Genomic DNA, 288358 nt, shown 5'->3' on the forward strand with positions numbered 1-288358 from the left:
CATCCATGGTGTTAGGGAATCTGCATAAGTGTTGATCATTCAATTTACATTGCAAAAAGTGTTAATTTTTGTCAAATTGCAGAAATGTTAAAATGGCATACATGTCGAAGACAGAGGGTGTCAACAGCTCTTAACCTTTATCAACTTGACGGAAGGTTTTACAACCTTAATGACCAAACCATTTTTTTTACTATTCAGCACAGTGCTATTTTATTTGGCAATTGTGAAATCATGCAACACTGTACGTAAATGAAATTTCAACCTTTTTTTTCCACACAAATAGTGCTTTCTTTTGGTGGTATTTGATCACCACTGGGTTTTTTTTTATTTTTTTGGAAAAAAACTGTATTTTCTGTTATAAAACATTAAATAAAATTTTTTTAAAAATTTAATTTCTTCATAAATGCAGGCTAAAATCTATTCTGATATATGTCTTTGGTATATAAAAAAAAGAACCCAATAAGTGTATATTTATTGGTTTTGTGTGAAAGTTATAGCATTTACAATCTATAGTGTATACTGTACAATATATATGAAATTTGATCAATTCTGATCTACTGAGGCCCTATCTTATTTCTTGAGACCCTTAAAATGGCAGGACAGTACATATCCCCCCCGAATGACCTCTTTTGGAAAGTAGACAGTCTGAGGTATTTAGTAAGAGACATGGAGAGTTTTTTGAAGTTGTAGTTTTTTTGCCAAAATTTATTTGAAAATGAAAAAACTAAACATAATGTGTTTTATTGTTTTTTTTTTCACATGTCAGCAGTGCAGTGCAGCAGCATCAAATGACCAATGTGGCGGCGATCAGGGACACTGACTGGTGACAGTATGTTAAACAAAAAAATTTAAATAATTTTTTGTTAAAATGTTTTTTAATTTTTTTTACTATATTTCTTACATGCTTTCATCAAAGTAGTTCAGTGTCACCATAATAACACTGTACTACTCTGGGAGGGGATCAGGGATTTTTTTTTACAGGTTGATCACTGTTAAAATGATGTTCACTGTAACAGCAATGTTTTAAAATGTCATGAATGGGTTAAATTCAAAACAGCTGTAATTACTAGTGATCTGTGATTGGCTACAGCTAATCACATGGTACAGGGTGCTGTGATTAGCGTAGGTACCGTGTGATAGCTGTTGGCCAATCACAGCATCACTCTATAGGAAGCACAGCTGTTATGAATGACATTCATTCATAACAGCTTTGTTGACATTGTGATGCGATCACATTATCCCCAGGCCGTTCAAAGCATCCGGGCATCGGGAGCCACAATCTGCTGAGCACCCCAGACTGGATCATGTACATGTACGCAGGGGCGGACTGACAACTCATGGGGCCCCCGGGCAATAGGGGATCATGGGGCCCCTGTGTCCTTGCCCAAACTCAAAAAAACCTATGAAAAAGATACCAGGGGCATCTCATGGGGCCCCCTACTGACCCCGGGCCCTCGGGCAGTGCCCAAGTTTCCAAATGGTCAGTCCGCCCCTGCATGTACGTGATCCAGCCTACCCGTGCCATCTACCCAAAGTAAATTTACTGTGTGGTGGCCGGCAACTGGTTAAGGCTGGTTGCTCTAGTTTGCCACAAATGGACTGTTTCACAACTCTTGTAACCCAGTTGCCCTTTCTGCCCAAAATGTACATTTCACTGTCCTCAAAAGAATGTCCCTTTTTGTTAAGATGTAGGAGTCCTGACCTGCAGAATTTGCCCTCCTATGTTGGGCAATTAGTTTGCTGAGAGGTTGTTTAGTCTTCCCAATGTACAGGTTTTTGCATGTAAGAGGTAGTCCGGGTAATACCTCCTGGAGACTGGAGATGTCAAGCCAGTTTTCCAGTCCCAAAGGCATGTAGCTTTGTGGGGATCAGGATTTATCACCTCGCTAGTTCAACCACAATAGATCTGCTTCCCTAAAGGGCTCTAAGTGTGAGCAAAAGTACACATTCAATTAATATGAGGCCTGAGTACATGTAGTTGCAGGTTCAATGCAGCGGTGAATTGTGTCTTCACGGAGGCCAATGACACATGGATGCTCCGTGACAAGGGAGGTGCATCAACTACCAACCCAACCAACCCTTCTGCCTCACACCACCACCCCTACCCCAGAACCTGCTGCTTCCTCCTATCTCCAGATATTGGCTGTGAATGATTAAGTCTCTGCACCATAGAGATTTTCTTACTCTAAACCTGCTACATGCAGCCCTACAGCAAACACATCCACTTCATAGGCATAGGGTTTACTGGAATGAAACAAGGATAGTCCATGTATTTGGCAAGATAATTGTTTTCCATACACGTGGCATGAATCAGTCAGGAGTCTGTAAATCCTCATTGGTATTTTATATTTATGGCAATCAGTCCCAGATGAGGTAGCACATATAACAACAGTCCCAATTCAGGGTGTAGGGAGGGGGTACTTCAGTACTCCCACATCATCAATAAAGTCCTCAATGGAAGGCCTTTGTCTTCCCATGTTCAAATCTGAGGCCTTCAGCCCTGAGGCTGGATTACCCCAGAGGAGGAACCCACCACAGCTAGAACAAGCAACTACATGCAACTCGGGCTCAATCTCCAGCTCCTACCCCCTTTTAAAGCCCATCTTAACTCTTAAATACTCTGGGGAGCTACTCCATGCCTACAAGGTGGGTATGCAGGGCAATAACCCTTTTCTACATGCATTTCTCACTACACTGCACTGTATACACCAAGTTACTTATCTCAAGTCTCGTTTATTTGGACTTGTTCTGGAATTCTTACTGTATGTGTTCAACATTATAGAACAAGTCCAGCTTAATCTGTCTAACTTCTATGAATAAACCATGAATACCATGGATTACTGAGAACCTTAACAGACAAAGCAATGTAACATTCAAACTGGACAACAAGTAGGTAGGGCCAGTTGATTTGTACTCGAGATAAAGTAAAGGCACCCAGAGACCAGGGAAGGTAGCACATTATTATTTGCTAACAATTAACATGGAAGACAGTGGCAAGGAACGCACTTCCAGCTCCAAACAACATGGCAAAAGAGCCTCAATAATACAGGCAACTTGGGTGTAACAGCTCTTAACAACATTGGCAGTACTTTAACACAGTCAGTGTACTTGAGAGAGCACTTTGGTAGGCTACATTATCGGAGTCTGATGAAGGGGGTGGCTGATAGACAGTAGGTACAGGCGCCTTTAGCAACCAAATAGGATGGTCCTCATTCCAACTCATTGGGGGTCCCAGATGGCAGAGTCACGTGTAGTGTCCCTACACTATCTCTTCTCTACTGGAACCTCTCCCTAGCTCTAAGTGCACTGTCCACAGGTAGTGGGGATCCTGCCCTTTGCAAATGCTCGCCAACTGCAGTGGGGCAGTGCTGTTTATTAGCATTGTCTTCACTAAAGATGGCTGCAGAGATAATTCAGTGCAGCAGTGTCCAATTGGACTCCTGCTCCCTGATGACATCTATGGAGGCCTCCTCTCAACCTCTGTTCCCTCTGCATAGCGGCTACTGGAACAATGCCACCTACAGAGGGGAGGCTGAACAGCACCTGTCTACTGTACAAGCTAGATTGCTGGGTGGGTACATTCTGTTATTTCACTCAGCCTTGATAAAGGAGGATTGTGTGTTCCTAACAAAAATCTTAGAGAAGTGGTACCATGTAGACATAATACCTTATACTGAGAACTATACCCAACATACAGAATGAGTACTGTGCAGTGTCCATACATACAGCAAATAGAATCTGATAGTAAAGCTTTCATCCAGCATACAGGAGACATGAATTAATACTGTGTGGTGTCCACACATACAGAATAAGAACAGATACTAAGAATTACACCCAGCATCCACAAGACGTGAGGCAGTACTGTGCCACGGTTACATAAAAAGAACAAAAGCCGAGAATTAAATCCAGTATATGTAACAAAATAAATAATACTGTGCAATTTTATCTGCCTTTTAGATATAGTAACCAAAGCAGCAAAATACACATTTACTGCATTTTATACATAAAAGACTGCATTGCAAAATACGGGATGCCTGACAACTATACTGGGAGATATAATTACAAATTATACATAGAAACACAGATTTTATATCATTATCATACACAGTGATAAGATTATTTACAGGAACATTTTTTTTTACATGTTTGGCATATATAAAACATTATTGAAAAGATGATGTAATTCCTTTAAAGTGAACCTGGCATCAGATATTTGTTCATGTTAAGTGCATGCATGCTATGAAGTGTGCAATCTTTACACATGGGGGTGTATTTATTAAAGAATGCATAGCAATTCACGCAGTGAAAGTACATTTGCATTTGTTCTATGCAAATATGGGTAAGAACAAATGTTATTAATCGGTTAATTCTGGTTATGGTTTAAGGTTTTCCTTTGATTTTAATTGGAAAATACCTATGTTGGCCACTAGATGGCACAAAGAATCATAGGAATTTCCTATAATACTTAGCACCACCTAGTGGACAAATGCAGTGCTTTCTGCTTTAAATCAATAAAAACATTTACCAGCACAGGAAATAGCCTTATAACATTTGTTTTTTGTCCCCATTCAAACGGAATGAATGTATGTGCACTTTCACTGGGTGAAAAAATTTTTTTTTTTAAATACATCCATCATGCTGGCCATACATGGAATGAAATTCATCCGGTTCAACAAGGGGAGATATCCACAAGCTTCCTTTTGTTTCTCCAGGATGGGAAATGAGGGGACGTTTCTCCTACAGGACACAAAAAAAAACAATTTTCAGCTAGATTTACACTTTAAGAAAGCAAATTGTGGTCAGTAGAAGGAGCAATCTCCCATGGTAAGAAAGAGTCACCAGCCATATACAATTTTCCTTTGCCTAAACACTGTTCTGCACCAATGAAAGCCAAATATTGCACTGAAACACCCAGATTTATGTGTTTATTGACTAAACTGACGGAACCGCAGACAGTGAAAAAAATCCAGGTACGTGCTGAAATGACAATTGATTTGGCACAGAAGAAGAAATGACGGATCCAAATGTTTTTCTTCAGCTACCCTTTTGGTCTGTGCTCTTGAAATTTTGCATCACACCTCCACCCTGAACTCGGGTTATTAGTGTAACTCTAGGAAGGTGTGTTGCTGATCCTCCACGTTCTAACAAAGACTATTCTATTTGCCTGCACTGTGTTTGGATTCCAAAATTCCTTCAAAGCAGGTGAGAGGTATAAGAATGTAGTGCATGTGAATGGAGGTAGCTCAATGAGGTGGAACTGGAAATGTCACTCAGGAATGGAGCTTTCAGACGTTTCACCCATTTTTATATTTTGGCAGCTGTTGAATAACTATTTTGCTGAATGAAACACTAGGGCTTTATTGAATGTCATGATGCAAGCAGTAACTCAGAGCGGCAACTCCCAGCAGCCAATCATGGATCAGCTTTTAAATTGTATGCCCTCATGAGCTGGGTCCCCACTAACCCCCTTTGTATTGCACTGCGATGTAACTGTACTGTCTCCCTTTATACTATAAAGCTGTTGGTGCTTAACACATCCCATATAATTAGCCTATCTCCACAAATATTCTGAAATATGATTGGCTGATTTAGGCTATGTAGCACCTTCTAGTGGCACTAGAGAGTTAGGTAAATGTAATGGCTCACTCAGTAGTTGGAGTGCCTGTAGTCTCGGTAGTTGGAGCATGTCTGAGTGGGGGTCAGACCAGGTTAGGCCTCTATTGCCTCCACCTTGTTCTGAAGGTTCATGGCATCTTCCAGAAGCTAGTGGACAGAGGGGTGGAGACCTGGATCTTCATATTCATGGGAATCTGACCAACCCAAGGCTGGAGGTTCTTGTAGTGTGGCAGACTACCCCTGGATATAAGAAGGCATCTCAGCAGGGGTTTGGAGTTCAGTGGAAGATGGATTACTGAAGGTGCTGCTGTGTAGCCTTGGAGGGGACCCCGGCAAGGAGGGTTCTGCCTCCAGGCTGGAGGATGCAGAAAAGTAAAGAAAGCTAACAGAGGGAGTTTCACTGTCTTACAGTCCACCGGGAAAGGACAGCCTGCAAGCGGGGACAGAAACTGGCTCAGTGGGAGGCCTGTACGCAGTTTACCCAGAGCTACAGGATACAAGGACAGTGTGAGTACCTCTATACCCCTGGGCCAAAAGGAGAGAGGACTGCTGGGTGCAATACTTAAGCAGTTGTCCATGGGACAGTGCTGCATGCCTGTCTTGGAATCTCTTGCTCCAGGGTACTCTTCAAAGGACAGCCAGGTGGATGGGAGTTTTTTAGCTAGAATCTAAAGAAAGTTCACTTAAAGGGGACTAGATGCTCCTCACAGAGACTGTGCTATTGATCCATTAATTGACTGTGCCACTCCGTCTGGAGTAGAAAGTTTAGGATCTACATTTTTCTACAGAATTAGGAAGTTTGCCCTCAGAGGTATTACTGCAAGTCAAGCTGACCTTCCCATATACCCCTAAACCCTGTCCAAGGTGTTTATACCTCTAAATAAAACAACAAAAAAAAACTCTTGGACTGGTTACTGACTCTGAGTGGAAGTCTCAAAATGCTTGTTGCCTGGCTGTGCAGGATAGAAGGGGGACCCAATACTCAGCGGCTCCTTTGGGGGTGAGTACTACACCTAAAACACACTAGTGCTACTTCCTTGTTACATATTGGCATTCTGTTTCAAATCTATTGACCTACCTCCTTAGACCCAGTCTGTCTGAACAGTATGGTGACCTTCAGATTTGATACCATCCACAGGCAGCTTAACTCTTCCAGAAGACATACTGTATAAGTTGAATCCAGTGCAATTTTACTTCAGCTAATTTCAGCAAAGAGGATGTTTTTCCTGTCTGTTGAAGTATAAGACAATGACTTTTCTAGGCCATGTCTTTGTGAATAACTAACGCTGACAGAGGGAACATAGAAGGCATGGGGAGGATCTTTGCTAAAATTGAACTAACTAGCTCCAAAGAAGAGAGGAGCCCTCTCCCTCCATTTCCTTCCACCCTGCCTCCTTGCCACATCTCCTACAATTAAGTCACCCATGTGCTTACAGACATTCAGACTTGGTATACCCTCATTTTATGGTCTTATAGTCTACAAGCCTGTAGTGACCTCCTTATCTATTTGTTGCATGATCTCGTTGTTTGTACTTTGTTTGTTGTTCTTGAAACCTTCAATAAAAACAGGAGGTGAGGACAAAGTAAGATACCAAAATCACATTGGTAAACAAGTTGTTGTGACCAGAAACCACTACTGGATGTCAGCATGCTGCAGACAACTGATGACCTAATGCAGTTCAATACAAGACATAAAAACTACATGAAATCATTTCATTGTTTACTTAAAACAGTATTAACCACTAGCCTACAGGGCACTTATACCCCCTTCCTGCCCAGTCCAATTTCCAGCTTTCAGCGCTGTCACACTTTGAATGACAATTGTGCGGTCATGCAACATTGTACCCATATGAAATTTTTATCATTTTTTTTAGACAGATAGAGCTTTCTTTTGGTGGTATTTAATCACCTCTGGGATTTTTATTTTTTCTTAAACAAACCAAAAACCACTGAAAATTTTGAAAAAAAAAATTTTTTTCTTAGTTTTTGTTATACTTGTAAATAAGTGATTTTTCTCCTTCACTGATGTGCGCTAATGAGGCTGCAGTGATGGGCACTGATAGGCTACACTGATGGACACTGATAGGTGGTACTGATGGGCACTGATGAGGAGGCACTGGTAGGTTGCACTGATGGGCATTGACAGGCATCACTGATGGGCACTGAAAGGCATCACTGATACATGACACTGATACATAACACTGATACATGACACTGATAGGCGGCACTGTTAGGCAGCACTGATTGGCACTGTTAGGCGGCACTGACTGGCACTGATAGGCGGCACTGATAGGTGGCACTGATTGGCATCACTGATAGGTGGCATTGATTGGCATTGATAGGTGGCACTGACTAACACTGATGGGTGACATTGAAAGGCAGCTCAGATGGGCACTGATATGTGGCATTGATGTACACTGGTATGCACTGATATGTGGCATTGATGTGGCACTGATGGGCACTGGCACATGGCACTGATGAGCACTGACAAGTGGCACTTCTGGAGCCACACTGATCATCAGGGCACACTGATCATCAGTGCCCTGATGATCAGTGTACATGTCCCCTCCGCGGAAAGCTGATTACTGGCTCTCCTCTCCTCTCGAGCTGCCAGCGTGACAGCTCGAGAGGAGAGAAATGCCGATAACGGCATTTCCGTGTTTACATGTGATCAGCTGTGATTGGACACAGCTGATCACATGGCCGAGCTGACATCTTCGGCTCTTTCCGTGATCCGCTGTGTCCGAGGAACACAGCGGACCAGCGATAGCCGAGCTGCACGCTCCCTGAGCCGCGCATGCGCAGTGAGAATGGTAGGACGTCATATGACATCCTATCAGAACGAGAGAACCACCTTGCGCCCGTCATTGTACTATAGGGCGGGCGGAAGGTGGGTAAACCCCAAAAGAAGAGTTTAATACATTGTAGCTTAGCAACGCTTAGATGTGGTGGCTGTACTAGTTTTTTGTTTTTACGCTTGTTTTCCTTTATTTTTACCCTATGATCTTGCTAGTACCACACTTCTTGCCTTAGGGTGTCTCTACTCTGGGTGGAAGAGCAACAGAGACTCCTTTGGACAGCAGCATTATTAGTCAGGGGATAGGGTAGTATTAGATGTACTAACAGATTTAGAAAGAATTAACTAACAAATGAAAGCCAAACTCCAGCTAACACTTTTTAAGCAGCTAGGGCTCTATTATACTTTGTTCAGAATGTGGCATTGGACACGCTTTTTAAAGTATTCTGAATGCCAATTAAAGCCACTGTCACTAAATACTGTAAAATGGTAAGCATATAGTCCTGTTTACAAATGTTTGCCTTGCTTTGCTTCGCTTCACAAATTTTACCCCGTGTCGCTTTTATGGTGTTTCAAAGCATCTTCAAAGGTCCAAAGAAATCTATGACAAAGCTCACTTACAGCACTTGCAGCTTTTGCGGGGTTTTTATTCAGAGGTAGATTTGCTTTGTTTTGGAGGTATGAGATATCCCAGGATGCACTGGAAAACCAATAAGCGAACCATAAAGATGTCATCTGTAGTCATTTCTAGTTCATGTGCATATATTCTGGAAGTGTCTGGTGCACATCTGGTGTGCGGTGTGGAGCAGTAGGAAGGTAAGCAGGTTCCGGACTGGAGAGGAGCAACTAGCAGATGTACACATGGTGTGCTACATGGGAACACTATAGCGGACGGTGAGCGGGGACTGGAGAGAGAGGACTGAGTGATGAAGGATCAGCAGAGCTGGCAGACCAGAGCAGGAGAAACTAGCAATGTCAGGTGAGCAGAGCTGGGGGCTACTACTGAGCAGGAGTTCAGCAGAGCTGGGGGTTATTATTGAGCAGGAGTTCAGCAGAGCTGAGGGTTACTACTGAGCAGGAGTTCAGCAGAGCTGGGGGTTACTACTGAGCAGGAGTTCAGCAGAGCTGAGGGTTACTACTGAGCAGGAGTCCAGCAGAACTGGGGGTTACTACTGAGCAGGAGTTCAGTAGAGCTGGGGGTTACTATTGAGTAGGGTATAAGCAGAGCTGGGGGTTACTATTGAGCAGGAGTTCAGCATAGCTGGGGGTTACTACTGAACAGGAGTTCAGCTGAGCTGGGGGTTACTACTAAGTGGGGTATAAGCAGAGCTGGGGGTTACTACTGAGCAGGGGTATAAGCAGATCTGGGGGTTACTACCGAGCAGGAGTTCAGCAGAGCTGGGGGTTACTACTGTGTGGGGTATAAGCAGAGCTGGGGGTTACTACTGAGCAGGGGATCAGAAAAGCTGGGGGATATTAATGAGTGGGGTATCAGCAGTGCTGGGGGTTACCACTGAGCGGGAGATCAGCAGAGCTGAGGTTTACTACTGAGCAGGGGATCTGCTGAGTTGTGGGTACTACTGAATCGGAGGTTCTACTTGGCCCCTTTAAAACAAATAGAAAATCAACACACAGAAAGCATTTGCATTAAAAAAAAGCAGCACCGAAACATCAAGGAAGCATCAAAAACAAATCAACAAAGCCAGTTGAATTAATTGGTGGCTGCTGAAGTGGAAGGAAATGTAAATGAACCCTTACAGAAAACAATTTTAATTTCCTTTTGGGATAATGGTTTCACATAATAATAAAATCTGAACATTGTAAGCATCCCTGTCAGTGGAAAATGGTTTGTCTCAACCCTCTAACAGCGACATTGTCTAACAGCTTGGTCTGTTAAAGGAGCTGAAAAATAACAGACTTACTGGCTGGATCACCAGGTAAAAATAAAGGAAAAAATTTTTAAAAAAATTAAAACAAATGTGGCCATCATATCAAATAATTGGTAAGCTGCAATATATTATATTTTGGGGATGTTTAGTAACGCTTTAATGCCAGAAAAAATTAAACGAAAAAAAAAATTGATTAATTACACTTCAAAATTGAACTCTATTGCAAAAAACAAACAAACAACTATTGCAGCTATGTATTCTTTAAAAAATGAAAAGTAAGCCTATAGCAAACCCAGAACTGAAGTAATTTAACCCCTTGATGCCGAGCGCACGCAAATATGTGGCGAATCACTGCGGTCACATTACCCTAAAACCCCGCCCGTCTCCCAGCTTTTGAAACTCTTAAAGGGCAGAAAGCGCTGGCGCAAAGTGGTTAAAACCCAACTCTGGGCAAAATGCTTTTTTTTTCAACTGGGGCCCAAGAAATGTTGAGAACATAACAACAGCAATACACACATTGCATCTGGCACTATTCCCTGCAGTTTATTTCTTTCTACCACTAGATGTCCTAATTCTTCATCATTCAACTCCAAAGACAGGAAATCTTGTGAGTTCAGGGAGTCATAGACCTGCCCCCTAAAAGTACATCACCATGTCACCCTGTACTCACATGCAATGATACAGAGAGCAGGGCTGACATCATAACACCTTTTGTGCATAAATTATATAATACCCCTACACCACTATGTATGGGAGCAGTGCTGCCTATGAATACACATATATAAAAATGAGATATAAAACTATAAATACAAAAAAAATATAAAATACATCACATACAGTATGTGTACAGCATATAAAGTGAACAATTCAGTCCAAATTGCAATAAAGTGCTCAGTGTCACTGCAAACAATAGTCCACACCATACTGCCTGGAGTTGGGCTTTAACCTATCCGCCAATTATTCCTTGTGTATTTTTAACAATGCAATACATGCATATTTCTTGAACATTCTACCATTAAGTGGAATGTGATATTTCTTTATAAGGATCTTTATCATAATAACGAGGCTGTAAAAAATCTTGGAGCTTTGCTATCAGAGTGATAACATTTACATGGTAACATAGTCATTACAGCTCTCCCTAGTCTAATAGTTTTCTTATATCATTGTTTCTCATAAAGACTCAACAAAAACTCCAGCAGCTGCCAATGCATCCTCACAGAGGGGAGCAATTTTCTTGGACCTTCCAGTGGAAGTTAAATCAATTTCCTGGGTCAATGACTACTTTGAATTATTTTAACAATTATAGCTGGAGATTGCAGCAAAATTGGAGATGGCAATAAAAATGTATATATAAATCATTCCTACTTTGAGTAATTTGTTTTAGTTTCATATATACTGTGTGTGTATGTATGTGTATGTGTGTGTGTGTATATATATATATATATATATATATATATATATACACACTGTCTTACCTGTCAGTGCTATATAAATGCCTGTAATTAATAAATGATAAATATGTATTTTTTTAATTCTGCTCAGGTAATGATGTAATTAAAATATCCTTGCATAGCCAGGTCAGCACAATTTTCACCTAATACAAATGTTGCCAGGCGCTGACTATATCATTATGCCATTCAGGGATATTTACAGATGAGACTATGGTTAATCCTTTTTCCCTCTAGTGTCCAGTACTGGGACTGCTACATCACTTCCTGTTAGCAGAGTGGATTCAGTTTTTCTGACAGCTGAGGACCTTGGGACCTGTAGTCCTATAGCCAGTACATATCGTATTTCTGAGTTCTAACATTTATAGGTAAAGTTGATCCAGGGAATATCCGATTGCCTCTTGGGGGATCAGGAAGGATTTTGTTTTGCCTGCAGGAGCAAATTGGATCATGCTTTGCTGGGTTTTTTTGCATTCCTCTGGATCACCTGTGGGTATAGGATTATAACTTTTTTTTTTTTTTAATGGTTGAACTGGATGGACTTTTGTATTTTTTCAGCCAGACTAACTATGTAACTATGAGTGATGATTGAGCTACCAAAGAGCTGGGGAATGAGAAGGATGCTGGGAGAGCAGATATATTCTCTCTCTCAGAATGGAACACAGGGGGACTGCTGTTCTCCAGAGACAGATTGCTGGCCTACTGCTGCGGGATTGAAAATCAGTTCAGCACAGCAGTGATGTTGTTCACCACTCCGGGATCAGACCAGCATCTTTGCATTGGGACTGTCATTGTCCAGTCTTCACACAGACATCTCTGCTTACCATGCTGACAGGTCATCAGGCTTTAACTCTGCTCTTCCCCACAAACAGCCAAGTGCCTGGGCAAGAACTCTCATTCCTAGACCAGGCTATCAATAAAGTGCTAGCAGAAAACAGCGTCTACCACCATATCAGGAACTTTAAACATTGTGGGACTCAAGTTGCAATCTCTAGTTAAAGGGACCTTTTCTCTTCTAAGGCCATTGTTATTCAATTTCGGGTATTTATAACTTTTTATGCCAGAGTATACATTTACATAATTCTCTGGCTGCCCTGTTGCAGTGCCAGTGGCCTGGAGGGAGCTGATAAGTCAACAAGCCTTTTCTTCTCCCTGTTGCTGCTGGTGTTGCATTTATATACTTCAAACGTACTTCTTCTCATGACTGTATAACCTGTTAAATGTTGTTAATTGACTATTTCTATTTTACCAATGATCTGCTTTTAACTGGGGTTGTAAATCATAAACCCATTATTCCTGTAGCCTACTCTTTTTAACAAGTCTAATATAGAGACGTTACTAAAGAATTGTGTCTCTTTCATTATTTTTCTATCTTGTTGAAATACTGTATGTCTGAACCCAGAGTGTCATAGGTGTCAGGAGGCTTACAAGTTCAGGGCAACCACTGGAGACAAGCATTATCAAGTGGCCCCTGTGGGGGTAGTGCTACACAAACACAGCTTAGAGCTGAACTCCAGGCAGATATAAAAGACACAAATAAATGCAGCTCTAGTTTTATCAATACATCATTAATTGTATGTTTATTTAAATTATTTAGGCAGTGTAAATATCTGAATATGTCATGGTATCAGCCTGTACTGCAGAGCACAGGCTGGGAATCATAGAAGCAGAACAAAGGACAATCAGGTATACTACAGTGCTTTTGTGCTAACAAGAAGCATGCTGATAGGAGAAGAGAGAAGAGCGACAGAGAGATGAGCTCATCTATCTGCTGCATCTCCTTCAATGTCCAATAACAGGCCAGAGGAGGGACAAGACCTGTAAGTGTTACTGACATGCAACAAAGAAAAATCAGGCATCCTGCCTTGTCAGACAGGGCAGTTCCGTGTATGTTTCAGGACTAGATGGTCGGTAAAACAGCTCCCATGTAAGTATTTTTTTTTCTTTTTGTAAATTCTTTATTTTACCATGTATGTATTTTATCTGTGTATTTAGCTCTTTGCCTGGAGTTCATCTTTAATACTTATGTACTGTATATTACTGTATAATATTTTATGTACTGTTTACTACTTTGTATTTACAAAACACATTTAGTGGTTTTATATAAGTGGGTTAAATTCTTATAATTTTTTAGTTATCTGGAAGACAACTTTATTTAATAGCTTTAAAGTTGTGTTATTATTATTATGTTACACATTATATGTTTTTAAACTTAAGAAGATATACAGCATATTTTCTGTTTTGCTTGTATACATCTTACAAATAAATATTGAATACGGGGTGCACTCAGGACACAGGATTTACAAAAGCACTATAGGTTTTCTAAAGAAACAGCAGTGCACAAACTGTTACCTTGCAGGGGTGTCAAACCACCTTCCAGCTGTTGCAAAACTACAAGTCCCATCATGCCTCTACCTTTCTGAGTCATGCTTGTAACTGTCAATCTTGCAATGCCTCATGGGACTTGTAGTTTGGCAACAGCTGGTGGGCCGCCAGTTTGACACCTGTGCCTTCGAGTAATTTTCTGTAAAGTGACACTACAGTAGACTATACACATCCGTTAGTTAATGGCCCTATAGTCTAGTTTTCATGAAATTGTTTCTTACTGCCTCATTGTAACATCCTTCGTGAAATCATGAACCTCTTCTTTTCCCCCCTCACTTCCATTTGATTGAAATGAGCAGTGCACATTAGTTGCAGTCATGTACACTACACTTTGAATGCTGCACATCCCATACTCTATAGTCCATAGTTTATCTCAGGAGCGAGCAAGGGATGGTGGCCCGGTTCCTACTTACCATAGGACCATGGAGAATGAACGTAGTCATCTTTTAACAGGAATATGGATCACAGCAGCAGCAAAAAATAAATAAATATATAATTTGGAGATTTGGAGGAGGCTGAGAGAAACAGAAGGTAGTTTTTGAGTTATGACTATATGAATAGATTTTTTGTTAAATCAGAGTTTGGTGTCAATTGAAACCTTGGAAAAAGCTATTTGAACAGAGAAGTGCTTTTATGAGGAGCTACTGCTCTGATTCATGACGTGTGTGTGTGTGTGTGTGTGTATTTCATCTTGAGCTACTGTAATCAACAAGTTTTATTCAGCAAAGAAAAAAGGTAGCCTGGAAAACACATGAGCCTAAAGCTTCACATGCTGGCTGGAATTGACAGAAGGTGGCCTGGTCTGATGAATCATGTTTTGTTTTACATCATGTGACTTGCGGGGTATGAGTGCACAGCTTACCTGGGGAAGAGATGGCACCAGGATGCAGCATGGGAAAAAGGTAAGTTGGCAGAGGCAGTGCAATGCTTTGAGCAATGTTCTGCTGGGAAACTTTGGGTCCCACCATTCATGTGTTACTTTGATACAAACTGCCTACCTAAACATTGTTGCTGACCAAGTACACCTCTTGATGGAAATGGCATCCCCTGATGGCAGTGGCCTCTTTTAGCAGGATAATGCACCCTGCCATTCTGTAAAAATGGTTTAAGGAACACAAGTTTGAGGTGTTGATTTGACCTCCATATTCTCCAGATCAAAGCTGGGAAAACAAGTTCATTCCATGGAGGCCCAACCTCGCAACTTAGAGGATCTAGATGGCTTGGTGCCAGATCCCACAGCATCCATTCAGAGCTCTAGTGACACCCATGCCATGATGGGTCAGGGCTGTTTTGGCAGCAAAAGGGAGTCCTACTCAGTATTAGTTGGGTGGCCATAAAGGTATGGCTAATCGATGTATATATTCATGAAACATTCTCTTTAAATCCCACCCTAAGCCACTAAGAGCCAACCAGGTGCAGCCAATCCCACCTGGATGCTCCCAATTTGGATATTTCATCAAATCATGTTCTGAATAAACCTCACCTCTTGTTGGATCAGACAATGGGGACTATCACATGAAAATGAACAAAGTATAAAATATGTTCTCTGTGACCTCCTGATACGATTTGTTTTACAGCAGCTGTGATATTGCATTTTATATAAAAACTGTAACATTGGAATTCTTCACAGCAAAATCTTATATAACAAACACCGGGCAGACAGCTCCAGGGATGTGACTGCTTTAATACCTCTTTAGACACCGAATAATGGAAAACGATGATCCGTCTGTAACGTAAACATATCCTATTCCTGATCTGTTTCTAAAAATGTAACCCTGAAAGTTTAATACAGTAATCCATCTAAAACCAGTTTTGGCAGCAGGCTGGTATATCAAGTGTCTTTTAAAGATTTTCTGATACCATTAACAGGGCTTGTAATCCAGAAGATATGGATGTTCAAGGAGGCTGACTGTTCACAAGATAAAAGGTTCTGCGCTGCTAGATTCCCAGAGATTGTCCGAAGATTTGATAGGATTTGAAAGGTGCTCGTTTTAAAATGTCACAAAGTGACTCATTATTCCTGATTTTGGAAGTAGTGCTGCCAACCAAGCTTCATGCCAACATAGTTGCAACTAATTTTATCCTGTTCTGTGGCCACTTTCTATCTAGCCGGGATAAGTGTATTTACATCTTGTAGAGTGTTAGTGTGCCGTTATGAGTCAGATTTCCTGTCAACTGAATGTCAGGATTAGCTCTGTGCACCCACCTCAGTTTATTATGGTTAAAGGAGCAGGTCACAGCATGAACCCTGTCCTGCAAGATCGTATGTACATCATTGTGGTATAGTGGAAGGAGAGGTTGCTATTTTGATGCTCACCCTGTACAGAAAATAAGGTGTATGACTGGGAATTGGGAAGGGAGTTGGAGGGGATTAAAGTGGTATGGTTTATTTTTATTTTTTGTTATATGGCGTATATATAACGCCAATGTAGAAAACATGAATAAACCTCCCAGTAATGCAAGCTCACATTAAACTCAGAATGAGCAAGTGAGCACATGTGTTTTCTGTTCTCCTCTTGATACAGGTTAGTCACACTTAGTTCAGGCTGGGTTCACATATGTTCATGGCCGGTTTGTAGCACAATTTCAAGCCCCGTCTGATGCCACTTTGTTTAGAGGTTCAGGTGTGATTCAGATGCGAATTGCTAAAGTGTATAACATTGAAAATCAAACCTAAAAATCATACTGGACTCTTTTTGAAATTGCACTGTGAATATGCTCCATAATATAGCCTTTTGGTTCAAGTCATGCGAATTGGATATGGTTCCAAATGCATCCAATTCACATATGTAGACCAGGGCTTTTACTATCTTTGTTCAGTTTTGTGTTTGTTCACTTTCTCTGTTTAGTATCCTATATGTTAGTAATAGTAATTCTCTAACATAAATTGATGCGCTTCTCCATGTGACCTGCGCTGCCACTATAAAGAAAGTAATTCTCTGTACAGTGTGATTCATTTCTGTCTGCAAGTGTACAATCCAAACACACACGTTCCTGCGTTAAAAATGGCTGTGTGTATAAGTGGGTGCTGCAGCGATCGTTGGCTGGAACCGAACAGAATCAGCGAGGGAAAATGTCACCAGCACACCGTGGTTTACCAATATGGGTCCAAACGTTTTAATGAACGATTACAGCAAGTCTGTAACTATGTGATCGTTCATTAAAATGTTTGGACCCATATTGGTGATCCTCGGTGTGCTGGTGACATTTTCCCCTGCTGATTCATTTCTGGCTGTCACATTAAACGTGGAACGAGCAAGTGAGCAAGATGTGTTTTCTATTCTTCTCTTGATACAGATAATGCAGGCTGCATATTTGTCATACCTCACACTCAGATCACAGATAATCCTTTAACAACAACAGTTGCTTTACAAAATGAAAGCAGACAGTACAGCTACAATACAATTCAATAGATCAGGAATCAGAGGGCCCTGCTCATTAGAGCTTACAATCAACAGGGAGGGTCAAGTGATATAAAAGGTGGGGGGGGGGGGGGGGGGTGAGCTGATGGAGAAAGTAAAAAGACAATTTATTAATTAGAAGCAGAAAAGGCTTCTCTAAAGAGAATGGGTTTTTAGGATTTTCTAAAGGTGGATAGAGTAGGAGATAGTTGGACAGATTTGGGCAAAGAGATCCAGAGGGTAGCAGAAATCTTGGATGCATTGCTGGTGAGTCCCCACAGTACACCAGCTGCTGTTGAGTTTCCTCCCCTCATCTCCACCTGTACAGCTGTAGAAGGCACTATATACTTTCAGGAAAAAGAGGAGTCTATGGCATCAGATCGAGTATGTCACCTCTCCAGCACCCTCCTGCCTCTCTCTGCATAAGCAACAGTGTTCCCAACCATCAGTATCTTTACTGGCAGCCAGTAAAAAGTGTGCAATTTTCTCCTGCCAGTGAATGCCAGTGACAGGAAAAGGTCACCAGTTAAAAATATGGCTGTGACGCTTGGCTCAGAACTGTCCTTGTACAGTTCCGGTCCAGAGCCGGCTAAGGCCATCCGAGTGCCTGCTATAATGTGTTGGGGTGGCCCAGTCCGGGGGGGGGGGTCTGGTGCAGGTGGTGCCTGGGAGTGCTTTGTGTGCTGTCATGGTCCAAGGGAGCTGAGCAGAACATCCAGAGCCTCATGTGCGGGTCTGCAGGACGGGAGCAAGGCAAGCCAGAAGCGGGACTGTCAATGCTGTTTGGACTGGAGTGGATAGAAGGGACCACCTGGCATTGAGAAAGGCTGTCACTGTGACTCAGGAGGGGACTTGTCATGTCAGTGAGGTGTTATCATCATCTGTGGTGCTGCACACTGCTGTCAGTGTCACTGCAAGAGTCAGTTTCATATGTTTGTGCCTGCCCATTCTAATTTCTTGTCCTCCTTAGTCCTGTGCCTGAGCTACTTACTTACTATATCAAAAATAAAATAAGAAATATGTTTTTGCCTTAATATCTACCCTCAATCACAGTGCCGATTGCCTATTGTACTTGTTTGTAGCCTAAATACTGACATTTGAACTTAAAACCTTTTTTTTCTAACTTTTAAATGTCAGTAAAAACTTGGCTGTGTCAGTAAAATTTGGGTGTCGAGTCAATGACCTTTAATCTGGTAGGTTGGCAACACTGATAGGCAAGCACCAACACTCTCCTGTGACAGTTCATGTCCCAGGCTGCATTTAGAGGAGGGTGGCAGGAGAGGACTCTCTTTTCACAATCTAGTTCAGTATAGTAATGGAACAAAGTGCCGTTGGTGTCTACAGCCACATGGAACCTCCCCCACCCCCCATTCTCCTACATTAAAAGACTGTGCACAGAGCAGCTTCTTCTCATGGATGCCCACCCACTCCCTTGTGCTGACCCTGCACCCTGGTGTAGTGTTGGCTTATGGCTCCAGGCCCAGGTGTGCACTGCAAGTCACTATCACAAGCAACAGTAAAGTGGCAAATAATCCCTATCCTTACCTCCCAAGAAAAATCCTAACTTGGCATGACATTGCTGGTGAGAACCCATGGTCAATTATCTATTGGTGAGTTCCCTCACCATGAAAAGGTCTACATAACCCAAGAGGGGAGGGACCAGGTAGACTTTGTGATACTGGCATGTGACGTAATCAGTAACCCTGGATACCTGCTGAGAACAGACACACTCCCTCCTCCTTCTCCAAGACAACCACAGAAATGTTGCTAAAACAGATTAGCCAGCAGATGCCCAGGCCAGAGACACCATTATTAAAGCTGGAAAGAAATCAGGAAAACATTCTTTTGCCAGGGACAAAATCATGGACACATTTTCCTCTAGGGACAACCCCCTAAAACTGGGAACTGTCTCCAGAAACCAGGGACATTGGTTATCCTAACATAGTTTACAATTTAGTTCATTGCCCCATCCCCACCCATGCATGTCCTTCGACTTAAGGAAGGAGGTTGTGAAGAGACTTTTAACATTCATTTAATGTGAAGCACCCTCGTAGTTTAGGTAGGGGGAGCGAGATCCTAATGGTTGGACAGGAGCTGAATAGCAACTCAGGTATAATAGCCAGCGGTGTCAAATTGTGGTCAGGACTGAGAGCCCCTCTGGAATTTCCCCCTGCTCTAGGGCTTTTGGAGGAAAGCCTTAGAGGCAGTGGGTGTATCTGAGGAGTGGCTGGCTGCACTCTTGGGGGGTCCTAGCCAATCCCCAACAAGAGTTTGGCAAGGGGCTGGACACCCTTAAAGGTGTTGGACTACCTGTATGGCAGGGAAGGAGCAACTCAGCTGATAGGCCTGCTAGCAGCGGCCAACCTACAAGTGGTACAGAAGAGTATCTGAGCAAGTACACTTGCACCCCCTGGGCGGATAGGGGAGGGAGCACTCTGGCAGGAAACAAAATTAGCCCCCTACTAGTGACTGTTCACCTACTTAAAGGGACAGGATCCAGATCCCCTGGTTGGGAAAACTCCAGATTGCTGGGTGAAGAGGAGAATTTCATATAGGGTCTGGGTTGGTACATCTAGGAGACCTGGCTAGCTCTCCACCAGCGACTGCGCTGCAGAGAAAGTTTGTGAATAGTTCCAGGAGGTTTGTCTTCAGTCGTTGGTTCCCTTGGGCATCCTATACGCCCCTTACCCTATCCCAGTTCAAAATCCTCTCAATAAAACAACAAAACAAACGCTCAAGGACTGATGTTTGCCTCTGAATGCAAGCCTGTGGAGGATGTGTGATGGCTGGTTGGGAAGGACTATAGGGGGACCCAATTCATCAGCAGCTCCAAAGGGGGTAGTGCTACACAAGGGCTGAATTAAAAAATATACTGTGTGCACATAAGCTGGTATTATTTTTTTAAATGTACTGCTGTTTTTTATTATTACTGAAGTTCTGCTATAACTAATTCATACAATTACTGTTACAAATACAAGGAAATTCCTACAGTAGGCCGAACACATGTCTCAGGCGACCTTTGACCCAGCAGCAGTCCATCAAACACTAATGTGGTTCCAACATCAAAAAAACAAGTTCATTTTCCCATTAATATCCTACAACAAGAACATTTCATATACACATCCTGACATTTAATCTGTAAACACAACCAAACTGTCTGCCTAAGAGGTATTGTTTACAATGAGGCCTCCTCGCTACTTCCATAGGAGCACTTTATCTCAAATGTTAAACGGAAAGGCGTTTTAAGCCTGTCGGACGCTAATCTAAGAGATGAATTTTGACCTCCTATTATTCTCTTGCTGACATGAAAATCCTTTTATAGACATGCGGCTTTCACGCTGATTCCATCAAATGCAGCGCCTATCTAAAAAGATAAAGAGAAAGGGTTTCTTTGTAACTAGACATGAATGCGTGTATTCACTGTCCCAGGTTAATGTTGTACCTTCAGGCCTTAGAACTGGCAGGGTTTGGAAAGATCTATGTTAAACAAGTGAAAATGACGGGGGTTTTTAGATTGCACATCTGCTGTATTGAATTCAACAAGCCATGTAAGTTGTGTAATGTGTTCATTTTTTGACTCTACTTAACCCTGTATCTGTTCAGACTAGGGAAGGCATCTGCTGCCTGTATTTATATACAGTGTATATAAAATATTTTAGCTTTTTATAGCATTTTCATGGGTACAACAATAAATACCCCAGCAGTGCCCCCCCCCTTCCCCCCAGACACTGCAAAGGCTATATGCTCAGTAACTATTTGCCCTCCTGAGGATTTACCCCCCTTCCTGACCCGGACATTTTTTGCATTACGGGTCTGTGTTACTTTAACTGACAATTTCATGGTCATGCAACGCTGCACCCAAATGAAATTTATGTCCTTTTTTTTTCCCCACGAATTGAGATTTCTTTTGGTGGTATTTGATTGCCTGTGCGGTTTTTATTTTTTGCACTATAAAAAAAAAAGTTCCGACAATTTTGAGAAAAAAATAATTTTTTTTACTTTTTGCTATTAAACATGTCCAGTAAAAAAAGTTAAAAAATCAAATTTAATCAGAGATTTACACCAAAATGTATTCTGCTACATGTCTTTGCTAAAAAAAAATCCCAATATGTGCAAATTAATTGGTTTACATGAAAGTTATAGTGTTTACAGATATAAATAAATATATACTGGAAATTGTTTTTAATTTTTACTAGTAATGGCGGCGATCAGCAACTGCGGGACTGCGGCAGACATTCTGACACTGGGGGGAACTGATTTGGTGTCACTGACATCCCCAATGACACCAATACAGTGATCAGTGCTATAAAAAAGTTCTGACACTGTACTAATGACACTGGGCAAGAAGGGGTTAACATGAGGGATGATCAAAGGGCTAACTGTGTGCTGGGAGTGTTTTACTAGGGGGCTGTGTCAGTGTGCTTCACTGTAATCACACTGCTCTGGATGGCAGTGCTGTGCACAGCCATCCAGAACAGTGTGCCCGAGCTGACAGGGAGGAGGACTGTTAATAAACAAAACAGTCCTCCTCCCCGTCAGCGATCTTCGGCTGGGGCCTGGTAATTGACAGGCATGGCTGCAAATGGCGGCACGTGTAGGGCCCACGCACGCCCCCTACTTGGAAATGCAAAATCACATATATATACGTGATTTTGCGCAGCCGTGCTGCCCTGTAGCAGTATTTCTTCAATTTCTGTAGATGGGAAGCGGTTAAGTTCAGAGGATTGCAGTTGAGGCTGCATTACTCACTCTTTTTCATACTTTAGCAGGGTCCCTTTAGCGGTGCTACTAGTCCCTTGCAGCCTCCTCTTCAAGCTGCTCTTAGCCATGGTCACATACTTGCCCCACCACATACGATAAACAGCTGATAGCCCTGCATTGTATGGTATGACACCAAGGGACTGCCCACAGACCAGAGCTTCAGGGAAAAGAGTGCAGTGCTGGCGCCTAGTAAAGCAGGAAGTCAGATAGTAACTCAGGCTCTACCTGTTCCTCCCTGATTTAATGGGCATTTAATGAGATTTTTTTTTTTGTTTTTTTTGTTTTTTTTTGTGTGGGGAGATGGATTTTAATATACAAAGTGATCATCCTGTACCACCTTAGTAAATGACCCCATTAGCTCAAACAAAGGGGGTCAGATTTACTAAAGAACAGGAGCCGGGATAAATCACTACAGTATGCCTACATCACTCATCCAATGCTAAATGCAGCCTTCAAGGTGTGCATTGAACATCCAAATATTGCTGTCTTTGGGGTGGATTTACTAATACTGGAGATTGAAATGCCTGGTGCAGCTGTGCACAGAAACCAATCAGCTTCCAGGTTTTATTGTCAAAGATTAACTGAACAAGCTGAAGTTAGAAGCTGATTGGCTACCATACAGAACTGCACCAGATTTTGCACGCTCCAGTTTTAGTAAATCAACCCCTTAGTTTATCCTGGTTCATTAAAATGCACTTGTAGAATGTCCATGTCAACATTTCACTTAAAGTCACCCTGCAGGAGAGCAGGCAATATACAGTATCTTCCTTCCAAGTGATCTGTGAGTTGAAACTCCACACCTTCAATGCTTCCCAGATGCTGCAGTTATTCACTCCTCCAGGTTAGTGGAATGTCTGTTACCCCCACTTCACACAGTGGTTCTTCCCACCAACTTATGTGCCCTTTGGTGATGTATGGACCAGTGGGAGAAACCACAACGTGTGGTGGGGGAGTACATGTTCTATACACCCCAAAGCGTGAAGTACATGCAGCAGCTGGGAAGCTCCAAAGCAGTGTAGAAATGCCCGCAGCGAAAAGAAGAAAAGAATTAGCGCAGGGCAGGCATGACTAGGCCCAGAGTGGGAAGGAGGACGTGTAAGGGTTAATGATAGCTTAGGGGGTTGGTAAAGGATAGCTGGGGGAGCTGGTTGGTAGAGTGAGAGTGTAGGTGGGGTCTTCTGCACCTTAGGGTGGGGTGTACTGGTGAGGGGTGTCAGTTGGAGCTGGACGTGGGAGAGAGAGCTTTCCTCCCGCCCTCCCTGTTTGGTGAGTGTGTGTTCCCCCTGGGGGGGGGGGGTATTTCTGTTCCTGGGCGGTGGTTGGTCTTTGGAGGCGGTTCTTATCTTGGAGGTACAAAAATGGTGTGGGACCCATCGTTGGTATGGTGTGCCCGGGAACATTCCAGTTAACCAAGGTTTAACTGGAAGGTGGTGGTGCTGCACTGCGGACGGTATGGTTGTCTCCGAGCTGGTTGGTTGCGGCTGGAGGCCTAGTGTAATATGGTTGTCCGCAGGTGCATTTCGGATCGTTTTGGGGGTGCCTTCAAAGACCAACGACAACTATTTATGTTTATGTTATAAGGAATGGTTGATGTGTTTAAATTTGATTTGTTAATAAAAGGCCGTGTTGGCCATTTTACTCCAAAAAATTGGTGTTATGTTTTCTGTAATTATTGTAAATAAAGGGGATTGGTATGGAAGGTGGTGTAGTGGGGTCTGGATGAACCTATCTCTGGTGCACTAGTCATGTTTTATCACACAAGCAGCAGAAAAGGTAAGCATATTGCCTCTTTTTTTATAGGTCTAGTATTTCATACATGTGGCCCTGTGGTCACCAGATATAAAAAGATTCAAATGTATGCAACTCTGTATTTATTAACACATTATTTCCTTACAGCAGTGCCTGAATTTGACTTGGCTGTACAGCAGAGCTCAGATTGGGGGAAATATGTTGTTTAGTCTGGAAGGGTGTTTTTTATCAGTAAAACTATTTAAAAGGCCTGAACGCCGCTGTATAGTTTTTTAATGGACCCATGCACAAAAAAAAAAGATTAGTCTTCGTAAATTGTCATGTAAATGTTTCAGATATCATTTACATGCGTGCAGTGTACAGTGAATATGTAATTAATTGGAAAAGCCTGCATCCTAGCAACCAAAGGACACTAGGTGGTTTCATTAAGATACGGTCAGCTTCCTAACAACAGAAGGCCAATCGGCTGCAGCCACTGATCAGTGTATTCTAACAATGGAAAGTGTTAGGATATAAGGTCTCAGTGGGCAGGATTCCTCCAACCTCGATTGTGTGGATAGATGGATGAATTAATTTCTTTATTTTTGTTCAGCTGTCTGGATGAATGAAAAAAAAACGATCCATCTATGGCCAGCTTATAGTGAAACTCGACTCTCTCTCAATCAACATTGACTATTTTTAGTCCCTAGTATTAGTAAATAGATATGAAAGTATATCACATTTACTTGTTTTAAACTTTTATTTACATTTATTCAGTTACTTCCTGGTTTCCAGGCCGAGGCAAATGATGTCATAAATCCCAGGAGTCTTCAGGGGGGAGGAGGGTTTTTGACAGCTAAGCACACCCTACTGCCTGCATGCCTGAGGTAAGGGCAGATTTATTCCATGAAGTAAATAGTACAATAACCATCTGCCCATACTCCTGATGGCCACAGCCAGAAATGCGGGGGGAGGGGGGGGGGGTTTCAAAGTGATTTCTCAGCAAAATATGTATGGAGACATAAATGGATGGGGTCCTTTACTTTGAATATTAAAAATGAATTAAACCTTTGCTCCTGGTCAGCTACGTGTCAATAATTTGATGGAATAAAAAATCCAGCCCCCTTTCTATAGAAAGGAGGGTTTGTGGCAGCCATAATTTCAGTGTTTGGATTGTTAGAGCTGACAATTATGTGTAGAGGAAGATACTTTTTTTTTGTTTGGGTGATGTTTTTTGTGTTCAAGTATTGTTTGTTATTAACCCTACAAATGGCCAAATGGCCAGATTTCATGTGGCCAGGGGCTTGGCTAGGAGTAGAGAGTGAGAGAAACATTAGCTGCAGCTGCTCTCTGTGGCTGCCTTGCACTGCTGAACTGATTAACTGCTATATCAGCAAGAAAAGGGAGCTTCTGAGCAAGAAGGGTTCAATAGATTGCGTCTGGCAGCACTGCACTGTGGGAACTGTAGTCTGGAGGAGAAAGACAATATTGAATTCAAGAGCTTTTGAATTGCATTTCCCAGAGAGAGATTGCCAGAAGGAAGGAAAAATGCTGCATTGTTTCAGGCTGTACAGGACACAGTTCATTTTGCCAAGAGGGAGCCCAGAGAAGGCACATTGCTTTCAGTGTTCCCCACCCCTGCTGCATATTGGCCACCTGAATTGGTGCTAAGATTAGGGGTGTCAATAGACAGAGTCACCTGGGTGCAAAGCAGAGAGTGGACTAATAGCTGCGTGTGACTGGATGGTGAACTGTAATAGTTCTGGGACTGGTGAGCTGCTGCTGTGGGGATTTACTAAATGCCCTTTTGCCTCCAGGCTTAACTAGGAATATTCTCATGTGCACCAATGGTACAATTGGGCCCCAACGCTAGCTGACTGCAGAGTTAGGACTGAAGACTGCCCCTTTACAGCTGCTACATAGAGACCATTACCTATTGCTTAAGCTAAGTGGCACCTCGCAGGGGACATTGCACAATATCCTAGCCATCCTCCTTGACTGCACTCTAGAATAGTTATAGTGTTATTATACACGTTGCTTATATGCACTGTTTATTGCTGACTTTGTTGGGTCATAAGTTAATTTCGGTCTAGTGGTACAGACTCTATTCTAAGTTACTTTGATAAAGTGATTATACTGTCTACCACACTGTGTTTGAACTTCCTTCTGCATACTCATTTATGCTAAAACCACTCTAACCCTTCCACCGCATTCCCTCAGGTATGAGATATGCATACCCACATTGGACCTATATAAGTATGCAGTTAAGATCACACCTGGAGTTTAGCTTTAATACATGACAAAGGATTCCTAGAGCATTTTGGATTCTGTAGAGAGACAGCACAATACAGCAGCTTGCTTTGCAGTTCCTTTGTCTAATGGAAACCTCTCACTCAGCCATCTGATAAGGAGGGAGTCAATCCTGCAGTGAATCTTTACTGCAGCACCAATAATAGCTGCTTGTGGTGCTACTTCCTCTTTTAGGCCAGCCATAGATGGTTTGAATGCTGAACCAGTCCATGTTGACTTGGCTGGGATTTACACCATCTATGGCCAGGCTGATTGTACCCAAATTGATTGCTGTACGACTTGGGTACAGCCAGTATGTTAGATTTTTCATGCAATTATTGCTAGCGACTATTATAGCCGCTAGCAGTAATCACTGTGTTCTCTCAGTGGGGATGGTTCCCCACCGGGAAAACACAATAGCTCTGCAGGAGGGATTCCCCCATCAACACTGTGTTGATGTGGGAATCCAGTGACTTTCCTTCCTACAACCCTTGGTTATGGGAAAGAAAGTCACACCATGTATGGCATGCCTTAGTTTGAGAACTCTTGTATAGGGACTGTAAAACACTGATACCAGGTCAAATGTAGGTACTTAAACTGCTTATGTTTAAAAAAATACAGGTAACAATGTATTAATGACTGGAGAGCTGCATTAATTTTTCTCTCTCATATCTGCTCAGAGTGCAGCTTTAAGAGTGTTTATAAATTTGTGGAGTAAAAAACAGTCTTATTTTGTTTGGCACCGGGAGTGATACTGGAATCTTCTCAGTTCAGCTGACATATATTTGAGCATTGAAGTTCTTGGCAGAGCAAGTTCAGCATCTATAGTACTTTCCCAGGCCGTCAGCATCGCACTCCTGAGCTACTGATTAAATGGTGAGCCGGCCATGAATGTTCTGAGAACCGCTGTGATCCTCCTAGGGACCTGCATATTCATCGAGAACATTACACGGAAAATAATCTGGGAGTATTAACTAAACATCTTCTGAAAAATATTTCTCTTTTCACCGAGTCTCAGCTAATTGGCTCTGACTGTGCAGCTGCCAAGCTGCGGGAATATGAAAACTCCAAGTCATGGCAAAGCTGCTGCTAATATTTGACTTTTCAGATCATGAAGTGATCACACATGGGGCTCATTTATAAAAATCTCCAGCAAAGAAATGGCTGCATTGTTCATAGCAACTAGTCAGGTGTTTTTTATATTTTCAGTGGGTTGATCTAAACCCAGTCACTAAAATCTCATATAATCCTTAACATGTTAATGTAATTTTAAAAGCTGTTTTCAACCTCTGTCGATTGTAGTAGCCTCCCTGGTGGTATTCCTGAGTGTAGCTTGGGGTAAAGTTTCAGTACCACAAGCGGTAACCCCGAGCTACGCTCGGGTTTACCATGCGGCGCTGCTCCGTGATCCCTAGATCACTTACCTTGTCCTGCGCTCCCGCGATGTCCCTCCTGCAGTGTCCCCAGCAATGTAATCCAGCGGATGCCGGCATCTGTCATCTGGGTTGCGTCCCCTGCGAGCGTTGGGACGTACGGGGGACGGAACGGCGGGAAATTTGAAAATGACAAAAAGTGACATTCACTAAAATCACTAAAATCACATAGTAAAAAATTACTGTATCAAACCATTTCACATACATTTTGTCCCGAGTGCTTTGTGCTGTGCCCTGCCTACATTTTGACTGTTCTTTCTGCCTGGAAACTGAGAAACATCCATGGCGTCCAAAAAGTGTCCCTTTAAGTCAAAAAGCGGTTTTAGACCAGCTAGAATACAGCAATAGTAAATCAGAACTACTTGCAGAATTGAGTGATAATGATTCGTGGGGAAATTCGTCATCAGACACTGAAAACGATTTTGCGACTTTGCTCAGTGATGTGCGAACTTGGCACTATATTTCAAATTTCAGTGTTTTTGGTTTTATTATATTACTGAAAAAATTTTATTATTATTATATTATTATTTTTTATGATTATTTATTAAATTATAATTTATGATTTTGTGTTTCAAGTTATATACTACCTGGAATGTTTACTAGACTCTTGTTCGGACAGATTTCAGTGAGTTATTCCTAAAAATTATAAGCCTACAATAAAAAAAACCGACATATTTCCATGCAAAAAAATGTACCGCTTTCAGCACAGAAAAATATGGACATAATCATACCACTAGGGAGGTTAAAGCTGATTTCCCAGGTGGTGGAAATAAAAAAAGAACTCATCCCACCTAACCCCATTTAACTGATCTAAAATTTTTATCACCAAAAATCTATCTAAGAGCTGGTTCACACCAGAACGCAGTGCGAGAAAAAGGCACATTCCATGAGCACCTCCTGCACTGCATTCAAAATACACTACCTTTGCGATCTGCAGTGGATACCAGTACATTGTTAACAGCAACTCGAATGCAGATCTGGAGTGCAATGTGGGAGGACCATTCTGCTAGTGCCCACGTTGCTTCCTGGTGACATAGGCACATTCTGTTGCCTAATGTAGATGCACCTCAGCAGGGTTCTCACGGGGTTTTGGAAAAAATGAGGAAGGGTTGTAACAGCGCAAACACTGCAAAGTCCTGGGAAATGGTAGTATGGGTGATGGCTGTATTAGTGGCTACTGTATGAAGAGCGTAGGATTCCGTGTGGCACTGAGGGCAAGGCTTCCAAATAAGCTGTAGCAACTTCTGTAGATGAGAAAAAGGAGAGAAGCGCCTCTAAGTGCAATAAGTCTTTTAATTCAAGTCTAAATGTAGAAACACTCACATGTGTGAAGTAATCATAAGCATAAAAACCGTGGTTAACAATAGTTAACGGTGGGGTGGTAACCCGGGTGAAGAGCCGTCATCTCTCTGCGATGTGGGGAGGTCAGCTCTCGGCTGGAACAGCGTGGTGGCTGGAGGGGGAACAGTGGTGAGGCCAGCCTTCATGCACGTCCTCCCTCAAAGCCGGATGGAACGCACGCTGGAACGTAGCGGCGGCGTGGCCGTGATGACGTCAGATCCCAGGGTGCACTGCGACGCGTTTCGGAGCATGCACTGGCCGTGGAAGGCGGAAGTGCACTCCTTTTTCAAGCAGTGCACTCCTGCTTGAAAAAGGAGTGCACTTCCGCCTTCCACGGCCAGTGCATGCTCCGAAACGCGTCGCAGTGCACCCTGGGATCTGACGTCATCACGGCCACGCCGCCGCTACGTTCCAGCGTGCGTTCCATCCGGCTTTGAGGGAGGACGTGCATGAAGGCTGGCCTCACCACTGTTCCCCCTCCAGCCACCACGCTGTTCCAGCCGAGAGCTGACCTCCCCACATCGCAGAGAGATGACGGCTCTTCACCCGGGTTACCACCCCACCGTTAACTATTGTTAACCACGGTTTTTATGCTTATGATTACTTCACACATGTGAGTGTTTCTACATTTAGACTTGAATTAAAAGACTTATTGCACTTAGAGGCGCTTCTCTCCTTTTTCTCTTCTCACGGGGTTTTGAATACTTATGGTGGTGCTGGTGCAAGGATGTCAACAAGGAATGGCAACTTGACCAACTAGCAGGTCAGGACCCCAAAAATAGATTACTGCTCTGTGATTTAGAGATTCTTGTTATGGGGTAACCCAGTTGTACTACTTTATCTTCACCCTGCCACATTTTCCCTGGTGGAGTGTACAAGCCAGCACATACTGCATAGTCATGGCCCACTGTTGTCACTATCAGAAAGCCGCTCCAGAGCAATGATGTGCAGCTGATGCAGAAGCAAGTGCATGTAAACAGAAAGGGTTTTTTTTTACTAAAGCTGGAGAGTGCAAAATCAGGCTCACTTGTGCATATAAATCTGTTCAATAAGGCTTTGGCAATAAAACCTGGGACCTGACAGGAAAAAAATTAATGTAACCAGTTGAGTCCAAATCTTATTTTTCTAGACTGCAGAATGGGAGGATCATTCTAATAGTACCCACGTCTCGTTATGATGATATGGACACCTCCTTTTGCCTGATGCAGATGTATACCAGGTTTTTGAAGAATTCCAGTGGCAATGGTGCAATGAAGTCAACAAGGAGAGGCAACAAGGCCAGCTGGCAGCCTACTGATAGATTAGCAGTCAGTGGTTTAGGAATTCCTGTCATGTGGTGACCCTTTCGTGGTGTTATGTCTTTACTCTTTCACATTGTCCCTGACTACAAGCTGACACAGGTTGCACAGGCATTGTCCATTGTTGTCACTATCAGGAAGCCAGTCTAGAGCAATGATGTGATGCTGATGGAGGAGAAAGTGCATGCAGACAAGAAGGGGTTAATTTACTAAAGCTGGAGAGTGAAAAATCAGGCTCACGTCTGCATAGAAACCAATAAGCTTCCAGGTTTTATTGTCAAAGCTTAATTGAACAAGCTGAGATTAGAAGCTGATTGATTTCTATGCACAAGTGAGCCTGATTTTGTACTCTCTAGCCTTAATAAATAAACCCCAGTGTGTCTACAAAAGGCTGGAAGAGATCAGCAGCACTGAGTTGCAAGAAAGCATGTAAAAAGATGACAATAGTATTTTATGAACAAAAAAAAAACAGTTTCTGCTTAGGAAACAAAATGCTCTCAGATAGGACTGCAGTCTATTTTAATATCCTTTTTATTAATATAGTAGAAGTAGTATTACAAGCAGTCATTCAGAAAAGATAAGGTACAACTTGTAAGTATACAGTTACAGATTGCAGCTGAAATGTTCAATAAAAATATAAACCTTTCATCACCAGAAAGACCATTTGCTGTCAAGGAACAAATTGTAAGAGACAAGCTTTCTCAGAAGTCTTTTGTCTAAGTCAATCTTTCTAAAAAGAAAAGAATCATCTTACAATAAGTTACTTTAAAGCTAAACTCCAGGCAAACACATTTTATATATGTATAACATCACTTTGATGGCCACAACCCCGAAAACAGCGGTCACTGAGGATGGATTTGCATGAGTGATGCGGGCTGGAACCCATTTCCAACGTAATAGTACCTTATATGCCGCCTCCAAGGTAGTTGTGTTAAATGAGCATTTAGCTACAGAGGACCAGGCCTTGCTCAAGTTCGCTAGGTCCATTTCAACTGCCAGATCCCATTCCCATTGAGTAACATAGGAAAGGGATGTTTGAGAAAGGCGACCATTCAGAGAAGCATAGAGGGCTGAGATAAGACATGGACAACCAGAGTAATGCTGGCATGTGTGCTCAAAGGCAGTTTTCTGGAATGGATATGTGGACTTCTATGTAATGAGGTAAGCCAATGCTGTAAGTGGAGATAATGGAAGAATGGATGTCATGTCTCTCCCAAAGAGAAGCCCATGTAGGAAAGGACCTGAAGGTTAGAAAGTGTTGAATGTGGGAGAGTCCATTGGCCACCCATCAAGAAAACACCTGTGGTTGGTCTAAGCCCGGTGGAAAAAAATGGTTATAGGGAGATAGGGCAGAAAGGGTGACATGAGACAGCCAGAGTACCACACGGAGTCCCATACAGAGGAAAGGCCCTGGTAACAGTGGTCACCAGTAGAAGCAGAGAGTAAATCTCACTAATGGGGACACAGACAGTCCAACAACCTGACTGGAGTTCTAACTATTCCCTACTCTATCGAAAACAAAAAAATACATTTGGCTTTAGGCCCCTTTCACATGGGGTGGACCCGTCAGCTGATCCATTTGCTCAGAGGGTGATCTATTTGCTGATCCCCACTGAGCAAGCAGATGACACATCTCTGCCCGCTCTGCTATTGCTGTCCTCTATGAGCAGTTGGATGGAAATGGACCGCTGTCCATTTCCATCGGACTGCCATCCCACCCGATCCGATGGATTTGATGGATCGGATCAGATTGGATTGGTTATCGGTGAGTGTAAACGGACACATGTTCATTTATACCCACTACTCCATGGAAGAGAATAGAGGTTCTCATTGGGTCTGCCTGAAAAATGGTAGGCAGCTGCGATCGGAAAGTCCGTGTGAAAGGGGACTAAGATACACTTTAAAAACTTTCAAACGGAGGAATGAGTGACGGGGAAGCCTCTTTTTCTGCAGGTCCTGTCCTTTCACATTTTTAAAACATGCAATGTAGCTGACTTGAACCTATATATATATATATATATATATATATATATTTAGTTGTGTTCAAAATAATAGCAGTCAGACATCACTAACCTGATCAATCACTGTTTTTGGTAGAAATGATATTTCTACATGGCAAATAATTTACTAGCAGGTGTAGTAGAGTAATAGAAATCCAACAGACCCAACAGTCATGACATGCATGCTGCTGATTCTGTGTAATTGAATCACTAATTGAAAGGGGCATGTTCAAAATAATAGTAGTGTGGAGTTCTATTAGTGAGGTCATTCATTCTTTGAAAAACAGGTGGCAATTATTGCCCTTATTTAAGGAAGGAAGGCAGCAAATGTTGTACATGCTGGTTACAGTGCATTTCTCTCTGAACTTCTGAGGAAAATGGGTCGTTCCAGACATTGTTCAGAAGAACAGTGTACCTTGATTCAAAAGTTGATTGGAGAGGGGAAAACATATAAAGAAGTGCAGAAAATGATAGGCTGCTCAGCTAAAATGATCGCAAATGCTTTAAAATGGCAACCAAAACCTGAAAGACGTGGAAGAAAGCGAAAAACTACCATTCGAATGGATAGAAGAATAGCTAAAATGGCAAGGACTTAGCCAACAATCAGCTCCAGGAAGATCAAAGAAGGTCTAAAGTTACCTGTGAGTACTGTTACAATTAGAAGATGCCTATGTGAAGCCAAGCTATCTGCAATAAGCCCCCGCAAAGTCCCACTGTTGAAAAAGAGACATGTGCTGAAGAGGTTACAATTTGCCAAAGAGCACAATGACTGGCCTAAAGAGAAATGGCGCAACATTTTGTGGACTGATGAACGTAAGATTGTTCTTTTTGGGTCTAGTGGCCGGAGACAGTTGGTCAGACGACCCCCAAACACTGAATTCAAGCCACAGTACACTGTGAAGACAGTGAAGCATGGTTGCGCAAGCATCATGATATGGGGATGTTTCTCATACTACGGTGTTGGGCCTATTTATCGCATACCAGGGATCATGGATCAGTTTGAATACATCAGAATACTTGAAGAGGTCATGCTGCCTTATGCTGAAGAGGAAATGCCCTTGAAATGGATGTTCCAACAAGACAACGACCCCAAACACACCAGTAAACGTTCAACATCTTGGTTCCAGACCAACAAGATTGATGTTATGGAATGGCCAGCCCAATCCCCGGATCTTAATCCAATAGAAAACTTGTGGGGTGACATCAAAAATGCAGTTTCTGAGGCAAAACCAAGAAATAGAGAAGAACTGTGGAATGTAGTCCAATCATCCTGGGCTGGAATACCTGTTCACAGGTGCCAGAAGTTGGTTGACTCCATGCAACAGAGATGTACAGCAGTTCTCAGAAACAGTGCTTATACAACTAAATATTCATTAAGTGATTCAAAGGAAAGCAAAATCTTCAAACATTTTTCAGTTTATATAGTGAATGTTTGAGTTTGTAAAGAAGAATACAAACACTGCTATCTTTTTGAACAGTCTAATATTCACTTTTCTTAAATTTTTTTTAGAGGAACAACACAAATTTGATATATTTTTCTTCATGTTTTGATTTGGAATAGAAAGTGTAGTGATCCCAATGCATTTGTGTGTATGGAAATAAAAGCTATTACCGTATATACTCGAGTATAAGCCGAGTTTTTCAGCACATTTTTTGTGCTGAAAAACGGCCCCCCTCGGCTTATACTCGAGTCAACGTCTGCAGATGGCTCCCCCCCCCTTCCAACAGAAGGGAAACTACGGTAAGTACAGGGGTGGGCAGGGGGCTGCTGTCTCTTACCTGGCTCCGGTCCCACGACGATCCGGTCCAGGAAGCGCGGCTGCTCCTTCATTTGGTTCGTCCACTGGATGTTCGCGTGGCTGCTCGGCTCCGCCTTCTCACCGGTGATTGGCCGCCAGAACTGTAGCTCAAGAAAGGCACACAGGCGGCCAATCACCGGCGAGGAGGCGGAGCTGAGCGGCCCCGCGAAAATCGAGTGAAGGAGATGCAGGTAAGTGTGCCGTGCTTAGGTGCTGCTGCAACCACATATGCTGGCTGCAGCAGCACCATACTGGAACAGGGGTCAGCAAGTGTCAGTGGGAGGAACAGTGCCCCATCATTGGTGTCACTGATACCAATGATGGGGCATTATTCCTCCCACTGACACCAACGATGGGGCACTTTTCCTCCCCCCCACTGACACCAACGATTGGGCACTATTCCTCCCCCCCCCCACTGACACCAATGATGGGGCACTATTCCACCCCCCACTGACACCAATCATGGAGCACTATTCCACCCCCCACTGACACCAATCATGGGATACTATTCCTCCCCCCCACTGACACCAACGATGGGGCACTTTTCCTCCCCCCCACTGACACCAACGATGGGGCACTATTCCTCCACCCCCCCACTGACACCAATGATGGGATACTATTCCTCCCACTGACACCAATGTTGGGACACTATTCCTCCCACTGACACCAATGATGGGACACTATTCCTCCCACTGACACCAAAGATGGGGCACTATTACACTGACACCAATAATGGGGTGCTATTCCCCCCACTGATACTAATGATGGGGCACTATTCCTGCCACTGATACCAATGATGGGGCACTATTCCTCCCACTGACACCAATGATGGGGCACTATTCCTCCCACTGACACCAATGATGGGGCACTATTCCTCCCACTGACACCAATGATGGGGCACTATTCCTCCCACTGATACCAATGATGGGGCACTATTCCTCCCACTGATACCAATGATGGGGCACTATTCCTCCCACTGACACCAATGATGGGGCACTATTCCTCCCACTGACACCAATGATGGGGCACTATTCCTCCCACTGATACCAATGATGGGGCACTATTCCTCCCACTGATACCAATGATGGGGCACTATTCCTCCCACTGACACCAATGATGGGGCACTATTCCTCCCACTGACACCAATGATGAGGCACGATTCTTCGCACTGGTGTTCCCACCCTCGGCTTATACTCGAGTCAATAGTTTTTCCCAGTTTTTTGTGGTAAAATTAGGTACCTCGGCTTATATTCGGGTCGGCTTATACTCGAGTATATACGGTAGAAGGATTTTGAGCTTTATTCACTTTTTTCAACACACTGCTATTATTTTGAACACAACTGTGTGTGTGTGTATATATATATATATATAGATATATATATATATATATATATATATATATCTCATTAATTATAACATAATTTGCAATCTGAGTTTGTTTTATCCGTACGTTTCCTTGAACCGTGCACTTAAGTATGCCTATGTGAATGAGGCCTAAATCACTGTTAAATACTTATATGACCAGTCTCACCTCTGTGACTCTTTCCCCCATCACTCTCATTCCACAGCTCCCTTTTTGACTCCTACTATTACCAACTTACTTTTCTTATCATGTGTTTCTGTGTCTTTTTTTTTTTTGTCTTGCAGATTTATTTTTAACAGGTTGCTAAACCATTTTGCATCAGTACTGTTTGGTTACCCATTGTAAACAATAAAATCCATGTTTCCCTCCTTCCAGCCTAGCAGAAGTGAAGGAGGGAAACATGGTCAACAAACTTTGTGTTTTTCTTTCATGTAATCCTCGTAACTACATGGTCCAGTATGCTGAGCCCAGGATATCCTGATAATGTATGCATTGGACATGATGCTGGATGTCATTGGACCCAAAGAGAACCAGCATTGGGTTGCAGGGAGGGGAGTCTGCAGGGGGCAGTTCACAGGCATGTCAACTCACCCTAAAATCCAGGGCGTCACCCTGTTTACTACCCCTCTGTATTGAGAGCAAAACTCCCTGGATTCCTCTGACCCTGCCTCTTCTTTACATAGTTGCCAGGTGTCCCATATTATCCAAGACAGTTCTGATATGTTCACATGTGGAAAATTATTTTGCTGTTTTGGGTACTGGTTCTAAAATGTTGACCAAAATTAAATATGGACATTGCACAGTTCCACGTCTTTTGTGATCTTTTGTTGCTCTTATTTAGTATTTTTTGCTGCATCATGTACCACCTTCTTATCACTGTTCTCCCAGGTTAACATCTCTCAGTTCTGGAGATAAGCCTGCCATACTCTGCTCAAATTTCGAAATTTGAGCCAAGGGTGGCCCTGTCAGCACCACCTTGCTACACAGACTTCAAAAGTGGAAAGTCAAAGGAGGCAGGTGAAAAAATTGTTAACACGCATCTTCACACTGGAGTGCATCCAGAGTCCAAAATCAGTCCTTGAGCTTTGAGCCTTGAGCTGGTTTTGTTGTTTTATTTAGGGGATTTTGAACTGGGATAGGGTTAGGGGTATACAGGATGCCCAAGGGTACTGATAAACTGAGGACAACTTCCTGGAACTATTTACAAGCCTTCTCTGCAGCACAGTCTTTGTTGGAGAGCTAGCCAGCATCTCCTTAGTGTACCGCCCCACACCCTAGACGAACTTCTCTTCTTCACGGAGCAATCTGGAGGTATCTGTAAACAGGGGATTCAGTTACTGTCACTTTAAGAGTTGAACAGTCACTGGTAGGTGACTAATCTGGTTTCCAGTGCTCCTTCCCCTATCCACCCAGGAGGTGTAGGTGTACTCACTCAGATCCTCCCCTGTAACGCTTGTGGATTGGTGGTGCTATCTGGCCTATCAGCTGGGCTACTCCTTCCCTGCCATACAGGTAGTCCATACAGGGGGCTGGTGAGCTCTGAGCTTTCCTCCATTCCAGCTCCAGACCAGAAGGTAGACCCCATCCCCCTGGGCCTCCTCACAACCTCTTTCCTTTAGCCGCACATCTTCCACCTGAACTCTCCCTCCAACTCTCCTGCAACTCAGCAGGCTCCAACACTCTTAAGGGTGTCCAGCCCCTTGCCAACCTCCTGTTGGGGATTGGCTAGGACCCCTCAAGAGTGCAGCCAGCTGCTCCTATGTTCCACCCACTGCCTCTAAGTCTTTCCTTCAAAAGCCCTAGAGCAGGGGGAAATTCCAGAGGAGCTGGCCTGCAGAGCCTCTCAGTCCTGACCACAATTTGACCCTTCTCTGGCTAATACACTTGGGCTGCTGCTCGGCTCCTGTTAAACCATTGGAGTCTAGCTTCCCCTAGCTAAACTAGGAGGGTGCTACAAATATAAAGAACAACTTCCTGCACTCAAAGACATGCTCTGGAAATGGTGGACAATAATCTTCAGCTAATTCAGTAATGGCAGAAGCTTTGCAGCCCCCTAAGGGCTGGAGAAGCCCAGAGGAAACACCGGAAAATATAGGGACGTGCCATCCTTGTGCATTACCTTAACGATAGCTGTTTATTCGAATGATAAACACCATTACAACATCATTAAAAACTAAAGCGTATCAATATCCACAGTCCCAACCACAAGAAGACCCTCAGAAATGGCTAACATGTTTTTAGGGGGGTTCCCCTCTTACTCACAGTGGGTATACCAGGATGATGCCTTCAGCTGTATCATCCTAGAGTCAAAAGTTTCAGCCAGAAATTCCTTTCAATGTAGAAGGGATTTGAGTGGCTATAGAGATGCTTAATCACTGCTACAGGTGGTGGAAAGGAAGTCAACCACTCCCATTGCCGCCTTTTCCAGGCTCTCCTGTCCCACTGGGGAGCCCAGGACCACTCTAACTGGTGGCATCTAATGATGGACACTATTTCTCCCACACTGACACCAATGATGGGGCACTATTCCTCCCACTGACACCAATGATGAGGCACTATTCCTCCCATTGACACCAATGATGGGGCACACTTCCTCCCTCTGACAGCAATGATGGGTCACTATTCCTCCCACTGACAACATTGATAGGTCACTATTCCTCCCACTGATACTAGTGATTGGGCACTATTCCTCCCACTGACACCATTGATAGGTCACTATTCCTCCCACTGATACTAATGATGGGGCACTATTCCTCCCACTGACACCAGTGATGGGACACTATTCCTCCCACTGACACCAATGATGTGACACTATTCCTCCCACTGACACCAATGATGTGACACTATTCCTCCCACTGACACTAATGATGGGACACTATTCCTCCCACTGATACCAATGAAGGGGAACTATTGCTCCCACTGACACAATGATGGGGCACTATTACTTCCACTGACAGCAATGATGGGGCACTATTCCTCCCACACTGACACTAATGATTGGACACTATTCCTCCCACTGACAGCAATGATGGGGGACTATTCCTTGCAAATTGACACCAATGATGGGGCACTATTCCTCCCACTGACACCAATGATGGGGCACACTTCCTCCCTCTGACAGCAATGATGGGTCACTATTCCTCCCACTGACACCATTGATAGGGCACTATTCCTCCCACTGATACTAATGATGGGGCACTATTACTCCCATTGACACCAATGATCGGGCACTATTCCTCCCACACTGACACCAATGATGGGGCTCTATTCCTCCCACTGACACCAATGATGGGACACTATTAATCCCATTGACACCAATGATGGAGCACTATTCCTCCCACTCTGACACCAATGATGGGGCACTATTCCTTCCACTGACAGCAATGATGGGGTACTATTCCTCCCACTGACACCAATGATGGGGCACTATTCCTCCCACTGACACCAATGATGGGACACTATTCCTCCCACTGACAGCAATGATGTGGCACTATTCCTCCCACACTGACACTAATGATGGGACACTATTCCTCCCACACTGACACCAATGATTGGCCACTATTCTTCCCACACTGGCACCAGTGGTGGGGCACTATTCCTCCCACTGATACCAATTATGGGGCTCTATTGCTCCCACTGACACCAATGATGGGACACTATTCCTCCCACTGACACCAATGATGGGGCACTATCCCTCCAAATGACACCAATAATGGAATAAAATAAGAGGTGGAGCTCTAATAGAATGAGGTGAAGCCTAAAGATGAAGGGGTGGAGTTTACAGATCTTAAACAGGAAGGGATAGAACAAATTAAGCTGTGGGGGGTGCCCGATTTTAGTCTTCCTTAGGGCAGCACAAAACCAAAATACACCACTTATTAGAACTCAGGACCATGGTTCTTTATCGGTACCATTTTGGCTTCACTAATGTTGCGCTGGTTCATTTCTAGAATGTCCTACAGTGATTTTTGCTGGAATCTTGATTGCATCCAATTTTGATGTTTTAAAGGAATATACATTATATTGCCAAAAATATTGGGATTCTTGACTTTACACGCACATGTACTTTATTAGCATCCCAGTCTTAGTCCGTGGGGTTCAATATTGAGTTGGCCCACCCTTTGCAGCTATAACAGCTTCAACTTTTTGGGAAGGCTGTCCACAAGGTTTAGGAGTGTGTCTATGGGAATGTTTGACCACTTTTCCAAAAGCACATTTGTGAGGTCAGACACTAATTCCGGACGAGAAGGCCTGGCTCGCAATCTCCACTCTAATTTATCCCAAAGATGTTCTGTCGGGTTAAGGTCAGGTGCAGGGCAGTCAAGTTCCTCCACCCCAAACTCGCTCATCCATGTCTTTATGGGCCTTGCTTTGTGCACTGGTGCACATGTTGGAACAGGAAGGGGCCATCCCCAAACTGTTCCCACAAAGTTAGGAGCATTACATTGTCCAAAATGTCTTGGTATGCTGACGCTTTAAGAGTTCCCTTCACTGGAACTAAGGGGCCAAGCCCAGGCCCTGAAAAACAACCCCACACCATAATCCCCCATCCACCAAAACTTTACACTTGGCACAATGCAGTCAGGCAAGTACCGTTCTCCTGGCAACCGCCAAACCCAGACACGTCCGTCGGATTGCCAGACAGAGAATCGTGATTCATCACTCCAGAGAACACGTCTCCACTGCTCTAGAGCCCAGTGATGGCGTGCTTTACACCACTGCATCCAATGCTTTGCAGCTGCTTGGCCATGGAAACTCATTTCATGAAGCTCTCTACGCACTGTTTTTGTGCTAATATGAAGGCCACATGAAGTTTGGAGGTCTTTAGCTATTGACTCTGCAGACAGTTGGCGACTTCTGCGCACTGTGCGCTTCAGCATGCGCTGACCCCGCTCTGTCATCTTATGTGGCCTACCACTTTGTGGCTGAGTTGCTATTGTTTCCAGTTGCTTGCACTTTGTTATAATACCACTAACAGTTGACTGTGGAATATTTAGTAGCAAGGAAATTTCATGGATGGGCTTATTGCACAGGTGGCAACCTATCACAGTACCACGCTTGAATTCACTGAGCTCCTGAGGGCGACCCATTCTTTCACAAATGTATGTAGAAGCAGCCTGCATGCTTGATTTTATATACCTGTGGCCTTGGAGGTGATTGGAACACCTAAATACAATGATTTGGAGGGTTGGCCCAATACTTTTGGCAATTTAGTGTATATAGTATAGGGGCATTAGACCTCACTGCTGTGTACCAGGGGCGTATTTTCCACAAGGCAAACAAGGCATTTGCCTAGGACGGCATTTTTCGGGGGGCAGTGTTGCCCCCTCGAATAAGGAACACATGCTTCATGGGATCCATGAGAGCCTGAGGGCTGCTTTAATGTGTATGCAGAGCCCGACTCTCGTTCCCGGGGATGACCGGAACTGCAAAGGTGAGTTTCTTTCTCTCTGTTTCCAGGGATGGGAAGGAGGTGGCGGCGGGTGTATGGGGGAGGCAGTGGTAGTTGGTGGAAGGCACTCGCAAGGGGGGGGGAGGTGGTGTTGGTTTTTGGTCAGTGTCAGGCTCTCTCCTTTGGGGGGTTGTTGGTCGGTGTTATGCTCTCTCCATAGTGTGGGGGCATGTTGGTCGGTGTCAGGCTCTCTCTGCAGGAAAGGTTGAGGTGGCCGATTTTTGTGTCGCCTAGGGCAGCACAACACCTAGATACAGCACTGCTGTGTACTACTTTATAGTCTACGCCATTTGGTGCTGATGCAAGCGGACACTTTTATGCTTTGTTTTTGTGCCTTCATCAGGTTTATAATACTTTGAAGGTTTGAAGGTTTATAATACTTTGCACTTTTCTAAATCAAATTCATTAAAGTGTATTTAAAAAAAAAATTGCACTTGAAAAACCTCTGCACAAATACCGTGTGGCAAAAATTGCAACACCAACCATTTTATTCTCTAGGGTCGCTCTTTTAAAAATACTGTATAATATTTGGGGGTTCTAAGAATGTGGTCTGGTTGTGCGAAATGGTGTCCCACAGGTGTGCAAAGGTCACCTTCTTTATGTTCCTTGATGGTATGTCTGTGCAGATTCATCCTTGTTTGCAACTTCTGTCCTGTTTCGCCAACATAAGACCCTTTGTTACATTTTCTGCACTGGACTGTCCGTGATACTTTATTTATTAGCACTAACATACAATTTTGAGGACAAGCTTTCGGGGAGTGTCCCCTTCTTCAAGGTCCAAGCAGTACTGTTATATTGTATTTACGCAAGGATTTTTAATCCGGAGGCCTTGTGGTATGAGATTCCTCTTTTTGCATCTTGAGAGAAAAAAAATATCACTGTTGATCTGTGTTTCCTTTGTGATTAGGTTGGTTAACTGCTTCTTAAAGAGTATCACGGACAGTCCAGTGCAGAAAATGTAACAAAGGATCTTATGTTGGTGGGTTGTTGGTCGGTGTTATGCTCTCTCCATAGTGTGGGGGCATGTTGGTCGGTTTTTAATCCGGAGGCCTTGTGGTATGAGATTCCTCTTTTTGCATCTTGAGAGAAAAAAAATATCACTGTTGATCTGTGTTTCCTTTGTGATTAGGTTGGTTAACTGCTTCTTAAAGAGTATCACGGACAGTCCAGTGCAGAAAATGTAACAAAGGATCTTATGTTGGTGAAACAGGACAGAAGTTGCAAACAAGGATGAATCTGCACAGACATACCATCAAGGAACATAAAGAAGGTGACCTTTGCACACCTGTGGGACACCATTTCGCACAACCGGACCACATTCTGTCGCAAGTGCACTAATACGGCTACAATCACCTCAAGCAAAATGAGGGTTCTAAGTATTTTGTAGCAAAAAAAATGCTGATTTGTACATGAATATGAGAGATGTCAGAATTGACCTGGTTGGCAAGTGGTTAAAGACACCTAAGAAAATTTAGCAGGTTTTTGCTCTCCTTTCCAGAAACGGTCAATGAAATATATATTGAACACCGTGTTTATCTGTAATGACATGTAAACATCCTCTGTTTTAAAATAGCAGTGCAGTTCTTCGCCCTATTCCCTGCAGTGATCTTACAATGAGCGATCACATATAAGTTCCCACAAATTAAGTTACCTCAGTTGGCTGCAGTTCAGTTAATAACCCGCAGCTCCTTTCACCATGTGGTCATGTGTTTTTTTGTTTTTTTTTCTACAGCAACTTTGTCTACTTACCACAATTTTAAATATGTTAACACAATGCAGCATGTGTTTCTAAAGATGCCTCTTTCAAGAATATCTCATTGCTGCCAGTACAATTATTATGATAAAATGATCTCTCTGGAACCCTTCCTTCTTCACTTGGAGGCGGCTTATATCTGAATTTTCTGTTGATTAAAAATCCAAAGCAATTTAAATTTCCATTGCTAAGTTTTCCTTGCTTTACAATAGCCAGTGACCATGAAATGTCATTATTTATGTCAAAGCTTTTGAAGTCGATTTTCTGTAGCAGAAGCAACTGATGAAAAGGGGCCTTCCGGAACACTGCAAAGCTTCTCAGCGCAACATTTGGAATGTTTACTGACTAGCAATGTGTTATTAATATCTCAATAAATCCCTTTCACTTATATTTTCTCATGGCTGCAAATAAAATGTTATTGTACTAGAACAATGTAGTGTGGTTTGTTATCCAGCAATGGGAAAATTATGTATCTTTGGTATTACAAAAATCTTTACTCCCTTTATATTTAAATCTGAAATCCAGCTAAAAGCACAGATGAAGAACATAGCAGCAAGATCTTTTACCTGTCAAATGATTTGTATATACAGTTGTGTTCAAAATAATAGCAGTGTGTTGAAATAAGTGAATAAAGCTCAAAATCCTTCTAATAGCTTTTATTTCCATACACACAAATGCATTGGGAACACAACACATTATATTCCAAATCAAAACATGAAGAAAAATATATCAAATTTGTGTTGTTCCTCTAAAAAAATTGAAGAAAGGTGAATATTAGACTGTTCAAAAAAATAGCAGTGTTTGTATTCTTCTTTGCAAACTCAAACATTCACTATATAAACTGAAAAATGTTTGAAGATTTTGCTTTCCTTCGAATCACTTAATTAATATTTAGTTGTATAAGCACTGTTTCTGAGAACTGCTGTACATCTGTGTTGCATGGAGTCAACCAACTTCTGGCACCTGTGAACAGGTATTCCAGCCCAGGATGATTGGACTACATTCCACAGTTCTTCTCTATTTCTTGGTTTTGCCTCAGAAACTGCATTTTTGATGTAGTTTCTATTGGATAAGTTTTCTATTGGATTAAGATCTGGGGATTGGGCTGGCCACTCCATAACGTCAATCTTGTTGGTCTGGAACCAAGATGTTGAACGTTTACTGGTGTGTTTGGGGTCTTGTCTTGTTGGAACACCCGTTTCAAGGGCATTTCCTCTTCAGCATAAGGCAGCATGACCTCTTCAAGTATTCTGATGTATTCAAACTGATCCATGATCCCTGGTATGCGATAAATAGGCCCAACACTGTAGTATGAGAAACATCCCCATATCATGATGCTTGTGCAACCATGCTTCACTGTCTTCACAGTGTACTGTGGCTTGAATTCAGTGTTTGGGGGTCGTCTGACAAACTGTCTCCGGCCACTAGACCAAAAAAAGAACAATCTTACTTTCATCAGTCCACAAAATGTTGCTCCATTTCTCTTTAGGCCAGTCAATGTGCTCTTTGGCAAATTGTAACCTCTTCAGCACATGTCTTTTTTTCAACAGTGGGACTTTGCGGGGGCTTCTTGCAGATAGCTTGGCTTCACATAGGCGTCTTCTAATTGTAACAATACTCACAGGTAACTTTAGACCTTCTTTGATCTTCCTGGAGCTGATTGTTGGCTGAGTCCTTGCCATTTTGGCTATTCTTCTATCCATTCGAATGATAGTTTTTCGGTTTCTTCCACGTCTTTCAGGTTTTGGTTGCCATTTTAAAGCATTTGCGATCATTTTAGCTGAGCAGCCTATCATTTTCTGCACTTCTTTATATGTTTTTCCCTCTCCAATCAACTTTTGAATCAAGGTGCGCTGTTCTTCTGAACAATGTCTGGAACAACCCATTTTCCTCAGAATTTCAGAGAGAAATGCACTGTAACCAGCATGTACAACATTTGTTGCCTTCCTTCCTTAAATAAGGGCAATAATTGCCACCTGTTTTTCAAAGAATGAATGACCTCACTAATAGAACTCCACACTGCTATTATTTTGAACATGCCCCTTTCAATTAGTGATTCAATTACACAGAATCAGCAGCATGCATGTCATGACTGTTGGGTCTGTTGGATTTCTATTACTCTACTACACCTGCTAGTAAATTATTTGCCATGTAGAAATATCATTTCTACCAAAAACAGTGATTGATCAGGTTAGTGATGTCTGACTGCTATTATTTTGAACACAACTGTATATCCATCCCATCCTTGTATTTGCACAGCTCAACATACAGAACAGCTCTAACTGGCAGGGAAGGGGACCTGATTTTTTGTTATTGCAGGCAAAAAACAGGTCTTGCCTTCTACCAGCCTGTGATTGGACAGTAAAGCAAAAGCAGCACACCAATGAGCTCATGCTTCCTCTGTTCTCTCCTCCTATCTGCATGTTCCTTGTTAGCACATGGGCTCTGCAGCACACCTGATTGGACTGTTCTCTAGTCGGAGCTATGCTGTACAGAGACCGCAAGAGGTACCAAGTATTAAGGTACTTACACTGTTATTTAAAAAAAATACATCTATTGATGCATTGATGAACACAGAGTTGCATTTATTTTTGTATGTCATATCTGCCTAGAGTTCAGCTTTAAAGGCATACTCAAATCAAACATTAAAAGTATATTTACATTGATTTACTAGACAAAACATACTGGCTAATTTAACTTCATGGCTATATAGCCATTGTATAGACTTGGTATTCCTTGGGGGTAAGGCTAACACATTGAAACGCATAAGTCATGTATTATTTTGTACCACATCTGCAGTAATACATTCATTTATTGTGGAAGATCAAGCTGCCGGCTTCCTTTTACATACATGTTTGCCAGTGTGCTAGAAGGACACAATTAGCCAGTGCACCAACCACTCACCATCCTGGAAATTTTCAACAGTTGTTTTCTACTATAGTTATCCCTAGAGGTTGCTTTCCTTGTTTTCTCCATGGGCCCCTTCTTTACTCCATCACTGCAGGCTCCTAGACTTGTGTTATTAAAGTCAAATTTTTTTTTAAATTTAAATAACAAACATCTTATACTTACCTGCTCTGTTCAATGGTTTTGCACAGAACAGCCGTAAAACTCCTCTTCTGGGGTCCCTCACCAGCACACCTGGCCCTCCTCTTCTCAGTGCATCAGGCCCAACTTTGGGCTTGCTACTGAGCCACGTTGCCTGTGTCTGTAGATACAGGTACAGGATTTGATGGACAGCCAGTGGCTTCCTCTGCTGCCCATGTACCTGTGAGAAGAGAGGGGAAAGAACACCAGGGCAGCCGGCACAGTGCTGGATTACTGACAGATTCAGGTAAGTGTTTGGGGGGGGGGGATTAGTAGGGTATTTTTTAACTTAATGCAATGAATGCATTAAGGTAAAAATAACCCCAAGCCTTTAGAACCACTTTAAATTTGCTTGCAAGCACTTTCGGGGAGGCCTGCGTGATTGTCTGCCTTTGATTTCATGGGCTGACAACGGAACCTTGGCAGGCACACTGTGCACTGGCATGCATTCTGTAGCTCCAAAGTAGGAACACAGATGGGAGAGTGACTCACTGCTACAGCATTAGGAGCCTGGGGTTATCATTGTCACGCTATAACAGGAACCTATATAGACAGTGGTAACTGGTGAGATCAACTGGCAGTTATTGGGACTTTTCTACCAACACACTTTAATTTCTATCCATGTAACTTCACGTTTTTTCCTTTACATACATTTTTATCTCTTCACCCTGAGTTCACTAACAATGTCCTGTTAGGCGTAGTGTACGCTGACTAGGTTACTACTGGCTTTTGTAACAGAATCAGAAATTGGCCAAATGATCTGACAAAGAGAAGATTTAAAATAAAATTCATTAAATAGGTGCAGAGTAAAGTTAATAATGCAAATACGGTCAGAAAGGTAAAGAGTATGGATTCGGTATTGAACCATGGTATACAGATGATGTACTGTAGTTATGTTATTCTGACTCAATTACATGACCATAAACTCTTTCATTGGGTCAGACAGTTTAACTCAATGAATAAACTCACATGTTGAGGAAGTCAGATGAGGAAAACCATTGGAATGTTCCATTTAATGGAGGATAATCATAGGCAGAAAAACGTTAATGTTTTAAGCCTCATGGAAAGATGCATACAGGTTGACAGGATACAGTGGAATGACTACAGAAAGAGGCAGGGAGGAGGGGTATACACAAGTACGGTAAGAGAAAGAGCTCAGCTTAGACAGGAGAAGACAGCTTTAAGACACAGAGCAATGATAAACAAGTGATGGCCACAGAGAAATAATAATAAATCAAATAGTGTAACACAACATATGTAAACAGGAGGTTCTAAAAATAATGACTCTGTTACTCAGTAGGGACACTAGGCCATAGTACAGTACCGTATCTGTGAAACTCAATAGGAACAGAATATAGAGAGGAATTGCTACTTCAGTTAACTGTAAAGTACAAAAACATCTACTTGTGCTTGAACAGTGGACAGCATCTCATAGTGAAGTGGGCTGCACCTGGCAGTCCAGGTGAGAAGCTGAAGTGATCCCAGGACCTGTTCCGCAGGCAAGTGGCTGGGGAAGCATATGGGCTTGAAACACATATGAACAGTAGGCACAGGATCACCCATGTGAGGCAATGTACTCTGGAAACAATTGACACAGTACTCTCTGCAGTGGCTGGGTTTTCCTTGAAAGCTGAGTGTTGTGCTGCAGCCTGGCTGCTTGCATGCTGGGTTTAACAGTAAAGAACTGTACAGCTATCAGCAGATAGCATGCCCAGCATCTTCTGCTCTTCTGGTCTGTCTAGGATGATGAGGGTTGGAAACAGGGAAACTTATATTTCCTTGGTGTGTTCAGAAGTCCACAGGATTTAGGGAAAAGTTAAAGGTGAGTAAAGAGGTTCTCTACTACACTCCACCCCACTAGAACTTTCTGTCTCTGACAAGTTTGCATAGCATACAAACTTATCCTGCAGAAGGCAATCAGGGGGTCTCCTGAATTTAGGTCTCTGGGAGCATCCCAGTGGTTGAGTCTTGGTTAATTCTTCTGGAACGGTATTGCATACTGAGGAATGCTGATGAATAGCGATTTCAAGGACTCCTCAACAGAATCATGGACCAAAGCGGAGTGACCAGTGGGCTGTGTAAGATTGTCAGAATCCATGGCTTCTCCCGGGGGTCTTGAAAAAATTAGTGGGAGAGCGTGAGGCAGCCACCATTGAATCTCTCATAGCTGAGATATTTGTGGCTCATGAATTTGGACAGGTTCTCTCTGTGGTTTCTGATGGTTTTGAGGAACATACAGTGTAGGTGCCTCAGTTGTTCTTTCTTTATGGATATCATAGACTGGAGTACCTGGAATAGGTTGTTGTAGGACAACTCCAGGGACTTATTTCCACAGTGTTAGTAATTTTCCTTGCTAGTTTGTATCTCTGCGTGGGACTACCACTCTGTCCCCAGGTTGGAGGTTAAAGTCTGGCCCTTCTGACACTCCACCAATGACTGGTATTTAACAGACTGTTTGACTGTAGACAGGTGTTATTTTCCTTCCCGAATCCATAATGCTGAATGTTGAGGCGTGCTCCAGTCTTTCTGTTGGGATAGTGTCCCAAATGTCTGTGGGCCTCCTGAGAGTACAGAGAAACATAACAGGTGAGTGACCTGTCAAAGAATGCACCATATGGCTGTATTTCCAAATCACTTTGGCCAAATAATGGGTCATTTTCCTTTGTTTCTCACAATTTATGTTTTAAGGAAGATAGAAGTGCCTACACCATCTGAGTGCAGTCTTGGTGGTCTGCTTGTGGGTTGGTGTAGCCATTGTATAATTGGTAAAGTAAGCCACCATAACTACTAATCTTCTGCCATGTCAAATGTAAGAAAGTTGGTAGGTCAGTACTTCCAGTGGGGAAGATGTGTGCCAAGTCAGAGGTGGAAGCTGGGCCTCAGCTCTTTTCCACACTAAACATACCACACAGTGTAAACAGACTTGTTCAACCAACTAGAAAAGATGCCCACACTTTCTTGAACAAAGTGAATGTTTTGAGGACACTCTAGTGTTCTGCTTTCACATGTATTCTCACTACCACAGAGAGGGCCGACCCTTGACAGTATGACCTGCTAGGTCACTGACAAGTCATGGGGAAGCTTTATTCTCCTATATATTGTACCATTCATCAGGATAAGATAGGACCACTCCCTCAACAATTTTTTGGTGTCTGGTAATAATCGCAATCCTTCTCTGGCATCTGTAAGGGAAGCAACCAGCAGATCCTCCCTCTCTGTCTCTGCCCAGTTATACTCTTCCAGTAAATGGATGAGGTTTACCCGAGACCTACTTTTATGCCTTCCTCCATTCAGGTCATGAATTGCTACCTGTTCTGTTTCTTCATCCACATCTTTGGTTTTGGAATGGGGAGTTGTTCCTATTTTGCCACCCCACTGCCTGACCCCTAGTAGTAGGACATTCTAGTTTAATAGCTTTCGCTGTGTATGTTAAAAAAGTTGATAAAAACAGACTTTCTGACAGGATCTTGAAGTAATAAAACAATGTTTCAGGAGGCCTTAAAAAAACAAAAATTGATGTGTTAATGCTACAGTATTGACAGACTGCATCATACTGCAAATTCAACCACATGTACCCAAGCGCCATCACATACACCTATCAGTTATATTGAAAGGCTATATACTGCTGCATACACTCATGTGTTCCCACAAGTGAGAATGCCTCAATATGTATAAATAGTGCCGTGCAGTATTAATCAGATAGCGCTATATACTTTCATAATGTGCTCATAAAACCTAGTAAACCTCTTGTAAACAGTGTTTGGAAACAAAAAATATTTGCATGTACCTATTCAAATATCCACGTGTGTCACTTTAAATGACACACGTGGGCAGCACAGTGGCTAAATGGTTAGCACTTCCGCCTGGCAGTACTAGGGTCGTTGGTTCGAATCCCAGCCACGGCACCACCTGCCTGGAGTTTGCATGTTCTCCCTGTGCCTGCGTGGGTTTCCTCCGGGTACTCCGGTTTCCTCCCACACCCCAAAGACATGCTGGTAGGTTAATTGGCTCCTGTCTAAATTGGCCTTAATATGAGTATGTATGAATGTAAGTTAGGGACCTTAGACTGTACACCCCTTGAGGGTTAGGGACTGATGTGAATGTACAATATATATGTAAAGCGCTGCGTAAATTGATGGCGCTATATAAGTACCTGTAATAAATAAATAAATGTGAAATGCACAAAAACAGTACTAGTTGCAATCTCAAACGTGTTTAAATATATGAAAAACGGAAAATATACTGGAAACAAAATATCCACGTGAACCCCTGATGAAGTCATGTGATTGACAACACGTGTAGGGCAGAGCCAGGGACGTCACTCCTCTACCAGGAAGTGTGTGAGCCATTTTCTTGGAGGTTTTCATACCTTGTATGCCAGTTTCTTCAGTGCACTGATGTGGAGTGCACTTTTTAAGTTAAGTACACTAAGTTTTTAATAAAAAAAAAAACAATCGGAAAGCAGAGAGCACTATATTCTCTTCTCTTTTCTGAGTTTATCATTGCCATGGTCTGGAGAATTGTGGAGGATGGCACTGGATTGTAAAGGACCTGGAAGCTGGAGTGGAGATTGGCGCTGTGGCTTATATGAACCTCACTGAAAGGGGCAAGTGCATATGAGCTACTATATGTTAGGTCTATGATCAAGATGAGAGCATTACTTTTTGAGGTGACGGGACATGCACTTTGACTGAGATGTATCATTTAAAGCATCGATGATAAATGGAAAATATTGGATACTTATACACGTTGTAGTACATGTGGACAAATTTAATATAGGTTCACAGCATATTTGTCTGATTGTTCCTGCAAGAAAAAGTGGCACAAGATAAGGATCTAGGATAAGGATCTAGCCCGGAAACAGTTCCATTCACGTTCAACATAGTACACATGGACAATAGTTTGCAAGTTTCATATTAGTATACATGGACATTTACCTAATATTGTGGATCATATGTTTAGAATTTATTTTATATATATTTGAGGTATCACCTATACACTGTGAAGATACGGATCATTGGTACACTTTTAGAGGGGTATTGGTTACCCAAAGTGGTACACATAGATAAATATCATTGGGACATGTGGATATGTTTTAAAGATTTTTTGTGTCATTCCCCATTTTGTATATTTGAGGACAACTTATATTGCTACTGTTATTGTAGTTGTATACTTTCACACTTAAAGTGGTACACGTGGATATTTGAATAGTTACATATGGATATTTTGTTTCTAGTTTGTCTTTTATATTTGAACATGTTTGAGATTGCAACTGTCGTAGTGGCTGTGCATTTCACATTTAAAGTAGTACACGTGGATATTTGAACAGGTACACATGGATATTTTGTTTCCAGTATATTTTCCATTTTCTTATATTTGAACATGTTTAATTGCAACTGGTACTGTGGTTATGCATTTCAAATTTAAAGTGACACATGTGGATATTTGAATAGGAACATGTGGATATTTGTTTCCAAACACTATTTACAAGAAGTTTAGTAGGTTTTTTAGCACATGATGAAAGTATTTATCTGATTAATACTGCGTGGCACTATTCATACATATTGAGGTATCATACTGCATATGTAATTTTTGATTTTGGCAATAGTTCCACTATAATTTTACACTATGGAATTTTGTCTTTTCTCCTCATAATGTCAATTCAAGAACAGTGTGGAGCTGTGATTTATTTGAGATGACTGTTGAGATGAGGTCCTTGATTGCCTCTATCCAAAAGCGTACGACCTACTTGATCTGAAAGGTTGTAGTCCAATTGTTAGTTATGGCTCACTGGGGAGATTGTTATGAACACTAATAAAGCTTACTTTACAAGTTCACAGTAAGTTTTTTTTTTAGAATGGAGACTATGATGCACCACTGACAACTAATTCCTTTTGCAATTTTTTTATATACATTCATAAAACTAACCTTCTTTTATTTATGCATTAAGTATTAAGCATTTTGCTACTTTATATTTAGAGGGTTGTTGTGCTTCTTAGAAAGGTATTTAAAGTGGACCTTTCAGCTTAAAGCATAATGCCCCATTTAATTGTACAGCTCTCCACAGAAGCTGACATTTTTGTGTGTCTAATTAACGTATTTTTCGCTCCATAAGACGCACCTAAGTTTTAAGAGGCGGAAAACAAGAAAAAAAATATTCTGAACCAATGGACTGCAGACATAGTACAGGAGAAGACCAGAGACTGCAGACATAGTACAGGGGATGACCAGAGACTGCGGACATAGTACAGGGGATGACCAGAGACTGCGGACATAGTACAGGGGATGACCAGAGACTGCGGACACAGTAGAGGAGATGACCAGAGACTGCGGACACAGTACAGGAGATGACCAGAGACTGCGGACACAGTACAGGAGATGACCAGAGACTGCGGACATAGTACAGGAGATCACCAGAGACTGCGGACATAGTACAGGAGATCACCAGAGACTGCAGACACAGTACAGGAGATGACCAGAGACTGCGGACAGTGCAGGGGATGACCAGAGACTGCAGACATAGTACAGGGGATGACCAGAGACTGCAGACATAGTACAGGGGATGACCAGAGACTGCGGACATAGTACAGGGGATGACCAGAGACTGCAGACATAGTACAGGGGATGACCAGAGACTGCGGACATAGTGCAGGAGATGACCAGAGACTGCGGACATAGTACAGGAGATGAGCAGAGACTGCGGACACAGCACAGGAGATGACCAGAGACTGCGGACAGTACATGAGATGACCAGAGACTGCAGACATAGTACAGGGGATGACCAGAGACTGCAGACACAGTACAGGAGATGACCAGAGACTGCAGACAGTACAGATGACCAGAGACTGCGGACACAGTACAGGGGATGACCAGAGACTGCGGACACAGTACAGGGGATGACCAGAGACTGCGGACATAGTACAGGGGATGACCAGAGACTGCGGACATAGTACAGGAGATCACCAGAGACTGCAGACACAGTACAGGAGATGACCAGAGACTGCAGACAGTACAGATGACCAGAGACTGCGGACACAGTACAGGGGATGACCAGAGACTGCGGACACAGTACAGGGGATGACCAGAGACTGCGGACATAGTACAGGGGATGACCAGAGACTGCGGACAGTGCAGGGGATGACCAGAGACTGCAGACATAGTACAGGGGATGACCAGAGACTGCGGACATAGTACAGGGGATGACCGAGACTGCGGACATAGTACAGGGGATGACCAGAGACTGCGGACATAGTACAGGGGATGACCAGAGACTGCGGACATAGTACAGGGGATGACCAGAGACTGCGGACATAGTACAGGAGATGACCAGAGACTGCGGACACAGCACAGGAGATGACCAGAGACTGCGGACAGTACATGAGATGACCAGAGACTGCAGACATAGTACAGGGGATGACCAGAGACTGCGGACACAGTACATTAGATGACCAGAGACTGCGGACACAGTACAGGAGATGACCAGAGACTGCGGACACAGTACAGGAGATGACCAGAGACTGCGGACACAGTACAGGAGATGACCAGAGACTGCGACACAGTACAGGAGATGACCAGAGACTGCAGACACAGTACAGGAGATGACCAGAGACTGCAGACAGTACAGATGACCAGAGACTGCGGACACAGTACAGGGGATGACCAGAGACTGCGGACACAGTACAGGGGATGACCAGAGACTGCGGACATAGTACAGGAGATGACCAGAGACTGCGGACATAGTACAGGGGATGACCAGAGACTGAGGACATAGTACAGGGGATGACCAGAGACTGCGGACATAGTACAGGGGATGACCAGAGACTGCGGACATAGTACAGGGGATGAGCAGAGACTGCGGACACAGTAGAGGAGATGACCAGAGACTGCGGACACAGTACAGGAGATGACCAGAGACTGCGGACATAGTACAGGAGATCACCAGAGACTGCGGACATAGTACAGGAGATCACCAGAGACTGCGGACACAGTACAGGAGATGACCAGAGACTGCGGACAGTGCAGGGGATGACCAGAGACTGCAGACATAGTACAGGGGATGACCAGAGACTGCAGACATAGTACAGGGGATGACCAGAGACTGCGGACATAGTACAGGGGATGACCAGAGACTGCAGACATAGTACAGGGGATGACCAGAGACTGCGGACATAGTGCAGGAGATGACCAGAGACTGCGGACATAGTACAGGAGATGACCAGAGACTGCGGACACAGCACAGGAGATGACCAGAGACTGTGGACAGTACATGAGATGACCAGAGACTGCAGACATAGTACAGGGGATGACCAGAGACTGCGGACACAGTACATTAGATGACCAGAGACTGCGGACACAGTACAGGAGATGACCAGAGACTGCGGACACAGTACAGGAGATGACCAGAGACTGCGGACACAGTACAGGAGATGACCAGAGACTGCAGACACAGTACAGGAGATGACCAGAGACTGCAGACAGTACAGATGACCAGAGACTGCGGACACAGTACAGGGGATGACCAGAGACTGCGGACACAGTACAGGGGATGACCAGAGACTGCGGACATAGTACAGGGGATGACCAGAGACTGCGGACAGTGCAGGGGATGACCAGAGACTGCAGACATAGTACAGGGGATGACCAGGGACTGCAGACATAGTACAGGGGATGACCAGAGACTGCGGACATAGTACAGGGGATGACCAGAGACTGCGGACATAGTACAGGGGATGACCAGAGACTGCGGACATAGTACAGGGGATGACCAGAGACTGCGGACATAGTACAGGAGATGACCAGAGACTGCGGACACAGCACAGGAGATGACCAGAGACTGCGGACAGTACATGAGATGACCAGAGACTGCAGACATAGTACAGGGGATGACCAGAGACTGCGGACACAGTACATTAGATGACCAGAGACTGCGGACACAGTACAGGAGATGACCAGAGACTGCGGACACAGTACAGGAGATGACCAGAGACTGCGACACAGTACAGGAGATGACCAGAGACTGCAGACAGTACAGATGACCAGAGACTGCGGACACAGTACAGGGGATGACTAGAGACTGCGGACACAGTACAGGGGATGACCAGAGACTGCGGACATAGTGCAGGAGATGACCAGAGACTGCGGACATAGTACAGGGGATGACCAGAGACTGAGGACATAGTACAGGGGATGACCAGAGACTGCGGACATAGTACAGGGGATGACCAGAGACTGCGGACATAGTACAGGGGATGACCAGAGACTGCGGACACAGTAGAGGAGATGACCAGAGACTGCGGACACAGTACAGGAGATGACCAGAGACTGCGGACATAGTACAGGAGATCACCAGAGACTGCGGACATAGTACAGGAGATCACCAGAGACTGCGGACACAGTACAGGAGATGACCAGAGACTGCGGACAGTGCAGGGGATGACCAGAGACTGCAGACATAGTACAGGGGATGACCAGAGACTGCAGACATAGTACAGGGGATGACCAGAGACTGCGGACATAGTACAGGGGATGACCAGAGACTGCGGACATAGTACAGGGGATGACCAGAGACTGCAGACATAGTACAGGGGATGACCAGAGACTGCGGACATAGTGCAGGAGATGACCAGAGACTGCGGACATAGTACAGGAGATGACCAGAGACTGCGGACACAGCACAGGAGATGACCAGAGACTGCGGACAGTACATGAGATGACCAGAGACTGCAGACATAGTACAGGGGATGACCAGAGACTGCGGACACAGTACATTAGATGACCAGAGACTGCGGACACAGTACAGGAGATGACCAGAGACTGCGGACACAGTACAGGAGATGACCAGAGACTGCGACACAGTACAGGAGATGACCAGAGACTGCAGACACAGTACAGGAGATGACCAGAGACTGCAGACAGTACAGATGACCAGAGACTGCGGACACAGTACAGGGGATGACCAGAGACTGCGGACACAGTACAGGGGATGACCAGAGACTGCGGACACAGTACAGGGGATGACCAGAGACTGCGGACATAGTACAGGGGATGACCAGAGACTGCGGACAGTGCAGGGGATGACCAGAGACTGCGGACATAGTACAGGGGATGACCAGAGACTGCAGACATAGTACAGGGGATGAGCAGAGACTGCGGACATAGTACAGGGGATGACCAGAGACTGCGGACACAGTACAGGGGATGACCAGAGACTGCGGACACAGTACAGGAGATGACCAGAGACTGCGGACACAGTACAGGAGATGACCAGAGACTGCGGACACAGTACAGGAGATGACCAGAGACTGCGGACACAGTACAGGAGATGACCAGAGACTGCGGACACAGTACAGGAGATGACCAGAGACTGCGGACACAGTACAGGAGATGACCAGAGATTGCGGACACAGTACAGGAGATGACCAGAGACTGCAGACAGTACAGATGACCAGAGACTGCAGACAGTACAGATGACCAGAGACTGCGGACACAGTACAGGGGATGACCAGAGACTGCGGACATAGTACAGGAGATGACCAGAGACTGCGGACATAGTACAGGGGATGACCAGAGACTGAGGACATAGTACAGGGGATGACCAGAGACTGCGGACATAGTACAGGGGATGACCAGAGACTGAGGACATAGTACAGGGGATGACCAGAGACTGCGGACATAGTACAGGGGATGACCAGAGACTGCAGACAGTATATGGGACGACCAGAGACTGCAGACAGTACAGGGGATGACTAAGACTGCTGATCTTTGGGGAGGAAGGAGGAGCGGGTATCTGAATTTGACAGATACCCGCTCCCACTTCCGCGGAGTTCTCCTGTTACTGTGGGCATCCGGCTGACAGCCAGGTACCCAGTGGGCATGCGCTAGAAGCACTGCGCTTTGTGATTGGTCCGCGGCTTCCGGGACCTATCATGTGTCCCAGAAGATGCCGTACCATTCAAAGCACAGCGCTTCTCGCCATGCGCACTGGGCACCCGGCTGTCGCAGCCGAGAGCCGACACTAACGAAGCCGCCGCGGGAAGACTGTGCTGCGCTGAACCGAGGAACAGGTAAGGTCCTGCAGCAAAGAAGAGCTGAGCGGCCGGCCCGGTATTCTGACACGGCGGCTGAAATACCGGACCGGCCGCTCCCTATTCGCTCCATAAGACGCACTGACATTTCCCCCCCTTTTTTGGGGGAAAAAAGTGTGTCTTATGGAGCGAAAAATACGGTACCTTTATTTATTTTCATTAGTTCGTACCCACCCTCTTCCTCAATTCTCGCCTAGGCTAAGGATGCCAGTTCAACTCTCTTTCTGAATAGGGATGAGCTGTGTTTGGATATTCGTTTAAGGCATTTAGCATGGATGAACATGACAGCTTCCTGCTGGGAATGGCTGCCAAGAAGGCCTCAGGTATTAAATCACTGATTCCTTATAAAGGAGCAGTATCTGGGGGCTTCCATATTGATAAAAGAGGCCTCCAGATTGTGATAGGCACCCACTCGCACCCCCCCCCCCCACAACCACCACGCTAGGGTGTGCGGAAGAGGCCCTTTGTGATAGGAACCCACTCGCACCCCCCCCCCCCCACAACCACCACGCTAGGGTGTGCGGAAGAGGCCCTTTGTGATAGGCACCCACTCGCACCAACCCCCCCACAACCACCACGCTAGGGTGTGCGGAAGAGGCCCTTTGTGATAGGCACCCACTCGCACGCCCCCCCCCCCCACAACCACCACGCTAGGGTGTGCGGAAGAGGCCCTTTGTGATAGGCACCCACTCGCACCCCCCCCCCCCCACAACCACCACGCTAGGGTGTGCGGAAGAGGCCCTTTGTGATAGGCACCCACTCGCACCCCCCCCCCCCCCACAACCACCACGCTAGGGTGTGCGGAAGAGGCCCTTTGTGATAGGCACCCACTCGCACCCCCCCCCCCCCCACAACCACCACGCTAGGGTGTGCGGAAGAGGCCCTTTGTGATAGGCACCCACTCGCACCCCCCCCCCCCCCACAACCACCACGCTAGGGTGTGCGGAAGAGGCCCTTTGTGATAGGCACCCACTCGCACCCCCCCCCCCCCCCACAACCACCACGCTAGGGTGTGCGGAAGAGGCCCTTTGTGATAGGCACCCACTCGCACCCCCCCCCCCACAACCACCACGCTAGGGTGTGCGGAAGAGGCCCTTTGTGATAGGCACCCACTCGCACCAACCCCCCCACAACCACCACGCTAGGGTGTGCGGAAGAGGCCCTTTGTGATAGGCACCCATTCGCACCCCCCCCCCCACAACCACCACGCTAGGGTGTGCGGAAGAGGCCCCTTGTGATAGGAACCCACTCGCACCCCCCCCACAACCACCACGCTAGGGTGTGCGGAAGAGGCCCTTTGTGATAGGCACCCACTTGCACCCCCCCCCCCCCCCACAACCACCACGCTAGGGTGTGCGGAAGAGGCCCTTTGTGATAGGCACCCACTCGCACCCCCCCCCCCCACAACCACCACGCTAGGGTGTGCGGAAGAGGCCCTTTGTGATAGGCACCCACTCGCACCCCCCCCCCCCCCACAACCACCACGCTAGGGTGTGCGGAAGAGGCCCTTTGTGATAGGCACCCACTCGCACCCCCCCCCCCCCCACAACCACCACGCTAGGGTGTGCGGAAGAGGCCCTTTGTGATAGGCACCCACTCGCACCCCCCCCCCCCCACAACCACCACGCTAGGGTGTGCGGAAGAGGCCCTTTGTGATAGGCACCCACTCGCACCCCCCCCCCCCACAACCACCACGCTAGGGTGTGCGGAAGAGGCCCTTTGTGATAGGCACCCACTCGCACCAACCCCCCCACAACCACCACGCTAGGGTGTGCGGAAGAGGCCCTTTGTGATAGGCACCCATTCGCACCCCCCCCCCCCCCACAACCACCACGCTAGGGTGTGCGGAAGAGGCCCCTTGTGATAGGAACCCACTCGCACCCCCCCCACAACCACCACGCTAGGGTGTGCGGAAGAGGCCCTTTGTGATAGGCACCCACTCGCACCCCCCCCCCCCACAACCACCACGCTAGGGTGTGCGGAAGAGGCCCTTTGTGATAGGCACCCACTCGCACCCCACCCCCCCCCCCGGTGTGCGTTAGAGATCCTTATCCTCATCAACATGGGGACAAGGTGCTTTGCCAGGCCCCCCTTCCCACGGCAAGACCCCCCCAAGTTGAGCATATTTGTCCAGGTATGGTTCGGAGTTCCTTTGCCCCTTTTTCCTGGACTGCCAGGTTGAATGCTAAGGGTCTGGTATAGTCTTTTGGGGGACCCCATTCATTTTCCTCTTGATGTTGGCATGGTGTTCCCCCTTAAAAACCATACCAGACCCCAAGGTTTTGCTTAGAATTCGGAGGGGACTTTGCACCTTGTACAGTCATTGTTAGTTTTGCTGTAGTAAGTTGTATACTGTATATAGTACAGACGCACCGCTTCTCAGACAGAAGTCAGAAGTCAGGGCATCCCCAGTTTTGTTATTTGATGGGGTTGCACTTTTATTTTTTACTGTAAGCATTACTATAATTGCTTCTCCGTGCCAAACTGATTTTTTGAAATTTATTTTGCTTTGGTACATGTTCATTGGGGCAGGGTCCATCCTCTCATACCATTTATTTGACAATTCTTTGCTGATTAGGTAGAAAATGGCCATTGCTGTTTTGTAACATTCAGCTCTCTTGACTTGATCAGAGTTTGGATTCAGCACCCATATATTAGTAATGTTTGCCGAAACCTGTTTAAATGGCCCCCAGGTATGTTCGGCTCACCACTACTCCTGAGATACCCATGTCACATCAGGTCAATGTAGGATTAGATGGGCATGAATGCTTTTTTATTTTAGACTAATCTGCAAAACGGCAAAGAGGACCTGAGCAATATTTTTCCCAGGAAGGTGTAAATTGAGCACTGAGCGCTTTGGAGGATAATATATATGGTTATAGGACATTTTCGGATCTGACACTTCATAGGTAAGTGTTCTTGCATGGCAAGACCACTTACTGTTATCTCACATATGTATTCTTATTATTATAGCCAAATTTACCACCCCAACTCCTCCCACAGTTTTTACACTACATAGACAGTAATATACCGAAACGTGCGGATTGTTCCTGATTGGTGTGCTATTACTTTGTGGAATGTTTCGCCGAATGGTTCACGAAATATCGGCGTTTTTGTGGTGAAATTGGTCCCATAGGAATGAATGGCGGAATGTTCAAAACTAGAGTGGGAGCTGACAAAAGCTAGAGTGTGAGCTGAAAAATCAGGACATGATTTGTAAACTGCCATCACTCCCTCATTTTCAAGCCCACCTTCACAAATCTTATATCAAAACGTTCAGCTATCCCTGCTGCCACTAAAAATGTCCACGGCTAAGCTATAGACCTGATAGTTTTCACAATATGACCATTTGTTTGCAACTCACGCCGCCCATTGACATTCATTGAAACTCCACTCTAGCCACCTCAAATTTGAAGGGCAATTTCTAAACTGCGACTGTTCCTTCATTTTTAATATTTCAGAGACATACTATGCATCAAAATGTAGGTTTGGGTCTTGTGATTCTCACAATATAAAGCTCTTCGGTGTAGGATTTATAATTTTTAAACTACAACCGTTTGAAGATGGCAACCGCCAGTGAAGTGAGCAAGTTGGAGCAGTTTGTTTTTAACCACTCTTCTCTGCCCTTGCTGTAGAGTGAGTTGCCATAGGAACCCAGGTGTGTGAGCAGGCAGCAGAGTGACAAAAGCTAGAGTGTGAGTTGTAGACTACTGGTGGAGGCAAGAACACTTCACACAATTTCCCCAGAAATTGTAGCTTTTCTAGTTTGAATATATTCTACTTTGAAAATCTACTTAGAGAGCTTTTTTCACTTGCTTGTGCAGCAGCCCTAGGGACATATAAATATTGAGTAGCTGATCAGATTTAAAAAACTAGGGAGCGATAAGGTCCAGTAAGAATTTGTTTTTATTGCTTATAAATATGGTGTCTTCTTTTGGCAGGCTTTATCACCGTAGGGCTTTTTCAGCGCCATAAGGGGACATTAAACTCCACCATAGCCCAAAAGTGTATTGGAATTACTGATAGTACAGCTGCGTTTTATGGTGTTTACTTCTCATAGAGCCCCCAGTATGACCAAGTGATGACAGAAAAACAACAAAAATTGCTTAAAAACCCAGAAGTATGAAGCCAGCTGATCTACGCACATGGACATGCTGTATTTACAGCTTTACATATGTTAGTTATGGGTTCCATGGGACTAGCTTTGCTTCATTTGGGAATACAAATCCACTGCCGAAAGATTGTACAGTTAAATTTCTCCATTTATCTCAGAAATAATTGTACAAGTTACATTGAAGGTGACTATTTTGCATAAAATTCAATAATAAAGCTTCACTCTAGGCAGGAATAAAATACAAATCAGTCAATATTACATCTTTAAAGCAGTATTAACCTCCCTAGCGGTCTGATTATGTCAGTATTTCTGTGCTCAAAGCGGTACATTTTTTTTGCATGGAAATATGTAGTTTTTTTATTGTAGGCCCGTAATTTTTAGGAATAACTCACTGATATCTGTCCGAACAAGAGTCTAGTAAACATCCCGGGTATGATCAAATTTGAAACACAAAATCATAAATTATAATTTAATAAATAATCATAAAAAATAATAATATAATAATAATAAATTTAATTCAATAATATAATCAAACCAAAAACACTGAAATTTGAAATATAGCGCCAAGTTCGCACATCACTGAGCAAAGTCGCAAAATCGTTTTCAGTGTCTGATGACGAATTTCCCCACGAATCATTATCACTCAATTCTGCAAGTGGTTCTGATTTACTATCGCTGTTCTCTAGCTGATCTAAAACCGCTTTTGACCTAAAGGGACGCTTTTTGGACGCCATGGACATTTCTCAGTTTACAGGCAATAAGAACAGTAAAAATGCAGGCAGGGCGCAGGACAAAGCACTCGGCACAAAATGTATGTGAAATGGTTTGATACAGTAATGTTTTACTATGTGATTTTAGTGAATGTCATCTTTAAATTTCCCACCAGTTCTGTCCTCCGTACGTCCTGACGTCGCAGGCAACAGAACCCGGAAGACAGATGCCGGCATTGGCCGGAGGACATTGCAGGGGATGCTGCAGGGGGGAAATCGCAAGAGCGTAGGACAAGGTAAGTGAAGAAGAGCTCGCGGAGCAGTGCCGCATGGTATTCCCGAGTGTAGCTCGGGGTTACCGCTTGTGGTGCTGAAACTTTACACTGAGCTACACTCTGGAATACCTCCAAGGAGGTTAAACCCAAAAGCAAAAATGTTATGCACTGCAGCTTGCTATTTTTGGAAGTGGTGGCTGCCTTAGTTTTTAGGTTTTGTTATGCCCTTTTTGAATCTGGTGATCTAGCACAAGGGTCTCCAAACTTTTCAAACAAAGGGCCAGTATATGGTCCTTCAGACTTTAGGAGGGCCGGATTAGGGCCAGTGAGGATAGAATGTGTCCTGGTCTCAGAGTCAGTGAGAATAAACATGGCTGCAGGGTGGATGGTCAGTAGGAAGAGTAGTGCCCCATCATTGGTATTAGTGGGAAGAATAGTACACCATAATTGGTTTCAACGGACGAAGTGCTGCCCCATTGTTGGTCTCAGTGGGAGGAATAGTGCGCCAAAGACCGGATACAGGGTAGCAAAGGGCCATATCCGGCCCTCAGGCCGCAGTTTGGAGACCCCTGATCTAGCCAGTAAGTAGGTTATTTTTCATCTTCCTTTAGCAGACCAAGCTGTTCAACAAAAGTAGCAGGGTGGAATAGGGAGAAGCCATTTACCACTGACAGGGGTGCTTACAATCAATTCTTATTAATTTATGTAAAACCTTTATACCAAAAGGAAAAAAATTTTGCTGTAACTACTTAAAAAGTGTTAGCAGGAGTTTGGCTTTAATTTGTAAGTCAAATCCATCTAAATCTGCTAGTGCATTTAACTCTACCCTCTCCGCAGATTGACAATAGTGCAGAGTGGAGACACCATAATGCTGGGTTCACACCTATACAGTTTGCGTTTGATCCATTTCTGCAGTGCGTTTTTGCACATGCGTTTTTGATGCGTTTTTTTTATATATTTTGCATTTTGTTTTTAACTTGTTGCTGGGCAGATTAAAATACGAAACGCATCAAAAATGCACTACATGCTTCTCTGCTGCTTCTCCATTGATGTCTATAGAACCAAAAATACAACATTTGTGTTTAAAAAAATTCCTGACCCTTTCCAAAAAACACACATCGGTTGAAAACGCAGAGATGTGAACCTATCCCATATGAAATCATGTTAAATGGACTGCTGTGCGTTTCCACAAAACGCAGTGGAAAATGTGTAGGTGTGAACATAGACAAAGAAAGGAAGTGTATTACTGGCTGGATCACCAGGTGAAAGTAGAAGGAAAAAAGCAGATTTTCCCTCTATGCCAGTTTTCCTAACTGTATCAATATTTCCAGATGAGCATATTTTTACAATTAGACAACCAGCATATTATTGCATAAAGGAAATCTTGATTTCACAGACATCAGACATGATGTGAATTTAATAGAGAGCTTCCTCAGAAGGAGTAATCTCTCCCATAAGCTTTCTGACTCTTGTAATATAGTGTTTTCTTATATACAGTATATATGTGGATAAACACTTGGTATGAATGTAGCTCTGTCATATCAGGATTTATGAATTATGTGTAGACTTTCTGGCAGATATGAAAAAACTGATTAAAATGTGTATTCTTTTAACTGCTTTGCTAAAGAATTTCTGACAGGTATTAAGGCTTTGCTAGAGGTTTTATGGCCTAGAACGTTTATTACTATTAGCAGGTTTTGTTAAAGTGTTACTAAACCCAGGACCCTTTTCTCTATATTCTCTATATCAAGTCTCCCATAGTACACAGAACATGGAAATGCAATTATTTTAGTAAATATAAACTGCTAAATACCTTTTCTCATCAGCAGTTAGAGCAGTCTTGTGATTTCTATCAGTGTCCAGCAGAGCACTAGTTAAAGCTTGTAGGAGGAGTTTTTATTATCCCCTGATTGTCCTATTAGGCTGAAGAACCCCCCTGACTCTCTGTCTGAACAATGCTGATTAGCCCTGTGCTGATCACATGCACTCTTCCAAGAAAATAAAAACTATCTAGCAATACACACCAAGCATGTGCAGCTTGCCCCCAAGGCTCTGTTCTACCAGCATATGGATTGGGGACTGTGGAAGAAGGGGGGGAATCAGAGAAGACAGGATCAATCATTCTTTTTACACAATACAGAGGATTAACCCCTTAGGTTCCTCAGTGAACAAGCATGCTTTACTGCATATACAGACTAATTTTACTTTTGTGGGTTTAGTAACACTTTAAAGTGATTGTACAGCTTTATTTTTTTTGTATTAAAATAATTGGTATACATACCTGCTCTATGCAATGGTTTTGCACAGAGCAGCCCCAATCTCCTTTCTAGGGTTGCCCACCAGCACTTTTGGCTCTTCCTTCTCTATGTCTGCCCCAATAGCAAGCACTTTCTATGAGGGAAGATGTGCGGGTTCACTCCTCAGCTGGGCTATGTGTGTCTATTGCACACACAGTGTAGCATGGAACCCTCCTCCCACCTCACCTTACAGGATGTGATTGACAACAGCAGCAGAAGCCAGTTTAGGGTGCACTGGACCTTAATATTGTCACATCCTTTAGAAGTCTTTTACAGTTTTAGCCATCAATTAATTCTGAATGTTCATAGTTTAGGTGATACTTTTTATTGGGTAATTTAAGTTATTAAACCGCAAGCATTTTGGGATTGTCAGGATGCTTGTTTAGGCTATATATGTCCTCACCAACATTTTAACCTTTTTGAAACAATCATAGATATAAATAAATATGTCCACAATATCACCATTAAGAAACACCATTTTAGTACTGACAATATGTTGATGATAGTCCTTCTGAGAACCCACAGACATTGAGCCCCCACACAGTGATCCTTTCAGGATCACAGTGCCATTATAGATTTGGGGGGGAGTCTATCTTTAGACAGAGATCATTACACACAGGGTATCCATAGGATACAGTTTAAAACCCGCTTTGACTTTTACCCTGTGGGCTCTCGTTGTGCAGAGATGGATCCATTGCAGAGATTAGTGGAGCGCGATTTATCTAATTAGCAACTAAAATTTCTTCAAATCCCCATACTATTCCAGATAACCTCACCTGTGGGAAGAGGACGGTTTTACTGAATTTAATGCAGGACACATCTATTGTGATCCACAATGCAGACAAGGGGGGTATGGTGGCAGTAATTGACACATAGATGTACAGAGACAATTATCAAACAACAGGATGTACAGAGTATTAAAGGGTGATCCAACCGAGGCTTATAAAATGATTTTGACAAATTTAATTGATAAGGGAGTATTTAGCTCAAAAGAAGCATAGACTATTATTCCAGAATACCGTTTTACCCACTTTTTACCATCTTCCCAAACCCCACAAAGGCTTGGATCCTTTGTTGGGTTGTCCAATAGTCACTGGCATTGGATTTCTGAATGAAAGAGTCGGTCAATGGCTAGATGGGCAATTACTACCACTAGTTAGTGGTTTACCAGGTTACTTGAGAGACACCAATCACCTTTTGCAGGTAATGATATCATGTAGGAAGAGGAGTTTTGCTGGCTGACATGTGATGTGACAAGCCTGTACTCCTCGATCCCACATGATTTGACATACTGACTAGTAGCTTTCTCTTTAAAATCTCGCTCCGATCTATCTATTGAACACTTTGATTACATTATTGAGGTATTGGATTATTTATTGAAGCATAATTAATTTATTTTTGACGGTGTATACTATCTTCAGAGGTGTGGGGCCATGATGAGGGCTAAATTTTCACCCTCACTTGCCAACCTGTTCATGGGTTGGTGGGAACAGTCCCACATCTTTGGAGATAGAAATCAGTTTAGGGGTCATATTAAGGGTTTTTATAGATATTTTGATGATCTGCTGCTAATCTGCAAAGAAAAAAATTTAGATATTTTAGAGCTGAAATTTGTCCTTCACTGGTCTGTCACACATAAGTTGTATTACATTTTTGGATGTGTGTTTGGTTGCAGAGGGACAGCAGGTTCATACTCAATTATACAGAAAACTCTCACAGGCAATAACTTGTTGCTGGCACAATCAAGTCACCCTAAACATGCCATTAAGGGGATACCAGTGGGAACATTTATACGGTTATGCTGCATATGTAGTGATCCATCAGATTTTGAATGAGAGGCATATCTGTTGTATCAGCGGTTTATTGAGAGAGGTTACCCAAAATGGACCCTTGATAGAGCTTATTTAACTGCTTTCTTACTGGGCACTTTTACCCCCTTCCCTCCCAGGCCATTTTTCAGGTTTCAGCGCTCTCACACTTTGAATGACAATTGCGCGGTCATACAACATTGTACCCAAACTAAAATTTTACAATTTTCTTCACACAACTAGAGCTTTCTTTTGGTGTTATTTATTCAACACTGGAGTTTTTATTTTTTGCTAAATTAACAAAAAAAGACCGAAAATTTTGAAAAAAACCAAGTTTTTCTTTGTTTCTTTGTTTCTGTTATAAAAGTTTGCAAATAAATAATTGTTCTTCATAAATTTAGGCCAAGATGTATTCTACTACATGTCTTTGGTGAAAATAACCCAAATTAGGATGTATTTTTTAGTTTGTAGGAAAGTTATAGAGTTCACAAACTATGATATTGATCAATCCTGAAGTACTGACGGCCAATCTAATTTCTTGAGGTCCAAGAATGTCAGAACAGTACAGATATCCCCCAAATGACCCCTTTTTGCAAAGTAGACAGTCCGACGTACTTCATAAGAGGTATGGCGAGTTTTTTGAAAATTTTCACTATTTTTGTTTACATACTGTCACCAGTGCAGTACAGCGTCATCATATAATTGGCATGGAGGTGATCAGGGACACTGACTGGTGACAGTATGAAAAAAATATATAATTTTTTTTAATTATTATTATTTTTAATTTTTTATTACATTTTTTTTCTTTTTTTTTAAGATTTTTTTTTCATATTTCACTATGACCAAAGTAGTACAATGTTACCATAGTAACATTGTACTACTTTGGGGAAGTGATCAGTATTTTTTTTTTTTTTTACACAATTTACTTATAGCAAAGAACTACTTTGCTATAAGCAAGCATTTACCTGAATGACATCGATTCATTCAGGGTTTTTTTTTTTTTGTGCTTAGCTGTGATTTGGCCACGGCTAATCACATGACACAGCTGGGCTGTGATTGGCCCAGCTTGTGCATGTGATCGCTGTGACCATTCACAGCTACACACACTAGTATACAATGGATGGCATGAATTAAGCCATCCATTGTATACAACTGTCATGTGACCTGCTGTGATTGGTCACAGCAGGTCACATGGTACCGGTGTCCGAGGTACACGGCCGGTGACAGATCACGCCGCTGCGCGGCTCTGCAGGCGTCAAACTGCGCATGCCCGGGAGGACGCCATATGGCGTCCACCCGGAACGCTAAAGGATTTTGCAGGCGGCCGCTCGGCCATTGGCCGGGCGGCAAGAGGTTAATTGCCAAAAGTAGAGAAAGGTTAGATATGTTGACGGGAACTAAGAAAATTCAATCAGTCGCCCTTCGCTGATCTTGTCCCACAGGCTAGAATTCAGACAGGTGAGCAACATTATTCCTAGGTATTTACCCATTTTATACAATGATCACATGATCACAACTGTTCTGAGATCCATGGGAGTGGTATTAATATTATTTATAGAAAGGCACTCTCTGGTGAGAGCTTTATCACCCAGTTTTTTCAATCATGTCCCATCTCAATCCACCACCTGGCTCCACTTTCAAAGTCATATTAAATGTGCTTTAGAATGCATGTCATGTTCCCACATAAATACGAGTGATGATTTTTGTTCTATCCATACTTTCAAAATATTTAAAATACATTGCTTTTTCAATTATAATACCAAGTACATGATTTATTTAATCAAATGCAATTTGTGCCATGTCCAATGTGTGGGATGTACCAGTAGAAGATTAAAAGACAGATTTTGTGAACATCTAAGTGATGTGAGAAATAATTGCTCAACTAATGTAGCTAAACATTTTAATTCTATGCATGCAGGTGATTGTACAGCAATTGGTGTCCAGGTTATAGAAAACGTTAGGACCACTGTACCAGGAGATGTCTTTCATTTCCTATACAAGAGAATTTAAAAAAAAATTTAATTTACAGATTCGCATCCCTCAGGGGTTAAACTTTGAGTGGGATGTTAGTCATATCTATGTTTGAGCCTTAGATGTTGGTTTATTCATTTTTTATTTGATTGTTTTCATTCTGTGATTTTTTTTTTTTTTTTTTTTTTGTTTTGTCCATTTTCCTTCTCTATTTGCATAGGTGGACTATAGGAGTTGACTTTATGCAGGACATAAAAATACTATTCTGCGTGGGTGAATATGTATCTATTTGTTAATCAATCCCTATTCATAGGAATAGATTTTTGATATTGGGATTTTGGTGCGGCTATGGCTTATTATATTTCTTTGCATTTTTTTTGTGTTCCTTTTTTTTTAATATGGATTGCAGTCCCCAGTGAGCAGCAAGAACTATCAAGTGGGTAGACTAGCTCACTTTGGGCTATCAGGACCTGATGGCAAGGAGGTAGCCTGAAATAAGGAAAAGAGCTCTTTATTGCAAAACAACCAATGTTCTTTAAAGGCAGTGAAGAGTCTTCTGTGCACATGATGAGTGCACAGTGGGAAGAAGTGTATATTATGGTTCTCTGAGGAACAATGCAATAAAGGAAGGGAAAAACAGCAATTGACTGGTGTAATGTTCCTTTAAAACACTAGTCGCTAATGAATCTAAAGCAACAAGTGGCTAAGCTGGCAAAAGTGATTGTTGGCACAGGGCAACTCTCCTCTGGAATGCAAGACTATTGGCACAATAGGAAAAGGCCTCCTTAACCACTTGCCTACCGGGCACTTCTACCCCCTTCCTTACCAGGCCAATTTTCAGCTTACAGCACTGGGTACTGACTGGCGCAACTGCTGGGCACTGACTGATGGTACAGACTGGCGGCACTGCTGGGCTGCACTGCTCGGCACAGGTGGGTGGCACTGCTCGGCACAGGTGGGTGGCACTGCTGGGCACAGGTGGGTGGCACAGGTGGGTGGTGTCACGATCGCCGGATCGCCGCCACCAACATGCGACAATCCCACAACCGCGACCAACAATAATACGTCACGCCCGCGGCGTCAGACCCCAGACCTTCTCACCAAACTCGTGACCAAAGGACCGGTCGATCTAAAACCGCGATGTGATGTGCGTAACAATGCCACACTCAGCTGCGCCCTGCACAACGATTGTCCAGCTAATGGAACCCAATTGACGCACCGGCAGCCTGAATGCACTTGTTACTGGGTCGGGTTAATTACGCAACTAACCCTTCACTCTCACTACCCCTTTTTGGACAGAGAAAGGGGAAACTCTCTTTATCCAATATATACTGTAATGGTTGAAAAGTCGCCTGTCCAATACGGTCACCACAGGCCGATTGGGCAGAGGATTAAACAAACACAATAGCGTCTCTTCAAAAGGCAGGAATTCGTGAATTGCAAGTAAGCGCTTAGAAACAGTTTAACACTTCAGAAAGAAAGATTTATTACTAAAAGAGTCAAACCGGTGCCATAAAATATTTACAAAGAAAATGTAACTAGATCTATATATTTATATATAAAAACAGCATATCACAGCCAAGAGATAACAGGGAGAAGTTAAAAGGTTAAGTTACTTGCCATGTTAAGCCTTGAGGTAGCAGATCCAAGTTGCAGAGCGGAAAGGGTCTTTGATCTCCTGCTGTTACAATGTTAAAATTAGGAGATCTCTTTAGCTTCGCCTCAGGCCTATAGCCTGTGCTTTTTTTTAAAGTCCCCCAGCAGGGGGGTGCCTTTGAGTAACTGGCCAATACTCTGTTTAGGGAGGGATCTCGGGCGGACTCTGAATTAAAACCAATATCTTTATAATCCATGATATGAAACGCAGGGGACAAACTGACTTGAAGAATGTTCATTTCATCCTGTCACCTTAAGCTGTTAGGTTTTATGAGGTTACAATCTCTTTCAATTCCTGGGAGAAGCTGCCTTATCTGTTTTATGATGTGTGAGCCTACACAGGTTCTTGGATCAGTGCTTCCCAATTCTCTGAGGAACACTGGTCTTATCATGACTTAGGTGAGGAAGGCTACACTTTCGCAGACTGCTCGGCACCGAACAAGGGATGCCTAGCCCTGCTGTTGACCCATAACCAGCACACACCATCTGTCACTGTGCCTCTAAGGAAGGGAGGGGGAAGGAGAATAAAGGATTGAGGAATACTTCTAATAAAAAAGGGGAACTCCGCGTCCAACTCTGATGAGCAAGTTTGCTACAGGTGGCACTGCTGGGCACAGGTGGGTGGCACTGCTGAGCACAGGTGGGTGGCACTGGGCACAGGTGGGCGGCACTACTGGGCACAGGTGGGTGGAGCTGGTGGGTGGCACTGCTGGGCACCGATCATCAGGGCACTGATCATCAGTGCCCTGATGATCGGTGCCGATCCCTGCTCTGACAACTGCGACAGCGTGAGGAAAGTGCAGCCAAAAACAGGCAATTGCATTTCCCTGTGATCAGCGTGTCATTGGACATGGCTGATCACGTGGTAAAAGGCCGCTGTGATTGGCCTTTTACCACATCACGTGATCAGCTGTGTCTGTAGGACACAGCGATCACAGAGATCGCCGGGTGCGCGCAGGAGAGCGCGTTCTGGAAGGACGGCATATGAAGCCCTCCCAGAGCTGGCCGGCCGCAGTGTAGCCGTCATTCGGCGATCTGCGGTCGGCAACTAGTTAATAAAGTGAATTGATGACGCTGGTGACACAGCAGTGGTGCCGCCTGTAGACTGACAGTCCTGCTATCAGCTCTGATGATAAGGCTGTGTTAAGTGTGGTCAAAAGATAGCGGCTGAAGGAACTAGGCCACAACTTCTAACTATGTGTGACATCTGGTGAATTCTGGTGGTCTTTCTCTTCTTTGATAAGGCCTACACACACTCTCCGGTCCTGCCTGCAGCGTTCCATCTGGTCACCTGATAGCAGATTAGCTTTCTCCACAATGCTGCAAGGTCAGCGATCAGCAGACTCTCCTTGCCTCCTCTCTCTCTCTCTCTCTCCACAGCCTGGTCCATTCCTCCCACAGTCAGCGCGCTCCTCTCTCCCGATCTCTCCTCTCACTTCCTGTCCCATCTCCCAGGTTTTCATATATACTGTATGTGCACCTTCCTAATTTCCTGCAAAGTTCATGGAGTATTCAGGTCATATCTGGTCAGCGAATGTAATGGAAGTGGCAGGGTGGCTTAGCGGTTGGCAATCCTGATTACCCGCCCTGGGGTTCCCAGTTTGTATTCCAGTTAGCACACTATCTCTGTGGAGACATGTAAAGAGATGTCACCGCTCCAAGGCTGCATGAAAATCCTATGGGATAGATTTACTAAAACTGGAGCTCTCAGAATCTAGTGCAGCTGTGCATGGTAGCCAATCAGCTTCTAACTTCAGCTTGTCCAGTTAAGCTTTGGCAATAAAACCTGAAAGCTGATTGGCTACCATGCACAGCTGCACCAGATTCGGATTGCTCCAGTTTTAGTAAATAGCCCCCTTTGTCTCTGGAACTGCTGGTGCTGTGCAAATCTCCATACAGGTAACTACTAAGCTGCCCTGCTGCTTCCATTACATTCATTTTGATATTTCTGGCTGAGACTCCAAAACAGGAAGTGAAAGGAAACAGTCGAGTAGTTTCTCGTTCCTTCCTAGGGATCCTGTTGTGGGCAGATTGGTGCCAGCGACTGGATATACTAGGGTGTCATAGGCTTTAGAAGCCAAGCAGCTTTTGGCCTTTACTTTTTTTAATTTACAGTGGAAAGCAGGAATCCGATTGGTTCTTGTGAGCAGCATCTCCATTTTGATTTGCTCTGCAAATAAGCCTCTCGATGTCTAAGTGATGTCATTGGTCTTTGTATATTCTTCTGGCTCTACCCATTATGGCTGCCACAGTGAAGGCTCATAGACATCAGTTGCACCCTTCATTCAGCCTCATCATGTCCGAAGTAAACACATCCTCCCATTTACTGTGGAAAGTGTTCATATCACTGGTGTCTTTTCCGTAGATTATTTGTGAGAGTTTATATCTACTCCCAGGAAGCCCAGGCCATTTTCAGCACATCTTGGGATCACTAGGAGTTAATTATTAAATGTGCTTTGATGTCGCCAACCTTCCTCCATGCTTCATTTTTTGGTAGGGTGCATAATGATCCATGGAGCATGGATGAGACAGCAGGCCTCAGCACCTGAGAGGAGAATCGGCACATGCTGTGTTGCCCATGGCAGTGATCCATCCAAAGTATAGCACCTCCTTCCACCCAGCTCCAGCACTCTCCATCTCTGCCAAAAGCTTTGGACTGTGGGAGGAGCCAAGGCGTTCTCACATTTAGTGCACAGAAGAGCGTGGAAGTGGTCGGAGCTCACAGAGCAAGCTCGGGTAGGTCACAGTGCTGGAGGGACCCTGTTGGAGCTCTGTGAGCTCTGACTGCTTCCAGGCTCCTCAGTGCACTGTATTCACATATTTGTTTACTGTTTATTAGCGCTGCACCTTTATTTATATGTTTATGTAGTGGAAGAAGAGGGTTTGCCACTTTGTGCTAGCTACTCATTCACTTCATCGCGCTCACTACATACGTTTTGCACTGTATCTCCATTGTACACCGCAGCGGAACGCAATTGTGGGGTGTTGCAGCAGTGGGTGGATGTCACTACAGTGAACAGAGATAATGACTAGCACACCGCAATCTGCTTCAGTAGAACTGCCTTTATTTGTGTTGTTTAGGCATGTTACATGAGCAATGCAACATTTTGGAATGTCCCTGTGCAATCAGTGCCATGCAATTTAAAAACGCACTGAAACTGGATCACATGATTGTAAGCTCCAACGAGCAGGGCCCTCTCAATCCTTCTGTATTCATTTGTATTGTAATTGTACTATCTGCCCTTATGTTGTAAAGCGCTGCGTAAGCTGTTGGCGCTATATAAATCCTGTATTATAATAATAAAAAACATGACTCTGCGGTACCATGCATTTTGGTGCAGGCAAACACACTGTATTTGTGATCTGTGTTTGGAGTGTCGTTAGGAATCTATTGCCACCCACAGCAGTGTTCCTGTGTGAACCGGGCCTGGGGCCCTTGTGCAGGGTGACTGGTCTTGTCTACACCCCCCCATAGATTTCTGCAGGCAACCTGTGATGGGTGTGACCACTAAAAATTCTGGAAAACCATCTGCACATTGCTATATACCCCCTTTTAGCAAACTTCCCATATAAACAGGGATTTTTCGTTCACATACATTTCTATGCATGTTTAAGCCGGCCAACTACGTCAAAGTAATCCCTCTCTGGCCAGTTCCTATCTTAATCTCTATCCATCTATCTATCTATCTATCTATCTATCTATATCATTATTTATTTATTTCAGGTACTTATATAGCGCCATATTTTTGGAGGGTGGGAGGAAACCGGAGTACCCGGAGGAAACCCACGCAGGCACAGGGAGAACATGCAAACTCCAGGCAGGTGGTGCCGTGGTTGGGATTTAAACCGGCGACCCTAGTACTGCCAGGCAGAAGTGCTAACCACTTAGCCACTGTGCTGCCCTATTATCATCCATCTATCTATCTTATCTATCTTATCTATCTATCTATCTATCTATCTATCTATCTTTATTATCTATCTTTATCATCTATCTATCTATCTTTATTATCTATCTTTATTATCTATCTTTATCATCTATCTTTATCATCTATCTTTATCATCTATCTTTATCATCTATCTATCTATCTATCTATCTATCTATCTATCTAGCTATCATCATATCTAATTTACATTTTTTGTTCACTGTTGTGAACTTTTTAGTTAACCATCCATTGAAGGATGGCCCTCTGGTTGTGGTGGTGGTGGGGATCAGGCTTGCCTTGCCTTCAATCCCTCACTAATGTATGTAAAGTCCTTAAAATACTCCTGATCCAATGAGTCAATTGGCATCTCCAGGTCTTTGGACAGAAAGGTATCCACTTCAATGATTTCCTGCAGTGGTTGCTCGAGAATAGGTTCCGATGTACTTTGTACATGTGATGGTCCTTCTTCTATCTCTTCCCAGTCAATACCCTTGAAGAAAGGGTGTGATCTGAGATTGCACACCTCGTACGCACGTTGCTCTTGGTCAAGACATAAAAGTCTGCGTAAGAGTTCATGCAGGTAAAAGTCCAAGTACCATGGTAAATAGGGTGGCATGGTGTACATGCGAGCAACCAACTGCTCTTCATTCTCCTGTTCAGTATAATAAGGATGCTCCCCTAAGGCCATCTCATATACTATTATCCCAAATGAGAAATAGTCAGCCGGGTAATAGTATGGACTTTGATAATAGACTTCAGGGGCCATGTAACCTGGTGTCCCCACCCAACTGGTGACTCTGTAGCACTCATTGACGCACATTGCCGATAGGCCGAAATCGGCAATCTTGACGTGCCCGGCGTTATCCAGAAGAATGTTCTCTGGTTTTAGATCTCTGTGGACAATCTGAAGAGAATGAAGGTGCTGCAGTCCACACAGAATTTCAGCAGTAAGACGTCTTAAGGTTTCTTCATCAAGTGGAGCTGAAACTCTTATGAATTTTTCAAGATCCCCTCCACCCAGGAACTCCATAGCAAAGACGAGATGTGTCTCTGTTTGAAAGGAGCAGTATAGATGTGCGAAAAATGAGTGCTTGTTGCACATTTCCATTATGTAGCGCTCTGTAACGACGCAGCTGGGATCCTGGTCAAGTAATGGTCTTTTTTTAACCATTTTCACTGCTAGCTTCTGCTTAATGTCAGGATGAGAGGCCAACATTACTTTTCCAAAGCCCCCCTGTCCTAGTACTCTATGGAAAGTGAAACTTTCCAGGGTAAATTTGCAGGACTGGGAGGTAGGTGAAGTTTCCTCGCACTCAATATTGCCTGTTTTTCCGTCCTCTTCGGATATGGTCCATAAAGCCTTCTCGATCTCACTGGTGAATTGTTTCCTTTTTTTGTTTCTTTTTTGTTTAATTGTTGATTCCAGAGAGAAATTAGAGAAGGAACAATTCAAATCTCTGGTGACTTGTTTCTTGTCCAGTGTAGATGCAGCCAGTGAAGTCTTGTCATCTTCACTATTGGCTGATTTTTTGTCAGCATTGGATTTGGCCAATGAAGCCTCCTTGCTCTCACTGGTATGTGAAGTATTGGGAGGTTTCTTGTCCTCCATGGATGTAGCTTGCTGAATTTGCGCAGTGCCTTTGTTGGATGGTATCTCATTTTTGCCTGGAGAGAGAGAAAAAAAGTATTATTTCTACTTCCGCATCATTTATGTGAAACAGAATCTGTGGCCATTTAAATGTCTTTTTTCTTTTACATATGGAAGTGAATCTTTGTTATGACACTAATCCTATGTGACACGTTTTTCTTTATGGCAGTTCTATACATTCATAGACAATATGGTTCTCAGCCCTGGGCATCTATTGTCAGTGCATGGCTTTTTAAACCCCATGACATCCCTAAGGGCTCGTTCACACTTGACTTTATTTCTATCTCTTGCCAAACTCCCCTATAGCTTTTGGCAGGCGTTAGACAGGCGTTTGGGGAGCATTTTTAATGCTCCTGAAACGCTCTCCAAACGCCCCATGCGCGGTTATGAGGCTGTTGATAGGCGTTTGGCAAACTTAAAAACCGCATCACAAACGCCTATAATGAAGTTCTAGGCGTTTGCGGAGCGGCACCATAGACTTGAATGGGAAGCTTCAAGTCCTGACTCGACATGAGGCGTCAGTGTGAACAGCACTGTGTGCTGCCATGTGCAGAATTGTCATAGGCGTTTGAGAAGCTTTAAAAACGCTTCCCAAAGGTCTTTCTGACGCCTGCTGACAAAGCTAGTGTGAACTGAGCCTAACAGCTATTAAATGCTGAGTAACCGTACTTACACTTTCTGACCACCAACAGATAGCAATCCTAATGTGATTATATGACCATACTGAGATCTTAGTACCAAAGACCAATGATCAGCTACAATGGGGAAGCCATACTGACCCATTCCATACTCAGGCTGCGCTTTCTGCTAAGTAACTCTTGTGCTCTAGGGCTTGTTTACATCATATCCATTGAGCTACTTTTTTTCTGCACACCACCGTACAATACAGCATGTTGTACTTTTCAATGGGCAATGGGGTAAACAAGGCTTATTGAAATGCATTCTTTTTCTTGTATATGCATTCATACTACGTTCAATGCATCTGGTGTAAATGAGCCCTAAGCTGTTCCTCCCTCTCAATGCAATTCCATCACTCTGCTTATCTTAATTGACTAAATATAAATGTAACACTATTTTGTATTTGGTTGTGAGTCCGTAGTTGTGGTGACACCCGAATTTTCCTAACGACTTAAAAATGTGTGTGTAGAATAATATAACAAAGCGGAATGAATAGTCTGCTCCTGCAGCCCCCAGTCTGCCTGGTCATACAGATCCTAGAACACAACTGTCTATAGGAATGATCCTAGTGAATGGGAATGTCATTGGGGGGGCAGTTTAAGGTCTCATTCCTATTGATGGCTCCTGTATACACAGCCTGCCACTGGGGAGGCGCTCACGCTGACTTTGTATTTATCCATAGACCATGTATGCCTCCTGCACACCTGACCCCTGTAGCCCAACTGTCACCTGAATTCAACTGACGGCTGGCTGACAAATGCTGCTGCTAATGACAAGTGCTATTACTGGCAGGACCTCCAGGTATGAGACTTTGCAGCAGATTCATAACAACGTATCCCCCATCCGTATTGTCCATCAGAAGATTTCCCCTCTATTCCTGTTCTGGTGGCAGCCCACAATGTTGGCTTTTCCATCACTTTCTATCCCAGTGACATCGGTGGTCAGGACAAATATAGAGAATTAATCTTTGTAATGGGGGCATAAAAAACCCGAGAGGGGGTCTAACTCTTTCCTAGACTCTACCCGGTGACCCCGCTATGTGTATGTATAGTGACCCCAATATATATGTAATTGGTGATAAATCTTGTATTTCCTTACAGTGCCTTATATCTCTATTATATCTCACTAGACTAATACTTACTTTCTGCGTCTTCTTCTCCTAATTTTGTCTGAGAAAAGGGGCAACATCTGACCAGAAACTGCCAAAATCTCTTCCCAGTTGCCCTAAATCTACCCCTTTTAGGGGCAGAATCTTGGGGCTGTGAGGCTGCTCTGTGGTCCTCTGTTAAGGGTCCCACTCCTTGTAATGTAACAGGATCCTCCTTGTTGGTTTTCAGGAGGTCCTTCACATCATATCCTCTCTTTCTCATAAATAGCCGCGTCATGATTACAAATGACAAAGCTTCACAGAGAAAGAAAAATCGCTTCCACTCCTGGTAGCGTAGACGAAGGGAATGACAGCAGGCTGTGCAAGCTCCTGATACAGGAGCAGCTGAGGGGGCGGAGCCAAGTGGTGATGACATCACGGTGTGGTAGCTATGGAAACAAGGTCACATGACCATATATGGAAAAAGCATTGGGCTTCCTATGTGGTGTTTGTAAATCACATTTTTTGGGTAATTTTTTTTCAACTAAAAGAAATGTGGGACATCTTTGCTCAGCTTACATCTGTATTATTCATGTTTGATGTATCCAGCACCCAATGAAATCATGTTATTCCTGTGTATGGATGGGATTCACAAACCTAGAACACCAGGACAAGGTTCTATTTGTAGCCCTGTAACTGCCATGTTCAGATCTGCTGGCTCCCAACTGAAATTAATGGTCATGTGATCTTAGTCTGGGGGGGAAGACATTTTGGCCATATAGTGTGTAGTCCGTTGAGTGGCAGGCTGTAATATTCCTTCATTATCAGGATATTGGTCAGATTTCAACGCTGAGATAGAATGACAACTGGTCATGTAACGCTGTATACTAATGGATTTCATATACCCTTTTATTTTATAAATAGAACTTTCATTGGTGATGTTTAATATCCACTGTTTTTGTGTGTGTTTTTTTTTTTTTACTATATAAAGGAAAAAGAATGTAAAAAATGGGACAATATGGTAGTCCTCAGCCCTGGATATCTATTCTTAGTGCATGGCTTTTATAAGTCCCCATGACATCCCTTAGGTCACCAAGACATAGCAATCCTAATGTGATATCTGACCACACTGAGATCGTAGCCCCAAAGAGCACTGATCAGCTACAAAGGGGAAGGCATACCGGCCCATTCCATAGTCAGGCTGCGCTTCCTGCTTAGTAGCACTCGGGCTGTAAGGCTTGTTTACACCATATCCATTGACTGACTGCGTTTTTCTGCATACCACTGCTCATGTATGGTGTGAAGAAATCTTTAAGCCGGCCATAGATGAGTCGAAAACCGAACATTCTGTCGATCGAAAAATGAGAATAGCCCATACAAGTGTGTCATCATTTGTTTCATTTTTCTAAAATAAATTCCAGCATGTTGGGTCTGGCACTTTCCATTGCTGAATGAAAATCGCATCTCGCAGCAGGCGCACTAATAATGCGAAAACCAAACGATTCTACGTTCCACAAGAATTTTCGCTTGGTTTTCAATTCTATCTATGGCCGGCTTTACTGTCCTCCCTCTCAATGCAATTCCATTTGCAGACCCTTGCTGTTTCCTTATGGTTCCCTATTGTTATTATGTCAGTCTCACTGAGGAGCTGCCACTAAAGTATATGGACCATTACAGACTTTTATGGACTTTTGGGTTATTTTATCATCATTTTTTATCATATATGTACCAGTTGTTGCTTCTTATTATACTATACTCCTATTTACTTCTATCAATGCCATCATTCTGCTTATCCTAATTGAAAATCCACTGTCCTGTGTCTGGTTTCATGTAGTAGTTGTGGATGCTAACCCAACTTTCTTGATGTGTTAGAAATATTTGTGTATGTAATAAATATATAAAGTGCTGTAAAAGAAAATCTTTGCCCCCTTCCTATTTTTTTTGCATATTTATCACACTTAAATTATTTTGACCATCAAACAGATTTAGTGTGTGCTTGTCTCAATCCAGAGCGCTACGGGCTAGTTCACATTAGATGCAGTCCTGTGGCTTTTTTTCTGCATCAAAAAAAATGCATGCACACTGTTTTCCATGTATTCCAATGGCCCTCGTTCACACCAGTGCAGTCAGTTCCAGTTGTTTCCAGTGCAGAAAAAAAAGTAGAACATGCTGCAATTTTTCCATACAGAACTGTACTGAAACAGCAAACTGCATGAAAACTGCGTGTGGTGTGAACTGTAAGCAAAAACGTATCTTTAATGTATCCGGAGTGCGTTTTTGTATTGTGAACTGGACCTAAGTGTCATTTTTCTCTGCTGCCTCGTTCCTGTGCTATCCGTTTGAGTCACACCTGACAGGTTTTCCTGACCCCAAGAGAAAAAAGGTGACACGTGATGGAGCTCCAGCACACAGCCTTTGATGGACAACCTTATTTCTGTTCCTGTGTGATGTGTAAAGCGGAGGGGGGGTGTCCCTTCCCTCCAATCAGCTCTCAGTGAGCTCTGCAGACTGTAACTTCAGTTCTTTGCTCCCTGCTTTCTGAAAGCTCAGACATGCTGTAAAAATTCAGCATTTTGAATACCTGTAGAAGACAGATGGCTGCAGATAAACAGATATAACTTATGTAGGATGATTTGTTTCATCTTCATGCGTGTATACAATCAATATATATATATATATATATATATATATATATATATATATATATACACACACACACACACACACACACACACACACACACAAACAGTGCTGTCAAAAAAGTATTTGCCCCCTTCCTGTTTTTTTTTTGCATATTTATCACACTTACATGATTCAGACTGTCAAACACGTTTTCATTTTACATGAAGAAAACCAGACTACATGCAAAGTGCAGTTTTTAAGTGATGTGATGCTTTCAATTTATTAAGGGAAAAACAATCTGTCCAAACCTGACTGGCCCTATGTGAAAAAGTAAATGCCCCCTAAACCTATTACTGGAGGTGCCACCCTTGATGGCAACAACTGCAATTAAGCATTTGCAATAATTGGCAATGAGTCTTTCACACCACTGTGGAGGCATTTTGGCCCACTCTTCTTTGAAGAATTGTTTTAATTCAGCCACCTTGGAAGGTTTTCCAGCATGAAAGGCCTTTTTAAGGTCATGCCACAGCATCTCAATGGGATTTAAGTCTGGACTTTGACTTGGCCACTCCAAAACCTTATACAATATAAAGTGCAGCGCTAAAAAATTATAAATGTGACATAAAAGTATGAATAAGAATATGAATATGAAAAATAAATAATATAAAAAAAGTCCCAATAAAGAAAGTCCCAGTAAAGGTGACTTCAGGTGGCAGTGCACACTGACCAGAGGTGCACGCAATGTGGCAAAGATGGAGTTCAGGATGTAGTCATCAACATGGAAAAGGGTAGATGTATTCCCTTGATCAGAGAAGATCCTCAAACCAAAGCAGCAAAGGATCCACTAAACAGCAAGGAAGAAATCACAGCTCCACCAGAGAAAGCCACCACTCCTCCACTGCACATCAACGGTATCTAGGAGGAGATACTCCCCACAAGGGATCAAAAAAAAAATGCCCATAGTGAAGTACAGTTGAAACTGGTTTATTGGGGTAAGACAGGATGCATCCAATAAAATGGCAGTAAATGAAATAGCACACGGCTAGCAAAACATGAAAGCTAGCAATTAAGAAACAAACAGGACTAACCGTCCTGTCAGATGTAGTGGCCGCCGGAGCTCCACAATGCTCCGACGGCGTGACGTCAAGGCGTGCGCAGGCTCCTCCTTACGCGTTACGTGCCAAGCACATCTTCAGAGAAAGAACCGGTGTACGCCGCGACGTGCAGATCAGAGCTAAATAGATCAAAAGGCGCATGCGCGATAGCCAGGCGCCATTTTGTCATAGCTCAAAAAGGTCCACCCCAATCTAGAAATTATAATAGCCCCTATAAATCCAATTATTATGGTGGTCCACCTCCCAAGGGGAATTACCATCCTAATAATAACTATCACCAGCAACCAGGGACTTCAAGGAATTCAGGTCCCCCCAGACCACCTAGTGGGCCTTATCCACCTCCTAATAATGTGGTTCCCCTTATGTCACAGGGATCTCCTAATTATTACCCTCATGTTTCCCAACCTGCGCATTTTTTAGGGACAGGTCAGGGGACAAAAAGAAACAAAGAGGGAAGAGAGGAGGAAGGAGAACGCATGTACACCCCCAAAAAGAGGAAGTTTTAAAAGGTAATGGTATTTTTAATCTCAGTAAAGTTGATCTTACTGCTGATGAGATTAAACTACTCGATAAAGGCCTCAAATTTGCCCCTACAAGACACATTAATAAATTTGAGGCTTTCATAGATGTCCATAAGTTCTCAAGAAAGTTATCTATTAAGAGATACTTTCTTACTAACCCTATTAGTAAGGAGCCTGCTAAATACAGTTACTCCAATTTGAGCAATGCCTCCACCTTTAATCCACCTCCTCAAGCTAACTCTGCAGTGGGTCTTTTCCGGGAACAGGTTTTAAGGGATTTAAATAGTCTTCCCGTTAGAAAATATTATACTGACCACTCTACAAAAATGGCTATGAGTTCTCTTCTTGAGAAGAATGATTTGGTCATTCGCCCGGCGGATAAAGGTGGGGGGGTAGTGATTCTGGATAAGCAATATTATGTTGATGAGGTTTATAAAATTCTGAATGACACTACCACTTATCTACCTTTGAATAATAACCCCATTCTGAAATATAAGAAATCTCTAAAGAGCATTATCAATTCTGGATTTGATAATAAGTTAATTAACCAGAAAGAAAAGGTTTTCTTGTGTCCAAAAGCACCTAGATTACCCATTATGTACATTTTACCCAAGGTGCATAAGGATGCTTTGCACCCTCCGGGTAGGCCAATTGTAAGTGGGATCAATTCCCTCTGCTCCAAGATTGGAGCCTACATAGATCACTATCTCCAGCCACTTGTCACCCTTACACCATCCTATTTAAAGGATACTAAGCAAGTACTGAACGCTATACAAGATATTGCTACTAACCCCACTACCTATTTAGTTACTGCAGATGTGGAAGCCCTATATAGTAGTATAAGCCATCAAGAAGGCTTGCAGGCAGTTGAGTATTATTTAAAACATCATAGCTCCTTATCTGTACCTCATATGTGTTTTATCCTTGAATTACTGGATTTTGCGATGAAAAAGAATTATATGTGGTTCGATGGCAACTTTTATCTGCAGATTAAGGGCGTGACTATGGGGGCTAAGTTTGCCCCCAGCCTTGCCAACCTCTTCATGTCATACTGGGAGGAGGAGGTTATTTATGCTAGGGAGTGGCCTGAATTATCCTTCTACAAAAGGTACATTGATGACGTACTTTTGTTATGGAATGGTAGCGAGCAATCTCTCATTAATTTTTTCGGAACGCTTAATTACAACACTAGTAATATTAATTTCACGTATACTTATAGTATGGTGGAAATTAATTATCTTGATTTAGTTCTCATGAACATTGGTGGTAAGATTGTTACTAAGTCTTACTTTAAACCTTCCGATCGTAACAGTTACATTCCTCTTGATAGTTGCCATCATCCAAATTGGCTTTCTAACATCCCTAAAAGTCAGTTTCAGAGGATTAGAAGGAATTGTACTGATCTAAAGGATTACCATACACAAGCTTCCATTTTGAAGGAAAGATTTATTGAAAAGGGTTACAATACCTCCACGCTTGATGACACCATTATTATGGTTGCAGATATGGGAAGGGAACAACTCCTTAAGTCAAATCCTAAACCTCCTAAGAATTTAATTTGCCCTTTCATCACTACCTTTTCTATTCAACATAGATCTATTCGCCATATTATCAAAAAGAATTGGCAAATTTTGAGAGCTGATCCCATCTTAAACAAAATTCTGCCTAACTTACCAGAGGTTATTTTTCGTAAGCCATCTACTTTGAGAGATATTATATCTCCCAATGTGATTAATCCTCCTGCTAAGCCTCTGTCTTTATTTAATTATAAAGGTTTCTACCCGTGCAACAAATGCATAGCTTGTAAAGTAGATGGTAATAGAAAAAGGAAAATCACTACTTTCCGTTCCAGTTCCAATAACAACACATATAATATAGACAAGTTTATATGTTGTAATAGCAAGCATGTAGTTTACCTTCTCGAATGTCCCTGCTCCAAGCAGTATGTGGGCCGTACCACGAGAAGGTTACGTGATCGGCTCAGGGAGCATATAAATAATATTAGAAAGGGCTTTAAAGATCACTCTCTCTCACTACATTTTAGACGCCATCATGGGAGAGATCCTTCCCTTTTGAGATTCACTGGAATTGATACTATTGTTCCACATTGGAGAGGTACTTATAAAATCCGGGCTGTTTCACAGTTAGAAACTAGATACATTTGTCAATTGGATACTCTATACCCACGGGGCCTTAACGTCGAATTTGACGTAAATTGTTTTATAGACAATAGCTGAAATAACAGTTTTCTTCACATTTTCATTTTTATTTTTATTTTTTTTTTTGTGTATTTTATTGAATTTTATTTCAATACATATCTTTGTATTTTTGAATCATATTTTTGTAATATGATGTGTTTGTTATCACATAATTATTGCTGCGTTATATATGTACTTATTGGCCCCCCCCTTTTTAATTTCATGGTTATTTATAACAGTTTTTATTTTTTATGCCATTACTCTCCATTATGTATGACCTTATTTTAGGTATGGAGAGATTTGCTCAATCCCTAATTGAAGTATGGTCTTCTGCTCTTCTGTTAATTCATTATGAGCATGTAGACTCTGTTTCTCTGTTGTTTGAGCTATGACAAAATGGCGCCTTGCTATGGCGCATGCGCCTTTCGATCTGGCTTGTTTTCTTAATAATCATGATATTGTCCATGGTTATAGTTATATCCCTTTTTTTCTTTTCCTTTTTAAGTTTTCATTATTCATTAACATTTTCCTTTTATGTATGACCATTTTGCATAGAGTATGTATGCCTGATTTTAATTGTTGTACCGTCTGCTGTCCCTCTGGCAGTCTATGATGGACATGCAGACCTTTTTGAGCTATGACAAAATGGCGCCTGGCTATCGCGCATGCGCCTTTTGATCTATTTAGCTCTGATCTGCACGTCGCGGCGTACACCGGTTCTTTCTCTGAAGATGTGCTTGGCACGTAACGCGTAAGGAGGAGCCTGCGCACGCCTTGACGTCACGCCGTCGGAGCATTGTGGAGCTCCGGCGGCCACTACATCTGACAGGACGGTTAGTCCTGTTTGTTTCTTAATTGCTAGCTTTCATGTTTTGCTAGCCGTGTGCTATTTCATTTACTGCCATTTTATTGGATGCATCCTGTCTTACCCCAATAAACCAGTTTCAACTGTACTTCACTATGGGCATTTTTTCTTGATCCCTTGTGGGGAGTATCTCCTCTTAGATACCGTTGATGTGCAGTGGAGGAGTGGTGGCTTTCTCTGGTGGAGCTGTGATTTCTTCCTTGCTGTTTAGTGGATCCTTTGCTGCTTTGGTTTGAGGATCTTCTCTGATCAAGGGAATACATCTACCCTTTTCCATGTTGATGACTACATCCTGAACTCCATCTTTGCCACATTGCGTGCACCTCTGGTCAGTGTGCACTGCCACCTGAAGTCACCTTTACTGGGACTTTCTTTATTGGGACTTTTTTTATATTATTTATTTTTCATATTCATATTCTTATTCATACTTTTATGTCACATTTATTATTTTTTAGCGCTGCACTTTATATTGTATATTCATGTGAGGATTTTTTGGTTGTCCTATGTGTTTCAGCTGCTTGTCCATTTAAAAGCGCTCACTTTTTTGCTCTCTGTTTCACTCCAAAACCTTAATTTTATTTTTTTGTGGTGGACATGCTGGTGTGTATCGGACCATTGTTCTGTTGCATAATCCATGTGCTATTGAGCTTGAGTTCAGGAACTGACGGCCGGACATTCTCCTTCAGGATTTTCTGGTAGAGCACAGAATTCATGGCTCCATCAGTTATGGCAAGCCGTCCAGGTCCTGAAGCTGCAAAGCAGCCCCAGACCAGCACATTACAACCACCATGTTTGACTGTTGGTATGATATTTTCTTTCTATGAAATGCTGTGTTAGTTTTACGCCAGATGTAACAGTACGCACACCTTCCAAAAAGTTCAACTTTTGTCCCATCAGTCCACAGAATTTTTGCCCAAATGTCCTGGGGATAATCAAGATTTCTTTTGGCAAATGTGAGATGAGCCTTTGTGTTCTTTCTTGTCAGCAGTGGCTTTTGCCTTATAACTCTCCCATGGAAGCCATTTTTGCCCAATCTCTTTCTGTTGCTGGATCATGAACACTGACCTTTACTAAAGCAAGCGAGGCCTGCAGTTCTTTTGATGTTCTTTTATGACCTCCTGGATGAGCTGAGGTTGTGCTGTTGAAGTAATTTGAACTGGACAAATTTCCATCCGTCAGTGGCTGTCCTTTTGGTCCTTATCACATTTTCATACATACAGCAATTAGGTTTGGACTTTAGCCTATTACCCAGCATATTTTTGGAATGTTGCAGGAAACCTATACAAGTAAAGGGAGAACACACAAACTCCATGCAGATTGTAGGAAGTTGTTGCAGTGTGCTTTGTCTGGCTTTAATAAAGTTAAATATGATCTGACCTCATCTACAGGGAAACTCAAAAAATTAGAATATCGATCAAAAGTTCATTTATTTCAGTAATGCAACTTAAAAGGTGAAACTAATATATGAAATAGACTCATTACATGCAAAGCAAGATAGTTCAAGCCATGATTTATTATAATTGTGATGATTATGGCTTACAGCTCATGAAAACCCCAAATCCACAATCTCAGAAAATTAGAATATTATGAAAAGGTGCAATATTCTCGGCTCAAAGTGTCCCACTCTAATCAGCTAATTAAGCCATAACACCTGCAAAGGGTTCCTGAGCCTTTAAATGGTCTCTCAGTCTGGTTCAGTCGAATCACAATCATGGGAAAGACTGCTGACCTGACAGTTGTGCAGAAAACCATCATTGACACCCTCCAGAAGGAGGGAAAGCCTCAAAAGGTAATTGCAAAAGAAGTTGGATGTTCCGAAAGTGCTGTATCAAAGCACATTAATAGAAAGTTATGTGGAAGGGAAAAGTCTGGAAGAAAAAGGTGCACAAGCAGCAGGGATGACCGCAGCCTGGAGAGGATTGTCAGGAAAAGGCCATTCAAAAGTGTTGGGGACTTTCACAAGGAGTGGACTGAGGCTGGAGTCAGTGCATCAAGAGCCACCACACACAGACGGATCCTGGACATGGGCTTCAAATGTCGTATTCCACTTGTCAAGCCGCTCCTAAACAACAAACAACGTCAGAAGCGTCCTACATGGGCTAAAGAAAAACAGACCTGGTCTGTTGCTCAGTGTTCCAAAGTCCTCTTTTCTGATGAGAGCAACTTCTGCATCTCATTTAGAAACCAAGGACCCAGAGTATGGAGGAAGAATGGAGAGGCACACACTGCAAGATGCTTGAAGTCCAGTGTGAAGTTTCCAGAGTCTGTGATGATTTGGGGAGCCATGTCATGTGAACTCCGGGCAAGCAACTAAATACAAATATCTGCCAAAGGATTTGTATTTGTGCCCTTGCAATTTACAAAGGTCCTGGCACTGCAATTTACAGACTCTGGCAGAACAGGTGCCCTGATTTTATTCTGCTGAAGTCAACTAATGTTTGCAGATCTGGTCCCTCTCCCAGTTTGTTATTGGACATATATTATTAGTTTCACCTTTTAAGTTTCATTACTGAAATAAATGAACTTTTGCATGATACTCTAATTTTTTGAGTTTCACCTGTATGTGCACCTTCCTACTTTCCTGCAAAGTTCATGGAGTATTCAGGTCATATCTGGTCAGCGAATGTAATGGAAGTGGCAGGGTGGCTTAGCGGTTGGCAATCCTGATTACCTACCCTGGGGTTCCCAGTTTGTATTCCAGTTAGCACACTATCTCTGTGGAGACATGTAAAGAGATGTCACCGCTCCAAGGCTGCATGAAAATCCTATGGGATAGATTTACTAAAACTGGAGCTCTCAGAATCTAGTGCAGCTGTGCATGGTAGCCAATCATCTTCTAACTTTAGCTTGTTCAATTAAGCTTTGGCAATAAAACCTGAAAGCTGATTGGCTACCATGCACAGCTGCACCAGATTTGGATTGCTCCAGTTTTAGTAAATAGCCCCCTTTGTCTCTGGAACTGCTGGTGCTGTGCAAATCTCCATACAGGTAACTACTAAGCTGCCCTGCTGCTTCCATTACATTCATTTTGATATTTCTGGCTGAGACTCCAAAACAGGAAGTGAAAGGAAACAGTCGAGTAGTTTCTCGTTCCTTCCTAGGGATCCTGTTGTGGGCAGATTGCTGCCAGCGACTGGATATACTAGGGTGTCATAGGCTTTAGAAGCCAAGCAGCTTTTGGCCTTTACTTTTTTTAATTTACAGTGGAAAGCAGGAATCCGATTGGTTCTTGTGAGCAGCATCTCCATTTTGATTTGCTCTACAAATAAGCCTCTCGATGTCTAAGTGATGTCATTGGTCTTTGTATATTCTTCTGGCTCTACCCATTATGGCTGCCACAGTGAAGGCTCATAGACATCAGTTGCTCCCTTCATTCAGCCTCATCATGTCCGAAGTAAACACATCCTCCCATTTACTGTGGAAAGTGTTCATATCACTGGTGTCTTTTCCGTAGATTATTTGTGAGAGTTTATATCTACTCCCAGGAAGCCCAGGCCATTTTCAGCACATCTTGGGATCACTAGGAGTTAATTATTAAATGTGCTTTGATGTCGCCAACCTTCCTCCATGCTTCATTTTTTGGTAGGGTGCATAATGATCCATGGAGCATGGATGAGACAGCAGGCCTCAGCACCTGAGAGAAGAATCGGCACATGCTGTGTTGCCCATGGCAGTGATCCATCCAAAGTATAGCACCTCCTTCCACCCAGCTCCAGCACTCTCCATCTCTGCCAAAAGCTCTGGACTGTGGGAGGAGCCAAGGCGTTCTCACATTTAGTGCACAGAAGAGCGTGGAAGTGGTCGGAGCTCACAGAGCAAGCTCGGGTAGGTCACAGTGCTGGAGGGACCCTGTTGGAGCTCTGTGAGCTCTGACTGCTTCCAGGCTCCTCAGTGCACTGTATTCACATATTTGTTTACTGTTTATTAGCGCTGCACCTTTATTTATATGTTTATGTAGTGGAAGAAGAGGGTTTGCCACTTTGTGCTAGCTACTCATTCACTTCATCGCGCTCACTACATACGTTTTGCACTGTATCTCCATTGTACACCGCAGCGGAACGCAATTGTGGGGTGTTGCAGCAGTGGGTGGATGTCACCACAGTGAACAGAGATAATGACTAGCACACCGCAATCTGCTTCAGTAGAACTGCCTTTATTTGTGTTGTTTAGGCATGTTACATGAGCAATGCAACATTTTGGAATGTCCCTGTGCAATCAGTGCCATGCAATTTAAAAACGCACTGAAACTGGATCACATGATTGTAAGCTCCAATGAGCAGGGCCCTCTCAATCCTTCTGTATTCATTTGTATTGTAATTGTACTGTCTGCCCTTATGTTGTAAAGCGCTGCGTAAACTGTTGGCGCTATATAAATCCTGTATTATAATAATAAAAAACATGACTCTGCGGTACCATGCATTTTGGTGCAGGCAAACACACTGTATTTGTGATCTGTGTTTGGAGTGTCGTTGGGAATCTATTGCCACCCACAGCAGTGTTCCTGTGTGAACCGGGCCTGGGGCCCTTGTGCAGGGTGACTGGTCTTGTCTACACCCCCCCATAGATTTCTGCAGGCAACCTGTGATGGGTGTGACCACTAAAAATTCTGGAAAACCATCTGCACATTGCTATATACCCCCTTTTAGCAAACTTTCCATATAAACAGGGATTTTTCGTTCACATACATTTCTATGCATGTTTAAGCCGGCCAACTACGTCAAAGTAATCCCTCTCTGGCCAGTTCCTATCTTAATCTCTATCCATCTATCTATCTATCTATCTATCTATCTATCTATCTATATCATTATTTATTTATTTCAGGTACTTATATAGCGCCATATTTTTGGAGGGTGGGAGGAAACCGGAGTACCCGGAGGAAACCCACGCAGGCACAGGGAGAACATGCAAACTCCAGGCAGGTGGTGCCGTGGTTGGGATTTAAACCGGCGACCCTAGTACTGCCAGGCAGAAGTGCTAACCACTTAGCCACTGTGCTGCCCTATTATCATCCATCTATCTATCTTATCTATCTTATCTATCTATCTATCTATCTATCTTTATCATCTATCTTTATCATCTATCTATCTATCTATCTATCTATCTATCTATCTATCATCATATCTAATTTACATTTTTTGTTCACTGTTGTGAACTTTTTAGTTAACCATTCATTGAAGGATGGCCCTCTGGTTGTGGTGGTGGTGGGGATCAGGCTTGCCTTGCCTTCAATCCCTCACTAATGTATGTAAAGTCCTTAAAATACTCCTGATCCAATGAGTCAATTGGCATCTCCAGGTCTTTGGACAGAAAGGTATCCACTTCAATGATTTCCTGCAGTGGTTGCTCGAGAATAGGTTCCGATGTACTTTGTACATGTGATGGTCCTTCTTCTATCTCTTCCCAGTCAATACCCTTGAAGAAAGGGTGTGATCTGAGATTGCACACCTCGTACGCACGTTGCTCTTGGTCAAGACATAAAAGTCTGCGTAAGAGTTCATGCAGGTAAAAGTCCAAGTACCATGGTAAATAGGGTGGCATGGTGTACATGCGAGCAACCAACTGCTCTTCATTCTCCTGTTCAGTATAATAAGGATGCTCCCCTAAGGCCATCTCATATACTATTATCCCAAATGAGAAATAGTCAGCCGGGTAATAGTATGGACTTTGATAATAGACTTCAGGGGCCATGTAACCTGGTGTCCCCACCCAACTGGTGACTCTGTAGCACTCATTGACGCACATTGCCGATAGGCCGAAATCGGCAATCTTGACGTGCCCGGCGTTATCCAGAAGAATGTTCTCTGGTTTTAGATCTCTGTGGACAATCTGAAGAGAATGAAGGTGCTGCAGTCCACACAGAATTTCAGCAGTAAGACGTCTTAAGGTTTCTTCATCAAGTGGAGCTGAAACTCTTATGAATTTTTCAAGATCCCCTCCACCCAGGAACTCCATAGCAAAGACGAGATGTGTCTCTGTTTGAAAGGAGCAGTATAGATGTGCGAAAAATGAGTGCTTGTTGCACATTTCCATTATGTAGCGCTCTGTAACGACGCAGCTGGGATCCTGGTCAAGTAATGGTCTTTTTTTAACCATTTTCACTGCTAGCTTCTGCTTAATGTCAGGATGAGAGGCCAACATTACTTTTCCAAAGCCCCCCTGTCCTAGTACTCTATGGAAAGTGAAACTTTCCAGGGTAAATTTGCAGGACTGGGAGGTAGGTGAAGTTTCCTCGCACTCAATATTGCCTGTTTTTCCGTCCTCTTCGGATATGGTCCATAAAGCCTTCTCGATCTCACTGGTGAATTGTTTCCTTTTTTTGTTTCTTTTTTGTTTAATTGTTGATTCCAGAGAGAAATTAGAGAAGGAACAATTCAAATCTCTGGTGACTTGTTTCTTGTCCAGTGTAGATGCAGCCAGTGAAGTCTTGTCATCTTCACTATTGGCTGATTTTTTGTCAGCATTGGATTTGGCCAATGAAGCCTCCTTGCTCTCACTGGTATGTGAAGTATTGGGAGGTTTCTTGTCCTCCATGGATGTAGCTTGCTGAATTTGCGCAGTGCCTTTGTTGGATGGTATCTCATTTTTGCCTGGAGAGAGAGAAAAAAAGTATTATTTCTACTTCCGCATCATTTATGTGAAACAGAATCTGTGGCCATTTAAATGTCTTTTTTCTTTTACATATGGAAGTGAATCTTTGTTATGACACTAATCCTATGTGACACGTTTTTCTTTATGGCAGTTCTATACATTCATAGACAATATGGTTCTCAGCCCTGGGCATCTATTGTCAGTGCATGGCTTTTTAAACCCCATGACATCCCTAAGGGCTCGTTCACACTTGACTTTATTTCTATCTCTTGCCAAACTCCCCTATAGCTTTTGGCAGGCGTTAGACAGGCGTTTGGGGAGCATTTTTAATGCTCCTGAAACGCTCTCCAAACGCCCCATGCGCGGTTATGAGGCTGTTGATAGGCGTTTGGCAAACTTAAAAACCGCATCACAAACGCCTATAATGAAGTTCTAGGCGTTTGCGGAGCGGCACCATAGACTTGAATGGGAAGCTTCAAGTCCTGACTCGACATGAGGCGTCAGTGTGAACAGCACTGTGTGCTGCCATGTGCAGAATTGTCATAGGCGTTTGAGAAGCTTTAAAAACGCTTCCCAAAGGTCTTTCTGACGCCTGCTGACAAAGCTAGTGTGAACTGAGCCTAACAGCTATTAAATGCTGAGTAACCGTACTTACACTTTCTGACCACCAACAGATAGCAATCCTAATGTGATTATATGACCATACTGAGATCTTAGTACCAAAGACCAATGATCAGCTACAATGGGGAAGCCATACTGACCCATTCCATACTCAGGCTGCGCTTTCTGCTAAGTAACTCTTGTGCTCTAGGGCTTGTTTACATCATATCCATTGAGCTACTTTTTTTCTGCACACCACCGTACAATACAGCATGTTGTACTTTTCAATGGGCAATGGGGTAAACAAGGCTTATTGAAATGCATTCTTTTTCTTGTATATGCATTCATACTACGTTCAATGCATCTGGTGTAAATGAGCCCTAAGCTGTTCCTCCCTCTCAATGCAATTCCATCACTCTGCTTATCTTAATTGACTAAATATAAATGTAACACTATTTTGTATTTGGTTGTGAGTCCGTAGTTGTGGTGACACCCGAATTTTCCTAACGACTTAAAAATGTGTGTGTAGAATAATATAACAAAGCGGAATGAATAGTCTGCTCCTGCAGCCCCCAGTCTGCCTGGTCATACAGATCCTAGAACACAACTGTCTATAGGAATGATCCTAGTGAATGGGAATGTCATTGGGGGGGCAGTTTAAGGTCTCATTCCTATTGATGGCTCCTGTATACACAGCCTGCCACTGGGGAGGCGCTCACGCTGACTTTGTATTTATCCATAGACCATGTATGCCTCCTGCACACCTGACCCCTGACCCCTGTAGCCCAACTGTCACCTGAATTCAACTGACGGCTGGCTGACAAATGCTGCTGCTAATGACAAGTGCTATTACTGGCAGGACCTCCAGGTATGAGACTTTGCAGCAGATTCATAACAACGTATCCCCCATCCGTATTGTCCATCAGAAGATTTCCCCTCTATTCCTGTTCTGGTGGCAGCCCACAATGTTGGCTTTTCCATCACTTTCTATCCCAGTGACATCGGTGGTCAGGACAAATATAGAGAATTAATCTTTGTAATGGGGGCATAAAAAACCCGAGAGGGGGTCTAACTCTTTCCTAGACTCTACCCGGTGACCCCGCTATGTGTATGTATAGTGACCCCAATATATATGTAATTGGTGATAAATCTTGTATTTCCTTACAGTGCCTTATATCTCTATTATATCTCACTAGACTAATACTTACTTTCTGCGTCTTCTTCTCCTAATTTTGTCTGAGAAAAGGGGCAACATCTGACCAGAAACTGCCAAAATCTCTTCCCAGTTGCCCTAAATCTACCCCTTTTAGGGGCAGAATCTTGGGGCTGTGAGGCTGCTCTGTGGTCCTCTGTTAAGGGTCCCACTCCTTGTAATGTAACAGGATCCTCCTTGTTGGTTTTCAGGAGGTCCTTCACATCATATCCTCTCTTTCTCATAAATAGCCGCGTCATGATTACAAATGACAAAGCTTCACAGAGAAAGAAAAATCGCTTCCACTCCTGGTAGCGTAGACGAAGGGAATGACAGCAGGCTGTGCAAGCTCCTGATACAGGAGCAGCTGAGGGGGCGGAGCCAAGTGGTGATGACATCACGGTGTGGTAGCTATGGAAACAAGGTCACATGACCATATATGGAAAAAGCATTGGGCTTCCTATGTGGTGTTTGTAAATCACATTTTTTGGGTAATTTTTTTTCAACTAAAAGAAATGTGGGACATCTTTGCTCAGCTTACATCTGTATTATTCATGTTTGATGTATCCAGCACCCAATGAAATCATGTTATTCCTGTGTATGGATGGGATTCACAAACCTAGAACACCAGGACAAGGTTCTATTTGTAGCCCTGTAACTGCCATGTTCAGATCTGCTGGCTCCCAACTGAAATTAATGGTCATGTGATCTTAGTCTGGGGGGGAAGACATTTTGGCCATATAGTGTGTAGTCCGTTGAGTGGCAGGCTGTAATATTCCTTCATTATCAGGATATTGGTCAGATTTCAACGCTGAGATAGAATGACAACTGGTCATGTAACGCTGTATACTAATGGATTTCATATACCCTTTTATTTTATAAATAGAACTTTCATTGGTGATGTTTAATATCCACTGTTTTTGTGTGTGTTTTTTTTTTTTTTTACTATATAAAGGAAAAAGAATGTAAAAAATGGGACAATATGGTAGTCCTCAGCCCTGGATATCTATTCTTAGTGCATGGCTTTTATAAGTCCCCATGACATCCCTTAGGTCACCAAGACATAGCAATCCTAATGTGATATCTGACCACACTGAGATCGTAGCCCCAAAGAGCACTGATCAGCTACAAAGGGGAAGGCATACCGGCCCATTCCATAGTCAGGCTGCGCTTCCTGCTTAGTAGCACTCGGGCTGTAAGGCTTGTTTACACCATATCCATTGACTGACTGCGTTTTTCTGCATACCACTGCTCATGTATGGTGTGAAGAAATCTTTAAGCCGGCCATAGATGAGTCGAAAACCGAACATTCTGTCGATCGAAAAATGAGAATAGCCCATACAAGTGTGTCATCATTTGTTTCATTTTTCTAAAATAAATTCCAGCATGTTGGGTCTGGCACTTTCCATTGCTGAATGAAAATCGCATCTCGCAGCAGGCGCACTAATAATGCGAAAACCAAACGATTCTACGTTCCACAAGAATTTTCGCTTGGTTTTCAATTCTATCTATGGCCGGCTTTACTGTCCTCCCTCTCAATGCAATTCCATTTGCAGACCCTTGCTGTTTCCTTATGGTTCCCTATTGTTATTATGTCAGTCTCACTGAGGAGCTGCCACTAAAGTATATGGACCATTACAGACTTTTATGGACTTTTGGGTTATTTTATCATCATTTTTTATCATATATGTACCAGTTGTTGCTTCTTATTATACTATACTCCTATTTACTTCTATCAATGCCATCATTCTGCTTATCCTAATTGAAAATCCACTGTCCTGTGTCTGGTTTCATGTAGTAGTTGTGGATGCTAACCCAACTTTCTTGATGTGTTAGAAATATTTGTGTATGTAATAAATATATAAAGTGCTGTAAAAGAAAATCTTTGCCCCCTTCCTATTTTTTTTGCATATTTATCACACTTAAATTATTTTGACCATCAAACAGATTTAGTGTGTGCTTGTCTCAATCCAGAGCGCTACGGGCTAGTTCACATTAGATGCAGTCCTGTGGCTTTTTTTCTGCATCAAAAAAAATGCATGCACACTGTTTTCCATGTATTCCAATGGCCCTCGTTCACACCAGTGCAGTCAGTTCCAGTTGTTTCCAGTGCAGAAAAAAAAGTAGAACATGCTGCAATTTTTCCATACAGAACTGTACTGAAACAGCAAACTGCATGAAAACTGCGTGTGGTGTGAACTGTAAGCAAAAACGTATCTTTAATGTATCCGGAGTGCGTTTTTGTATTGTGAACTGGACCTAAGTGTCATTTTTCTCTGCTGCCTCGTTCCTGTGCTATCCGTTTGAGTCACACCTGACAGGTTTTCCTGACCCCAAGAGAAAAAAGGTGACACGTGATGGAGCTCCAGCACACAGCCTTTGATGGACAACCTTATTTCTGTTCCTGTGTGATGTGTAAAGCGGAGGGGGGGTGTCCCTTCCCTCCAATCAGCTCTCAGTGAGCTCTGCAGACTGTAACTTCAGTTCTTTGCTCCCTGCTTTCTGAAAGCTCAGACATGCTGTAAAAATTCAGCATTTTGAATACCTGTAGAAGACAGATGGCTGCAGATAAACAGATATAACTTATGTAGGATGATTTGTTTCATCTTCATGCGTGTATACAATCAATATATATATATATATATATATATATATATATATATATATATATATATATATATATATATATATATATATACACACACACACACACACACACACACACACACACACACACACACACACACACACACACACACACACACACACAAACAGTGCTGTCAAAAAAGTATTTGCCCCCTTCCTGTTTTTTTTTTGCATATTTATCACACTTACATGATTCAGACTGTCAAACACGTTTTCATTTTACATGAAGAAAACCAGACTACATGCAAAGTGCAGTTTTTAAGTGATGTGATGCTTTCAATTTATTAAGGGAAAAACAATCTGTCCAAACCTGACTGGCCCTATGTGAAAAAGTAAATGCCCCCTAAACCTATTACTGGAGGTGCCACCCTTGATGGCAACAACTGCAATTAAGCATTTGCAATAATTGGCAATGAGTCTTTCACACCACTGTGGAGGCATTTTGGCCCACTCTTCTTTGAAGAATTGTTTTAATTCAGCCACCTTGGAAGGTTTTCCAGCATGAAAGGCCTTTTTAAGGTCATGCCACAGCATCTCAATGGGATTTAAGTCTGGACTTTGACTTGGCCACTCCAAAACCTTATACAATATAAAGTGCAGCGCTAAAAAATTATAAATGTGACATAAAAGTATGAATAAGAATATGAATATGAAAAATAAATAATATAAAAAAAGTCCCAATAAAGAAAGTCCCAGTAAAGGTGACTTCAGGTGGCAGTGCACACTGACCAGAGGTGCACGCAATGTGGCAAAGATGGAGTTCAGGATGTAGTCATCAACATGGAAAAGGGTAGATGTATTCCCTTGATCAGAGAAGATCCTCAAACCAAAGCAGCAAAGGATCCACTAAACAGCAAGGAAGAAATCACAGCTCCACCAGAGAAAGCCACCACTCCTCCACTGCACATCAACGGTATCTAGGAGGAGATACTCCCCACAAGGGATCAAAAAAAAAATGCCCATAGTGAAGTACAGTTGAAACTGGTTTATTGGGGTAAGACAGGATGCATCCAATAAAATGGCAGTAAATGAAATAGCACACGGCTAGCAAAACATGAAAGCTAGCAATTAAGAAACAAACAGGACTAACCGTCCTGTCAGATGTAGTGGCCGCCGGAGCTCCACAATGCTCCGACGGCGTGACGTCAAGGCGTGCGCAGGCTCCTCCTTACGCGTTACGTGCCAAGCACATCTTCAGAGAAAGAACCGGTGTACGCCGCGACGTGCAGATCAGAGCTAAATAGATCAAAAGGCGCATGCGCGATAGCCAGGCGCCATTTTGTCATAGCTCAAAAAGGTCCACCCCAATCTAGAAATTATAATAGCCCCTATAAATCCAATTATTATGGTGGTCCACCTCCCAAGGGGAATTACCATCCTAATAATAACTATCACCAGCAACCAGGGACTTCAAGGAATTCAGGTCCCCCCAGACCACCTAGTGGGCCTTATCCACCTCCTAATAATGTGGTTCCCCTTATGTCACAGGGATCTCCTAATTATTACCCTCATGTTTCCCAACCTGCGCATTTTTTAGGGACAGGTCAGGGGACAAAAAGAAACAAAGAGGGAAGAGAGGAGGAAGGAGAACGCATGTACACCCCCAAAAAGAGGAAGTTTTAAAAGGTAATGGTATTTTTAATCTCAGTAAAGTTGATCTTACTGCTGATGAGATTAAACTACTCGATAAAGGCCTCAAATTTGCCCCTACAAGACACATTAATAAATTTGAGGCTTTCATAGATGTCCATAAGTTCTCAAGAAAGTTATCTATTAAGAGATACTTTCTTACTAACCCTATTAGTAAGGAGCCTGCTAAATACAGTTACTCCAATTTGAGCAATGCCTCCACCTTTAATCCACCTCCTCAAGCTAACTCTGCAGTGGGTCTTTTCCGGGAACAGGTTTTAAGGGATTTAAATAGTCTTCCCGTTAGAAAATATTATACTGACCACTCTACAAAAATGGCTATGAGTTCTCTTCTTGAGAAGAATGATTTGGTCATTCGCCCGGCGGATAAAGGTGGGGGGGTAGTGATTCTGGATAAGCAATATTATGTTGATGAGGTTTATAAAATTCTGAATGACACTACCACTTATCTACCTTTGAATAATAACCCCATTCTGAAATATAAGAAATCTCTAAAGAGCATTATCAATTCTGGATTTGATAATAAGTTAATTAACCAGAAAGAAAAGGTTTTCTTGTGTCCAAAAGCACCTAGATTACCCATTATGTACATTTTACCCAAGGTGCATAAGGATGCTTTGCACCCTCCGGGTAGGCCAATTGTAAGTGGGATCAATTCCCTCTGCTCCAAGATTGGAGCCTACATAGATCACTATCTCCAGCCACTTGTCACCCTTACACCATCCTATTTAAAGGATACTAAGCAAGTACTGAACGCTATACAAGATATTGCTACTAACCCCACTACCTATTTAGTTACTGCAGATGTGGAAGCCCTATATAGTAGTATAAGCCATCAAGAAGGCTTGCAGGCAGTTGAGTATTATTTAAAACATCATAGCTCCTTATCTGTACCTCATATGTGTTTTATCCTTGAATTACTGGATTTTGCGATGAAAAAGAATTATATGTGGTTCGATGGCAACTTTTATCTGCAGATTAAGGGCGTGACTATGGGGGCTAAGTTTGCCCCCAGCCTTGCCAACCTCTTCATGTCATACTGGGAGGAGGAGGTTATTTATGCTAGGGAGTGGCCTGAATTATCCTTCTACAAAAGGTACATTGATGACGTACTTTTGTTATGGAATGGTAGCGAGCAATCTCTCATTAATTTTTTCGGAACGCTTAATTACAACACTAGTAATATTAATTTCACGTATACTTATAGTATGGTGGAAATTAATTATCTTGATTTAGTTCTCATGAACATTGGTGGTAAGATTGTTACTAAGTCTTACTTTAAACCTTCCGATCGTAACAGTTACATTCCTCTTGATAGTTGCCATCATCCAAATTGGCTTTCTAACATCCCTAAAAGTCAGTTTCAGAGGATTAGAAGGAATTGTACTGATCTAAAGGATTACCATACACAAGCTTCCATTTTGAAGGAAAGATTTATTGAAAAGGGTTACAATACCTCCACGCTTGATGACACCATTATTATGGTTGCAGATATGGGAAGGGAACAACTCCTTAAGTCAAATCCTAAACCTCCTAAGAATTTAATTTGCCCTTTCATCACTACCTTTTCTATTCAACATAGATCTATTCGCCATATTATCAAAAAGAATTGGCAAATTTTGAGAGCTGATCCCATCTTAAACAAAATTCTGCCTAACTTACCAGAGGTTATTTTTCGTAAGCCATCTACTTTGAGAGATATTATATCTCCCAATGTGATTAATCCTCCTGCTAAGCCTCTGTCTTTATTTAATTATAAAGGTTTCTACCCGTGCAACAAATGCATAGCTTGTAAAGTAGATGGTAATAGAAAAAGGAAAATCACTACTTTCCGTTCCAGTTCCAATAACAACACATATAATATAGACAAGTTTATATGTTGTAATAGCAAGCATGTAGTTTACCTTCTCGAATGTCCCTGCTCCAAGCAGTATGTGGGCCGTACCACGAGAAGGTTACGTGATCGGCTCAGGGAGCATATAAATAATATTAGAAAGGGCTTTAAAGATCACTCTCTCTCACTACATTTTAGACGCCATCATGGGAGAGATCCTTCCCTTTTGAGATTCACTGGAATTGATACTATTGTTCCACATTGGAGAGGTACTTATAAAATCCGGGCTGTTTCACAGTTAGAAACTAGATACATTTGTCAATTGGATACTCTATACCCACGGGGCCTTAACGTCGAATTTGACGTAAATTGTTTTATAGACAATAGCTGAAATAACAGTTTTCTTCACATTTTTCATTTTTATTTTTTTTTTTTTTTTTGTGTATTTTATTGAATTTTATTTCAATACATATCTTTGTATTTTTGAATCATATTTTTGTAATATGATGTGTTTGTTATCACATAATTATTGCTGCGTTTATATATGTACTTATTGGCCCCCCCCTTTTTAATTTCATGGTTATTTATAACAGTTTTTATTTTTTATGCCATTACTCTCCATTATGTATGACCTTATTTTAGGTATGGAGAGATTTGCTCAATCCCTAATTGAAGTATGGTCTTCTGCTCTTCTGTTAATTCATTATGAGCATGTAGACTCTGTTTCTCTGTTGTTTGAGCTATGACAAAATGGCGCCTTGCTATGGCGCATGCGCCTTTCGATCTGGCTTGTTTTCTTAATAATCATGATATTGTCCATGGTTATAGTTATATCCCTTTTTTTCTTTTCCTTTTTAAGTTTTCATTATTCATTAACATTTTCCTTTTATGTATGACCATTTTGCATAGAGTATGTATGCCTGATTTTAATTGTTGTACCGTCTGCTGTCCCTCTGGCAGTCTATGATGGACATGCAGACCTTTTTGAGCTATGACAAAATGGCGCCTGGCTATCGCGCATGCGCCTTTTGATCTATTTAGCTCTGATCTGCACGTCGCGGCGTACACCGGTTCTTTCTCTGAAGATGTGCTTGGCACGTAACGCGTAAGGAGGAGCCTGCGCACGCCTTGACGTCACGCCGTCGGAGCATTGTGGAGCTCCGGCGGCCACTACATCTGACAGGACGGTTAGTCCTGTTTGTTTCTTAATTGCTAGCTTTCATGTTTTGCTAGCCGTGTGCTATTTCATTTACTGCCATTTTATTGGATGCATCCTGTCTTACCCCAATAAACCAGTTTCAACTGTACTTCACTATGGGCATTTTTTTTTTGATCCCTTGTGGGGAGTATCTCCTCCTAGATACCGTTGATGTGCAGTGGAGGAGTGGTGGCTTTCTCTGGTGGAGCTGTGATTTCTTCCTTGCTGTTTAGTGGATCCTTTGCTGCTTTGGTTTGAGGATCTTCTCTGATCAAGGGAATACATCTACCCTTTTCCATGTTGATGACTACATCCTGAACTCCATCTTTGCCACATTGCGTGCACCTCTGGTCAGTGTGCACTGCCACCTGAAGTCACCTTTACTGGGACTTTCTTTATTGGGACTTTTTTTATATTATTTATTTTTCATATTCATATTCTTATTCATACTTTTATGTTACATTTATTATTTTTTAGCGCTGCACTTTATATTGTATATTCATGTGAGGATTTTTTGGTTGTCCTATGTGTTTCAGCTGCTTGTCCATTTAAAAGCGCTCACTTTTTTGCTCTCTGTTTCACTCCAAAACCTTAATTTTATTTTTTTGTGGTGGACATGCTGGTGTGTATCGGACCATTGTTCTGTTGCATAATCCATGTGCTATTGAGCTTGAGTTCAGGAACTGACGGCCGGACATTCTCCTTCAGGATTTTCTGGTAGAGCACAGAATTCATGGCTCCATCAGTTATGGCAAGCCGTCCAGGTCCTGAAGCTGCAAAGCAGCCCCAGACCAGCACATTACAACCACCATGTTTGACTGTTGGTATGATATTTTCTTTCTATGAAATGCTGTGTTAGTTTTACGCCAGATGTAACAGTACGCACACCTTCCAAAAAGTTCAACTTTTGTCCCATCAGTCCACAGAATTTTTGCCCAAATGTCCTGGGGATAATCAAGATTTCTTTTGGCAAATGTGAGATGAGCCTTTGTGTTCTTTCTTGTCAGCAGTGGCTTTTGCCTTATAACTCTCCCATGGAAGCCATTTTTGCCCAATCTCTTTCTGTTGCTGGATCATGAACACTGACCTTTACTAAAGCAAGCGAGGCCTGCAGTTCTTTTGATGTTCTTTTATGACCTCCTGGATGAGCTGAGGTTGTGCTGTTGAAGTAATTTGAACTGGACAAATTTCCATCCGTCAGTGGCTGTCCTTTTGGTCCTTATCACATTTTCATACATACAGCAATTAGGTTTGGACTTTAGCCTATTACCCAGCATATTTTTGGAATGTTGCAGGAAACCTATACAAGTAAAGGGAGAACACACAAACTCCATGCAGATTGTAGGAAGTTGTTGCAGTGTGCTTTGTCTGGCTTTAATAAAGTTAAATATGATCTGACCTCATCTACAGGGAAACTCAAAAAATTAGAATATCGATCAAAAGTTCATTTATTTCAGTAATGCAACTTAAAAGGTGAAACTAATATATGAAATAGACTCATTACATGCAAAGCAAGATAGTTCAAGCCATGATTTATTATAATTGTGATGATTATGGCTTACAGCTCATGAAAACCCCAAATCCACAATCTCAGAAAATTAGAATATTATGAAAAGGTGCAATATTCTCGGCTCAAAGTGTCCCACTCTAATCAGCTAATTAAGCCATAACACCTGCAAAGGGTTCCTGAGCCTTTAAATGGTCTCTCAGTCTGGTTCAGTCGAATCACAATCATGGGAAAGACTGCTGACCTGACAGTTGTGCAGAAAACCATCATTGACACCCTCCAGAAGGAGGGAAAGCCTCAAAAGGTAATTGCAAAAGAAGTTGGATGTTCCGAAAGTGCTGTATCAAAGCACATTAATAGAAAGTTATGTGGAAGGGAAAAGTCTGGAAGAAAAAGGTGCACAAGCAGCAGGGATGACCGCAGCCTGGAGAGGATTGTCAGGAAAAGGCCATTCAAAAGTGTTGGGGACTTTCACAAGGAGTGGACTGAGGCTGGAGTCAGTGCATCAAGAGCCACCACACACAGACGGATCCTGGACATGGGCTTCAAATGTCGTATTCCACTTGTCAAGCCGCTCCTAAACAACAAACAACGTCAGAAGCGTCCTACATGGGCTAAAGAAAAACAGACCTGGTCTGTTGCTCAGTGTTCCAAAGTCCTCTTTTCTGATGAGAGCAACTTCTGCATCTCATTTAGAAACCAAGGACCCAGAGTATGGAAGAAGAATGGAGAGGCACACACTGCAAGATGCTTGAAGTCCAGTGTGAAGTTTCCAGAGTCTGTGATGATTTGGGGAGCCATGTCATGTGAACTCCGGGCAAGCAACTAAATACAAATATCTGCCAAAGGATTTGTATTTGTGCCCTTGCAATTTACAAAGGTCCTGGCACTGCAATTTACAGACTCTGGCAGAACAGGTGCCCTGATTTTATTCTGCTGAAGTCAACTAATGTTTGCAGATCTGGTCCCTCTCCCAGTTTGTTATTGGACATATATTATTAGTTTCACCTTTTAAGTTTCATTACTGAAATAAATGAACTTTTGCATGATACTCTAATTTTTTGAGTTTCACCTGTATGTGCACCTTCCTACTTTCCTGCAAAGTTCATGGAGTATTCAGGTCATATCTGGTCAGCGAATGTAATGGAAGTGGCAGGGTGGCTTAGCGGTTGGCAATCCTGATTACCTACCCTGGGGTTCCCAGTTTGTATTCCAGTTAGCACACTATCTCTGTGGAGACATGTAAAGAGATGTCACCGCTCCAAGGCTGCATGAAAATCCTATGGGATAGATTTACTAAAACTGGAGCTCTCAGAATCTAGTGCAGCTGTGCATGGTAGCCAATCATCTTCTAACTTTAGCTTGTTCAATTAAGCTTTGGCAATAAAACCTGAAAGCTGATTGGCTACCATGCACAGCTGCACCAGATTTGGATTGCTCCAGTTTTAGTAAATAGCCCCCTTTGTCTCTGGAACTGCTGGTGCTGTGCAAATCTCCATACAGGTAACTACTAAGCTGCCCTGCTGCTTCCATTACATTCATTTTGATATTTCTGGCTGAGACTCCAAAACAGGAAGTGAAAGGAAACAGTCGAGTAGTTTCTCGTTCCTTCCTAGGGATCCTGTTGTGGGCAGATTGCTGCCAGCGACTGGATATACTAGGGTGTCATAGGCTTTAGAAGCCAAGCAGCTTTTGGCCTTTACTTTTTTTAATTTACAGTGGAAAGCAGGAATCCGATTGGTTCTTGTGAGCAGCATCTCCATTTTGATTTGCTCTACAAATAAGCCTCTCGATGTCTAAGTGATGTCATTGGTCTTTGTATATTCTTCTGGCTCTACCCATTATGGCTGCCACAGTGAAGGCTCATAGACATCAGTTGCTCCCTTCATTCAGCCTCATCATGTCCGAAGTAAACACATCCTCCCATTTACTGTGGAAAGTGTTCATATCACTGGTGTCTTTTCCGTAGATTATTTGTGAGAGTTTATATCTACTCCCAGGAAGCCCAGGCCATTTTCAGCACATCTTGGGATCACTAGGAGTTAATTATTAAATGTGCTTTGATGTCGCCAACCTTCCTCCATGCTTCATTTTTTGGTAGGGTGCATAATGATCCATGGAGCATGGATGAGACAGCAGGCCTCAGCACCTGAGAGAAGAATCGGCACATGCTGTGTTGCCCATGGCAGTGATCCATCCAAAGTATAGCACCTCCTTCCACCCAGCTCCAGCACTCTCCATCTCTGCCAAAAGCTCTGGACTGTGGGAGGAGCCAAGGCGTTCTCACATTTAGTGCACAGAAGAGCGTGGAAGTGGTCGGAGCTCACAGAGCAAGCTCGGGTAGGTCACAGTGCTGGAGGGACCCTGTTGGAGCTCTGTGAGCTCTGACTGCTTCCAGGCTCCTCAGTGCACTGTATTCACATATTTGTTTACTGTTTATTAGCGCTGCACCTTTATTTATATGTTTATGTAGTGGAAGAAGAGGGTTTGCCACTTTGTGCTAGCTACTCATTCACTTCATCGCGCTCACTACATACGTTTTGCACTGTATCTCCATTGTACACCGCAGCGGAACGCAATTGTGGGGTGTTGCAGCAGTGGGTGGATGTCACCACAGTGAACAGAGATAATGACTAGCACACCGCAATCTGCTTCAGTAGAACTGCCTTTATTTGTGTTGTTTAGGCATGTTACATGAGCAATGCAACATTTTGGAATGTCCCTGTGCAATCAGTGCCATGCAATTTAAAAACGCACTGAAACTGGATCACATGATTGTAAGCTCCAATGAGCAGGGCCCTCTCAATCCTTCTGTATTCATTTGTATTGTAATTGTACTGTCTGCCCTTATGTTGTAAAGCGCTGCGTAAACTGTTGGCGCTATATAAATCCTGTATTATAATAATAAAAAACATGACTCTGCGGTACCATGCATTTTGGTGCAGGCAAACACACTGTATTTGTGATCTGTGTTTGGAGTGTCGTTGGGAATCTATTGCCACCCACAGCAGTGTTCCTGTGTGAACCGGGCCTGGGGCCCTTGTGCAGGGTGACTGGTCTTGTCTACACCCCCCCATAGATTTCTGCAGGCAACCTGTGATGGGTGTGACCACTAAAAATTCTGGAAAACCATCTGCACATTGCTATATACCCCCTTTTAGCAAACTTTCCATATAAACAGGGATTTTTCGTTCACATACATTTCTATGCATGTTTAAGCCGGCCAACTACGTCAAAGTAATCCCTCTCTGGCCAGTTCCTATCTTAATCTCTATCCATCTATCTATCTATCTATCTATCTATCTATCTATCTATCTATCTATCTATCTATATCATTATTTATTTATTTCAGGTACTTATATAGCGCCATATTTTTGGAGGGTGGGAGGAAACCGGAGTACCCGGAGGAAACCCACGCAGGCACAGGGAGAACATGCAAACTCCAGGCAGGTGGTGCCGTGGTTGGGATTTAAACCGGCGACCCTAGTACTGCCAGGCAGAAGTGCTAACCACTTAGCCACTGTGCTGCCCTATTATCATCCATCTATCTATCTTATCTATCTTATCTATCTATCTATCTATCTATCTTTATCATCTATCTTTATCATCTATCTATCTATCTATCTATCTATCTATCATCATATCTAATTTACATTTTTTGTTCACTGTTGTGAACTTTTTAGTTAACCATTCATTGAAGGATGGCCCTCTGGTTGTGGTGGTGGTGGGGATCAGGCTTGCCTTGCCTTCAATCCCTCACTAATGTATGTAAAGTCCTTAAAATACTCCTGATCCAATGAGTCAATTGGCATCTCCAGGTCTTTGGACAGAAAGGTATCCACTTCAATGATTTCCTGCAGTGGTTGCTCGAGAATAGGTTCCGATGTACTTTGTACATGTGATGGTCCTTCTTCTATCTCTTCCCAGTCAATACCCTTGAAGAAAGGGTGTGATCTGAGATTGCACACCTCGTACGCACGTTGCTCTTGGTCAAGACATAAAAGTCTGCGTAAGAGTTCATGCAGGTAAAAGTCCAAGTACCATGGTAAATAGGGTGGCATGGTGTACATGCGAGCAACCAACTGCTCTTCATTCTCCTGTTCAGTATAATAAGGATGCTCCCCTAAGGCCATCTCATATACTATTATCCCAAATGAGAAATAGTCAGCCGGGTAATAGTATGGACTTTGATAATAGACTTCAGGGGCCATGTAACCTGGTGTCCCCACCCAACTGGTGACTCTGTAGCACTCATTGACGCACATTGCCGATAGGCCGAAATCGGCAATCTTGACGTGCCCGGCGTTATCCAGAAGAATGTTCTCTGGTTTTAGATCTCTGTGGACAATCTGAAGAGAATGAAGGTGCTGCAGTCCACACAGAATTTCAGCAGTAAGACGTCTTAAGGTTTCTTCATCAAGTGGAGCTGAAACTCTTATGAATTTTTCAAGATCCCCTCCACCCAGGAACTCCATAGCAAAGACGAGATGTGTCTCTGTTTGAAAGGAGCAGTATAGATGTGCGAAAAATGAGTGCTTGTTGCACATTTCCATTATGTAGCGCTCTGTAACGACGCAGCTGGGATCCTGGTCAAGTAATGGTCTTTTTTTAACCATTTTCACTGCTAGCTTCTGCTTAATGTCAGGATGAGAGGCCAACATTACTTTTCCAAAGCCCCCCTGTCCTAGTACTCTATGGAAAGTGAAACTTTCCAGGGTAAATTTGCAGGACTGGGAGGTAGGTGAAGTTTCCTCGCACTCAATATTGCCTGTTTTTCCGTCCTCTTCGGATATGGTCCATAAAGCCTTCTCGATCTCACTGGTGAATTGTTTCCTTTTTTTGTTTCTTTTTTGTTTAATTGTTGATTCCAGAGAGAAATTAGAGAAGGAACAATTCAAATCTCTGGTGACTTGTTTCTTGTCCAGTGTAGATGCAGCCAGTGAAGTCTTGTCATCTTCACTATTGGCTGATTTTTTGTCAGCATTGGATTTGGCCAATGAAGCCTCCTTGCTCTCACTGGTATGTGAAGTATTGGGAGGTTTCTTGTCCTCCATGGATGTAGCTTGCTGAATTTGCGCAGTGCCTTTGTTGGATGGTATCTCATTTTTGCCTGGAGAGAGAGAAAAAAAGTATTATTTCTACTTCCGCATCATTTATGTGAAACAGAATCTGTGGCCATTTAAATGTCTTTTTTCTTTTACATATGGAAGTGAATCTTTGTTATGACACTAATCCTATGTGACACGTTTTTCTTTATGGCAGTTCTATACATTCATAGACAATATGGTTCTCAGCCCTGGGCATCTATTGTCAGTGCATGGCTTTTTAAACCCCATGACATCCCTAAGGGCTCGTTCACACTTGACTTTATTTCTATCTCTTGCCAAACGCCCCTATAGCTTTTGGCAGGCGTTAGACAGGCGTTTGGGGAGCATTTTTAATGCTCCTGAAACGCTCTCCAAACGCCCCATGCGCGGTTATGAGGCTGTTGATAGGCGTTTGGCAAGCTTAAAAACCGCATCACAAACGCCTATAATGAAGTTCTAGGCGTTTGCGGAGCGGCACCATAGACTTGAATGGGAAGCTTCAAGTCCTGACTCGACATGAGGCGTCAGTGTGAACAGCACTGTGTGCTGCCATGTGCAGAATTGTCATAGGCGTTTGAGAAGCTTTAAAAACGCTTCCCAAAGGTCTTTCTGACGCCTGCTGACAAAGCTAGTGTGAACTGAGCCTAACAGCTATTAAATGCTGAGTAACCGTACTTACACTTTCTGACCACCAACAGATAGCAATCCTAATGTGATTATATGACCATACTGAGATCTTAGTACCAAAGACCAATGATCAGCTACAATGGGGAAGCCATACTGACCCATTCCATACTCAGGCTGCGTTTTCTGCTAAGTAACTCTTGTGCTCTAGGGCTTGTTTACATCATATCCATTGAGCTACTTTTTTTCTGCACACCACCGTACAATACAGCATGTTGTACTTTTCAATGGGCAATGGGGTAAACAAGGCTTATTGAAATGCATTCTTTTTCTTGTATATGCATTCATACTACGTTCAATGCATCTGGTGTAAATGAGCCCTAAGCTGTTCCTCCCTCTCAATGCAATTCCATCACTCTGCTTATCTTAATTGACTAAATATAAATGTAACACTATTTTGTATTTGGTTGTGAGTCCGTAGTTGTGGTGACACCCGAATTTTCCTAACGACTTAAAAATGTGTGTGTAGAATAATATAACAAAGCGGAATGAATAGTCTGCTCCTGCAGCCCCCAGTCTGCCTGGTCATACAGATCCTAGAACACAACTGTCTATAGGAATGATCCTAGTGAATGGGAATGTCATTGGGGGGGCAGTTTAAGGTCTCATTCCTATTGATGGCTCCTGTATACACAGCCTGCCACTGGGGAGGCGCTCACGCTGACTTTGTATTTATCCATAGACCATGTATGCCTCCTGCACACCTGACCCCTGACCCCTGTAGCCCAACTGTCACCTGAATTCAACTGACGGCTGGCTGACAAATGCTGCTGCTAATGACAAGTGCTATTACTGGCAGGACCTCCAGGTATGAGACTTTGCAGCAGATTCATAACAACGTATCCCCCATCCGTATTGTCCATCAGAAGATTTCCCCTCTATTCCTGTTCTGGTGGCAGCCCACAATGTTGGCTTTTCCATCACTTTCTATCCCAGTGACATCGGTGGTCAGGACAAATATAGAGAATTAATCTTTGTAATGGGGGCATAAAAAACCTGAGAGGGGGTCTAACTCTTTCCTAGACTCTACCCGGTGACCCCGCTATGTGTATGTATAGTGACCCCAATATATATGTAATTGGTGATAAATCTTGTATTTCCTTACAGTGCCTTATATCTCTATTATATCTCACTAGACTAATACTTACTTTCTGCGTCTTCTTCTCCTAATTTTGTCTGAGAAAAGGGGCAACATCTGACCAGAAACTGCCAAAATCTCTTCCCAGTTGCCCTAAATCTACCCCTTTTAGGGGCAGAATCTTGGGGCTGTGAGGCTGCTCTGTGGTCCTCTGTTAAGGGTCCCACTCCTTGTAATGTAACAGGATCCTCCTTGTTGGTTTTCAGGAGGTCCTTCACATCATATCCTCTCTTTCTCATAAATAGCCGCGTCATGATTACAAATGACAAAGCTTCACAGAGAAAGAAAAATCGCTTCCACTCCTGGTAGCGTAGACGAAGGGAATGACAGCAGGCTGTGCAAGCTCCTGATACAGGAGCAGCTGAGGGGGCGGAGCCAAGTGGTGATGACATCACGGTGTGGTAGCTATGGAAACAAGGTCACATGACCATATATGGAAAAAGCATTGGGCTTCCTATGTGGTGTTTGTAAATCACATTTTTTGGGTAATTTTTTTTCAACTAAAAGAAATGTGGGACATCTTTGCTCAGCTTACATCTGTATTATTCATGTTTGATGTATCCAGCACCCAATGAAATCATGTTATTCCTGTGTATGGATGGGATTCACAAACCTAGAACACCAGGACAAGGTTCTATTTGTAGCCCTGTAACTGCCATGTTCAGATCTGCTGGCTCCCAACTGAAATTAATGGTCATGTGATCTTAGTCTGGGGGGGAAGACATTTTGGCCATATAGTGTGTAGTCCGTTGAGTGGCAGGCTGTAATATTCCTTCATTATCAGGATATTGGTCAGATTTCAACGCTGAGATAGAATGACAACTGGTCATGTAACGCTGTATACTAATGGATTTCATATACCCTTTTATTTTAGAAATAGAACTTTCTTTTGGTGATGTTTAATATCCACTGTTTTTGTGTGTTTTTTTTTTTTTTTTTTACTATATAAAGGAAAAAGAATGTAAAAAATGGGACAATATGGTAGTCCTCAGCCCTGGATATCTATTCTTAGTGCATGGCTTTTATAAGTCCCCATGACATCCCTTAGGTCACCAAGACATAGCAATCCTAATGTGATATCTGACCACACTGAGATCGTAGCCCCAAAGAGCACTGATCAGCTACAAAGGGGAAGCCATACCGGCCCATTCCATAGTCAGGCTGCGCTTCCTGCTTAGTAGCACTCGGGCTGTAAGGCTTGTTTACACCATATCCATTGACTGACTGCGTTTTTCTGCATACCACTGCTCATGTATGGTGTGAAGAAATCTTTAAGCCGGCCATAGATGAGTCGAAAACCGAACATTCTGTCGATCGAAAAATGAGAATAGCCCATACAAGTGTGTCATCATTTGTTTCATTTTTCTAAAATAAATTCCAGCATGTTGGGTCTGGCACTTTCCATTGCTGAATGAAAATCGCATCTCGCAGCAGGCGCACTAATAATGCGAAAACCAAACGATTCTACGTTCCACAAGAATTTTCGCTTGGTTTTCAATTCTATCTATGGCCGGCTTTACTGTCCTCCCTCTCAATGCAATTCCATTTGCAGACCCTTGCTGTTTCCTTATGGTTCCCTATTGTTATTATGTCAGTCTCACTGAGGAGCTGCCACTAAAGTATATGGACCATTACAGACTTTTATGGACTTTTGGGTTATTTTATCATCATTTTTTATCATATATGTACCAGTTGTTGCTTCTTATTATACTATACTCCTATTTACTTCTATCAATGCCATCATTCTGCTTATCCTAATTGAAAATCCACTGTCCTGTGTCTGGTTTCATGTAGTAGTTGTGGATGCTAACCCAACTTTCTTGATGTGTTAGAAATATTTGTGTATGTAATAAATATATAAAGTGCTGTAAAAGAAAATCTTTGCCCCCTTCCTATTTTTTTTGCATATTTATCACACTTAAATTATTTTGACCATCAAACAGATTTAGTGTGTGCTTGTCTCAATCCAGAGCGCTACGGGCTAGTTCACATTAGATGCAGTCCTGTGGCTTTTTTTCTGCATCAAAAAAAATGCATGCACACTGTTTTCCATGTATTCCAATGGCCCTCGTTCACACCAGTGCAGTCAGTTCCAGTTGTTTCCAGTGCAGAAAAAAAAGTAGAACATGCTGCAATTTTTCCATACAGAACTGTACTGAAACAGCAAACTGCATGAAAACTGCGTGTGGTGTGAACTGTAAGCAAAAACGTATCTTTAATGTATCCGGAGTGCGTTTTTGTATTGTGAACTGGACCTAAGTGTCATTTTTCTCTGCTGCCTCGTTCCTGTGCTATCCGTTTGAGTCACACCTGACAGGTTTTCCTGACCCCAAGAGAAAAAAGGTGACACGTGATGGAGCTCCAGCACACAGCCTTTGATGGACAACCTTATTTCTGTTCCTGTGTGATGTGTAAAGCGGAGGGGGGGTGTCCCTTCCCTCCAATCAGCTCTCAGTGAGCTCTGCAGACTGTAACTTCAGTTCTTTGCTCCCTGCTTTCTGAAAGCTCAGACATGCTGTAAAAATTCAGCATTTTGAATACCTGTAGAAGACAGATGGCTGCAGATAAACAGATATAACTTATGTAGGATGATTTGTTTCATCTTCATGCGTGTATACAATCAATATATATATATATATATATATATATATATATATATATATATATACACACACACACACACAAACAGTGCTGTCAAAAAAGTATTTGCCCCCTTCCTGTTTTTTTTTTGCATATTTATCACACTTACATGATTCAGACTGTCAAACACGTTTTCATTTTACATGAAGAAAACCAGACTACATGCAAAGTGCAGTTTTTAAGTGATGTGATGCTTTCAATTTATTAAGGGAAAAACAATCTGTCCAAACCTGACTGGCCCTATGTGAAAAAGTAAATGCCCCCTAAACCTATTACTGGAGGTGCCACCCTTGATGGCAACAACTGCAATTAAGCATTTGCAATAATTGGCAATGAGTCTTTCACACCACTGTGGAGGCATTTTGGCCCACTCTTCTTTGAAGAATTGTTTTAATTCAGCCACCTTGGAAGGTTTTCCAGCATGAAAGGCCTTTTTAAGGTCATGCCACAGCATCTCAATGGGATTTAAGTCTGGACTTTGACTTGGCCACTCCAAAACCTTATACAATATAAAGTGCAGCGCTAAAAAATTATAAATGTGACATAAAAGTATGAATAAGAATATGAATATGAAAAATAAATAATATAAAAAAAGTCCCAATAAAGAAAGTCCCAGTAAAGGTGACTTCAGGTGGCAGTGCACACTGACCAGAGGTGCACGCAATGTGGCAAAGATGGAGTTCAGGATGTAGTCATCAACATGGAAAAGGGTAGATGTATTCCCTTGATCAGAGAAGATCCTCAAACCAAAGCAGCAAAGGATCCACTAAACAGCAAGGAAGAAATCACAGCTCCACCAGAGAAAGCCACCACTCCTCCACTGCACATCAACGGTATCTAGGAGGAGATACTCCCCACAAGGGATCAAAAAAAAAATGCCCATAGTGAAGTACAGTTGAAACTGGTTTATTGGGGTAAGACAGGATGCATCCAATAAAATGGCAGTAAATGAAATAGCACACGGCTAGCAAAACATGAAAGCTAGCAATTAAGAAACAAACAGGACTAACCGTCCTGTCAGATGTAGTGGCCGCCGGAGCTCCACAATGCTCCGACGGCGTGACGTCAAGGCGTGCGCAGGCTCCTCCTTACGCGTTACGTGCCAAGCACATCTTCAGAGAAAGAACCGGTGTACGCCGCGACGTGCAGATCAGAGCTAAATAGATCAAAAGGCGCATGCGCGATAGCCAGGCGCCATTTTGTCATAGCTCAAAAAGGTCCACCCCAATCTAGAAATTATAATAGCCCCTATAAATCCAATTATTATGGTGGTCCACCTCCCAAGGGGAATTACCATCCTAATAATAACTATCACCAGCAACCAGGGACTTCAAGGAATTCAGGTCCCCCCAGACCACCTAGTGGGCCTTATCCACCTCCTAATAATGTGGTTCCCCTTATGTCACAGGGATCTCCTAATTATTACCCTCATGTTTCCCAACCTGCGCATTTTTTAGGGACAGGTCAGGGGACAAAAAGAAACAAAGAGGGAAGAGAGGAGGAAGGAGAACGCATGTACACCCCCAAAAAGAGGAAGTTTTAAAAGGTAATGGTATTTTTAATCTCAGTAAAGTTGATCTTACTGCTGATGAGATTAAACTACTCGATAAAGGCCTCAAATTTGCCCCTACAAGACACATTAATAAATTTGAGGCTTTCATAGATGTCCATAAGTTCTCAAGAAAGTTATCTATTAAGAGATACTTTCTTACTAACCCTATTAGTAAGGAGCCTGCTAAATACAGTTACTCCAATTTGAGCAATGCCTCCACCTTTAATCCACCTCCTCAAGCTAACTCTGCAGTGGGTCTTTTCCGGGAACAGGTTTTAAGGGATTTAAATAGTCTTCCCGTTAGAAAATATTATACTGACCACTCTACAAAAATGGCTATGAGTTCTCTTCTTGAGAAGAATGATTTGGTCATTCGCCCGGCGGATAAAGGTGGGGGGGTAGTGATTCTGGATAAGCAATATTATGTTGATGAGGTTTATAAAATTCTGAATGACACTACCACTTATCTACCTTTGAATAATAACCCCATTCTGAAATATAAGAAATCTCTAAAGAGCATTATCAATTCTGGATTTGATAATAAGTTAATTAACCAGAAAGAAAAGGTTTTCTTGTGTCCAAAAGCACCTAGATTACCCATTATGTACATTTTACCCAAGGTGCATAAGGATGCTTTGCACCCTCCGGGTAGGCCAATTGTAAGTGGGATCAATTCCCTCTGCTCCAAGATTGGAGCCTACATAGATCACTATCTCCAGCCACTTGTCACCCTTACACCATCCTATTTAAAGGATACTAAGCAAGTACTGAACGCTATACAAGATATTGCTACTAACCCCACTACCTATTTAGTTACTGCAGATGTGGAAGCCCTATATAGTAGTATAAGCCATCAAGAAGGCTTGCAGGCAGTTGAGTATTATTTAAAACATCATAGCTCCTTATCTGTACCTCATATGTGTTTTATCCTTGAATTACTGGATTTTGCGATGAAAAAGAATTATATGTGGTTCGATGGCAACTTTTATCTGCAGATTAAGGGCGTGACTATGGGGGCTAAGTTTGCCCCCAGCCTTGCCAACCTCTTCATGTCATACTGGGAGGAGGAGGTTATTTATGCTAGGGAGTGGCCTGAATTATCCTTCTACAAAAGGTACATTGATGACGTACTTTTGTTATGGAATGGTAGCGAGCAATCTCTCATTAATTTTTTCGGAACGCTTAATTACAACACTAGTAATATTAATTTCACGTATACTTATAGTATGGTGGAAATTAATTATCTTGATTTAGTTCTCATGAACATTGGTGGTAAGATTGTTACTAAGTCTTACTTTAAACCTTCCGATCGTAACAGTTACATTCCTCTTGATAGTTGCCATCATCCAAATTGGCTTTCTAACATCCCTAAAAGTCAGTTTCAGAGGATTAGAAGGAATTGTACTGATCTAAAGGATTACCATACACAAGCTTCCATTTTGAAGGAAAGATTTATTGAAAAGGGTTACAATACCTCCACGCTTGATGACACCATTATTATGGTTGCAGATATGGGAAGGGAACAACTCCTTAAGTCAAATCCTAAACCTCCTAAGAATTTAATTTGCCCTTTCATCACTACCTTTTCTATTCAACATAGATCTATTCGCCATATTATCAAAAAGAATTGGCAAATTTTGAGAGCTGATCCCATCTTAAACAAAATTCTGCCTAACTTACCAGAGGTTATTTTTCGTAAGCCATCTACTTTGAGAGATATTATATCTCCCAATGTGATTAATCCTCCTGCTAAGCCTCTGTCTTTATTTAATTATAAAGGTTTCTACCCGTGCAACAAATGCATAGCTTGTAAAGTAGATGGTAATAGAAAAAGGAAAATCACTACTTTCCGTTCCAGTTCCAATAACAACACATATAATATAGACAAGTTTATATGTTGTAATAGCAAGCATGTAGTTTACCTTCTCGAATGTCCCTGCTCCAAGCAGTATGTGGGCCGTACCACGAGAAGGTTACGTGATCGGCTCAGGGAGCATATAAATAATATTAGAAAGGGCTTTAAAGATCACTCTCTCTCACTACATTTTAGACGCCATCATGGGAGAGATCCTTCCCTTTTGAGATTCACTGGAATTGATACTATTGTTCCACATTGGAGAGGTACTTATAAAATCCGGGCTGTTTCACAGTTAGAAACTAGATACATTTGTCAATTGGATACTCTATACCCACGGGGCCTTAACGTCGAACTTGACGTAAATTGTTTTATAGACAATAGCTGAAATAACAGTTTTCTTCACATTTTCATTTTTATTTTTTTTTTTTTTTTTGTGTATTTTATTGAATTTTATTTCAATACATATCTTTGTATTTTTGAATCATATTTTTGTAATATGATGTGTTTGTTATCACATAATTATTGCTGCGTTATATATGTACTTATTGGCCCCCCCCTTTTTAATTTCATGGTTATTTATAACAGTTTTTATTTTTTATGCCATTACTCTCCATTATGTATGACCTTATTTTAGGTATGGAGAGATTTGCTCAATCCCTAATTGAAGTATGGTCTTCTGCTCTTCTGTTAATTCATTATGAGCATGTAGACTCTGTTTCTCTGTTGTTTGAGCTATGACAAAATGGCGCCTTGCTATGGCGCATGCGCCTTTCGATCTGGCTTGTTTTCTTAATAATCATGATATTGTCCATGGTTATAGTTATATCCCTTTTTTTCTTTTCCTTTTTAAGTTTTCATTATTCATTAACATTTTCCTTTTATGTATGACCATTTTGCATAGAGTATGTATGCCTGATTTTAATTGTTGTACCGTCTGCTGTCCCTCTGGCAGTCTATGATGGACATGCAGACCTTTTTGAGCTATGACAAAATGGCGCCTGGCTATCGCGCATGCGCCTTTTGATCTATTTAGCTCTGATCTGCACGTCGCGGCGTACACCGGTTCTTTCTCTGAAGATGTGCTTGGCACGTAACGCGTAAGGAGGAGCCTGCGCACGCCTTGACGTCACGCCGTCGGAGCATTGTGGAGCTCCGGCGGCCACTACATCTGACAGGACGGTTAGTCCTGTTTGTTTCTTAATTGCTAGCTTTCATGTTTTGCTAGCCGTGTGCTATTTCATTTACTGCCATTTTATTGGATGCATCCTGTCTTACCCCAATAAACCAGTTTCAACTGTACTTCACTATGGGCATTTTTTCTTGATCCCTTGTGGGGAGTATCTCCTCTTAGATACCGTTGATGTGCAGTGGAGGAGTGGTGGCTTTCTCTGGTGGAGCTGTGATTTCTTCCTTGCTGTTTAGTGGATCCTTTGCTGCTTTGGTTTGAGGATCTTCTCTGATCAAGGGAATACATCTACCCTTTTCCATGTTGATGACTACATCCTGAACTCCATCTTTGCCACATTGCGTGCACCTCTGGTCAGTGTGCACTGCCACCTGAAGTCACCTTTACTGGGACTTTCTTTATTGGGACTTTTTTTATATTATTTATTTTTCATATTCATATTCTTATTCATACTTTTATGTCACATTTATTATTTTTTAGCGCTGCACTTTATATTGTATATTCATGTGAGGATTTTTTGGTTGTCCTATGTGTTTCAGCTGCTTGTCCATTTAAAAGCGCTCACTTTTTTGCTCTCTGTTTCACTCCAAAACCTTAATTTTATTTTTTTGTGGTGGACATGCTGGTGTGTATCGGACCATTGTTCTGTTGCATAATCCATGTGCTATTGAGCTTGAGTTCAGGAACTGACGGCCGGACATTCTCCTTCAGGATTTTCTGGTAGAGCACAGAATTCATGGCTCCATCAGTTATGGCAAGCCGTCCAGGTCCTGAAGCTGCAAAGCAGCCCCAGACCAGCACATTACAACCACCATGTTTGACTGTTGGTATGATATTTTCTTTCTATGAAATGCTGTGTTAGTTTTACGCCAGATGTAACAGTACGCACACCTTCCAAAAAGTTCAACTTTTGTCCCATCAGTCCACAGAATTTTTGCCCAAATGTCCTGGGGATAATCAAGATTTCTTTTGGCAAATGTGAGATGAGCCTTTGTGTTCTTTCTTGTCAGCAGTGGCTTTTGCCTTATAACTCTCCCATGGAAGCCATTTTTGCCCAATCTCTTTCTGTTGCTGGATCATGAACACTGACCTTTACTAAAGCAAGCGAGGCCTGCAGTTCTTTTGATGTTCTTTTATGACCTCCTGGATGAGCTGAGGTTGTGCTGTTGAAGTAATTTGAACTGGACAAATTTCCATCCGTCAGTGGCTGTCCTTTTGGTCCTTATCACATTTTCATACATACAGCAATTAGGTTTGGACTTTAGCCTATTACCCAGCATATTTTTGGAATGTTGCAGGAAACCTATACAAGTAAAGGGAGAACACACAAACTCCATGCAGATTGTAGGAAGTTGTTGCAGTGTGCTTTGTCTGGCTTTAATAAAGTTAAATATGATCTGACCTCATCTACAGGGAAACTCAAAAAATTAGAATATCGATCAAAAGTTCATTTATTTCAGTAATGCAACTTAAAAGGTGAAACTAATATATGAAATAGACTCATTACATGCAAAGCAAGATAGTTCAAGCCATGATTTATTATAATTGTGATGATTATGGCTTACAGCTCATGAAAACCCCAAATCCACAATCTCAGAAAATTAGAATATTATGAAAAGGTGCAATATTCTCGGCTCAAAGTGTCCCACTCTAATCAGCTAATTAAGCCATAACACCTGCAAAGGGTTCCTGAGCCTTTAAATGGTCTCTCAGTCTGGTTCAGTCGAATCACAATCATGGGAAAGACTGCTGACCTGACAGTTGTGCAGAAAACCATCATTGACACCCTCCAGAAGGAGGGAAAGCCTCAAAAGGTAATTGCAAAAGAAGTTGGATGTTCCGAAAGTGCTGTATCAAAGCACATTAATAGAAAGTTATGTGGAAGGGAAAAGTCTGGAAGAAAAAGGTGCACAAGCAGCAGGGATGACCGCAGCCTGGAGAGGATTGTCAGGAAAAGGCCATTCAAAAGTGTTGGGGACTTTCACAAGGAGTGGACTGAGGCTGGAGTCAGTGCATCAAGAGCCACCACACACAGACGGATCCTGGACATGGGCTTCAAATGTCGTATTCCACTTGTCAAGCCGCTCCTAAACAACAAACAACGTCAGAAGCGTCCTACATGGGCTAAAGAAAAACAGACTTGGTCTGTTGCTCAGTGTTCCAAAGTCCTCTTTTCTGATGAGAGCAACTTTTACCTCTCATTTAGAAACCAAGGACCCAGAGTATGGAGGAAGAATGGAGAGGCACACACTGCAAGATGCTTGAAGTCCAGTGTGAAGTTTCCAGAGTCTGTGCTGATTTGGGGAGCCATGTCATGTGAACTCCAGGCAAGCAACTAAATACAAATATCTGCCAAAGGATTTGTATTTGTGCCCTTGCAATTTACAAAGGTCCTGGCACTGCAATTTACAGACTCTGGCAGAACAGGTGCCCTGATTTTATTCTGCTGAAGTCAACTAATGTTTGCAGATCTGGTCCCTCTCCCAGTTTGTTATTGGACATATATTATTAGTTTCACCTTTTAAGTTTCATTACTGAAATAAATGAACTTTTGCATGATACTCTAATTTTTTGAGTTTCACCTGTATGTGCACCTTCCTACTTTCCTGCAAAGTTCATGGAGTATTCAGGTCATATCTGGTCAGCGAATGTAATGGAAGTGGCAGGGTGGCTTAGCGGTTGGCAATCCTGATTACCCGCCCTGGGGTTCCCAGTTTGTATTCCAGTTAGCACACTATCTCTGTGGAGACATGTAAAGAGATGTCACCGCTCCAAGGCTGCATGAAAATCCTATGGGATAGATTTACTAAAACTGGAGCTCTCAGAATCTAGTGCAGCTGTGCATGGTAGCCAATCATCTTCTAACTTTAGCTTGTTCAATTAAGCTTTGGCAATAAAACCTGAAAGCTGATTGGCTACCATGCACAGCTGCACCAGATTCGGATTGCTCCAGTTTTAGTAAATAGCCCCCTTTTGTCTCTGGAACTGCTGGTGCTGTGCAAATCTCCATACAGGTAACTACTAAGCTGCCCTGCTGCTTCCATTACATTCATTTTGATATTTCTGGCTGAGACTCCAAAACAGGAAGTGAAAGGAAAGAGTCGAGTAGTTTCTCGTTCCTTCCTAGGGATCCTGTTGTGGGCAGTTTGGTGCCAGCGACTGGATATACTAGGGTGTCATAGGCTTTAGAAGCCAAGCAGCTTTTGGCCTTTACTTTTTTTAATTTACAGTGGAAAGCAGGAATCCGATTGGTTCTTGTGAGCAGCATCTCCATTTTGATTTGCTCTGCAAATAAGCCTCTCGATGTCTAAGTGATGTCATTGGTCTTTGTATATTCTTCTGGCTCTACCCATTATGGCTGCCACAGTGAAGGCTCATAGACATCAGTTGCACCCTTCATTCAGCCTCATCATGTCTGAAGTAAACACATCCTCCCATTTACTGTGGAAAGTGTTCATATCACTGGTGTCTTTTCCGTAGATAATTTGTGAGAGTTTATATCTACTCCCAGGAAGCCCAGGCCATTTTCAGCACATCTTGGGATCACTAGGAGTTAATTATTAAATGTGCTTTGATGTCGCCAACCTTCCTCCATGCTTCATTTTTTGGTAGGGTGCATAATGATCCATGGAGCATGGATGAGACAGCAGGCCTCAGCACCTGAGAGGAGAATCGGCACATGCTGTGTTGCCCATGGCAGTGATCCATCCAAAGTATAGCACCTCCTTCCACCCAGCTCCAGCACTCTCCATCTCTGCCAAAAGCTCTGGACTGTGGGAGGAGCCAAGGCGTTATCACATTTAGTGCACAGAAGAGCGTGGAAGTGGTCGGAGCTCACAGAGCAAGCTCGGGTAGGTCACAGTGCTGGAGGGACCCTGTTGGAGCTCTGTGAGCTCTGACTGCTTCCAGGCTCCTCAGTGCACTGTATTCACATATTTGTTTCCTGTTTATTAGCGCTGCACCTTTATTTATATGTTTATGTAGTGGAAGAAGAGGGTTTGCCACTTTGTGCTAGCTACTCATTCACTTCATCGCGCTCACTACATACGTTTTGCACTGTATCTCCATTGTACACCGCAGCGGAACGCAATTGTGGGGTGTTGCAGCAGTGGGTGGATGTCACCACAGTGAACAGAGATAATGACTAGCACACCGCAATCTGCTTCAGTAGAACTGCCTTTATTTGTGTTGTTTAGGCATGTTACATGAGCAATGCAACATTTTGGAATGTCCCTGTGCAATCAGTGCCATGCAATTTAAAAACGCACTGAAACTGGATCACATGATTGTAAGCTCCAACGAGCAGGGCCCTCTCAATCCTTCTGTATTCATTTGTATTGTAATTGTACTGTCTGCCCTTATGTTGTAAAGCGCTGCGTAAACTGTTGGCGCTATATAAATCCTGTATTATAATAATAAAAAACATGACTCTGCGGTACCATGCATTTTGGTGCAGGCAAACACACTGTATTTGTGATCTGTGTTTGGAGTGTCGTTGGGAATCTATTGCCACCCACAGCAGTGTTCCTGTGTGAACCGGGCCTGGGGCCCTTGTGCAGGGTGACTGGTCTTGTCTACACCCCCCCATAGATTTTTGCAGGCAACCTGTGATGGGTGTGACCACTAAAAATTCTGGAAAACCATCTGCACATTGCTATATACCCCCTTTTAGCAAACTTTCCATATAAACAGGGATTTTTCGTTCACATACATTTCTATGCATGTTTAAGCCGGCCAACTACGTCAAAGTAATCCCTCTCTGGCCAGTTCCTATCTTAATCTCTATCCATCTATCTATCTATCTATCTATCTATCTATCTATATCATTATTTATTTATTTCAGGTACTTATATAGCGCCATATTTTTGGAGGGTGGGAGGAAACCGGAGTACCCGGAGGAAACCCACGCAGGCACAGGGAGAACATGCAAACTCCAGGCAGGTGGTGCCGTGGTTGGGATTTAAACCGGCGACCCTAGTACTGCCAGGCAGAAGTGCTAACCACTTAGCCACTGTGCTGCCCTATTATCATCCATCTATCTATCTTATCTATCTTATCTATCTATCTATCTATCTATCTATCTATCTATCTATATATCTATCTATCTATCTTTATCATCTATCTTTATCATCTATCTATCTATCTATCTATCTATCTATCTATCTATCTATCTATCATCATATCTAATTTACATTTTTTGTTCACTGTTGTGAACTTTTTAGTTAACCATCTATTGAAGGATGGCCCTCTGGTTGTGGTGGTGGTGGGGATCAGGCTTGCCTTGCCTTCATTCCCTCACTAATGTATGTAAAGTCCTTAAAATACTCCTGATCCAATGAGTCAATTGGCATCTCCAGGTCTTTGGACAGAAAAGTATCCACTTCAATGATTTCCTGCAGTGGTTGCTTGAGAATAGGTTCCAATGTACTTTGTACATGTGATGGTCCTTCTTCTATCTCTTCCCAGTCAATACCCTTGAAGAAAGGGTGTGATCTGAGATTGCACACCTCGTACGCACGTTGCTCTTGGTCAAGACATAAAAGTCTGCGTAAGAGTTCATGCAGGTAAAAGTCCAAGTACCATGGTAAATAGGGTGGCATGGTGTACATGCGAGCAACCAACTGCTCTTCATTCTCCTGTTCAGTATAATAAGGATGCTCCCCTAAGGCCATCTCATATACTATTATCCCAAATGAGAAATAGTCAGCCGGGTAATAGTATGGACTTTGATAATAGACTTCAGGGGCCATGTAACCTGGTGTCCCCACCCAACTGGTGACTCTGTAGCACTCATTGACGCACATTGCCGATAGGCCGAAATCGGCAATCTTGACGTGCCCGGCGTTATCCAGAAGAATGTTCTCTGGTTTTAGATCTCTGTGGACAATCTGAAGAGAATGAAGGTGCTGCAGTCCACACAGAATTTCAGCAGTAAGACGTCTTAAGGTTTCTTCATCAAGTGGAGCTGAAACTCTTATGAATTTTTCAAGATCCCCTCCGCCCAGGAACTCCATAGCAAAGACGAGATGTGTCTCTGTTTGAAAGGAGCAGTATAGATGTGCGAAAAATGAGTGCTTGTTGCACATTTCCATTATGTAGCGCTCTGTAACGACGCAGCTGGGATCCTGGTCAAGTAATGGTCTTTTTTTAACCATTTTCACTGCTAGCTTCTGCTTAATGTCAGGATGAGAAGCCAACATTACTTTTCCAAAGCCCCCCTGTCCTAGTACTCTATGGAAGGTGAAACTTTCCAGGGTAAATTTGCAGGACTGGGAGGTAGGTGAAGTTTCCTCGCACTCAATATTGCCTGTTTTTCCGTCCTCTTCGGATATGGTCCATAAAGCCTTCTCGATCTCACTGGTGAATTGTTTCCTTTTTTTGTTTCTTTTTTGTTTAATTGTTGATTCCAGAGAGAAATTAGAGAAGGAACAATTCAAATCTCTGGTGACTTGTTTCTTGTCCAGTGTAGATGCAGCCAGTGAAGTCTTGTCATCTTCACTATTGGCTGATTTTTTGTCAGCATTGGATTTGGCCAATGAAGCCTCCTTGCTCTCACTGGTATGTGAAGTATTGGGAGGTTTCTTGTCCTCCATGGATGTAGCTTGCTGAATTTGCGCAGTGCCTTTGTTGGATGGTATCTCATTTTTGCCTGGAGAGAGAGAAAAAAAGTATTATTTCTACTTCCGCATCATTTATGTGAAACAGAATCTGTGGCCATTTAAATGTCTTTTTTCTTTTACATATGGAAGTGAATCTTTGTTATGACACTAATCCTATGGGACACGTTTTTCTTTATGGCAGTTCTATACATTCATAGACAATATGGTTCTCAGCCCTGGGCATCTATTGTCAGTGCATGGCTTTTTAAACCCCATGACATCCCTAAGGGCTCTTTCACACTTGACTTTATTTCTATCTCTTGCCAAACGCCCCTATAGCTTTTGGCAGGCGTTTGGAGAGTGTTTCAGGAGCATTAAAAATGCTACCCAAACGCCTGTCTAACGCCCCATGCGCGGTTATGAGGCTGTTGATAGGCGTTTGGCAAGCTTAAAAACCGCATCACAAACGCCTATAATGAAGTTCTAGGCGTTTGCGGAGCGGCACTATAGACTTGAATGGGAGGCTTCAACTCCTGACTCGACATGAGGCGTCAGTGTGAACAGCACTGTGTGCTGCCATGTGCAGAATTGTCATAGGCGTTTGAGAAGCTTTAAAAACGCTTCCCAAAGGTCTTTCTGAGGCCTGCTGACAAAGCTAGTGTGAACTGAGCCTAACAGCTATTAAATGCTGAGTAACCGTACTTACACTTTCTGACCACCAACAGATAGCAATCCTAATGTGATTATATGACCATACTGAGATCTTAGTGCCAAAGACCAATGATCAGCTACAATGGGGAAGCCATACTGACCCATTCCATACTCAGGCTGCGCTTTCTGCTAAGTAACTCTTGTGCTCTAGGGCTTGTTTACATCATATCCATTGAGCTACGTTTTTTCTGCACACCACCGTACAATACAGCATGTTGTACTTTTCAATGGGCAATGGGGTAAACAAGGCTTATTGAAATGCATTCTTTTTCTTGTATATGCATTCATACTACGTTCAATGCATCTGGTGTAAATGAGCCCTAAGCTGTTCCTCCCTCTCAATGCAATTCCATCACTCTGCTTATCTTAATTGACTAAATATAAATGTTAACACTATTTTGTATTTGGTTGTGAGTCCGTAGTTGTGGTGACACCCGAATTTTCCTAACGACTTAAAAATGTGTGTGTAGAATAATATAACAAAGCGGAATGAATAGTCTGCTCCTGCAGCCCCCAGTCTGCCTGGTCATACAGATCCTAGAACACAACTGTCTATAGGAATGATCCTAGTGAATGGGAATGTCATTGGGGGGGCAGTGTAAGGTCTCATTCCTATTGATGGCTCCTGTATACACAGCCTGCCACTGGGGAGGCACTCACACTGACTTTGTATTTATCCATAGACCATGTATGCCTCCTGCACACCTGACCCCTGACCCCTGTAGCCCAACTGTCACCTGAATTCAACTGACGGCTGGCTGACAAATGCTGCTGCTAATGACAAGTGCTATTACTGGCAGGACCTCCAGGTATGAGACTTTGCAGCAGATTCATAACAACGTATCCCCCATCCGTATTGTCCATCAGAAGATTTCCCCTCTATTCCTGTTCTGGTGTCAGCCCACAATGTTGGCTTTTCCATCACTTTCTATCCCAGTGACATCGGTGGTCAGGACAAATATAGCGAATTAATCTTTGTAATGGGGGCATAAAAAACCTGAGAGGGGGTCTAACTCTTTCCTAGACTCTACCCGGTGACCCCGCTATGTGTATGTATAGTGACCCCAATATATATGTAATTGGTGATAAATCTTGTATTTCCTTACAGTGCCTTATATCTCTATTATATCTCACTAGACTAATACTTACTTTCTGCGTCTTCTTCTCCTAATTTTGTCTGAGAAAAGGGGCAACATCTGACCAGAAACTGCCAAAATCTCTTCCCAGTTGCCCTAAATCTACCCCTTTTAGGGGCAGAATCTTGGGGCTGTGAGGCTGCTCTGTGGTCCTCTGTTAAGGGTCCCACTCCTTGTAATGTAACAGGATCCTCCTTGTTGGTTTTCAGGAGGTCCTTCACATCATATCCTCTCTTTCTCATAAATAGCCGCGTCATGATTACAAATGACAAAGCTTCACAGAGAAAGAAAAATCGCTTCCACTCCTGGTAGCGTAGACGAAGGGAATGACAGCAGGCTGTGCAAGCTCCTGATACAGGAGCAGCTGAGGGGGCGGAGCCAAGTGGTGATGACATCACGGTGTGGTAGCTATGGAAACAAGGTCACATGACCATATATGGAAAAAGCATTGGGCTTCCTATGTGGTGTTTGTAAATCACATTTTTTGGGTAATTTTTTTTCAACTAAAAGAAATGTGGGACATCTTTGCTCAGCTTACATCTGTATTATTCATGTTTGATGTATCCAGCACCCAATGAAATCATGTTATTCCTGTGTATGGATGGGATTCACAAACCTAGAACACCAGGACAAGGTTCTATTTGTAGCCCTGTAACTGCCATGTTCAGATCTGCTGGCTCCCAACTGAAATTAATGGTCATGTGATCTTAGTCTGGGGGGGAAGACATTTTGGCCATATAGTGTGTAGTCCGTTGAGTGGCAGGCTGTAATATTCCTTCATTATCAGGATATTGGTCAGATTTCAACGCTGAGATAGAATGACAACTGGTCATGTAACGCTGTATACTAATGGATTTCATATACCCTTTTATTTTAGAAATAGAACTTTCTTTTGGTGATGTTTAATATCCACTGTTTTTGTGTGTTTTTTTTTTTTTTTTTTACTATATAAAGGAAAAAGAATGTAAAAAATGGGACAATATGGTAGTCCTCAGCCCTGGATATCTATTCTTAGTGCATGGCTTTTATAAGTCCCCATGACATCCCTTAGGTCACCAAGACATAGCAATCCTAATGTGATATCTGACCACACTGAGATCGTAGCCCCAAAGAGCACTGATCAGCTACAAAGGGGAAGGCATACCGGCCCATTCCATAGTCAGGCTGCGCTTCCTGCTTAGTAGCACTCGGGCTGTAAGGCTTGTTTACACCATATCCATTGACTGACTGCGTTTTTCTGCATACCACTGCTCATGTATGGTGTGAAGAAATCTTTAAGCCGGCCATAGATGAGTCGAAAACCGAACATTCTGTCGATCGAAAAATGAGAATAGCCCATACAAGTGTGTCATCATTTGTTTCATTTTTCTAAAATAAATTCCAGCATGTTGCGTCTGGCACTTTCCATTGCTGAATGAAAATCGCATCTCGCAGCAGGCGCACTAATAATGCGAAAACCAAACGATTCTACGTTCAACAAGAATTTTCGCTTGGTTTTCGATTCTATCTATGGCCGGCTTTACTGTCCTCCCTCTCAATGCAATTCCATTTGCAGACCCTTGCTGTTTCCTTATGGTTCCCTATTGTTATTATGTCAGTCTCACTGAGGAGCTGCCACTAAAGTATATGGACCATTACAGACATTTATGGACTTTTGGGTTATTTTATCATCATTTTTTATCATATATGTACCAGTTGTTGCTTCTTATTATACTATACTCCTATTTACTTCTATCAATGCCATCATTCTGCTTATCCTAATTGAAAATCCACTGTCCTGTGTCTGGTTTCATCTCAGTAGTTGTGGATGCTGCCCCAACTTTCTTGATGTGTTAGAAATATTTGTGTATGTAATAAATATATAAAGTGCTGTAAAAGAAAATCTTTGCCCCCTTCCTATTTTTTTTTCATATTTATCACACTTAAATTATTTTGACCATCAAACAGATTTAGTGTGTGCTTGTCTCAATCCAGAGCGCTACGGGCTAGTTCACATTAGATGCAGTCCTGTGCCTTTTTTTCTGCATAAAAAATGCATGCACACTGTTTTCCATGTACTCCAATGGGCCTACTTCACACCAGTGCAGTCAGTTCCAGTTAGCTTCCGGTGCAGAAAAAAAAATAGAACATGCTGCATTTTTTCCATACAGAACTGTACTGAAACGGCAAACTGCATGAAAACTGCGTGTGGTGTGAACTGTAAGCAAAAACGTATCTTTAATGCATCCGTTTTTGTATTGTGAACTGGCCCGAAGTGTCATTTTTCTCTGCTGCCTCATTCCTGTGCTATCAGTTTGAGTCACACCTGACCCCAAGAGAAAAAAGGTGACAGGTGATGGAGCTCCAGCACACAACCTTTGATGGACAACCTTATTTCTGTTCCTGTGTGATGTGTAAAGGGGAGGGGGGGTGTCCCTTCCCTCCAATCAGCTCTCAGTGAGCTCTGCAGACCGTAACTTCAGCTCTCTGCTCCCTGCTTTCTGAAAGCTCAGACATTCTGTAAAAATTCGGCATTTTGAATAGCTATAGATGACAGATGGCCGCAGATAAACAGATATAACTTATGTAGAAGGATTTGTTTCATCTTCATGCGTGTACACAATATATATATATACATACTCACACACACACAAACAGTGCTGTCAAAAAAGTATTTGCCCCCTTCCTGTTTCTTTTTTTTTTTTTTTTTGCATATTTGTCACACTTACATGATTCAGACTGTTAAAAACATTTTAATATTACACAAAGAAAACTAGGCTAAATACAAAGTGCAGTTTTTAAGTGATGTGATGCTTTCATTTTATTAAGGGAAAAACAATCTGTCCAAACCTGCCTGGCCTTATGTGAAAACGTAAATGCCCCCTAAACCTATTAACTGGTTGTGCCACCCTTGATGGCAACAACTGCAATTAAACATTTGCAATAATTGGCAATGAGTCTTTCAAACCACTGAGGAGGAATTGTGGCCCACTCTTCTTTGGAGAATTGTTTTAATTTAGCCACCTTGGAGGGTTTTCCAGCATGAAAGGCCTTTTTAAGGTCATACCACAGCATCTCAACGGGATTTAAGTCTGGACTTTGACTTGGCCACTCCAAAACCTTAATTTTATTTTTTAGTGGTGGACATGCTGGTGTGTATCGGACCATTGTTCTGTTGCATAATCCAAGTGCTCTTGAGCTTGAGTTCAGGAACTGATGGCCGGACATTCTCCTTCAGGATTTTCTGGTAGAGCACAGAATTCATGGCTCCATCAGTTATGGCAAGCCGTCCAGGTCATGAAGCTGCAAAGCTTCTATTAATGTGCTAATGTTCTATTAACTTTTTATTAATGTGCTTTGATACAGTAGTTTGAGGACATCCAACTTCTTTTGCATTTACCTTTTGAGGCTTTCCCTCTTTTTGAAGGGTGTCAATGATGGTTTTCTGCACAACTGTCAGGTCAGCAGTCTTTCCCATGATTGTGATTCCTACTGAACCAGACTGAGAGACCATTTAAAGGCTCAGGAACCCTTTGCAGGTGTTATGGCTTAATTAGCTGATTAGAGTGGGACACTTTGAGCCTAGAATATTTCACCTTTTTTACAATATTTTAATTTTCTGAGTTTTTGGATTTGGGGTTTTCATGAGCTGTAAGCCATAATCATCACAATTATAACAAATTACGGCTTGGACTATCTTGCTTTGCATGTAATGAGTCTATCTCATATATTAGTTTCACCTTTTAAGTTGCATTACTGAAATAAATTAACTTTTGCACAATATTCTAATTTTTCGAGTTTCACCTGTATATGCCTCTACCCACATGCCAGCTCCTCTGGGAAATGTAGTTCTTTACTACACTGCTCCTTAGTAAAGTCATGCATACAGTTCCATGGGGCTGCTCTATAGAGTGTGAATGCCACTGTTCTGCATGGCCCCGCATCAACACTTGTAGCAGGGTGTTACACATGGTTGTAGGGAAATAAATAGAAACTGTATGACAATGTTCAGAAGGTAAACATGAACTCCAGGCAAGCAACTAAATACAAATATCTGCCAAAGGATTTGTATTTGTGCCCTGGCAAGGTCCTGGCACTGCAATTTATAGACTCCTAATGGCAGAACAGGTGCCCTGATTTTATTCTGCTGAAGTCAACTAATGTTTACAGATCTGGTCTCTCTCCCAGTTTGTTATTGGACAGTAAAAGAAGAAGCAGAAGATTGATGACTGCTCTCCCTCTGGTCTCTCCATTTATCAGAATGTTTCATGCTAGCACATGAGCACTATAGCACAACTGACTGGCTCCTTGTGCTGCTTTTCTCTCTTCCAGTCTGAGCCCTGCTTTACAGTGGACTTCAAGAGGCAGATACCAAGTCAAATTCAGGTTCTTACACTGCCTGCATTTAAAAACACATTTCCTGATATGTAAATTAATACAGATCTGCATGAATTTGTATCTTTTATATCTGCCCAGAGTTCGGCTCTACCATTTCTTGAATAGTAGCTGTGTTTATTGCCACTGTTTTATAAATGGCATTTATCTTCCCTTTGCAAAGTTCATTAAGAAGCTTTAATCTGTTCCTGACATTACTCCTTACATATAAAGTATTTGTTTAAAAATAGCATAAAGGAAACAGTGTAGATTGAAGCCAAAAAGGACACATGTAAAGTTACACTCACATCTGTCTTCACCGAGGTGCAGAAAAAACAAAAATGTATCCAAAAGTCCGTTCCCTTCTTCCAGTGTAAAACAAGTTATGACATCACATTCCAATCTGATTAAACCCATCTTATAACGAGTAAAAACAACAGCAAAATAATACTCTGCATTTAAAATAAGGGCTACTCAAATTAATTGCTAATTCACAGCGGACATGTCCTAATAACTGCTCAATTGTGATGTAGATCCCAAGATATCATTTCCTACATCAGCTGCAGAACTGAACAGAAAGGTCAGGTTAGGGCCATGAAGAAATTTGGTGGATTCGCCTTGTTAGAAGTAAAATGCAAAATTATAATATGGAAATACATATGAATGGCAGGACATGCCTTCTTAGGGCTTCTGTTTTTCAGCCTGGTATTGTCTGAGGACATCAGGCCGCCCCACTATGGACACCTCTGATCTCCAATACCCTGAAAACCTAGCAATACCTTCTCCTGGGCCTAATGATCTTCAGAGCAAAGGCTCCAAATTCTGTTCATGAGTCTTTCTGCAGTCCACGGGCTTCTGTACACTAGGGTTTGGTAATTTTGAAAAATATTTTAATATGGGTCTCGAAAGTAGAAGTTGCAACTGTAGTTGAACCTTGCCAGTTAGTGTAATTGTCCTATTTAGCTGCATTTCATTTGTTTTCTTTAATTTATATGTATTAATAGGCACATATTGTGAACATATGACGGTTGTAGAGCATACCCTCACAATGCACCACCTTGATACAACATCACCATTTCTTAAAATGTATTTGAAGCCAAAACATTGCTTTTAAAAGCTTTGGATAAAATGGTGATGGGTTAGAACCTCTGTCAGGTTTTTATTACTGTCTCTGGTCCTTTATGTCTGTTAAGGTACTAGGGTATTAAAGCCATGGCATGCTTATCAGCAGTTAGTCACATTCAAGAGTGTAACATGTCAAACTGGAGACATTTCACTGCTCATCCAAGTTCACCCATAGTACATCTTCAGTTCTGGCAGGGAACATCCCCAACAGGGACAACTGGTTTTCAAGAGGCATGAAAGAGGCCCTCTTTGTCAAATTGGAACAACCACCCATTAACGGGAGTGGGGGATCTTCAACACCATGTTATCCTCAAACAATTCCACTTTAAAATGGCAACCCCACTGATTTGACAGCAAGTCACTGCTTTAGTCCAGTGACTTGAATGATTAACACATGCCCCAGACCTCATGACACCATAAGGATGGGATCACGGGTGTTGCATCAGGGGTCGCAGAGGTTGCAATTGCGACCCTGGCCCTGCTCCATGGGGGCCATGCAGCCTCCCTCTGACATTAGATCTTGTGTCAATGTGTTTATTTGTGAGTGGTGGTGGTCACCTGGGATACCAGTATATGACAGGACAGACCACTCCCCTTCATGTGGAATGATAGGCAGTACTGTGGGGAACTTTCTTTCTTCCTGGTGCACAGACCTACCTTCTCCCCACTGCCTCCCAGTGAGTTGGTCCCCCTCCCTCCTCCTATGTCTCCTCCCCTCACCTCTCTATCCAGGTCTGTCACTGCTGGTCTCTCCTCAGCTCCCTCTTTTCATTGTCACCCCTCCTACCTGTCCTCAGTCATGCCAGGGGCCCGGCCATGGGATACACATGCTCTCTAGCTGGAGGTGGTCCGGGTGCCAGCGATTCTACAACGGGGCAGCAAGTTCATCAAGTAGTAAAAGTGAAGCATAGAGGAAGGGGGATGTTCGAACATTTTACAGTGTGGGACACAGGGCTAGGGGACTTCTACACATTGAGGGCATTGAGGAGGACTGAAACTTCTCCTGACTTCCCCTGTACTGGGGACATTCAATATGTGGGGGAGTGACAGGAGCCAGTATGGGGGAGGGGTGAGTCCTGGACATGCTGGGACTTGTAATGTACAGGCTGCAGGAGGACCCCTGTGTGAAGGGACCCTATCCACTGGCGTAGCATCAGGAGTCGCAATGTTGGCCATGCCCAAGCTCCAGGGGGCCCGTCTTGAGGTCCAGGACTGTATCCTCAACCTCCATCTCTGCAGCATCAGCTGCTCAGAATGAATGAACAGGAAGAGCTCTGCACAGTCTTCCTGTTCATTCATAAACCAAAGCTAACAACAAAGTCCTCTTCCCTACTGACTAACACCATCCTCTGCCCTGCTGACTGACACTGTCCACTGCCCTGATGACTGACATTGTCCTCTGCCCTACTGGCTAACACAGTCCTCTGCCCTACTGGCTGACACCATCCTCTATCCTGCTGACTGACACTGTCCACTGCCCTGCTGACTGACACTGTCCACTGCCCTGCTGACTGACACTGTCCTCTGCCCTACTGGCTGATACAGTCCTCTGCCCTACTGGCTGACACTGTCCTCTGCCCTACTGACAACATTCTCTGCCCTACTGATTGACAACATCCTTTGCCCTACTGACTGACATCATCCTCTACCCTGCTGACTGACACTGTCCACTGCCCTGCAAACTGACACTATCCACTGCCCTGCTAACTGACACTGTCCACTGCCCTGCTAACTGACACCGTCCTCTGACCTACTGGCTAACAGAGTCCTCTGCCCTTCTGGCTTACACCGTCCTCTGCCCTACTGCCTGACACTATCCTCTACCCAACTGAAAAAGTTATCTGCCCTATTGTCTGACTCTTTCCTCTTCCCTACTGGCTGACACTGTTTTCTGACCTACTGGCTGACACTGTACTTTGCCCTACTGTCTGACAGCATCCTCTGCCCTACTGGCTAACACCGTCCTCTGCCCTACTGACAAAGTTCTGTGCCCTACTGTCTGACACCATCCTCTGCATTCTATGCATGAAGGTAAAAAACCTTCTGTGTGCAACAGTGCCCCCAGCCCCCTTAATAGTTATCTGAGCCTTATCGCGATCCAGCCTCAGATGTCCCGGGTCTCTGTCTCCTCATTGACTGAGACAGCAATCGGGGGCCATTGGCTCCCATTGCTGTCAATCACAGCCAGTCAGCCAATGAGGAGACAGAGGGGGTGGGCCCAAGCCTCAGCTCCGTGTGTGAATGGACACACAGAGCAGCAGGTGCCCCCATAGCAAGCTGCTTGCTGCTTGCTGTGGGGGCACCCCACAGGAGCGAGGAGCCAGGAGAGCCTGCGAGGGACCTGAGAAGAGGAGAATCCAGGCTGCCCTCTGCAATACCACTGCACACAGCAGGTAAGTTAGACATGTTTTTTAATTTAAAAAAAAAAATAACCTTTAGAATTCTTTTTTACCTCCCATCCTTTTCTTGGACAATCAACATCTGACTTGATGCATTCCATGATGACTGGATTAAGGTGACTGCTGTAGCTATGCTGGCTGGGTTATGTCCATGACACTTAATAGAACTGAAGAAGCTACATGGATGAGAGAGGAAACACCTTTATGTTTTGCTTTGTCTTTTAAAGTCACTTTGTGGTAGTGTAATAACGTGCTTTACTAAACAAAAAGGCTATATCTACAAACTATGTACAATTTTAGGAAAACAATACATATCATACTAAGTATCTCAAAACATGCATACAACATATACATGCACACGCTATCTATCCTTTTTAGCAAATGAACATGGACAATGTATGCAATAGAAATGCACTAAAAGTTACTTAAGTAGTAGATGTAGTGTCATCCCCAGGTAATGTTCTTTTTTTCAGTCTTTCTGTATTATGGAGTGGTCTTCCTTCTATCCAGGATATATCACAGACTGCTCTTTGCTTCTCAAAGTCCTCCAAAACAAAAAAAGCCCCCCCCCCCCCCTTGTCTTTTGTACATAGCTGGGTTCAAGTCCTTTGTCCTATTTCCTTTTCCATGAGCTCCATGAACCAGTCAAATTAGTTCAGTAGTATATGAATAGGGGAAGCCTAGCTTCTAAAAACAATACCTGGTAACCAAAATGCATTATTCCATATATATATATATATATATATATATATATATATACACAGTGGGGCAAAAAAGTATTTAGTCAGCCACCAATTGTGCAAGTTCTCCCACTTAAAAAGATGAGAAAGGCCTGTAATTGGCATCATAGGTAGACCTCAACTATGAGAGACAAAATGAGAAAAAAAATCCAGACAATCACATTGGCTGATTTGGAAAGAATTTATTTGCAAATTATGGTGGAAAAAAAGTGCAACATCTCTAACCTTATAGGTAGAGATGCAGAGAACTTCCTCAAAGAGGAAAAATAAAGTAGAACTACAGGCAAAACGTTTTCTTTCAATTTGAATAGAGTAAGGTTCATAATTGCTGTCAGTTCTTTTTTGCCACATTTGTCCCATTGGGGAATTTCCCTTCACTTTCTGTCCCACAGTTTAGACAGAAAGTGAGAGGAAAGTCCCCCAAAGTGAAGGAATTCCTAGTTGTTACAAGAACTAGTGTTCCATTGGAACATTCATTTCTAAACCTGTTCTGATGACACCCCAAAGTTCAGGGTGGTTTGGGAATCTTTAAAGTTTTTTTGGCTATACTTCTCTTATGGATCACAGGAGTGCAGTTGTTTCTGCACTCCTGTGACCCATTTTAAACCAACAGCTGGCTTTGGATGTCACTGGGGACATCCTGGGGAAAGATTCTGACCTTAAAGTCGGGATCCACCCAGAAGCCTGGACCAGCAGCTGGCATGGACTCTTAGAATGCTGCTGAGAGCTTGAGCCAGATTTCCCACCCCTTTCACAGTCCAGCACTCCAGTGATAGTCACCGATGCTCCGCAGGCTGAAGACTGAAAACTGAGCAATTAGCGGTGTTTGATCGCTCAGTTATCAGACAGCTGCAGATGGGATAAATGCTGCAGCCATCAAGGTAAGTATGATTGTTTATTTTTTTTAATTCCCATACTTCTCTTTTGAGAATCCTCTCCAGGGCCACAGTGAATGTTCCGTTGCTCTAACTTCAAAGAATCATGGAAAATGTACTATCACACCATGAATAGCAATCCTCTGGTTTTATTTGTTTCTTGGAGTTGCTTTTTAATTAGATTTTGTTCTTTAAGCAATGCACACAGAAAGAAATTTAGTCAAGGGCCCATGGTAAATTCTATATAGTAATGTTATTCTCCTAATTTTATGAGAGATAGGGATCACACACAGAGTTCTACATTACAAATTCTTGCTGATAGAAACTTGGTTCATAACTGACTGTTGTGACAAGTCCATATCAAAGTTAGTGTGGGTTTCAGGCATCCGCTGTGTGTGTTGGAAGACTACAAAAGACCACTAGACTGATTGTTTAGATGGAAAATGCTGGAGCCAAAGAAGTAAGCTGGTGGACCTCCTCGAGGGACACTGGTGTGTCAATCATTAGATGTGTATGGCAGCAATCCTGCCCTGTGAATGTCTACTGTAACAGAAAATTTCAAAAATATATTGTGAAGTTTTACTGAGAATTCCTTATTACTGTCTGCATTTTTAAAATGATTTGAATTATATTTATTTGGCGTGCTTACTGTACCATATTTTCATGATCTTCTATCATTTTCATATTTTTTATGGTTACCCTACAGCAAGGGAAGGCAACCTTTCTGAGGTGGAGATCTACCTGGAAAACAAGAGATCTACCTGTAAGAGAGCAAAGATCACCAGGGTATGGCGTCATTTTTTTTTTTTTTTTTTTTTTTTTTTTAAGAATTTAACTAGCAAGCCCCCAATCAAAAGTAAAGACAGCATAAAGATAACTTAGAAACATCTTATAAAACTAATGTCACCGTAGAAATATAAATTTAGCCTACCTTAAAATTTAGCTTTAGTGGGAAACTCGGCATTCACTTTCATTCACAATTTTTCCATGTCTGGGTAATAATTTGTCACCCCGCACCCCAAAAGTCTAATGCTGGAGTTCATCATGAAAGCAGAACTGCAGGCTGATTTTTTCGACTAGTTTCAGGCTTGGCTATCTGCTCTGATTTTAGGCCAGTGTAAGCAGTGGGTAGGTCAGTAGTAGGTAAGGCAGTGTACAGAGTTTAGTAGGATCAAGAGAAGTGTACAGAGGTCAGCAGTATAAACAGCAGGGATTAGTAGGGCAGAGGACAGGGGTGAGCAGGTCAGAGGTCAGCAGGAGTGAGGACAGGGGGTTAGGAGAGCATGGTACTGGGGGGGCAGGAGGGCCTGGTACAGGGAGGTCAGGAGGATATGGTGCATGGGGATCAGGAGGGTATGGTACTGGGGAGTCAGGAGGGCATGATGCAAGGAGGTCAGGAGGGTATGGTATAGGGAGGTCAGGAGGGTACAATGCTGAGGAGTCAGGAGGGCATGGTATTGGGGGGTCATGAAGGTATGGTATTGGGAGGTCAGGAGGGTATGGTGCATGGGGGTCAGGAGGGTATGGTGCATGGGGGTCAGGAGGGTATGGTACTGAGGAGTCAGGAGGGCACGGTGCAAGGAGGTCAGGAGGGTATGGTGTAGGGAGGTTAGGAGGGTACAATACTGAGGAGTCAGGAGGGCACAATACTGAGGAGTCAGGAGGGCATGGTATTGGGGGGTCATGAAGGTATGGTATTGGGGGGCAGGAGGGTATGGTACTGGGAGCTCAGGAGGGAACAATCCAGGGGGGGCAGAAGAGTAAGGTACTGGGGGGTTAGGAGTGCATGATGCAGGAAGGTCAGGAGGGCAGAATAAAGCAGGGTCAGGATGGTATAGTACTGAGTGTTCAGGAGGGCAGAGTACAGGGGGGTCAGGTGAGTACGGTACTGGAGGGTCAGGAGGGCACGGTACTGGGGGGCAGGAAGGCTTGGTGCAGGGAGGTCATCAGGGCACAGTGCAGGGAGGTCAGGAGGGTTCAGTGAAGGGAAGTCAGGAGGGCACGGTGCAGGGAGGTCAGGAGGACACAGTGCAAGGAGATCAGGAGGGTATAGTACGGGGGGTCAGGAAGTCACAGACCTTCTTTCCTTAGGCAGATTGGTGCAGGGAAACTGCCATGGCAGAGCTGCATGTTCTGACGCTGATCCCCATCAGCCCTCCACTTAAAATAAAGCAATCACATGCAAATACTTGTGTTTAATAAAATTTTGCAGCTTACATGTACATGCCAGCTTGGAGGATGAAATGACTCAGTACCCTGTTCCAAAGACAAAAATTACACTATGGAAAGGTGTCCCATGGAGGAGATACCGCTGTAAGTAGTTCCGGCAGCTGCTGGTTTCCCAGGGAAGATGATGCCCAAAGGTAAGAAGTGACGCAGCCGGTGAGCCATAAATTACGTCACAGTACTGGTGGAAGAGCCCAGTGGGAACCCTGCTAGATGGATCTTTAACCATGCACTGGCTAAGTGTGCGACTGCGTGTTCTGCAGCCGTGAGGGAAAACACAGGGTCAGCAACATGGGGACCTGTTTGTGCATGCTGTTGACAGGGAGAGCGCCCCACAGTTTCTATTTACAAAGCAAGACTGCTATTAACTCTGTATATATAGTAAAAAGATAGTGAGTGCTCCTAAAAAACAGCTGCTAAAATACCAAAAGGTACTCTGAAGAAGTGCCATTGCATGAAAGGCCTCAGGAGGAAGCAGACAGCACGTGACATCACCGCCGCCAGAGCTAGGAGGAAGCCCGGCTGCCATTTTAACTAAGGGTTAGTGCTTCCTATTTATGTCACTATACCCTGCTTGCTGTATTGTGATTTCAATAAATACTCACTGAACATACTACACTATGGATACCTGTTTTGTGGCTCCTTTATGGAGTTATTAACCCCACAGGTTACCCTAGAGTTTCAAGTGTGTCCAGAGGAAAAGGAGCCCTGTACTCAGGCTGAGCACCTAATACAACCTTAAGGGGACCTCTGGATCCAGCAGATCTTTTCACTACTCTTAAAGGCTTGATGACTGCACCATAGAGGAAAAGTCCACTGGATTATCCAGTTATATCTTGAGGGTTTAAATTTATGCGCATTATCCATGCGCTTCCGTTGCGTGCGCACTATTACTATTGGCTGGAGTCACAAGTCAATCTGCTGCAGTGTCTTATCCTGGGATATATCACACATTTTTATTATTTATATGCTCTTATGGGAACTTTATATGTGGACATTCATTTCATCTTATGCATATGAGTTTTATATCAGTTTATTATCATTTTATATTATTCGTTTAATAGCGCTACACCTTTATTTTGTTTTAACTCTGTATATATAGTAGAGTTGCAATGGGATAAAAGGAACAATAAAAAAAAAATCATCTTTTTTTTTGTTTTGTTCTACTTGAAATAAATGTAGACTTTTATTTCCAGAGTTCATTTTGTTAGGAATATTCCACAGAATAAATTAAATTCTCTCTTTTACTGTGAGTATGAAGTCCTCTGATGTGTGTGAATACTGTTTTCCACTATCCGCCAAATTCTGGTAAATGGAATTTGTAGAGAAACATGGAGTCTTTTATGTTTTCTACTGTCACTTGGAGTGATCACTGTGATAATTTAATGAGCCTACAGAATGTCATGCACTCCTTTATGAAAAGAAGTTCATTTATTTCTTTCATTTCCTTCTCTACTTTTTGATGATATCACTCTCTACCACACATTATTAAGCTGGTATATAAATAAACCAACAAACAGACACACACAAAGACAATTCCATTAATACCTAACACATGTATGGCTATATGACATTTACAATCTGGAAATTCTGAGTATCCTCTAATAAAAGATATTTCCATGATTTGAAAGCTATCCTGGCAGTAAGCCTCAGTCACCGCCATTAAGGCAGGCCTTCGGTCCCAAAGGGAGTCTTCCTCCCTGCATTCTCCACAACATTAAAAAGCTGTTTGTATTTTTTTTTTCCTCGATTACACTTTCTTAAACACTTTTGCGGGGAAAAAGCAAATACAACAAATAATATAGCATATACAATTGCTACACATGTCATATTGTAATTGAATGTTGATAAAAATTACCTTTCCTATTTAATCTGCAGTGCTGCCAATGTCTGTAAAATGCAATGCAATATGCAAAACCTGCAATCAGATTTTGGGCATCCAATACTACAAAATGTAATTTTGGTGAGATATTCCCAATGGGAATTCACGTCTAAAGGAATGCAGACACTGCCTCTTTCCTCATTAGAACCCTGCAAGTGCAGTTTCTGATCTTATTGATAATTGTACAGTTACTGTCATTCACTTTCACTCTGTACATGGTAGGAATCTGCAACAATGTTTGCTGAAATCCTTGCAGTGTACACAGATCACCCAGAAGGGAGTGGTTTATTCTCAACAAAAGTGGAGTTACTCTTTAAAGTTTGTTCTTTTTTACTGTAGAACCCTCCCTCCACCCCCGCCACTGCCACTATTCAGAGCTAGGTGACAATGACGTGTACCTGCTCCTGAAGCTTTCTGTGATATAAACATCACAGTGGGCTGCAATCACAGTGGTTGTTGGGTGGGCCTGGCGAGTATCATGAGGGGGGCAGACAAGAAATGAGGGGATAGCAGAAAAAAACCTGTTTACCCAAAACTAATAAAAACATTTGACTAGACATACATTTTAATTTCCAAGGAATGATACTAGGATACAGAAGAAAAGAAAATCGAAGTTACTTCTAATATCAAAGTCTTAGTCCGTAGGGTTCAATACTGAGTTGGCCCACCCTTTGCAGCTATACCAGCTTCAACTCTTCTGGGAAGGCTGTCCACAAGGTTTAGGAGTGTGTCTATGGGAATGTTTGACCATTCTTCCAGAAGCACAATTGTGAGATCAGGCACTGATTTTGGTCGAGAAGGCCTGGCTCACAGTCTCTGCTCTAATTCATTTGAAAAGTGTTCTATCGGGTTGAGGTTAGGACTCTGTGCAGGCCAGTCAATTTCCTCCACCCCAAACTCACTCATCCTTATCTTTGTGGACCTTGCTTTGTGCACTGGTGCGCAGTCATGTTGAAACAGGAAGGAGCCATCCCAAACTGTTCCCACAAAGTTGGGAGCATGAAATTGTCCAAATTGTCTTGGTATGATGTCGCCTTAAGACTTCCCTTCACTGGAACTAAGGGGCCAAGCCCAACCCGTGAAAGGTAACCCCACACCATAATCCCCATTCCACCAAACTTTACACTTTGGCACAATGCAGTCAGGCAAGTTACATAGTTAGTCTGGCTGAAAAAAGACAAAAGTCTATCTAGTTGAACCTTAAAAAAAAAATTATAATCCTATACCCAGAGTTGATCTAGAGGAAGGCAACCCCCCCCCCCCCCCAGCAAAGCATGATGCAATTTGCTCCTGCAGGGGACAACCAGATATTCCCTGGATTACCTTTACCTATTAATGTTAGTATCCAGTTATATTATGTGTATCTAGGAAAGAATCCAGGCCTTTTTTAAAGCAATCTACTGAGCTGGCCAGAACCAACTCTTGAGGAAGTCTATTCCACATCTTCACAGCTCTTACTGTGAAGAAACCTTTCCATAACTGGAGATTAAATCTATTTTCCTCCAGACATAAAGAGTGCCCCCTTGTCTTTTGTGATGACCTCAGGCTGAAGAACGCTACACCAAGTTCACTATATGAACCACTGATGTATTTATACATGTTGATCATATCCCCCCTTAGTCGCCTCTTCTACTGTTCTCCTGGCAACTGCCAAACCCAAACATGTCCATTGGATTGCCAGATAGAGAAGCGTGATTCATCACTCCAGAGAACTTGTTTCCACTGCTCTACCATCCAGGGGCGGCATGCTTTACACCACTACATCTGACACTTTTCATTGCACTTGGTGATGTAAGGCTTGGATGCAGCCGATCTGCTATGAAAACCTATTCCATGAAGCTCTCTGACTCTGCAGACAGTTGGCAACTTCTGCACACTGTACCCTTCAGCATGAGCTGACCCCACCCTGTCATTTTATGTGGCCTACGACTTTGTGGCTGAGTTGCTGTTGTTCGCAGTTGCTTCCACTTTGCTATAGTATCACTAACAGTTGACCGTGGAATATCCAGTAGCAAGGAAATTTCATGGAGGGACTTATTGCACAGTTGTCAAACTATCAAGGTACCACACTTGAATACATTGAGCTCCTGAGAGCGACCCATTCTTTCACAAATGTTTATAGAAGCAGTCTGTATGCCTAGGTGCTTGATTTTATGGAGGTGATTAGAACACCTGAATCCAATGATTTGGAGGGGTGTCTCAATACTTTTGGTAATATACTGTACTTTAGGCCAGGGGTGTCCAAGTAACAGAATGCAACATAAATCTAGTACAATATTTCACACTCTTTTTGATAAACTAATCATCGATATCTGGTTTGGATGTAGTAGCAATTCTCAATTAAGTCTCAAGGTGCTCATCAGATCAACGATTACTGATATAATGTACCTATCTGAGTATTGAAACTTAATTTTTTTTCTAATATTTTTTATTATAAAAGTAATAGAGAGCAACCTAAAGCTAGTACAATATTTGACACTGTAATAAACTAATCATCAATATCTGGTCAATGGACATAGTAGCAATTCTCAATGAATTCTCAAGGTGCTCATCAGATATTTTGGTTCTTATTTTGCCCTTCATGTGCTTCATTCTTACTTCATCCTTAAAAATAGTTGCTCACAAATATATTGAGCTGCAGAAAATTGATGACATGAATAAATCGTGATTGTAAAAAGTGGCACATTTTTTTGGGGAAGATAAAACTTATAACAGTTCAACAAGAAACACTGTCATATTTTTCTTTGGTCGCATGTGTTAATGTAAATGTAAATGCATTTTTATAAAAAAATTCCCAAAAAACATAAGTGAGTTTACAATTTTGTGTTGGGCCGCAGTTATAGCCTTTTTGGGCCACAGGTTGGACACCCCTGCTTTAGTTCTTCATATATCCCATCCCTTTGGTTCCCATGGAATAAAAACACTTCAATCCATAAAATATCTGATTACTAAAGCAACTTTGCAGTGGAGGAACATATGTACTAAAGAAGCTTCAGTCATTCAGACTCTTGGAATGGGCACTCTAGGGAACAGGTATCAGGGAAATGGTAAGTACTTTAAGGCTGTTATTACCTTTAAGTAAGTGTTTTACAGCATGCTATTTATTTATGATAGCAGAAAAGGGTAGCAGTAAACCAAAGGTCAAGTTTTGGCTTTAGGTCCTTTATTAATGCATCTCTGGGTAGCGTGGTCCTATAATCAGCCAGAGCCTCATGAAGAAGGAGGTAGTGAAACAAGTTCAGTACAGAACATGAAAATATACTTCCATTCATCTTCCTTGTTTTGCTAGCACCACATTCCCCAAATCCCATGCCAGTAAGAATTTGGATCAGTGTGCGGATTCCTGGAGATTCTTTGGGGGGTAGATGTCAGAACTGGCCAAGAATATAAGTGAAAACTGATGACAGAATGAGACATTAATCAGCTCTGCAGTGTGTTCTACCCAGCAGGTTTCTTCAAATAAATCAAAGGGCTGCAAGTCTACATGGGGATTTAACCATTAGAGGAAAATTATTCACTGTGGTCTTCAGCATTTCCCTCTGTGATAAATGTATCATTTAATTCATTTTAACAAGGTAACAGAGGTACATAAATAAATGCACATGCATTATGTATGTAGGGATATGTTATGTATCCTTGCATATATACAGGTTTGTACTGTGCATTTATTTATTTGGTAATTGACAGTGATGGATACTTACGTCTTATGCCTTCTTGCTATAATTATCCTTAGAAAGAGGTGACTTGGAGTTTACCGAGCTGCTGCAAACACATATCAAATACATTATTTTCTAAATATATTGAGAACATTATTTAAATTGATAATGTATTGCCCTCCCAGTGAAGAGTAGGTTGCTGGGTAAATTTAGTTAGTTCCACTGTAATCAGAGCATTAGGGGTTGATTAGTTAGGGCTGCTGAGTGTTTCACAGATTGCTGCTCTGTTGCTTCCCTCTATCTAGAGGATTCTAGAACCATAGTGGGAATATCAAACAATGTTGCCATGATCTAGAATACCTTGTGATATGTTTTTAATATGGAGCTGTTTTATGTTTCTTCTCATATGTTCTGTATTGCATTGTTGAATACCTTGACTACTAAATAAGGAATTAAAAAAAATAGTGGGAGAAAGAACAGCGCATACAGCCTGCATATTTATGAGACTCCGGCCAATCCCTGGAGAGATGTGTCCAGTAGGTGTTAAGAGAACCCATAAATAGTCTGAGGCCTGGGAAACGGTGCAGTGTTCCTGGGTCCAGTCCTGCAGGAGGAGACCCCTTGTGAAGGGGCTCTGCCCCTGGTGCAGGACCATAGAAGAATCCTTTAGGAAGACACCAAGGTCCCAGCTAGGCTTAGCTGGAGAGCCTATTCACAAGTCCGGAAATCAAGTTTGCTTTTGGAGAAGCTCACTGGAGAGAGCCAGGAGGAAGTTGGTGGGAAAAAGCCCAGATGTTCTATGGTGGTGTGAGCCTACATCTCCCAAACTAGGGACAGCCTGGTGGATATCAGCAGGAGGCAACTGATGATCCTGTGCTTATGTAAGTAAATTACCCCAGCGCTGAAGAGTGCAGCTTTTAACTCTGGAAGGAGTACAGGTCAATATCAGCATAGAGATCCTACGGGTCATTCCTTGTTTTGAGTGTAAAGAAGGTGTATAATAAAAAAGACTGTAATGCTAATAACATTATATTGAATGTACTCTTGTGGCTGACAGCGACCAGTGTTAAAAAAAAAAAACCAGAAACATTTAATTGGACTAAATCACCAGGACTAGATAGCTTACACCCGAGGGTCCTCAAAGAACTTACAAATTAGATATAGTCTTGCTATTATATGGCTAAGGACAACTTACTGATCGAAATGGTACCAGCTGATTGGGAAAAAGCAAATGTGGTACCAATGTTCAAAAAAGGGCAAGGTATATACCTGGAAACCAGAGACCAGTCCGCTTAACATCAATATTATGTACACTATTGGAGGGGATGATAAGGGACCAACTTTTTAATATTCTACGCAAAGGTGAGCTGTAATTTAGATAAAGACCTGTGGATGTAGCAAAACCAAATTTCACTAAGGCATTTTATACAGTACCCCACAAATTATTAATTTACTAATTAAAGTATGTCCAAAACTGTTTTGGCCATACTTCACCTGTGGGTCACAGGAGTGCACTTAGTTCTGCCCTCCTGTGATCCAGATTCAGTTGACAGTGGGCTAAAGCTCCAGACTCTGTGGGGATCCGACAATAATGCCCAGATGTCAGATGCCTGACCAGAAGCTGGCTCAGCCTCTCAACCACTGAGAGCCTTAGCCAGGCGCTTACACCCCTTCCACAACCCAGAGCTCCAGTGAGCGCTAAAGGGGCAGCGGACCCAAGAACGGAACAGTCAACGGTCTTTGATTGCTCAGTTTCTCCGTGTAGAGATCAGATCAATGCTGTATCCACCTAGGTGAGTATGAATGTTTATTTCTTTAAAATTCCACACTTCTCCTTTAAGGTCTTTTGGAATTGATAACATAGTATATACCTTGATAGATATCCAGAGCTTGGTGATTACATTATGGCATATTATCTGAATGGTCTGGAGTTGTGAGCAGGGTGCCCCAGGGCTCTGTCCTGGGACCAATTCTGTTTAACTTGTTCATAAACAATATAGAGGTTGACATAAATCAGTGTTTGCTGATGATACAAAGCTAATCAGGGAAACAACTTCACAACAGGATATAGAAACCTTTTAAGAAGACCTAGTTAAAATAAATGGCTATATGTCAACTGAGGTTCAATTTAGGAAAATGTAAAGCAATACACTTGAGGGCAAAACATATGATTGCAAGTATGCAAGTTACCCACTAGGGGGTTAACCCCTTGCGGGAGCAAGGATTCAAAAGAATCTGGGAGTCCTAGCAGATGACAGACTCAGCAATAACATGCGATGCCAAGCTGTAGCAAGCAAGGCTGGCAGACTATTAGCATGCATTAAAAAGCATATTTACTCAAGCAATAAAACTATATTTCTACCACTTTGCAAGACTCTGGTTTGGCCCCATCTTGAGTTTGCCATCCAGTTCTGGTTACTAGTCCTCATGAAGGATGTTCTTGAACTGGAGAGAGTCCAGAGAAGGCCAATGAAGCTAATAAATGGGCTGGAGGACCTCAGTTATGAGGAACGTCTACAAAAATTAAAATGATATGACATGATATACAAATCCTTGAATGGTGACTCTAACATTGGGAGAAAACATTGTAATCTCCGGTCCCTAAAGTAGACACGCGACCACACAATGAAGTTGGATGAGAGATGGTTCTTAAACTGTGTAAGGGATTCTTTACTGTGAGAACAGGATGTGGAGTGTAAATAAGTTAAAAAAAACAGATTTGTTTCTCAACTAACACAAAGTGCAGGCTTATGAAAAGTGTAGTCACAGAAACACACACACATACACACACACACACTCAGGTTGAACTGGATGGACCAGTGTCTTTATTAAACCTTAATAACTATGTAACTATCTGTAGCTCTACCCCCTTAGGAGTCACTGAGTTTTGGGCCCCCCATAGTCCTGTACAGCTAGGAAACATGCATTTTCTTCAGACCTTGCACACTGGAGACAGTAAACAGTCCTTGAGCTTGTTGTTTTTTAGGTTTTATTAAGGGGTATTGAACTAGGATGGGGTTGAGGGATGTGTGTATGGAATGTCCAAGGGAACTGCAACTGAGAACAAACTCCTTAGCAACAAGTCCATAAACAGCAAAGTCTCTTTGTTGGGAGAATTGTACAGCCCTACTGGTGCACCTCAGACTCCAGATGAATTCTCCTCTTCACCCAGCTGCCTGAGGGAATCCCTCGGTAAGGGGATCCAGAAGCTGCCACTTAAAAAATTAACAGGCCTGGGTGAGGAGATAATCAGGTTTCCCACCAGAATGCCCTTTCCCGTTATCTGACCCAGGGGGTGTAGGATTACTCACTCAGTCCTCTCCTGTAAGCTTGTTGGTTGGTGGCTGCCTTCAGGCCTTATGCTGGGCTGGCTCCTTCCATGCTTCCCAGGCTGTCCTCTCTCAGAGGATGGTGAGGTTGAGAGATCCTCTTGTCCAGCAAGTCTGCCTGTAGATAGGCCCCTTCTCAGGCTCCTGCATCCCAGCCTCTCACTCTATCTTCCAGCTCTCTCCTGCTGCTGAGCAGGCTCAGTCACATTTAAGGGCTGCCCTGGCCTCATGCCAAGCCTCCTGTTTGGGAACTGGCCAGAGTCCCTTAAGTGTGCAGATCATCCCCTCTTCACCCCCACCCGCTGCCTTCTAGAAGCTTCTAAATCTACTATAGCAGGGTGAGGTATCAGGGAACTGACCTGCAGAGCCCTCAGCCCTAACCTAAAATGATCTGGCTGACTCATACCCAGGCTGCTACTCAGCCTCTACTAAAAACCCAGCTAGACCCTCTGGCTAACTAGAGGGGTGCTACATATCTATCAACCCTATAAAAAAAGAGTGTTATTTACAGATGAAAATAAAGGAAAAAGAGCTTGAATAAAGGAAACAAATGCAACCATCACATTTAATGACTGGACAGTTGGATACTAGGCACGAGAAAGAATTGACTGGAGACAAGGAGACAGTTGGACACTGGACACGACTAAAGAGTTAGAAACTAGAAACAAGGAGACAGTTGGAACCTAAACACAAGGCAAGAATTGGACACTGGAGACAAGAAGAGAGTTGGACACTGGACACAAAGAGAGAGTTGGACAGTGGAGACAGGAAGAAAGTTTGATACTAAAGACAAAGAGAAAGTTGGACACTGGAGTCAAGGAGAGAGTTGGACACTGGAGACATGGAAAACATGTCTGTTTAAATACATTTTTTTACTGATTTACAATATCAGGATGGCATCAATTCAAATGCAGCACAATAAAATGACACTGAAATGCTTCAAAAACCATTAGATACAATAAATGTGAATAAGGCACCTGTCCAGGTACCTATTTCAAAAAACGAATTAAGGTCTTCACGTATTTACCACAGACATGTAAATTGAGTAAAACTGTTATTTTAACAAAAGAAAAAATATTGCCAGCACTTACCTGCAGCTGCTTTTAGGACTTTGCTCAACTTGATTGTCAGTCCATTAGGCCAATAGTTTTGCAACCTGCCTATTCCCTCCTGCCCCCACACATTTTGCAACCTGCCTATTCCCTCCTGCCCCCACACATTACTATTCGTCCATCACTAAGATGGGTTGAATTGGCCAATGCTACCAAGAAGTGGCAATGCTTTTGCAGAACTGCTTGGCATTTGGTAGGGAAGGGAGGGGAAGGTGGAGCGGTTGAACTGTGTGGTAGGTGCTCTTCCTTAATATAGTAACTTCAGCTTCTATTGTCTGTAAACTATATTCCCATGGGCAATAAGTTTAAAAGGTTAGAAAAAAATAAATTTTTGTGGCTCAAGACCAAAGTTTAAAAAGCTATAAATAAGACAAGAGCTTAAAAATATATAACAAAATGAAGAAACACTATAATCATGTACAAATAATGTAACAGAATATACAGACACAAAGTTATAAAGTGGACTCCTTAGACAATTACTCTAATGTACAAGCTGACGTAGATATATTTGTTGATAGGGCAGGTACTGCACATTAAAAATGTGGGTCAGTTTGGATACATTTAAGTTATACATACAAACAGCAAAAACATGCAACTGTGTTTTACCCCAAGCTAAGCTATGTGCAAAGAGGGAAGAGTGCAGGGGCATATTTACCGTGAGGCAAACAAGGCGTTTGCCTTAAGCAGTGACCCCCAGAAGAAGGAGCTTACATGGCAGGTGACCACAGCCATCTCTAGCATAAGCCAGTCCTTTGCCCTGTGTAGACATAATCCTTGCACCAGCTCTGAGGACAAGAAGAGAAGATCTGGGAGAGTGGAGAGTTCACCTGTTGAGAGACAGGGCAAGCAGCCAGGCAAAGGGATGGAAGAGGTGATCATCTGATCAGAGGCAGCTGACCACTGACCACATTGTTATGGAATGATTGGCGGAGTGCGGGAACTTCTGCACACAAGTATCTGTATCTGCTGATCACTCCCCGATCCTTTACTAACATTTATGCTGGCAACCGCCTGCCTTTGTCCAGTGAGCTGTCTTTTGTCCTCCACCTCTCTCTCCCTGGGCGATCAGTGATTTTTTTCCCCCATGACCACCCCACCGCACCCTGGGTCTGCTTGCAGTGAGATCACCAAGGTGTCAGAAAGGTATCCAGACACAGCACAGCTCCAATAACAGCAAGAGGCTGTGGCTAGAGGAGTGAATCCTGGAGGAGCAGCTCATCCTACTCTATGACTGCCAGGTGAGGGTAACAATCATACACCCGGGAAAGAGGGGGGTGAGTGCGGGAAGAACGCATCTGTCTGTCTGTGGCTCCAGAGATGGACAGCTGCTTTTTCTTTCTCTCTCTCTTTCTCCCTCTCTCTCTCTCCTCTTTTTTTTCTATTTGGTGGGGGGGGGCAATTTTTGTATTGCCTAGGGCAACAGTAAAACAAAATACACAACTGGAAGGGTGTCTTTGAGATTGGATGAAACCAAGAAGGAGAATAATTTAAGTGTTCTTGTAGTCATCAACAAAGCCAATTGCAGCAGGGTCTTTCCTGTTGTGTAAAAGCTGCTGCAGATGTAACTCTTACCAATCAAGATGGTGCTGGACACATGACTGAGGCTTTCTTGTTTTATATAGACAAAAAACAGGAACACAAAGAAAGGAAATTATATCATAACCATGTAGTTTTATGAAGAACACTACATTTTACAATGATTAAACATAATATTACCACCTAGTGGCACCACTACTAATCACAGTATGAGAATGGTTGTTGCACCTATGTCTTTATAAACAGCATGCCAGCACCTATACTATAAAAGACATATCTTCAATAGACAGAAATATACAGGGGTTGGGTAAAATATGGAAACATTACATGATTTGCAGGTGTAAAAGTGACAACAGGTTTCATGTTGAAAGCGGAAGTGATGTAACATTCTTTTGCTTCTGCTATGTGATGAGACACCTAGCTAACATGTGGGAAGCCTCACTTTCATCATTCACTGCATGTGCTGCTTAGTGATACAGAGTCATGTCAGTGCTTACTGAGTTTCAAAAAGGGCAAATTGTTGGTGCCACTTAGCTGGTGCCTCTGTGTCTGAAGTTGGCAATTTATTTGTGGTGTCATGAGGTGCAGAATCAAATGTTATACAGTTTCTGGGAAAATGATGTCTGATAAGCATAAGCACGGTCGACATAGTCAACTGACCGAAACAGACAAAAGGACATTGCGCAGGATTGGGACCTGGAATAAGAAAACAACTGCTGCAAAAATGACTGCAGAGCCCAATCTCAGTCTCAAGTCTCAAGCCCATGACCAGAAAAACTGTCTGAAGGGAACTTCATAAGCAAAACATTCACAAGCAAGCTGCAATTGTCATACCACAAGCGACTGATATTAATGCTCAGAAGAGGGGAGAGTGGTGCAACACCCATAAATCGTGGACTATCGATCGATAGACTGTAATATGGTTCGATGATTTGAGCTTCACACTGCTCCCACCCACCAAATGTGTTTACGTGTGGCAAACACCATCCCAAGCTTAGTTGTGCCAGTGGTAAAGCATGGTGGTAGTGCAATCATGGTTTGAGCAGCCATATCTGCAGGCCCTATCATCACCTTGAAAGGTCGAGTCACTGCCAGCAACTATGTACACCCCATGGTGCAGACACTGTTTCCTGAAGACAGTGCCATTTACAAAGACAATTCACACAGCTGGTGTTGTTAGTTGTGGTTTGCCGATCATGCAGATGAAGTCTTGTACCTTCCCTGGGTGCCGCACTCACCGGACCTCAAAATCATAGTACCACTATAGTCAATCTTGGAGAGCAAGGTTCGGGTTAATTTTCCGCCTCTGGCATTGCTGCAAGTACTATAACAATTTTGATGAGTGGTATCAGATTCCATTATCCAAGACATACAGTCAGGTCCATAAATATTGGGACATCGACACAATTCTAACATTTTTGGCTCTATACACCACCACAATGGATTTGAAATGAAACGAACAAGATGTGCTTTAACTGCAGACTGTCAGCTTTAATTTGAGGGTATTTACATCCAAATCAGGTGAACGGTGTAGGAATTACAACAGTTTGCATATGTGCCTCCCACTTGTTAAGGGACCAAAAGTAATGGGACAATTGGCTTCTCAGCTGTTCCATAACCAGGTGTGTGTTATTCCCTCATTATCCTAATTACAATGAGCAGATAAAAGGTCCAGAGTTCATTTCAAGTGTGCTATTTGCATTTGGAATCTGTTGCTGTCAACTCTCAAGATGAGATCCAAAGAGCTGTCACCATCAGTGAAGCAAGCCATCATTAGGCTGAAAAAACAAAACAAACCCATCAGAGAGATAGCAAAAACATTAGGCGTGGCCAAAACAACTGTTTGGAACATTCTTAAAAAGAAGGAACGCACCGGTGAGCTCAGCAACACCAAAAGACCCGGAAGACCACGGAAAACAACTGTGGTGGATGACCGAAGAATTCTTTCCCTGGTGAAGAAAACACCCTTCACAACAGTTGGCCAGATCAAGAACACTCTCCAGGAGGTAGGTGTATGTGTGTCAAAGTCAACAATCAAGAGAAAACTTCACCAGAGTGAATACAGAGGGTTCAGTACAAGATGTAAACCATTGGTGAGCCTCAAAAACAGGAATGCCAGATTAGAGTTTGCCAAACGACATCTAAAAAAAGCCTTCACAGTTCTGGAACAACATCCTATGGACAGATGAGACCAAGATCAACTTGTACCAGAGTGATGGGAAGAGAAGAGTATGGAGAAGGAAAGGAACTGCTCATGATCCTAAGCATACCACCTCATCAGTGAAGCATGGTGGTGGTAGTGTCATGGCGTGGGCATGTATGGCTGTCAATGGAACTGGTTCTCTTGTATTTATTGATGATGTGACTGCTGACAAAAGCAGCAGGATGAATTCTGAAGTGTTTCGGGCAATATTATCTGCTCATATTCAGCCAAATGCTTCAGAACTCATTGGACGCTGCTTCACAGTGCAGATGGACAATGACCCAAAGCATACTGCAAAAGCAACCAAAGAGTTTTTTAAGGGAAAGAAGTGGAATGTTCTGCAATGGCCAAGTCAATCACCTGACCTGAATCCGATTGAGCATGCATTTCACTTGCTGAAGACAAAACTGAAGGGAAAATGCCCCAAGAACAAGCAGGAACTGAAGACAGTTGCAGTAGAGGCCTGGCAGAGCATCACCAGGGATGAAACCCAGCGTCTGGTGATGTCTATGCGTTCCAGACTTCAGGCTGTAATTGACTGCAAAGGATTTGCAACCAAGTATTAAAAAGTGAAGTTTGATTTATGATTATTATTCTGTCCCATTACTTTTGGTCCTTTTACCAGTGGGAGGCACATATGCAAACTGTTGTAATTCCTAAACCGTTCACCTGATTTGGATGTAAATACCCTCAAATTAAAGCTGACAGTCTGCAGTTAAAGCACATCTTCATTTCATTTCAAATCCATTGTGGTGGTGTATAGAGCCAAAAATGTTAGAATTGTGTCGATGTCCCAATATTTATGGACCTGACTGTATATTTGTCAGTTTCCAGGAGAATTCAGGCCATCTTGAATGGCAAAGTCGGTCCAACAAAATATTAGGTAAAATGTTGTCCTTTTACTTGGTGTTTCCATAATTTTGTCTTAAAAAGTATGCCTTGAAACTGGAGAAAGTGCAGAGACAGCAGTGTCCTTTTCTTATGACTAGAATTTAATATGAGGCTTTGAGAATGCAGATTTGTGCATCCTTTGGTTCACGCAGCATACTTTCTATAAAGCCACTTTGACCCTTGAATACACGTACTAGAACATGGATGGAATGGGTGCAGAACCAAATCATATGACAAAATACTGTCCAGAAGCACGAGATGTTTACTAAATCTGCCTGCAATGGAATAAATACAACTCGGATCAATGTACACTAAATGGGCTACGTGGCTTCAACAAAGTGATCAATTTTTCTGCTTAGCATTAGCAATAATCTGATTGATCTTGCCAGGGATTGCAGTTAGGTAGATACTATCACACCACAGAGTCAATAGACCCTTCCACAGTGTACACAGTACTTTAAAGTGTTTGTAAACCCTTACCTATACCCAGTAAAGGGACTGGCCTCAGGTAATACACAGAGATGAAATAAATCCTCCAGTATATGTTGTACCTGTTTATCTATTGCTGTCTGTCCCCTATAGCAAATCAAAGTGCACCATTTACACAGGATCTCTCAGCTATGAAGAGCAGGGGGCAGAGGGCTGAGTTTACATTAGCGAGGGGAGTTCTGACAGCTGATTGGAGGGAAGAGACACACCCTCCACACAGCACAGAGGAACAGAGCTGAGGCTGTCCATCACAGGCTGTGCTCTCCCCTGTCACCATTTTTCTCTTAGTGTCAGGAAAACTCATCAGAAGTGACTCATGCTTATAGCACAGGAAAGAGGCAGTGGAAAGAAATAACACTTGGTGCTCTGGATTGAGAAAAGTACACATTATAGAGGGATATGCTTTGTTCATATTTCATGTTTGAAGTTTACAACCACTTTAAGTAAAATAACCCTATATACTGTATTTGCTGGAGAGTAAATTCTTATTGCCAACACAGGACCTATTGCAGCCAACAACTAAAGAAGTCAAAGCAGTTGCAAACAACCTCATCATTTGTATATTTACTGAATATGTTCACATTGAGTTCTCCTTTAAACATCAGACATTTTTGTAACCATTGAATTGGCTATCAAATACAAGCAGATCTTTCACGCTGTACCTTAGCAACTCATTCTTTCTTTAGAATGTGTGGTTTGGTTAAACGCACCAAATCCCATGACACTGTCACATTAAAATTATTGAATTAAAAATCAAAGCAGCTTGCTGTGCCAAGGCTACCTATGTGAATTATCACAGCATGACATGAACTCAAATATTGTTCCTGAAACACAACCAACGACAATAAGAACCTTTCTCTAGAGTTACGTTTCACTTCTGCGCACAAGATGATTTCCACCAGTACTGAAATATTATTTATGCCGCCGTTTCCCCATATTGATTTCTTTACGGGGTTTAAAAGCCAAGGTTCATGGTTTTCAGGGCTCTCTATGCAATGTGAACTGATGCTAATCTACCTCTTCTCACAGAGTGTGCAGAGCTGCTATCTGAAGACTTTCAAGCAAGTGAGGAAAAATGAAAAAATATGGAAAAGATAATGCATATTACTGGGTTCATTTAAAAAGGTTAATTTTAGTAGAGATGTGTCCTGTAGTAATGTAGAGGGGAGCATATGAAACCACGGAGCACAGGGGAAGAACAGAGATCTGACACACCCGGAAGTGTCAGAAGCAGAAGATCTTTCAGCCAGCTTTGCCCTTCAAGAGAGTGAAGATTAGCAGTGCTGGCAGTGGCACGAGTATTAACTCTTATCATTGCAGGCAGCGACTGTAAAGAGAAACCCCTGATGATGCGCTACAGCTCAAAACGTGTTTAGCAGAGTTACGGAATGATGATGTCATGCCGTTGCATGGATTGTAAGCAGCGGCTATATTTGTAAGTGCTGGTTGATGTTCTTTGGCTCTATGTGCTTTATAATTGTCATGCCACATTCATTTTAATAAATGCTACACCATGAGATATCTATTTGGCTCTGTTTTGTGAGCATTTATTCCACACAGTTGTGGTTCTTACCTCTCTCCCCTAGACGGTGGTGTCACAGTCAGTGTCAGAGGTGTCATCCTAAAGGGACTGTGAGCAGAGTGGAGTTTTGTTTGGTATGCTATAAAGCACTTTAGCTGCTATTGTATATGCAGCCACATTTTTTGGTGAGTGCGAAGTGTTGGTGGTGGTATTTGTACGGTGGATTTCACGAAGTTGTCTGTTGGTCCATATATTAGTGGTGCAAAGTTGGTGCACTTTAATTTTTATTGACTTCAATTCAATTTCTGAATTTTTTATTATTTATGATTACAGTGGGGATCGAAAGTTTGGGCACCCCAGCTAAAAATTTGTATTAATGTGCATAAAGAAGCCAAGGAAAGATGGAAAAATCTCCAAAAGGCATCAAATTACAGATTAGTCATTCTTATAATATGTCAACAAAAGTTAGATTTTATTTCCATCATTTACACTTTCAAAATAACAGAAAACAAAAAAATGGCGTCTGCAAAAGTTTGGGCACCCTGCAGAATTTATAGCATGCACTGTCCCCTTTGCAAAGCTGAGACCTGCCAGTGTCATGGATTGTTCTCAATCATCGTCTAGGAAGACCAGGTTATGTCAATCTCAAAGGTTTTAAATGCCCAGACTCATGTGACCTTGCCCCAACAATCAGCACCATGGGTTCTTCTAAGCAGTTGTCTAGAAAACTGAAACTGAAAATAGTTGACGCTCACAAAGTTGGAGAAGGCTATAAGAAGATAGCAAAGCATTTTCAGATGTCAATATCCTCTGTTCGGAATGTCATTAAGAAATGGCAGTCATCAGGAACAGTGGAAGTTAAAGCAAGATCTGGAAGACCAAGAAAAATATCAGACAGAACAGCTCGCAGGATTGTGAGAAAAACAATTCAAAACCCACGTTTGACTGCACGATCCCTCCAGAAAGATCTGGCAGACACTGGAGTTGTGGTACACTATTCCACTATAAAGAGATCCTTGTACAAATATGGTCTTCATGGAAGAGTCATCAAAAGAAAACCTCTTCTACATCCTCACCACAAAAATAATCGTTTGAACTTTGCAAATGAACATATAGACAAACCTGATGCATTTTGGAAACAAGTTCTGTGGACCGATGAGGTTAAAATTGAACTTTTTGGCCGAAATGAGCAAAGGTACGTTTGGAGAAAAAGGGGCACATAATTTAATGAAAAGAACCTCTGTCCAACTGTTAAGCATGGAGTTGGATCAATCATGCTTTGGGGTTGTGTTGCAGCCAGTGGCACAGGGAACATCTCACGAGTAGAAGGAAAAATGGACTCAATAAAATTTCAGCAAATTTTGGATGGTAACTTGATGCCATCTGTGAAAAAGCTGAAGTTAAAGAGAGGATGGCTTCTACAAATGGATAATGATCCTAAACACACCTCGAAATCCACGAGGGATTACATCAAGAGGCGTAAACTGAAGGTTTTGCCATGGCCTTCACAATCTCCTGACCTCAACATAATTGAAAATCTATGGATAGACCTTAAAAGAGCAGTGCGTGACAGACAGCCCAGAAATCTCAAAGAACTGGAAGACTTTTGTAAGGAAGAACGGGCAAAGATACCTCAAACAAGAATTGAAAGACTCTTGGCTGGCTACAAAAAGCGTTTACAAGCTGTGATACTTGCCAAAGGGGGCAGTACAAGCAATTAACTCTGCAGGGTGCCCAAACTTTTGCAGACTTTTTTTGTTTTCTGTTATTTTGAAAGTGTAAATGATGGAAATAAAATCTAACTTTTGTTGACATATTATAAGAATGTCTAATCTGTAATTTGATGCCTTTTGGAGATTTTTCCATCTTTCCTTGGCTTCTTTATGCACATTAATACAAATTTTTAGCTGGGGTGCCCAAACTTTCGATCCCCACTGTATTTATACACAGAGGAATGGACTATATCATCTTGTAATTGGTGAATTGGCCTTTTTACTGATGAATTGCACATTTTAGATATTTAAGAAATTAATTAATCAATAGATCAATTGAACATTTGTGTTTAATTATTGGTTCATCTTTGAAATGTTTTAATATTCTGATACTATTGTAATCCTATAGGTGCTGCACTTTATTTATATTATTTATTCCAGAGGTTTTTGTATATTGATCTTGTTGCTAGCTGCCTTTCTGCTTTCTACTGGGTGCTGATTCATACTTTTTACTTGGCAGGAGCCAGTAACTCCTGCTGCTGCATTTGAGCAAGTTAGGAAAGAGAGAGCAGCAATATTGCTCTCATGCAGATTGCTGGATCAACACTGGGCTCGGGTAACAATGCATTAGGATGGAAAACTTCCTTTAGAACCACTTTATTTATTTATTTATTTTTAACCACTTGCCCTGTAGAGGATTTACTCCCCTTAATGACCAGGCCTCTTTTTGCTACTCGGTGCTGTACAGCCACTCTCTGCAGATCTTCCTGCAAGTCAAGGGCGAGGAACAGAGCCATTATACCCTGGGCTCACAGGAAGTCGGTTGAATGATACTGGGTGTCATTCAACATTGAAGAAGACCATCACTAGGTCAGTGAGCCTGCGGGGGACTGTATTGAAGATGGGGCGAGTACAGCAGCTTTTTACATATTTTTATAGATGCCATGGATTGATTAACCACTTGCCCTCTAGAGGATTTACCCCCCTAATGACCAGGCCTTTTTTTGCTACTCGGCGCTGCACTTATTCAACTGATAATTGCGCAGTCATGCAATGCTGTACCCAAATGAAATTTACGTCCTTTTTTTCACACAAATAGAGCTTTCTTTTGGTGGTATTTGATCGCCTGTGTGCTTTTTATTTTTCGCGCTATAAACAAAAAAAGACCGAAAATTTTGAAGAAAAACTATATTTTTTACTTTTGGCTATAAAAAAATGTATAGTAAACTCAAACTTAGTTATACATTTAGACTAAAATGTATTCTGCTACATGTTTTTGGTCAAGGAAATCCCAATAAGTGTATATTGATTGCTTTGTGTGAAAGTTATAGCGTCTACAAACTATGGTATAGATAATGGAATTTACGCCTTTTTTGCTATACAGCGTTGCGTTAGTTTAACGGACAATTGTACGGTCATGTAATACGGTACATGAATGAAAGTTATGTCCTTTTTTTCACACAAATAGAGATTTCTTTTGGTGGTATTTGATCACCTATGCGCTTTTTATTTTTGATGCTATAAACAAAAAAAGTTTTGAGGAAAAAAAAGTTTTTGAAAAAAACAATATTTGATCATTTCTGTCATAGAAAATATCCCAAAAAACTAAAATTTCATCATAAATTTAGGCCAAAATGTATTCTGCTACATGTTTTTGGTTAAAAAATCCCAATAAGTGTATATTTATTGCTTTGTGTGAAAGTTATAGCGTCTACAAACTATGGTATAGATAATTTACACAACTTTTCCTTTCTGACTGTTCATCACATTGCTTGAGGTGCTAAAATACCAGGATAGTACAAACACCCTCAAACGACCCCTTTTCGGAATGTAGACTCCCTAAGCTATCTGCTGAGAGGCATATTGAGTCCATGGAAGATTTATTTTTTTTCTACAAGCTTCTGGAAAATTACAACATTTTTTTTTTACACATGTCATTTAAATGATATATTTCTCGCACAAGCAATGGGCATATGTGGAATTACACCCTAAAATACATTCTGCTACTTCTACCGAGTATGGAGATACCACATGTGTGAGACTTTCTGGGAGCCTAGCCACACACAGGAGCCTGAAATCCAATGACCACTTTGAAAGCCTGAAGGTGTGTAACTCCCTCATTTCACTTCCTCACTACCTATCACAGTTTCAAAGGCCCTGAAATGCCAGGATAGCAGCAACCCCCCCCCCCCCCCCCCCCAAGACCCCTTTTTGGAAAGTAGACACCCACCCCAAGGAATTTAAAAAGAGGCATAGAGAGTATTTTGCAGATCTCATTTTTTCTCACAAGCTTTTGAAATATAAAAAAAGAAAAGAAAAAATATGTTCTTGTTTTTTTTCTTCATTTTCCAAAAACTTGTGGCAACAAACGAGATCTGCAAAATACTCACTATGCATCTTATCAAATTCCTTGGGGTGTCTACTTTCCAAAAAGTGGTCATTTGGGGGGAGTTTGGTTTTTCTGTCACATAGTACTCGTGCAGCGATTTTTCAAACGCAATTTTAAAAAAAAAACTTTTTTTTACTTTTAATGCACAAAACACAATATATTGCCCAATTATTTGGTAAACTATAAAAGATGATGGCATGCCAAGTAAATAGATAGCAAACATGACATGCTTTAAAACTGTGCATGAGCCATGCAATGGCGACAAACTGCATACGTTTTTAATATCCATAGGTAACGTTTTAAAAGCCTTTACAAGCTACCATTTTAGATTTACAGAGGAGGTCTAGTGTTAGAATTACTGCCCTTGATCTGACGTTCGTGGCGATACCTCACATGCATGGTGCAACTGCTGTTTGCATACTGGCACAGGGTCAAGGCTCACGAACGCAGGTGCACGCGTGCGCAGATGGGGGTGAGGGTACTTTTTTTTCTTTTTTTTAAGTTATTTTGATTTTTTTTTATAATTTTTACACTGTCTCTTTTTTTTTACTTTTAATGCTATCACAGGGAATGCAAATATCCCCCATAACTTCAATGGGCATTGTCATATATTCTTTTTTGAGAAATCTGGGGTTCTATCAGACTCTGCCCTTACATTATCTAATCAAACCAAGGTCGGTGTGATCAGATGCTTTTCCAATTTACAAATGGCGCTGTTTATATCCTGCGAAACTGAAGTGATGAAATGCTCGTAGCTTCTGATTTCTTAGGCTATAGAGATGATTGGCACCATTCTGGTCTCCAATCAGCTCCATGGTCAGCTGGCAGAAACACTGGCTGCATTCTCAGTTTCCCCTGATGGCACGGGACTGCCCGAGAAGGCCGTGGAAGGCAGCGGGGGAGGGCAATCCTGCAGCGAATTAGCCACTATGATTGCTTTTACATGAAAGCTGATTGTCAGCTGAAAAAAATGATACCAGGATGATGCCTGCAGATGTAGGCATCATCCTGGTATAACCATTCAAAGTCCAGTGATATACCAGTATATCGCTGATCCTTGTTGGGTATATATGCTATGTTCTTTTTCTTTTTGTATGCAGCCTGTGGACTGAATGAAAAAAAGAGAAGAAATCTCTGCCAAAAAAAAAAAAGTGTGTGGTATGCCCACCATTAGAATATACCACCCTGCATCCACCCACTTCTAATGGTGGGCACACATTGGGTCACACTTTGCCACATGCGAAAGTTCCAAGATTGTACAAATGTCTAAATAGTGGCACGCTTGAATAAAAATTGTCCACGTATAAGTGGTACCTCATATGGAAAAAGGATGACACCAAGTCCCAAACTATCTTGCTACTACTCCCCATGTAGTCTGGGCATCTGGGGGGCTCCACGTGACTATCTTTTCCCTCGTAAATCCGAAACTTATAAGTATAACCTGTTGTCCTCTCACAGGTCTTCTACATCTTGATCCCATATCTGGCACGCTTGCTGGGGAGAAATTGTTTGAATGCAAGGCGGCCAGAAAAACTAATGAGAGACTCATCAACGCAGATTTTTTGCTGGGGAGTATAGACATCTGCTAATTTTTGTTTAAGGTGATTTACAAGGGGCTGAATTTTGTGGAGCCGGTCAAATTCAGGGTCACCTCGAGAACAACAGTGTGTACTGTCGTTGAAATGCATAAAACACATTATACTCTCATATCTATGCCTGGCCATGGCAGCAGAGAACATGGCATATAATGAATCGGGTCTGTGGACCAATACAACCGCAATTCATTTTTTTTAGTAATGCCCATGTTGAGGGTTAGGCCCAAAAAAAATATAAACTCGAAAACCGTAATGGGTTTCCATGCGAATGGTCTGGCAAGGTTTGAATTTTGGTTGGCGGCGATACATTGTTGTGTGTATAAAATGCTTTGATCCACAATCAATGCATACAGATCTTCCGTGAAAAACAGCTCCAAAAAAATCAAGGGGATGAGTTAAATTTGCTATTTCCACCTTGTTGGGCAGTGAATGGGGGAAGTATGGGTGCTGCAGAATTTGTGGGTTGCCAATCGGAAGGATACTAGGAGCTCTATGGGCCTGTGTGCGAATTCGTGGTGGTTGCGGGACAATACTTGTGCTCGCCACTTCACCAACTTGTACTGCACTAATGGGACTCTCCACATCACCAAGTGATACTGCAGTGCTATTATTATTATTATATAGGATTTATATAGCGCCAACAGTTTGCTCAGCGCTTTACAATATAACAGGAGACAATACAGCAACAATCCAGTTGAATACAAGAGGGTTAGGAGGGCCTGATCCTTGGAGCTTACAATCTAAGAGGTATGTGAAAGACCAGGATGTACTAGACCGCTGGTGCTCGCCAGTTCACCAAAAGGTAGCGTGGCACTAGTACTGGCACTCTGCTGCATAGGAGAGTCATCAAAATTTACCAGCAAGTGCTAACAGATATCAGGCCTGATTCTGCTAACACTGCGGTTTTGTGTGCAATGTATCAAGTGACAGTGACCTACTGACACTGCACTTTCTGAGGGAGAGGCAGGGGGTAAGCGTAGGGGCTAAATGCAGGTGCTGGCAGGTGCTGGGGCTGATCCCACTAACGCTGCATTTTTGGGGACACTATACTAATGTGAACGCTGGTATAGTGCTGATCTGATCAAAGATATTGATCCGTTCAGACACTATACTAGCAATGAAGGTTTATTGTGTATGAGCGTCTTCCTGGCAATCAAGGGGTTAAATGTGATTACTGGTATACTGACCGGCAATCTGACGCCATCTGGGAGGGGTGTGAAAACCACAGGAGCACGAATCATGTATATATATGTGATTTTGCGCACCTGTGCTGCCCTGTAGCAGTATTTCTGCTATAGGGCGGTCAGGAAGCTGTTACATAAGCAGTTTGTGTTACGGCGTTGCATTACTTTAACTGACAATTGCGCGGTCATGCAACACTGCACCAAAATTAAATTTACATCTTTTTTTTCCCCACAAATTGGGCTTTCTTTTGGTGGTTTTTGATTGCCTGTGCGTTTTTTTATTTTTTGCGCTATAAAAAAAAGCCCGACAATTTTGAGAAAAAAAAACAATATTTTGGACTTTTTGCTATAAAACATGTCCAGTAAAAAAATTTAAAAATCAAATTTCATCATAAATTTCAGCCAAAATGTATTCTGCGACATGTCTTTGCTAAAAAAAAATCCCAATACATGTAAATTAAATGGTTTACGTGAAAGCTATAGCGTTTACAAATGGCGGTATAGATACTGATTTTTTTATACTAATAATAGTGGCGATCGGTGACCTATGGCGGCAATCAGCGACTTATGGCGGGACTGCGGCGGACATTCTGACACTGGGGGGAACTGACTTGGGGTAACTGACATCCTCAGTGACACCAATACAGTGATCAGTGCAAAAAAAAAAAAAACACTGACACTGTAATAATGGCACTGGGGAGGAAGTGTTAACTTCTGGAGACAATCAAAGGGTTAACTGTGTGAGGGGAGTGTTTTACTAGGGGGCGGGGGGGTGTACCTCTCTGTTACACACTGTCCCGGAAGGCTGTGACCAGCGATCCCGCCACAGTGTGCTGAAAGCTAAAAGGGAGGAAAGCTCCATTGAAAACAATGGGTTTGGGGCACGGTCACAGATGGGGTGCAGGTCTCTGCATGAGTGTGGTTTATGCTGGAGTGTGAAACAGCAGTTGAACACAGCAGTTGAACTAAAGCAGGATAATCCAAGCAGCTCCGTGTACCTTTTTAACCACTTCCTGTCCGGACACTTTCACCCCCTTCCTGTCCAGGCCAATTTTCAGCTTTCAGCATTATCGCACTTTGAATGACAATTGCAGGGACACTGTACCCATATGAATTTTTTAGCATTTTTTTTAGACAGATAAAGCTGTATTTTAGTGGTATTTATTCACCCCTGGGATTTTTATTTTTTTTGCTATTTAAATGAAAAAGTCCAAAAATGTAGAAAAAAAGTGTTTTTCTTATAAAATTTTGCAAATAAATAATATTTCATCATAAATCTTGGCCAAAATGTATTCCGTTATCTTTTTAGTAAAAAAAAAAAAACACAAATTAGTTTATAACCAAAAATTATAATAAAAAAAAAAAATGTTTACTTTTTTTTTATATTATTATTTATGTTTTTGTTTTTTTTACATACTGTCACCCTAGCAGTGCAGTGTCACCATGGTGGGGTGTGATGAAAACTCACTAATGATCTACTAACTGCTAAAACCAATGGCCATTACTCCGTACTCTTACTACTTGACCTCTCTGCGGCTTTTGATACGGTTGACCATCCCCTCCTCCTCAAAAAACTCCACTCTCTTGGCCTCTGAGAATCTGCTCTCTCCTGGTTCTCCTCTTACCTATCGCAGCGCTCCTTCCGCATTACCTATAACTCTAGCTCCTCTTCTCCACTCCCTCTTTCTCTATTAGTCCCTCAAGGATCTGTCCTTGGACCCCTTCTCTTCTCCATTTACACCTCCTCCCTTGGTCACTTGATAAACTCCCATGGCTTTAAGTACCATCTCTATGCTGATGACACACAAATCTATCTTTCTACTCCTCACCTCACCCCTTCAGTCTCCTCACATTACTAACCTACTAAGCGACATATCAGCATGGATGTCACTCCACTTCCTCAAACTCAGTATTCCCTCCAGCCCGTGCCCGCTCCCCTGACCTCTCCATCAAGATCAATAACACAACCATCAGTTGACCACATGATCAGCTGTGTCCAATGACACATGCATTTGCTGGTTATCGGCTGCACTTTTCTCACGCTGTCACAGCATGAGGATATACTGCCGATAACCGGCAATCATCAGAGGAGGGATCGGCACCTATCATCAGCGTACTGATGATCTGTGCCCTGATCATCGGTGCCCATCAGTGCCGTCCACAAGTGCCCATCAGTGCCATCCACCTGTGCCCATCAGTGCCACCCACCTGTGCCCATCAGTGCCCAGCAGTGTCACCCACCTGTGCCCAGTAGTGCCACCCATCAGTGCCCAGCAGTGCCACCCATCAGTGCCGCCGATAAGTGCTGCCCAGCAGGGCCACCAGACAGTGCCATAAATCAGTGCTGCCCATCAGTGCCAGCTCATCAGTGCCGCATATCGGTGCCCAACAGTGCCTGTCAGTGCTGCCTATCAGTACCCATCAATGCCACCTATCAGTGCCCATCATTGTTGCATATCAGTGCCAGCTCATCAGTGCCGCCTATCAGTGCCCATCAGTGCTGCCTATCAGTGCAGCCTCATCAATGCACATCAGTGAAGGAGAAAAATTTTATAATAAACAAAGAAAAAAAATTTTTTTTTTCAAAATGTTTGCTATTTTTTTGTTTATAGCACAACAAATAAAACACCCAGCAGTGATTACATACCACCAAAAGAAAGCTCTATTTGTGTGAAAAAAATTATAAAAATGTTATATGGGTACAATGTCGCATGACCGTGCAATTGTCACTCAAAATGCGACAGCGCTGAAAACTGAAAATTGGCCTGTGCAGGAAGGGGGTATAAGTGCACAGTAGGCCCAGTAGGCAAGTGGTTAAACAAAAAAGCAGAGCCATACAAAGCAATGTGCAGGAGCTGACAGGGGAGAGATCTGTATTGTTTACATACAGGTCTTTCCCCCCTGTCTGTAATACACGGCGATCGCTGGGTGTCGGCGAGGAATCACCGGCCGGGACCCGGTGATCAACAGGTGAGGCCACCACTGGCGGTGCACGTAGGGTGTGTGCGCAGCTCGTGCGTGCCCCCTACCCGTAAATGCGAAATCACGTGTATATATACGTGATTTTGCGCGCCCCCCCACTGCCCTGTTGCAGTATTTCTACTATAGTGCGGAGGGAAAGCAGTTAAAATAAATGCACCAGGAAGATACACCTGCAGTAAATGACTGGTGAATGCCACATTCACTGCTTTAACAACATACCCGTTCGTGGTGGTTAAGAAAGAAAATAATTGTGAAATATGTACCTGTGCTTTTTTAATTCTCATAGAAATGATGGTTACATGATCTCTGCGAAAGGCAACTGATGTTGATGCTGACCAATTGGTTTCACTGTCTGAACAACAATTTTCCCCTACAGGAGTAACCCTAGACATGGCCAGTGCCGAGGAACCAGCCATCTGATCAATATTAGAGAATAACAAACTTGTAGAATTTCAAAGCAAAGGTAAGCTCTTTCATCTGTCTTTTATTTTCTTGCCATCACTAAATGTTATGATTACAATAAAGGAAAGTTTTTTTGAGAACATGGTTCTGTTTAAAACAAAGGCCGTTGTGTTTTTAGGTGTTCAGCCAATCAGACTTGCACATGATTAAAGGTGTATGCCCAGGTGTGAAACTCTCACATTCCCTTAGACAGTTCAAGAAATTACAAACAGTGAAACTAGCGTCTTTACTGCTCTTCACTATCTGACATTGCTATCTGTCTAATGTACATGTCTTTCATCTTTTACTTAGACAGCTATTAAATATGGTAGAATTGACTGGAATTCAATAAAAATGTGAACATGTTTATTTTTATATGTCCTGTTCACTTTAATATGATGCCAGCAGCTCAATGCAAGATGCCAAAGAGGCAAGAAAACATAACATTAGACGGAAAAAAAAAAGACGCTATAGAACATCAAAGAGGGCACGACAGATTCCGCGGACAATATCCAGACAAAATCAAAATGCTCAATTCTGACAAGTTAAATACTGTTTGAATCTGAGCTAAATACAATATGCAGAAGATATTTGCTTGTCTTCTGCTGGAGAGAAGATGAAAAGGATTGAATGGCATACAATGTGAAAACAAGAAAGTTGTAGTATTGTTGAAACAGATTAAGCAGCATGCCTAGGAAAAAAGCCAGAGATTGATAGGTTACAAGCATGCACAATTACGGACGCAAATCCTATCAGGTGTAAAGGAAGGAAGACAAAAATAAGGCATGTGTCAGGTTCCTACAATACAATTCCAGGTGTGTTGACTGAGCTGTCAGTGACTAGGTGATACAGAGGACAAATGGTGAAGAAAGGCTATGATTATGGACCAGCTATGGTCTGAAACATCTCAGTGTTTCTGTTTTTATCTGCTCAAAAAATTCAAATTTCAAATTAAATCTCACTCCAGGAAGACAAATGCTGGCTATACACTAGTAGAATTTAGTTTGAAATTATGCATTTTAAAAGAGACAGTCGGGATCTGAAAAAACAAACATCCATACTCACCTATGTGAATGCAGCATTAATCCCCCACCACCTCTAAGACCGAGAACTGAGCAATCAAAGGCCACTGATTGCTAGGCTCTTGGTCTTCAGTGAGCAGACCACAGGTGATTAGCTCTTTGTTCTGCTCCTCCAGCACTCATTGTGGAGGGGTTAGGAGCGGCTGGCTCAGGCTCTCAGTTGCTCGCTGATAGGCTGAGCCAACTGCCGGCCCAGGTCTGGTCCCGCTGAGTGACATCAGCCGACAGCAGACTTTTGCCTGCTGTAGGATAAATACAGGTCACAGGAGTGTAGAACGAAGTGCACTCCTGTGACCCATATTGACCCTGAGACATAGGGTCAATATAGCTTTGGCCCTACTTCTCCATTAAGAACATTTCATTTCATTTTCTTTAGCTTAATGGGGACAAATCCAATTTAGTTTTTGACTGCAGTGATAAGAAACTTTGAAAGAGCAGGATGAAAAATGTTTCTTAAATGATTTAATTTTTAACTGTGGTTTTCATGTGGGAAAGTCAATTCATTAGAAAATCTAATGTTAAAGCCAACAAGACTATCTCATACTCTGTCCACTTTTAGGTGATCCCTGAAAACATTTCTCTTCAGAGAAGCTTATCCTGCTCCACCTAACAACTGAACTTTTGGTTTTACCATTAGCTCATCCCCCACAGTTATTGTCTCTTGTATCACTGGACCAGGGGCGGACTGACAACTCATGGGGCCCCCTGGCAATAGGGGATCATGTGGCCCCTGTGTCCTTGCCCAAACTCAACAAAGCCTATGAAAAAGGTACCAGGGGCATCTCATGGGGCCCCCTACTGACCCCGTGCCCGAGTTTCCAAATGGTCAGTCCGCCCCTGCACTGGACCCTCCCCTTTTAGATTGTAAGTGCTAATGAGCAGGGCCCTCTAATTCCTCCTGTATTGAATTGTATTGTAACTGGACTGTTTGCCCTCATGTTTTAAAGCACTGCTTAAACTGTTGGTGCTATATAAATCCTGTATAATAATAATAACATTAACAAAGGTTTGAAATACTTTTGAACAACATTACTCAAGTCTTTGAATGTACTGAGAATGTTCAAATGCTCATTCAATCTTCAAGTGTATGACTAGCATTAAGATGGCCACAGCTAAAACTGGACACAGATGAGTCCACAGGATGAACAAATAAAAATTACCTAATTCCCCTATCAACAGATTCTAGGTGGATAGGGGAATCCTCCTTGCTGTGTCTTTGTATTCTGACAGCAGGGAGACATCTGCAGCACTGATCAAGCAGCTAAAATCCGTAAACTGACTTTTGTTCAACCACAAGGGCCATACATGAATTTTAATTCTGCCGGTCCCTCCTGAATCAGCTGATTTTCAATCCATGTATGGCCAGCTTAATCAACTGTCTTCTGGAAATGGACAACCAGAGGTGACTTTGCCCATTCTCAAATGCCACAAAAGATCTCCTCCCCATCTTGTCCATCAGTGGAGGCAGAACAAAATGTTAACGGTAAAAAGTTAACTTCTATGTTCATTTTTCTTCATTGAAAGAGGAATCAACGAGAAGAGTCAAAGAAGTGCCTGGTGTGTAAGAGGTGATTATAGCCATAGTAGTGCATTTTCACAGTTGGGTACTATCCATGAAGCCACTTTTTTACATTATAAGTATTTGTATTTTTGTATTATCATTAGAAAAATACAGAAAGAAAATTAGAATTTCATGCATAGGTACAAGTAGTAAAAAAATACAGGTGCATCATGTGGTTACAATTTTAGTCACATAAAAAAGATAGTACATTTTATGACAGGGACCTCACATGTCAAAGGGAGTGAGGATACAAAAAAACCTGATATACCATCCTCAGGAGATACTATCGTTCGAACTGCAGATTTCCATGAAATATCATCTATGATGATGCAAGAGAGGCCACATGTATGGAAAAGATTTTTAGAAGAAAAGAAAGATAACTAGAGCGTAGGGCAGTGGGGGTCCTAGCAGTACTGATACACAAAGATTTAGCAAAAAGACAAATCTTCAAATAATAATAATTATTGAAATCAACAATAATCTCTGAAGAAAAAAAACTGGTAAAAAATGGGAAGATTATTTGGATAAGGAGTAGTCACATTTTGGAGTTGGAAAACTCCTTTATGAAATAACAACTACCTTTGACAATTGACTTGCTCCTACAGCTTACCATAGCCTAATTGTCATCTGGGATGCTCGAATCAGTGCCTGGTGTAGGCCTTAGACAAGGCAAAAAGATGGCAAATTAAAGTATATGTACAGTATCTCACAGAAGTGAGTACACCCCTCACATTGGAGGGAGGAGGAGCGCAAGGTCTCTAACATCCACCAGCTCTGTGATGTTGTCATGAACGAGTGGAAGAGGACTCCAGTGGCAACCTGTGAAGCTCTGGTGAACTCCATGCCCAAGAGGGTTAAGGCAGTGCTGGAAAATAATGGTGACCACACAAAATATTGGCACTTTGGGCCCAATTTGGACATTTTCACTTAGGGGTGAACTCACTTTTGTTGCCAGCGGTTTAGACATTAATGGCTGTGTGTTGAGTTATTTTGAGGGGACAGTAAATTTACACTGTTATATAAGCTGTACACTCACTACTTTACAATGTAGCAAAGTATAATTTCTTCAGTGTTGTCACATGAAAAGATATAATAAAATATTTACAAAAATGTGAGGGGTGGACTCACTTCTGTGAGATACTGTAGGTCGAACCAAAAAAAAAAAATCACACATGAGTTTTAACATGTTAACATAATTTCAAAAGTTATTAAGTGTTCTTGCATGGCAAGACCATTTACTGTTATCTCACAAATATATTCTTATTATTATAGCCAAATTTACCACCCTAACTCCTCCAACATTTTTTACACTACATAGACAGAAATATACCGAAACGTGCGGATTGTTCTCGATTGGTGTGCTATTACTTTGTGGAACATTTCACCGCATGGTTCACGAAATATCTGCGTTTTTGTGGTGAAATTGGTCCCATAGGAATGAATGGCGCAATGTTCAAAACTAGAGTGGGTGCTGACAAAAGCTAGACTGTGAGCTGAAAAATCAGGACATGATTTCTAAACTGCCATCACTCCCTCATTTTCAAGCCCACCTACACAAATCTTATATCAAAACGTTCAGCTATCCCTGCTCCCTCCACGGCTAAGCCATAGTCCTGATAGTTTTCACAATATGACCATTTGTTTGCAACTCACGCCGCCCATTGACATTCATTGAAACTCCACTCTAGCCACCTCAAATTTGAAGGGCAATTTCTAAACTGCAACTGTGCCTTCATTTTTAATATTGCAGAGACATACTATGCATCAAAATGTAGGTCTGGGTCCTGTGATTCTCACAATATAAAGCTCTTCGGTGTAGGATTTGTAATTTTTAAACTACAACCATTTGAAGATGGCAACCGCCAGTGAAGTGAGCAAGTTAGAGCAGTTTGTTTTTAACCGCTCTTCTCTGCCCTTGCTGTAGAGTGAGTTGCCATAGGAACCCTGGTGTGTGAGCAGGCAGCAGAGTGACAAGCCACTCCACCCACTGGAACTACACTGGATCTGAGCAACACAAACCAAAAACGATATTTAATTCATTTTTAGTATTCAAAGCAAACTCTCCCATCCATCCATGTCTCTATGCTTTATTTTGCTGAGGAATCACTTTGAAAAACATCACCTAGCTTTCTGGCCATCTTGAGTTAAGGCAGATAATTCATGTAGCATTTACTTTCTGGAATCCATCTGCCCTTAGCTCAGGCATGTTGGCAGGAGAGCATGCTTATATGAGAAAACCCCTCCTAGCCTCATTAAGACTCCTTAAATGTATGACATCATTTGCCTGTAAAAAAGAAAAAGTTTAAAACAAGTAAATATGGTATGTTTTCCTATCTATTTACTAAGGCTAACAGAAACACAAAAATAGTCAATGTTGATTAAGAGAATGCAGTTCCACTTTGAATTCTAATTCTAGAATCCTCCCTCCTGTCTCCTTAGTCCGAAGTCCTCCTTTCCCCAGCATTATTACACACGAAACACAGGGTCCTTTTCTTCTTTGGATCTTCTCTGGCAGTGGGTTTTCCTCAATGGTGCAGAAAGTGGCATTGACATGATGATACATAGCTCTTTGCACAATGCATGTGAGTGCAGGACCCCATTGTAGCAGACCATTAACCCACATGCCAACCAGCAACGTATGGGTACTACGAGCGGTTATACTGGGATAATGCCTGCAGTTGGCATCACCCCAGTATTGTTTTTTTCATCTGGAGGTCAGTATCCCTGTAAAAGCAATCCTAGCAGCTAATTAGCCACTGGATTGCTTTTAAAGGCAGCGTGAGGGGACATGTACAACTTCCCACCACCTTCTGTGGCTTTCTCTGTCTCTCTTATCCCACCGGGGAACCTGAGAGTGCAACCAGCACTTCCACTGTTTGACCATAGAGCTGACTGGAGACTGGAACAGCTCCAATCATCTTCATGGTCTAAGAAACTGGAAGCAATGAACATTCATCACTTCCGGTTTTGTGGTTGTAAACAAACCCATAGTGGTTTTAAAAAAGCATTGAATCATACTGATCTTGGTATGATTGGAAGCTTTTAACCACTTGCCGCCCTGCCACTGTATATATATATATGTGCAGGGTGGCAGTGGAGCGCAAAAGCACATTTTAAAACAGGCTTCGCGCTCCCGACACTTTCGCGGGTAGGGGGCGCGTGCCAGGATTCGATCCAGGAGGGATCAATCATTAGATTTCAGCCTGTCCTGTGTTGACATTTACACAGGGTAGGATATGATGTAATTCTTCTCTGCCTGGACAAATACCATTCCAGACAGAGAAGAAGACACAGTAAAAGTGAGTACAAAGCACTACACTAACAGTTAGAACACTCTAGGACACATTTAACCCCCTGATCGCCCCCCCCCCCCCCAGTTAACCCCTTCACTGCCCTGTCACCAGTGTCACTGATCAGTGAACCAATTTTTACTGATCACTGTATCAGTGTCGCTGGCGACTTCCGATAGTGTTAGCGCCCCTCCCAGATAGCGCCAGTTTGCCCGCTAGTGCACCAGAAATCCCATTTAACCCCTTGATCGCCCCCCTCCCCCCCGTTTAACCCCTTCACTGCCCTGTCACCAGTGTCATTGATTACAGTGAACAGATTTTTACTGATCACTGTATTAGTGTCACTGGTGACTTCCGATAGTGTTAGCGCCCCTCCCAGATAGCGCCAGTTTGCCCGCTAATGCATGGGATTTTTTTTACCAAAAACATGTAGCAGAATACATTTTGGCTTAAATTTATGACTAACTTTGAGTTTACGATATATTTTTTATAGCTGAAAGTAGAAAATATTGTTTTTTTTTCAAAATTTTCGTGTTTTTTTTTTATTATAGCGCAAAAAATAAAAAGCGCACAGGTGATCAAATACCATCAAAAGAAAGCTCTATTTGTGTGAAAAAAAGGACATAATTTCGTTTGGGTACAGCATTGCATGACCGCGCAATTATCATTTGAATTAGTGCAGCGCTGTATAGCAAAAAAAAGGCATAAATTACAGTATCTATACCAGGAATGGGCAAACTACGGCCCGCGGGCCGTATACGGCCCGGCGGACCTTTTAATCCAGCCCGCGGAGCGTGATACAAAAAAAAAACAGCCAGGGCAGGCAAACATTTGCATCATTCAGCGCGCTCAAATGCAATGATTGGCCAGTCTCGCTGCCACTCACATCCTGATAGCCAGTGATTGGCTGTCAGGATGTGTGTAGGCGGGGCAGCGTGACGACCGCGAGGGGAGCTAGGCTCCTCTCACAGTCCGCCCTGAAGACCGGAACGGCGCGGGAACACGGCGAGAGGAACGCGCGGAGCAAAGATAAGTAAATTGACACAGGGGGGACTTGGCTTACTACTTGGGGGGGAATAGTACTATGGGGGATGAAATGTTACAAATTTGAATTTAATTTATATTAATTCACACATACACATCATTCATCTACTCTTGGTCCGGCCCCCGGGTCCAGTATATGAACCCATTGCGGCCCTCAAGTCAAAAAGTTTGCCCACCCCTGATCTATACCATAGTTTGTAGACGCTATAACTTTCACACAAAGCAATCAATATACACTTATTGGGATTTTTTTTACCAAAAACATGTAGCAGAATACATTTTGGCTTAAATTTATGACTAACTTTGAGTTTACGATATATTTTTCATAGCTGAAAGTAGAAAATATTGTTTTTTTTCAAAAGTTTTGTGGTTTTTTTGTTTATAGCGCAAAAAATAAAAAGCGCACAGGTGATAAAATACCACCAAAAGAGAGCTCTATTTGTGTGAAAAAAGGACGTAAATTTCGTTTGGGTACAGCATTGCATGACCGCGCAATTATCATTTGAATTAGTGCAGCGCCAAACAGCAAAAAAAGGCCTGGTCATTAAGGGGGGTAAATCCTTAGGTGCTCAAGTGGTTAAGGACAGAGGAGAGATCTGAAATCTAATAGATCCCAGATCTCTCAGAAAAGAGTACCTGCCACTTCCTATTGCTATCACAGGGGATATTTATATTCCCTGTGATAAGAATAAAAGTGAATCAAAGTGGTAAAAATGTAAAAAAAAATTAAGCACACCACCTGTGTTTGCATGCAAAGGTGAACGCACGCATCAGTCCCACCTCAAACAACGATCGCACCGCACATGTGAGGTATCACCACGAACGTCAGATCGAGGGCAGTAATTCTACCACCAGACCTCTTGTGTAAATCTAAATAACCTATAAAGACTTTTGAAGCATTGCCTATAAAATGTACGTAGTTTGTCGTAGTTTGTCGGTCGTGTGCAACTTTAAAGTGTGACATGTTTGCTATCTTTTTGGTATATTTACTCGGCGTAACATCATATTTTACCAAACAATTGGGTATTGTATTTTTGTGCATTAAAATTTAAAAAATGCCAAATATTGTGTGACATATTTATAAATTACAACACCCATTTTATTCTCTACAGCCTCTGCTTTAAAAAATATAACATTTTGGAGTTCTAAGTAATCTTCTAGCAAAAAATACTGATTTTTACATGTAAACAGTGTCAGAAAAAGCCTGGTTATAAAGTGGTTAACCCCTCCCCACCTAAGGGTAAAACAAATGTTAATGTTTAAGCACAATTTTGCTTTGACATGTGTTAGTAAAACCGTACATATCATCACAAGTACTTTGTGTATCCAGGTGGAATAAACCTTACTTTTTTCAGGATAAATTGGGCTTTCATTTGGTGGTAAATGGTAATGGATATCTCCTGATTTTTGTTTTTTATTATGAAAGGAAATCTGGCACAAAATATTAAAAACAACTTTTTCTTTAAATGTAGCTGTATATTTCTTGCTACTACCATAACCTACTACCAAAAAACCCCTAAATAAATTATACTGCTCTCAACAATTGTAGAGATACCACATATGTGTACGTTAGTTGTTGTATGTACCAGTAGTACAGCCCAGACATGTGTTTTGCTTTTTTTATCCTAAAAACCTAAAACACTAATGCAGGCCATTCATGAGTCAAATTCTGAATTAATTTTCTTCAGAAAATTCGAAAAAGTTGTGCTTTTTGTAATCTGATGATACCACCATTGATTTCAAAATCCAACTAACCAAGCCTTCAATTTCACCTCATGTTGCTACAGAAAAGAATTTTTATGGCTGAGAATTATTTTCTTTTCTTTCCAGGTCACGGCTCATTTCTTTTTCGATTTTTATTTCTTGCACGATTCTCCCATCATTCATTAGAAATTCGTCTGTTATTCAAAAAATTTCCAGCATGCTCAGTCACTCAGATTCTATGGCTACACGATGCTGTGGCCCACTAATGGTGCAAAATTCGAAAGAAAATTATTAGTTACAATTTTTAAAAGAAAATTATTTCCAAATTCAACCCATGTATGGCATGCATAATAAATTACACTGATATTGATTTAAAAAATGTTGTTGTTTTTTTAAATCCTGCCCAAAATATACTGACCATGATCTTTGACCCTGACTTTTGATCCTTACTTTACCAAAATACTAACCCTGGCACTGACCTAGATCAAACCTTGATCTAAGTATTTTCTCTTTACACACAGTTTTTTTTTTTCTCTCTGCAAGGAAAGAGAGAGATACAGTGTGTCTATCTCCTCCATTCAGAGAGAGAGAAAACATGGGAGTGGGCTTCACAGTGACTGATCACTGTTGTAGCCAATCAGAGTGATCAGGTCACCTGGAACTGGTCCCAATCATTAGTACGGGGCTGGGGCTCCCAGTGATATCATGGTCTCTGTGCTGGAAGAGTGCCACACAAAGACAGATACACATACAGTGAGGAACAGAAGTATTTGAACACCCTGCGATTTTGCAAGTTCTCCCACTTAGAAATCATGGAAGGGTCTGAAATTCACATTGTAGGTGCATTCCCACTCTGAGAGACAGAATTAAAAAAAAAATTCAGGAAATCACATTGTATGATTTTTAAAGAATTTATTTGTCTTGCACTGCTGAACATAAGTATTTGAACACCTGAGAAAATCAGTGTTAATATTTGGTACAGAAGCCTTTGTTTGCAATTACAGAGGTAAAACGTTTCCTGTAGTTCCTGACCAGGTTTGCATACACTGCAACAGGGATTTTGGCCCACTCCTCGACACAGATCTCCTCTAGATCCCCTCCATGATTTCTAAGTGGGAGAACTTGCAAAATCGCAGGGTGTTCAAATACTTCTGTTCCTCACTGTATATACGGCCCCCACGGAAAAAAGCCCAGTCCAGTGGGGCCGCATATATGCGTACTGTTGGCGGGAGGGGGTTAAGGAATGGGTTCATGATGCCCTGCACTCACAGGATGTCCTCAGTCCTCAGACTGAAGACAACTAGGGGTGGAAAAGAAGTAATGCATCTGACAAGTGAGTACTAAAACTTGCTAGAGGACCCTTAGAAAAACTTAATAAGAATTGCCGCATCTGAAGAAATGCAGAGCAAAAGCAGTTCAAATGCAGCCTAAAACTGTCATCCACACTGCACCATTGAAGTAAACTGGAGTCTGACAAACATCCATCAAACTTCAGGAAAACAATGTCTGCACAAGCACTGAAAATGACCTAACTTTACATTTTGTTGCACACTATTAAAATGAAGTAGTTAGACTCTTCCTTTTTCAATGCAAGCCTGTGTTAGAAAAATGAAATTACAATAAAATATCAGCTTCACTTAGAGGAATTGACTCATAATAGCAAATAAAATAGCATAAACACCATATTAGGTTATAGAGAATAAAAGACCATCACCTAATAACTCTAGACAGGCACAGCAGGAGTCTTTGCGGCTTCTCACATACAGTAAGCAGCAGAAACCAGATGGAGTAATAGTTCAATGTCCTAGAAACACAGGCACACAGTACAAATGTTCCTATTGGCTGCCTCTCTTTATGAAACATAAATGAACAAGAGACATCAGTTATTGGCAAGACCTTTATATGGCACAGAACAACGACCATGAAGCCATACATGAAACCTGAGAGAGGCTATTATTATGACAGGCCTATTCTCTGCTGATAGTTAAGCAATTCACACAGCGGTAATTGTTCAAATATGCTGTTTGTTTCCTTGCATTGTTCCCCATTTTCAACCCCCAGCCATGAAAATAATGCATGACTTCACTGGTGTTTAGCTGTAATTTTCTTCATTTCTGTTCGCTCCACAGAAGAAATATTGAAACAATTACGGAGTTTTAATGGGACATGGAAAACAATAGTAATGCCTACACAGAAAAGTATTGTAAATACATTTAGAGATGTCTGATATGATATCAGAATTAGAATTTCATTTTTTTTTGCGTTAGATTTACAAAGTTGCAGAAACAAAATGTGCCTTTCATACTATGATGCTCCACATAGGGTTTCTTCCAACCGTATCTCCTAACCTAATAGATGGGACAATAAGAGTGTGATAGACTTGCTTCTTATAGGATGATCATATAGGAAGCAGATCTTTCACACTCTTATTGGCTGGTAATTACACTCCTATTGATTTATTTATTATTATTTATTTACTACTTATATAGAGCTATCAATTTACATAGCGCTTTACATACTTTGTACATTCACATCAGTGCCCTAACAATCTAAGGTCCCTAACTCACATTCATACATACACATACTAAGGCCAATTTAGACAGGAGCCAATTAATCTACCAGCATGTCTTTGGAGTGTTAGAGGTAACCAGAGAACCCAAAGGAAACCCTCACAGGCACAGGAAAACAAGCAAACTTCTGGACACTTTCAGTTACAGGTGGATGGAGACCTTACATTTGAACTCTAGGAAATCTAAATATTCCTCCTTGCAGTGGGCTGAGCCTGCACTGCAAGGGTTAAATGTTAATTTCTGTCTAGGGTATATGGCAAACCAAATGTACTTACCCAATCTGCTGATCCTTCAGGCTCCCCTGCACTCTAAGGTCATCTGATGTCATCAAGACCGACATAGGGTCCAGAGCCCTGGAATGGATGTGAGGACACTGAAGGACAGTCCACCGCCGGAGAATGGGGAAGCACTGTCGGCCAGGGGAGTGGAGGACTGGGTAAGTAATAGTGCTTCTCCTGGTCCCCTAGACTAAATGAGCAGTTAACCCAGTTACTGGAGGGGAGTTCCTTTTACCTTTTTCTAGAATACAGGGCAGACACTGAGTAAACCATCCCTCCACTGCACAGACAAAGCCAACTTCAATCTTTGTTACTCCTTTTTCATGCTAAACATATTGCTTGCTTCATTTCCCAAGCCCAAAAAAAAGAAAAATGTCCAGTCTGCTTCAGTTAATATTAAACTTTTACTCCAGAAGAAGGATAAATGTAACATTCCAACAGCAATCTGGAACTTTTCCAGCTTAGCAATGCAACAAGGTCCATCCAATAGGGCCAACGTTTTCCTCTTTTAACAGTAACTCTGGTGCTTAATTAGTTCCCAAGGAGGATAAACCTGTAGAATGAACTTGTTTCTCAACAACAGGTACACTGCTCCAAATTGTCCATCTACTTCAGAAAACATCCATGCCACAGGGAAGACCTCAATCTGGCTACTCATGAAACACCCCATAATTTGATCTTCTGTCCAGTAACAGGGTGCACTCACTACACAGGACGCAATTCCCTCTGTTTAACAATAAAATGTAAGAGGCAGTGGTAAGTGTCGATAAGTGTGACTCAGTCTCCAATACAATTGTATTATAGAAAAGAAAGATTGCCCAAGGGACTTTGCAAGGCACACAAATTATACTTAAAAATCATATTCTTTATTGTTGTTAGAAAAAGACATATTAAAATTATTCCAGAAAGTCAATTGACATCATCCATCACGTTTGTAATGTATATGCAAGTAAAAATGCTAAATCTACATGATCCATGAGTTATGTAACACAAGTTTGCTACACAGAGTGTCAATGCATTTCGTGAAGCAGTGTTCACTTATTCATAAGATAACAAGGCTTGTAGGTATGGTATATGGAAAAGTCCCTTGGGCAATTTTTTCTTTTTATAATTCCCCCTGTTTAACTCCACCCAACTGTCTATTTATATTCTATCCTGAGGGGCCTACAATGACAAGCCAACCAAAAGGGTGGGACCAAACCAAAGGCACCTAAAACAGATAATTTTAGCAACATACAACATGGTAAGGTTTAGGGAACCATTTTAACATTTTAGACAAAACAATAAAGTCCTTTCCCCAACAACTGTCATACTTTAAAGTGTACATAAAGCCAAAACTTTTTTTTATTATTTTGGTTGGAGTGGTTAAGTGTTAAAACTCCTGTCAGATTTTTCTTTTTGTTTTTTTTTTTTTGCTATAGGGGTAGGCTAGATTTTAAAAGAGAGGTGCAGGAAAATAAAAGAATAAACATACATACTCAGATAGCTCAGTCCGATGCTGCAGCTATCCCCTATCCCCTGCCAGCTCTACACAGAGAACTGTGTAATCAAAACCACTGATTGTTCAGTTATTTGGTTGGCTCTGAGCAAAGATCAATGACTGTCAGTCATTGCTCTGTGCTCTACCTGTCCAGCGCTCACTGAAGTGCCAGGCTGTGGAGGGGGTGGGAGAAGCTGGCTCAGGCTCTCAGCAGTGTGCTGACAGACTGATCCAGCTGACAGTCAGGCATATGGGCAGATGCTGACATTATTGCTGGAATCCCTGCAGAGCCTGGACTGGCTCTGTGATGTCATCCAAGATCTGGCTTTAGCTCAATGTTGGATGGGTCTGGGTAACAGGAGTGCAGAACCAAGTGCACTCCTTTCATCCAGAGGAGAATAAATGCAGACACAGACCCATATAGTCCCAGATGGCTTATCAATGGGTCTCAGTGATTCAAATAGTATGTATATTATCATCATTCAGATGTGAAGGAAGCAGCAGTCAAGTCCATACAAAGACTAGCTAAATAAATGATAGTGCACCACAAATAAAAATGAGAGGCACTCATAAAAAGCAAGCTATATAACAGGAAACTATGCAAGTTCTATAGAGCACTGCAAAGTAATGGTATATCTATTGGCTCCAGTTCCTTAGTGTCAGATGTAACAAATCACAAAGCTGTAGTTCAAATGTGCACTCCAACTGCATAAAACAAAATGCTGCTTCCATTGTGGCTGCTTACCTGGAAAGACCACATTTGGTCAACCACAGGCAAATGGCAGATGGTACTGCATGTGTAATGCCTTTCACTGCCAAGGAATGGTGAAGTTCTCAAATAAGCGGTGACTTGTTGTCACTTACCTTTGTCCATTTAGGTATAGTGCCCACTAGGTATTTCTAGTGTGAGGTAAATTTATTTTTGGCTTATGGTAGTGAGTGAGCCTGAATTTCTGAGTTCAGTGTGAGGTCAGGCTGGATAACTCAGCAGGTTGGGACTCTCTCGCCTCCACCTGGTTCTGGAGGTCAATGGAAGCTTCCAGAAGCCAGTAGGCGGAAGGTTGGAGACCTCAATATGTATATTCATAGGAGTCTGGCCAATCCCAGGCTAAGAGGCCCTGGTAATGTGGTAGACTAGACTAGGGGAAAATGGATTGATGAGAGGTGATGCTGTGTCGCCTAAAAGAAGCCCCAGAGGAGGGGGGTCTGCTTCCAGGCTGGAGGCTGGAAGCTGAGGAAAAGCTGGAAGAGGGAGCCCTACTGCTCATGCAGTCCACTGGAGAAGGACAGCCTGCATGGCTTGGAGAGGAACCAGCCCAGCTAAAAAGGTTTGAAAGCGGTTCTATCCACAGCTGCAAGGACAAGGACAGTGTGAGTACCTTTACAACCCCAGGGCCGAGAAGGGAGAGGTCTGTGCTGGATGCAAGTTCTGGCAATTCTTCAGGGGAAAATTCATAGCCTAACCAATTATTTGTCCTGGGATCAGATACTGTAGCCAGGTGAGCTGGTATTCTGTGCACTAAGAGAACCAAGAGCTCCTACACATTGTCACATTACTAGCACTATCCCCTTGGGGGTTGCTGTTGATTTGGGTAACCCTATAGTCCTGCACAGCCAGTCATTCAGCATTTTCCACACAAACTTGCATTTGGAGGTAGAAACCGGTCCTTGAGCTTTGGTTTTGTAATTTTATTGATGGGATTAGAACTTGAATAAGGTAAGGGGGTATAGGATGCCCAAAGGAACCGATATCTGAGGACAGCTTCCTGAACTATTCACAAGCTTCACTCCTTCAGCAATACAGTCTCTGTTGGAGTGCTAGACAGCAACTCTTATCTGTACCACCCCAGACCCTAAAAGAACTCCTCTTCACCCAGCAATCTGGAGATTTCCCTGAGCAGGGGATCTGGCTCCTGTCCCTTCAAATGAGGTGAACAGTCACTAGCAGAAGAATAATCTGGTTTCCCACAAGAGTGTTCCTTCCCCTATCCACCCAGGTGGGTGCAGGTGTGCTCACTCAGGTCCTCTCCTGTACCACTTGCAGGTTGGCTGCTGCTACCAGGTCTATCAACTGGGCCACTTCATCCCTGCCATACAGGTGGTCCTCTCTCAGGGGGCCAGGGAGTCCTGAGTTTTCCTCCTTTCCAGCTCCAGGCTTGCAAGCAGGCACCATCCCACTGGGTCACCTGGCAACCTGCCTCCTCCAGCCTCACATCTTCCTTCAGCCCTCTAGCTCTCCCACGACCACACTCCTGCTACTCAGTAGGTTCTTACACTTTTAAGGAGTCCCAATTGGGGATTGACTGAGGTCCTTCAAAAGTGCAGCCAGCCACTCCTTAGATCTACCCACTGCCTCCAAGGCCCTCCTTCGAAAGCCTGAGAGCAGGGGAAAATTTCAGAGGGGCTTGCCTGCAGAGTGTCTCAGCCCTGACCACAATTTTACCCCTCTGACTATCACACCTGAGCTGCTAACCAGCTCCTGACTAACCATTAGGGTTCAGCTCCCCCTAGCTAAACTAGGGGGCTGGTACACTATAAATCCACTCAGGGCACACCAAGCTCATAGAATTGGATTACTTTACTAAGGACTGTAATGGTTGCGGCTGGAATGCAGTCAAGCGTTTGTAGTTTTTTTACTAAGTGTGCTAGAGCAGGAAAGGTCCTCATTCTGCTTTTTCTTCAAATTGGGCATTCCATAACCCCTTTACCTTGTTCAAGTTTAAACCCTTAATAAAACAAAAAAAAACCCAAGTCCATGGACTGTTTACTGACTCAAAAGGTACAAGTGTGGAAAATGCATGTTGCCTGACTATGCAGAGCATAGGGGGACCCAATTCAAACTCAGCAGCCCTTACGAGGGTAGTGCTACATAGAAATCTCCTTACAATAAAGAGAAAATAGATATTTTTGGATGAAATTTACAATATGTAAGTTTGTGTGGACTTTATTGGGCTTTAGGGCTAAACGTGGCTTTTTTGTTCTTTTTTCTCTTACAACATTTCCAGAATCCCTGACAGGACTTCAAGAACCCATGCCATTACTTCCAATGGTACTTGCAAAATCCCTGCCAGTATTTCCAATGGTATTTGCTGAATCCCTGCCTGGGCCCTGGACTACAAGAGTTCCCTGAGATGTTGTCATTGACAGCTTCCCAGGATAGCCATTCTCCACTCTGAGTCCTGGAATACCTCTTTGCTCCAGCTGAGAGTTTGTCTTAATTCTGAAAACTGGCAGTAATTCTTTAGGAAACTGTCACTGCCATAGCAAAAGGCTCTTAAAGTGGCAGTAGTTAGAACTACCTGAATTTGACTCCTGCGTTGGTAATGCTACCAAAACTGGCACAAATGCTTACCTGAATTGGGCGCAGGTAGTCCTAAAGAGAACTACCACCAGAAAAGTAGTCTTAAAGGCTTTATGTATGTGTCATTGGAACTGCTTCAAGCAGTTAGCATGGTCTGATAACTCACACCTTTTGTTCTGTTCACCTCAAATGTAAATGAGACTCTACTGATACAATGTCAACTGAACATGTGTTCAATCACTACAGAGGCAGTGGACTCAGCTGGGGGCACAAAGTATTCATTATAGTGATTGTTTTTTAGTGGTCTATGCTTTTTCTCGTTTTTGTTTCTCTCAAACATGATTAATGAAGTACTGTAGCCATCCCTATTAATTATGTTACGAGTTTCCTAGACATAAACATGCTTAGCATTTAAAGCATGGGAATCGGCTTCTGCTTGAAAATACTAAATATATTTGTATATATTGGAGCTAATCGGAATTTTGGTGGGAAAGTTTTGCTTGCCTTGGTTTTGCACCAAATGAAACGCAATGCTTTCTCCAAATTAATACTTCACTCCAAGTTACATTTGTTTCCAAAATGTTTTTTTTTTTTTTTTTTTAAGAACTATTGGACTCAATGTATGAAATATTGAAATATTGCAGCAATATTCTTTTCTTCCTTATTATTGAAAAGGCAGTCAAAACACCCAGTAACTTTGGCTTTGAATAGTGGTGGATTAGTGCAGTTTGATGGGAGACCCAGGGCCAAAGGTGTAAGCAGCCCAGATTTTCCGGTTTGATATCTGTTAAAGTTAAGGCCAAAGAAAACAGAAGGGATATAATTTAGTACTGAGATGAGTACTTCTACTCAGTACTGATATATGAGTTTTTGGAGGTCATGATGAATACCGTTAAACTTCACTTCACTCTTTCAATCAACTTTGACTATTTTTAATCCTTACACTGCTAGCATTAGTAAATAGATAGGATTTTATATCATATTTACTTGTTTTGCATTATTTTTTTATGCTTTTTCAGTTACTTCCTGGTTTCTTGCCTAGGCAAATGATGTTATACATCCCAGGATTCTTCTGGAGGGGAGGAGGGGTTTACTCAGCCCAGCATACCCTCCTCCTTGTATGTCTGAACTAAGGGCAGATGGATTCCAGGAAGTCAATGCTACACGAATCATCTGCCGTTAAGATGGCCACAACCTGAAATGCTAGTGGGGTGATTTTCAAAGGTATTTCCTAGCTAAATAAAGCATGTAGACATGGATGGATGGGGGTGGGTGGGTTACTTTGAATATTAAAAATTAATTAAACGGAATTTTTGCTTTGTTGTGCTCAGATGCACTGTAGTTCTGCTGTAACTTACCTAAAGGAAGCTTTATTAACACTTTCTTCCAAAGCAAACAACATTGTATAAAAAGTGTGTTTATACAATTGTTTTATATTTTTTATAACAACTGTGTGTTAGTGAAATAAAAATACTTCACTTTTAAAGTGGTTTTAAAGATTTACTTTTTACACCTTAATTCATTGTATGCATTAAGGTAAAAAACCTTCTGTTGCAGAAGTTTCCCCCAGCCCTCCTTACACTTACCTGAGGCTGATCTTGATCCAGTTGTGTGCACGAGAGCAGCGGCTCTCCCAGCTCTTTCCCTCCTCAATGGGCAGATTGATAGACGCAGGAGCCATTGGACATTGGCTCCCGTTCCTGCAATCAAATCCTATGATGAGGAATGGGGGGCAGAGCCCAGCCCGCATGTGTGTCTGAAATAATATGGGACCTTCAGAGAGACTGCACACTCGGGAACAGGCCCCTTCCCTAGTATGGTTCAGGAGAGGGGCATACTAGTTTTCCACCCTTTCCTGGCCAGCCATGCTGCATGCTTGGACGAGGATCCGGTATAGATTTTTTGGGGGACCCCACATTTTTTTTTGCATAGGGTCCCTCTAAAAATCCACACCTTCATCAAGGATAAGAATTTGATAGGTATTCTTTGGGATAACCCCACACAATTTTTTTTTGCATGTGATTCCCCCCTAACATCAAAGATAAGGGTCTGGAGTAGATGTACGGAATACCCAGCTGCTTTGTGTACAAACAAAATGAAGAGGCCAGGAAATGTAATTTACTAGAAATTTAAATTGTATTTTGTTTTTCTTTGTACATTTCAGTTTTGCTGTAGTTTATTGTATACGTTGTACAAATACACCACTTCACAGGCAAGTTTAAGGCTTCCCCCCAGGCATGTTATTTAAAGGAGAAGTTTGGGGTTGATAAAAAAAAAACAGAGGAGTATGGCCAAAATGCTTTGGCCATAATTCTGTTTTAAAGAAATTGAGCATTTTTAATGTTTAACTTTAAGCAATATTAAAATCTCTGCTCCTGCCAAATAATATTTAAAAAAAATGTTTTTGTATTTGTAAAAAAAGTTGCCAAAATTGATTTGAAAGATTTGGTTCAAAGGAGTTCAGAATCTACATTAACCGAACCCAGGTACACTTGGCTCATCCCTCCTGACCCCTCAATTGCTAAGTCTCTCCAGTATCCATCTGATCTGAACATCAGGTTACTTCTGGGCTCCCACACTTTTCCAGTTTTTCCTGATGTCCTCCCTTTTTTCACTCCCCCCCCCCCCCCTTTTTTTTTCTATCTCTGCTTTTCCCCTTCTCTCTTCTTCTCCTGGTCTTACTTCTTCCACTCTTCCCACACTTTATTCCATCACAACTTCCAACTTCTAGCTATAGACTAACAATACAGGGCCAGTTCTACCCTATTGTTCTTCTTGGTGAAATTTGGTACTTCATTCCCTTCCATTTCCACCTCCCTTTCCCAGAGATAATACCAGCATATCATACCAACATACAGCCCAACACATACATGTGTAATGTTGTGCTTTCAGTTACCTGAGTCTACTGTTGTATTGTTGACAATGTATTAACTGTATACTTGTAACAGAAAATAAATAGAGTCCATAAGTGAGGATTCCTCTACTATGGGTAGTCAGAAGACTAATAAAAATTATATCCAGTGACACAGAGCTTCCCGTTTGCTTGGTTCTCCTTTCATATTGGCAAAATTCTTCTGTTTTTCTCCAGCTTTTTGCTTCAGTAACTACACCTGGCACTTTTTATCTGTTCTTCCATCTGTACAATAGAGAGAATTGGATAATTTAATGCTCTGCTGGGACTCACGGAGGAGAAAAACCACTACTTATAAAGAACGAAACATGTAAGTTGGAGAGTGGACAAGAAATATAAACTTTTTTTCAAACTTTCCCAGGTTTTCAAAGAGCTCAACTGAGGATGCTGATGTCATTTTTTCAGTAAAGAATAAAAAAAAAATAAAAAGCAATAGTAACATTTTTTTTTTTCTTGGGATATACATTAGGTTTTTATATACTGCAAGTAATGTATGGGAAAACAGAGTTTGGCCAAGATTACTTTAGAACAGTTGAATGATGTAACAACATTTAAAAGGCATGTGTACCCTTTTAATAAAATCTCAGTATAGATCTCTCCATTCTTTTGTTACTATACCCCAGGACAGACCTCAGATGCAGCTTGGTTTCCCTCTGCACTGTTCCACTTTCTGCAACCTTGGGCAGTGTTTACTTTTTCCACACAATTCTTCAGGGTACAGTGCATTGAAATTGGAGGACTGAGTTGTAGACAGGAGGCCTCTGACTATTTTCTCAGTGTTTATTAGTAGCCTAGGGGAGTGTTTCATGTTAATGTGCAAATGATAACTGGCGTAGCCCTGGGCAACACTGGAAATCTGCTAGCTTGAGCTGTGCATCAGGTTGTTGTTGCCATAAATACGAAGAGTCCTGTATATTCCGTATGACAATGAAACCCAGTCATAGGAGGGTGCTGTGGTGAAATGGTAGGTGGCGACTGTCACTGCTGAGAAAAAGTCCCTTGGTGGCCCTGAAACAATATTGCTTTCTGTTGATGACAAAAGTTTACAAATAATAAAATATAATCCCACGAGCAGCTCTAATGTTTAAACGTAAAAGAAAAAGAAAATTAAAAGAAAAAGAAAAGCTGCCCTCACCTACACATACTCATATAAAATGGGCTCAAAATTATTAAAAACAATGACAGTACTACGCTTTCCTTGTAATATAAATATACACCAATCAAATGTGACCTCAAATCCTCAGTAAAAAAATATATGTATATAAACTCCAAAATATGACATAAGTCCTAATTGTTTGATAAATCCTTCTGAATCTTTCTTCTTAAAATCACCATATGACTACTTATATAGCTACGTGTATTCTTGATAGTAATATGTGCACCTCCACCACCAACATACCAGATTTGCCCTCACCTGGAGCTTTTGACCTCACATAAATGCTTGGTCAAAAAACGCTTGTGTCCTTTAAGATGGACATAGGATTACGATGTCTTATGGATCGGAGTCTTCCTTCACTGATGAACAACCTCTTTCCTCTTCTTCCTTCGCTCAGCATGCATGTATCAAAAATACATAGGCAAAAACAATAGTGCTTTATCCTTAAAACCACTAATTTAGTAAATATTATAAATTAGCAACTCACATGGTGCGGGTGCTCAATCACACCAAATATCACACGCATAGTCATATGTAACCGACACTGTATGAACCTGCGGATCTCTCTTCGTTCTCACACTATTGTTCCATCATCCAAGTCTGTCAGCGACTGTGAGCACCATGACATCACCAAGCTCCTCCTACGTGTTACGCCACAGGGCCATGTGGATCCCTCAGGGGGATATGATTCATGTCATGATTCTTACAATAACAAGCTACCGTATATACTCGAGTATAAGCCGAGTTTTTCAGCACATTTTTTGTGCTGAAAAACGGCCCCCTCGGCTTATACTCGAGTCAACATCTGCAGATTTTTTACATTGACTAGTAGGTGCCTCATTTCCCACCCTCGGCTTATACTCGAGTCAATAGTTTTTCCCAGTTTTTTGTGGTAAAATTAGGTACCTCAGCTTATATTCGGGTCGGCTTATACTTGAGTATATACGGTACCTATCAAGTTGGGAGAGCACAATTCTCCAAACCAAACTTTATTGTAACCATAATGTGCTGCCTTTGAACTTAGGTCAGCTGGCTTAAAGGGGCCAATTATAGGGCTTTTGTATGTTCCAGTCCTTATATGGTGCTATACTGTACCATAAGTAACACATAATGTGTTACCAGCAAGGCAACACCAAGATGGGGGGCAAATTAATTAAATATTCCACTAGCTCACTAATTAAGGTGTGGATCAGTGTACCAAATAGCAAAGACTAAGTACCAAAGGTAGGGGCAGACTCCTACAGAAGCAGGTACCATGTGTGACCCAGGTAGTATGGCTAAAATAAAAAAATCTTTATTAGAACATTAAATTAATGACAATTCATTGGACGAACACCAAATTATATCATTAATACCTCCACTTAACACTATAAAAACTTGACAACATTATCAGACTCAAACATGATTATTACTTAGTAACAGATCACCAGTTAGTTGTAGCTCATTCAATTATCCCCCACTCAGAAGCAGAGCATTAGAAGTAAATAGAAAAATTGACAGTGCCTATGTGGTAGATAGAAGGAGCAAATACCCAGCGGTGACCACCCTCACTGCAAAGGAACTATCAGCAACACACAACATTAATAGAAAATGTAGCAAATATAAATATCTACAGCATCAGGTGTTATAAGAAATGAATCAGGTTAAGCTGAGAAGCAAGGCGAGAGCATAAGCAGTAGACAAAAAACGTAACTGAAATTACAGCAGGCGGGCTTGCATACAAATGAGTAGTAGTCCCCGAAAGGTAAATTAGCCAGTCAGTAAGCAGGGCCCAGCATGGGATTGTTGCAGCATTTAGTTCCACAGGGGTGACTCAGTTCAATCCCAATATGTAGACGGGCGTATTTACCACAAGGCAAACAAGGCACTTGCCTAGGGCGGCATTATTCAGGGGGGCAGCACATCCCCCCCAGAAGAAGGGATGAAAGAAGTGCCATGTGCTCCGTGGGAACCAGGTGGGATCCGAAAGAGGCTGCGGGCTGCTTCATGGTGTATGCGGTGTATGGAGAGCCTGACTCTCATTCCCGGGGATGTTTGGAGATGAAGATGAGTGTCTTTCTCTCTATCTTCAGGGGGTAGTGGAAGGCTCTCTCAGGTGGTGGGCAGGGGTATTGTTGGTCAATGTCAGGCTCTCTCCACGAGAGGGGGAAGGGGGGGAGGGGGTTGGTGTTGGTTGGTGTCCTTGGGGGCAAAGGATTTTTGTGTTGCCTAGGGCAGCACAAAACCTAAATACACCAATGTATGTAGATGGAGTTCAGCCTGGATATGGATGAATCTCTTATTAATTATTAACAATTGTCACAAGCAAAGATAACAACAGCTTAACTTCCCTAGCGGTCTGATTATGTCATATTTCTGTGCTCAAAGCGGTACATTTTTTTGCATGGAAATATGTATTTTTTTAATTGTAATTTTTAGGAATAACTCACTGTAATCTGTCTGAACAAGAGTCTAGTAAACATCCCGGGTATGTTAGAATTTGAAACACGAAATCATAAATTATAATTTAATAAATAATCATAAAAAATAATATAAGAATAATAACAAATTTAATTAAATAATATAGTCAAACCAAAACACTGAAATTTGAAATAGAGCGCCAAGTTTGCACATCACTGAGCAAAGTCGCAAAATCGTTTTCAGTGTCTGATGACGAATTTCCCCACAAATCATTATCACTCAATTCTGCAAGTGGTTCTAATTTACTATCGCTGTTCTCTAGCTGGTCTAAAACTGATTTTGACCTAAAGGGACGCTTTTTGGATGCCATGGACATTTCTCAGTTTCAAGGCAGAAAGAACAGTAAAAATGCAGGCAACGCACAGGACAAAACACTAGGGACAAAATGTATGTGAAATGGTTTGATACAGTAATGTTTTACTATGTGATTTTACTGTATTTAGTGAATGTCACTTTTACAACTTTCAAATTTCCCGCCGTTCCGTCCCCCGTACGACCCGACGTCGCAGGGAACGGAACCCAGAAGACAGATGTTGGCATCGGCCAGAAGACAGATGTCGGCATCAGCCGGAGGACATTGCCAGAGACACTGCAGGGGGGACATCGCAGGAGCGAAGGACAAGTTAAGTGAAGAAGAGATCCCGGAGCAACGCTGCAGGGTATTCCCGAGTGTAGCTCGGGGTTACCGCTTTTGGTACTGAAACTTTACCCCGAGCTACATTCGGGAATACTGCCATGGAGGATAAAAGGGGTATAGTATTGAAGCCTTTAGAAGCTAGTTCACCAAGAGATTATGTTACAGACCATCCAAGTTTAGAGATTTTGTGGATTTGAGCAAGTCAGCTAACCCTGGTTATTCGCTGTTTCTTGCATATATGGAAAAAGGACGCCACACTCTGATTCAGTAATGGGAGCACATGGCCATTATAACTGACCACTCAGCTGATCCATGCTAAGTAGTACATCTCTGCATAAGAACAAAGAAAGTATAGCAATAGTGCTCCAGCTGTCAGTGAAAGTTCATTCACACTGTGGCACCTACAAGAGGGGGTTAACAACTCAAGTTCCCTTCACTTAAGCTCCAGTTAGACTCAGGAAAAGCCCATTGGTGTCCCCTCCAACTCGGCATGTAGGTCCGCACATGCGTGTTAACGCTCCCCACTGTTAAGCTCAGTCAACCCACCAGGCAGTCAGCCAGCATGTCTGGAGCTCTGTAGCGTGACTTCCTCAGGACAGGACACCAGTGGGCTACTCATGCAGGATTGTGGTTTTGAATTGTTTTTAGGCACTCTTTTGACTTTTTGATTTTATCAAACTTTTAAGACAACACTTTGCTGTGAGAAAAGAAGCTCCCAAACTATTCTATTAACCTTTTTGCCTCAGGACAATTTGCACAAAGTTCAAAGAGTTAGCTTAAAGCATTATTAAAAAGCAAAAATCTTTTTTATTCAAATAATATACATATTATACTCACCTGCTCCAAACCTCCTCTTCTTGGCTCCTCCTCTTCTATGTCTGTCCCCATAGCAGGTGCTTGCTTTGGGGGAGACATGTGGACTCGCTCCCAAGCCAGGCTCTATATGTCCGTAGACACGCAGCGTGGTTTGGCCCCACCCTTGCTTGCCTCTCAAAGGATTTGATTGACAGCAGCAGGAATCAATGGCTCCTGCTGCTGCCTCTGAGCCTGTGGGTACAGAGAAGAAGCAGTGATATTGCTCTCAGGCACAGCACTGGATTGATACAGGACTCAGATAAGCATTTGGGGGGGACTGAGACTGGAAGGTTTTTTTACCTTGATTCCCTTAATGCACAGCATGTGCTAAGGTAAAGAACCTTAAGCCTTTAGAACCACTTTAATTTTTTAAGAGTAAAATCTCCTTTAGCTTTTAGATCTGTTGTTTTTACTAATTATTCTGGTCAATTCAGGCTGATTTATTCAAAAAATTTGATTTTTTACAGCCAAAATATTTACAGTAAAAAAAAAAGCCTTTTTTCAAATTAAAATGAATGAGATTAGCCTGCAGTATTTAAAGTAATTGTAAAGGCTCAAGGTTTTTCACCTTCATGCATTCTATGCAAGAAGGTAAAAAAGCTACTGGGTGCAACAGTCCCCCTAATACTTACCTGAGCCCCATCGTGATCCAGCGATGTGCAGGAGAGCCTCGACTTTTAGAGGACTCTGCCTCCTCATTGACTGAGACAGCAGCGGGAGTCAATCACAGCCAGTGAGTCAATAAGGAGAGAGAGGGGGGCGGCGCATCCACAGCATATGAGTGGACATGCAGAGCAGAGGATCAGGAGCAAGCCTGCATGCATGCCCCCATAGCAAGCTGCTTGCTCAGGGGGTACTTGGCAGGAGGGAGGGCGGGGAGCCTGAGAAGAGGAGGGTCTGGGATGCTCTGTGCAAAACCATTACACAGAGTAGGTAAGTATAGACATGTTTGGCTTTTTTTTGTTTTTGTTTCTTAATTGCATTTAATAGAAATTTAGGCCAAGCTCAATGTAAATGTAAAAAAAATGTTTTGCTTTGTTAAAGTAGAATTCCAGCCTAACACTAACTAGTCTTAAAAAGGCTCCCGTCCCCCTCCTGCTACCTATGCTGCCTAACCTGTATAAAATGATTTGTGAACCTATTTTTGGTCTGCTCCGATCTAATAACGTGATCCGCAGCTCTAGCTTCCTTGTGCCAGTCAGTAGCAGCTGCATGGCAGGGGAAGGAGCACTGACAATAGCTGGGACAAGGGAGCCTATAAGTGACATCACAGCTCCTAGAATTCCCAGCCATTGTCGAGCAATCTCCCCTGCAGCTGCCTCTCACTAACACAGGAGATTAGGTGATGGGACCAGAGCAGTCTGAAAGTTAGTAAATACGAGGGGCGACTGAAAAGTTCTCGGCCTACCCATGAAGCATTTGTCTTATCCCAATTTTATTTTTGCTATCTTTGCAAGGTTCCATACCAAATTTCTGACAAATAGCTTTTTCTTTGTTTCAGTTATTGAAGACTGAAGCACAGAAGGTCATAATTGTCTGAAAGATGGAGAAAGTGAGCAAACGTGCTGTTATCCAATACCTGCTGAAAAAGGAAATGAGTGGACAGGACATCCATGATGGAAACATTAGGGGAGGATGCCCCTTCCTATTCCACCATTAAAAAGTGGGTGGCAGAATTCAAGAGGGGGAACTACTCTGTCCAGGATGTCCCTCGCATTGGAAGGCCAGCAACTGCCTGTACGGAGGAAAACATCAGAGCAATCCAGGATCTCGTAATGGCAGACAGGCGTGTGACAGAACATTTCATAGCAGAAAAAGTGGGCATATCCCAGGAACATGCTGAACACATTTTAACAGTAGTGCTGGACATGCACAAGGTGTCAAGTCGGTGGGTCCCGAGAATGTTGACTGTTGAAAACAAACGCGACAGACACGTCATGTCTGCAACATCTAGCAGTTTCCATCAGATGATGATATCATGGCTGCGATGGAGGAGTTTTTTTGACATGCAGGATGAAACGTGTGTGGCATTAAAAGGGGACTATGTTGAAAAATAGCCATGAGTGATTGAGCTCCCGACAACCTTTCATTGGTAAGCTGAGAAATTTTCAGTCACCCCTCCTACACCTTTTTTACACAGATTAGACAGTATGGGTAGCAGAAGGGGGGAGGGGAGCAACAGTTTTAACACTAGTTTGTGTTTAGGCTGGAATCCTATTTTAAATGTCTCCCCTGGCAGTGCCAGCTTCCCATGCCCTTTTTTGACAATACCTTGCCTATTGAGCTTAAAAATGGTCAGACTTAACCATTTCAATACCGGGCAATTTTACACCTTCCTGCCCAGGCCAGTTTTCAGGTTTCAGCGCTCTCACACTTGGAATGACAATTGCGCGGTCATACAACATTGTACCCAAACTAAAATTTTATCATTTTCTTCAAACAACTAGAGTTTTCTTTTGGTGGTATTTAATCACTGCTGGGGTTTTTATTTTTTGCTAAATTAACAAAAAAAGACCAAAAATTTTGAAAAAAACACGTTTTTCTTTGTTTCTGTTATAAAAGTTTGCAAATAAATAATTGTTCTTCATATATTGAGGCCGAGATGTATTCTACTACATGTCTTTGGTGAAAATAACCGAAATTAGGATGTATTTTTTAGTTTGTAGGAAAGTTATAGAGTTCACAAACTATGGTATAGATCTGAATATTGATCAATCCTGAAGTACTGACAGCCAATCTAATTTCTTGAGGTCCAAGAATGTCAGAACAGTACAGATACCCCCAAATGACCCCTTTTTGCAGAGTAGACAGTCCGACGTACTTCATAAGAGGCATGGTGAGTTTTTTGAAGTTGTATTTGTTTTGTCATAATTTTTCGGAAAATGAAAAAATGCAAAAAATTATTTTCAGTTTTTTTTTTTTTTTACATACTGTCACCAGTGCAGTACAGCGTCTTCATATAACTGGCATGGCGGTGATCAGGGACACTGACTAATGACAGTATGAAAAGAAAAAAAAAATTTTTTTTTATTTTTTTTACTATTTTTAATTTTTTATTACTTTTTTTTCTTTTTTTTAAGATTTGTTTTTCATATTTTACTATGACCAAAGTAGTATAATGTTACCATATTAACATTGTACTACTTTGGGGAAGTGATCAGTATTTTTTTATTTTTTTTTACACAATTTGCTTATAGCAAAGAATTACTTTGCTATAAGCAAGCATTTACCTGAATGACATCGATTCATTCAGGTTTTTTTTTTTTTTTTTGTGCTTAGCTGTGATTTGGCCACAGCTAATCACATGACATGTGCATGTGATTAGCTGTGACCATTCACAGCTAGACACTAGTATACAATGGATGGCATGAATGAAGCCATCCATTGTATACAACTGTCATGTGACCTGCTGTGATTGGTCACAGCAGGTCACATGGTACCAGCAACGGGGCCGATACTCAGATCTGTCATCGGCCGTGTCCGAGGTGCACGGCCGGTGACAGATCGCGCCGCTGCACGGCTCTGCAAGCGCAAAAAGTGCGCATGTGCGGGAGGACGCCATATGGTGTCCACCCGGAACGCTGATGACATTTGCCGGCCGCCATTTGGCCATAGGGCGGGCGGCAAATGGTTAATATCCAGATCCACCCCCTATAGACTGGGATTCATACATATTTCTGTTTGAAATTGTCAAACCCCCTGCGAATTGAACCCAGGCAGATCCACCCATCCCTATGAACTACTTTCCAAATATCACCAACAGAATGAATTTCTTCTTTGTGTCTCATAGCCATGTTGCTTCTGCCTTTTTAAAATCTGACATTTAAGGGGCAGCTATATAAAGCAGCAGTATGGCCTAATAGTGGTAATAATGCTTCCTTACTTTAAAAATGTTATCACAACTCTGTTTATAAATATAGCATGTGCTTGGCTTGCTTTGGTACTCTAAAGCAAGGGAGGCCCCATTTGTTCTAAAAATTGTGGGGAAAAAATGGTGGTAGGTGAAGGAAACAGGCTTTGTTCTGTATATTACATGATTGTGTTGAGTAGGGAGCCATCTATTGGGCATTCACTGCAATTGCACCCTTATCAATAAAGAACAGGAAGTGTCTCATGTTTGTTAAGAATAAAGATTTTTCATAAACTACTGCAGTTCCATTTCGGCTTTTAGAAAAACACCAGTGAAGGTCTCCTCCATTCTCCCTTTGATACATATATGCCTATAAGTTCTTTCATTGTGTTTGTTAAAGTCACACACATATCTAGATCGCATTTCAATGTGATTTGCAGGTAGCTGTTTGTAAGAAATATGTTCATTCTATGCATTTGTGAGAGACATGTAACCAAGCATGTTGTAACTTCAGTTTATGTGATTGTATTGCAGTTTTACAGAACTATTCACAGAAGTAATTTTCATTTTGGAATGAAATGAACAATGTTGCTTCTGTCAGTTTTGTTAGCTAGCTGTTGGCTAACTGTTAGTGAGCCAGCACAGGCCTCTGTAGGTCACAATCTGCATCTTTAAACAGGTCATGTTTCCCCTGTCACCTGTACGATTTCCTCCTGTCTGCAAGGCCTGGTTTACATGAACAGCAGTCCCTACTGTCCTTCTAAAAACTGTCCCAGCTGAAAGGTGGTTTGTAGGCAATATGCTGCCTCCACGACACCTCATGCATTTTCACTAGATGCTTGGTAACACTTGGAAATAGTTCAGTACTAGGTAAAAGAATGTAGATGAGGAAAGGTAATGATGATTGGTCTGTTGGTGTGGAAGCAAAGGCAAATACAGATACAACTGTATCTGTAAAGGAGAGCGTAAATGCTTACCTCACCTGCTGCCTGTGCCATGGCTCCTCCTGGGGACCTCTACATCACTACTGTGTTCTCTACTGACATAGAAGCTGACCCATGGAACCATAGTGCACAGCAGGGAACAGGATATTTTCAGCTGTTTTGGAAAAGTGTTCCTATTCATTGAAGTGGTGGTCATGATGCGACTAGCAGGAGAGGTAAGCATTTACTTTCTTCTTTAGGCCCCTTGCTCAGCGGGGAATCTGTCCTCTGATCCCTGCTGAGCAAGGGCAACGCTGGTCCGTGTCTGCTCTGCTTTTGCAGAATGGACACAGCTTGCTGTCCTCTATTTGCGTTTGGATGTAAACGGACCACCTGTCCGTTTACACCCGACCAGGGGCGGAGTGACAACTCATGGGTCCCCCGGGCAATAGAGGATCATGGCGCCCCTGTGTCCTCGCCCACACCCAAAAAAGCCTATGAAAGGCAGCAGGGGCATCTGATGAGGCCCCCTACTGACCCCGGGCCCTCGGGCAGTGCCCGAGTTCCCAAATGTTCAGTCCGCCCCTGCACGCAACTGTCATCCAATCTGTTCTGCTAGACATATGTGGAGCAGATCCCCATCTGTTTTTTAGAGGATAGGAACGGATTGGATGTAGGCAGGTGTAAATGGACACAAAGGACCCTACACAATAATGGAGGGTGCGATTGGGTACACCTGAAGAATGGACAGGTGGCCCCGATCGTTTCAGCCATGTAAATGGGCCTTGCATACACAGCTTTATTTTAGAGTAAGATATTTATGAAAGGTTTATTTTAATTATTAAATCTGATTCCCAACTGACAATAAGCATTTTTTCTATAAAGCTCCAGTTATACAAGGACAGTGAAAATGAAGAAGCAAATTGTGAAAAAAACAATGTTCTATTTCCAGTTTTTTTTATAGTAACTCATACTAGACAATGCTTTACAGACATCATAGATCCATTCCCATTAGTCTTTGTCTTCCAAAGGAGCTGACAATCTAGTGTCCTTACCACACTCATGCACACTCTCTAGAGGCAATTGTCAGGAGGAAGTCTTTAAACTTCACCATATGTACAGAGTGTTTATGATGCACTGATCATGTTAAATTTATTCAAAGGTGGAATGTCACTGTAGAGATGGATCTATAGGTGCCTTATGGTTTGGTGTCACAAGAAGTTGACTCAGGAATCTTGGTGGAGGTTTGTAGCATGTGGTTGTTATCACCTTCCAGTAAATGTCCTCCTTCACAACTATAAATCCCAAGTTCAGCCCAGAAGCAGACTACAATAAGTCAAGCTAAATGGCCCTTAAAGAGCAGAACGCCTGTCCTCACAATGATTTCTGCTGGGAGCATCACATCTGTGGGAATGGAATTGCCATGTATCTGTCTGAAAGTAAATAAAATACATATTTTTAGAGAAACTGTTCCTCCATCTTCCACTTTGTGTTTGTATGTATGTGTTTGTGATCCCCAGGGCAATCTAAACGCTTAGAGTTATGTTTTATTTGCAACTCTGAAGGACTTTTCAAGCAATGTTTGCTGTCCATTTACTATTCTTCTATATGTATACTAATATGCTGCACAATAAACTCCATCAGATATATTTATAGATGGGATAATAAAAAAGCAGAATGCTTATTTTAAGCACTTGCCCTCCAGAGGATTTACCCCCCTTCCTGACCAGGCCATTTTTTGCTTTACGGCGCTGCATTAATTTAACTGACAATTGCGCAGTCATGCAACGCTGCATCCAAATGAAATTTATGTCCTTTTTTTCCCCCCACAAATAGAGCTTTCTTATGGTGGTATTTGATCACCTGTGCGTTTTTTTGCGCTATAAAAAGAAAAGACTGATCATTTTTGAGAAAAACACTATTTTTTACTTTTTGCTATTAAACATGTCCAGTAAAAAAAAATGTTAAATATCAAATTTCATCATAAATCTAGGCCAAAATGTATTCTGCTGCATGTCTTTGCTAAAAAAAATCCCAGTACGTGTAAATTAATTGGTTTATGTAAAAGTTATAGCGCTTACAAATGGCAGTAAATATACTGGGCTTTTTAAAAAAATTATTTTTACTAGTAATGGCGGTGATCAGCGACTTCTAGTGAGACTGCGGTGGGTATTCTGACACCGGGGGGAACTGATTTGGTGACACCAATACATCCCCAGTGACACCAATACAGTGGTCAGTTCTAATAAAAAGTACTGACACTATACTAATGGCACTGGGCAGGAAGGGGTTAACATGTGGGGCGATCAAAGGGTTAACTGTGTGCTCTGTGCCGTTTTACATGATGTTCTGTGTTTGTGCTTTACTGTAATCACACTGCTTTGCATGCAAAGCAGCGTGCAGGAGCTGACAGGGAGGAGAATTGTTTTGTTTTGTAACAGTTCTCCAACCCCCCCCCCCCCGTCAGAGATCCTCAGCAATCACCGGCTGGGACTTGGTTATTGACAGCTGCGGCTGCAAATAGCGGTATGGGTATTGCACACACCTCGCGCACGACCCCTACCCAGAAATGAAAAATCACATATATATACATGATTTTGCACACAGTTTCCACCCTGTAGCAGTATTTCTGCTATGGGGCGGAGCTAAAACAGTTAAAGGGAACATATATTGCATATTTTGCGTTAGTATTGCAGTGTTTAGCTTGATTTAATTGGACATTTTTACATGTAAGGTTGAAAAAAAATGTTTTAAACGTACTAAATAATATAAATTTTGCCGAGTAGCCATTATAGGAATTTCAGTCCAACTTATGCCCCGTACACGCAATCAGACAATTGGATGACAAAAATTGCTTTCAGAGGGATCGTATGATAATCTGACCATTAGTACACTGCTTTCAACAGCCGATCACGACAGTTCATGCAACAATATCTGAAGGAACAAGCACAAAAATGTTTCTTATTCGATAACAGTGTCAACGATTTTTGTTTAATCAGTACAGTATTCCAAAAAATCGAGAGACTAAGATCAGGCATGCTCAGAAACAAAGGAATACATGACAATACAATATATTACATCAACTCTAGTAACCTCTTCATTATCAATGTGAGACTAGCATGCAACAAAAATGAATGATAAGTCGCCCAAATATCTGATCGTGTGTACTAGGCATAAGCCTCTCTGTGTAAAGTGTATGTCCAAACATTACCCAAATGTACCCCCAAATCTCTCTATAGATCAGCCATTCCCAACCAAGGTTGTGTGTAACCCTAGGGTTCCTTCAGAGGTTGCTAGGGGGGTTGAGCAATGAGTGATGGGGAAGATTTACTAAAACTGGAGCACTGAAAATCTGGTGCAGCTGTGCATGGTAACCAATCAGCAAAGAGGGACACATGGAGGACGTGACAAACAACCACCATCCTGCCACTTACAAGCTGATTAAAATTAATTAGTCACTACCAACATTCAAAATCACTCTGGACAGGACATTGGGGTTGAATTACTGAAACTGGAGAGTGCAAAATGAGGTGCAGCTGCGCATGATAGCTGACCAGCTTCCAACCAACTTCTAACTTCAGCTGGGTAACACTAGTTTAGGTGGAAACCGCACAACCATCTGCACACAAAACGTGGGACCCACGGGCGGGTGCCATTAATCCTAATGGCACGCTGCCTGCGTTGGAAATCGCACCACAATTTCTGGAAAAAGGCACTAGTGTGAACAGAGCCTCAGTAAATTATTATTATTATTATACAGTATTTATAAAGCGCCAACAGTTCACAGCGCAACAGCGCTGTACATTACAAAGGGGGACAATACATGAGACAGTACAATAACAATACAGTGCGATACACGAGGGGTTTGAGGGCCCTGCTCCTTGGAGCTTACAATCTAGGAGGGAGGGGATAGTGGTACGGGAGGAAAAGCTGTGGGGGATGGAGTGGTAGGAAGAGTGGAGGAGATCGGCAGTTAGCAGAGGGTGGGGTAGGCTTCCCTGAAGAGGTGGGTTTTTAGGGTGCGCCTAAAGGAGAGGAGAGTGGGTGATAGTCTGATGGCTTGGGGTAGGGAGTTGCAGAGGATGGGTGATGCCGTGGAGAAGTCTTGGTGGTGGGCATGGGAGGAGGAGATCAGGAAACTAGAGAGAAGGAGGTCTTGTGAAGAGCGGAGAGTGCGTTTTGGGTGGTATTTGGATATTAGGTCGGTGATGTAGTTTGGGGCAGAATTATGGACAACTTTGTACGTCAGTGTTAGCAGTTTGAATTTGATCCGTTGGGCAATCGGAAGCCAGTGGAGGGATTGGCAGAGGGGGGTCAAATAATGACCAATGTCTGTCTCTCAGATAAGTAACCACTGACACCAATGATCTTTTTTATCTCTCTGTAAGGGGAGATTCTTCCCAATGACCAAAAAGGTAAGGAGCAATCTTCACAGTGATTATCATGTTAATGTACTGTGAGCTGTAGATATAGCAGTTATTAGAATGTGGAGTGGCAGGTAAGGGATGGAAGCTATGTAGTCCAGGAACCCAATCGGGAAGTTAGGAGCACACTTTTAAAGCGGAGTTCCACTCAACCTATCAAAAAATAAAAGTCAGCAGCTACAAAAACTGTAGCTGCTGACTTTTAAAAAACAGCCACTTACCTGTCTCTCGGTCCCATGGTGTGTCCCCCCGCAGCTCGTTTCACCAGCCGTCCTGTATTCCAGGAGGCCGGCATCTTCAGTGTGGGCACCTGGCTGTGATAGCTTGCGGCTTCATAGCCGGGTACCTACTGCACATGTGCGAGTAGCGCTGCGCTTCATGAATGGTCCTGTAGTCTTCTGGGACCTGTCATGTGTCCCAAAAGACTACAGGGAGGGAGGGAGGACATCTTCCGCTTCAGATCGCCTAGTCGATCGGACTGGAAGTGGGAGCGGGTACCTGTCAAGTTCGGGTACCCACCCCCCAAAGGTGCCAATCCTTAATGGGGAGCAGTCCTTAAAGCAGAACTTCCCCTTTTGGGTGGAGCTCCACTTTACATAGTTAACACTTCTGACTTTGCAATTAGAGAACAGGTTTAGTACCTGGGGTGTTCATACTCTGTCTCTACTTTTAAGGTCTAGGTCACACAAAAACAAAATTCAGCTCCGATCCAGATGCGTTTCTGCATCTGCCTTTTTAACACATTTTTTATGCATTTCTGGGTGTGTTCCAGAAGATATTTTTTCTTTTTTTCAGTTTTTTTTTCACTGTACTCTGGTCTGGTGCATTTTGATGCATTTTGTATGCTTTTTACCGTGTTCCTGTACAGTTCTGTGCAGGAAAAATGCAACATATTGTACTTTTTTTCTGGAACTGCAAGCAGTGGTGTGAACTAGGCCATTGAAAACCATGTAACCTACTTTATATGTATTTTGGATGCAGAAAAATAGCACTGGAACACATGTGGTGTGAACTAGCCCTAAGGGAAAACATAATGGTATCTGGTAATCTATTTTTATCTTTATAAACCAATGGTGCATAAAACAACTCATTATTTTTATAACATTGTTATTTAGAAAATATTGATTTAATACTGGGTGCCCCAATCTTTGCTTTTATGTTATGATAGGATTTCTAGTAGGAAAGACCAGCACAACCTGGATGTTTAGAAGCAGTGCATTTTAGATCTGTTTGTGCTAATCACAGGCAATTTGGTTCCAGAAACCCTAACGCTGGCAGAAAACACAGTTTGTATAAAAACTGTCTACTAATAAAAATCCTATTGCAGTTTTAAAAGGTTAAGAATTTAAAAGGTTTGTGTTTCCTCGTCCTCCCCTTCACATCACTGCAGGTTGCTCTGCATCAAACAAAAACCTTGCTTCCATAGACACACAAATATTCTCTTCTTTGCTACTAGAGGATGTGTGAGCATGCATGTAAAAAGTATATGTAATGTTAACATAACTACCTGCAGTGCTGCCATAGGAGCAGTCGGATAGAATGGGTCCTCTGTTCTTTTTCTTGATCTTTTAGAAAAACAAAATGCAGCCCCTCTGAGACACCAGGTTGAGTGATCACATAAAGTCACTGAAGGTAATACTTAGTACCCAATAGTAGCTCTATATCAAAGATAACAGGCACTGAACCAGGTAGTAAAGGCAAATGTAATGTATTGTCACCCAATATGGCTGGTAACTAAGCAAGCATAAAATGGATTAACAATGGTATTAACACAATTTAGAATACAAAGTGCTTAACAGTAAGGACTGGCATAAGTTTACATTTGTTATCCAGATCGGCATAAACAGTAGCAAGGACACCTCAAGTGCTGCAGTGTGCAGTAGTAAAGTTTAATCTATTAAGTGCTGAAACTATACTGCCAGAGCAAATTTATGGTGGCAATGCTAGTCCGAAACCAACTGGGTATGCACTGTCCGAAAGAAAAGGAGAATGATGAGTTGAGCAAATGAGACTTGCAGAATAAAAATAATTGGATAGGCAGTCCTTAAAGATGGTCTTATGCCGACTAACATAGGGGCCCTTTAAGAGCTGTGGTGCACTTAACGTCCCAGTTAACCTGCATGCAATATGGGTATGGTATGCACTGGGTACACTTGGCATTCTGCTCTCAGTGGCTCAGCCCCTGCTAGAAGTATAAGCAATGGATGAATAGCCCTTTCACCAATCCCCAGAATGAATGTAGCAGTGACTTCTTGCTGTAAAAGGAGAGGGCCCCCTTGGACTCTCTCCGAGGGTGAGTGGACACTACATTCTTCCTGTGGCAGTGGTGCAGGTGCTGTGATGTGGGCACTGCTATGCTACCCCTGGGTTTCCTCACTGCCAATCTCAAACTCAGATCTCTGCTGGCATGGTCTCCTGCTGGCAGGTCAATATTTATACAGAAGTGCTCTCTCGCTAACTCTCTCGATTCCAAGAGGAAGAGCTTTCCCAGGCAGTGTAATAAAAATCATCTCTCACTCCTTCTACTGCACAGTTCCTATTGGGATATGTAATGTAACAAGTCAAGTGGCCCCATTATATGGCTGCTATCACAAACTACAACTTTCAGGATTCTCAGCGCTCTAGATAGAAGTCTATGGGCTTTCTTGGGTTTAGCACTCCCCCTGCTGGCCGGAGGAGATGGTGCAGCTTAACATCAGTATCTCAGTAGAAGGAGAAAAGAAAAAAAAAAAAATAATGTCTCCTTTTCCATATTGCTGTAGAGAATTAACATGACATACGTATTCTGGTTATCAGGTTTCCCAGGAAGGAGGAGGAAGAGAATTGTAAAGGGGTATTAAACCCAAAAGCAAACTTTTTTTGTGCTGCAGTGATGCATTGAGTTTACCCATACACTCAATGCCTAGCAATGTACTGTATTCCTTGCATGTAGTGCACAATCACGTCATCCCATTGCCAAACCTCCACCATGAGCTACTTCAACTCTGCTTCCTGAATCTCCTGTCTGGGGCACATGCACCATGTACAAGATCAGAAGGGATAGTACAGTCTCTTGCATTTCTCAATCTCTTTGGACTGGAAAGAGTAGGCGAAAGCAGGAGGCATGGCTTGTCATCCTATGTTTTGTGCCTGTGTGTTTGTGGTAAGAGCACACACACAAGGGTGGCTCCATAGCAAGGGCAAGGAGCCACCCTAGATCAAGATGTTAGGGCCAGTTCTTAAATTTTGAAGCCTCAAAGCAGACATTCACCCTAAATGTCATGTCATATTGCCCTGCCCCCTCCCATTTCCCTCATATTTCATTGTACTCACAAAGGTACACAGCAGAATGCATATAACAAATCCAGTCCCAATGCTGTAAACATGTCCATCCACAGTGGCATAGCTTACGCATTACAAGGGTGATGCCCTCTTCATCAGAGCCTTGAAGAAGAGGGCATTGCCCATGAAACATGTAAACTACATCCCTGTGGATGGACGTGTTTCCAATGTTGGGGCTGGATTTGTTATATGCACTCCACTGTGTACCTTTGTGAGCACACTGGAATCTGTTTTATTAACAAAGGGTCTTATGATAATGCACCTTCTGTTGCTTTCCTTCTAGTTTTGATCATCCCTCATCTGTAGTGGGCAGCAAGACCTGTGTGTTGTTGAGGTTCCCAATAGCAGTTGGCGCTACCCTTGCTTGACAAGATTGAAGAGGAACCTTTTTTAGGACCTGTATATGGGCTCAAAACTTGAGGACCTTTCATTCCTGATGCATTGAGAAGTGTGTTTGTTTTGTTTACACTGGTCTGGGTCTGACGTGGCAACTCTCAAGGCACAGAGAAAGGCAGAGGTTTGTTTTAGGAGCATAGTTATCCTTTTAAGAGAAAAATAAAAGATAAGAGGTAACTCATAGTTGAGCATTTTGGTCAGTCTTTAGTGAAATGGAATTAACTGATTACAGGAAAGGAGAATATGGCACGTGATGGACAGTAATAGCAAACGATACACTTAGGAATCTTGAGACTTACTCATGTTTTCCATCTGTTGCTACAAAAATAATATCTATGACACTGATAACGGAAACATTACTTTGCCTTTTTTTTTTTTTCAAATTGATTCTTTCTTGTTTTACCTCCAAGCTGGCAATGTTCCTACAGACATTTTATCTTTCTGGATAAACCAGCCACCGCAATCTGCCAGTTCGCATTTTACAGATTAGGGTCATCAATAATTAATGTTTCTTCCCTAATTACCACTACAGAAAAATAAAGAAGACTTTGGAAGCCATTTGGAAAGGATATTGCCAAAAAACACTAGCAGTTAGTTACAAACTGATATCTAACTCCCAAGCAATAAAACATTTCACAACAATAATATGTACGCCATGTTATGAGCGCCAAACATGTGATGTGGGCTAGGGCCCAGACCCAAATTTTTGTCCTTTTTAGCTTTTACAGCTGCGATCTGCAAGTGGTAAATATAAAATATTTATATGAAATATTTCACGTCTTACCTGATTAAAATGAAATGTAAAAAAATCTATATAGTCTCTTTACAATCATCCAGTCTTAAATGAACCAACATTATCTTGAAATATTTTGGGGTTTTTTTTCCCAAATGGAATTTTAGTAACTTATTATTTACAAATTAAGGTCTTTTGGCATTGATGATATTGTATGTATCTGGATAGAAAACTGGTTACAAGAGCGCTTCCAGATTGGGATGATTAATGGCATATTTTCTGAATTGTCTACAGTTGTGAGTAGGGTACTCCTGGGCTCTGTCCTGGGACCAATTCTGTTTAACTTGTTCATAAATAGAGGTTGGTATGAATAGCTCAATCTGATCGTTTGCTGATGATACAAAGCTAAGCAGGACAATAACTTCACAACAGGATAGAGGAATTTTGCAAGAAGACCTCAATAAAATAAAGGGATGGGCAGCAATGTGGCAGATGAAGTTTAATATTGAAAAATGTAAAGTAATTCCAAAAATATGAATGCGCAAGTTACACGCTAGGGGGAAAACCTCGGGAGATTTAAAGATATAAAAGGATCTGGGGCACTTGGTTTCCCCTCTCCATTATCGCTTCTTCTCTTGGCTTCCTCTTTCTTTTGTTACTGGCTGGGCCATCGTCTTGGCAATTAACCCCACTATCTAAGTTATTTATTTCCCCTCATGTATTGTATTGTACTGTCTCATGTTCTGTCCCCCCTCGCTAATGTACAGCGCTGAGCAAACCCTTTGGTGCTATATAAACACTGTATAATAATAATAATAATTTGGACGTGATTTTTGAAATATTCATACTATATGTTTCTTGACATAATTGTCTAGTTACTAAGACTCAGCATTCATGTTTCCTAGACGATATGTTCAGAAGGTCTCTATATAGTTTCGTATACCTCAGCAGTCTATCGGTTCTGTGACAACCTACTGTTTGTATGTACCATGTTTATGTCTTGTTTCATTTTCAATGACAAAATACCTGTATTGTTACATCTTTATCTTGGTGAACTTTCATTGGCTCTCCTTGTTTTGTATGAAAATTTCATAAATAAAGGATTATTAAAAATTATAAAAATTAAATTATTAAAAAAAAAAAAAAAAGGATCTGGGGTTCCTTGCAGATGACAGACTCAGCAATAGCATACAATGCCAAGCTGCAGCAAGCAAAGCCAGTAGACTATTAGCATGCATTAAAGTGGGACATTGACTATTTTGAATCCTAATGCTGCTAGCAGTAGTACAGTGGGGATCGAAAGTTTGGGCACCCCAGCTAAAAATTTGTATTAATGTGCATAAAGAAGCCAAGGAAAGATGGAAAAATCTCCAAACGGCATCAAATTACAGATTAGACATTCTTATAATATGTCAACAAAAGTTAGATTTTATTTCCATCATTTACACTTTCAAAATAACAGAAAACAAAAAAATGGCGTCTGCAAAAGTTTGGGCACCCTGCAGAGTTAATATCTTGTACTGCCCCCTTTGGCAAGTATCACAGCTTGTAAACGCTTTTTGTAGCCAGCCAAGAGTCTTTCAATTCTTGTTTGAGGTATCTTTGCCCATTCTTCCTTACAAAAGTCTTCCAGTTCTTTGAGATTTCTGCGCTGTCTGTCACGCACTGCTCTTTTAAGGTCTATCCATAGATTTTCAATTATGTTGAGGTCAGAAGATTGTGAAGGCTATGGCAAAACCTTCAGTTTATGCCTCTTGATGTAATCCCCCGTGGATTTCAAGGTGTGTTTAGGATCATTATCCATTTGTAGAAGCCATCCTCTCTTTAACTTCAGCTTTTTCACAGATGGCATCAAGTTACCATCCAAAATTTGCTGAAATTTTATTGAATCCATTTTTCCTTCTACTCGTGAGATGTTCCCTGTGCCACTGGCTGCAACACAACCCCAAAGCATGATTGATCCAACCCCATGCTTAATAGTTGGACAGAGGTTCTTTTCATTAAATTCTGTGCCCCTTCTTCTCCAAACGTACCTTTGCTCATTGTGGCCAAAAAGTTCAATTTTAACCTCATCGGTCCACAGAACTTGTTTCCAAAATGCATCAGGCTTGTCTATATGTTCATTTGCAAAGTTCAAACGATGATTTTTGTGGTAAGGACGTAGAAGAGGTTTTCTTCTGATGACTCTTCCATGAAGACCATATTTGTACAAGTATCTCTTTATAGTGGAATAGTGTACCACAACTCCAGTGTCTGCCAGATCTTTCTGGAGGGATCGTGCAGTCAAACGTGGGTTTTGAATTGTTTTTCTCACAATCCTGCGAGCTGTTCTGTCTGATATTTTTCTTGGTCTTCCAGATCTTGCTTTAACTTCCACTGTTCCTGATGACTGCCATTTCTTAATTACATTCCTGACAGAGGATATTGACATCTGAAAACGCTTTGCTATCTTCTTATAGCCTTCTCCAGCTTTGTGAGCGTCAACTATTTTCAGTTTCAGTTTTCTAGACAACTGCTTAGAAGAACCCATGGTGCTGATTGTTGGGGCAAGGTCAGATGAGTCTGGGCATTTAAAACCTTTGAGATTGACATCATCTGGTCTTCCCAGACGACGATTGAGAACAATCCATGACACTGGCAGGTCTCAGCTTTGCAAAGGGGGCAGTGCCTGCTATAAATTCTGCAGGGTGCCCAAACTTTTGCAGACGCCATTTTTTTGTTTTCTGTTATTTTGAAAGTGTAAATGATGGAAATAAAATCTAACTTTTGTTGACATATTATAAGAATGTCTAATCTGTAATTTGATGCCTTTTGGAGATTTTTCCATGTTTCCTTGGCTTCTTTATGCACATTAATACAAATTTTTAGCTGGGGTGCCCAAACTTTCGATCCCCACTGTAAATAGATAGAAAAGTATGTTACATTTACTTGTTTTAAACAGTTGTTTTTACATTTCTTTAGTTACTTCCCAGTTTCCATGCCTAGGCAAATGATGTCATAAAGTACATCCAAGGAGTCTTCCAGAGGGGAGGAGGATTTTTTTCAACCAAGCACACCCCCTTGCCTATATGCCTGAGCTAAGAAATGCTAGGAGGTGTTTTTCTAATTCATTTATTAGCAAAATAATGGGTAAGTTTGCTTTGAATATTAAAAATGAATTAAATAGCACTTTTGGTTTGTGGTTCTCAGATACAGGATTTGATTTACAAATATACTGTGCACTGCAAGTGCAGTAGCTCCAGAGCTTAGTAAATGAGGTAAAGCTTCACTTTGCAAAGAATGCCCGATCACATGCAAGTAAAATAAAAAAAACAGCATTTTTGCTTGCATATGATTAGAAGATAGAAATCCGCAGAGCTTCGCCTCATTTCAGAGCTTTCCCTCAGATCTAAAGCAGCTGCACTTGCAGTGCACAGTATATTTACCTTTACTAAATTAACCCCACAGTGTCATTCCGCTTTAATTCTGCCACTTTACAAAACACGTGTTTGGCCACATCCTGAGTATACTGTCCAGTTCTGGTACCAGTCCTCAGGAAGGATGTGCTGGAACTGAAGAGAGTCCAGAGAAGGGCAACAAATATAATAAGGGGGCTGGAGGACCTCAGTTATGAGGAACGAGTACAGACATTAAACTTATTCGCTCTGGAGAAGAGATGTTTAAAAGGGGATATGATCGCAATATACCAATTTTTAAACTTGACTATCATTAGGAAGAAACTACTTAACCTAGTGTCTCAAAGAAGAATGAAGATGGACGAGAAGTGGTTCAATCTTAAACTGCTTAAGGGGTTCTTTACTGTTAGAGCGGTAAGGATGTGTAACTCCCTTCCACAGTTGGTGGTGTCAGTAGAATGTGTAGATACATTGTAAAAACTTTTAGATGTGTTTCTTAATGAACACAATGTACTGGGATATTGAAAATGGTGGTGACAAACACACATACACTCCAGTTGAACTGGATGGACCACTGTCTTTAATCAACCTTACCATCTATGTAACTACTGTATGAATTAAAGCCCAAATGAATAATTTTAATTTATTACTGTAATGAAATCATGCTGCCTGTACAGCAATAAATGTGCCCCTGTTTTACTTTTTTTATCAGCTATGTACTGCAGCAATGGTTAACAAAACTCATAGGGAAGTCATACTGCAGCTCTCACACACCAAACTCTCCTGCAGTCCAACGATCACTGCTCCAATCAGCATCACTGTCCTCCAGAAGCAGAATTGTTGATTATAGCAGTGTTCGGGGGGAGGGGTGTCAGAAAACTGGACTGCTACTTGTATGTAACAACTGCAGTCCAATGCTCTTGGTTCTATCAGTACAGGGTTTTTTTAAGCCTTTTTGCAGCATTTAGCATTGGCTAAATGGTTAGCACTTCCACCTGGCAGCACTAGGGTCATTGGTACAAATCCCAGCCACGGCACCACCTGCCTGGAGTTTGCATGTTCTCCCTGTGCCTGCATGGGTTTCCTCCGGGTACTCCAGTTTCTTCCCACACTCCAAAGACATGCTGGTAGGTTAATTGGATCCTGTCTAAATTGGCCTTAGTATGTGTATGTATGAATGTAAGTTAGGGACCTTAGATTGTACACCCCTTGAGGGTTAGGGACTGATGTGAATGTATAATATATATATGTAAAGCGCTGCGTAAATTGACAGCGCTATATAAGTACCTGTAATAAAAAAAATAAAAATAAAATCAGAAGTAAAAAAGAGGCATATTTATTACTGTATATGTATAGTGCTATCCGAGAGGGAGACGCTAATTTTAACTGGTTCTTCTCCAAACCGTGCAGAAGCTACCAATCACACAGACAACAGTCCAGAGCTCCAAACTGTCCCTGATTTGGAGGGACTGTCCCTCATTTAAAGCAAAGTCCCCCTGTTCTTCCTTCCCCATGATGTGTCCCTCATTTTGGTTTGATCTAGATAGCTGTATAAAAAAAACACTATTTATCTGTTAAAAAGTGTTTTACATTGTGTTGGAAGGCAACATGTTTCTATAGCAGACATTTTATGCATTCTTACTGCCTGGTTGTCAAAGAACTATTTGGCCTATTGAATGTTATCTTGGAGTGTCAAGAAAAGCAAGTATATAAGACAGGATGTGTAACAAAAGGCTGCATACCAAAATCCTTGTTCTGGGAATTCACACATACCCCCTAGTGGTGGGTCATGGAGATAAGAGAGCCTCAACCCAGACTGCCCGGTGCCATGCATAATAAAAGGACAGATTACATGGCTTCTAGTCAGAAGTGATTGACCTGGGTTCGAGCATTGTTGGTAATACAGCATTGCCCCCTGGTGGAGACGACCTACTTCCGGGAGGATGGTTGGGGAATTGCACTTCCTGATGAAAATGGAGGACAGCCCATTATGAGTTATGGACGTTTGCTCATTGGATGGAGAACTACACCAGGCGGGTCAAGGGTGTGTGTGTGGGTGGTGTTTGAAAGCGCTTTAAACACCGTTTTGGCCAGGCTCTGCCTCTTTGACTATTTTCCTATGTGGGACCAGCTAAAAAGATACTCAGCTTTGAGGACGAACTTACAAAACGTATCATCTTTACAATTATTCCTACATACTCTGTAATATTGGATTCGATTTCTCTGTTAGTGTTACTTTCTTTATAAGTAAATAAGACTTTGCTTCTTTGAGCATTGTGTTTGTCATTATAGCTAATATTGCAGTGTATTATATTACATCCTTCAATATTGCCAAAGCTTACATAATTAATTATAGGAACAGACAAATAGTACATAATTGTATAATAAATAGGGGGAATCCAGAAAACCATCCCCTTATTTGTTTCACATTGATAACATTTTAAAATCTAATTTATAAAATTGCTGCATTTGTAAATTTTAAAAGACAATAAAAAGGAATAGTAGTGGTAAAAAAAAACACTTGTGGGTTTACCCAGTCATTTTTTTAATAATTCACCTTTAAGGGGTATGTTGCAGGGGGTGTGTCCTATGCCTACATACTTTTGCTAATAGATGTCCCTCATTCTCATCTCAAAAAGTAGTTGGGAGGTATGACAGTTCAATCTCTCTGGCTCCATTAATAAGTCTAGAGGATGTCTTTTTAAGATTTATTGCTTGAGAACTTGTAACAGGAGATGGGTTGGGGTGGTATGGGATACTCCAAAAATGTTGACTGGAACAAGAGGACACATTTCATTAGATGAAACTTCTATGAACAGTTTGTAAGTCAGATACAAGGGGAAGGCCAGGACTGAGACCCTGTAAGAGTTGTCTCAGAGAAAGCTACCGCTGGCACCCCAAAAGTAGAACAGCACGCAGTCACTAGAATCCCGAGCTTAGGTCAGTACTAGCAGACCTAGAGCAGCTACACACCTTCCATCTTTCACAAGGTGATCTTCAGTGAGTCCTCCAGTCCAGATCCCTAGGTGAATCAGCTTAGCTAGCTCCAAAGGTAGATAGGAGTAGGCCCCCTTGTTCTGCTATAGCTGGAACCTCAATGTAGCACTACCACCTTAGCAGTTGCTAGAGATTTGAGTCCACCTATAGTCCTGCACAGCCAGGCAACATGCATTTTCCACAGTCTTGCATTCTAGAGACAGTAAAACAGTCATTGAGCGTGCTTTTTTTTTTAAATTTTATTAGGGGATGATAAACTTGGTTGGGGTGATGGGTGTATGGGATGTCCAAGGGAACTGCAAAGTGGGGAAAAACTCATTAGCAACTATATACAAGTCCATATAAGGGTTTCTTTTCTTGGAGAGCTCTCCAGCCTCTCCTCGTGTACCACCCCAAACCCCAGATAGTTCTCCTCTATCCAGCAAGGGGATCCAGTGCCTGCCATTTTAAGATGAAACAGTCCTGGGTAAGGAGCTAATCAGGTTTCCCATCAGAGAGTTATTTTCCTCTTAACTGGCCCAGGGGGTATAGGATTACTCATTCACTCTCTTTCCTGTGAGCTAATGTAGGTAAGTGGCTTCCTTCAGGCCTTGTGCTGGGCAGGCTCCTTTGCTGGCTCCACAGATGGTCCTCACTCTGGGGGACAGTGAGGCTGAGCAATCCTCCTGTCCAAATCCCAGCCTGTAGGCAGGCCCCTTCCCACTGGGCCCCCTCCCAGGCTCCTGCATCTCATCATTCCTCATATCTTCCTAACCCGAACTCTCCTGCTGCTGACCAGGCTCAGTCATACTTAAAGGCTGTTCTGGTCCCATGCCAAGCCTCCTGCTTGGAGACTGGCCAGAGTCTCCTGAGTAAGCAGACCAGCCCCTCCTCACCCCCGCCCACTGCTTCTAGAATCGTCTCCAAAATACTAGAGCAGGGGGAGGTATCAAGGAACTGACTTGCAGAGCCTCTCAGCCCTAACCCAAATTTGACCCTGCTGGCTATTTCCCAAGCTGCTGCACAGCCTCTATATCTAAAAAAAATAATCAGCTAACTCCCCCTAGTTAACTAAGAGGGTGCTACATCAATGAACATCATCAGACTCCAGCAGGACTGAGGTAACAGCCCCTGAGCCTGGGAACATCTCCAACATGACAAGACCAGGGCTGCTCCAGGCCCCAAACTATGTTCTCCCTAGCCACTTAGTGGACTCATCTCCCCAGGGATTGTCTGCAACACCATAAATATTCAAGCTGCCCATTTGATTGTCCCAGCCCTCTATGTTCTGGAAGCCTCCAGAATGCAGGGAGGGCAATAAAACCTCCATCCTGTAAAATCTAGAACAGCCCAAAGAAATCGATATATGCTTATCCTAGACTAGGAGGGTGCTACATGTGCAGCCTGCCTGCATTACAGTAATACATTAAATGGGTTCACTTGGGATTTACTTGGTATCTGAACTACATTGTGACATCTGCTTAAGGTTTACCTGGCATCAGATAGATTCTTCCATATTTAGTGCATGCTAAGTAGAGTATACCTGTAGCACCTGCAGAGGTCATTGTACACCCCCAACAGTGCATTCATCTGTTTTTTTTAAGAAGTATGAAGGCATCTCCATTCATGCATCATCCAGGATCAAGAGAAGAGAGAACAAGCGCCATCTAGGTGTAATATTAAAATCAACATTTTAATGGTCAAAAAGTAATGGCCTCACACAAGGAAGATGTAAACAGGGATGTAGCGCTGACTAAGTGGCTGTCATCAGTATCGGTCCCGGTGCGCCGGATGGACAAGGCTGTGGGCACACTGGTGGGTAGTTCATGAGGCTCCCAGGGCATCTCAATCTGTGTGGAATGCAGCTGGCGGGCGAGTGAGCGAAAGCTCACAACTGGTTTGAAATCTGCATCTTCAGGACTATAGACCTGTAGTTGATCCAGAGGTAGGCAAAAACACTTATAAAGTCTAGCCCAATTTGCTCCAATAAAGAAAAACTATTGAAAAAAAATTATGGGGCACTATTTATCCCAATGACACCAATGATGGGGCATTATTTCTCCCAATGACACCAATGATGGGGCACTATTTCCCCCACTGACACTCATGATTAAGAACTATTCCTAAATCTACAGAGATGGCTAGAACTGTCTTCTGGTGGAAATCTATTACACATTTTCACAGCTCTTTCTACAAATGTGAAGGTTACACCTCTTTTCTGACGGCACCACGTCAGCACAGCAGGGGTATGGGCCCCACCCCCATTGCTTCCAGGACCTAACTCATAAATTTGAGCCTACCTACAGCCTTGGCATTGCTCTTTTTCCTCCTATGTGCAGGACCTAGGTGTACTTCTCTACCTGGCTGGTCTAAAGGGTTGGCTGTCCATCCATGTGTGTGGTTTTCACCTGGACGCGGTCCCTGGTGTACCAGCTAAACCCATAATCCAGGGAGTCACACTGCTGGTTCTCGGCAGCTTTTATCATGGATAATAAACATATGCAGAACTAAAAAAATGTGTTTTGTTTTGATTAATTATTTTAGTAATTTTGTATTGTTAAATTTGTTTATTTCGCTTTCGGAATTTGGTTCATTTCATTTTCGAATTTGGTTCAATTTGATTCTAATTCAATTAGTCTGAATTTGGAAAATGTTATTTGGCATTCTAATTTAAATTTATTCTATTTGAAATTCCAGTTTATTCTATTTGAAATTTAAATTTTGGGAGACGGTTATATTCTATTTTATTTTTTTTTCTATTCTATTCTATTCATTTCTATTCTATTTTAATCTATTCAAATTTACTCTATTCGAAATTAGAATTTCGTAAGATGGTTATATTCTTTCTATTGAATTCTATTTTATTCTATTCTTATCTATTCTATTATATTCTATTCTAATCTATTCTATTAAAATTCAAATTAATTATGTTTGAAATTCAAATTTCAGGAATTGCTGAATTCACCTTCTGCAAGGGACATCTATTTTGGTAATGATCAGTCTTCCTTTCAGAGCCATTGAAACTGGACTCAGAGCCTTCTCAAGCCAATAAATCCTCTTCAGTCTCTTCTAAACAAGAAAACGAGGCTGACCTTTGTCCAGGTTTTTGATTCCTTCTTTTGTAAGGTTGATGAAATGCCTTTAAAAAGAATCAATGGTGTGGAAGTGCTTCCAGAGGACAGCTTGACAATTCCCTTTTGGTGGCTGAATCGAGTACTCGTTTTACAAGATTGGAGCATATTGTTACAGCAGGATATCAAGGTTATGCCCTTATGAACAGGAAGGTGTCCAAGATTTAGAATCACCCCCTTGGTCAATGTATTCCTTATGGGATTGACCAGATACATGACCTTACCATTAGAAGATGCTGTGGCCTTCAAAGATGTAATCAATCACTGCATTGTTCTTGATCTTAGAAGGTGAAGCCTAAAGTAATAACGGTCAGTTTGACTTCCTGCCTCAAGATGAATGTCTGTTGAGTTAAAGGAAACTAAAGTTCAAGAGTCAGTTTGCATGCTCCAGAGAGGGTAGCTTCTACATTTCTGGCTGGGAGTCCAAGAAAAAATTGGTAAGCTAGCACATAATCAGTGAAGAGCTTCATGTCACAATGCTTTCTGGTATTTTGGGGATTGAGCCACCCATACATGTCTTATGGGCAATGGGCACTTGGAGGCTCCTCTTTGGACATAGGTACATCTTTGGTGATGGACACATGGTCCATCAAGTCAAGCATTTCAGGCCATATTTGGGAGATCTTTCATCCTTTACATCTCAGATTGGGCCGCATAAATAACCTCACTCAGCAGGTCAGGTAGGCTCAGTTTAACTCTCGCCCCCTTTTATTTTGGGTGTCTGAACCAGTGGCAGACAGAGGGCCTAGGTCTGAAGATATGGATTATGCCCTGTATGAAAGCAAGTCTAAACTTGTGGTTGGTGAAGCAGTATCTTCTGCGATGTCATTCCCATCTAACGACCTAGTGGCTGGTGGTGTAGTCAGACACCAGCAATGTAGTTGGGGAGCCGTAATTCAGGAGCCTTTTTCAAGGGTCCAAGATCGTGTCCAACATCCTGGAGTTGGGAACGGCATTTCAGGCTCTCCTAGCCTTCAGTCACCCCTCCGGGGTGGATCTTTCCTGGTGAAGTTAGACAGTACAACGTCTGTGGCCTACATCCAGAAACAAGGGGGCACTCACACTCTCCATCCTGAAGGAGGAGTGTTAGCCCAAGTCAATATTTTGCAGCTATCTGTGGCCTATGTGCCTGGTCAGAAAATTCTTCAGGCTAATTATTTGTACAGGACAATCCTGAAAGACAAAAATAAATTGTCCAGACTGCTGCAAGTCTTTCAAGAATTAATGGAGCTTGGTACTTTCTTCCAGAGGCAGACCTGTTCACATCCCCAGTCAACACGAAGTTGCCAAAGCTCTAATCCAGGATTCAGCATCCACAAGCAATCGGGGTGGAGATGTTGATCGCAGAGTAGATCTCCAAGACAGCTTATGCCTTTCTGCCATTCCCTCTGATTCTCAGCTTCCTGCTGAGGCTATGGCAGGGGAAGGTGACAGTTCTGGTGGTGATCCCAGATTGTTCTTGGTACCCTTTTTAAAACAGTTTTACTTATCTGCAGAAATTCTATTTCATTTGCCTCAATGAATTTTGCCTCAGTGTTTTCTAGATAAGGCAGTCACAAACCACCAAAACAAGAATATCTTAGCACAAAAAGATAAGGCAGTTTTCAAATGTGACCAAATGCCAAGCTGAGACTCCATAGAAAAACATAGCAAAATAATTTCAGCCTCAATAATTGTCTAATAGTGGCCATAACTCTTTGGACAAATGATTGAATTGTTTTCCAATCGATCTCTCCCTATAGGAATAGCCATCTCTAGTTGACCACTCATTCGATCGATATGCCACACACAGGGAAATGGTCTTCAATTAATAGTTAAGATAGGATTGTAATGTGTGATGGTAAGTTATAGATCACATCTCTACCATCTAATCTCATAATGTGCCGAATCGAAATATGATCGCATTTATAAACAAAGTATCTCAGTGCTGCCAATCGATGTAAAACGATCCCTAATTTTCAGCCCTGGCTGATCGACTCAGTTTGATCAAACTTGATTAAAGTTTAGTCTAAATTTATCGAAAGGGAATTCAAGGCTATTCAGTTGTTTGCACATTCAATCATTTTGATTATATCACATAATATTTGGATAATATAATCAAAGTATGTATGTCCACCATTAGTCTAGATAAAACAGACATACTGAATAGACATGAAAGAATTGGTTGCAAGAAAAGATTTGGTAAGCAGGCAATGCCTATTACAACTATTTTTTTTTTTATATGAGTATATCTTTAAAAACCTTACCGCACTGACAGCAGTGGAGAGATTTAACTGTAACCTGATTCCTGCTGATCTAGCCCTCAGCTTCACACAGCTTTTTGAAGGATTAAAATCTTCCCACTGTACTTGAGCAAACATGGTGTCAGCTCAGCTAATATCACCTAATCTACGTATTTATGGAGGACAGTGCTAATGTTATTTTTTGGGAGTGTAGATGACAGGCAGTCCCCCTCGAAGGGCTCGGGAAGGATTTAATGTGTCAGCAGCAGGAAAAGGAGCCTGAAGAGGTAATCTGAGCAACACCTGAGTGTGTGATTTGTTATTTTAGCATTCCAGTTACCGGTTGCCACTCGCTAGCGGTCTGGCTGATCGTCATATCACAGCACTAGTAAAACAATAAGTAAAAATTCGGACCGTAAACTGACATAATTCCACTGACATGGTGACATCAGCTCTTTGGAAAATTATACATTGATAAATTGCTTGTGGATTGTTGGCGGCCAGGTTGCAGGGGGGGAACAATAAGAAGCATGTGTGAGTTTGGGTCAGTGGTCTCCTGCTGTGGTATCAGGTGGTCTTTTATGATCATATATGACTGTCATTTTCTTCTTAAAACAGATACAGCGATTAAAACAAATGGAAAAGTATTCATACACTGTTGTGGTTTGTGACTGAAGAGAAGGGTTTCCACTTACTTCCTCCCCTTTATGTAGGTGATGATGAGTTGTCAAGACTGATGGTGGACTTTTCTGTCATGATCAGTTGGGGGTCTCGGTTTTCTAAAAGGGAACCTGAGGCCACCAGTTAAAAATCTAAATGTCCACTTACTCTAAATAACAGGCACCCCCCTAGTACCTCCATGCTAGCTTTGTTGTCTGGCAGAGAACCCAAGAACCCCAGGAATCTAGGCTTCTCTAATTGGCATTGTTCATGCAGCTTAAAGAATAGGCATTGGCTTTGTGAGGCATTCTGAAGCCAATGCCTGTTTTGTAACATAAAAATTAATGGTCTAGTACACACGTAATGTGGGGGGTCCTGATGTACTCTACCTCACATAAAACGCATACTAGAATTGATAACCTTGGATGGCACAGTGGCTTAGTGGTCAGCACGTCTGCCTTGCAGTAAATGGGTCATGGGTTTTATTCCCTACCATGGCGCCTCCTGCATGGAGTTTGCATGTTCTCCCTGTGCTTGCGTGGGTTTCCTCCGGGTGCTCTGGTTTCCTCCCGCACTCCAAAGACATGCTGGTAGGTTAAGAGGATCCTGTCTAAATTGGCCCTAATATGTGTATGTATGAATGTGAGTTAGGGACCTTAGATTGTACACCCCTTGAGGGTTAGGGACTGATGTGAATGTTCAATATATATGTGTAAAGTGCTGTGTAAATTGACAGCGTTATATAAGTACCTGAAATAAATAAATAATCTCCCTTTACTCAGCCTATCCTTCGATTCCCACATAGGTCCTATCACATGGTCAGATCATGCTCCGATCTCACTAACAGTCTGAACAGACGAAACTACAATTGACTGACACTCTTCCCAATTTTTCCAAGAAAATGAAGGCACCGTGCAGGCTTCCTCACCTCTTGGAAGCACTTACGGGCACCACTGCACAGCTCTAACCTCGCAGCTAAAATGCAGCTCCAAAAACATTTGCTAGAAACTAAGTTGTCAAAGCTGGAAGCATGCGTTTGAGTCCCCCTGTACTGCTACTCAAGGAAATTGGTTGCTATCCGAGACGAACTGAGACACTTTGCACTGGGCAAGGTAAAAAAACTACTTTTGTCACTTAGGCAAAAATATTACTTTTGCAGTCAGGCACAGTATTTTGAATTTCCCAATCACCTCTGAAGAGATCCAGGGGACCATTATGGCTCTCCTGGGCAGTAAATCACTAGGTCCAGATGGCCTGACTTATCTTTACTACAAAACGTATCAAGAGATTTTCATTGCTCATGTGAACACTCTCTTCAATGGTTTCTTAGGAGGCCAACCCATCCTCATTTCCATGACTCACTCATACATAACTGTTATCTCTAAAAAAGGGAAGGACACCTCCCACTGTGCTAAATACTGACTGATAGCCTCATAGCCTTACTGAATTTAGATATTCAGTAAGATTTTAGTTAACTGATTACTTAAAGAGGTTGTAAATGCTATATTTATTTTTCAAATAACAAATGTGATACTTACCTGCTCTGTGCAATTTAACTGCACAGAGCAGCCTCGAATCTCCTCTTCTGGTGTGCTCCTCTTCTCTGTACACCCCCATAGGAATCCGCTTTCTACTATGGCACACCTGCAGACTAGCTCCCAAACCAGGCTGTGTGCATCCATAGCCTCCTGATCCCCCCTCATAGCATTTGGTTGAGTCTTAGGGTAGCCTTTCCACTTTGTGATGCTTCAGTACATCCGTATAAAGGGCTCTCTCTTTCAGGCCCTTCTAGCTCTTTATACCGCACTTTCTGCATCCGTGAAACTCCCCAATACCACATTGGCTCCATTTTTGATTCAGAATGGAACAAGACAGAGTTGCCCTCTGTCCTCCCTGTTATTTGTCCTCTGCATTAACCCTCTAACCACAAATATCAGCAACACTCACAATATTAACGGGGTTGCTATTTGCAATTGTCCATTCAAATTGTCGCTCTTTGTAGATGACCTACCCCTACCTCTCATGCAATCTTTACCACCCTCCTGACCCTGCTGGCTCTCTCTGGCTATGAAGTCAACCATTCTAAATATGAAGCTTTACCCATCCATCTTGAAACTGACCGTATTCATTACCTTGGCATTAAAGCAGTTGTAAAGGTAACTAATGTAAAATACAATTTTCTATTTATAAATATAAGGCTACCACAAATCTGTTTTTTTTTTTTAACTAACTTGCCTATAATGAATTCCCCCCTCCTAAATGCAGGTCAGGACATTGCCACCATTCTATTCCAAGAGGGGGGGGGGACAGCTGGAGGCAGGAGAGATGGGTGGGGAGGAGTGTCTAGAGTCAAGACGGATGGACTGGGGGGGGACAGCTGACAGCAAGAACAATGGGCAGGGAGGAGTAAACTGACCACACTGTCATGGATCGGCAGCCATTATTGGCATATTGGCGTGGTCAGTTTACTGTCAGGAAGAAAGGCACAAGCAGAATTAACCAGGTATTATTCAGCATAGGAGGGAGTAAATAACATTGCATTAGTACAGACCATAGTTTCTTGCTTTAAATAGCACCAATTTTTTTTTGTTTTTAAGTTTACAAACACTTTAATTTAATAGCCTCACACTCTGTATGAAGCGAACTATCCCCATCTTTTTTCGTGAACTTAGACAGCTTTTATGTCAGTGGTCTTCATACCCCATTTCATGGTTGGGAAAGATATCCTCAGTTAAAATTACCGCTTTACCTAAATTGCTTTACTATTTTCATACACTCCCCATAAAAGTTCCCATGCAGCATTTTAAGAAATTTCAACAAGATCTATTTTGGTTTATTTTGGGGTAATAAGAAGCACCACGAGTAGCTAAGGCTGTCCTGTTGGCTCTTAAAACGCAAGGGGAACTAGCCTTTACTGCTATTGTAAAATATTACTATGCTACTCAGCTTAAACCAGTGATGTCTTGGTGGTTTATCCAATATTCATATAACAAATGGACATTGATTAAAAATGTATGGTTAGCCCCAATACACTGCAATTCTTTGACATTGGGACCTTCTGCTGTGTTACGAGACTTTAAACTTTTTCACTCTCACACATGAGGTTTACTAGAGGGATCTGAATCACCTGCAAGTACAATTTTTATTTAGATTCTTCTGCATCCCTTCTAATCTCTTTTCAGTATAACCCTGCCTTACCCAATAGCCTTTCACACCGCATGTTTTACCCTGGAAACTTAAATCTGTTTCATCTTGGCATTGTCCTGGATGCAGAAACTAAAACGTTCCTATCTTTTGCTACATTAGAAGACAGATACAACTTTCCATCTAAAGCTCTGTTCAGTTATCTTTATATTAAACACTTGGACCAATCTATTTCACCTAACAACTTTGTTTTCATCTACCCCCACTGAAAAACTGTGCATTACAGGCACAACTTGCAAAGATCTGGTTTCTGAAATATGGAGAGTTTACACTTCAGGAATGGGTTATACGGTATTTTGAACAAGGCACATGATCTTCCGTCTATAAACCCTACAAGGGCAATCAGTATAAAATCCTTATCACTTGTATCATAATCCTGCTCTCCTACATTCTTTCAGTCCTACTATTCCAGCCTGTTGCTGGAGATGCCAACAATATCCAGGAACATTGTTCCATTTATATTGGACCTGTCCTGGGATCCACCCTTTTGGTTAGAAGTAAAAGGCCTTTTACATATTCTCTTACAATTGTTTATAATTGTCTTACTCTCTTTAAGCTTGATCCAGCCATATACTTGCTTCTACCACCCAGTGTGCCTAAGGAGGCTAAAGACTCAATTTTTCATGTGTTAACGGTAGCTAGATGTCTGACAGCCTTTAAATGGCATCAGGTACAAGGGTCATCTGCAGTAGAATTTAATTTCCATATTCAGAAGTTTAAATTTATGGAAGTAACTGCCAGATTGGATAACATACTCCCTATTTATGAACAGATTTTGGATTGGATGGACCCGTTTTGACAGCTCTACCTGATATGTCTCGTGGCTACCATTCCATCTGCCCCAGTGCTCCATTGCTGCCCTCCCTTTTGTATCCTAACTACATTTCTTCTTTTCCCTCTCTTTTCTTTTCTCTTCCTTTTTTAATACGTCTCTTCTTGTTGGTTTATAAGGTGTAATTAAAGTCTTTGGATTATATTGCAAGACTGTGACCCCTAACTTACTGCTCTGTATTCTACTATTTTACGATTACATGTTTTTCATATGAGCTAATTGCAGGTTGTAAGATGCTTTCCACTTATGTATATCCACCAAATTCTTCTGTTGTGCTATCTCATTGATGGATTGTTACCTCTACCTAAAGTTACTAACGTCATATTTTTTGACAATTCAAAGTTTTTCTTCAATTGTGATGGTGATCTTCATAACACCAAATGCCTTACTATGTAATAACTTTGAAGAAGAAGTATTAAAAAAGGAAGAGAAAAGAAAAGAGAGGGAAACTTTCCAATAAAAATTTACATTAATAAAAATCTCAATGCTTTTGCAATGTATAACTTTGCCTTGTTTTTTATCAATGTCAAACACTTCAATTCAAACCAATGAGAGTGCATGCCAAAATTGCCTTAGATGCTAGTAAGGCATTTGGAAAGCTGTTAAAAAAAACAGTTTAGAAAGTTGTTCTGAGTACTTTAGACAGTGCTTTAGAAACGCCTCCCAAATATGTCAAAAACATGCTGCAACTCTGTATTGGTTTGGAGCATTTTTCTCTTTAATGCTCATTTTACTCAACATTACAATAACAGTTAACAGCTTTCTGTTTAAGGGATTGACCCTGGCCTTTGTTTGGGCTTGTTTACACTTGTGTTGCCCTCTGAACAGAGGTTTCAAAGGGTGTTTATCAAGTGGTGAGGAGGTTATGTTGCCTTCTCTCCACCTGTTTTAACCCCTAAAACCAGCATCACCATGCCACAGCCATGTGCACTGCATGTGTTTGCAGAGCAGCCCCATTCAGTTGAAGTGAGTGACCCACGTAGCTGACATGTAGGTGGCTGCTCTTTGTACAAAAGCCAGTATAGAATTTTGTCCGTAGCCACAGGTTCCCTTTAAAGCCCAATTTAACTTTCACTTTAAATCATCGAAATATATTCCCGGTCCATTAAAAACAAAAGGTGCTCATGGTCCTACATTTTTTCTATCATTGGTAAGAGTGGCATACCTAACATATCTGGCACCTTGGGCCAATCATTTCATTAACAACCAACAGAAAAAAAAATATTTGTTGTAAAAAAGTCGTGCACCACATTGTAATTTTGGCCAGACTGTGTTCACAGTGGGAGGGGTTTAAAGGTGCATGGTTAAATAAAACCCAAGTCTACTCACTGTATACAGAGCACACATACTGTATGCCACGGTTCTTTTACCCACAAAATATGCTTTCATTTTTGAGTAACAAAAAGGAGTCTCACAGACATGTGCAGGTATCAGCACTCCATAAAAACGAAACTATTCCATTACATAAGTTTTTCTGAGCACAGCCTATCTTAAAGAAGTGCAGTGTTAAGGAGTATGAAATTTACAACATAGCGTCTTATAATGCAGGTCTTAAAAGTATATAATACAGAGAGTGTAGGGCTCAGGACTGGGCAATGCAGAGAATGTAGGACTCAGGACTGGGTAATGCAGAGAGTGTAGGGCTCAGGACTGGGTAATGCAGAGAGTGTAGGGCTCAGGACTGGGTAATGCAGAGAGTGTAGGGCTCAGGACTGAGTAATGCAGAGAGTGTAGGGCTCAGGACTGGGTAACACAGAGAGTGTAGGGCTCAGGACTGGGTAACACAGAGAATGTAGGGCTCAGGACTGGGTAATGCAGAGAGTGTAGGGCTCAGGACTGGGTAATGCAGAGAGTGTAGAGCTCAGGACTGGGCAATGCAGAGAATGTAGGACTCAGGACTGGGTAATGCAGAGAATGTAGGACTCAGGACTGGGTAATGCAGAGAGTGTAGGGCTCAGGACTGGGTAATGCAGAGAGTGTAGGGCTCAGGACTGAGTAATGCAGAGAGTGTAGGGCTCAGGACTGGGTAACACAGAGAATGTAGGACTCAGGACAGGGTAACGCAGAGAGGGTAGGGCTCAGGACTGGGTAACGCAGAGAATGTAGGGCTCAGGACTGGGTAGTGCAGAGAGTGCAGAGCTCATGACTGAGTAACGCAGGGAGTGCAGAGCTCAGGACTGAGTAACACTTAGAGCACAGGGCTCGGTACTGGGTAGAGCAGAGAGTGCAGGGCCTAGGAATGGGTAATGCAGAGAGTGCAGAGCTCAGGACTGAGTAACACTTAGACCACAGGGCTCGGTACTGGGTAGAGCAGAGAGTGCAGGGCTCAGGATTGACTAATGCAGAGAGTACAGAGCTCAGGACAGAGTAATGCAGAGAATACAGAGCTCAGGACTGAGTAATGCAGAGAGTGCAGGGCTCAGGACTGAGTAATGCAGAGAGAACAGAGCTCAGGACTGAGTACTACAGAGAGTGCAGGGCTCAGGATTGAATAACACGGAGAGTGCAGGGCTCAGGATTGAGTAACACGGAGAATGCAGGGCTAAGGATTGAGTAACACAGAGAGTGCAGGGCTCAGGACTGAGTAATGCAGAGAGTACAGAGCTCAGGACTGAGTAATGCAGAGTACAGAGCTCAGGACTGAGTAATGCAGAGAGTACAGAGCTCAGGACTGAGTAATGCAGAGAGTACAGAGCTCAGGACTGAGTAATGCAGAGAGTACAGAGCTCAGGACTGAGTAATGCAGAGAGTACAGAGCTCAGGACTGAGTAATGCAGAGAGTACAGAGTTCAGGACTGAGTAACACGGAGAGTGCAGAGCTCAGGATTGAATAACACGGAGAGTGCAGGGCTCAGGATTGAATAACACGGAGAGTGCAGGGCTCAGGATTGAGTAATGCAGAGAGTGCAGGGCTCAGGACTGAGTAACACAGAGAGTGCAGGGCTCAGGACTGAGTAACACGGAGAGTGCAGGGCTCAGGATTGAGTAACACGGAGAATGCAGGGCTAAGGATTGAGTAACACAGAGAGTGCAGGGCTCAGGAATGAGTAATGTGCATAGTAAAGGGGCCAGAGATGTGTATTGCACAGAATACGAGTGGCACCCCACCTGAATATGTGCTCTGATGCTGGTCAATACAGAGCTATTCAATCAGCCGAAGATTCAATTCTGCTATGGCCAATATAATAACCAGAGCTTTCACAACTTGAATCAATGTCCACTGCAGTTAAAAATATCCCGTTATTCCAAAACCTTTTATTACCCTAGTTTCCACTGTACTTTCATAAATAAAGATTTAGAGTGAATAAATCTATCACTTTTTTATATTCACGTCTGTTGGGTTTTTTCTTACTAGTCAGACTGATGTAATAAAACAGGGAAAAATCACAAGACTGCCTTTGATCCATTTTCAACTCAAACGGGACCTATTTATGTATCTGAATTTACATCTGTGAATGTTGCATAAAGATTTACTGCAACAGCTACACCATTTACAGAGAGACTAAAAACACACAGGAGGCACCAACCAGAGCAGAGTGTCATGTCAAATCCTCATACAGTATATAAATTGGCCTTCTGGTGGCCACAATGCCAGATTCTACACTTTCCCATCATGTATGTAGTAACAGGCGTCTGTCATAACTGCCAAGTGTCCCTTGCTTCCAGGGGACATCACAATTTATTGTATATTTGTCTTTGAAAATATCCCTGATTCTCAGTACTAGCTGCATAAATGATGGAAAAGCACCTTTCATCTTTAAAAGAGTCTATAGCAGCGTTTCTCACCCTTTTTTCATCCACAGCTTCCTTTAAAAGTACACAGAATTTCAAGGCACCTCAGTCTAAAGTGTAAATGCTCCTGAGCCTGGGACGGTGCACACAACCACCTTTATGAACCACCTTTATGAAATTAACTTCAAAACAGAGGTTTTCTCTTCACTTCAGGCCATTGCATCAGAGTCCCGCCATCATGTCAGAGTCTCCCCATTACATTAAAGATCCTCTCTTCACTTCACAATTCCACCACCACCACGCCAGAGTTCTTCATCACATCAGAATTCTTCTATAACATCAGTCATATCACATCTTATGATCACATCAGTAGCTCACCCTTTTCATCAGATGTTTCCTTGACTAGACAAAGTTAAGGGTTCACTTGCCAAGAGTCAATGCTTACCTTCCCTGCTCTGCCCCATCGCCACAGCTCATAGACTCAGAACAGAAGATGGGGGAACACTTCCTCTTGCTTCATTACAACAGACAATTGCCCAGGAGTTTTTAGGGGCTTGTTGAGTCTACTTTAAGATTTCATGTACACGAGCAACTGCTAAACTCGAGTTTAGGAGCATTTGGCATTTTTTTTCCAAAGCTCTTAAACGCAGCTCCATAAAAGCCTATGTGTCCATGTACACATAGGCTTTCAGCAGAGTTTAGGAGCTGCGGGAAAACGCAAAACATGGCAAAACTGCGGTATCACGGTTGCTGCATTTTGCCATGGTTTTGCCACGATTGCCGTTTTCCCATGGCTGCCGGTCACGGTAGGCTCGTGTACATGGAGCCTAAAGCTTGCTTAGCCATGCTTACTTTAAATCCATATTGCCAGAGGACATAAAGCATAGACAAGTAAGCCCACCTAGTTTCTCAGGGGAAGAACTGGACTCTAGAATTGGTGGTATACCACAACCTCTGTCAGTCATTTGTAGTTCTGCTCCCTGAACCAGTACCCTCTTATTGTCTGCATTTTAGTTAGTTCTCAACAGCTGTTAATGTTTTATGTGTTTTGGGGTGAATTCATTACAACATTTAAAATACAGAAACCTTATGTGTTTATAAAAATATCATCACTGAGTATATTATACACAATGCCCTTTTATGCTAATTACTTGAAGCAATTTTTTTTTCAGTTTTAAAGTGAACCAATACTTTGTCCATGCCAGGCAAAGTAACAGGTTCACTTTAAAAGAGAGAGATCATAAAAAAAACTTGAACTTACCTTCCCCACAATCCTTGATTTCCCTGCTTCCCGAATGAAAATATCTGATTCTTCTTCTGAATACGGAGAAAAGTATGACACATACCCTGCCTTGTTCCAACATTGCAGTGTTTAGTACATATGTAGCCAATGACTCTATAGCATATTCTCTCCTTCCTTAGACAAATAGACAAAAGTCCATCCAGTTCAACCATTAAAAAAAAAAAGTTATAATAATACACCCACAGTTGATCCAGAGGAAGGCAAAAAAAACCCCAGCAAAGCATGATGCAATTTGCTTCTGCAGGGAAAAAAAATCCTTCTTGATCCCTCGAGAGGCAATCAGATATTCCCTGGATCAACTTTACCTATGAATGTTAGCATCCAGTTATATTCTGTGTATCTAAGAAAAAATCCAGGCCTTTTTTAAAGCATGTGTCAGCGTTACCTAATTCCTTTACCTGATGTAGCATTACCCTTGGTGTCAAATGGTTTCAAATAATCCCAATATTGGTAGGTGCAGGGATTTAAGGTTAGACAAGAAAATTCTTTAGCTCATCTGCTAAATAAATCTAATTTTCATTTTGCTGTCCCCTTGCATAAATTCTTTTGAATCATGTGAATGGCCATTAATCTAAGCCTGCATGGGTTGGAGGTTGCATGTCACAGGATTATGTGAAAAGATGCTGAAGAACCAGCCAGAAGACCTTTTAAAAGGGTTGCTAAGGATTACATAAAAGTCAGTAAAATAGTCAGTTAAGTGACATTTAGACAGCTGCAGTATTTCCTGAATGTGCCTATGACTGATGACTGATTGATTTGTTGCCTGAAGCTACACTTTAAAGCTAAAATCCAGGCAAGTAGCTAAGCACACAGTTAAAACACATATAGAACCCACTTTACACATTGAAGCATTTGTAGCCCTTGTGATCCAAGCAACCCTGACAGTCAACATAGGGGCATCCCAGCAATCTACCCTACAGTTAAGTAATGCAACCTCACCCTGGACCCATCCTGGGATATGACATTACAATAAAGGAGAATCAGTGGATTGCTAAGATCACCTCTCTGATCTCTCCTCCTGTAAGCATGTTCACAAGTTGGAATGACAGCAATGTACAAACAAGTACAGCCCTAACAGACACTGAGTGCAGTTGTGCAAACATTACAGGAGGCTGAAATTAAGACGAAAGCTGGTCACACAAATAGTAGATTTTTGCATGAAGGTCCATACGAACATTCGTAAAAATATTTGTATGAAAATTCTCAGTACATTTGATGGCTTGATGAATATTGCTTAAAGATGCTTCAAAATTGAATTTGCTTTTAACATTTGGGATGAATGGACTTTCCCTGAATGAAAACCACACTCACTGCTAGAAATTTGTTTGCTTGAGAAAAATTTTCCATCCTCCTTCAATTTTTTTTGTAACGATGGTAAAAAAACAAACATCAATTTGACACCCATTAACAATTAGAAAATGAAATCAACGTGCCCCTATGGGAGGCGCATAAGGTCACGGTGCGGGGTCATGTTATACAGCTGGCGGCGGTCCGTTTGTCCCTCTTCAGGGGGTGCGGGATCGTATGACCACTATGATGCTCAACGAACAGATGTCGAGTATCCGCAACGACTCCCAGCGTAAATTTTTGAAAATATGGGAGCCGTGGTTGCAATATGCCCTTCCCTCACTCCCCCCGGCTAGTCTGGGGATGTAATGGCGTTCGGTATTGGCGCTCTTGAATCCCTGCTCTTTGCCCCCCCCTTTTTTTTTTTTTTTTCTTTTCCTTTTTCTTTCTCTATCTGTTTTTGGTGTGACTGGACAGTTGCATTTAGTTGTTATAATCAGTTACATTAATGTTTTGTAACTTATGTGCCATTGATAGCCCCTGCGTGGGCGTACCTTTTGCCCTGTTGGCATTAGAGCATTGTTTTTCCCTTTTTTTTATTTTGCATTTTGTTTATCTGTGCAATTGATAGCCCCTGCGTGGGCGTGTTTTATTGCCTCTGTTTATACTGTTTAAAAAAATTTAATAAAAACCATTGAAATAGAAAATGAAATCAACGTTCTTAAAGCAAACACTTAAAAAGAAAATCTACTAATGTATGGCTAGCTAATGATTCAGGGACTGACGCTAGTTGTATAACTACATTTAATTTTTTTTTGAATGAATGGATAAATAACTGGGTGTAATAATATTGTGAAGTTGGCTTGCAGCAATCCGTGCTTTATATTTTTGGCTATAAATGGACAGGTGGCCTTTACTTCAGAATTGTATGTTCTCTTCTATTTAAATGTAAATCATAGCCTCTGTTTATGAATCTCCAAAAGACTTTGCATATAGTGTAAGTAAGGGAGACCCAATTTAGAACGTATGTCCTTTACTGTAAATTAAATGACATAATTTATGGTGGATGACAGAACACGTCAAAGAACTTAGATTCATGTATGGTTATTCCCCATGTTATATTTTCTCAAACATTCTTTAGAATGATCAGACTGTTAAGCTATTTGATGTGAAAGTATTTCTGGATCAGTACTTAAAGCATTTCATGCTTCTTGCTTGACTTTAGTCTGAAGTATTTTTTTCTTCATGCATAAATACATCAGTCTATATTAAAAGCAGAAGGGGAGCAACACAAGGGATGCTGGGAGTGTCTTTGTCCATGGGCTCCCTGTACCATTAACAAGAAAAATAAATGATTTATAGGATTTTATGTTTGAAGCTTCTGTTTTACATTTGCTAGCATTTCGGTAATTCTTTTCTGGCTTAGAAAGGACAGATTTTTTTTTTAATGTCTGATTTATAATATTTAATGTTTTATGTAGGAACATCCATCTTTTATGTAATGTGAAGTGCTGAGGACAAAAATTTCCTGGTAGCAAGTGCTCACTGAAATTGTCAAGGTTTTAAAAGAAAAGTGGGTTTAGGCTTGGGGCACAATGACGATTAATAATTGTGTGATTTAAAAAGTTGTGCGATCACACAATATGGTGGACCTATTTTCCAGCACACCAAAACGCTCAGAAAGAGCACATTACCAGAAGACTTAAAGCTTAGAAAGAGTACAGTTATTAAGAAAAAAAAACAACCTTTCACAGCCTCGCAGGACTCAGACAATTGTTGCCTGATTAAGGAGTTATGAAACATGGCAGGGAAAAAAAAATTTAATTTTAAAATTTCTAAATCCTAAAAGTGTTTCTCCCTACACAGAATAGTCATATCTCCCTAACAGGCCCAAAATGGTTATCCATTCCTTCCTATTGTAGGGCTTTTCCCCTGCAGTAGCCACTGGATATGATGGGTTTTCTGTTCTGCCATGATTCTTTAAGCTGCTTGGACCCCACTAACGAACCTGTGTAACTTGAATGTTACTATGCTACCATTCTATGCACAGAAAATAGGCCACAAGCAATTTGGTGGTAAACTGAAATCATGTATTAAGGCAATATAGTTAAACAATGCATGAATCAATAGACAGGCAGTTGAACAGGTTTAAATATGCTGTAATAGATATTGTAAACAGTAACCCATAAGATGGCAATTAACTGCACTGTAGTAATGGTAAACCAAATTACTGGTGAAACTGGGTTAAAAGTATCGACATCAACTAACCCAAAAATTAAGTTCCTCGTGTCCACGTTATGCATATAGCCCCAATAGCAGGTGGATGTATACGTTCCTGAAAAAGGAACTACTGGCTATCGTTGGGGCCCTTCTATAAGGTGGTGTACATGTAGCTGTCCCTTTAAGAGTGTGCACTGAATGGGTTGCTAAACAAGGAGCAGTCTCTATTGCATTAACTGTGTCAGTGTTAAAATAAGCACGGATCACTTGGCAGTTTGCTGTCCTCATGCACCCAGGGAACTGGTGACTCCTGAAGAGGTCCTCACAGGGCTCAGTCTCATTTCTGGTCCATGCTGATTCTCCCTTGCTGTCAGGGATGCGAGTGTGACCAGAAGTGTGTGGACTGACACAGGGAAATGTAGGCTTCAGATAAAGTAAATAATATAATTTATTAAGACTAACAATACAAACACAGTGCAAAACTAAACATAACACAGTGCAAACAAACTGAACCAAACCTCCAACAGATAACAAACATACAATACAAGAGTAGTCAGGCAGGCCGGGTTGGTAGCAAACGGGCAAACGGAGTACCAGGAGCAGGCGGGAGAGTGGTCAGGACTAGCCGAGGTCAGTACAGGCAGAGTACAGGAAGCGTCAGGACAGCAGAAACAGGATCAGGAAACCAGGGCCAAGCAAACAGTACAACAAGGCACAGACTGCAGGTCTGGCCATCCCTTAAATACACCACCTGCAATCAGCCCCAGGTGATGGCTAATTGCCGAAGTGAGCCTCTGGTTGTTGAGAGTACCCGCTGGCCAGCCCTGGTACTGCAGCCCACAAGGCAGGTGAGTCCCACAACTATTGGCAAGTCCATTCCTGACACTTGCTGTAGAAACTCATGGCAACAGATCCTTCCAGCTCTGGTCCCAGTTTAGCAAATGATCTCTCTGTGGCTCAGTTCTCAGTCAGTTGTTTTCTTTAGTATAACCTGGTGATCATAGGCTTTCTCTGTTCACTTAAACCCATCTTGTAGCATGCTAAAGTAGAGCTAATCCTGTAGGAGCCGCAGAAATACTGTCCAGGTCTTCCCCAAAAGCTTGGCCCCAAAGGTAGGCACATAGACCTATTCACATATTTCTCCAATGACCAATTTGGGAGTGTTGTTTTGATTGTCTTTATTTTTGGAGAACTTGGATAGGATTGAGGGAATTAGGTGGGATATTCCAAAAACAGAAACTACAGTACAGTTGTACAGTTGAGGACTTTAAGTATTCTTTAAAGAAGCTATAACAAATTCTGTGCTTGAAACAAACCGTAGGCTTTGACTTTAAGACAGCAGTAGCAAGTAGTAGTAGTAAGTTAGAGCAGAGTCTCTTTAGATGGGAGATTAAGTGGACAAAGCTCTTTGGAACACCAGTCAGTGTCCTTTAGCTAGACCCACAGCTGACTCCCTAGCAGGCTCAAGAACAACTTGTTGCCTTCCTCCGTGTTACCAGACCAGATCTTCAGTAGATGGCACCTCAGTCAGCTTTAGCAGAGTCCTGGGTCTCAGCATTCAGGCCCCCAAGTTGCTCACCTATGGCAGTAGATCCAGCAGCTTTGCCTGGGAGGGAAGCATGCCCCCTCCAGGCTGGAACAATCCTGTACATTCAGGACCTAGAACTCAGTGTGCTCACTAGATATATACAGTTACCTAGCATACCATCAGACCTCTCTCTGGGGTAGGCCAGGGCTGTATCAATATTCATGCTGCCATCTGCATAGTTCCATGTGTATTATCCAGAAGCTTCTCAAGCTTTCTGGATGCAGAGGGGCTATCAGCCTGACTGCAGCTGATCATACTAAGCAGGTATTACTAGGAGAGCACAGCAACACTGATTACAGTGTGTAAGTTATACTTTTACCTAACAACAATTACAACCACACTGTCTACACTGTCTAAATGTACCTATCAGAATACAAACTAAATCGATCTACCTAAACCTAGTACCTATCTAAGAGGGTGCTACACTAAGATATGCACAAATCTCCTGACTGAACTTCACAATTCTGATAGCTTCAATTGCAGCACCTATTACCTTTTATGATTTGTTGCTTTTCCTGGGCTTCTGGAAAATCCTATTCTTCCAGTGCCTGCATGGTTTGTCTCATCTACACTCACCGGCCACTCTATTAGGTACACCTATTCAATCACTTGGTAACACAAACTGCTAATCAGCCAATCACATGGCAGCAACTCAATGCATTTAGTCATGCAGATGTGGTGAAGACGACTTGCTGAACCACATCAGAATGGGAAAGAAAGGGGATTTAAGTGACTTTAAACATGGCATGGTTTTGGTGCCAGACAGGCTGGTCTTAGTATTTCAAAACTGCTGATCTACTGGAATTTTCACGCACAATCGTTCTAGGGTTTACAGAGAATGGTCTAAAAAAAAGTCCAGTGAGCGAAAGTTGTGTGGACGAAAATGCCTTGCAGATGTCAGAGGTCAGAGGAGAATGGGCAGACTGGTTCAAGATGATAGAAAGGCAACAGTAACTCATGTCAATATGGACCAAAATCTCTGAGGAATGTTTCCAACACCTTGTTGAATCTATGCCACGAAGAATTAAGGCAGTTATGAAGGCAAAAGTGGGTCCAACCCGGTACTAGCAAGATGTACCTAATAAAGTGGATGGTGAGGGTAGGTTTCATATTCTTTAACCCCAGTGGGTGCAAGCTGTGCCACAGAGCAGATTCCCAGCTTTCTATAACCATTGTTAACAGAGAGGATTTATTCACAAAGTTTATTCACAAAGTCTACCATCAGTAAAAAACAAGACACGTATCCTGAGGATGGTGCGGAGGATTCAGTAATCACACATTAGTTAGGTGCTTTTTGACTTGAACTCTGTGGGCTGCTGGACAGTGAGTTGTTGAATTAACTGAACCTCAACATCACTTGCCAAATGCTAGTTTTGCCCGGAAGCAACCTGGAATGTCATTTCTCCATTCTAGAAGCACATATGTTTTGTTTCAAATGCTGCTTTATGCATTCACATAACTCCTTAGACCCAGTCTGGACAGTATGGTCACCTGCTGACTTCCCACCATCCATAGGCAGTTTAACTCAATAGGAAACAGAACTTGAATCCAACACAATTTTAGTTTGAATAACTTCAGTAAAGAGGATGTTTTCCCCAGTCTTTAGAAGTGTGAGGCAACAATGGCTTTTCTAAGCCCTGTCTCTGCAAAGTGTTAGCACTGACTGAGGGAACATGGAAGACATGGGACGGGTATAGCTAGGACTGAACTAACTAGCCATAAACAGGAGGGGAGATCAGAGGTAGAAACCAAAAGTATATAGTTAACAAAACCTTCACTAGATGGCAGCATACTAATAAGCAAGAAAAACTTGATGCAGCCCAATACAACATAGAAAAAATATATGTACAGTAAGTAGTCAGAACAGTGTATGTGTGGGAGTTGCTAAGACTGTAGCTGCTTGGTGGATCTGCTTCTGTGTCCTTAAATCGCTGGGGTGTTCATTACTACACTTAACCCTAACTGACCATTCTGCTCTTCACACAAATCAACAGCGACTGGGTCAATCTTACTGGCCTGGCTTATACTTCCTGACGCAGTCATCCCTCTATGCAAAGGACAAGGAATATTTGGATGAGGCCCCCACCTGCAGCACTGACAACTGAAGAAGCTGCTGGGCTGTTTGGTTCTTCTGCTTCCAGTGGTGACCCGCCCTTAACTGGACCTGTCAACTCACTGACACATCAGTAATGTTACAAAAATGCTGGGAACACATCCTAGGTGGAATCTCGTTGTGATAATAAGGTTCCAATGGCAGAAAAACAACTTCAGTTCAATTAAAGCTGTATAGTGGTTCTCAAGTCAGCAGTCGGAACATCAGAGGCAAGGTGAGAAGGCAAGCCACAATCTGGGGCTTGCCTCTCATGCTGACACCTGCATCTGGTGTCTGCTCAGGTCCTTTGGTTCAGCACAGCAGCAGTATCTGCAGCCTGGTTCCTTTCCTGGGCTCTCTGCAGTGCTCTCTCCTGGCTCTCAGTCATACGTCAGCTCCTAACACTATCTCTCCAGGCTCTCCCTATTCTGTATACTGCAGCCTGGGTTACACTGCTGCTGGGATCTCAGGCAGCAAAGTCTCTTTCCTTTTTAGGTCAGGTTACACTGCTCTTCCTACAGCCCATTGCTGGCTCCCATTTTGATTCTCCCCTGTCTCTCCTCTTTCCCTCTGCTCCTTGCAGGTCTGGTGGCCAATCGAAGTCCTCCTCTCTCTCAGCTCGTGCTGTCCAAACCAGTGGTGAGAGACAGAGAGGTAAGCTGAAGTGTGTGAGGTAGGAGTAGCGTGATGCAGTGGCAGAGGATCAGAATGCAGTGAACAATGTATTGAAGAACTTGTAAACAGTACAACAGTCCATCGGGGAAGTCCACTCAACCAGGAACTTCTAACCAATGGAGCAAAAGTCAGTAGTGAGTAGGCCCAAAGTGAAGACAACGCCTGCCAAGGAGAGTGGAGTGCGGCCTGACCGGTCTGACCCAAAAGGAGAGCTTTCCAATGTTGCAGACAACAGCCTTAAGCTTTCCCTACTCCTCTGGAATCTTTGCCTATTATAGGTCAGGAGACTGTGATGGCCACTCCAGAACCTTCAACTTTTTCTGCTGTAACCATTGGAGGATCAACTTGGCCTTGTGCTTAGGGTCATTGTTGTGCTGGAATGTCCAACCAGCATCACATGCCCAGCTTTCGTGCAGAAGAATGCAAATTGTCTGCCAGTATTTTCTGATAATAAGCTGCACTCATCTTGCTATCAATTTTCACAAAATTCTCCATGCCTTTAGAGTTTGCCCCTCCCCCAAAACATCAATGAGCCACCACCATGCTTCACAGTGGGGATGGTATTCTTGTCGCTATAGGCCTTGTTGACTCCTCTCCAAATCTAGCGCTTATGGTTGTGACCATAAAGCTCTATTTTGGTCTTGTCACTCCAGATTACAGTGTGCCAGATGCTGTGAGGTGTGCCAAGGTGTTATTGAGCATATTGTAACTGGACTTTTTTGTGGTATTGGCGCAGTAAAGGCTTCTTTCTGACAACTCAGCCACGCAGCTCAATTTGTTCAAGTATTGTGCTCCTTGAAACAGCCACACTATCTTTTTCCACAGCAGCCTGTATTTCTCTTGAGGTTACCTGTGTGGTTTTCTTTGTATCGCCAACAAATCTTCTGGCGGTCATGGCTTCAATCTTTGTTGGTCTATTTGATTTTGGCTTGGTATAAAGAGATCCCAGAATTTTCCACTTCTTAATAAGTGATTTAACAGTACTGATTGGCAATTTCAAGGCTTTGGATATCTTTTATATCCTTTTCCATCTTTATTAAGTTCCGTTACCTTGTTATGCAGGTCTTTTGACAGTCCTTTTCTGCTCCCCATGGCTCAGTATCTAGCCTGGTCATTGCATACATGTAAGAAACAACCTAACAAACTCATTGACTATTTATACCCAGACACTAACTGCAATTTACAAAAGCCACAGATGTGGGAAAATACCCTTTATTGCCATTTTAACACGTGTGTGTCACCTTGTGTGTATGTACCAAGGCCAAACATTCCAGGGTATGTAAACTTTTGATCATGGCCATTTGGGTGATTTCTGTTATCATTATGATTTAAAAAGAAACCAAACATCTATGTGATAATAAATGGCTTCATATATTCGCTTTTACATATATATACCCCAGCCCACACGCTAGCTCCTCTGGGGAATGTAGTCTCCAATTGCGCTGCTCCTAAAGTCCAGCGAGTCAATATACAAGTTTGATAGAACTGTTCGTCAGCATGAGAATGTCACTGTTCTGCAGGACACTGCCATCTTGGGTTGGCTTCAACATCCTGCATCAAACATTTACAGCAAGGTGTTACACTCACATTTGAGATTCACAGGAAGATTTTCACTGACCTCCATCCCAACATCACCACCACACAGACATAGAAGAAGATAGAAAAATTTTGCAGTGCATGATGATTTCCAAAGTAGTACATTTAAAGTGAAATACAAAAGACAGATTGCAAATTTGGTAAAAAAAATTCTCACATGTAGTTGTTATTGCCACACACTGCAAGCTATAAAAAATAAGCGGCAAGCCTTTTACAATCATGTAATGCAAGACTCTATAATTCTAACAAAATACAAATAATAATAGTAATAAAATAATAATAACACACTTGCTAACTGCTGAGTAAGTAAAGGCAGGTGGAGATGTGTTCTTCACTTGAGAAGATAATATAAATAATTTCCCTAGGTGTTAAGTTAAATATGATCACTCAAATTTCTATGCTCCAAGCACTGTCCCCAAAATCATAGCATTTACTTTTTCTATGTCAATGCAAGTTACGGTGGCAGGATTTACAATACAATTCAAGCCTGTGTGCTAAATACATTAGCGGTGATGGTCCAATGGCACCATCTTCTGTCTGCTTCATAGCAATGCAATTCAGCAGCTTAGCTGTACATTTGCTTGATTTACATTTTTCACGAAAAAAAAGCTCCAATACAATAAAGCATGATATGGTTTCAATTGAGGCATTGTTGAACTGAGAAATATAACCATGTCATCATACACATACATGTGTCTAAGGACACTTAAAAAAATCTTCCCTGGAATCACTAAACTTAAAAACTTTTCTAGAAAAGTTAACCTCACCGTTTGAAAAAATAAATAATAGTAATAATAAATGTACCCACATTTGCAGTAAAAAAAAACAACTTTTTTTTGTGTGCAAATTAGCCTTCAAAGTACGATCAGTGGATCGTGAGTGCAATGCCCAAGCTCCTGCAGAGGCTTTCTCCAGCCCTTTGTCCAGGTGAAGTGCCAGTGGACTACAAGTGCAGTGATTGCCTCATTGTTCCATTGAGAACTACAAGTCCATCTGCTGTGGTGACATTCACAAATTTCTATGATTGAATGACATGGCTGTATGGGCGAGCCACGCACAGCTATGCAAAATTCAAAAATGGTAGCTGTCACTAGGGAGAAGAACTCCTGAATGCTGTTAGAGGTGGCCATAGTTTGGATGTGGTGGGGGATATCCCCTTGCAGCCATGTTACACTTTATACTTTAAATATGGATGTAACATGGTCTAAAACAGGCATCATTAAATGGTGGACTGCGGTCCAGATCTAGACTGAGCCACTGTCTCATTCGGACCAGGGGCGGACTGACCATTTGGAAACTCGGCACTGCCCGAGGGCCCGGGGTCAGTAGGGGGCTCCATGAGATGCCCCTGGTACCTTTTTCATAGGCTTTTTTGAGTTTGGGCAAGGACACAGGGGCCCCATGATCCCCTATTGCCCGGGGGCCCCATGAGTTGTCAGTCCGCCCCTGATTTGGACCCGCAGTCGCGCCATTTAGGAGCTGCTTCTTCAAGCCTGGCTTCTGCCACTGCCATTCTCAAGGCACAGCGGAGAGCGGGAGGCAGGACGGGCAGGAGGCTTAGCCACAATGGATGGAAGATGGGCGCGAGCTGCATGAGTTAACGCCTACCTTACACAGTTTGGAAAGTGGGAGGTGCGGCTGTCTCCCACTCTCTTATCTATGTAAGGTAGGAGAGCACCAGCAAGAGAACATGGCTGTGAAGGGGGCAGTGTTGTGTGTGCGTGGGGGGTGATCTGAAGGGGGGGTGACAGATGTGACAGGGAGGCAGAGCACAAGAACACATTATTGTGGGGGGGGGGGGTTATGTGAAGGGGGGCAAGCTCTATGTGGGGAGGTGTAAAGGGGAGCAATGCTGTTGGGGATGATGGGAAGGGGGGAAGGGGGGAAAGAGGGAGGGAAGATATGATGTGAAGGGGGCAGTGCTGGGGGGTGATGTAAAGGGGGCAGATGTTGTAGGGAGAAGGGATTTAAAGGGGGGCAATACTGTGGGAGGAGTAGATGGAAAGGGGGAACCATGCTTTGGGAAATGAAGGGGGACAGTGCTGTGGGGGGGATACGAAGGGAAGCAGTGCTGTGGGGGATACGCAAGGGGGCAGTGCTGTGGGGGTAGATCGAAAAGGGGCATTGCCGTGGGGGGAATGTGATGTAACGGTCCCCCTTGCTGTGCTGTAGGGGGGTGATTTGAAGTGGAGCAGTGATGTAAGGAGAGGAAACAAAGCGGTGGGGATTTCAAATCCCTGCCGCTTTCTCTCCTCTCCTACCACTGACACTAAGCATGGGATGCCTGCAGGGAGGTTTCCCACACCGCTCCTGTGTGAACTCGGGATATAACAAGCCTGGGTTCACACAGAAGCAGTGGGGTAACTGCATGTGATTTGGACAGGAATCACATTCCTATTCAATTTGCGTGCTAATCTTTGCCTTGCAATTTGCATTAGCTGAAATCACACTGCAAAGTATCAGTTAAGGCAGGGCTTAAAATTTCAAGTCCTGAGCTACTAGCCAGGCCTTAATAGTTACTCTCCACCAACAAACACACACAAACACACCTGTACACACACACAGACATGTACATACACACACAGAAACATGTATACACATGCATAGAGACACATGTACACACACGCACAGACACATGTATACACACACAGGCACATACAGACACGCATACACAGAAATACACACGCACAGACACATGTATGTACATACACACACACACGTACATGCACACACACACAGACACATGTACACACACACACATACATGTACATACACGCAGACACATGTACAGATACACACATGTACATACACACAGACACATGTACATGCATACACAGACACACACAAACACGCACGCTGTTAAGTGCTCTCTCCTGTCCCCTGAAGCCACCACTCGCTGACATAGAGGATCATGTGACACACACACACCTATAAAAAGTTGCAGTACTTCATTGTTCACTCACAGAGCCGGGTACTGCACTCTAGGGGGAGGCAGAGAGCACAGCACACACTCCTTCCTTTGCTTTCACTGCACTCAGCTATTGAGCAGTCTGACGGCTCCCAGTGCCAATGACTGATCCGGCCTGAGCTCCGACCCTGCTCAGCTAGACGGCCCTGGGGAACACGCCCCCACCATAATTTCCACTTGTCATTGGCGAGCAGGTGAGTGGAAATTTCAAGGCCTGGGTTAAGGTATCAGTAGTATTTTCACGAGTACTAGTAATCATGAAAATACTCAGTATTGGCACCGATACTGGTATCAGTGCATCCCTAGATGTCACAACAGCTTATCAAATAAAGTGAGAGATGACATATTGGCTAAGTCCTATAGTTACTGTGCATAGTGCAAAGCTATTTCAATATTATTATAGAGTAGATTATAGAGCAGGTTGTATAACACTGCAGAGTGCTGAGAGACTTGTGTGATGTACATCCAGATTCATTAAAGTTCAGTAAGTAAACCATATCTATGCAATATATACTTTCTTATTGTTCGTCTTCAAAGTGAAAATAAACTATGGTTTAAAAAATATCCAAATCCCTTTTTTTGTTGTTGCTGTGATCCTGTTAGAGGGTGGCTAAGTTCATTCATTATGGTCCCAATGTATGTAAGAATGTAGCCACCCTCTCTTGCTTGCTGCCAAAATGGACTAAGGACTATGGAATGTGCCGTGTGCATAGAACAGTATATATGACTTCAGCTAACATGCTCTGCTTGTAGGCAGGTGCACTTTACTTTCTCCACTGTAGGTGGCACTCATCCAAGGTGGTACTGTAGCTGGAGGGGAAGTCTAGGGAAAGTGGCTTTCTCTATGTTTCCCTTGGTTCCCTGGAGCAGCGTTCCGGTTTGCCACGCTGCATCTAGGTGACCCTGGTGCACATCTTGGGTCATGCAGAGTCTTTTTAAGTTCCCGCCCCCAGGTCTTGGCATGCTTTCATGAAGTGACTAGTGTAGGGAGAGCATACCAATCTGTCAGGGACAGTTCTGGAGGAGTAGGGATAGCTCAGGGCCTACATCTGCACTGCAGTATGCTCCTGTTTGGTTTGGACTGTCCAATTCGTATTCCACCCCCTTGGCAAGCTATGTCTTCAGTTCAGGCCTGCTTCCACTGACTCTCCGCTGCATTGATTGTAAGTTCCCGGTCAGATAAGCTCCTCCCTCTGGATTGTTGAATTGTTTGCAAGTTCTTCAATACATCAGTTACTGCACTCCAGGCCTCTGTGTGTGTACTGCTGCTGCCCCACTCTGCACCTACCCAACACTTGGCAACAGTCAGCAGGATATGCCCCTATTTGCAGTGGGTGCTGTTGGTAGTGGCCTTGGTGCCTATGTTGGATGGGTCCAATATTTCTTTCAGAGTGAAAGGAGAGACTAGAGAATGCTGCCTGCCTATACCAGGTTCCTGTCCGACTGATTGCAGAGCTGGCCAATTCCCTGGAGGATTGTAACTCACAAGAAACTGCAGGGGGCCACAGTAATAGTGGAACCATGCAAATACACAGGGGTCCCAGGGGAATGGCTGACAGCCCACATGTTGTCCAAAGTCCATAAAGGGAAAGTGCTAGTCCACCTGATCAACTTGGGGAACTACCGAACCCACTCCCTAACCAGACCATCACTGCAGATCTCTACCTGGTTTTTGTATTTCCCGAGCCAGGGCCCACGCCGTATAATCTCCCACCAAGAACTGAACTTTGAGTCCCAAATAATGTCTGAACTGTGCTCGCTAGTGGTATCCAGAAATCCCACACCATACCACCCCTGGGGGAACAGGGTCTGTGAACACTTTAACTGCACCCTTTTGAGCATGCACGAACATGCAGGAGCCTAAAAACAAAACCATGCCACAGGTTACAATCCTTTTTTTCTGATGTTTGGGAGCTATGGGTGCCTGTCAGTGGACCTCTTTTTGGACTCCCCTGAATGCTCCCGGGAACGCACCCCCTGCACATGGGTACAGGACACTTGAAACAGCTACAAAAGGCCAAACAGGTGGTGCTTGAGAAGCACAAAGAGGACTGGCTGAGGACTACTAAATGACAGCCGTAAATGAGTTGTCTCTGCAACCAGGGGACCAGGTGTTCGTAAAGAATCCCAAGTATGAAAAGGGCAGCAAACTGGAGCTCAAGTGGAAGCGCACCCTGTAGAGAAACAGTCTTTCCCTCTGACACCGGTGTATGATGTGATATTGGAGGGTCCCACACCTGTCAAGCATTGACTCCACCACAGCCTGCTACTATTATGCATGCTAAGTGGAGATTGAGCTACCAAGCCTGTCTGCGATCAAGAAGAAACCAGCTCTACGGATGTTCCACTTGTGCAGGTGGTCCTTTTCGAATGGTACCTGCCATCCCTCGAGCTAGAGCCTCCATTTCCTGAGGGCGCGGAAGAGGCTGCCCCCAGCCTGGAATCTATGAACAACCCAGAAACCTTGGCCCTACAGAATGCAAGTTCAGCTGATTCCATGTACTCAATCAATATATCAGCCTTTAGTTCAGAGAGAGGGGATGCAGCTGGCTCTGCTGACCCGCAGCCCTTTGGAGCCACAGGGGTCCCAATAGATGAGGACCCCTATAGAAGACAGTGGGGTCTGCCATCCAATTAGGTCTAATCGTGGACAATTACTTGCAAAGTATTCTGATTATGTTGTTTAAAGTTTTCTTGCATATTTGCATTATTACTGTTTTCACCATTCTGTGTTGTGTGCAAAGGACAGCATCTATCAAAGAGGGAGGAGTGTAGGCAGGTGCAGTCTATTTTCTCCACTGTAGGTGGCGCTTGTCCAGGATTGTAATGCAGCTGGAGGGGAATTCTACAGAAACTGGGTTTCTCTATGATACCCTCAGTTCCCTGGAGCAGCATTCTGGCTAGCTACACTGCATCTTGGTGACCTGGTGGCCATCTTGGGTCACACAGAGTCTTTTTAAGTCACTGCCCCCAGGTTTTGTGCACTTTTACAAATTGGCTGGTGTAAGGAAAGCATGCCCATCTGTCAGGGACAGCAATAGCAGTAGAGACAGGTTCCAGAGGAGTAGGGATAGCTCAGGGCCTACACCTACACTGCAGTAAGCTCATGTTTGGGTTGGACCATCCAGGCCACGTTTCACCTCCCTTGGTAAGCACTGTCTTCAGTTCGGGTCTGCTACTACTAACTCTCCGTTTCACTGACTGTCAGGTGAGCTCCCCCGGCGGGTTGTTGTAGTGTTTGCAAGTTCTTCAGTACATCGGTTACTGCACTTCGGGCCTCTGTGTGTTTACTGCCACCATGCACACTGCAGCTGTTCAGCATGCTTTTCCCAAACACATTGGTGCAGGGGGAAAAGAAGATGTCTGGGAGCTCATGGGGAATGTTACAAGGAGGCAGAAACAATTTCCTGACAGTGTTTTCAGGTCCATTAAGTAGTGGGTGTGTATGGATTTTTTTTTTGGAGGATAAGGCTATCATTTAGTGTCACTTTAAATAGCACGTTACAGCTGAGATGGAGGTGCTGAATTCCTCCGTCTGCCCCTGTATGGACTACATTAGCATGTAGAAGCAACGGGAGATTTTGTGGTCTGACCAAACAGGTCCTATTCAACACCTGACACAAGATATGGTTATTTTTCTATTTTCATAATGTTAAAGCATTTATTTGGACAAGGCAGATAATGACCAATCTTTAATTCACTTTACCAAACTTTCTCGGTTATCTGGTTTAACATCAATGTAATAGTGTCTGAATGTGGAGTTAGCAAATCAAGCCAAAACACAAAACATGTTTGGAAAAGAAATATGTCTTGGTCTTAAAACGAGGCATTGGTATGCCTTGGCGGAGCTTTAAGGTTCTGGCAGAGGTTTAAGGTTCTTCCAGCATGGATCGATAAAATCCTAGTAGGGGATCTTGTATTGCGTGCAGCGTACCAATTCCTGAGAAAGGTCCTGCCAAGCTCTTTACGTCATCTTCACAGACTTTCGTCTGTTTTCTCTTTGCACATTTATCCCTTTTTACAAATCTATTACCTTCATAAGGAAGAACTCTACAAAAGCACCTACTTCTGGATCTAGGGGAGGTAAGTGTAAAGCTGTGAATTATACTCACTCCATGGCTGCCAACGAGCAATCTGCTGTTGTAAAATTTTGCTTCTAGCAGCTTGTTCCTGGTCCCTGAGCTCCATTCTCCAGTGTGCTGGTGTTGGGAATTCCCTATAGACTGCTACACGGATGACTATTTTAATATACATTACATATTGCAGAGCAGTGCTCCGGGGTCAGAAGTATGCCACCACCAGGAGAGAAATGCTAGGAGTTAGTTGTAACAGCTGTGGATCTATGGATGATATAAACGGAGGTAAGAGTTAGCCACAGCTTTACACACACCTTCCCTGAATCCAGAGTTTGCATCTTTGTTAGGTCCTTTACATGGGCAGTATTTTATGACCCCACAACATCCAGAAATCTTCTGTTCTGGTTACACATTATTAGAGCATTAAAGAGAATGTATTGTCTTTTCAACTATTTTTTAGATATTGGTGTACAAGAGGTCAGTTTAATGTAGTTAATGTGATCTGTGTTTTTTAAAAAGTTATTTTAGTATATACAGTAGATTTTCATATATATAAGGGGGACACATACATTTCTTTTTTTTTTTTTTCCAAAAAAGATTTTTATTAGAAGTAAGCAGGCATAACAATACATATACAGACGTGAATCCAAAATCAGACAGATTACTGTATGTCAACTCCTGTGTCGCAGACAGGTCAAAGCATAACAGGCAATACAAAACATAACGTTGTCAAGCATTTAGTCAACATAATATTACAATCCAGGAATTGTACCACAAATAATACATTTCTTTATTACATATTCAGTCTCTCCTTCCTACTTTGTAGTGCTACACAATAGTTGTGCTTCATTGCTCCTTCTCACAATGCAAACTTGTGGATTTGTTGATTCATTAAAAACAATGCACTCCCTGCCAATGTCTTAGTTCAACACTTGTTAAAGGATAAGTTCACCTTTTAACCAAAAAATAATAAATCCACATTTTGTTGCAGGTAAAAAAATGTGCATTTACTATTTTTGTTTTGGGAGCCTAGAAAGCACTGCACCAGCAAACAGCAGATCGCTGGTGCCATGCAGGACTCCTGCAGACTGTCAGTGTACCCGTGGCTGGTACATCGTACAGGCAAGCAGATATACTGGCAGGAAGAATAAATTAACTACCGCAGTGATCACCAGCACCATGGTAATTCATTGAGAACTATGGCAAAAGCTGACGGGACTTGCAGTTTTCCCATTCACAGAATACTGTGAATGAGTGATGCACCGGGCGGGTGGAGACACAGACTGGCCACAGTCTTTTAATATTGTGACAGCTAGTGGGGGGAGATGATCCCCCACTAGCTGTCAAAACGCTGCTCCTTTCGTTAACATGTTACACCCTGTATATGGATGTAACATGTTACGAAAGGTGACCTTATCCTTTAAGCAGGGGGATAGAAGGATTTCTTTAAGCCACTCAGAGCTCCTTCTAGGTAATTTACAAATCTCTGTATTTAATATAATAGCAATAATATAGAACAGCAAGCATGTATATATGTAAAAATATACAATTGCTTTTAGTACAGTTTTTCCTTGAAGTGGTTGTAAAGGCTGAACATTTTTTACCTTCATGCATTTTTTCTCTGTGCTGCTTCCCCCACAGCCCCCCTAATACTCACCTGAGCCCATCTTGATCCAGCGATGTGTATGGGAGCTACAGCCATCCCAGGTCTCTCTCTCCTCATTGGCTGAGACAGCCATCGGCTCCCACTGCTGACAATCGCAGTCAGTGAGCCAATGAGGAAAGTGTGGGGGGCAGGGCCGAGTCACGGCTCTTTGTGTCTTCTGGATGCATAGAGCAGGGCACAGGATCAAGCACATACCAGTGCCCCCATAACAAGGGCTTGCTTTTCGGGGCACTGGTCAAGGAGGAGAAATCAGGAGCACCTGTGGGGAACCCAAGAAGAAGAGGATAGGGGCTGCTCTGTGCAAAACCATTGCACGGAGTAGGTAAGTATGACGTGTGCTATTAAAAAAAACCCCTTTAGAATCACTTTAAATTTAAGATTTCCTCCTCCCTCAACAAGCCCCTCAGCCTTTTTGCAAAAAGTGTTCTGGCCAGTCTAGGCATGGGCAGTAGATCTCACATTCGTTCCTATAGCTCTAACAACCGACAGATTTGAATGTAAATAAATGGGAAATCTGCAAACTAGCCAACAGACTTTAGGTGAATAAGCTGTGTCCCCCATAGTGAAGATTTTCATGGATTGTGGACCGGTAAGTGGAGAATTTGTTGGGGGGGGGGGGAGAGGAACCTGCTTTTTCAGGATACTAAAAGTACAAATATATGTCATGTACTAAAATTAACATACTGTAATAACAATTCAAAGGATACTGGTTCTTTTGAGTAAAAGTGCAGGAAAGACCCCATCCTTACCCATCAACACTTATTAATTGTAGCACTTACCCCCAGAGGAGCCATTTGATGCGTCAGGTCCTCTGTTCTTGTACCCATGACTCTGCCAACAGCTCTCACTCTCTGCAGCTCTGATACACCTAGCTGAGATGAGGATATAGAAGCAGACACAAACACAGATAAATACTTCCAAACACAGCAATACACTAGAAAATGACACAGACCCATGAAAGTGGCAATAACGTGTACTGCAATTAGAGTAAATATGAATAGATTATATAGAGATATATCAACAAGGAAAAGTTATACTAAATCAGTTAACCAACAGAAGTTATAACATATCAGTACACAATCAGTAACATCAGCCACTAATAGTATTGTAGTAGCCAAAATATACAAATACCAGACTGCAAATAGTGAATATTTAATAGTCCACCTCTTTCCTTACCTTATTCAGTGTAGGCTAACTGAGGGGAATACCTATGGGTGGTTACTGCAGCAACAGTCAGTATGCAATTGCTAAACCTTCTGCTGGCCACATCGTTGGGGACCAAAAGTTTGCATTGGAGCACTCTGGGTAATGACCCTTTAAGAGTTGGTGCATGCAAATGTAAAGTGTTCCTAGCCAGGAAATCTATCCCTCTGTTAGTAACTGCACTGTATGGTTGGCCAGCAGCCACTCATCAACCCTATGCAAGTAGAGGCTTTCCACCCAAAGGGCTTCTCTTTACCTCTGGTGGTATCCTCAGTGTGTGGCTCTTTATCTGCACACCACACTCCCCAAAGTCCAGGTCGCAATCCAAGGTTCTGGGATAGCACTGCTCCTAGAGTTCACCCGCTTGCTATCCTCGCTGCTTTCAGGTGGGTCTCAGTCTGTCTCAGCTCTGGTCTCCCTACAGAAAGAGGGACTTCCTTTCTGAGACTACTCCAGTCCCTCTTCTTTAATGTCTCTTTCTTGCAGATTGTAGTTTCCATCCAATCTGTAGTAACAGCTCAGTCCCTTTAGCCAACTACACTTCCCACAATCCTCCATGATTTTCCTCAGAGTCCCATATAATCATGTTCCCCCAGGTGCCCTCTAGTGAATGGAGGCAGAATTACCCTGGCTGCATCTGTTTCACAGTAAGAGTCTCTGTAAGGACTGCGTCGAAATCCAATGTGAACATACACAGAATCAGCAGAAGAGTGAGACTGCAGCTGCTCCTCTACAGCCAGGTAAGTAAATAAAAATAGATGTACATACCTTAGATGCAGAGGTTACCATTTTCCCCCCAGCATTGCCTGACTTGTGCGTATAAAATACTGTGTTACCCCTCTTTTCCTCTAGCATTCTGTGGCCTGTGTATATGAGGTATGTGTCCCTCTTTATTTGTTTAAGGAAGGGGGGAGCAGGGAGGTAAACTTCATATAAACAGCCACATCCACAGTTGTTTTATGTAAAATCATTTGTGATTCTGTCCAGGCACTTTTGTAATGCTAGCCATATACTATACGAAAAATAGTTTGAACACGTTTTAAAAAAACTAATACACGGTCGTGAGAGCAAAGTATATTGCCATCATGAAATGACTGATTTTCGAACAATAAATCATTTAATGGAATAAATGAATCAGTTTTTTTTATCCATTTTGTCACATATACACAGTATGAACAGTCCAATTTTTAATGGGCGAGAAACACATTAACCTTTCAATTTATCATTCGTTTGGCAGAAGTTTTCCAAACTTCTCCTTTGCTTTTTTTTTTGGCCTGAAAATGTCACAACCGATTTTCTATGTGTCCATTACGTGGACGAAAAATGAAAAAACTGTCCAAATGCAAGATTTTCATCTAGTGTATCGGCACCATAACTCACACTAATCTGCCACAATGTATAACTTGAGAAAAACACTACTTTCTCTTTTTTTCCAGTTAAAGTGTAACTAAAGGCAAATGGTTTTATTTTTGGACAGATTAAGGCAGCCTTTTTCAACCTGGGGTGCCTTCAAGTTTTTTCAGGGGTGAATTGGCAAAATACCTAAAAATTGTGTAGTGGGGCCATTGTTGTTTCCCTTTTCAAGAACTGTTTCCCTTTTAAGACTGCATGCTGTCAGAAAGGGTTTGATTGGCTCAGCTGTCAGCAGTACTGGAGTGTTTGTGGGAGTTGCAGTTTCATCACAGAGGCAGACAATGTAACTTTATACTGCACAGGACTACAGTGACCAGGATACTTTCCAAGGAGGGGGGTTGGGGAGCCACGTGTGCCTTTGGAGAGGACATGTGGGAGCTAGTCTGCAGCCCCTACTGTTGAAGTACACTGACACTGTTTCCAGAACAGCAGAGGTTGCTAAGGACAACGGTTATCTACAGCAGCTGAAGTCAGCAGCAACTGTGATCATTGGTACCAGTTACCCGCGATGACAGTTACCGACAGCAACGACATCTCCCACCGCAAAGAGAGAGGTCAGAGTGTTGGAAATTGCAGAGGAGGCGTGTGACCATCCCAGGTGAGGCACCTCAGAGATTGTGCAGCACCGACAGTTGACAACAAGAAAAAACTAGCCAGAGAGACAGAGCCCCATTCATCATCACTTCAAGGAGTTAACCCCTGGAGACTGTTCATCTTGGATGTGGTGAGCAACTGCTAACCAGTGACATGTCAGTCCTTAAGAGCATTCCAACAATTCACTAACACAGGCCTGTGCAACACATAGACTCACACAGTGTTACAACCCTACAGTATACAAGTGAATTTGGGACTGAGCCTAAAGAGACGTCGGTTTAGCGGGGGACATATTGCTGCTGTAGTTGCAGGGGGTTAATTTTTATCTAGAGTTATACCGGTATATACGTATATACATGAATATTGTGTTTATTGATGTTAGTGTGCCAATTCTAGAATGTTTGTGTATTCAGTGCATTTAACTGCTATTTTCCAAGTTAATTTGCAGTCTATTTGCAGAGTTTTACCTCTCTTATTAAACCTATATATAAAACTTCCCACGAAGTGTACTGGTGTGCTGTGGATCCAATATATATATATGGTTCATCACTGAAGTAGGACAGAAGTGTCTGTTAACCTCCCTAGTGGTCTGATTATGTCAGTATTTCTGTGCTCAAAGGGGTACATTTTTTTGCATGAAAATATGTTGTTTTTTTATTGTAGGCCTATAATTCTTAGGAATAACACGAAATCATAAATTATAATATAATAAAGAATCATAAAAAATAATATTATAATAATAAATTTAATTCAATAATATAATCAAACCAAAATCACTGAAATTTGAAATATAGCGCCAAGTTCACACATCACTGTGCTTAGTCGCAAAATCGTGTCTAGTGATGAATTTCCCAACTAATCATTATCACTCAATTCTGCAAGTGGTTCTGATTTACTATCACTGTTCTCTAGCTGGTCTAAAACCGATTTTGACCTAAAGGGACGCTTTTTGGACGCCATGGACGTCAGTTTCCAGGAAGAAAGAACAGTAAAAATGCAGGCAGGGCACAGGACAAAATGTATGTGAAATGGTTTGATACAGTAATGTTATACTATGTGATTTTAGTGTATTGAATGAATGTCACTTTTTTAAATTTTTACATTTCCCGCCGGTTCCAACCCCCGTACGTCCTGACGTCGCAGGGAACAGAACCCGGAAGACAAATGCCGACATTGGCCGGAGAACATGGCCGGGGGCACTGCAGGGGGAAATCGCTGGAGCGCAGGACAAAGTAAGTGCTGGAGGGAATCCCTGAGAATCTTGTTGGGTGTCCCACATGTGCAGATGTTGCTGCCTTCTGTAAAACTATTAGTTTAGTTTTTTACATTTTAGAATGAGGTGCCTCGAGATTGTGCAGAATTTTAAAGGTTGCCACAACTGAAAAAAGGTTGAGAAATACCAGAATAAGGAATGGTTATAACCCCCATCAGTATCTTTTTTGCCATCTGTGTCCCATTGGGGAGATTTCCTTTCACTTCCTGTGCCATAGCCAAAATAGGAAGTGGGAGGAAATCCCTCCAAAGTGATGGAATCCGAATGTGTCACCAGAACTAATGTCCCCATCAGAAGATTTTGCCTTATTAGTGCTCTGATGTCAAACCAAAACTTGAAAATTTCTTTTACTTTCACTTTTGATGATAATGGCAAACAAGGCAAATAGAGAGGGTGAATCTCCCAAATGGTGTCACAGACGGCAATAAAAACTTGACAGGGGTTCTAATCCCTCTTTACTCTATTCCAAAATAAGTTTTGCCTTTAGATTTGCCTTTAGTTACACTTTAACAAATGCATTGGTGTGTCCTTCCTGTACCATTGCTCTGAATTAAAATTGACTGGGTGATCATTTATCTAAGAAGTCATCTCTGTGCTTTCCACCTTTTAGAATCGTGTTCACATTGTTATGTGGCACTGTGCAATTCAATGGAGCCTGACTGAGTGAGGCTGCTTGTTTGTTGAGACCAAGGCTGGTGAAAGGACTTTCATACCTAGCTTCTAGGACTGGGCCTTTTGCTTACAATGGAAATGGAGAACCCTAATTGGTTGCTGAGCAGCTGGGAACTATAAATCCTCCAACCGTCTGATGAGGAGAAGAAGAGAGCCCATGCTGAAGGTTTGACAGTGGAGTGGTGGGGCCTACAGAGCAGGGAGGAAGGTTGCATTGGGCAGGTTGTGAGAGGACTGCTGGAGAAGAGCAATGGGCCCAGGTTGGTGAGCTGTGCACTTTGGAGACAAGGCTGAGAGTGAGCTGAGCAGTCAGAGAACCTGGTGTCTCTGCTTATTGCAATGATTTGCTGCTTCATTTGACTCAGAGAAAGAGACTGCTGTTTTTCCTGAATCATGAGACAATGCTTCTTCTCCTGACTCCTGATGGAGAGGACCACATGGTGCCGCTGCCATAAGAATGCTGGTATAAGAGAGGAGCCTTGAGTGCAGGGCAGGACCTTTCGCCTGGCCCTTTCATGAGACCAGAAACAACATATACCTGTGCTCAAATCCCAATAGCTTGTACATGCGTTTATCTATCAGGTGCTAAAGGGGTGTAAACACGTTAACACTAGAAATCCTGACATTTCAATATGTTTACACTAAAAATCCCATTTGTTACTGTAAAGTTTGCTGGAAAGAGTATATAGAAGTGTTCGGAGGGTTCTTCCAGAATTTCTAATGTTAACATGTGGCTACACCCCTTTAGCACCTGATAGATACGCTGTTGGGATTTGAGCACAGGTACAATATGTCTTGTTTCTGTTGCATTGCAGGTCAGTAGCCAGACCTAAACCTTGTAGCTCTCCCCCATTTTGTGTCTGTTTGCCCCATGTTGGCATTGCGTCCAGAGTGGCATTTGCATAGGCAGAGCACAGTAGAACTGGCCAAAAGGAATTACTTTGACACAGTTGGTCTGCTTAAATGTGTATTGCAATATTAATTAAATGCAAATCCCTATTTTTTCTTGCAAAGTTTGCTGGAAAGGGTATATAGTGGTGTGCAAAGGGTTCTTCCAGAATTTCTACTTTTAAGGGACAAGGCTCAACCAGCGTCAAGGGAAGGCTGAGATGCCTCTTGGACTCCTGTGTTCTTTGACTGCCTGCTTTGGGTAAACTTTATTGCCAATTAAAGATAGCCCAGGACCCTTTCCTTTGGAAGTATCTTCTTCACCATATTTGAATTACAAAACACTTGATCAAGATACATATCCAGAGACTAAGGACCCAAATGGCAGAATATTTGTGACACCCTGGCCAATGGTCTAGCTAGAGTCTTTGCATGCTAGAAAGGGCTTACAGTTGCCAGTTCACCTATTCACTTTAGCGTCTCAGCAACCTGTTCCAACTGATCTGTTAGCTTCATATGATTTCCTACTGCATTTTCTTATCTAACCCATCTTCCCTTTCAGGGCTTTACATTTTACACTTCGCAAACCAACTGTTGGCTTCAAAAAATTGAAATAACATATATGAAATAAAAAAAAAAAAAACCACAAAAAATGTCAAACTCCTTGCCCCCATGTACACATACATACATACATACATACATCAATGCCTGCCTTGAATGCATGTACACATCAAAAGAGAGCTGTGTGATGTGATAAAAAGCCCATCACAGGGAACTGCAGCCCAAAACAGGTGCTGTCCACACACTAAACCACTGCAGTTTAGTGTGTAGGCAACTGTGAATGGGACCTAACGTAGTCTGAAGTAGACATTTGTGATTCGTTTCGTTATGATTCGAAATTCGGATAAAATTTTTGTTATTCGGAGGTTGGGATGTATCTGGATTTCCGAATCACAATAGTAATGATTTTCAACGAATCCAAAATAAAATATAACAAAACAAATTATCAGAATTCAAAAATGAGTTTGAATGAATGAATTTGAATATGAATTTGAATTCGAAAATAAATTCACATTCAAAATGGAAACATATTGCAATAAATACAGTAAGGTATAAAAGTGAAATGAATAAAAAAAGAAAATAGATTAGAATAGAAAGGATTAGAATACAAAAGGATAGAATAGAGTAAAATAGACAAGAAAAAAAAAATGGAAAAAATAAAATATAATAAAACAGAACAAAAGTGAATCAATTAGAATAGAACAAGGGTAGAAAAGAAAAGAATAGTACAGAATAGAAAACAATAGAATAGATTTAATAAAATTTTAATTTCAAATAAATAATAAAATTCAATTAGAAAACAATAAATATACGAAACTAATCTGAATATACAAACAAATTCCAAAAACGAATCATTCTAGCATAACGAATATGATGAAATGAAATTATTAACTTAAACTAATCCAAAATGAAATAAAATGAATTTTTCCGTCGTGCACATCTCTAGTTTGAAGTGAAATTGTTTTATATCTATTTGACAAGTCCAAAGAATACCAGATGATCATGCCAGAAAGTTTGTGAGTTGATAACTTTCTGCCTGTGCTATAAATTGCAATATTCTTAGGTATCCATGAGGACTACAGAACCACACCCTACTGTGTTATTTAGAAGAGGAAAGGGATCTTGGGTTCTGTAGTCCTATCCTGTTTCTTTTGCTCTGATACAAAAGAGTGCGTGAGCGTTGTCATCCTAGGACAGGAAGTGAGTTACTATCAGATTCCCCTGGTGAAAATAAAAGAAAAAAAGTTGAAAAGACCCAAATGTAGATCACATGTAAGGACTGGTAAACTGCATAATATTACATTTGTTCTTTTTGGATATAGATACACTTTTTACCAATTCACTTTTCTGGTCTTGATATCTGTAGATCTCTTCAGCAATACACACAGAACTCTACTGCCTCCAAGCTTTCTCGTGTTTTAATTGTGCGTTAAATGCCTCCCTTGTGGAGGAAGTTTTAGGGACCGTATACATTTTTATATTCACATTCATCCCCAATGTACTCGTACAGTTCACATACAACTTAGAATTCTCTGACACATCAAAATGCATATCCCATTACAAGCACAGTACAGAGTCCATCACACACCAGAAACATTCTGGCTGGTAAGGAGAGAAAAGGGGTATTGAGAAAATGAAAGGAAAAATCTTAAATATATACAGTAGTCTATATTTAATAAATCACCTGCTAGGTTTTGAATAATATACATATTTGATGTGTAAATCTTACCAGCTGCAGAGTGAAAGAGAACTTGTCCTGAGTGTCCTAAGATAACTATGCAAGCTGGTATTGCTGGCCCCTCTGAGTATGCTAGATGCCTGTCTGTCTCTGACCTCAGTATTTCAACTGGTCTGAAAGATTGAGGACAAGGAACCGAGATATTTTAACTTCTTGCAGACCAGCCACTGTAGAAATACGGTGGCAGGTCGGCACGGCTGGGCAAAACCATGTTTTAAAACGTGCATTTGCAAAACAGGTAGGGGGTGCGTGCGAGGCGTGTGCCCGCCCTACCCGTCCCGCCGATCGCAGCCGTGGATGTCAGTCGCCGGGTCACGGCCGGTCATTACCTACCATGTCCCGGAGATTAGCGGCAATCACTGACAGAGAGCTGCAGTGTTTACACTGCAGCTGTGCTTTCTGTCAGTCCCCTGTCAGCTCCTGACATACTGATCCGGAGAGAAGAGTTTATCTCTCAGGATCAGTGTGTTCCTGTGCAGTACACACCCCCGCCCCCTAGTAAAACACTCCCCTCACACAGTTAACCCTTTCAGTAAATAGAAATGTTAACCCCTTCCTCCCCAGTGCCATTATTACAGTGTCAGTGTTTTTTTTTTTTTGCACTGATCACTGTATTGGTGTCACTGGGGATGTCAGTGACCCCAAGTCAGTTCCCCCCAGTGTCAGATTGTCCGCCGCAGTCCTGCCATAAGTTGCTGATCGCCGCCATAAGTCACTGATCGCTGCCATTATTAGTATAAAAAAATTTTTTAAATCTCAGTATCTTTCCCGCCATTTGTAAACGCTATAACTTTCACGTAAACCAATTAATTTACACGTATTGGGTTTTTTTTTAGCAAAGACATGTCGCAGAATGCATTTTGGCAGAAATTTATGACTAAATTTGATTTTTTTTTTTACTGGACATGTTTTATAGCAAAAAGTCCAAAATATTGTTTTTTTTCCTCAAAATTGTCAGCCTTTTTTTTATAGCGCAAAAAATAAAAAATCCACAGGCGATCAAATACCACAGAAAGAAAGCTCAATTTGTGGGAAAAAAGGATGTAAATTTCATTTATGTACCATATTGCATGACTGCGCAATTGTCCGTTAAACTAGCGCAGCGCTGTATAGCAAAAAAATGGCGTAAATTGCAGTATTTATACCATAGTTTGTAGACGCTATAACTTTCACACAAAGCAATCAATATACACTTATTGAGATTTTTTTTACCAAAAACATGTAGCAGAATACATTTTGGCCTAAATTTATAACTAACTTTGAGTTTACTATATATTTTTTATAGCTGAAAGTAAAAAATATTGTTTTTCTTCAAAATTTTTGGTCTTTTTTTGTTTATAGCGTGAGAAATAAAAAGAGCACAGGTGATCAAATACCACCGAAAGAAAGCTCTATTTGTGTGAAAAAAAGGCTGTAAATTTCATTTGGGTGCAGCATTGCATGACCGCGCAATTATCAGTTGAATTAGTGCAGCACCGAGTAGCAAAAAGAGGCCTGGTCATTAAGGGGGGTAAATCCTCAGGAGGGCAAGTGGTTAAGGAAAAACTGCCTGCATATTCTTCATTGTACAAATTCCCTTAATGCCCATCTCCGCTCCTCCCTGCACCTAGACTGATCCCCGCAGCCTCTTCTCTCCCAATCTTTAGTGGTCTAGAATGCTAATGTCATCAAGCCTAAGCCTACATTGGATGTGTTGATCAGGGACAGTCCACCACCAAAGCATGGGGGAATGCCATCTGCCGATGGAGCACAGGATTAGATGGTAAAAGTGTTTTTTCTATCCGCTAGGGCAGGGTTCTCCAAACTTTCTGAACAAAGGGCCAGTTTACTGTCTTTCAGACTTTAGGGGGGGCAGACTATGGCCAGTAGGAGTATAATATGTCTCAGGCTTGGTGTTCAGTGGGTATAAAAAAATTTGTAGGATGAGGAATTCAGTAGCAGAAGGAACTGTGCTACATCATTGGTGTCAGTGGGAGGAATAGTGCCACATCATTGGTGTCAGTGGGAGGAATAGTGCCCCATCATTGGTGTCAGTGGAAGGAATATTTCCCCATCATTGGTGACAGTGGAAGTAATGAGGCCCCATCATTGGTGTCAGTTGTAGGAACAGTGCCTCATCATTGGTGTCAGTGGGAGGAATAGTGCCCCATCATTGGTGTCAGTTGTAGGAACAGTGCCTCATCAATGGTGTCAGTGGGAGGAATAGTGCCCCATCATTGGTCTCAGTGGGAGCAATGAGGCCCCATCATTGGTGTCATTGGGAGGAATAGTGCCCCATCATTGGTGTCAGTGGGAGGAATAGTGCCCCATCATTGGTGTCAGTGAGAGGAATAGTGCCCCATCATTGGTGTCAGTTGTAGGAACAGTGCCTCATCAATGGTGTCCGTGGGAGGAATAGTGCCCCATCATTGGTCTCAGTGGGAGCAATGAGGCCCCTGTCATTGGTGTCATTGGGAGGAACCGTGCCCCATCATTGGTGTCAGTGGGAGGAATAGTGCCCCATCATTGGTGTCAGTGGAGGGAATAGTGCCCCATCATTGGTGTCAGTGGAGGGAATAGTGCCTCCTCATTGGTGTAAGTGGGAGGAATAGTGCCCTATCATTGGTGTCAGTGGGAGGCATAGTACCCCATCATTGGTGTCAGTGAGAGAACCAGCGCCTCATTATTGGTTTCAGTGGGAGGAATAGTGCCCCATATCAGTGGGAGGAACAGTTCCCCAAGGGCTGTATAAAGGCATGCAAAGGGCCACAACTGGACCAAGGGCCGCAGTTTGGAGACCACTGCTCTAGATAAAACAAGCAAATAAAAATAAAGCTACAAAAAGTAATATCTCATGATAACCTCCACAAGATTAACAGCACTCATCATACCAGCCATATTTGAAAACTACCCAACCATGTCATAAGAAATGCTTTAAAATATAAGACAATGAATGTAACAGGTAGTCAGTAAGATCAGAAATGAGCACAACATTGAGAACACAGGTTTATGGGTAGCCCAACACTAAATAGGAAATGATTGATCTAAGTAAACATGGAATGCTTCCAGTTGATCTGGAGGGCTAGCTCCATCTAATTCAAAAAGAGGAGAGAACATATGCAAACACAAAACATGCATAGTGTATTAAGGTAAATCCAGAAAACTTAATTAAAAAACATAAGAAATGGGCTCACATGGGGTTAAAGTAACAGATGGATGGGGCACTACCGCTGGGTCATTGCGTAGTGAGGGAGTCGGCAACCTGTGATAGGGACACAGGTGCTTCAGTTGAAAGGATAGATGATCCAGTGATAACAGAGCATGGAGATTGACTGGACCACTGAAAGGCCAGAACCAGTGGCCACAAAACCAGGGTCCACCCTCCTCTGATGTCATCCTCAGACATGCTCAATAGAGCATGTTTCAAGGTATCTTACGTCTTTCCTAAGGTTAACTCTAGGGCTACCCATACTGGTTTAAATAGTCACACAGTATTAGGCAGACCAGGGGCAAGTCGGGGGTGAACTCATAGTGGACTGACAAGAAAAGACTAGTAACACCGCCACCCACATGCCGTCAAATCAAGGGCCATCATAAATAAGATGTGTAAAAAAGATTATATTATGTTAAAGCGGAGCTCCACCCAAAAGGGGAAGTTCTGCTTTAAGGCTTGTCCCCCGCTCCCCGTTAGGCATTGGCACCTTTGGGGAGCGGGTACCTGAAATTGACAGGTACCCGCTCCCACGTCCGGTGCAATTGCCTGAGGTGATCTGATGTGGAAGTTGTCCTCCCTGTAGTCTTGTGGGACACGTGACAGGTCCAGAAGACTATGAGACCATTTACAAAGTGCAGCGCTACTTGCGCACGCGCAGTGGGCACCCGGCTGTGAAGCCTCAAGCTGTAACAGCTGGGTGCCCACACTAAAGATGTCGGCGCTGGGGAGAGAAGATGGCCAGTGAAACCAGTGGTGGTGAGGGCACTGCTGGACCGAGGAACAGGTGAGTGTCTGTATTTTAGAAGTCAGCAGGTACAGTTTTGTAGCTGCTGACTTTTTTTTTCTTTTTTTAATTCAACTGGAACTTCGTTTTAAGAAGATATACCTTTTTAACATAATATAATCTTTTTTTTTTTACAATGGGGTTGCACCTGCAATGCTAAGGATCATTTTACATTTTTCTGGAGTTGGGCTTTAAATTGGAATGCATGTTGATATTTATAGTGAACTGTTTTACCTGCCAAAGAATGTGTAATGCGGTTCAGTGACTTTTGAGATTAACACACTCCTGGCGCTCCACACAAAGAGTTGATACAATGATTTCCTTTTTTACATTTTCAACTAGCTATGTCACCTCAGTGTCACCTATGTCAACAATTAATGAGCCCCATTAAACTGGCAATTCCACAAGCAGATAGCGGAGAACCTGCAAAGCTGAAACAGGAAATAGAGGTCTCACCTGTCTGATTGTGCAGTGTGACAGAGATGTGTAAATCTTGAGACTGGCTGAATGGAACTGCAGATCCTTTGGTAGGTAACATGGCTTGTATATACAGTCCCAATATAACTATCAGTCTGGAGTTGCTTTTCTTTTAGAATAAATCCTCATCCCTTTTAAATTTTCCATTGGCTTTTTTAAGTTAATGTTTTTTCAAAACCAACATTTGGAACGCAAATAGTGTTTTATAATCCAATTTAGGAGACATGGAGTAATGGGGAATGCAGTGGTGCATTGTCCTCTGAGACAGTTTTGCCTGCGATCCATCTGAGATGCACAGGCTCAACATCAAAGGGTCCCTGGTAATCATTTTAAAATGTTGGCGACTATGCGAACATTAGATAATTTATACATCTTTTCCCATAAAGTGATTCTGCAAGCTCAGATTTAGTACCATTCAAAAGATAAGGATACTGGCAATAATAGGGATTTAGCTAGAGGGCAGCCAAAAGCGCAATGTGAACGCCAGATTGAAAATTAGAGCCACTCATAGGGAAGTTGTTTGTGCGCTGATTCGATCTGAATGCAGTTTTGTCATATTTAACTAAAGTGCACCTTTAAATATGGAAATTTGCACAAAATTTAGGTTACTTTAAGGTCCAATGTGTCTTCAGAGCCACAGCTTGACCCCATTAAAGACCACAGCAATCCAACAGCTGGTGAAGCCTGGGACCTTCAACACATTTCACATTGCCTTTCTTTACCTACTCACTTGTCCGCACACACTCATAGGCTTTCATGATCCCAAGCAGACCCAAGGTGAGAAGTGGAGACAACCTAGAGTATTACATGCTATAAGTGTTTATTGTTAATTGATTGCAAGAGTTTTTGTGGTAAGGTTGTTTAATTGGTGTGCCATATAAGTTGACATCTACATAAAACCACAGGACCCATGAGCACTTCTCTTGGTCTCTCCAAGCAACGTAGATTTCTAGGTGTTGGCCAAATCTCAACACCCCACATTTCAGCGAGAGTGAAGTAGTTGCCTTTAGGCTATGTTCACACAATATTGGCTGCAGAAGAGCAAGGCAGGGTGTGTTATTCAGGCAGTATCCAACCTTTCTGCCGTTAGAGTGCCACTGGAGGGCATAAGGCAGCTGAGGCCCAAATGCTACTCATAGTATTCAGACCGCCATGTTGCAACATCCTACATACCCAACCACTAGTGTACTGAGCACATTTTACCACACTCTTGCTGTCTCAAGAAGAAGGGCCAAACTGCTGCAGGATAAAGGACAGACATCTGGAAGTGCCTGCATAGAGTATATGTACTTTGGCCTCCTAAACCTTTCTTCAGGCCAAATATCAGGCTGTTCTGACAAGTGTATTTTTTCCTTCCTCTTGCACTTTCTTTTTTGGCTAATGCGGTTGGTCAACATAGTAATGGGCCAGTAGGAATATGTGAGGACAGAATTTAGCAGTAAACTTTGGCATTGCCAAGAGTGCCAGAACAACTCTAAAGTGAAGGGTTGGGAGCCTGTTGCAGGAATGTGCAGCACTTTATAGCTGAAGCAGTCCCATCCCAGCTCCCCACAACAGATGCTCTTTAATACCAATTGTTTGGTGAGCACTTGTTGGGGTTCAAAACCTACTGCCAAGCCCCTCTTTTTTTCTACAGTGCGAAGAAGCCCTCACAGAATCCAACTCACACCTGCTTGTATTGCAAGTGGTTTGTGGAGAGAGAGACTATTACAATGTACAGGGGAGTAATGACAAAAATGTGTCTGCAAGATAGCAAACAAAAAACAAAAAAACTAAATATTTTCACAACTTACAGAAAGGGGGCTTTAAACACTTTATTATAGACTATTAATGCGCAACATTGATCATTACTGCAGTGCACATAGGTTAGTAAAGTAATGTGCAATGCTGTCCCTTTAAGTGAATGAATACATTTTAAATCAATATTACTAAATAATAACTAAAAATCCACAAGTGCATGAAAGCATGTAACCTCATCTCCGTAAGCCCCTGTGGAGACGTCCTTTTGGACGAAATGCGTAGGACGGAGTTAACATGGTGATGTCATCATGCCTGCCAGGGTGTTTGGAGGACGACTTTTTGATATGCTGTGTATTGTTGCCTATATGTGAGTATATGCTTAGTTCTAATAAATAGTTCTTTAATATACTGTATTATGGCGATTCCCCTTCCTTTTTTCCTTGTGCAAGCAGTTGACATTCTGTTTGGTGTTCTGTGCTTTGATTATCCACCATTAATTCATCCTTTGGGTTTTTCTCCCATACAGCTCTGTTAGACCTCTTTGCCCCCGGAGGTCTAGCTTTCCGGTAAGCAGCAGTGTGGATCCCTGGTGGCTGATGCACAGTGGTGGTGTGCTGGTAGAAGATTTATGCACTTTTGTTTTTGGATGAACTTTTTATTTATTAAGACATTGGCTCATGGATGTCTAAGTTTATGTACAGTGACACATAGCACCCCTGGTGCACTTTGATTTTATTGGTTTCATGCACTTCTGGATTTTTATGATTATTTATTCATTTTAATTTAATAATAATTTATGTATTTATCTATTCATTCACCTAAAGGGATATATTAATTTATTCGATATGTTTGTGTGTAAATATTAGTGAAGGTGGCTGTCTTAGGTTAAATTATTAGGTAGCACTTTTTAGAGCATGGTGTATCTGATTTTGGTTTTGTAATGCACATAGGTTGTCAGACTGAAAAAAAGATGTGCACATAGAATTAAATAAAATCCTAAATCTATAAGAGATTCAAACGAAGGCAGTCATTTTTTTCCTCAGTATGATCCAACAGGGAAAGAAGGATGTACTTTATTTCTCATTAATTAGGGAGAGGCTTTTGTTGTTATCTTGAGCCCAACTCACTATAAAGTGTCTAGTTGTTCCATTGGTTTTTTTTACTAAAGCTGGAAAGTGCAATATCAGGCTCACTTCCACATAGAAACCAATCAGCTTCCAGGTTTTAATACCAAAGCTTGATTAAACAAGCTGAGGTTAGAAGCTGATTGGTTTCTATGCAGAAGTGAGCCTGATTTTGTGCTCTCCAGCTTTAGTAAATAACCCCCATTGTGTCCGTCCATAAGCCCTACTCCATAAAGGCCACGGTTACCATACACTATAATGATGATGTCCAACTAGGCTGAAACAGCTGGATGTAGTTTGGAATGAATGACTCTATACTGTTAGGCTCTATCTGTACTATATACCAGCAGTTCTGCATGTTTGTTTGGCTGCAGTGGCATATTAGGATGGTTTGCATGGCCTTGGCCACTATCCTACAAATGTGAAAAAAAAACTATTGGATCTGCGATGGAACCAAAGCAATTAAATACCTTGTGTTCTAAAATACTCTACTATGTAAAAAGGCTAAGTGGAACTAAGCTTTACATATAAAAAAGTGCTCTTTATTGCAGAAGAGACATTCTATATGTCTTCTACAGTAACAAACACTTACCTGCCTGCTCACAGTCTTCTATTGAATGTACACTGAGCTGCACATGCTCAGCTCATCATGCGTTCCCAGCACTCTATGGCTGTGCCGGAATGACGGACTGCTAAAGATGTCATTCCCTGCTAGCCAATCAAGAGGCCAAAAATCTGGCACTTGGATGTAGATGATAGTGGCTGGTGAGTGTTGTAGCTGTTGCATTGCAGGTGGAGATGAGTATTTTGGGGGGTTTCGATCTGCTTTAGGTAGGGGTTTTTTGCTTCCTTGTAGCCTGTCTCAACATAAGATTTACAGTTGCTCAAACAGTGCAAAAAATCCCTTCTTGATTCCTAAGCAGATCTCTAGATCAACCATGTACAATATTATTTCTTCCAAATATTTGCACATCAGGAATAGACTGGACTGTATATGGTGTAGGCAGTGTGACCTCCATGTGGCCATCATATATATTTCCTAGTTTGACTTTTTTGGAGGGTCAATGTCTCTTTTATCTGCTTTTTCCCCACAGTGTTCTCTGTTTTATGGCTGATGTATAGTTATATATAATATTGAATGACCAAAGAGTCTATGTTAAAGTGGAGCTAAACTTGATTACTAAAAAACTGCGAGCAGACAGCTCTTTATTTCAGAAAATACACGCTATGTCTCTTCTGCAATAACAAACACTTGCCTGCCTGCTCGCAGCCTTCTATTGAATGAACACTGAGCTACACATGCTCCAATGTGCATGTGTAAATGTGTATTTGCAATACATGATATTAAAATGGGCCTGAATTCAGAAAGTGGACATTTGCTTCATTATAGGGAACATCTAGAAATGATAATTGTGCTGAACCCTGTACCCTGCAGCTGGGTATACACTATGACATTTTTTGTTTCATTTAACTAGTGGTAATCTAGCCTGTACTGTCATCCCTACAAGGAGAGGAGAGAAAGTCGTGGGAATTTCAAATTCCCAGACCTGTGGCATGGCTTTTTCTCCACTCCTTGCAGGGTTGACAGCACAGGCTAGATGGCTTCTGATTGGTCAGTACCATTACGGTGCTGATAAATCAAAAGCCGTCTAGCCCATACTGTTGTCCCTGCAGTGAGGAGAGAAAACTGCAGGGATTTCAAATTCCGAGACCTGTGAAGCGGCTTTTCCTTCTGTGACAGCCTGGGTTCACACAGTAGTGGGGAAACCGCATGCGATTTGGATAGGAATGGCATTGCATTCCTGTTCAAATCGCATGCTATTCTTTGCTATGCAATTTGCATCCATACATTTTGTATGGACGCAAATCACACTGCAAAGTATCAGCACCAGAGAGTACTTGAGCAAAAGTGTAGGTATTCGTACTCGCCAATCCAAAAAGGGTATTGGTGCATCCCTAGTTTTAATCCTTGTCTATGTTCCAGGTTAAGCTGGTGTTGTGAGTGCCATCCCAGGTTTCCTGTTTCAGGGTGGTTCCTTTCTCTTGCAGCATCCTATGGAGCCACCCTTGCATGCAGGGACTAGAGTTGTATCTCCATACACTGTGTGCATCCATAGAAACACACAGCCATGTAGCCTAAGATGGCAAGGTGCTCTCCTGCTCCTCCCCCCTCCTCCTCCTTCTTCTGCCTTTCTCTAAGCTAACAGACTGAGTGGAGACAGCACTGTCCACTGTTACTGCTTCCCTGTGAAGACTGGAAGTTTGGGGAAGTAACACTGACAGAGCAAGAGCTATCAGCTTTTAAAGTTGTAAACTGCAAGTGCTGGGGTAAGAATTTTATCAAATAGTTTACAGTGGGATGTTTATGATATTATGCCCAATGCATTAAACTAAATGCATTTAATACTACTTCAAGGTACTGCTGCCTCTGTCTGCTAGATTCAGGAGATTTGGAGTGAGATTTGGTGAAGTCACTACTGTCCCGCTCCTTGTTCTCTTTGCTGGAGGGAAACGTGAACCTGGAGACCTATATTACAAGGATTTCAGTGCTTCTGCTTTATTCATTCTGCAAATTTGTGGTTTCTGTACTTCTCTAGCCACTTCCCTTAAATGGGCGTGCCTGTACGTCATTGGGTTTAAGTTGTTATAAGTGGGCCATGGCTGCAGCTGCAGTCATGATGTCAGTATCAATTTTTTTCAGCTGGTGATGCTGAATAATGTAAAAGCAATCCGAGCTGTTAAAAAGCCTCTGTATTGGCTTTACAGGTTGTCCCGTCCCATTGGGGAGCCAGGGACTGAAGCCGACAGTTCTTTCTATCGTCTTAACATAGAGATGGCCGAGGACTGGAACGTCCCCATTCATCTCTATGGTCTAAGAAATCGGAAACAATTATTACTTAGTCACTTCTGGTTTTGGTCTAATTTAAACAGGCTACTACTGACCTGTCTCAGTTTGATCAGAAGCTTTTAAGGGCAAAAGAGAGATCTGGGGTCTAATAGAGTCCAGATGTCTCAGTAAGGAGAACCTGTCACTATGCATGGTATCACAAGGGATGTTGTCCATCTCTTTTGATAGCAATAAAAGTGATCTAAAAAAAAATTAAACTGACAGTGTAAAAATACAACTATTGAATGAATAAATAAATAATATTTTTTTATTATTATTTCATTTTTAAAAATGTAAAGCACCCCTGTCCCCATGTGCTTGCGAGCAAAGGCAAACACATATATAGGTCCCGCACAGGGGTGGACTGACAACTCATGGGGCCCCCGGGCAATAAGGGATCATGGGGCCGCTGTGTCCTTGCCCACGCTCAAAGTACACCCAAAAAAGCCTAGAAAAAGGTACCATAGGTATTTCATGGGGCCCCCTACTAACCCCGGGCCCTCAGGCAGTGCCCGAGTGCTCGAATGGTCAGTCCGCCCCTGGTCCCGCACACATATGTAAATGGTGTTCGCATCACACAAGTGAGGTATCGCTGTGAACATTATATTGAGAGCAATAATTCTAGCACCAGCCCTCCTGTGTAACTCTAAACTGATAGCCTGTAAGAGCTTTTAAAGCATCACCTATGGAGATTTGTAAGCACTGTAGTTTGTCCCCATTCCATCAGCATGCGTAATTTTAAAGTGTGACATGTTAGGTATCTATTTACTCAGCATAACATCATCTCTGATTTTCTACCAAACAATTGGGTATTATATTGTGTTTTTGTTCATTAAAATTCATTAAAGTGTATATTTCCCCCCAAAAAAAGGCATTTGAAAAACCCCTGCATAAATACCACGTGACATTAAAAATTGCAACACCCACCATTTTATTCTGCTTAAAACATATATAATAATAATTTTTTCCTTTACTGACATGCGTTGCCCGGTTCACATAGTCCGTGCATTATAGCCAGTCATAGACCGGGGCAGGTGCCATGTTTTCCTTCACCATTAGTTTTTTAGGCCCGTGGCTGCCATTCTGCTACATGTCGGGTGTTCTTTTCGCTCCTCTGCCTTTAAGAGGGGTGGGCTCCCTAATGTGCACCTGCCCCAGGTCTATCCATTAAATGCATGTGCCTCTACTATGGGGACTCAAATTTATTGAGTTAGGAACCACAGATTACCAGGGTGCCTTGATGTGGCTCTGTGGCTTACGTATGTATTTGCAAATGTGTGCTAACTAAACCCCTGCTTTTAACGCATACTGTTGGACAGGTCAATTTGGTTGTTGGCAAGCTGACTCGTGAGTTGATTTATGAACATTTTTTTATTTTTTCCTTTACTGCCTTAAAACATATATAATGTTTGGGGTTTCTAAGTGATTTTTTAGCAAAAAAAAAAAAGCAGATTTTTACATTTATTTGAGAAGCCTCAGAACAGGCTTGGGAAGTAAGTGGCTCGTTGCTTCTTGAATATGTCTGCTGTGAGGAGATAGACTTGTTTATGTGGCTGCTAAACGATAAAAAATAAATGTAAAAAATCAATTACATGCAGCATCTCATTATGATTTGACGCATTTGCTCAATTGCTTCATTTTGTAAAAAGATTATGGAAGAAGATGTGCTACTGCATTTTTACCACAAGATGGCGACAAAATCCCTATTTTTGCATTCCTCCTACTGCTTGTTATGGGTTCAGTTGCAATATTTATTCAATACTTATTAGAGATGTATTACATGGTGGCTTAAAAACGAATTACAGAATTATAAAAAGGTCAGTGTGCTTAATAACCCATTCAGATGAGCCTGGATACTGCTGTCATATATATGTAGACCAGGGCATTTAATTTAACATGACCCTAAAATTTGATCACAATGAAATAATATGATTGAAATGTAGAGAATCACAAAAGGTTGATGTAAATGTCTATTAAGTTATATCTGCCTATAAAGATTCTTATCATAAACATGATGGCTACATAATTTGATGTCTATTTCTAAACCTTTTCATCCAGTTCTATGGCGCAGTGCTGAATTTGAATGGATATTCCAAGAAAAAAAATGGTCAAGTATATCAGCCCTTTGTGCAGCCATGTCTTCCTTCCGTTTTCTCTGTAACTGCTTACATCAAGGAGTGTGACATTTTCTAAGTTCACGATTCCTTAGTGTGGCCACTTACCTTCTTCCTGACATACAGTGCCTTGAAAAAGTATTCATTCCCCTTGCAATTCTCCACATTTTGTCATGTTACAACCAAAAACGTAAATGTATTTTATTTTGTTTCATTGGGATTTTATGTGATAGACTGACACAAAGTGGCACATAATTGTGAAGTGAAAGAAAAATGATAAATAGTTTTCAACATTTTTTACAAATAAATATCTGAAAAGTGTGGCGGCATTTGTATTCAGCCCCCCGATACTTTGTAGAACCTCCTTTTGCTGCAAGTCTTTTTGGGGATGTCTCTACCAGCTTTGCACATTTAGAGAGTGAAATTTTTGCCCATTCTTCTTTGCAAAATAGCTCAAGCTCTGTCAGATTGGATGGAGAGCGTCCGTGAAGAGAAATTTTCAAGTCTTGCCACAGATTCACAATTAGGTTTAGGTCTGGACTTTGACTGGGCCATTCTAACACATGGATATGGCTTTGATCAAAACAATTCCATTGTAGCTCTGGCTGTATGTTTGGGGTCATTGTCCTGCTGGAAGACGAACCTCTGCCCCAGTCTCAAGTCTTATGCAGACTCTAACAGGTTTTCTTCTAAGATTGCCCTGTATTTGGTTCTATCCATCTTCCCATCAGCTCTGACCAGCTTCCCTGTTCCTGATGAAGAAAACCATCCCCACATCATGATGCTGATACTACCATGTTTCACAGTGGGGATGGTGTGTTCAGGGTGATGTGCAGTGTTAGTTTTCTGCCACACATAGCGTTTTGCTTTTAGGCCAAATAGTAAAATTTTTTTCTCTTCTGCCCAGAGCACCTTCTTCCACATGTTTGCTGTGTCCCCAACATGGCTTCTCGCAAACTGCAAACAGGACGTCTTATAGCTTTGTTTCAGCAATGCCACTCTTCCATAAAGGCCAGATTTGTGGAGTGCATGACTAATAGTTGTCCTGTGGACAGATTCTCCCACCTGAGCTGCGGATCTCTGCAGCTCCTCCTGAGTTACCATGGGCCTCTTGGCTGCTTCTCTGATTAACCCCTTGATGCCGACGGCACACAAATATGTATAATGCTCCGGGAGATGTTCAAAGATTGGGATATTTTTTTATAACCTAACCTTGCTTTAAACTTATCCACAACTTTATCCCTGACCTGTCTGGTGTGTTCCTTGGCCTTCATGATGCTGTTTGTTCACTAATGTTCTTTAACAAACCTCTGAGGACTTCACAGAACAGCTGTATTTATACTGAGATCAAATTACACACAGGTGGACTCTATTTACTAATTAGGTCATTTCTGAAGGCAATTGGCTCCACTAGATTTTCCTTCCACTTCACAATTATGTGCCACTTTGTGTTGGTCGATCACAAAAAAAAATCGCAATAAAATACATCAATGTTTTTGGTTGTAACATGACAAAATGTGGACATTTTTAAGGGGTATGAACACTTTTTCAAGGACCTGTATGCCTGAATTCTGCTTGCCATCTAAACTCCTCTCTACCTCTGAGAACCTAAAACATGAGACTTCTGAGCTCTGAACTTGTTGATAATCACAGCATGAGATAGAAATAGGTGGTCTCAAGTTTTCGTTCTCATTTCCGCAAGTACCATAGGCACTGTAACTGTAAACTGTAAAGAAAGCACAATTTACTCTAAAAATCTGAGGTTTTCAGTTTTTCCCTTACAGCTTTCAGAATTTGTAAGAGACCCCCCCAAACATATATTTTCTGAAAGCACATCACCTGTAGAAAAAGGAAAATATTGCACAAGTGTTTATCAAATTGCTACTTTCACTAAAATACACTAAAATTAGTAAACACTACATAATTTACAAAATTCCTGCTAAATTCCTGCTAAGACCTTGTTCACATGGGGTGTACTAAAGTATATGCCCATGGAGGGCCATGTTTACCTGCACAGGGAAGCCCAGATGTTCCATGCATCCCCATGCAGGAGGTCCTAGATTGAGAAGCAGCGGCTGCAGGGACACAGCTGCTGCTCCCAACCTGACATCCTTGTGGGAGTGGGTGTGGGTGCATGGCCTCAACAGTTGAGCTCAGGGATATGCACCTGGACCCACATGGATGTCAAATTTGGAGCAGTGGTTGTGTCTTGCAGCTGCTGCATCCCAATTGACATCAATGGAAGTGCCTGCATGGGGATGCATCGAATGCCTAGGCATCCCCATACAGATAGACACAACCTAACAGGGGTGTACACTGTAGTATGCCCTGGGTGAACAAGGTTTTACTATGTTTTTTTAAATATTTTCCAATTTTTTGGGGGGTTGGCCTTTGGTGAGATTTTAGAGGAACCCTGATGTCTGTTTTTTGAGACAGAGAAAGGGACTGAAGACATAGAGTTCAGTCCCTTTCTCTGTAGCCCCAGTTGCAATGCACATGAATGAATAGAGATCTCTGCATAGAGACTCCTATTTATTCGTAAACTGACACAAAGTTTACTATGTGTCAGTGATCACTGAACACAGAAGCAATCTCTGTCTGTATTCATTAAGGAAAGGAAGGGTGCCAGTAAACACATGTGTACCAGCCCCCCGCTCTCCATACTAACAGCGGTCTGCAGGAAGGGTTACAGGGGGATCAGTGAGGGGGTCAGTGAAAGGGATAAGGCAGACCTTTCCCAACTTTGACAAAAGTTCACATTATCATGCAACTCTGTATGCTGATTTGAAATCAAGATTTGTTTGGCTTTATTTACCTTTTTGTTTTTTCCACTTCCTAGATGTAAGAATTCTGTAGTCCATAGGAAGGCAAAATCTCCAATGCCATCAGGGACACTTTGTTCCTAAACTCTTGTGAGATCTTATTGTACTGTGCATGCATAAGATGAAGCACATATCACCATGCACCTCATCTCATGCATGTGCTGTATTACACTGAACTCACTTAGTGGAAAAAATGTTCACCTGAGATCTCAAGGAAAGGTTTTTAGTCTTCAACAGGTGGAGGAAATGTTGTATGGTGCATGCCTGAGGTGGGACACATGATATCATGCCATTCATAAAACACATGCACAGTATGATAATACCGTGTGATGAGGTGTAATGCCATTAGCAGGCTGGCACAGAGATCAAATAAGTAGAAGCCATTATTTTTGAAAATGGAGCAGGGGTATAAGCAGACAAGAGGCACTGAAAAATAGCACCATAACCAGTATCATGTAATACATGCGTTGTTGTTTGTTTGACTTTAAATAATTTTGTCCCTATCTCTGTCGGGGATCGTCGCGCCGCTGGTCCCGGCGCAGGCGCAGTACACCTCCCTGTACGCGAGCGCCGGGACTTGGCCGACCGCGGCAATCAGGTTCGCGCATGCGCAGTAGTGACCGCGGGCGCGCGCCTGGCACCAATGACAGCGCAGGGCGGGATATTTAAACGGCCCTGAGCTGTCATTCAGTGCCTTTTGGTCTTTTGTATCCTGTGAATGTGAACCTGTCTGAAGTAAGTTGCTGACCCGGATTGTGCCCTGACCTTGCTGTTTTCTCCTGTTTTGACCCTTGCTTGCCTGACCTCTCTCCTGTATGCCCCCTATTGGATCTGACCTGCTGTTGCTGACCTGGCGTGTGACCCGACTATTCTCTGCCCGCTGCTCTGTACCGCACCGTCCCCATAGTTACCGACCCGGCTTGTATGACCCTGCTCCTGCTCAGCCATCCATCCATCCATCCGTCCCTCTCTACGGGGTCTCCAGACCTCCTCATACCTGGCTCTCTCCCGTGGGAGCCCCTGGCGAATACCCCTACCACTGACGGGTGTCCTCAGTAGTCACGACCTGGTCCTGGGGTACTCCAAGTCCATCCCCACCATCAGGGGCCCTGGTGAACAAGTACCCTGGGGCTTAGACTCCGTGCGCTGGGAACATCCGACCAGTGGAGTGCTAGTGGTACCGCCGGGCGGTCCCTTACAGTACCAAAAGGCCATGACTGAGCCTAGAGGAGGGCCCTCCCCGTTAGAGGAAATTTGCAGGCACCTAGCTACTTTGACGCAGGCCGTAACGGTCCTGCAGGACAGATGCATGCAGCTGGAGAATCGCATCCAGACTGGCTCTATTTCTGATCCTGCCCCACAGGCCCCGGTTTCTGCACCCCCGGCCCTGGTAGCTCAGGAGCCAGCCTCAGGGGCTTCCGCCCCGCTCCCTATGGTAGAACCCCGAGTACCCCTACCGGAGCGTTTTCACGGGGACCGCACACGCTTCCGGTCATTCCGCGACTCCTGTCTCTTGTTCTTTGAGCTACAACCCCGTACCTTCCTGACCGAAAACGTGAAGGTAGGATTCATTATTTCACTACTACAGGGTGAACCCCAGGATTGGGCCCACCGGCTAAGGGGAAACAATGATCCTCACCTGGGATCGGTCAATAGTTTCTTTGAAGCAATGGCCATCTTGTATGATGACCCACAGCGGGCAGCCTCTGCCGAAGCGACCTTATATGCGCTCCGACAGGGCCGGCGGGCGGCAGAGGAATACGCCTCTGATTTCAGGCGGTGGATGGGGGACACACGCTGGAATGAGTTCGCTCTATTGCACCAGTTCCGTATGGGACTCTCCGATCCCTTGAAAGATGAGCTGGCCCGGGTGGAGGTTCCCGAGTCTCTAGAAGACCTTATTGCCCTGACAATTAAGATTGACCGAAGACTGCGGGAACGCAGGCTTGAGAGGTCCGGCCAGGGTCGCGGAAATACCTGGGGTCCATTCCTAGGCCCCAGCCCACCAACCCGACAAAGCATCCAGAACCCACCACCAGGAGATGTTCCGGAACCTATGCAGCTAGGTCTGGCACGGCCTAAATTATCACCGGAGGAACGCCAGCGCAGACAAGCCCAGAACCTCTGCCTTTACTGCGGTGAAGCTGGTCATATGGTGCGATCCTGCCCTCAAAAAATGAGTAAGTGCACCCGTTTTTCTTCCTTGTCTGTTAGCAATACCTGTCCTTCGCAATACTTAGTAGTGCCCCTCTCCTTTCAGCTCCCAGGAAAGATCGTGGAGGTGACAGCCATAGTTGATTCGGGGGCATGCAGCTGTTTCCTGGATCTAGAGTTTGCTCACCAACAGGGTATCCCTCTCCAACACAGACAGAAGGGCTTCAACATCTTTTTGGCTGATGGTTCCCAGATAAAATCGGGGGTAGTTAATCAGGAAACTCCCCCCATTGCCACTATCATTGCCAACCAGCACCAGGAGTTCCTCCGCCTGGATGCTATTGCATCACCTCTTTTCCCAGTCATTCTGGGGCTCCCATGGTTACGGGCCCATAACCCCCAGATTGACTGGGAGACCGGGTCAATCTCGTTCCCTTCCCCATACTGTCGGGAACATTGTCGCACTTCGGGCCCCGCGGGGCCCCGAGTTCTCCTTTGCTCCGAAGGAGACTCCGACTTGAAACAGGTTATTCCCGCAGCCTATCATGGGTTCCTGGATGTGTTCAGTAAGCGGGGAGCCGACACTCTGCCCCCCCACCGCCCGTATGACTGTCCAATCGACCTGTTACCAGGCTCTGAAATCCCTTTTGGGCGTATTTTCCCCCTATCTGAGCTTGAATTGGGGGCCCTGAAGGAATATATCGAGGACAGCCTCCAGAAGGGATTCATCCGCCCCTCCACTTCTCCAGCAGGAGCGGGAATCTTCTTCGTGGAGAAAAAAGACAAAACCCTGAGACCTTGTATTGACTACCGGGAGCTGAACAGGGTCACGATAAAAAATCGTTACCCATTGCCATTGGTACCAGAACTGTTTCAGAGCCTAAAGGCTGCAGTCATATTCACAAAACTTGATTTAAGGGGGGCCTATAACCTGGTATGCATAAGAGAGGGGGACGAGTGGAAAACTGCTTTCCGTACCCGGTTTGGCCACTTTGAATACTTGGTCATGCCATTTGGGCTGTGCAATGCACCAGCCACCTTCCAACACTTTGTGAACGACATCTTCAGGGATTTTTTGGATGTCTTCGTTATCGTCTACTTGGACGACATACTAATTTTTTCACCCTCTCTAGAGGATCATAGGATACATGTGGCGAAAGTTTTGGGGCGATTGCGGCAGCATGGGTTATATGCTAAGGCGGAGAAATGTTGCTTTGAGCAATCTAGCATCACGTTCCTAGGCCTGATTATCTCCACTGCGGGGGTCGCGATGGACCCCCAGAAGGTCTCTGCAATTTTAGATTGGCCTGAACCCACGGACAAAAAAGGTGTCCAACGGTTTATAGGGTTCGCGAACTTTTATCGGAAGTTCATCAAAAACTTCTCGGGTCTGGTCTCCCCCATTACCCAACTAACCAAACTTGGAACCCGGTTCAAATGGACACCAGAGGCTCAAAAAGCTTTCGAAGCTCTGAAAAAGCTGTTTACCTCGGCACCCATCCTTGGCCACCCGGACGCGGCCCTGCCCTACATCTTGGAGGTAGATGCATCGGAGAATGCGGTAGGATCCATCCTGTCTCAGCGGAAAGGCACCAAAGAGTTACTCCATCCCGTAGCATTCTTCTCGAGGAAACTCACCCCAGCAGAGAAGAATTACGATATCGGGGATCGAGAGCTGCTGGCTATCAAAGCAGCGCTAGAAGAATGGAGATACCTGCTGGAAGGTGCCTCACACCCTATATTGATTTTCACAGACCACAAGAATCTGGAATATCTGAGGACTGCCAAGCGTCTACGCCCACGGCAGGCAAGATGGGCCCTGTTCTTTTCCAGATTCAATTTTCATATTACTTACAGGCCCGGATCTAAAAATACGAAGCCTGACGCGCTATCCCGTATGTTTGAGGACTCCGAAGAAGAACTGGTACCCGACACTATCTTGTCCTCAGGGAACTTCTTGGCGCTCCAGTCGGACCTTCGCTCCAAGTTAATAGAAGCATCTACGGCCACACCAACCCCAGTTGGGGTATCCCTCCAGAACAAAGGGGGACTCCTGTGGAAGGAGGATTCTATCATGGTACCTGAGGAAGTCCGGACCCTGGTTTTGGGGCATTGCCACGATCACCCGCTGGCGGGTCACTTTGGCCCAGTCAAGACTCTGGAGCTTCTCCGGCGCTCGTTTTGGTGGCCAAACATGGCCAAGGATTGCAAGCGCTACGTGAGATCCTGTACCATCTGCCAGAAGAGCAAACCGTCAAGGAGCAAAGCCTGGGGGCTGTTGCGACCTTTGCCGATTCCCGAACGGCCTTGGCAGAAGATCGCGATGGACTTCATAGTCGAGCTCCCACCGTCACAAGACCACACAGCAATTCTGGTGGTTATTGATCGCCTATCCAAGATGGCTCACTTCGTGCCACTGAGGAAGACTCCGTCAGCAACTGAGACGGCGCGAATATTTATCCGGGAGATCGTTAGACTTCATGGAGTACCCGAGGACATCGTCTCTGATCGAGGGGTCCAGTTTACATCTAAGTTTTGGAGGGCTCTGTGCAAGGCCCTGGACATCAAGTTGTCCCTCTCCTCCGCGTTCCACCCTCAGACCAACGGTCAGACCGAGAGGACGAACCAGACCCTGGAGCAATACTTGCGTTGCTACACGTCTTTCCTGCAGGATGATTGGCTGTCTCTTTTACCCCTGGCGGAGTTCGCTTATAACAACGCAAGCCATTCGGCAACGGGGCAGTCCCCATTCTTTTCGAATTATGGGTTTCACCCTGTCTTTCTCCCTGACTTGGTCTCTGAATGCCCAGTTCCAGCCACGCAGGATGCGTTGACCTTCTTCTCCGTCAATAACAAATTACTCCAGGAAGCCATCGCTCGGGCCCAAGAGGACAATAAGAAGGAGTTTAACAAGAAACGAAGAGGGGATTTGGCGTTGCGGCCTGGGCAGAAGGTGTGGTTGGCCACAACCAACTTAAAGATGCTTTGTCCTTCGAAAAAATTGGGACCTAAATTTGTGGGGCCTTTTCAGGTAAAGCGGATGGTCAACGAAGTGGCATATGAGCTGATCCTTCCGGCCACATTCAGAATTCATCCAGTTTTCCATGTATCTCTGCTGAAGCCAGTGATCCCAGATGCCTTCCCAGAACGAGAATCCAGACCCCCTGATGCCATAACGGTCGAAGGACAAGAGGAATTTGAGGTGGAAACGATCCTTAAGTGCCGAAGAAGGGGGGGCCAGACCCAATTCCTAATTAAGTGGAAGGGCTATGGTCCTGAGGACAACTCCTGGGAAACGGCTCATAATGTCCACGCACCTAGACTAGTCCGGGAGTTTCTTCGTGATCACCCGTGGTGGAGAGATCGGGTGGGCATCCGGAGGTTGCCCGTAGGGGGGGGGGCAATGTCGGGGATCGTCGCGCCGCTGGTCCCGGCGCAGGTGCAGTACACCTCCCTGTACGCGAGCGCCGGGACTTGGCCGACCGCGGCAATCAGGTTCGCGCATGCGCAGTAGTGACCGCGGGCGCGCGCCTGGCACCAATGACAGCGCAGGGCGGGATATTTAAACGGCCCTGAGCTGTCATTCAGTGCCTTTTGGTCTTTTGTATCCTGTGAACCTGTGAACCTGTCTGAAGTAAGTTGCTGACCCGGATTGTGCCCTGACCTTGCTGTTTTCTCCTGTTTTGACCCTTGCTTGCCTGACCTCTCTCCTGTATGCCCCCTATTGGATCTGACCTGCTGTTGCTGACCTGGCGTGTGACCCGACTATTCTCTGCCCGCTGCTCTGTACCGCAGCGTCCCCATAGTTACCGACCCGGCTTGTATGACCCTGCTCCTGCTCAGCCATCCATCCATCCATCCATCCGTCCCTCTCTACGGGGTCTCCAGACCTCCTCATACCTGGCTCTCTCCCGTGGGAGCCCCTGGCGAATACCCCTACCACTGACGGGTGTCCTCAGTAGTCACGACCTGGTCCTGGGGTACTCCAAGTCCATCCCCACCATCAGGGGCCCTGGTGAACAAGTACCCTGGGGCTTAGACTCCGTGCGCTGGGAACATCCGACCAGTGGAGTGCTAGTGGTACCGCCGGGCGGTCCCTTACAATCTCATTCTGTAGCTAGGGGATACTCTATGTAGTTAGTCCCACCCTTCTTCTTCATGCCTTAGCACATCACTGTAATCTGCTGGAACTATCTGATGTTCATTTGTTATGATCTGCACATTTTTTTGGGATTAAAGCTTTCTACGATCTGCAGGATGCATTTGGATTGCGTCACTGTTTGCCAAGCTACTAGACTGTAGGTTAAGCTATCTCACCACAACTGGATCAGTTATAAAGGTCACATTTTCAGTCAGAACAAGCAGAAAGTTGCACACATATGAAAGTCCACTAGTTTAGCTACAGCGCTTTTTTTTCTATTTGTTAGGGCTTTAAGAACAGATTTGTAACAAAAGTATACCTTAAAAAGGAAATTTAGAAAATATCCCCTGCCCCACAAGGGTTATTTGCCCATTTGATCCTTCACTCCCCCAGCAGATGGTGCTCCCCTGTGCTGCAGTGGTGTCCTGTCCCACAGTGTCATCATGTCCAATGTAGGGTTATGGACCATGCATTGGTCTTGATGACGTCAGGATCTAAGACTGCTGGAACAGGGGGGGAGAAGATGCTGCAGGGACCAGACTACAAGCACAGTGGAGTGGAGGATTTGAGTAAATAATTCTTCTTTTCTATGCCCCTTAGATTCAAATGAGTATTTAACCCTTGCAGTGCAGGCATAGCCCCACTGCATGGGATAACTTTTTACGGCTTTAAGCACTTTTTCATTGTTTTAAAGCAACATGTTATAGGTTGACATTCCCCTTTCATGTGTATTATACATCTACTGTCTTTTTAAGTGTACAATTCTAAAGTAGGATCATTTTTGCAATGACATAAATAGCACAGATGAAAAGCCATTGCCGAGAATAATGACTCCATCCATATCCAACACACTTCTGACAAGTGTCACCGGACTCCATTCTGTAGTATGATCAATGCACACAATAAGCAGGTTGCACTGGCTTCTTGGGTATAGCACTGCTGAAATTCGAGTTATTTTCATGTCCTTTCTAATGCTACAAAGGTCTTCAGGGACTACTGTAGGGTAATTCAGAGCCCATCAAGCTGTTGTATATTAGATGTTCTTAATCACTGTCAACAAGAAAAAAATGGCAAATTCCTCAAACGATTTATAACCAGCAAAAGGCAACATAGCGGGAGTTTACTACAAGTGCAAGAAACCAACTCCTCAGTGCTTAAAGTATATCTAAACTCTCAAAATGAACTACTTGCATTTGTCCTCTTTTGTTTCTCTTAAATATACCATTGAGAGAGTTTGGTTATACAGTATCTGTTTGAGTCGTTAAAAAATACATGTTGATCCTGCCAGAAATCTTTTGAGCTGATACCTTCCTGTGCCAATTGTTATCAAATACATTATTCTTAGTGATCTTTTGAAAGCTACAGAACTATGCCCCTCTATGTTATGGACAATAGCAGAAGGGTTGAGTTCCATGGTAAACAGTTCAGGTCACGTGATCAGCTCATCATGTATTCAGAGATGAAACCATGCTACCTGCAGGCAGTGCACAGACTTCTGTAGTCCTATCTTATTTTTGTTGGCCTGATACAGAGAGTGAGTGAATGTTGTAATCCTAGAAAAGGAAGTGTGTTAATGGCAGGATCACCAGGTGGGAAAAAAAAAAAAAAGCTTAAAGTGTTACTAAACCCAGGGCCCTGAATAAACTATATCTGGTCTCCCACAGTACACAGAACATGGAAATGCAATTATTTTAGTAAATATAAACTGCTGAATACCTTTTCTCATCAGAAGTTAGAGCAGTCTTGTGACTTCTATCAGTGTTCAGCCAAGCACTAGCTAAGGCTTGTAGGAGGAGTTTTCTTTTTACTCTAAAAGGATGCAAAACCCCTGACCTCTGTCTGGACAGTGCTGATTGGCCCTGTGCTGATCATATGCACTCTCCCAAGTAAAAAAAAAAAAACACTCTAGCGTACACACCAAACTGAGCATGTGTAAAATGCCTACAGTTCAATCTGTCTTATCAGGAGATAAGAGGTGGTTGCTTGATAAGAGGTGGTTGCTTGAGGGACAGAGAAGAAACCCACATGGAAGAAATATATATTTGAAATATATTTTAAAAATATATTGACACATTGAAATGCTACAATTTTGGCCATATACAATATTTTTCAAAATGTATTTCAATAAATATATATACTGCATGTTGAATGCGTTTTTATTGCAAAATATATGCAAAATATTTTTAAAAATACATTTCAAATATACTGTACATCTTTAAAAATACAGATCTACATTTTTGGAATGCATTTACAAATATATATAAAAATATATGTTAAAAATACTTTTTTATATGGTAAAATAATCTGAAGAATATATTTAAAAATATATATATATTTTTTTAAATACTTTTCATATATTTTGTAATATATAAAAAAAATTTCAACTTGCAATATATATATATATATATTTATTGAAATATATTGAATATGGCTAAAATTGTAGCATTTCAAATATATGTCAATATATTTGGAAAGAATAAACAAGCATTTCATTAACAATGCTGTGTTCTGGCAGCAGTACAGGGACTTCCCGTCTGCTGCCAGAACAAAAATCGAATCGGGCTGAATGCTACTATTTCAAAGGAAGCCTTATGTTTTTACCAATGAATACAAGGCTTCCTCTGATTGGCTGAGGTGGAGAATGTGCCGGATATCTGCATACTTCTGTGAAGAGATTTATGAATGAATAAACTATAAATCTAATCTGCTACCGTGGCAGTTGGCTTGTAGTTCTCAGTGGACTATAAGTTCACTTACTGTATCAGAGCTCCAATAGTGCATTGACACTTCCTCCAGCTTTCTAACTGAACGTCCATACAAAGGTATGGGTAGAAAGCTAGAGGAGTGTCTACAGGAGCCTGACATTGCACCCGTGATCCACTGATGGGAGGTACAATGCTTTGCAGGCTGCTGTCGGAAAACATAAGAAATGTAAATTTTTTCATGCAAAAATATTTGCATTTATTATTTTTTCATTAAAGTGTTACTAAACCCACAACAGTAAAACCAGTCTGTATATGCAGTAAAGCATGCTGGTTATACTCACTGTGGAACCTAAGAGGTTAATCCTCTGCATTAACGGGATGATGGTGAGTGTCAGTCCATGTGGGGCACCAGTCTGAGCACAGTGGAGCACCTGTTATTGTACATGGAGTTCACAATCAAAAAATGTAGCACTTTGCACTTTATTCTCACTTATCGGGACTGAATAATAATTGATATCAGTATCAATATTGTTTTCCATATAATGACAGAGTGTTTCATATTTTGCACTTTTTATTCACTGTCTATATGGTATTCACTTATAATGTTGTGTTTAATAGTTCACATTTAGGACTGCTGCAAATGGTTATTTGTTACTATTGATTATACCCATAAGCACAGTAGCACTTTTTTTTTTATTTCTCAACACTTTAAGGAAGCCTTTAATTTAAGTAGTAATAAAATGTACAATTGGTACCTGAAAAGTCCCACTTTTTTTTTTCTAGCTTTGCATGGGGACATACTGTAAGTGTGTGGTGGTAAGGGTGCATCACCATTGTGCATTGTACTCAATGTGTAATGGTGCAGAGAGCAGAGCTAATACCATCATATCAGCACCACCTCTGCACCACTGACCCAAGGGCATCCAGTGTTTGGTTTGAAAGCATTGGAAAAAGTGAGTTAAAAATATCAGCCTAGGGGACCTTCCAGGGACAGGAGGAGGGGGGCACTTGAGGGCAGAACCAGGAGCTTGACTTAAAAGGACTGTATAACTAAAGGCAAAACTTTCTTTTTTGAGATTTGGAAAAAGTGGTGAGGGGACAGATCTAACATTAGGTTTCTATTGCTCTCTCTCTAGTTGTCCTGATCACCAGTGTCGCCAGGAATATAGCAAATACCTTGGGCGACGCCATTTATTTGATCAAATTTTACTCTATCCACGTCAAACTTGCCTTTTGTTTGTTCCCCTGAGTTCTCGCAGGCCATACTTCCACAGCTCCTGGGATACACATCCCTAGTGATCACCACCTGGAGATATTTCCATGTTTATTTGCTTTAGCTGATTTGTAAGTATTGGGCCCTTGTGGCGGCCCCTTTGGTTTTGAATAATATTATTTATTATCATCGGGATTATATACTTCAAAACTGATGTTCTACTTCACAGATACAGTCAGGTCCATAAATATTGGGAAATCGACACAATTCTAATATTTTTGGCTCTATACACCACCACAATGGATTTGAAATGAAACGAACAAGATGTGCTTTGACTGCAGACTGTCAGCTTTAATTTGAGGGTATTTACATCCAAATCAAGTGAACAGTGTAGGAATTACAACAGTTTGCATATGTTCCTCCCACTTGTTAAGGGATCAAAAGTAATGGGACAGAATAATAATCATAAATCAAACTTTCCCTTTTTAATACTTGGTTGCAAATCCTTTGCAGTCAATTACAGCCTGAAGTCTGGAACGCATTGACATCACCAGACGCTGGGTTTCATCCCTGGTGATGCTCTGCCTGGCCTCTACTGCAATTGTCTTCAGTTCCTGCTTGTTCTTGGGGTATTTTCCCTTCAGTTTTGTCTTCAGCAAGTGAAATGCATGCTCAATCGGATTCAGGTCAGGTGATTGACTTGGCCATTGCATAACATTCCACTTCTTTCCTTAAAAAACTCTTTGGTTGCTTTTGCAGTATGCTTTGGGTCATTGTCCATCTGCACTGTGAAGCGGCGTCCAATGAGTTCTGAAGCATTTGGCTGAATATGAGCAGATAATATTCCCGAAACACTTCAGAATTCATCCTGCTGCTTTTGTCAGCAGTCACATCATCAATAAATACAAGAGAACCAGTTCCATTGGCAGCCATACATGCCCACGCCATGACACTACCACCACCATGCTTCACTGATGAGGTGGTATGCTTAGGATCATGAGCAGTTCCTTTCCTTCTCCATACTCTTCTCTTCCCATCACTCTGGTACAAGTTGATCTCAGTCTCATCTGTCCATAGGATGTTGTTCCAGAACTGTGAAGGCTTTTTTAGATGTCGTTTGGCAAACTCTAATCTGGCCTTCCTGTATTTGAGGCTCACTAATGGTTTACATCTTGTGGTGAACCCTCTGTATTCACTCTGGTGAAGTCTTCTCTTAATTGTTGACTTTGACACACATACACCTACCTCCTGGAGAGTGTTCTTGATCTGGCCAACTGTTGTGAAGGGTGTTTTCTTCACAAGGGAAAGAATTCTTCGGTGATCCACCACAGTTGCTTTCCGTGGTCTTCCGGGTCTTTTGATGTTGCTGAGCTCACCGGTGCGTTCCTTCTTTTTAAGAATGTTCCAAACAGTTGTTTTGGCCACACCTAATGTTTTTGCTATCTCTCTGATGGATGGGTTTGTTTTGTTTTTTCAGTCTAATGATGGCTTGCTTCACTGATAGTGACAGCTCTTTGGATCTCATCTTGAGAGTTGACAGCAACAGATTCCAAATGCAAATAGCACACTTGAAATGAACTCTGGACCTTTTATCTGCTCATTGGAATTTGTGATAATGAGGGAATAACACACACCTGGCCATGGAACAGCTGAGAAGCCAATTGTCCCATTACGTTTGGTGCCTTAACAAGTGGGAGGCACATATGCAAACTGTTGTAATTCCTACACCGTTCACCTGATTTGGATGTAAATACCCTCAAATTAAAGCAGTCAGTCTGCAGTTAAAGCACATATTGTTAGTTTCATTTCAAATCCATTGTGGTGGTGTATAGAGCCAAAAATGTTAGAATTGTGTCGATGTCCCAATATTTATGGACCTGACTGTATTTATACATGCATCTACTCCTGAGAATGTGAACAGAGACTCATTTTGCTATTTTATTTTGCTGTTATTTGGAATGTATATGGCCAGTAATGTTTCAACCATGTATAAAATGTATTGATATAAAACAACTACAAATCAGCTTGTTATTATTTCATTTGTTTTTTATACAATGAAATTCATATTGACTCTTTATTACATTGGTAATCATGTGTACTATGTATTTATGTGTTAATTTTTTTTCTTTGTAATGAGATTTGTATTTATTATTAAATCGATCATCATGATTATTATGTATTTATTGGTTGTTTGTGTTGCACCTCATATAAAATCTTGGGTCAATTTAATGCTTTGAGGGAATAAAAGTGAGTAAATCCTAAATTACTGGACCTTCCACCATAACAAGAATAGAAAGGAAATCTTCCAATGGCCACACTTGCTACTTGTTGCTGTGTCTAAGAGAGGATATCCCTCACATTGGAAAGATAACCTAACACTTCTTGTTGTGTCTACAGAACAGAAAGCGAAGGGAAATCTCCCTAAAAAGACCCACATAGCAATGTTACCTCGACATTTGCAACACCCCAAAAAAAGCACAATGGGTTTGTGGTGTATGCAATGACAATTGGGTGCTCTGAATATTTAGTAAAGGTAATTAAGAAGCTTACAGTATGGCATCGCATTACCGAAAACCGCCTTCAATTATTTATGTAGATACACCTCGGAGAGTTTGCACTGATTTAACTGCTGCATTCACTTGGATTGATTTTTCAAATGTTCAATTATTCATTTCAACCATTAAACACATTTGTGCTATTCACTCTATAAGAACCTCATTTCATGAGTCATTCCACATTCATGGCCTTGTGAGTGGTTAGACACTTCAAATTACTGAAAGTGTAACTCCAGTTTTGTTGAGAAAGATATTTCCCATCCAGGTCAACAATATACATTACAAGGATCTTAAAAAACTTTATTGTAGGCATACCGAAGTCTGTTCCGTAGATACTGATGTAGGTAAAATGGCCTTTATCAGACTGTTAGGTAAGAGAAATTTATATTGCTAAAAACATACTTTAAATAAGGTATCAGCAAACAACTAGCCATAAAAATATAGATAAAAAGATACAAATAAAATCAATTTGTTCTTTTAATTATTCACATTAACGAACAATGCAAAAAATTATAAAGACATTTTATGCATTCATAATAAAAAATGATCAAGGATCAACCAAGTGAGCAGACTGGGGGAACCAAAATATAACAGAAAAACATGAAGAAATAGGGTATGCCTCAAAGCAGATATCCTCACCACTAAAATGAATGATTACATCTCAAAAACACCATACAATTGTATTGCATTCCCCAGAAAAAAAGCAAAAAAGTTAAAACACTTACACTGTTTAAAAAAAAATAAACATCTATAAATCTGTCCCCCTAGGGTGGTATCAACTTCTCAGTAACTCAAATTCATCTCCTTGTACTATCCTGGGTCATTAAATAATATACCTGCTATAATATGTGCAACTTCCAGAATAGAATACATACATGTAAAATGAGCATATATAGGATTAAATAATGTCTGAATCAAAACCAAACCCAAAATCCCCACCAATGCACAACATAAAAAAGTACATGTGTATGCTAAAGCAGTAGGTAAGGTAGAATTAGTATATCCTGGGTCAGTGCAAAATAAAAAGCTGTAATATGGGGAAAAGGTTACCAAAGCTTTGTCTTTATTGCAATCCAATGTTTTTCTTTAGATGCTTTGTCTCCATGGGATAAGCTGGGGATCTTTGGTGGGACCCAGAAGTGCTGAAAATTATGTAATCCATAAGGGACATGGAAGCCATGTGTGCACAATAATAAAAGCAACTTCAAAAAGAAAAAAAATTTAAGTAATGTATACCACTGGTTTAGTGATCCACCAATTTAAAATATAACTATAATGGACTGGGAAAACCATAAGGAAAATAGGGAATGTATGGACAACAAATACCCTAACAAGAATAGGTAAATAGTAAATGTGAACACCAAAAATATAAATCTATAAAAAAATCTAAAACTCCTCAAAAAGAGAATTGTACGAACTATTAAAAAAATTGTATAAAGAAAGAGGGTGACACAGTATTACAATATATATATATATATATATATATATATATATATATATATATATATATATATATACATACAGTATATATATATATATATATATATATATATATAGATATATCATGGTAGATATGAAAAAAGTAATGAAACAATATTTAACTATCACAATCATATAGCATAATTATAAACAGGTAGGATAAAAAGGGATAAAAAGAAAATATGTCCCATATTATATGAATAAATAAATGAATACCTAAAACCGATGTCCCCTAACAGTGCATACAGAAATGTAAATTCACACCCTAGACGTCAGAATATTACTTTCTCCTCTGAAAGTCCAAATCAAAATCAGAAGTCTTTCTCAGCGTCTATATATTCTAAATGACCCTTATTGTGATACAAAATGTTTGTTCTTCTTATTTAATATTCTTCCTCCATATATGATTAATCCTTCATTCTCCAAGTGTCACCCTCAAGAAAATGAAATATAACCGCACAGTGTATTATCCTCGATACACTCACAGCAATCATAGGAAATACACTCACAAAATTAGTGTAAAATTGTGCTTAATACACTCCACCATGTGCCCACTTCTTTATAGAAAAGGTGTATATGTATTATATATTGATTGTGTGACCAAATGTGAAATATGTGAAAACATTCACCAACCAAGTGCTATGTGTCAACACGGTGTACACTTACCCATAGATCTGTAAATGTGCAAAAAGTATGCATTGTCTAAATGTGAAAAACATAACAGCATACATGATGATACCTACAACCTACAAGTCTCTTATAGAATAAAAAAACAATTAAACATTTAAAAAGGAAAGAAAAAGAAAAAACACCAAGTGAGCAATGATTCATAAGAGGTCAAGAAAGGAAATTGTTAAAAAAAAGCATGGTGTGGACCCAAAATTTTAACCTGAGCAATAAAAGGAAATAACATTTATTTATAACCTGTGAATGTAAGTTAATCACTGATGCCATGTGGTGCCACTGTATCCAACAAGAACATTACTTTTTCTATGTAATAGGGTCTTGGAAATGTCACCCCCTCTGATGTGTCACTTCACATGATCAAAACCAGTGACCCTCAAAACATTATAGTTGCTGTTGTGAAATTCCCAAAAATGCTCTGCCACAACTGTAAGTTTTTTACATTCTGAAATGAGTCACCAATTTAATATTAGAAATATATTTCTGAATTCAGGCACATAACTCATTTTTAGTTAGGCCCACATACATTTTTGTTACAGGGACAACTTAACATATACCAGAAGTTGAACAAAAATATGGAAACACTACATGATTTGCAGGTGTGAAAGTAACTACATGTTTCGCTTTGAAAACGGAAATGATGTAACATTCTTCTGCTTCTGCTGTGTGATGAGACACCTAGCTAACAGGTGGGAAGCCTCACTTTTGTCATTCACTGCGTGCACTGCTGGGAATGTGGAGTCGTGTCAGAGCTTACTGAGCTTAAAAATGAGCAAATTGTTGGTGCCAACTGAGCTGGTGCCTCTGTGACTGAAGTTGCCAATTTATTTGCGGTGTCGTGAGGTACAGTATCAAATGTTATGACAGCATGTACAGTTTCCCAGAAAATGTCATCAGACAGGCCTAAACACAGTCGACATGTTCAACTGACTGAAAGACAAAAGGACATTAACCTCCCTGGCAGTCTGATTATGTCAATATTTTTTAATGTCAAAGCGGTACATTGTTTTGCAAGGAAATTTCAGTGTCTGATGATGAATTTCCCCACGAATCACTATCGCTCAATTCTGCAAGTGATTCTAATTCACTATCGCTGTTTTCTAGCTGGTTAAAAACCGCTTTTGACCTAAAGAGACGCTTTTCAAGTTTCCAGGCAGAAGGAACGTGTCAGGGGGCAAGGAGCCAGACACACAAGGAGGTGCGATTAAAGGTAGGTTTATTTACACAGAAACAAGGCAAAGTCTATGCAAGTCCAACAGCAACAGCGGATGACTTGGTAGGACAGAAGTTCTCCTGCCGAGGTCGTCTTCCAGGATAATCAAGTCGAGAACCAGCGGGAATCGTAGCCAAAGCCGGGGTCAGAAGCCAGGAAGAATGGTCGCCAGAGCCGGGGTCAGAAGCCAGGAAGAATGGTCGCCAGAGCTGGGGTCAGAAGCCAGGAAGAATGGTCACCAGAGCCGGGGTCAGAAGCCAGGAGGAGTCTTAGCCAAAGCCGAGTTGGTATCTAGGAGAGCAAAGAGTTAACCGAACAGGAGCTTGCTGCTGTGCAACAGACAGGACACGAATGCAATGGACAGCTGCAAACAGCAGACTTAAATGTGATAAGCCGCCACCTCCTGGGAGGAGCCGCAGAGGGCTGAAAGCATAAAGGATCCCACAATGCTTTGCAGACCTAAGATGGATGCCAGCACATGGAGCAGCACAAGCCCTGAGGAAAGGTAAGACCTTGATAGAACGGTAAAAGTGCGGGCAGGGCACTGGACAAAGCACTAGGGATAAAACTGAGGTGAAATGGTTTGATACAGTAATGTAATCCTAACAGATTACAATGTATTGTGTGTATGTCATGTTTTTACTTTTTTGAATCTCCCGCCGGTTCCGTCCCCCTGCGTCGCAGCTCTCGCAGGGAAGGGAACCCGGAAGACGGATGCCGACATTGGCTACACACAGTGGGATGACATTGGCCGGAGGACACAATGGAGGAAATCGGGGGGTTGCAGGGACAAAGTAAATTACACCACACACTACAGTGTAATCCCAAGTGTGGCTCGGGGTTGCCACTTTTGGAACTGAAAATTAACCCCAAGCCACACTCGGGATTACCGCCAGGGAGGTTAAGCAGGATCATTACCCGGAATAAGAAAACAACTGCTACAAAAGTGACTGCAGAGCTCAATCTCGGTCTTCCAAAGCCAATGACCACACAAACTGTGCGGCGGGAGGTCCATAAGCAAAACATTCACAGGTTTTCTGCAAACGCCAAACCACTAGTATTGGGTAATAATGCTCAACAGATGAGAAAATGGTGCAACACCCATAAATCGTAGACTATCAGTCAATGGAAGACTGTCGATGAATCGAGCTGCAGGCCCCATCATCACCTTGAAAGGTAGATTCACTGCCAGCAACTGTGTACAAATTTTGGCTGACCATGTGCACCACACAGCTGGTGTCTCGTACCTTCCCTGGGCACTGCAGTCACCAGACCTCAATATCATACAGCCACAGAGCCACTATGGTCAATCTTGGAGAACAAGGTTTGGGCTCCTTTTCTGCCTCCAGTATCTCTGCGGGAATTGAAACAGTTTATGCATGAAGGGTAGTATCAGATTCCATTATCCACCATCCAAGTCTTACAATTGTCAACTCCCAGGAGAATTCAGGCCATCCTGGATGCCAAAGGCGGTCCAGTACCGTATTCATTATTTTATCTGTTGTTTCCATAAGTTTGTAAACCCCTGTATATCATATCTGCAGTGCAACATGTATTTAGTTTTTGTATCTCATATTTTTGAGTCAGATAACTGTTCCAAACTGTGTTCGTCCACACCAAATATTTGCAATTGGAACAAGATCCACAAGAGTAACTCCCAAGGAGGCATATTCCACTTGGGTGCAAATGATAGATATTGAAAAAAAGGCTCCTACAAAGTTTGTCCCACAAATTCAAAGCTCATGGAGCTGTAGATAGTTTATTAATGGTTAATTTACAAAATATCTGAAGCACTGGCCCATATTCTTTCAAAATTGTGTTCTGACCCTTGGTTATATGGGTACAATACATGGTGCATCATTTCTTCAAAGGTAGTAACTGTCCAACTGCTGGGCCGAACAAGAGAAATTTCAGTGCGTATGGCCAGCTTTACCTTGAGACACACCAACCCTCCTCCTATTATCTATATTTCCACCTAGGGAAAGTCAGCTCTGCCCATTTCTAATTTAACCCTCTTTCTATCAATAATGTCTTGTGCATGTCACTCTTTAATTGACCAAAAAAAACTTTGAACCACTGTCTGGGATTACAGTTGTAATGCTTTAGTCATTTCACATATATCATTTCTGAAAGAAGTGAGCAGGATTTGTCTGGTTCTAGAAGAAGTTTAATCAATATTTCTGAACATTTACCTAACCCCAGCTCACATTCATATTTAAATTCTGTAGACACCTCTCAGCCTGGAAAAATTTGTACTCTCAAAACTCTAGAGTAAATCTATTCTTTCTTCCAGCATACTTTAAAAAATTGAATAGGCCTGTATGCCTGTCCTTTAAACTGTAACTGAAGGCAAAAGTTTTCTTTCTTTTTTTGCTGTTTGTGCGTCCCTTAGGGAGATTCACTCACTTTGTTTGTCCTGTTTACCATTATCAACAAAAGTGAAAGTAACAGAAAATCCTAAATTTTGGGTTAATTAATTACAGGTACTTATATAGCACCATCAATTTACACAGCACTTTACATTCACATCAGTCCCTAACCCTCAAGGAGTGTATGATCTAAGGTCCCTAACTCACATTCATACATACATGGGCCAATTTAGACAGGAGCCAATTAACCTACTAGCATGTCTTTAGAGTGTGGGAGGAAACCCACACAGGGAGAACATGCAAACTCCAGGCAGGTGGTGCTGAGGTTGGGATCTGAACCAACAACCCTAGTACTGCCAGGTGGAAGTGCTAACCACTTAGCCACTTTGCTGCCCAGCTGACATAAGAACATGAATAGAGGGGAAACCTTCCAATGGAGACACTAGTTCTGGTGACATACCTGGATTCCCTCACTTTGGATGGATTTCCTCTCACTTCCTGTTTTGGCTATGGGACAGGAAGTGAAGGAAAATCTCCCCAATGGGACACAGATGACAAAAAACACTGACAAGTGTTATAACCCTCCCTTACGCTATAAATAAAAAGGTTTTGCCTTTAGTTACAATTTAATTTACTATATTAATTTCTAGCTGGGGAAGAAATCTGTGGATGTGGAGGTAACTTGAAATACTATCTGCAATTTGTCTTGCCAATCAGATTCTATATGATGTAAAAATGCTTCCAAACTAACCAGGCACATGGGATGCCAGGGCCAAGACAAGTTGGGATTGGGGGGAGCAGGAGGGGCAGCGTTTCCCAGGCACAGTGTTTTTTTCTGAGGGGAGGCTCCCCTGCCTTTTTCTTTTATAAATGTATTATCTACTACTACTGCAGAGGAGTGTGCTGATGCTGCTGTATTTCTGTCATTGAACTCACATTGGGCTTATTACTGCCACCTCTGAGCACTTGCTGCATGTGTGCTCCACGTGTGTGCAGGCCAAGTGTCCAAGGTAAACTATGAAGGGATGTTCTGCAATATGGAAGGATTGTTTGAAAGCAAGGCTATAGATTTTGACTTTAAATATGCAAGTCAGCAAAGTTCACTCTAAATCAGCTAGAATGTCTCCCACAAGGGCTGAGATGAAGTGAGGGGCAAGAGCAGCAGCTTTCCTGGGCGCAGTGTTTCCACATGGAGGCAACTTGTGCCTTCTTCATCACGTGTGCCCTGCCTTTTGTTTTGCCTCTGATTAGTCCGGCACTATTCACAGGCAGCACAAGGAGACTGAGAGAGGCAGGGGACACAACTGGGAGGTCCCATGACATACCTGCATACTTTCAGGTACACATTAAACCTGATTGATGGACCTGGAACAGCACAGTGACACTGAGATGAGTGTGGTGGGCTGGTGGCATCTGGGAGTGGCAGCCCATCTGCAGAAGACGATCAGTAGTGCACCTTATGGGTGGGAGGCGAGCAATTTGCTATCTTCTCCCTGGGCACAGGATGACCTTGTCTCAGGACTGTGAGATGCTATACAAAAATTTGTATCATTTTGCACAATCTTATACCCTCTATACATACAAACACCAAATAAAATGTGATAAAAACTACCTTGCAGTGCCCCACCTCAACATACACCCCACACTGCAAGGGTCAAATGTCCATTTAGTCTTGGAAGAGCTGAACAGGCAATAATACTTACCTGACTCCTCGTGGTTACAGCACTATCCTTCGCATCCTGAAGCTTTGGTCTGTGGGTGGGGCCTTGGCAACATCACAAGCAATGTATTGTATGCTGTGAGGAGAACATGCAACCGAAGCTTGAAGCACATTAGAGAGGAGATGCTGGAGACCGGTCACATGGATTGAAGGATGGTCACATGGATAGGCAGCACAGTGGCTAAATGGTTAGCACTTCCACCTGGCAGTACTAGGGGCGTTGGTTCAAATCCCAACCACGGCAACATCACAAGCAATGTATTGTATGCTGTGAGGAGAACATGCAACCGAAGCTTGAAGCACATTAGAGAGGAGATGCTGGAGACCGGTCACATGGATTGAAGGATGGTCACATGGATAGGCAGCACAGCGGCTAAATGGTTAGCACTTCCACCTGGCAGTACTAGGGGCATTGGTTCAAATCCCAACCACGGCACCACCTGCCTGAAGTTTGCATGTTCTCCATGTGCCTCTGTGGGTTTCCTCCAGGTACTCCGGTTTCCTCACACACTCCAAAGACATGCTGGCAGGTTAATTGTATCCTGTCTAAATTGGCCCTAGTATGTGTATGTATGAATGTAAGTTAGGGACCTTGGATTGTGCACCCCTTGAGGGTTAGGGACTGATGTGAATGTACATTATATATATGTAAAGTGCTGCGTAAATTGATTGCGCTATATACAGGTGAAAATTAGAATATCGTGCAAAAGTTCATTTATTTCAGTAATGCAACTTAAAAGGTGAAACTAATATATGAGATAGACTCATTACATGCAAAGCAAGATAGTTCAAGCCGTGAATTGTCATAATTGTGATGATTATGGCTTACAGCTCATGTAAACTCCAAATCCACAATCTCAGAAAATTTGAGTATTATATGCAATCAATAAAACAAGGATTGTACATACAGTAGAACAATATCGGACCTCTGAAAAGTATAAGCGTGCATATGTACTCAGTACTTGGTTTGGGCCCCTTTTGCAGCAATTACTGCCTCAATGCGGCTTGGCATGGAAGCTATCAACCTGTGGCACTGCTGAGGTGTTATGGAAGACCAGGATGCTTCAATAGCGGCCTTCAGCTCTTCTGCATTGTTCGGTCTCATGTCTCTCATCTTTCTCTTGGCAATGCCCCATAGATTCTCTATGGGGTTCAGGTCAGGCGAGTTTGCTGGCCAATCAAGCACAGTAATCCCACGGTCATTGAACCAGGTTTTGGTGCTTTTGGCAGTGTGGGCAGGTGCCAAGTCCTGCTGGAAAATGAAGTCAGCATCCCCATAAAGCTCGTCTACGGAAGGAAGCATGAAGTGCTCCAAAATCTCCTGGTAGACGGCTGCGTTGACCATAGACTTAATGAAGCACAATGGACCAACACCAGCAGATGACATGGCTCCCCAGATCAACACAGACTGTGGAAACTTCACACTTGACTTCAAGCATCTTGCAGTGTGTGCCTCTCCATTCTTCCTCCATACTCTGGGTCCTTGGTTTCCAAAGGAGATGCAAAAGTTGCTCTCATCAGAAAAGAGGACTTTGGACCACTGAGCAACAGACCAGGTCTGTTTTTCTTTAGCCCAGGTAAGACACTTCTGACGTTTGTTGTTCAGGAGCGGCTTGACAAGAGGAATACGACGTATGAAGCCCATGTCCAGAATGTGTGTGGTGGCTCTTGATACACTGACTCAAGCCTCAGTCCACTCCTTGTGAAAGCCCCCAACACTTTTGAATGGCCTTTTCCTGACAATCCTCACCAGGCTGCGGTCATCCCTGCTGCTTGTGCACCTTTTTCTTCCACACTTTTCCCTTCCACATAACTTTCTATTAATGTGCTTTGATACAGCACTTTGGGAACATCCAGCTTCTTTTGCAATTACCTTTTGATGCTTTCCCTCCTTATGGAGGGTGTCAATGATGGTTTTCTGCACAACTGTCAGATCAGCAGTCTTTCCCTTGATTGTGATTCCTACTGAACCAGACTGAGAGACCATTTAAAGGCTCAGGAACCCTTTGAAGGTGTTATGGCTTAATTAGCTGATTAGAGTGGGACACTTTGAGCCGAGAATATTGCACCTTTTCACAATATTCAAATTTTCTGAGATTGTGGATTTGGGGTTTTCATGAGCTGTAAGCCATAATCATCACAATTATGACAAATCACGGCTTGAACTATCTTGCTTTGCATGTAATGAGTCTATCTCATATATTAGTTTCACCTTTTAAGTTGCATTACTGAAATAAATGAACTTTTGCACGATATTCTAATTTTTTGAGTTTCACGTGTAAGTACCTAAAATAAATAAATAAGGAGCCTGCAAGCCAAGAGTAAGATATTTCTCCATATTTGCGCACCATAGACTGAGTCTACATTTCACCGTTACAATGTGTGGGGCCCACTGCAAGGGTTGTTTTTGCCACATTCGGTTCTATTACCTGTGTTCAGTTTAATCATTAGGCAAAATACTATGTTAAAGTGGTTGTAAACCTCAGACAGGGTGGCACAGTGGCTTAGTGATTAGCACGTCTGCCTTGCAGTAAATGGGTCATGGGTTTGATTTCCAACCATGGCATCTCCTGCATGGAGTTTGCGTGTTCTCCCTGTGCTTGCGTGGGTTTCCTCTGGGTACTCCAGTTTCCCCCCACACTCCAAAGACATGCTGGTAGGTTAATTGGCTCCTGTCTAAATTGTCCTAGTTTCATCCCTGGCCATGTGGGATCCCCTGCATGGTAGGGGTTGGGGAAAGACCTGGCAACCTACCCTGTAAAAATAATTGCTAAGAGAATTCATTAGTATTATACAGTATTTTTAAAGCGCCAATAGTTCGCTCAGCGCTGTACATTACAAAGGGGGACAGAACAATAACAATACAATGCAAAACATGAGGGGATCGAGGGCCCTGCTCTTTCAAGCTTACAATCTAGGAGGGAGGGGATGGTGGCACAGGAGAAAGCTGTGGGGGACGGAGTGGTAGGAAGAGTGGAGGAGGTCGGCAAGTTAGCAGGGGGTGGGGTAGGCTTCCCTGAAGAGGTGGGTTTTCAGGGTGCGCCTAAAGGAGAGGAGGTGATAATCTGATGGGTTGGGGCAGGGAGTTCCAGAGGATGGGTGACACCCTGGAGAAGTCCTGGAGGCGGGCATGGGAGGAGGAGACCAGGGAACTAGAGAGAAGGAGGTCTTGTGAGGAGCAGAGTGTGCGTGCTGGGTGGTACTTGGATATTAGGTTGGTGATGTAGTTCGGGGCAGTATGGTGGACAGCTTTGTACGTCAGTGTTAGGATTTTGAATTTGATCCGTTGCGCAATTGAAAGCCAGTGGAGGGATTGGCAGAGGGGGGTGGCGGAAACGGAGCGGTTGGAAAGGTGAATGAGTCTGGCAGCCGTATTCAGGATCGACTGAAGCGGGGATAGCCAGCGGCGAGGCAGGCCAGTAAGGAGGGAGTTGCAGTAATCAAGTCGTGATATGATGAGGGAGTGGATGAGCTGTTTAGTGGTTTCTGGGGTTAGGAACGTGCGTATTATGGCGATGTTGCGGAGGTGGAGTCTGCATGAGTTTGTTAAAGATTGGACTTATGGCTGGAAGGATAGGTTGGAGTCCAGAATGACACCAAGTACTCTGGCCTGCAGGGCGGGTTTGATGGTGGTGCTGTTGGACATGATGAAGAAGTCAATGGGGGGTGGGGTCCGGGCTGGGAGGAAGACAAGAAACTCGGTTTTGAAGAGGTTCAGTTCATGGAAAAAGACGCTTACGAGTGACAGTCCATGCAATCGCCAAGGGTCAGATACAACTAAATAGATAGAGAAAACTCAGACATGAAATATGAACAAAGCAAATCCCTCCACAGAGTGTACTTTTCTCACTTCTCTGGGAACAAGCTCCAGCACACAACCTGTGATTGAAAGTCTCAGCTCTGTTCCAGTGTGCTGTGTGAAAGGGGGTGTGTCCCTTCCCTCCAATCAGCTCTCAGAGCTCTCCTCACTGAGTGTAAATTCAGCTCTCTGCCCCCTGCTTTCTGGAAGCTGTATAAATGCAGCAATTTGAATGGCTATAGAGGAGAGATGACTTCAGATAAACAGGTACAATTTATGTAGGAGATTAATTTAATCTCTGTGTATCACCTAAGGTCAGTCACTTCACTGTGTATAGATAAATGGTTTAAACCCACTTTAAGCTACAATAATAAGCTACAATAAT

At 42.4% G+C, this 288358-nt stretch overlaps 5 protein-coding genes across 5 annotated transcripts; 1 reads left to right on the forward strand and 4 right to left on the reverse strand.

Annotated features, from left to right (window-relative positions):
- The first annotated feature begins 56779 nt into the window (after positions 1–56779).
- On the forward strand, positions 56780–189779 carry LOC149451555 (uncharacterized). Its single transcript, XM_089690552.1, has 8 exons — positions 56780–56903; positions 61925–62044; positions 134417–134496; positions 162795–162881; positions 174406–174546; positions 180212–180393; positions 182258–182390; positions 188690–189779. Exons 1-4 carry the CDS (start codon positions 56780–56782, stop codon positions 162798–162800), a joined length of 330 nt encoding a protein of 109 aa, XP_089546678.1. The 3' UTR covers positions 162801–162881; positions 174406–174546; positions 180212–180393; positions 182258–182390; positions 188690–189779.
- Positions 73965–74894, reverse strand: LOC149451556 (protein kinase C theta type-like). Its single transcript, XM_089690544.1, has one exon. The coding sequence runs from the start codon at positions 74892–74894 to the stop codon at positions 73965–73967; it is 930 nt and encodes a 309-aa protein (XP_089546670.1).
- On the reverse strand, positions 89621–90550 carry LOC149451557 (protein kinase C theta type-like). Its single transcript, XM_089690545.1, has one exon. The coding sequence runs from the start codon at positions 90548–90550 to the stop codon at positions 89621–89623; it is 930 nt and encodes a 309-aa protein (XP_089546671.1).
- Positions 105359–106288, reverse strand: LOC149451558 (protein kinase C theta type-like). The gene has a single exon (XM_089690546.1). The coding sequence runs from the start codon at positions 106286–106288 to the stop codon at positions 105359–105361; it is 930 nt and encodes a 309-aa protein (XP_089546672.1).
- On the reverse strand, positions 121043–121972 carry LOC149451559 (protein kinase C theta type-like). Its single transcript, XM_089690547.1, has one exon. The coding sequence runs from the start codon at positions 121970–121972 to the stop codon at positions 121043–121045; it is 930 nt and encodes a 309-aa protein (XP_089546673.1).
- Positions 189780–288358: the final 98579 nt, after the last annotated feature.

The sequence above is a fragment of the Staurois parvus genome, unplaced genomic scaffold (assembly GCF_062004578.1).
Source record: "Staurois parvus isolate SC_StPar_1 unplaced genomic scaffold, SC_StPar_1.0 ptg000531l, whole genome shotgun sequence".
In the NCBI taxonomy this organism is placed as follows: domain Eukaryota; kingdom Metazoa; phylum Chordata; class Amphibia; order Anura; family Ranidae; genus Staurois; species Staurois parvus.

Bases quoted from the DNA above. Each gene is read 5' to 3' on its own strand.
- LOC149451555 (XM_089690552.1), top strand. From the start codon at position 56,780: ATGCCGTACCATTCAAAGCACAGCGCTTCTCGCCATGCGCACTGGGCA. The intron at 56,904-61,924 runs GTAAGGTCCTGC...ATTTCCCACCAG, and splicing joins TGCGCTGAACCGAGGAACAG to TTCTGTCCTCCGTACGTCCT. The intron at 62,045-134,416 runs GTAAGTGAAGAA...GTTACCCTACAG, and splicing joins TCGCAAGAGCGTAGGACAAG to CAAGGGAAGGCAACCTTTCT.
- LOC149451556 (XM_089690544.1), bottom strand. From the start codon at position 74,894: ATGTTGGCCTCTCATCCTGACATTAAGCAGAAGCTAGCAGTGAAAATG.
- LOC149451557 (XM_089690545.1), bottom strand. From the start codon at position 90,550: ATGTTGGCCTCTCATCCTGACATTAAGCAGAAGCTAGCAGTGAAAATG.
- LOC149451558 (XM_089690546.1), bottom strand. From the start codon at position 106,288: ATGTTGGCCTCTCATCCTGACATTAAGCAGAAGCTAGCAGTGAAAATG.
- LOC149451559 (XM_089690547.1), bottom strand. From the start codon at position 121,972: ATGTTGGCTTCTCATCCTGACATTAAGCAGAAGCTAGCAGTGAAAATG.